The sequence below is a fragment of the Thalassophryne amazonica genome, chromosome 16 (genome assembly GCF_902500255.1).
Source record: "Thalassophryne amazonica chromosome 16, fThaAma1.1, whole genome shotgun sequence".
In the NCBI taxonomy this organism is placed as follows: Eukaryota; Metazoa; Chordata; class Actinopteri; order Batrachoidiformes; family Batrachoididae; genus Thalassophryne; species Thalassophryne amazonica.
In genome coordinates this window covers 72,476,818-72,765,175 of record NC_047118.1, presented here as the reverse complement: position 1 = coordinate 72,765,175, position 288,358 = coordinate 72,476,818, and the positions used below count along the sequence as shown (strand labels likewise).

The 288,358-nt window shown below is 41.8% G+C and overlaps 2 protein-coding genes across 2 annotated transcripts in view; one reads left to right on the top strand and one right to left on the bottom strand.

Annotated features, from left to right (window-relative positions):
- Positions 1–153,631: 153,631 nt before the first annotated feature.
- Positions 153,632–257,056, bottom strand: LOC117528756. Its single transcript, XM_034191387.1, is given in 19 exon segments — positions 153,632–155,385; positions 155,387–155,538; positions 155,541–155,822; positions 163,728–163,774; positions 177,471–177,644; positions 177,763–177,936; positions 181,199–181,351; positions 194,777–194,971; positions 202,475–202,648; positions 212,495–212,924; positions 213,158–214,344; positions 220,743–220,825; positions 222,398–222,541; positions 230,989–231,146; positions 231,929–232,065; positions 239,573–239,746; positions 249,611–251,465; positions 252,712–252,999; positions 256,998–257,056. Coding segments are annotated over 19 exon segments (5,943 nt in total). The 5' UTR covers positions 257,029–257,056; the 3' UTR covers positions 153,632–155,280.
- Positions 257,057–283,784: 26,728 nt separating this feature from the next.
- The window catches only part of LOC117528755 (chromobox protein homolog 1-like), a 25,447-nt gene continuing 20,873 nt past the window's right edge, over positions 283,785–288,358 (top strand). The window contains exon 1 of the mRNA XM_034191385.1: positions 283,785–283,836. Coding sequence (XP_034047276.1) covers positions 283,785–283,836 — 52 coding nt within the window. The remainder of the gene's footprint in view (positions 283,837–288,358) is intronic.

The window sequence follows — 288,358 nt, the reverse complement described above, 5'->3', positions numbered from 1 at the left end:
TTCTAAAACCTGACTGAAACTCTTCAAATAGACCATTCCTCTGCAGATGATCAGTTAGCTGTTTTACAACTACCCTTTCAAGAATTTTTGAGAGAAAAGGAAGGTTGGAGATTGGCCTATAATTAGCTAAGATAGCTGGGTCAAGTGATGGCTTTTTAAGTAATGGTTTAATTACTGCCACCTTAAAAGCCTGTGGTACATAGCCAACTAACAAAGATAGATTGATCATATTTAAGATCGAAGCATTAAATAATGGTAGGGCTTCCTTGAGCAGCCTGGTAGGAATGGGGTCTAATAAACATGTTGATGGTTTGGATGAAGTAACTAATGAAAATAACTCAGACAGAACAATCGGAGAGAAAGAGTCTAACCAAATACTGGCATCACTGAAAGCAGCCAAAGATAACGATACGTCTTTGGGATGGTTATGAGTAATTTTTTCTCTAATAGTTAAAATTTTGTTAGCAAAGAAAGTCATGAAGTCATTACTAGTTAAAGTTAATGGAATACTCAGCTCAATAGAGCTCTGACTCTTTGTCAGCCTGGCTACAGTGCTGAAAAGAAACCTGGGGTTGTTCTTATTTTCTTCAATTAGTGATGAGTAGAAAGATGTCCTAGCTTTACGGAGGGCTTTTTTATAGAGCAACAGACTCTTTTTCCAGGCTAAGTGAAGATCTTCTAAATTAGTGAGACGCCATTTCCTCTCCAACTTACGGGTTATCTGCTTTAAGCTGCGAGTTTGTGAGTTATACCACGGAGTCAGGCACTTCTGATTTAAAGCTCTCTTTTTCAGAGGAGCTACAGCATCCAAAGTTGTCTTCAATGAGGATGTAAAACTATTGACGAGATACTCTATCTCCCTTACAGAGTTTAGGTAGCTACTCTGCACTGTGTTGGTATATGGCATTAGAGAACATAAAGAAGGAATCATATCCTTAAACCTAGTTACAGCGCTTTCTGAAAGACTTCTAGTGTAATGAAACTTATTCCCCACTGCTGGGTAGTCCATCAGAGTAAATGTAAATGTTATTAAGAAATGATCAGACAGAAGGGAGTTTTCAGGGAATACTGTTAAGTCTTCTATTTCCATACCATAAGTCAGAACAAGATCTAAGATATGATTAAAGTGGTGGGTGGACTCATTTACTTTTTGAGCAAAGCCAATAGAGTCTAATAAAAGATTAAATGCAGTGTTGAGGCTGTCATTCTCAGCATCTGTGTGGATGTTAAAATCGCCCACTATAATTATCTTATCTGAGCTAAGCACTAAGTCAGACAAAAGGTCTGAAAATTCACAGAGAAACTCACAGTAACGACCAGGTGGACGATAGATAATAACAAATAAAACTGGTTTTTGGGACTTCCAATTTGGATGGACAAGACTAAGAGACAAGCTTTCAAATGAATTAAAGCTCTATCTGGGTTTTTGATTAATTAATAAGCTGGAATGGAAGATTGCTGCTAATCCTCCTCCTCGGCCCGTGCTACGAGCATTCTGACAGTTAGTGTGACTCGGGGGTGTTGACTCATTTAAACTAACATATTCATCCTGCTGTAACCAGGTTTCTGTTAGGCAGAATAAATCAATATGTTGATCAATTATTATATCATTTACCAACAGGGACTTAGAAGAGAGAGACCTAATGTTTAATAGACCACATTTAACTGTTTTAGTCTGTGGTGCAGTTGAAGGTGCTATATTATTTTTTCTTTTTGAATTTTTATGCTTAAATAGATTTTTGCTGGTTGTTGGTGGTCTGGGAGCAGGCACCGTCTCTACGGGGATGGGGTAATGAGGGGATGGCAGGGGGAGAGAAGCTGCAGAGAGGTGTGTAAGACTACAACTCTGCTTCCTGGTCCCAACCCTGGATAGTCACGGTTTGGAGGATTTAAGAAAATTGGCCAGATTTCTAGAAATGAGAGCTGCTCCATCCAAAGTGGGATGGATGCCGTCTCTCCTAACAAGACCAGGTTTTCCCCAGAAGCTTTGCCAATTATCTATGAAGCCCACCTCATTTTTTGGACACCACTCAGACAGCCAGCAATTCAAGGAGAACAGGCAGCTAAACATGTCACTCCCGGTCCGATTGGGGAGGGGCCCAGAGAAAACTACAGAGTCTGACATTGTTTTTGCAAAGTTACACACCGATTTAATGTTAATTTTAGTGACCTCCGATTGGCGTAACCGGGTGTCATTACTGCCGACGTGAATTACAATCTTACCAAATTTACGCTTAGCCTTAGCCAGCAGTTTCAAATTTCCTTCAATGTCGCCTGCTCTGGCCCCCGGAAGACAATTGACTATGGTTGCTGGTGTCGCTAACTTCACATTTCTCAAAATAGAGTCGCCAATAACCAGAGTTTGATCCTCGGCGGGTGTGTCGTCGAGTGGGGAAAAACGGTTAGAAATGTGAACGGGTTGGCGGTGTACACGGGGCTTCTGTTTAGAACTACGCTTCCTCCTCACAGTCACCCAGTCAGCCTGCTTGGGATCTGCCAGGGGGGAACTAACGGCGGCTAAGCTACCTTGGTCCGCACCGACTACAGGGGCCTGGCTAGCTGTAGAATTTTCCACGGTGCGGAGCCGAGTCTCCAATTCGCCCAGCCTGGCCTCCAAAGCTACGAATAAGCTACACTTATTACAAGTACCATTACTGCTAAAGGAGGCCGAGGAATAACTAAACATTTCACACCCAGAGCAGAAAAGTGTGGGAGAGACAGGAGAAGCTGCCATGCTAAATCGGCTAAGAGCTAGTAGCTACGCTAACCTAGCGGATTCCTAAAAACACGCAAAGTGAATAATTTAGAGGTGATTCAGCAGAAGGAGTACTTTAGTTAAGGCACGTAAAGATTACACTGGGAAACAAATCGTAATCTAGATAACTAGATCAATCTAACTGCGCAGATTAAACAGCTAACAGATACAAAAAAACACCGCTGTGCTCCGGAACAGGAAGTGATACAATACTGCAGTGAGAGCCAACCACCAGTAGAGGCCAGATGTCTCCACTCCTCAAGAGCCTCTTTCACCGCAAGGAGCTCTCGATTGCCGACGTCATAGTTCCGTTCGGCTGGGGTCAACCTGCGGGAAAAATAGGCACACGGGTGAAGGACCTTATCGGTCTTCCCGCTCTGGGACAGCATGGCTCCTATCCCTGAGTCCGAGGCGTCCACTTCAACCACTAACTGGCGACTAGGATCGGGCTGCACCAAAACAGGTGCAGACGAGAAGCGCCGTTTCAACTCCTTGAACGCGGCTTCGCAACGACCCGACCAGGTGAAGGGGACTTTTGGTGAGGTCAGGGCTGTCAGGGGGCTAACTACCTGGCTATAGCCCTTAATGAACCTCCTGTAGAAATTAGCAAAGCCTAGGAACTGTTGCAACTTCCTATGGCTTGTGGGTTGGGGCCAGTCTCTCACCGCCGCAACCTTGGCCGGATCAGGAGCGACGGAGTTGGAGGAGATAATGAACCCCAAGAAGGACAAAGACGTGTGGTGGAACTCACACTTCTCGCCCTTCACAAACAGCCGGTTCTCCAACAACCGCTGCAGGACCTGACGTACATGCTGGACATGGGTCTCAGGGTCCGGAGAAAAGATGAGTATATCGTCTAGATATACGAAGACGAACCGGTGCAGGAAATCCCGCAAGACATCATTAACCAACGCTTGGAATGTTGCGGGAGCGTTTGTGAGACCGAACGGCATGACCAGGTACTCAAAGTGACCTAAGGGGGTGTTAAATGCCGTCTTCCACTCGTCTCCCTTCCGGATCCGAACCAGGTGGTACGCATTTCTAAGATCGAGCTTGGTGAAAACTTGGGCTCCATGCAGGGGTGTGAACACTGAATGCAACAGGGGTAACGGGTATCGGTTACGAACCGTGATCTCGTTCAGCCCCCTATAATCAATGCATGGACGAAGTCTGCCGTCTTTTTTACCCACAAAAAAGAAACCTGCGCCCATCGGGGAGGTGGAATTCCGGATCAACCCGGCAGCTAACGAGTCCCGGATGTAGGTCTCCATTGATTCGCGCTCAGGCCGTGAGAGGTTGTACAGCCTACTGGACGGGAACTCACTGCCCGGAACCAAATCAATGGCACAATCATACGGATGGTGGGGGGGAAGAGTGAGAGCCAGATCCTTGCTGAACACGTCAACAAGGTCGTGGTACTCCACCGGCACCGTCCCCAGATTGGGCGGGACTCTGACCTCCTCCTTAGCTCGGGAGCCGGGAGGAACCAAGGAACCTAGACACACCCGATGGCAGGTCTCCCTCCACTGAACCACTACCCCAGACGGCCAATCAATCCGGGGATTGTGCTTCAACATCCAGGGAAATCCTAAAACCACACGGGACGTGGCCTGAGTCACAAAAAACTCGATCACCTCCCGGTGATTTCCTGACACCACCAGAGTTACAGGTGGTGTCTTATGCGTGATCGGAGGGAGTAGGGAGCCATCTAGTGCCCGAACCTGTACAGGCGAGGTAAGCGCCACCAGGGGGAGCCCTATCTCCCTGGCCCATCTGCTGTCCAACAGATTCCCCTCAGAGCCCGTGTCCACCAGTGCTGGGGCCTTCAGGGTTGAGTCCTCATAAAGGATCGTAACTGGGAGTCGTGTGGCAATGTGGGTGTGTCCCACGTGAATGTCTCGGCCCACCCCTAGCCCAGTCTCTAGGGGCGGGCGTTGGAGTTTAACCGCTCGGGGCAGTCTCTCATATGGTGCTCTATTGAACCACAAACAAAACAAGCTCCGTGGGCCCGTCTCCTCTGTGCATCTGGTGCCCTAAATGTTGCCCTACTCGTGTCCATAGCTTCGTCAGCAGGGGGAGCTGTGGCCCCACGGAGCGCAGGGGCCGTGGAGCGTGGGGAAGGCGGAGCGCGGTCGGAACCGGAAGGGAGAGGGACGGCGCGTGCCCGGCCACGCCCTTCATCTCGTTCCCGCCGACGTTCTTCTAACCGGTTGTCTAACCGTATGACAAGATCGATGAGCCCATCTAAATCCCGCGGTTCGTCCTTAGCCACCAGGTGCTCCTTAAGAACCAAAGACAGTCCGTTTACAAAGGCGGCGCGGAGTGCAGTGCTATTCCAGCCGGACCTCGCAGCCACGATGCGGAAGTCGACTGCATAGGCAGCTGCGCTCCGACGCCCCTGTCTCATTGACAGTAGCACGGTTGAAGCGGTTTCGCCTCTATTAGGGTGATCGAACACGGTTCTGAGCTCCCTTACAAACCCATCATATGTCAGAAGGAGCCGTGAATTCTGCTCCCAAAGCGCTGTAGCCCAAGCGCGTGCCTCACCGCGAAGCAGGTTTATTACATAAGCTACTTTGCTAGCATCAGTCGCGTACATGACAGGACGCTGTGCGAAGACGAGCGAGCACTGCATAAGAAAATCTGCGCACGTCTCCACACAGCCTCCGTACGGCTCTGGGGGGCTTATGTAAGCTTCAGGGGAAGGTGGGTGGGGTCGTTGAACGACCAGTGGAACATCGCTGTTACACACAGGGTCGACGGGAGGGAGAGCCGCAGCGGCGCCCGGGGGGCGCGCTTCCACTTGTGCGGCGAGAGCCTCCACCCTGCGGTTCAGGAGGAAGTTCTGCTCGGTCATTAAATCCATCCGAGTCGTGAAAGCGGTGAGGATCCGCTGCAACTCACCGATCACCACTCCCGAGGACGCCTGCGCGTCCTGGTCTTCCATTGGCCGTTCAACAGCCGGTTGACGCCCCTCGGGATCCATGACGCTGGCCGAGATATCCTGTTGTGAAAGTGTAGGAACACGGACCCACAACAGGGGGCGCAAATGAACGGACAATGGAGGAGTCAAATAACACTGTTTTTACTGTTGTGAAACAGGCACAACAAACACAACCGATTACAATATTGAGACTGAGTTCAATTACAACGGTGTCGTGTGGGCAGGCTCGACGATAGGAGACGTCTGTCCAAGTCGAACCGGAACCAACCCGATTTCCTCTGCCACAGAACCCCGGGAATACTGGAGCCGCCAAGTCCCGAATTCCCAGGTGGCCACTGCCTCCGCTTGTCGGATCCGGTACTGCTGGCAAGGAACAGAAACAGTCAGGTGTGGATGCGGCTGCACCCAGCAACACGGAGGGTGGAGAGTCCACCTCCACCTCTCATCAACAACAATCAAGAAGTGTAGGAAGGTGAGTACTTATCCAAATGTTGTCCGGTAGTCAGCTGTCCTACAAATAATCAACAAGAATTACAACTATAGTCACACGTATGTTTGGGCGGAGATTGTTACCTCTTTGATAAGGCGATATCTCGGCAAATGAGGTGGAGATGCCGTCCTGCTGATATACCTCCCTGTTGATTGGAATCAGCTGTCTCCAGTGATGGGTGACAGCTGTCATCCTGGCTGCTCCTGTAAGGCGGCAGCGCCCTCCAGTGCCTGGAGCCCGCACTCCAGGCAGGGCGCCCTCTAATGGTGGTGGGCCAGCAGTACCTCCTCTTCAGCGGCCCACACAACACCTGCTCTGTGCAAGACAAGCATGCTAACCACTTGTACCACCAAGTCTCTACTAAATGCATGTGTTTATTTAACAGGGACAACATACAAAATGCAGCTATCAGCAAATAAAACTGTCAGTGCTAAACCTGTTCTCCATTAGGTGGTGCTATTCTTCATCATGCTTTCTAAATAGTGGCTTGGATTCAGTTTCATCCAGCTTACTGGATGGAGTTGTCTGACAAAGAAACAAATCATTTTTTTCATGCAAGCACACCAACACAAGGACAATAATAAAAGACAAATATTTTATGTAAGTGGCATGAATTTGGTCAACTGATCCCAGTGCAGTGCTTAAACACTATCTGATGGATGCTATAGAAACTCTTATATAATGCCTAAATAGATCCTTGTCATTTGATTGGTGGTTTGTAGGTCATGTGATATTAATTATTTGTTTCATTTGCTACTGTGTTCCATTTACAGTGCAAATTTGGTTCCATGCATTTTGTACCATTGCACGCCACGGACACCGCTCGCTCACACGAGCGCCAATGGTGCTTATCTTAAAAACAAACATCGCTGGGTTTGTTTTGGTGCCAGACAATGATTTGAATGAGCTTTTTGACAGTGCACAGAAAAAAAACAAAAAACAAAACAAATCCAGTACACCATAAGCCGTCTGCAGTATTCACTGGGACATCTCATCTCTACCTGAAGTAGAAGTGCTGTCAGATGAAGAGCTCGACAAATTTCTGTCTGAGGAAAGTGTGTAGATGTGCAACTCACCCACAAAGATGCCAGTGCACGGCATCAGGTATGGACTACACCGTTAGGCTTGCTTTTGAACTATCTGACTGTTGTTGCAAGTTTACTGAGAACAATTTTGGATTGGATTGGATTGCTATTTAAAGTTCGTGTTGGACTATTTGGAGCCTCTTGACCTCAAAGGACCAGTGATGCACACCAAAATGTAAGTCCCTTTTCTCTTATTTAGAAATTAAAATATCAAATGACAAGGAACTATTATAGGTGTTATATAAAATAAATAATGAATTTTTTTTTTCATTCGTTCAGTGGAAAGACTTTTTCCTGAAATATTCTTACCATTGAACTCATAAACATTCATTATTTGTATATAAGAGCAGATTAGGTTTTTAGAAACTGGGAGGGGGGATGCCTATGGCACATCAAAGCACAACCTAGAGCCGCCTGTGGCATCCGCCTGCTTTGAGCCCGACAGATTTATAGACTGTTGGAAGTTGTTGGAGTTTTGTGTTCTGTGAGTTGTTAACTGATGGATGTGTGTAGACATGCAACTCAGCCACAATAAACAGAAGAAAACTTTTTGGCAGCTGTTATCGTTTGTTTCTCTGTGAGAAAAGCCTTTGCTGTAAAAACACAAAAAAGAATTTTCACACTTAATGTCTTTGTTCATATATCAGTTTGAGCAGTCGTCATATGGGGCAGGTTTAATAATCTGGCAGTTAACGAGGAAGATGATTTGTGAGAGAAAGTTGGTCTATAACGACACCTTAAAGTCTGATCTCAAGCCAGTGACGTTTTTTCACTCTTTAGTTAGACTTTTAGTGCAGAAGCTTGTGCACGCCAATGCTTCATTGCACGCTCGTTGTTCTGATGGAGCCCGTGTGCTCGGCTTCATTACCGTCTTATTAATATTTCACAAACACTTGCACACATTCATCACTGGATGGAATCTCGTTAGTGTGGAACCTCCTCCTTTCTCCCGCTCTGCTAATTAGGACTATGGATGTGGAGTGTGGAGGTGACCCACAATCCACCACTGCTGCTGCCGCTGCTGTCTGTCCTTCTTGTTTCTTTATTATTATTTTTTTTTAATCAAAAGTTTGGGCGAGTCATACCGTAATGAAATCAGGAGGTTATTTAGTTTTCATTATTAGCACACAGATTTTAAACATTTTGACTGCTAACTCCGCTGATATGCATTAACTTACAAATTTTACCATTAATGTGTCACATTATTGCTGTCTCGCGCTCTGAATGCCGCATTGGTTCGAGAACATGTTCATCCCATTCTCACTTTCGCAGACACGTATCCCTGAAGCCCGTGGACTGAATGCTTGCCTTTACCTTGGAAAATATTAAAACAGCTATTCCCAAACTTAATAACACCATGACTCATTTTGAAATCATAAAATCTTCCGACCCATCCAGAAGTTTAATCACAGTTTAGATGAAGTATTTCCATTTGAGTATTATGTTTAACTACATCAGATAAATGACAATAACATGTAACTTAAAGAAGAACTATGCAACTCTGGTAAATTTTTTGCACAACAGAAATTTATCTCAATATAATTACAGGTGTAGCAGCAAAAATACCAGGTCTGCATCCGTTTTGTACGCTTCATCTTCTCATGATTCCAAGAAATCCCAATTGAGGTTGATTCATGCACTGAAAAGAGAACAGTTGGACCCGCTTAAATGAACTGTTTCAATTGGTAACACCTAAAAGAATTAAGTTGTGTGAACTTAAGTTTGTAAGTTAGAGGTGATCTAACTTACTAATTTAAGTTCAAAGAACTTAATTAATTCAGGTGTTACTAATTGAAATAACTTTTAAAGGACATGTCTCACGTTTTTTAACATCCCATTTAGTAAGACAACATAAAAATAACTGATTGTAAGTGTCTCTGCACACACGTGGTAATAATTAGTGATCTCTGATGTTTTTTATTCCTCTCACTCTGAGCGTTAGCAGGTGCATTTCCAGAAAATGTCACACTCCGCAATCCTCTGCATTTTTCAGTGTGTGACGTCCTTATTAGCAAAACAGAAACATCCCAGTGACTGACAGACAGAGGGAAAAGAACCTGCTCCGTCTGAAAATTAAGCTTCTGAGCTGCTGTTTGAAAGTGATGGCTTGGATTTACAGAGAGGATATGACCCGCTTAACCCTGACACACTGAACTTTTTCAGAGTGTCGGATTCTAGAGCCTAAAGTGTGGTGGCATGCTGTTTGTTACTGAAGCTGTGTACATGGACGTGTGGACATCTGACACTGTTTTTAACAGACTGCCTGGACACTGAGATGGATTTGTTACATTGGAAAAAGTCAGAATACATTATTTCCAGGAGTTCATGGGCATTATTTTACATGCCACGATCACAATAGAGGCAGAGCTGCACCCGACAATTTTGCTTTTTTCATCACATGAAGTTTACATTTGGAAATTAATCCATGACTACGCAGTGAGTGCATGTTCAGGATTTTACCCCTTTTGTGGGATGTGGCTAAATGTATTTTATTTTATTTTTTACTTTGAGTGTAAATTTGGAGCTATGTATGTGTGCTGCGAAGCTCGCTGCTCTCTCTGTGTGTGTGTGTGTGTGTGTGTGTGTGTGTGTGTGTGTGTGTGTGTGTGTGTGTGTGTGTGTGTGTGTGTGTGTGTGTGTGTGTGTGTGTGTGTGTGTGTGTGTGTGTGTGTGTGTGTGCTGTGCAGCTGACAAGATGCTCATTCTCCCCCGGCAGCAGATGTATTTTTTTTTAGATTTTATTGATAACAACACTCATAATTAATTGTGCACAAAGCTGAACCTGGAGCAGAGATTTATGACTACATCAAAATTAACAGATATCACTTTAAATGAGTCATCATAACACGACATCACACTTACGTCAACTTTGGAATTATTCTTAATTGGAATCTTAATGTTATCAGATACATTCCATTGAAGCGCACTCTGGGACACTTCTAGTTGCAACGTCACTTGTCAGAAACACACGAGTACTCATGAATACTTTGTTTTAGTACATCTCTGTAGCTGTTTGTTGTGAATGCCGTATACTTTGAAGCCGGTCACGGCAATGCATAAAGTAATCCCGATGGATCGTCGGATGGTCACTAACAGCCTTTCCTATCTTCCTCTGACAGCATTTTTTGTTTGTCTGTTTGTTTGTTTGTCAGTCACCTGCTCTGCCTTGATTATGAACATGTAAGAAATAAAGCCTTTGTTGATTTGTTCTTCTGCTCACCGGTGCCTCAAAAGTGGTGTGAGTATGTGTTGTTGAAGTGCCGTAAAGCAATTTCTGTTACTTGTAAGACCCGAAGCTCTCATTCAAATGGCACCAGTTCGGCGTCCGTAAAGTTGGAAGTCTGTTTTTCTGCTACCAGATGCTTGGTGGGGGGGAGCACCCATTCTCCCCAAAACAAGTAATTTAATGATTCTGAATACTCCTAAACTGTAAAATTAAGTTTAAAATGTTCCATAGTTCCTTTTTAAATCTCATGTCTATGCTTTATTGCTTCTGACAAAATGAAAAAAATCAAAGACATTATTTCTTAATTTTACTGATCTCTTAGAGTGCACCTGCAGTACCTTCATGGCACACCAGAGGGCCGCAGCTACCATTTTAGGAATCACTGCCTTAAAGAATCTGGCATGTGTCCATGATGAGTGTTGTAATCTGCTTTCAGAAGTAGAGAAATTACATCATATGCATCATATTTTACCCCTTTAGCGCCCGCACTCAAACGACACTGTGGTGCCTAATTGGTAACACCTACAACCCCAGTTCCAATGAAGTTGAGACGTTGTGTAAAATGTAAATAAAACCAGAATACAATGATTTGCAAATCCTCTTCAATTGAATACATCACAAAGACAAGATATTTAATGTTCAAACTGATAAACTTTATTGTTTCTGTGCAAATATTTGCTCATTTTGAAATGGATGCCTGCAACACGTTTCAAAAAAGTTGGGACGGGGCAACAAAAGACTGGGAAAGTTGTTGAATGCTCAAAGAACACCTGTTTGGAAACAGGTGAGTGTCATGATTGGGTATAAAAGGAACATCCCCAAAAGGCTCAGCCATTCACAAGTAAAGATGGGGTGAGGATCACCACTTTGTGAACAACTGTGTGAAAAATAGTCCAACAGTTTGAGAACAATGTTTCTCAACATTCAGTTGCAAGGAATTTAGGGATTCCATCATCTACAGTCCATAATATAATCAGAAGATTCAGAGAATCTGGAGAACTTTCTACACGTAAGCGGCAAGGCCGAAAACCAAAATAGAATGCCCGAGACCTTCGCTCCCTCATGCAGCAATGTATTAAAAACCAACATCATTGTGTAAAGCATCTTACTGCTCAGGCTCAGGAACACTTCAGAAAACCATTGTCAGTTAACACAGTTTGTTGCTACATCTACAAATGCAAGTTAAAACTCTACCATGCAAAGTGAAAGCTATACATCAACAACATCCAGAAATGCCGCTGCCTTCCCTGGGTCTGAGCTCATTTGAAATGGACAGACGCAAAGTGGAAAAATGTGCTGTGGTCTGATGAGTCCACATTTCAAATTGTTTTTGGAAATCATGGACGTTGTGTCCTTTAGACAAAAGAGGAAAAAAACATCCAGAGTATTACCAGTGCAAAGTTCAAAAGCCAGCATCTGTGATGGTATGGGGGTGTGTTAGTGTCCATGGCTTGGGTCAACTTACACATTTGTGATGGCATCATCAGTGCTGAAAGGTACATCCAGGTTTTGGAGCAACACATGCTGCCATCCAAGCAACGTCTTTTTCAGGGACGTCCCTGCTTATTTCAGCAAGACAATGCCAAGCCACATTCTCCACGTGTTACAACAGCGTGGCTTCGTAGTAAAAGAGTGCGGGTAGTAGACTGGCCTGCCTGCAGTCCAGACCTGTCGCCCATTGAAAATGTGTGGCGAATTATGAAGCGCAAAATATGACAACAGAGACCCCGGACTGTTGAAAAACTGAAGTCGTAGATCAAGCAAGAATGGGAAAGAATTCCAAAGCTTCAACAATTACTGTCTTCAGTTCCCAAACGCTTATTGAGTGTTGTTAGAAGGAAAGGTGATGTAACACAGTGGGAAACATACCACTGTCCCAGTTTTTTTGAAACGTGATGCAGGCATCCATTTCAAAATGAGCAAATATCTGCACAAAAACAATAAAGATTACCAGTTTGAACATTAAATATCTTGTCTTTTTGGTGTATTCAATTGAATATAGGTTGAAGAGGATTTGCAAATCATTGTATTCTGTTTTTATTTACATTTTTTCAAGGGAGGATCCCACACTTTGCTCCCTGAGCTGAAAACAGAAAGCAGAAGTGAGATTTCTGCTTTCTTGCTTAGTCTCATGAGATTTGCACACCACTGACCATGCAGTAGCATTTTGTAGCAAAGGTTTGTTGGTGTATTTTATTGTAATAAAACTTAACATTTTTGCACCAAGTAGAGGAGATCAAGTATCTCAGGTTCTTGTTCACCAGTGGGTGTAATTTGGAGTGTGAGATCATAGACAAACTTGGGGCTGAGTCTGATGTTCGGCAGATACTGTACCACAGCATCGTGGTTAAGAGAGAAGTGAGAAGGCGGCGCTCTCGATTTACACTTTTATTATCCAAAGTCCAAGAACGAGGTCATATATAAGATCAATCAATCAATCAATCAATTTTTTTTTTTATATAGCGCCAAATCACAACAAACAGCTGCCCCAAGGCGCTCTATATTGCAAGGCAAGGCCATACAACAATTATGTAAAACCCCAACGGTCAAAACGACCCCCTGTGAACAAGCACTTGGCTACAGTGGGTATCTTGGCTTACACTCGGGAACAGGGTGAGAAGCTAGAATCTGGGAGGGACTTGGAGCAGAGCTGCTGCTTGTTTGTATTGAAAGGAACCAGCTGAGATGGTTCAGGCATCTGGTGAAGGTGATGCCTCCTGGTCATCCTCCCTTGGGAGGTCTTCTAGGAATGTTCAACTGGTATGAGGGCCCGGGGAAGACCCAGAACATGCTGGAGGGATTATTTCTATCAGCTGGCTTGAGTTAGAGGACTTGGCCAAGGGAGATGTGGGATGAGCGGCATGGTCTACTGCCACCGAAACTTGATCTGGATAAGTAGTAGAAGATGAATAAATGAATGAATGAATGGAAAATCTTGATGTGTCTTACATCATTTTTCTGCATCAATGCTATATCAGTTCACAGGCATAAAACAAAACCTTTTCCACTGAGGAAGGTGAGGAGTTTTCTACTGGATTGTTTTAGTTGTTACCTCCGGCAGAACTTCTGAGATATTTTTAGACATAGTGAAGGTCCACGTCACCACAACATATGGACGATGCTTTTCCATGATTTCTGATTAGCCTCCACTTCGAGGCCAAATGTGACTGTTTGCTCATGTTTCAAATCCTTCCAGGCAGTGAAACGACCTTGTTCAGTCCTTCACCACCTACTGATGGCAGAAAAAAAAAATCTGAATGATGCATTTGGCGTCGCTCACATTGTGCATTTCACAGCGTCATTCATATCGATCACAGTATCGCTGAAAATAATCCATCACGCTGCTGCATGGTGCAGTGCAGAGGCAGGCGCTGGCAATGCTGATGAGATTTTTGAGGAGGAAAATCATCTTCTAAAGGATTTTCACAGACAGAAGAGAGCCAGAGTGAAGCTCCAGAGTTGAGGTCAAAGGTGAAGAGGTCAGATATTAAAAAAAAAACACTTGGAGAGGTGTATATATTTCCCAACCAGGCAGCTGCACTGCTGTGATCAACAGACATTATCGGAGTGATTCCATTTTATTTTATTTTATTTATGTAGCTGAAAGTCATAAAATGTCTCTGTAGGCTTTAGGATGTCCACGACAGCTTCTGTTCCCGGAACTCAACACATAACAAGACCTCCGTGGACACACAAGGAATATAATGTCAAGAATGGGAATAAAACATAAAAACGAGGGGAAAAAGAAGATGTGTGTCCATGTCTTGAAGATGGACACCAAGGTCTGAGTGACCTGGAGGACTTTTAGTTTACAAGATAGAGCGGAGGATAGAGTGAAGGAGGATAGAGGAATGGAGTTTGTTAGAAGACAAATAAGAGTAATAATTATTTGTGCAGAAGCATTAAAAACATTTTAACACAGCCAAAATCTAATTACTATGATATCTGAACCCAGCAGCCCGAATGATAAATGTCAAGTGTATGATCAGACAATAACGTGCGTCAGCTAATTCTAAGTTAATTCTGGATTTATAGAACAGAACCAGACTGTTTTCTTTCAGCAAGCAGGTTATTCTAGACAAAAGCAGCACAATTAGAATAAGCAGTCTGGCCTGCTGACTTATTTTTCACCTTATGATTACAGGAAGGAACATAAGGCTTCAGGAAAGGATGTTTGATCTTTTAAAACCTTAAAGTCTGAAATCACATGTACAGAAAGTCAATGAAGTGAGACAAGTGTTGGAATAACAAAACTGGATTGCTTATTCTCTAATAGCAGTGTGTGTCAGACTGAGGAATAAAACATGTTAATAATCAATTACGGATGAAAAAGAACACAAATCATCTTTTCTCTCAAGCTGGTTTAAATAAAAAAAAATAATAATAAAATAATAAATAATAATAATAATAATAATAATAATAATAATAATAATAATAATAATAATAAATAAATAAATAATAATAATAAAAATTATTAAAAAAAAAACACTACATAGAGCATAATAACACTTAGTGTTATTGTGTGTTAGGTTTGTGTTCCCTGGCATTAAAAATATTTGGACAGATATTCATTTTCTCCTGTTTTTTTGGTTGGGGAGGTTGCCATAGGTTTTACACCAGACAGAACTACAGATGTACATGATGAACCAGACACAAGTGGCCTCAAATGAGAAACGTTATCTTTGGAATACCAGCATTTCAACAAAATGTATGCACTGAGATTAAATGTCTGTTTCTTAAGATAAAATTTTATTGCCACTACAGTGCATCCGGAAAGTATTCAGAGGGCTTTATGTTTATCGCATTTTGTTATGTTACATCCTTAGTCCAAAATGGATGAAAATTTGTCCCCTCAAAATGCTATACACAATACCCCATAATAACAATGTGAAAAAGTTTTTTTTTTCTTTTTTGCAAATGTATAAAAAAAAAGTAAAAAATCACATATACATAAGTAGCCTTTTCCATGAAGCTCAAAAACTGAGCTCAGGTGCACCCTAATTCCAATGATCCTCCTTGAGATGTTTTTACAGCTTATTTGGAATCCACCTGGGGTAAATTCAGTTCATTGGACATGATTTGGAAAGGCACACACCTGTCTACATATAAGGTCCCACTGTTGACAGTGCAGGTCAGAGCACAAACCAAGCATGAAGTCAAAGGAATTGTCTGTAGACCTTGGAAACTAAATCATCTCAACGCACAAATCTGGGGAAGGGAACACAAACATTTCTGCTGCTTTGAAGGTCCCAATGAGCACAGTGGCCTCCATCATCTGTAAATGGAAAACATTTGGATCCACCAGGACTCTTCTTAGAGCTGGCTGCCTGTCTAAACTGAGTGATTGGGAAGAAGGGCCTTAGTCAGGGAGGTGACCAAGAACCTGATGGTCACTCTGTCAGAGCTCCAGCATTCCTCTGTGAAGAGAGGAGAACCTTCCAGAAGGACGCCAACTCTGCAGCAATCCACCAATCAGGCCTGTATGATACAGTGGCCAGATGGATGCCACTCCTTAGTAAAAGGCACACAGCAGCCCACCTGGAGTTTGCCAAAAGACACCTGAAGGACTCTCAGACCACGAGAAAGAAAATTCTCTGGTCTGATGAGACAAAGATCTTTGACATGAATGCCAGGAATCATGTTTGGAGGAAACCAGGCACCTTCCCAGCATGGTGGTGGCAGCATCATGTGGATGTTTTTCAGCAGCAGGAACTGGGAGACTAGTCAGGATTGAGGTAAAGATGAATGTAGCAATTGTACAGAGACATCCTGGATGAAAACCTGCTCCAGAGCACACTTGACCTCAAACTAGGGCAACGGTTCATCTTTTAGCAGGACAATGACCCTAAGCACACAACCAAAGATATCAAAGGAGTGGCATCAGGACAACTCTGTGAATGCCCTTGATTGGATTGGCCCAACCAGAGCTCAGACCTGAATCAGAATGAACATCTCTGAAGAGATCTGAAAATGGCTGTGCACTGACGCTGAGAAGTATTGAAAAGAGGAATGGTCAAAACATCCCAAAGATAGGTGCACCAAGCTTGTGGCATCAAATTCAAGAAGATTTGAGGCTGTAATTGCTCCCAAAGGTGTATCAACAAAGTACAGAGCAAAGGCTGTGAATACTTATGTACGCGTGGTTTCTTAGTTTTGTTTTGTTTTTTGTTTTGTTGTAGTTGTTGTTTAGTTTTTTGTTTTTTATATGAACAAAAAATACTTTTTACATATTGTCATTAAGGGGTATTGTGAGTATAATTTTGAGGGGAAAAAATGAATTTACTCCATTTTGGAAAAAGGCTGTAACATAACAAAATGATGTAAAAGTGAAGCGCTGTGAATACTTTCTGGATGCACCATACATACTCCTGAAGATGAATATGTTTCTGTAAGTAAAAAGTGAGTTCCTTCAGCTGCTCCCTTGTTTTCACTCAGGGTTGCCACAGCAGATCCAAGGTGGATTTGCATGTTAATTTTGGCACATATTTTATGCTGGATGCCCTTCCTGACACAACTCCACATTACATGGAGAAATGTGGCAGGGATGGGAATTGAACCTGGAACCTTCTACACTGAAACCAAGCACACTAACCACTTGGCTATGACTGTGAATATGTTTCAATAAGTATGTAATAATACTAATAATTATAATAATAATAATAGATTTTCAAAGTGATTACCTCTGCCAAGGAGGTTATGTTTTCGGTCGCGTTTGTTTGTTTGTCTGTCTGTCAGCAGGATAACTCAAAACGTTTTGAATGGATTTTGATGAAATTTTGTGGAGTGGTTGGAAATGACAAGAGGAACAAGTGATTAAATTTTAGTGGTGATCCGGATCACGATCCGGATCCCGATGCTAACGTGTTAGCATGTCTATGGCATTTTCAATGTTAAAAGTTAGCATTAAGCAGTTGCAGCTGTCATCACGTTTGGGTGCATTTGTTTTCAAATTGTAATATTTCTTAAATTTATTGTTTATATATTAATAATCCAATGATTATTATATACAATTTTAGAGAAAGAGACAAAAAGAAATAGATCACTGTGCCAAGGAGGGAATCTCTTTAGGGTCAGTGACCCTATGGCCTTGTTTAGAGAAGTGTTTCATAAATGTTAAAAAATTCATATATTTGCAGTTTAGTTGAATAATAAATTGAATTTTGTCTCATTTGTTTTTGTCTAAAAGCACATGCAATATCAATATCAGTGCTCAGATGACAGTAGCTTCTGGGAAAGGTACAAGTTGCAATAAACTGTGATGCCAAGCGCTAAAGATACATGCTATCCAGTCACAGCAGATGAAACTTTTTTTACTACTGAGCAAACATCATTGTTAGACTTTATTAGGTTCAATGATTCCACGGCGTGTAGATGTTATGGCGTCAGTGACCCCATGGTCTTGACGGAGGTTTGCACTCTCTGAGTGCTTCTAGTTTATTATTATTATTATTATTATTATTATTATTATTATTATTATTATTATTATTATTATTATTATTATTATTATTATTATTATTATTATTGTTGTTGTTGTTGTTGTTGTTGTTGTTTTATCTAGGCTCTTGTATTTATATTACATAACGTGGAATTGAAAATAAATGTACCAGCAACTTTAGGACAATTAAACAATGGATGAATCAACTTTGTAAGGTATGGGGAGTAAATGTAGGTTTACTTGGATTGGCAAACTTTTATTGGTGATTAAATATTGATTCAGTGATATTAACAACATTTTGAGGATTAAATGTAGAGTTAAGAGGTTTGCAACACGCTGTGAATTTCATATTTATTGCATTTGCATTATTAAATGTAAACACTTTTGTGTTTACAAAAAGTATGAGGTTAAATAAGGTTTGTTGTTAAATGTGTTTGTTGGGGTCAAATATATATTTAAAATAAATAGATTTACTGTGGTTGACTTTGCTTCGTTAATACATGCTGCAATTACTAACCTGTTAGGGAATAAATACCATGTATATTTTATTATACATAACAAAATAATCATGTATTCTTAAATATATTTCCTGGAAATTATAACATATTGAAAAGATACTGAGGTCAGTTGTCTTTTTTATGAGATAATTCAGCTAGGATATTTTGTTTCTTGTTTGTGAAATTTCACACGTGTGTAATTGCATGTATTGTGTATCTTTACAAACAAAACAAACTGACAGAATTAACAATTTCTAAAACACAACCAGGCAAATGTTCATCAAATAGCCCACATGGGATACTTTCTTCTTTCTCTAGAACTGTTTTCCCAGATTCAGGTGTAGTTTGGGTTCAAACTCATCAACTCTTCAGTTAATGGAAAACCCGCTGTTCCACCTGACCTTTAGTTGTCCCTGTGGGCTGCCTTATTACTGTGATCCAATTGAATTTGTTTGTGTGAGCATAAGAAAAGCAGTGGAACGCTGTGAAGCGAAGAAACCAGTGAATTTCACAGCATCAAGCATGAAATTCACCTTATTTATGTTTTAATTGTCCAGATTTCACTGGAGATTCCTTTATGGACTGTGAGGCTGTGTTATATTCCAATAAAACCTTTATTTATTTATTTATTTATGTTTACTTTCAAACGACAGCAGTGGCACGCTCAGCCTGAGCTTTCGTCTCTGTGTTACAGGTCATCACATTCTAAAAATGAAACTTTGACAGTCACTGAATGCACAACATCATAAGAAACAGCATGACCTCTGTCTGAACCTGGAAGTGAGGGCCAGACGAGGGTTAGAGGTCAAAAGGTCAGCAAGAAACAGGGAGAAAGGATGGAGAGAAGAGAAAGTGGGAACATAGATACCTTAACATGGATTTATAAACTAAAATGTAACCCGCTAAAAAATAAATTACAACATGGATTTATAAAATAAATAATGCGGAGATCTAAAATAGAACATCAGCTAAAAAAATATTTTTAAATGGCTTGTAAAATCAATTAGAACACACATTTATAAAATAAATGTGGATTTGTAAAATATAACAAAAGTTTAAAAAAATATTCTAAAGTGGATTTATGAATTAAATTCTAACATAGATTTATAAAACACATTTAAAAATTTAATTTAATTTAAAAATAAATTATAACAAGGGTTTATGAAATAAATTATCATGTAGATTATCCAAATAAAATATACCTTGAATTTAAAATATAAACTATATTACTAAATGATAAAAAAAATTAGAACATGAATTTATAACAGGAATTATAACACAGATTTATAAAATACATTACAAGATGGATTTATAATTTAAATTATAATACAGATTTATAAAGTAAATTATAAAATTGATTACAAATATAAATATAACATCAGTTGAAAAAGTAAAATTTTACATGAATTATAATTATGAATTTATAAATTAAATTCCAAAATGGATTTATAACTCCAGCTATAACATGGATTTATAAAATAACTAATATGGATTGGTAAAATAAATCGGAAATTAAAAATAAACTGGAACAATTTATAAAATAAATTTTAATACAACTTAATAAAATAAATTATAACACGGATTTGTAAAATAAATTATAAAATAAGTTAAACAAAAATAAATTATAACATAGGCTTATAAAATAAATTAGAACATGAACATCAAAAAAATTATAACATGGATTTATGCACCACTCTGCATTTAATCATTAGTGATCAATCTCTGCTCCCCTCCACAGCATGTCTTTTTCCTGGTTCTCTCCCTCAGCCCCAACCAGTCCCAGCAGAAGACTGCCCCTCCCTGAGCCTGGTTCTGCTGGAGGTTTCTTCCTGTTAAAAGGGAGTTTTTCCTTCCCACTGTAGCCAAGTGCTTGCTCACAGGGGGTCGTTTTGACCATTGGGGTTTTACATAATTATTGTATGGCCTTGCCTTACAATATAAAGCACCTTGGGGCAACTGTTTGTTGTGATTTGGCGCTATATAAAAAAATTGATTGATTGATTGATTGATTGATTGATTGATTGATTGATTGATTGATTGATTGATTGATTGATTTAGGATGTAGATTAACCAAATTAATAATACCTTGATTTAAAATATAAACTATAATACTAAATGATAAATAATTATAGCACACAATCATAACAGAAATTATAACACAGATTTATAAAATACATTGCAACATGGATTTGTAATCTAAATGATAACACAGATTTATAAAGTAAAGTATAACATTGATTACAAACACAAATGACACATAAATAAATTGCAACATTAATTTATAAAATACATTTTAATGTGAATTAATAAAAAATATATAACATGAATTTATGGAATAAATTCTAATACAGATTTCTAAAGTAAATAACACAGATTAATAACATTATTTGTAGCTTGGATTTATAAGTCCAACATAGGTTTACAATGCTATTCATAACATGTTGATTTATAAATAACACCATTAATCAAATAAATTGTTGCAGTGATTTATAAGATAAAATATACCAGAATTTAATTCTAACATAAATAAATAAGATGAATGACCACCTGATTTTTAAAATAAAATTATAACAAGGAGTTATAAAATCAGTTACAGCATGAAATCCTAAAATAAATAAAAATGTTGGTCTATAATATAAAAATATCAAGAATTCATTATGTAAATTATAAAATGAATTTACAAAATAAATTATAACATATACTCATAAAAAGTAATTTATAAAATGGATTTATAAAATTCATAAATTGGCATGTTTAATGTTTTATACATTTTTAAGAATTACTAAACCAAAAACATGTTGTAACTGAATATTTACATTTTCAATTGTTAAAAATTAAACAAAAACATGTTTTAAATGAATTAATATGCTTGTGATTAAATGCATGTTCAGAGTAAGTTATGTTGACTGAAACAAAATTAGCTAAAACAGCGATACATAAGGTACTGAATATTTCTTGTGACTAAATCATGCATACATTTTCATCGGCAAATAATGTCTTAAATGGAGGATTGTATTAAATCAGATTGTAAATTTCAGTTGTTTAATATACAAAGATATAAAACAGCTGATGCTTCTATTTTTAATTGTAACCACTTTTTTATTTACTTTTGTTTGTTTGTTTTTGTTTTACTATTTTAATTGCTAATCTGTTAAAAAAAAAAACCTTTACATTTATGTTTTGGTCAGCTGCTTTCATTCAAAGCATAGCTATTCATTATTTCTTTTTTAATTTCTGATGAGAGAAAAGTGTTGAGCGCGAGATGTTGAGATGAGACACTGATGTTTACTTCCCGTCTCCTCCAGCATCCGTCTCCATGACGACGGGTCAGTGACCTCTCTGTAACCTCTGTGATGTGGAAGACCAGGCTGTCTGTCAAGACCTTGGTGACCCGATAGAGGTGAAGTTGAACTTGCAACCGCAGTCAGGGGTCATTGTGAGGTTTGACGACATAAAGAGTACAAACAGAGGAATAAACAAGATTCCAGCAATCGGCACTTTGATTTTGAAGACAGAGTTTATTCTCATTTACATTTAAATCACATCTCCAACCTCTGTGTATCACTTAGAAGATGAATCCAGATTCAGGAAGCCTGTTAAAGCAAAGCTTTTTGACTTGTTTTTTGTTTTGTTTTGTTTTTTTACGTGACGACGGCTGAGGTTGATAAGTGCCACAACCAACCACACAATACAAACAATCTGGCTTCTCTTTAAGAAGCTGTTGTGAACTAAACACAAAAGTACAGGTGCACGTATGCTCCAAGTGACCCACCTCCTGCATGAAACAGTAAATTGGTTCTGCACATTGCGTGATGACAAAGTTAATCTGTCCATTGAATATTTTGTGAATGAAATCAGGGGACGGCCACATGGTCTCTGGACCTTCAGCTGGTAGAGGTTAACAGAAGAAGCGTATCCTCATTTGTACTTTTTTCTTGTTTATGGAACAAATTTAATGTATTGACCATCTTGTACATATAAATCATCAAAGAAATGTATCTCATACTAACTCTTACTCTGTGGTTTTTAACCATTTACAACTGTAGTGTGCTGGTAGTCTCAGCACACTGCAAGTTGTATTTGAGATGTTTTTAATCAATACTTATAAACAAAATGGTAAAGTATAGATATCAATAAAAAGCTTATATCTTTCACAACTGTAATGGTTTGGCAAACGACCCCAGTGCAGAGAACCACAACGGCAGGTAGGTTAAAAAGTGGTTTGCTGTCCACAGAAACACACAGCACTGGCAACAGGCTTGGTCAAAAACAGAGGCAGAGGTCAGGCACACGGGAGATCAGTTCAACAGGCAGAAGTCTACGTAGAAGCAGAAGGCATAGAGACATCTCATACCAAGATAACAAATCCAAGTTGACAGGGAAAAAATATCTAAAAACAGTTGTAAAGGTCTATAACAGACAGGCAAAAATAGTGACCAAACCACTGGAAATATAATATAAGCAAGCCCGATGAGCCTGTACAATCCATCAACAAGGGAACACTCGAATGTCAATGAAATAGCAATCAAACAAACAAAAGTGGATGTGCGCGGACACACGAAATGGGAGGCCACAAACAGGGAAACGGGCACGAAAGATATGTCAAAGTAAAGTGCCATTTACCATAGAGGAGAATTACCGAGATAATGCAGAGAACAATGCCAGAGACAGATTTATGTGGAGAGTATTACTGGAAACAGAATAACATGGAGATCATACCAAAACATCAAAATGTGAAGCATGACAACCACAAGCCTAAGCACAGTGATTCTAGTATCCTGAGAATGAAGATGTATCATCCTCATTTACAGGTGATATCACTTGGGGGTTGGGGTTGAAGTTTAAAAGTGGCGGTATCAGTTGTTGTTTAGACATGGCAAGAGGCATGGACCAATGATGGTTCCCTTCACAGCACTTGTTTATACAGTTCCAAATCACAACAAAGTCATCACAAGGGGCTACATGCGAGCAAAGTCGTGACCTTATCCACCCCATGAGCAAGCACACTGGGGACATTTGTAGGGAAAACTTCCCTCTTCACTTTTTTATTATTGGAGGAAACCTCAAGCAGACCAGACTCATGATGCTAACTCTTAAGTTGAGATACGCTCAAGGAATTATTTTCCACGAAATCTTGTCTTGCAGATCATTTTGGTGGAATGTCATGCATTAGCATGAGAGCGTGACACCATATTCAGTCTCAGTCTCTGCGTGAGACCCAACAGGACCATTTTAAAGTGTGAGTCTCACTCTGAATAAGACTTGAGAGCTCTGATAATGTGATGCTGAAGGGCTAATGTTAGCATGAGCTGATTGCCTCTATTGGCATGGTGCTAGCTTGGCATTAGGTGTAATGCCAAGTTAATGGCATCTCCCCTAACGTTAGCACAAGCTGAGTGATGTGTCCATTGTGAGCAACAGGATTTAATTATGTGTTTTTTAAAAATAGATACTTGTGGTGTCTGAAGACCTGAGTGATGGGAGTGCCTTAAAGAAGTGATTCACGACAGAGTTAATCATTCATGTCACATAGAAACTCAGTAGTGTCACATAACGCAATGCTAACAGGCTAACATTAGCAAGAGCTGAGTGTCTCCACTGTGAGTGACATGATTTAATAATGTGCTTGAAAACATAGTGTTACAATTTTGCTTTGAAAAATGTTGAGGCAACATAATCTTTGTGTTGGTTCAGTCTTTTTGGCTGGAAGTTCCTCAAACATCATAAAGAGGTCAAAAAGAAGTTCATAAAGGCAGGGCTGGTTCCAGAGTGAAAATTTGACAGATGCATTTTTGCCCAATGATAAAATAAAAATCATACGCATCTTGTTATTCAATAATCTTCATTCTTTTATTCGCATTTTATTTTATTTTTGTATCACATGGCTGTGGAACTTCCCTATAATTTCAAAATACGTTTTTCAAATTTTGCAGAATTTATTTGCTCCAGAAGAAAAGTAGATCTGCAAATTTACAGTGTAGTTTTTAGAATTTTATAGAATTTATTTTTAATATTTATTTACTCTAGAAGAAAAAAAAATAGATCTACAAATTTACAGTGTAGTTTTTGGAATTTTTTAGAATTTATTTCAAATAGTATTTATTCGCTCCAGAAGAAAAATGTAACTACCAATTTACAGTGTATTTAAAATAAGAAGAAAGTTCTGTGTGTCAACAATGATTTAATTTCTTTGATTATCGGAAAGTGTCCTATGCCACGTGACCGAATGGGTGCCTTCGTTTGGATACATGTATTTAGTAAATAAATAAAATATTTTCCGATCTGAAAGTTTGTGTGTGGCATGAATACACTTAAACTGGGCATACTTCTATGATGATTTATGGATAAATTAAATACTTTTACAATCAATGCATGTCCGATATGTCGGCATCAACAATCGACAGCAACTGAGTGAGTGGGTTTTTTTTCCAAGTTTCGGCCATCGATTGGCCAACGATTTTAGTCGGAAAACCACGGCAAATGTAATTTCAGTCATCATAGAATGCCTTTCAAACCACACTATTGTCTGAAAACTATTTATAAACCACTCACCGTTTCTTGCTGAAATAAGCACCCCATTTTCCTTGCACAACAACTTTTTTCCTGGATGCCATGATCATCGACTCCACTGGACTGACGCTATGTTTGTTTTGATCCACCTGCACGGTGCATTGTAGGATCAAATCAAAAGCTGTGTTCACTGTGGGGACACGTTCAGCACTATTCGGGATTTTTTGAGATTTTTTTTACCGATGACAGACAATGTGTAAAAAAAATCTGACCAATGCAACTGCATCGGTCCAAACCAGTCTGGATCCGGGCCTGAAAGGGTTTGGCAAAAGTTAACTTTTCCAAACCCTTCTGGCTGTAGTTGTTGATGCACACAAGAACTTGTGGTCACAACAAACTTATGCACAAAATGTTCACAGGGTGGTGCATTCATAATGTGACACAAAAACCTAATTAAATTTACATCACTTGCGCTTTCATTGAAACTAGAATTACACGGTTATGTCTGCTCTTCATCATGGATCTGTTTAGAAGCAGAAGATCAGAGTCCAGATCTTTCAGAACTGTTTCAAACCGTAAACAACTTTTTTAAACAGCTGGAACTTGTGTTACATTCTCTGTAAATTATTGCTTTGACAAGCATTGGCCACCAGATGGCAAATTCACTCACTAATGGTTGTCATGTTCTGACCTGAGGCGTGAAGGAACTTTGCTGGAAACAAAGTCAAAGTGTCGTCAGTCTCATAGCAACGTGATGTCACAGCGTTACAGTTCTTGTGTCTGAAAGTCACTGAAGACAGAGACACAGTCAAAGCAAATCTCTAACATCTGCTGCTCTGGCGCACACTGAGACAAACAGCTGGCAATGCCACCATGGTTACAGCACACTCGTGAACATTTTATAGACTAACATTAGCTTTCAGACATATGATTTTATGAGTTTGTTTTCACTTGATTGCATGATCTATTGTGCAGTGTTGGACAAAATGAGGGGACAGAATCCCGTCCAACCATTAAGACAGTCCCTGTGGGTGGATAGTCTACATTTTTGTTGATCAATGATGTTGCTTCTCACTGAACTCAACTGCGCCCCCTGTAGACAGAGCCAACAGGCATTTACTGCCCTTTCAGGCCTGACTCCGGAAACAGGACACAGTTTCTGTGTTCCAGGTGAGGTGATGAAATCAAACATTCCTAGGTTCAAAGGTGTTTTTCAGATCTTTCTTGGGCTAGACCCACATTTGACACCAGTGTTCCTTAGGGGACCAAACCAAGAGCGAAAGCCCCCAACAGCACAGCTATCAGCTTCACCGCAACAGAAAAACCATCCACCGCAATAAGGTATCGATTCTCATTGAGGGAAAAAGAAGAATGTGACGAGTTTTTTCCCTGAGTGAGGGGACAAATGGTGTCTGAGAACAGTGAGTGAATTTTGGTGTTCTTGCTCCAGATTGTTGAGGTGAAGTTCTCAACTTACTCATCAGTTAATATTACAGCCCAAACCTGTGGTTGTGAATTTTGGCTCAAGACTGACAGTATGTGATTGTGGATAAAGGGAAGACAAATAGGTTTTCTTCATTCTTCAGAGAAACAATGATAAGTGCTGACTTCCTGATGGAGCTCAGCATAGAAGTGCTGTTCCTTCATATTATAGATCATATTAGCAAACACCCAGGCAGACCACCAGTCTACTCCGACCTCCCCAAAGTACCAATTTATTTGCTGCACCAAGGTGAAACATGGGCACCTCCTTGGCCTTTTCTAGGGAAGTGTGCACCATAGTGTGGTAGCCAATGTTTCTTCACAATTTTCACATCCAAGTACTAGGTTGGTGAAGCTACTGCCAGTTTGCAGTTAGCAGTTTGCAATTCGAAGGGGGACCTTGGCTGCCATTTGACTTGAGTCACCTTCAACCATTGGCCTAATAATGGGGAGGTGAAGGTCTAGTGGTTAAGCGTTGGGCTTGAGACCAAAGGAGCCTCGATTCAAATCCCAGCCTGACTGTAAAATCATTAAGAGCCCTTGGGCAAGGTCCTTAATCCCCTAGTTGCTCCCGATGTGTAGTGAGCGCCTTGCATGGCAGCAGTCTGACATCGGGGTGTATGTGAGGCATTATTGTAAAGTGCTTTGAGCGTCTGATGCAGATGGAAAAGCGCTATATAAATGCAGTCCATTTACCATTTACCATTATAGATTCCTTTCTCAAGTGCAGGACCAACACACTGAAAAACTCCACTGTACAACTCCTCACTCAGGGGGAGGAAGAGTAACAGGAAGACAGAGGACGGGAATGAGAGGAACAATAGTAGCCAGTAAACCAGTATTGATCATTATTATCACTTACTGAGGCGTTGCTGCGCCAGGAGCATGGATTTACATTTACGCTACCTGGCTATACCTGCCAGCAGTAGCGGGCGGGTATCCCAATACCCGCCCGCTATGCATAAACTGATGACATCATAGCCCAAGAACTGTCCGCAGAGAAAAAGATGAAAAAGTGAGAAGTGTGTGTTGGTCCCAATATGGATATTCCAGATGATTTTATCATGGATAGTCTAACAATGAACAGCAGCCAAAGCAGCCAGCTTGATGAGGACACACTGGCAAATTTGGAGAGCAGTGCGGTATGAGCCAACACGACAAAAGTTAAAGTGAGCAAACTTTTCATGTACACGTTTGCTGGGTGTTGTGCTTTTTGAAATGACATTAAATATTGTTAATGTAATTCCATGTGTTGTGTATCTCAGTAAGTGATAATAATGCAGTTGTAGTGCGGTATGCATTTTCTGAGTCCCTCCGTCCATGCCCAGATATTTGCCCGAGTTAGACAAGGGTGAATATCTGTCATTTTGGGTGACTGAGCATGGACGTCGGGCCTCTAAAAATGCATACCGCCCTCCAAAAGCATGCTATTGTATTTGAATGTCTGGTATATATATATATATATATATATATATATATATATATATATATATATATATATATATATATATATATATATATATATATATATATATATATACTTTGATACTCTGTGTGCTTCTTACCCTGTGTGCTGCTATACAATGCTGCTGGAACCTCGATTTTCCTGAGGAAGTCTTCCCAAGGAATCAATAAAGTTCCATCTAATCTAATCGAACATAATCAGATGTCATCCAAGTATCGTATCAGGATGTCTCTTTGATATCTTAATCTAAAGCAGGGTCTCTGCATCCAAGGAGTAACAGAAAGCTCCTCAAGTCTTTTTGTACAATCGTGAATCAGAAAAAGTTGGGACGGTATGGAAAATGCAAATTAAAAAAATTAAAAAAATGCTGATCCTTACATTTACAGACAGTATGAACCCAAGATATTTAATGTTTTGTGTTGTCAACTTCATTTCATTTGTTTATACATTATACTGTGTATCCATCCCTGCATTTAAGGCCTACAACACTTTTAAAAAAATCAGACAGGGTCAATTTAGGGCTTATGATGGGGCTAAACATTTTTAAGATGATGTCATTTCAATCAAGTTCTATCAACAGGTGTTTGAAATCATGGTTTGGTACAATCTGAGACTGAGTCTCTGAGGACTAAAGATGAGCAAATGATCTCCAGTTTGTCAACAAATGCATCAGAAAATTATTGAAAAGTTTAAAAATTATGTTCTTCAAAGAAAGATTGAAAAAGATTTGCATATTTCTCCCTCTACAGTGCAAAATATCATTAAATGATTCAAGGAATCTACAGGAATTTCAATGCATAAAGGACAAGCATGTAAGCCTAAAATGAACACTTGTGATCTCCAGTTCCCCAGAAGGCATATACATCATATATTAATCATTCATCAATAGCTGATATAACCACATGGGCAAGTAATTACTTTGGTAAACCTTACAATACAGAGTTATAGTCACAAATGCCACTTTACTGTGAAAAAAATTAAGCCTTATGCTCACATTGTCCAAAAACAGTTTCGACTTCTCTGGGCTCTGAGGCATCTGGGTTGGACTTTCACACAGTGGAAACATGTATGGTGGTCATTCCACAAATGGACACCCTATGCTCTGGACGAAGGACAAAGGCATGGCTACAGAAGAAGAAAGTATGGATGATGTACTGGCCTGCCTGCATCCTGACCTGTTCCCAGTAGAGAATATGTGGAAAAGTTTGGATGAAAAATGCAATGACGACCTCATACTGTTACACACCTTAAGACATGTTTGTAGGAAAGAACATTTCATGGTTTGGTATCCTCAATGCGAAAAAGAAGGAATGGCCACATTACAAAGTGGTAAATGCCAACTTTTTTTGGAAAGTGTAAGAGGTCTTAAATGTGGGAATGCATGTATATTAACAAATGAAATGTAGTTAACCACACAAAACATGAAATATCCTGGAGACTGTAGTGGTTGAGAGTCAATGAGTGTCCTGGATGGGACATCAAAATATCCATTTTTAGCTAGATGGAAAGGCAATATACATAATGTGTCTTGTCCAAGGACAAAAGTGCTCGTAGGTAGTCTGAAGTGGTCATACCTGGAATGAAACCCCAGTCTATAGCTTGGTAGTCCACCACTTTTTTCCACAGAGCAACCTGCTTATGTAAATTATGTTAACAAAAACTATGAAAATGCCCAAACTAAAGCTCTAAATCCATAAAAACAAACAAAAACAAAACAAAAAAATCATGATTCTTCTTCTCCTTTGTCGTCATCTTCTTCTTCTGACTGCTCCCATTCAGGGATGCCATAGCAGATCATAAGTCTCTATCTCATGCTTTCTTGTGTCCTCTTCTGTCATACCAACACGCTGCATGCCCTTCCTTATCACATCCATGAACCCCGTGTGTTATGTGTCGGACGCAGCTCGGAGAACCGACCAGCGTTTGAAGGACCCAGTATGAAATAAGCAGAGCACGGTACAAAGGCTAACTGAATTTAATACATAACAGTGATAATATAATAACAAAAAGGTGCGGCCTGGCGTGGTGCGCTCCCAGCAGCGCTAACGGTCCGGAGCCAGAAGCTGTTTCGGACCCAAGGACCCCGCCGACACCCCCCAGGTGGCCGCAACAACCGAGTCTGTGAAAGAAGGAACCATTATGTGAGTCCACACTCTACACACAGAACACTTAAAGGTGTACAAACAGCAAACACTTCCTGGCTTGATTACTGATCAGCTTCCAAACCTGCAGGCATGGAACATCCAGTTCACAAAACTCCACCGCAGTGGAAGCTGATACATGACTAACATACAGCTCAATACAATAAGGTGTGAGGGACACCACATTTACTGACTGTATAACTGTTAGTCACAAAATCTAACGTACCTCAGGAAGTGTGCTGACGAGCGTGAGACCTCACCCCCTCCTCTTTCACAGACTGTGCATCAAACCTGGACGTTCTCAGCATCCGCTGCTGATGAGATGGCTCCCGAGACGACGATCTCACCCGTCTGGTCACAAGGTTGAGTCTCTGGCAAATACACACTGTGCACTCCAGTCTTAAATGCCAACATGTTCCAATCCATCCAGATGCACCACAGCTGTGAGTCCTGACGAGTCGCAGGTGATCAGGGTGAGGTCCTGACAGCCTCAGCAACACAGCCACTCAGTCCCAAATGCACGCCACCTGGGAGGAAAACCAAAAAACAGAAACAAACTGGCAGCCAGGCCCCCCCCCAGCCATATAACACCGTGTTTGGCATCCCTCTTGATGGATTGGTGGATGGATGAATCAGTTGCTGGACTTTGTAATCAAGAGATCTTTCTACATAGTTCATCAATATTTAAACTCAAACAAATTGTCAAAACAACCAATTAGAACTGTGTTGTTTATTGTTTTTTGTTTTGTTTTGTTTTTTGTCCTCTAAAACCTCAGAAACTTATCAAAAACCTCTTCAGGAACTGCATTAATCTATCAGTCCCAAGCAATCCATTGATAATAGTTGGTCCATCTGGAACCTGAGTGTTTGGTGCTTTGCTAATATGGTCAAAACTAAAAAAAAACCTCAAACCAAACTGCCACTGGTGTAGTAACTGTTGGCCAACCAACGGTCAGAGTTGAGGCATACCTGGATTGGTGCCCTATCCAGGTATGCCTCAAATCCTAAACTAAGAACCACATCTCCACAAGGACTCGTCAAGATCTCTTCATTACAGTTTGAAATATCTTGTATACAACCAGTCTAACAATCAGTGTGTTTGACTCTCAAAGTCCTATTGGACTCAAATTCAGTACCTCAGGTGTAGAAGAGAATCGTTCTAACAAAGAGGCTAAACCCCAAAAGTTCTATGGTCAATGCCTGTTTGTGTCTGAGAGTGAAATGTACCCACCGGCAACATTACCTCACCTCCATCCTACTCCTTCAGAAGAATGAAATCATTAAAGACTTATTTTAGAACTAGACAGCAACGACATGACCATGTGACAATGTGAGCATGTAACAACACGCGGTAAACACAAGGCTACAAGAATCTCCGAACTGTCACCACACACAAGCTTGTTTACCGTCTCACTCACAGCAGCTGCGTTATCGACTATTCACCCCCCATCCTTATTGGTTTCCATGGAAACCTTGTGACTTAATTGTTATACAGAGTGTCACGCTGTGTTTCACCTTGAGAGCGAGCACACACAAACTCAGACAGCTGTGAGGCGGCCATGCAGTACAGTAGTGGAGTTAAATGTGTGAATGGAGAGCCATAAATCCACCGCCGAGAGATTTACGGTGCCCAGGAAGTCCAGGTGGAGGATTTACAGAGTGCACTGAACCCGAGCGGTCTGATGGGAGCCCTCGCTTTTGTCTTGCTCTTGTTCTTTCTCTCTCTCTCTGTAAGAATCAGCTGTGCTTTCCACGAAACTCGAAAATATTGATCCATTCATCAGATTTGTTCATTTAAATGCATCAAACATCCAACGATTGTGCAGAGGGATTAATTTATAACACCACTGTCCAATAGTTCGTTTAATGCTGTTCACTTTGTTTAATATTTATTTGACCTCTGACCTGTAGATATGTACATAATGGCAAAGTTTGTATTTTTTTTTTTTTTTTTTGCTGTGTGATTAGACATTGAACCCTGGAAGGTTTTGGAAGGTTAGTCAATTATAAGACATTTATAAGACAATTATAAGACAATCAGGCCGTCCAAAAATTTGTGATGTCAAGGTTTCAACAATGAATTCAACAATACAGTCTATCAATATATAGAGAGCTATTTCTTGAATTTATTGTTGAAATCCTGGCATCACACAGTTCTGGATGGACTGTCTAATCACACACACACATGCACAACTACTTACTCACAGACTCTCTGAAGTACAGAAGTAGCTGAGAAGTGAACCATCATCTCCTCCGTGCAGGATTAGTTGTAAAATTAAACGCATTGGTAGAAGTTACTGGAAATGTCATCATCCCATTTCAAAATGTATCGCCATCTGGTGGCACACACACACTCATCTTCAACCACTTATCCAAGATCAGGTCACGGGGGGGCTGGAGCCTATATCCCAGCAGTCATAGGGCGCGACGCGAGGTACACCCTGGACAGGATGCCAGTCAGTCGCAGGGCAACATACAAATAAACAAACACATTCAAACCCGCATGCACAAGTTAAAGTTTCCAGTTCACCTAACCTGCTTGTCTTTGGATGTGGGAGGAAGCCAAAGCACCCGGAAAGAACCACACAAATATGGGGAGAACATGCAAACTCCACACAGAAAGGCCACAGGTGGGAATCGATCCCATCACCTTCTCACTGCGAGGCAACAGTGCTAACCACTAATCCACCATGCTGCCCAAAATAATAATCAATTAAATGCAAAATGAAAACCTTTCATTGAGATAAGCACATCTGTTGTCTCTCTGTATTTAAATGCTTGGGTATTTTTTGTAGTATTTTTACCGGAGGCCATCAGATATGGCCACTGGGTATTGTGAAGGCTTTTCGTCCATCGGTCCGTCGGTCCGTCCATCCATCCATCCGTCCATCCGTCCGTCTGTCTGTGTTCAGCATAAGTCCAGTCTTATTACTGCCAGGGTCTTCAGATTGACAGGGAACATCCTTGGGACACAGACCTTAGACAAGTTCAAAGTGGCTAAGCTTGACCTATTTTAAAAGGTATTTTAAGAGGTTAAAAAGTCACATTCTGTTTCAATCTGTTCAGTTTTGTTTTTGAGTGGCGGGCGTGACAGCCAATCAGAGTAGAGCTGCACCATGACATCAATGGCTGGTCTCTCCAAAATAGCTTTGTTTTATGTGTTTATATACGTTTCTCATATTTTATGCAAAAGCTAGCGAGAAATAAACACTTCTAAAACTGAAAGTGTTGTTTTTGGAGCCTAATAACACCTCTGAAGTTATTTACAAGACATTTTGCAGATGTTAGCATGGTGACATCACAGGCTGGTAGCTAGCTGCAAAACTGTTTTGTTTGCATGTAAATATATCCTCTTTGTCATATATTACATAAAAGCTACAGAGAAATAAACCGTTCCAAAACACCTCTGGAGTAATTTACAAGACATGCTAACTTCCGCTAACAAAAATCTAACTTCCTATGGAGTTAAATTTGTCTCATTAATACCTGCAAATGCACAGAGGGTGAGCTACAAATATTCCTTGATTTACACAACTTCCGTTCTTAAAACATAAATATTGTTTTTGACTGAGGGATTGATAGAGGGGCTTTATTGAACAAGTACAAATTTTATGTACAACAATGGGATCTTAATAATTAATTAAACAACTGTAAATTATAAAGAACACAATGCTCATACCGAGGGTATTTAGCATTGTATTATTCTTTATTTTACTTTGGTTTAATCCTGTGAGTGGGTCCAACGCTCTGCCAGAGGTATTGATGATACTTTTCCAGAATGCTCAATGGCAAAAATCATAGCTTCATCACTTTTTGACAACATCACTACTGGTAGAGCTTTAAGTTTTAAAGTCCTTCTCTTTGGGATTAGACTGTTTGAGGATTTGATTGACAGGTTGGTGGACCTATCAGCTTTTGTTTGGCCATAGCAAGAGCCAGTTGCCCATGTGTAAGGGCCCCTCACGCATAGTGTGAAGTTGGTCGAATTGTACACTAAGTTTGCATGAAGCAGGAATAGTTTGCAAAGCATGTAAATTCATAGTTGTCTCTAACGCCTCGTACACCTGTTGCTACAACTATTTGCACACGCCAGCAGCTGAAAGACAGAGTGTGCGCTGTGAGAGCTCATCGAACCCTCTCGCAGCAGGTGTCGGCCAAATTCCAGCTGACACACATGAACATTTATCACCACTCGTTTGGCACTTAGAAAATGTGTGGCCATTCGCACTGTTAACATGAAAACAGTCAGCAGACAATCACTGTCGAGCTGGCAGTAAAATATGTCTAACTGCCCCACGACTGTGGAGTTGCCAAGTGCACATGTGGTGTGCCAGAGTGTCGGCTCCCCCCACAACATGTGTGTATGTGTTTCGCGCACATCCCCCTCCCCCCAACACGTGTGCGTGTGGTTTGTCTCCGCAGGCGAGGCATCTCTCATCTGATCACAGAGTGACATCTTGGTCTGTGTGCTGACAGGACAGGGGGCGTGGCTGACTGCCAACAACTGTTGAGACATCTCCGGCCCTGGACATCACAGTTGCAGCACACGTCCCGTGTTTTGATGGGCTCGCGTGTGTGTGTGCTTGTGTGGAAATACATAATAACATATATTGCTTTTGCGACGGGCTGGAGAAACGCACCATCAGTTCATGTGAATACGCAGCAGGCAATCTGAATGTCACGTCTGACAGGATACACGTGTTGGCCGTGAGGGTGTCTCGGGCCAACAGTGTGACAAATACACCACTTTCAGTCACGTATCAGCAGAAATATGCCGTACCAAACGCCGTTTGGTCAATTATCACAGCGTTTTTTTCTTTTTCTCTTTTTTAAAAAAACATGTTTATCTGCTTGTTGATTTTAGCCATTTCACGCTCTTGTTACAAGACAGTGATTGCAGCGCAGTGATAAATTTTTGTCTCGTAATCAGAAAGTGCAGGTTTGAATCCTGTAAATTCAATTTTGTTTTGTTTTGTTTTGTTTTTTTAACCAGGGTTATTTAACTGCAGGGCTCTGTATTGCATCCCCTTTTATGTATTATTTATATCAAGCCAGTGATATTCACTAATTATACTGCTAGTTTTTATTTTATTTTCCTCCACATCAGCTGCACAATGTGGTGTACCTTGACCCATGGAACACAGTGCGAAGCTGCTGTGTTCCTGCTCGAAAGACACCGTCACGTGCATGAACCATTGCCCCGGTATCATGCACGCCTGCCCGTCAGCACGATGTTTCGTGGTTCGCTCATATGAACTGTTTCGCTGTGAGTCGCCCTGAGTTGTACATATTTGCACTATGTGTGAAGGGGCCCTTAAATGTGCACCAAATAAAGGGTGTGTCTGTGGGACAAAATTGCATAGAAGAATTTACAAATTTAGCAACATTACAAAAACAAGCTTGTTATGTTCCTGAAACCATTTTGATAAATGTACAAATTAAAATAAAATCTTCTCTTTGCCAACATATTTTAATGTTTTTAATCATCACAGCTAAACCTTGATGACAATTTATTTTCTAGATATTGTCAAAAGTTTTCTTTCAACATAATATACTCAGGATTATCACACTACCACATTTGGGTATGTCTTTTTTTCACAAAAACACCCAGTGGCCATAAAGAGTTAATTATTTTTCTTGTCTTTTTAATGTGAAACGTGAACTACATTTCACTGTGTGAAACGTGAACCACATTTCACTGTGTGAACAGCGGCTGATGAGATGATGAATGTAAATTAATAGTGACACAGTCGGAAATGAACATTTAGCAAACAACTCTGCAATTAGCAAACACTTCAGCTAATTTATCACAGTTTGAGTTCTAAAATTATTTCACGTTACAGTGCTGTTTGGAGAGGACATGTGACCTGCTGACACACACACACTTATGGTTTAGAACAAAACAGTAACAGTGTTTACATTTCAGCTGTTACATTTGCTGCAGCCTGAAGTTAATGTTAGCATAGCATGACTCAGCATTCACACAAACATTAACGACAAAGACTGGAAAAAAAACTAACATGGATTTCTGCATCATGTTGAAATCCACAAATTTTATTTCTGCTGCAGAAATTGTGACTATACTTTCCTGAGTAATTTCTAAGATGAATAACAATACTGACACATTATAATGTTGTCAAAGTCCAACTCTTGGACTACGACGACTCTTTATCATGATGAATAGTTACGATAGATAGATAGATAGATAGATAGATAGATAGATAGATAGATAGATAGATAGATAGATAGATAGATAGATAGATAGATAGATAGATAGATAGATAGATAGATAGATAGATAGATAGATAGATAGATAGATAGATAGATAGATAGATAGATAGATAGATAGATAGATAGATTCTATAAAATGTAATTTTATTTGGCTTCCACCTACAAAACAGGTGTTTCATTATTAACAGAGTTACTTAAAATGTTAAAAACAATCACCATGAAATTTGATGCAACAAGTAGTTTTTAATGAGGAAGACTACCACATCTCACAGCATGTCCCATTTCAGCATCACAAAATGTACATTAATCTATTGGTTCATGATATTGTCACAAAAAGTGACATATTTTCATAACGGGAGCACGAATTCATGCCGTGACGGGAGCACGAAATGACAGCAGGGAATTAGTTTATGGTTATGGTTAGGGTAAGGGTTAGGGGGGAGGGTTTGTAACAGAAAGATTAAAAAAAAAAAAAAGTCACAAAAATGTGACTCATTTCAATGGTTATGGTTAGGGTTACAGCTAAGGTTAAAAATAGTAACAGAAACCTGGCTGTGTCACAAAAATGTAACACATTTCGTGATGTATCATAAAAGAAAACTGTGAGACTGGGCTGTCTGCATCAGGATGTGGATCTTTGAACTCTATCTTTATAAGATGCTTAATGAATTTGCTGTATTAAAACAATTACATGCGCAAAATTTACCCAAATGAAGCATTTCAGGAATGTTCAGCCATGGCGGAGGTATGCACTCTCCTCGTGCTCTAGTAGTTTAATTATTGTTAATTTTCTTTCTTTTAAAACTATCCCATAGTAAACACCTGATAGCTGAAATCTTCTTGTACAGAATGTGGTTGAAAGACATAAGCGTGCCAAATAAAAAACAAATACATGATGCTACATGGCTTTTAACATCTTGAAAATATTTTCTAAGTTGTAATTTGAAATAATGAAGAAGCAGAACAGTAATTATTTGACAGTTTTTAGTAAATCAGCAGAGGCCTGTGGCTGCAGCCGTGAAGGTGATTACCGCTGATGTTACTGCTTCTTAAATGTGGCAGAAGCTGTGAGCGTTCAGTAACCTTTAACAGCTTCAGAAGAAATTCAAAACGGCAACCTAAAGTGCGAAAACAGGCAGAGAGTGGAGATTTTTAACAAGATGGAGACGAATAGAGACAGTGAAAGGAGATAATTGTGGCAGTTATTGCCTTTTAAAGGGGCATTACGCCAAGTGTTATCGCCCAACTGTACGCTCTCTATGGAGTAGACGACTCTTTAGCACTGCGTTTCTGTGTATGAATTAGGAATTAAGTTGTTGGATGCAAAAGATTTGATGTAAGAACAAAAGAAGGAACTTTTTTGTGCCTTTTTCCACTTGTGGTGCTTTTTGAGGTTTACTGATTAGGCCATTGACAAAAAAACAGATGGATTTTCATTTCATTTGCAATTCTGAAATGTAAGAATTGAATCTTTTCCCATTTTATGTGAGCTCAAGTATGTTTTAAAATTATTTGAAACAACTTAAAGGTTTGGCAGCATGGTGGCTTAGTGGTTAGCACTGTTGCCTCACAGAGAGAAGGTTGTGGGTTCAATTCCCATGGCCTTTCTGTGTGGAGTTTGCATGTTCTCCCCGTGTTTGCGTGGGTTTCCTTCGGGTGCTCTGGTTTCCTCCCACATCCAAAGACGTGCGGTTTAGGTGGACTGGAATCTTTAAATTGTCCGTAGGTGTGTGTGTGGGTGTGTCTGTGTTTGTTTGTCTGTTTGTGGCCCTGTGACAGACTGTTGTTCTGTCCTGGGTGTACCCCGCCTCACGCTCTATGACTGCTGGGGTAGGCTCCAGCCCCCCGCGACCCTTAATTGGACTAAATGGTAGACGATGAATGAACTTAAAGGTTTTTAAAACCACTTATAACTACATAATATTAATTATTTTAAAAGTGTTCTAAACTGATTTAAATTGTCTTTCATCTGGTTAATTTAGATGGTTTATATTTTTTAACAAAGATAGGCTGTGTAAAATGTTCTCATCATATTTCACTACATAATTTCAGAAAAATAAAGAAAAAATATAAGTAACAAGCCTGAAGTGACTGTTTCTACACAGACCTGCAACATCAGACCAACTGAAAAATCAGCACTCAGACTGGCAGCTGTCAAATATCAGATTTCAAAATTACAAATTTTCTACATTTTCTTCATGTCAGACTTTCTTTTATCCCTCTTTTTCCATTCACATCTTATTGGTCCCTCTGGCTTTTTAAATTCCTTTTTCTTTGTATTTCCAAATGTAATCCCATATCTTTCTTTCTTTGTATCTCTAACATTATCCCTCTGTCTCTTTTCTTTCTTCATTTCCAAATGTATTTCTCTTTTGCTGTTTTGCATTTCTCTCTTCCTTTACATGTCAAACATTATCTCTCTCTTTTCTCTTTCCTTGTGACTTCCTTTATTCTGCCTTTCTTTCTTAATTTGTTTCTCCCTCTCACTCTTAATTTCTGTTTTATTTCTCACTTACTGTATTTCCATATGTCTTGCTCTCTCTCAAGAGAGAGAGAGAGAGAGAGCAAGACATATGGAAATACAGTAAGTGAGAAAAAAAAAAAAAAAATATATATATATATATATATATATATATATATATATATATATATATATATATATATATATATATGGAGTTGATCGAGTGTATTTGTAGCCACGGCAACAACAACATTATTGTTAATGGTCGCTGCGGAGATGCTGGCCCCGTAATGGCCGACAGTACTCTGTCGCCGTGGGTTACCAGCTGGCTTGGATGAGAGCACTGTGCACTTCTTGCATTCAAACCCACTTTGCATTGATTTTGCAGTTTGGCTGAAAATGCAACAACTCTGCGTCTCCACCTAAATCAATGGCACACACTCAGACACCACATTTTGGACAAGCGGCCTGCCTGAGTGACGCCAGACGTCCATACGTGCTGGTGACGCCAGGCTGCTACCAGAGTATTGGGTCAGTATTGAACTTCAAGTCTAAGTAACCGTCTGTTGTCTCGCTCGTCAGCAGTTCTCTCTTTCCACAGACTAAGTAGTTCCATTTGTCTCAATGTCTCTTTGTTGTGCGAGCATTTAATGTGATTGTATCACTGTCAGATGTTTCATTAAGGAGAACTAAAGCAGGCCTCATTAGAGCGTGCCGTCTGTACATCCTGATAATTGGGCTTCCATTTCTGAAATATAAATAACATTGTAATTCCTTGGTTATGCGACAGACTGGCGTCCTGTCCAGGGTCTACCCCACCTCATGCCTATAACTGCTGGGATAGCCTCCAGCCCCGTGAACTGATCTTGGATAAGCGGTTGAAGATGCGTGTGCGAGAGTGTGTGTTCCTTGGTTTAAATGTGCAGCAGAGAGCAGACTCTCCTGTAGGGGGCACAAATGAGAAAGAACTGGTGAAACACCAGGGCACAGTTTCATGGTTTTGATAGTGGTTAGCACTGGTGCTTCACAGCAAGAAGGTCGTGGGATCGCTTCCTGCCCTTTCTGTGTAGAGTTTGCATGCACTCCCTGTGTCTGCATGGGTTTCCTCTGGGCACTCTGGTTTCCTCCCACAATCAAAACATGCACATTAAGAGTCTGCTCCTTTCTCTGCCCCTGACCAAGGCAGAGGCTCTACATCTGGAGGTGGTCCCTGGGCGGCGGACTGTGGCTGCCCACTGCTCCTAGTGGTTGGATTGTGTCTAACTGTAATTAGGATGGGTTAAATGCAGGACAATTTTGTCGTATGTATGTATATGTACAATGACAATAAAGACTCTTCTCTTCTTCTCTTCATAAAGCAGTCTATTTTAGTCTACTAAACTTACTTAGTCACTGTGGTTAGTCGCCCAACGTTAGCCATCGAATATCCGTTTGACAAAGACAGCTAAACTTGTAGATTAGCCGTCTAACGCCGATTTTCACGGGAATAAGTGGCCTCACGAGTGCCGTTGCCAAGAAACACCTCCAATGCGCAACAGTTTTGTATACTTCTGGTGTCGCAGACCAAACTGCCCCCCCCCCCTTAAAATTGGTCTGCCCTGCCTCCACTGTGCATGCGTCATTTCAGAGCTCAGTAGCTCTTCACCCAAAGCAATCAAATAGATTAATGGGCTTATTAACCATCAGATGACAAGGTAAAACCTCTTAAATCATTCTAAAGTCCGTTTTAAGCAGAAACTCGGCAAAACTCCGTGACGCACAGCTAGCAGCTCGTGTAGCCACGGCGCTCTGATCACTTCATCTGTCTTTTATGATGAAATAATGGAGAATTTATGTGGAAATGATTGTTGTGCAACAGCTTCAGATATCTTTCGCTGAGGTAGATAATAACTGGAGTGCAGTTTTAAGACAAAACAAGGTGATAATCCATGAACCATGGCTAATGCATACGCAGTGAAGGCAGGGGGACTGTTTTTTTAGGGAGGACCATTCAGTCCACGACACTGGGTTGGTCGTCTGCAACAACCATGGCAAAGTTCGGCACATGGCCAACTTTGAGATGTGAATGGTGTCGCCGATAACCTGCTGAAAGGTCCCACAGGCGTAAAACCTCACCACAATCAAAACCTGAAAAAGGGCTGGCAGGGCGTTGTTCCTCCTCGTTTGGTGGATGATGGTTGGAGATATCATGTCCACAATGAAGAGAATTGTAGGCGGATAGAAGCGGTATCACTGTTGAACCTCGGCGTCCATAAACATCTCCAATGGATTATTTTGGTCACGGAACACCCGCTCCCGCTGCAAGGCTCGCCTTCCTTCCTGCTCCATCAAGTGGTGGTACATGATAGTCGCCATTTTTGAGGTAAGACACTGACGTTTTGTCAACTAAAATAAGGTTAGCCTCCTCTGTATCAGGCTAAGAACTTTATTCGGCTAACGCAAAACTTTACCCAACTAAGTGGTTTGTGCAATTAGCTAACTAATGTCTATAGATTAGTCGATTAAGAGAGTTTAGTTGACTAAACAAGATTAGACCACTTTATGAAACCCTGCCAAGCCTCAACCACTGGCTTTCTAAAAACATAAAGCAGACTGGGAAAGAGAGAACTTACAGTTCCTTGAATGGCCACTTGAGGCTGGCTCCAAATGGGAGCAGATTGTCACAGAAGCCCATGTCAGAATGTCCAAATTTAGAGGAAAAATAAACATGTTTACAGTCTGGTACAAAAAAACATACATATTGGTCTCTTTAAAGAGTTTTCCATTCTATAACAACTCTACAGGGAGTGAATGTTTGTTCATAACCCATCACTTTAGCATATTTTAAGCAACAAAGTTCTGAATAATTACGAGTTACAGCTAATGTGGTGCTGTTGAGCAGAGCCAAAGCTCCACTACCCGAGCCCCATTAGCTTTGGCTGCAATCTGTGGACAACTGTATCTGTCCTTTCTGAATATTTTATTCCAGATATCTGTAATAACATGGCTTGTAGTGTGGTTAATTGTCCGAGTGGATCATTCAAAACATCTGTGCTCCAGTATATCCATCGAGCAAAATTTTGGTCTTTATATATATATATATATATATATATATATATATATATATATATATATATATATATATGTGCCATTCACACTTTTAGCAGCTTTCAGTAGCCTGATGATATTAGGCCCAGTTAATCCGTGATTACGGAAGAAATAAATGGACCATAATTTTTTGTGCCCACAGCCAAGTCACCCATCATGAAAACCACCACCAAACATTTTCTAAATGCTTACCTTGTTTTCCCTTGTGTACTGTTTGTTTTCCCTTGTTCAGTGTTGTACTGAAAAAATTTTTTCTTCTCCTTCTTAATGTTATTACTAACAATGGAGCAGGATCAGTCTCATCTAAATTCTGCATCTGTTAGTGAAGCAAAGGGTGACCACATTACCATCCTGTCTGTTATTTTGTTAGTTTACTCCTGAATAATAGTGTTTTGTGTGCTGTTAGTTCCAGCTGATTGACCTCTTTTTCTCTGATGGAGGTGTTGTCTGACTTTTTGAGGATGGCTGTGGTGGACAAGAGGAGAAAAGTAGCTGAAAAATGGAAATTGGGAGCCATGGCGGTCCTCAGCCTACCAATAATTTTTTTGTCCCAGAGTGACAGCGGGTGAGAAAAAATCCTGTGCTGGGTGTGAGTGATTTGTCCATTGTCCAATAAAATAAGATAATAAAAAAAACATATAAAACTCTGTCAATTTGTCCAGGATGCACAGAGTTTGATGCTCAAATTATAACTCAGCCTCAGGTCACATGATTGTGAAAAGTCTACGACCCTCCAAAGACTTTCACATGACCGGCGACCGAACTGGGAAGTGGGCTTTGTTTTGACTAACTGAAATGAAATTAAATGCCAAAAGAAATGAAATGCTGGAACACATTTAAATGTATATGGACACTGACAACCGCTTGAACACTCTGACTCAGATTAAACAATATGTCTTTCTTATTACCCGAGGCCATCAAATATGGCCATTGGGTATTGTGAAGGCTTTGTGTCTGTCCATCCGTCTGTCCATCCGTCTGTACGTCTCTGTGCTCAGCATAAGTCCAGTCCTATTACTCCCAGAGTCTTCAAATTCACATGGAACATTCTTGTGACACAGACCTTGGACGAGTTCAAAGATGGCTAACCTTGACCTATTTTAAGAGGTATTTTAAGAAGTTAAAAAGTCACATTCTGTTTCAATCTGTTCCATTTTTTTTCTTTTGAGTGGCAGAGGTGACAGCCAATCAGAGTAAAGCTGCACCATGACATCAGTGGCTGCTGTCTCCAAAACCACTTTGTTTTGTGTGTTCATATTTTTCCTATATTATGTTAAAGCTAATTGAAGCACCTCCAAATCCGAGGCCATGGTTCTCGGCCGGAAAAAGGTACTTTGCCCTCTTCAGGTCGGTGGAGTGTCCTTGCCTCAAGTGGAGGAGTTTAAGTATCTCGGGGTCTTGTTCACGAGTGAGGGACGGATGGAGCGTGAGATCGATAGATGGATCGGTGCAGCGTCTGCAGTGATGCGGTCGCTGTATCGGACTGTCATGGTGAAGAGACGCTGAGTAGGGGGCAAAGCTCTCGATTTACCAATCGATCTACGTTCCAATCCTCACGTATGGTCATGAGATTTGGCTCATGACCGAAAGAACGAGATCGCGAGTACAAGTGGCCGAGATGAGTTTCCTCCGCAGGGTGGCTGGGCGCTCCCTTAGAGATAGGGTGAGGAGCTCGGTCACTCAGGAGGAGCTCGGAGTCGAGCCGCTGCTCCTCCATGTCGAAAGGAGTCAGTTGAGGTGGCTCTGGCATCTTTTCCAGATGCCCCCTGGACGCCTCGCTGGAGAGGTGTTCCGGGCACATCCCATTGGGAGAAGGCCCTGGGGAAGACCCAGGACACGCTGGAGGGACTACATCTCTCGGCTGGCTTTGGAACGCCTTGGGGTTCCCACGGAGGAGCTGGGGGAGGTGTGTGTGGATCGGGAGGTCTGGGCGGCTTCGCTTGAGCTGCTGCCCCCGCGACCCGACTCTGGATAAAGCGCTGTTTATGGAGCCTAATAACATCTGGACTTATTTACAAGACATTTCGTGGATGTTAACATGCTGACTACACAGGCTGGTAGCTAGCTGCAAAACTCTGTTTCGTTTGTGTGTAAATATATCCTCTTTGTCATATATTATGTAAAAGCTAGTGAGAAATAAAATACTTCTAAAACTGAAAACGCTGTTTTGGAGCCTAATAACACCTCTGGACTTATTTACAAGACATTTCAAGGATGTTAGCATGGTGACGTCACGGGCTAGTAGCTAGCTGCAAAACTCTGTTTTGTTTGTGTGTAAATATAACCTCTTGTCATATATTATGTAAAAGCTAGCGAGAAATAGACACTTCTAAAACTAAAAATGCTGTTTGTGTAACCTGATAACACCTCTGCAGTCAACTTACGGATGTTAGCGTGCACGCTAACGTCTGCTAACTAAGCTAATTTCCTATGGAGTTAAATTTGTCTCATTAATACCTGCAAATGCACAGAGGGTGACCTACAAATATCAAAAGATCATGTACATGCACACGCAAGGCCTCCTGCAGATGCCATTAAAACATAAATATTGTTATTGTTATGAGATTGATTGATTGATTGATTGATTGATTGATTGATTGATTGATTGATTGATTGATTGATAGATTGATTGAGGGGCTTTATTGAACATGTATAAAGTCTACATAAGGCAACAGGATCTTAATAATTAATTAAACAGCTGCAAATTATAAAGAACACAAGGCTTATACAGCCAAGGGTATTTTATCATTGCATTATATTTTATTAATTATGTTGCAGCAGATTTTCATTCCTCAGTGTTTTGAGGGGTCAGCACACTAGCGCCCTCAAATGACCAGCCTCCCTTAAGTGCAGAAAAAGAGAGCGTGACAAAGCAAGTATGACAGTTGTATGAACAGGAAGAGGCTGATGTTGCTATCGTTTTCAAACAGTTCATGAATAAAGAAGTCAGAGATTAAAAGGTTATGACAGATGTCCACATTCCAAGAGGAGTGGCACTCATCTGAGCACATTCCTCCACTGAGGCCCACTGCAGTAGTGATAGTCTGAAGTGATGCTGAGGGTGTCAAGCATGAAGCAAAAAATGCTTTCAGCATCAACTTCTAACAAGATGCACCACCAGGGAGGCACCGTTCAACACCCCAATATCTCGAAAACACATAAACAGATTTCATTACTTTTGGTGGAGAGGTGGATCGTTAAGTGGCTGAAACATAACTCCAAACACGACCACTGCACAAATCAATGCATGAGAATATCAAACATCAGAAGAAATGTTTTGCACGTGTGTGAACTATACAGCCACATCTTTGGTATTGTTGCAGTGAAAGCTTTGCAGGTGGAATCACAGTGCTTCACTTATTTCACATTTTGTTATGTTACAGCCTTATTCCAAAATGGGTGGGCTGCCATGTGCCTTTTATTAAGGCATGGCTTCCATCTGGTCACTCTACCATACAGGCCTGATGGGTAGATTGCTGCAGAGATGATTGTCCTTCTGGAAGGTTCTCCTCTCTCCACAGAGGAATGCTGGAGCTCGGACAGAGTGACCATCGCGTTCATGGTCATCTCCCTGACTAAGGTCCTTCTCCATGATCGCTCAGTTTAGACCAGTGTCCAGTTCTAGGAAGAGTCCTAGAGGATCTGAACTTCATGGCAAAGGCTGTGAATATATGATTTCTGAATTGTTTTTATATAAATCTGTAAAAAAAATCTTTAAAAAAATAACTTTTTCTCATTGTCATTATTGCTTATTTTGTGTAGAATTATGAGGAAAACAATTTTATCCATTTTGGAATAAGGCTGTAACATAAAAATAAATGTGGAAAAAGTGCAGCGCTGTGAAGACTTTCTGGATGCACTGTATCTGTCAAGGAAATAATCAAATCTCACATGGAAATGTCAAGTACCTACCATAGCTGCTGAGATTGTTATGAGATGTGATAGTTATGAGGTGAGATGAGGAGACTGGAATGAGATGACACTAAGATGAAATGAGGAGATTGTTATGAGATGGGTGAGATTGTTATGTGATGAGATGAGCTTGTAATTCAATGACATGAGACTCAATGAGATGAGATGGGATGACATTGTTATTGGATGAGAAAAAAATGACATTATTATCAGGTGAGATTGTTATGAGATGAGGAGATTGGTATAAAATGCAAATATTATGAGATGAAGACATTGGTATGGGATGGGATAAGATTTTTATGTGATGAGATGACCTTGTTATTCGATAAGATGCAATGAGATGAGATGGGATGAGATTGTTAGGAGATTAAATTAGATTGTTATGAGTTTAGATTGCTAAGAGATGAGATGAGGAGACTGGTATGAGAAGAGACTATTATGAGATGAGGAGATTGTTATGAGATAGGATGAGATTGTTATGTGATGAGATGAGCTGGTTATTCAAAGAGATAAGATGCAATGAGATGAGATGGGGTGAGATGTGATGAGATGAGATTGTTATGAGATGAAATGAAGGGACTGGTATAAGCTGAGACTATTATGAGTTGAGGAGATTGTTATGAGATGGGATGACATTTCTGTGACGAGATGCAACCTGGTCTCACCACAAGTCGTGATTCAGCAGCACGAAATATACATTAATCTATTGGTTCGTGATATTGTGACAAAAATCGCCTCATTTTCGTCACAGCAGCACAAATTCATTCTAATACATTCCGTGATGGCTGCACGAAATTAAAAGTGAAGCGGGGGGAGGGGGGTGTTATGGTTAGGGTTGGGGGTAGGAGCAGGTTCAGTAATAGTGAGTTTAAAAAAAAGTCACCAAAATTTGACTCATTTCGTGACGGGAGGACGAAAAAAACATGAGACTGGGCTGAGATGAGCATGTTATTCGATGAGATAACATAATGAGATGAGATGGGATGAGATTGTTATGACAGCTTTTAATGCAGTGAGATTAGATTAGTTTTGATGAGATGACATGAGATGAGATTAAATGAGATGAGATGTATTAATCTTGCAAGAGGAGATTTCAATGCCACAGCATTTCATTAATCAAAAAACAAGATTTTGGTTTTCCAAAGAATGTAACCCATCATGGTGGGTAAAGGGACTTCAGTCCAACAAGGAAGGACTTCAGGTCCAGTTAGAATCCTGGTCCTCCATGCTATAACCGCTTCCCCACCACGCTCCCTGTAAGCTGTCACGTACTTATTTATCTTAGCATGTTTGCTATCGGTTTGCATTATGTGTTTGTGTTTCGTCCTAATGGAATCAGCTATATTCTGTATTGGTTTACATTATGTACGTGTGCAGTTTTATGCCTTTTCAAATATTTGGGGAGCCCTAAAGGCCCCCGGGGTCCAAGCTGCCAGGGACATTCAGAAATATGCTCGCTTAAAACACACTAAAATGTTGAAGAAGGCTTTTTTAATGGAGCGTGCGGCACTGAATATGAGAGGCAGAGAGAGAGAGAGGATCAATCTGGTGTTTTTACGATGGAAGACTATAAATGTGTCGGCTGTAAATTGTTTGGAGATGCTGCCGCTCTCAGAGGCCGCTACAAGAGAGATAAATCTGCACACGCATGCACACAAGCACAATCATGCACACTTATGCAAACAACGTTAAAGCTGAGCAAAAACTAATATGCACTATTTCATTCCTTTTTGCATATGATCGCAACGATAGAAACACCTTCACTGATTACAGCGCACTCTCCATGTTAGCGTTAGTGTGCTAGTTAGCCAAAGAGACAGCTAAGACATTACCCCATTGAAGTACAAAACTCTGTTATAAACAGCAGCAATTGTAGGTAATCATTTTCACTTCTACCAATAAGAGGATATTAAGAAAAGTCCATGTGTTGTTCCCAGATCTGTAGGTTAGCTCAGTCAGGTTCAGGTACCTTTGGATTCTCTTTTTGGGGAAGAAAAAACAAAAAACAAAAAAACAGTCATCCGCTGGACCCTATATCATCCATCTTTGCTCCGTAAAGAAGTATCATCCTGATCTGTCTGATTCTCAGGTTTGTACTTGAAGCACACATTTACATTTATGTATTTGGCACAAGCTTTTATCTAAAGCGCCTTACGTATAACTGATGGATAAAGATTGTTCACAAAGTGTTCTTACATATAGAAGAACAGAAAATCTTTTACATTTAAAACAGTTTCAGTGTAGACTTCAAACAGTTTTGTTTTTTCCATTAATTATTAACTGCAAAAGATTTGATTTTTTTAATTTTGTAATATTTTTATATGTTTCAGGAACCTTCATTAGGTTCAGACTGGGGACCACTTGAAGTCCATCCCCATCTCTGAACAGTAACCATCAATTTGCTGCAGCCAGGTTATAAATTGGCGTGTCCTCGGCCTCGTCCATCTGCTGGATTACAAAGATTTGCATTGTATTAACAGGCCAGATCTGGAGCGCTTAAATCAGTCACCTATTTGTCTCTGGTACCGAGTATCAAAAAAAAATCCAGTCATTGTCACTAGTTAGAGTGCTGGTAGCACAAAACCCCTGAAGGACAGAACCTTCATCATCCTGCAAAGATAACAGCATCCCCAAACACCTTTCTCCAGCAACCTCGTGATTCCAAAAGATCTTCCCAGGCGTTAATTTTAATCCTACAGTCACATTAGCTACAAATGAGGTTGACAAGTAGTTAGCGATTGCCACTTGATGGGCATTTGTGGTTACTTGGCACAATGCTTAATGCTTATAAAGGACGGGGAAACCCGACATTGTCACTCTGAGCTTTAACTCCATACTTGACTTCTTACTGGAACCGAAGTTTGCTTGATTTGTTTCATTGCAGTGCCTTCTACAGTGACGTTCCTGTATCACCAGTTAGCATGTTGACATTTCCATAAGATGTCACTTATGATCTGGTTACAAAAATCTTTTTTTTTTTTTAATTTTGAAGTGTTTATTTCTAATTTTACTTCATGCTTGATTGTTTAACGGAACCAAAGTTCGCTTGATTTCTTTCATTCCAGCACCTTCCACAATGATGTTCCTGTATCATGAGTTAGTTAGCATGCTGACATCTCTGTAAGATGTCACTTCAGAGGTATTATCACTCACTCATCTTCAACCACTTATCTGAGATAGAGTTGTGGGGGCAACAGCTGTAGCACGGGACCCCAGACTTCCTTCTCCCATGCCACATTGACAACCTTTGACTGGGGGATCTCGAGATGTTCCCAGGCCAGTGTGGATATATAATCTCCCCACCTAGTCCTGGGTCTTCCCCGGGTCTCCTCCCAGGTGGACGTGCCTGGAACACCTCTCTAGGAAGGCGTCCAGGAGGCATCCTTACCAGATGCCCGAACCACCTCAGCTGGCTCCTTTCAACGTGAAGGAGCAGTGGCTCTACTCTGAGCTTCCAACGAATGACCGAACTTCTCACCCTATCTCTAAGGGAGACACCAGCCACCCTCCTAAGGAAGCCAATTTTGGCCGCTTGTACCTGTGATCTAGTTCTTTCGGTCATGATCCAACCCTCATGACCATAGGTGAGAGTAGGAACGAAGATTGACCAGTAAATCAAGAGCTTCGCCTTTTGGCTCAACAACGTTTTTGTCACAACAGTACAGTAGAGCGATTGCAACACTGCCCCTGCTGTGCTGATTCGCTGGCCAATCTCACGCTCCATTGTCCCCTCGCTCATGAACAAGTCCCCGAGGTACTTGAACTCCTTCACTTGGGGCAAGACTGTATTCCCTACCCAGAGTAGGCAATCCATCGGTTTTCCTGCTGAGAACCATGGCCTCAGATTTTGAGGTGCTGATCCTCATCCCAGCTGCTTCACACTTGGCTGCGAACCGATCCAGTGAGTGTTGGAGGTCACAGCCTGATGAAGCCAACAGGACCAACATGCAGGAAATGTCAACATGCTAACTGGTGATACAGGAACGTCACTGTAGAAGGCACTGCAATGAAACAACAGGACCAAAAGCAGTGATGAGACCCTGAGCCCACCGAACTGAAAACCCTCCTCCCCCTGACTATGCCTTGATATCCTGTCCATGAATATAACAAACAGGATTGGTGACAAGGCGCAGCCCTGGCAGAGGCCACCCCCACCAGAAACGAGTCTGACTTACTGCTGAGCACCCGAACACAGCTCTCGCTTTGTGAGTACAGAGATTGGATGGCCCTGAGAAGGGACCCCCTCACTCCATACTCCCACTGCACCTCCCACAATATCTTCTGGGGTACCCAATCATACGTCTTCTCCAAGTCCACAAAACATATGTAGACTGGATGGGCCTACTCCCAGGCCCCCTCCAGGATCCTTGTGAGAGTGAAGAGCTGATCGGTTGTTCCACAACCAGGATGGACCCCACATTGTTCCTCTTGAATCAGAGGTTTGACTATTGGCCAAACCCTCCTTTCCAGCACCCTGGAGTAGACTTTACCATGGAGGCTGAGTAATGTGATGCCCCTGTATTCCCCCTTTTTAAATATGGGGACCACCACCCCAGTTTTCCACTCCTCAGGCACTGTCCCAGACCTCAACAAAATGTTGAAGAGACGTCTCATCCAAGACAATCCCTCCACACCCAGAGGTATTATCTGGTTACAAAAAGTATGTTTATTGATTCTGAAGTGTTTATTTCTTGTTAGCATTTACAAAATATGAGCAAAAATGGCAACTAGGTTTATACAGAAACTAGCACGTTGCCCGTGGACATCCACAGGTTCTAGTTTGGGTACTGTTTATGAACTAGGTAGCTAACATTTTTCAAGGGTTGTAATAAATTATACAAAGTTTCTATCATGTTTTTAACTAAAAGTGCAGGAAATTAAAATGAGAATGTTTTGTGAATCTTCTTCCTATTTGTCTTTCGGCTGTTCCTGTTAGGGGTCGCCACAGCAGATCAATCGTTTCCATCTCACCCTGTCCTCTGTATCTTCCTCTGTCACACCAACCACCTGCATGTCGTCTCTCAGCACATCCATGAACCTCCTCTTTGGTCTCCCTCTTCTCCTCCTGCCTGGTGGCTCCATCCTCAGCATCCTTCTCCCTATATACCCTGGGTCCCTCCTCTGCACATGTCCAAACCATCTCAATCTCGCCTCTCTGACTTTGTCTCCAAATCGTCCCACCTGAGCTGTCCCTCTGATATGTTCATTCCTAATCTTGTCCATTCTTGTCACTCCCAAAGAGAATCTCAACATCTTCAGCTCTGCCACCTCCAGCTCTGCCTCCTGTCTTTTTGTTAGTGCCACTGTCTCTAAACCATACAACATAGCTGGTCTCACTACTGTTTTGTAAACTTTCCCCTTCACTCTTGCTGATATTCTTCTGTCACAAATCACTCCTGCCACCTTTCTCCACCCACTCCACCCTAAAGTTTTGTGAATAATTGTATTTATTAATTGGCACCTTTAGTGATGTCATGTTTTACAACTGGCAAGGTTGGCTGGCTGATTAATGGAGATACCAACGTCCATTGTTCACTGTTGTTACAGATTATTCCTAATTTCTCCAAAAATATTAGTCCTATCAACTCTCCGTTTTTGGGGTATTCATCCTTGAGCCAAAATACATAAACATACCAAACCGCAAACATCAGCTGTCCCCAGTTTCTGCATGATTGAAGTTAAACACACACACACGTACACAGAGGCCACTTGGCTTTTAATATATAGAATACAGTTGTTTCAGAGCATATGCCGCCATCTTGGATTACTTTGTTTGAGTGAGCAGCCAAATGATGTCACACAGAATTTTTCACAAATCGTTCAGTATTTGCGTAAAACAGATTTCACATCTATTTTGGCCCTGCCTACATGGCGGCATATCAACTGTTGTCTCTTGTTGCAGCAAAATGCCCACTCTGACTGAAAATGAACAGCAGCTCATCACTTTGCTGCTGTCGCTCACTATCGCTCCATAAGGGAATGTAGGGTTAAGCTCGAAGGCTGAGGATCCAGAGACATGAACGTCAGTGCCGAGATAAGCAAACAAGTTCACCATTTTCACTACCAATACATTTCTGATGGCTGGATCTTAGTCTTCATCCAAGATAGACGTAAAGCCAGACACTCAGATTCCTCACTCAGCTCCTTGGGGGCTGCAATCAGGTTATCCAGTGATTCCATAAAAATCACACCATTGCACACAAAGTCAGTCAGTGAAGATTTCCTCACCAGCAAAGACACCTATAGGCTGTTAGACTTCACAACTTTATCCAGCAGCCAGTCCACACAAGTGTTGAACAGAGAACATGCTACATGCTAAATGCTACATGCTAATGGAAGCTTCCAGAAGAGACTCACTTATCTTTTTTGGGCTATGCTTTAAAACATCACAAGCTTATATATCCAATTAACATATAGAAGCTCTTATGGTGCAACACTAAGACATAAACACTGTAAAAAAAAAAAAAAGAGATTCAATTAGGTGTTTTAGATTTCTGTCGCCATCTTGTTTTTCTGAGCATGAACAGAAGTTGTTTTTGGCTGTTTCTTGGTTTTAGTCAAACACAGCGTAATTCTGACTTCTTTCGGCCAATTTCAACAACTGTGTTTCCAAAAACAGTTCTTGTGTCTCCCACCAGCAGTCTCACGGCAGTTTGTGGTGGCATTACGAAAAGTACATTAATCTATGGGTTTGTGATGGGGCACAAAAATGGGGCACTTTTTGTGAGGGGGGGATGATTTCATTTCTTGACTGGGGCATGAAATGTAGGGTGATGGGGAGTCTGGGGGGGTATGGTTAGGGTTGGGGAAGGGTAGACGCTAACACTATGGTTATGTTTAGAGTTAGGAGAAGGGGAAGATTGTAAATAGCAAAATAAGAAAAACGTTTCACAAAAATCGGGTGCTTTTAGTGACGGGGGCATGAAAAAGCATGAGACTGGGCTGCCAAGCCATAAATGTGGCCTGCAAAGTGCCAAGGATTATGGGATTGGTCGTGGCCAGATGTATATGAACATGTGACCATCACACATATATGAACTTGTTGCATATCCTTTTAATTCCTCCCACATACCTTCTGACAAACTCCAGAGTTTATATGTCTTCATGTCAGTCACAGCCATTAAAGGTTGAAGCTCGTTCGGAGTTGCCGTGGGTGTCTTGGTGGCTTCCATCACTGGTCTCCCATGTGAACGTGGACTCAGTTTCAGGGGTCAGTTTGCTAAACTGTCCCATTTTCTTGGTTTCTTGGAATTGATTGATTAAAGTAGCACTTGAAATCAACTATAGAAATTTTACCAGAGAGTAACACACACCTACAGGATACAGCAGGTAAATGTCCAGTTATTTTTGTGTTCCTGAAGAACGGGAAGATGGGAAAATTACATTAATTCCTTCAGCACTTGTCGATGTTCTTTTTTTTTTTTTCATTTGTTTTGAACGCGGTGTTTAACTAGCTCATATGCAGCGCTTCACTGTCCAAATAATTTTGGTTACCTAGTGTATCTACAGTATGACAGTGCCCCCCGGAGAACTTTAATTTTTTATATAGATGGATCTAAAAATCGATCGATTTTTAGATCGATTTACCAGTGGAGGTAAAAACGAGGGTAAGAGAGGAAGAAAGGAAGGAAATAAGGAAGGAGAAAGGGAAGGGATTAAGGAGGGGAGGAGGAATGTACTGAGAGGGAGGAGGGGGTAAGATGGATGACAGGAGTCAAGCGTGAGTAGGTAGAAGTGATGTGTGATGTCAGAGCGCCTCCAAGTGGCCACACAGAAAATAGAGACCAGAGCCAAAGACATTCTTCTGATTTTTTTTTTCTACGAGTTTAGTTAGTTTTTGACATTACGTAATGTGTTGTTTTAAAACCAATTTCAAGGTTTGCAATAGAAAAAATAAAGATGGAACAAAGAGAGAGCAAATTATTTAAAATACTGAATTAAACTGATATTAATAAAGATTTAAAAAATGGTAAAACTGCGCGATTTCAGTCAGGCATCAGACAAAATCATAACCAGTATGATTGTGAAAGTAAAAGAACAACAAAAATCTTCAAACACATACTAATATAAAATAATTATAATGCTAATGGATTAAAATCTGTACATCTAAATATTTTGTCCTGTGAAAACATTTATAAATTTATTACATTATTATAGTTGATAACTCCTTTTTTACTACATTTTATTTCAATGGTTATCATCTAAATTTGTTTTATTATTGTCATTATTATTGTTATTTAAATGTTTCTAATGTTGCATTTTTACTGTTATTTTCTATTGCCTTTAATATTGTTGCAGTTTAATTTTCATTTAAAAAATACTTTTGCTTCCTTTATTTTATTTTATTTTATTTTATTTTAGATCAACTATATAGGATTATTTATTATTTGTCAAACTATTACATTAAACTGTTTAGACACTACATGTTAATTTCAAAAAGATTTATTGAAATTAAGATTTTATTTTTTAAAATACACATTAAAATACATGAATTTTTAATGTTCTTTATTATTTATGAAGAAAATAATTGAAATTATTTCGAAATTATTTATGTCGAAATATATTCAAGCTGATGGAGCCACACTTTCAACTGATTTTTGTTATACTAATATTATAGTAGACATATTTTTTTTTTCTTATTTTGACGTTCTTAAATTATTTTTATTTATTTATTTTCACATGTAAAAATAACAGTAAAACCATTATAGCAAAATGTCTGGGTGAAAATAAACTTAACTACAATGAATGTGTCAACAAACATGAAAGTGAAATATTTTTCTATTTCATTTTCAATTTATTTGCATTTATATAGCGACAAATCACAAGAGTTGCCTCAAGGCGCTTCACACAAGTAAGGTCTAACCTTACTTGTGTGAATATGCAAAAGAAGCATGACAAATACATCCTAATAACAATAAATTCTAGCTGATGTTTCCAACCTATGATTGGACTGCATTTATATACCATTGCTCTTTACTTCATTTATGCTCTTTATTGGGAAGGGAAGTTTGGGGTCCCCTGCTGGAGCTGTTTCCCCGCATAAGCAGTTGAAGATGATTGAGTGAGTGAGTGCTCTTTATTTTTTGTCATATTTTATTTTTCTATTGCCAGTATTTTACTTAAAGTAGGAATAAGTGAAATTTTAGCATCAACATAATTTCATTACATCCATTAAGGGCATGATAAAATCACTGGCGTTTATTTATTTGTCTGTGAGTCTTTTAGCAGGATTATGCACGAATTTTGACCAAAGTTTCGCCACAGAGAGATATTAGGCCATGGAATATTCCATTAAACTTTGGAGGTGATCTAGATCTCGATCTGGATTCTGGATCAAGTGTTCACTTTATATAGGCTTTGAAGGATTACATAAAAAATTACATTTGTGGTTATTTATTTGTCTGTCTGTCTGTCTGTTAGCAGGATTACGTCAAAACTACTTTACGGATTCTCATCAGATTTGCACCACGGATACTTATTAGGCCATGGAAGACTCCACTGAATTTTGGAGGTGATCCAGATCCAGATTGGTGGACATCAGAAATCTCGGTTTGCTCTTGTTTGTTAATTGCTTTGGGTAAAATCATAAATAACTAGCATACAGTTGATCAAAATCTTTCCTAAGTTTAAGAAGTCATCATTTTACTGTCATGCTGAGCAACTATACTAAAAAAAATGACACATTGGATGAACTCAATTCAATTATGAACAGGAATGCCAGCTAATAAATATAAGTATCCCCAACTCAAATAAAGCAGATCCATGCAAGATTAATTTAATTAAATTTAGTTGGGACTACATATATTTATTAGATGGAAATCCAATCCAATGAGTCAGTTTTTTGTGTGAAGTGATGACTTAAGTGTCATCACAGAACCGACACCAGCTACAAAGAAATTTCGGCTCGTAAACTGAAATTTCTCCCACTGCTCAAACTTACGTCATATTGATCAACGTTAAAGCTCTTACTGAAAATTTGAGACAAAGGGATTTAATCTGGAACAAAAGTAGGATGAAGGAAATGTTCTGTGGAGGGTCGCAGGGCCTGAGGCGGTTCCCAGTTGATGTGAGGTGAGATAAACCCAGAAAGGTCACCAGTCCATCACACGGTGAGCTCGCATACACAAGATCCTTCAGGCGTGAAATTAATTCACATCCAACTCAAGAAAATACACAGACTGGAAAGATCAGACTCAAACCCACAACCTTCTGCCTGTCCTGTGACAGAGCAAGCCGCTGCACCCCCCCCCCCCCACACACACACACACACACACTTCACTTGTCTTTAATCCTCCCGATCTGTCACAGTGGAAGAAAAAAAATCCATTTATTAATGAACAAATTGTAAGTGTCATTAGGCTGACTGCTCAGGGAAATGGGCCTTTTGGAAATAAAAGAAAATCCTGCTTAATTAATGGTGACATCCATCATGCTTTGGCCCGATTGGCTAAGAGGCGCTCCATCTCCTGTCTGATTTATAGTCCGGACATGACAGAAAAGTAAAGTAATGGCATGAGAAGGAGTAAAGAGTCAGACACATATAGAAAACTTTCTTCCGTCATTATGGCCTCATCTCACTTATCAATATACCATTCATTCTTTCAGAGCTTTAAGAATTTTACTAGTTCAATCCCCGCAGATAAATCCACTCTAATCAGTCTGAAATGCCCAAAATAAAATATATATTTTGTAAAATTATTGTATTCGGCAGCACGGTGGATTAGTGATTAGCACTGTTGTCTCACAGCAAGAAGGTTATGGGTTTGATTCCCACCTGTGGCCTTTCTATGTGGAGTTTGCATGTTTTCCCTGTGTTTGCGTGGGTTTCCTCTAACAGTTTAAAAAATGCAGTTTACGTCAGTTGGAAACTTTAGAATTGTCCAGGTGTCCCTTGCAAAAGAGGTCTGGATCTCAATGGGACTAACCTGGTTAAATTAAAATTAAACTAATCCTATAAATAACCATAGCTAACTATTTTAGTAGGTTTTGGTAGACATAGCATCTATGAAATATGAGTTAATAAAATATATGAGCTAAATAAAATATATTTTATTATGATCACAGACACTAAATTTGGCAGTAATGTGTTGAATCGTTATATATATATATATATATATATATATATATATATATATATATATATATATATATATATATATATATATATATATATATATATATATATATATATATATATATATATACTCGTATATATACACACATGCTGTCAATGTATTGGAGAGTAGGTCCTAGTTATTAATTGGATGAGAGACCTCTTTGGAAGACAAGCGGCTGTGTGTGTGTGTGTGTGTGTGTGTGTGTGTGTGTGTGTGTGTGTGTGTGTGTGTGTGTGTGTGTGTGTGTGTTTCTTCTGGATTAAACTGGAGTTGTGTTAGGAAGGGCATCCAGTGTAAAACGTGTGCCGTATCCCACTGTGGACCTGTGGTGGATCCACTGTGGTAACCCTGAACAAATGGGAACAGACAAGAGAATATTCCTTCTCCCCATCATCCACCACACTACAGAACTGTTCTGGACTATTTTAATGGTAACCATCCAGGCAGACAATCAGTTCATCCCCACCTCTTCAATGCAATTATCTACCTGCTGCAGCCAGGTGAAATGTGGGTGTATCAATGTTTTTTCCAGCCACTGGGGTACCCAACCCTGAGGTACCTGTATGCTGGATAATGTCCAGAGAAACGTACCATGTGGCTAAAGTGTCATAGCTGATGTTCCCTCACAATAAAAGTGATAATCGGCATCTTATTCTCCCAAGTGGCTGCTTGTTTAACACAATGTCATTCAAGTGTTACCCAGTGACCCTCCACAGAGACAGAGTACAGGGCTTGTAGATCCTGGAAAAAGAAAACAGAAAATCCATGTTTTTAAAATTATCCATCGTCTGTAGGACTAAAGAAAGGGTTTTCAAGCTTAAACACCTATGAGTACTTAGGGAAAGTGTGAATGAGTCTGACTCCTGTAAAGAGCAACATTGTGCTCTGAATGAGCCTCTTGAAGCAGCAGGCAGAGAGAGGGAGAGAGAGAGAGAGAGAGAAAGAGAGAGAGACCCATGTGATATTCTCTGCACTCTATGACTGGTTGTGAGGCAAAGATTGCCTAGAACAGGGAATGAAACTAAATGTGACACTCTGTACTTTCAGGAAGTGGTTGAATGAAGTCTCTGTGACATTATATCACTGATTTATAATAGAAACAGGCTCATCGACCTCAGAGGGTTAAAATAAAATTGTGTTGTAAAAACAATGACCAGAGAGTCAGTATTTAGCTTCCCAGATTGCCTTTGATCGCAGGGAAATGGTGATAGATTCTTTCAGATTTTCCAGAAGCCCCCAATACAAGTCACAAACCCACACTCACCTGAAACTACCGAAACTACTGAAGTCACATACCAAGGGCTACTTTGTGCCAAAAGAGAGGGGTTCTTCTGTGATCAGCCAATTTCAAATGATCGCTCCCCTTAGTGTAGAAGCCAGATCTTCATCCTAGTCTTGTCAAGGAGAATGAGAACCTACATGATGGAGAATAGTTTTATAGACACCTCAATACGGAAAAGGGAATCCCTTGGTTCTTGAGTTGCCTGGAACATGCCACCATTCTTACCAGATACATAAAGCCAAGAGGGCCAAAGGCAACCTAACAGTTGTCTGGCTAAACGTAGCCAACACATATGAGACAATGCCCCATAACGTCATTAACAAGGCCTTGTAACACTACTACATCCTAAAACATCAGGCAGGTGATTAATGACTATCTTGGATCATCCAAGCTGTGATTCAGGACTGCCAAATTCACCACCATGTGGCAGGTCCTGGAGAAGGGGATCATAACAGGATGCACAGTCTCCCTCATCCTGTTCATCTTGTGAATGAACCTCCTCATTACAGTAGCTGCAGCAGAGGCCAGGGGACCAATGGCTGCAGCAGGAGGCAGACAGCCCCCACTAAGAGGATTCATGGATGACCTCACTATAATAACCACATCACATGTCCAAGCCAGGTGGGTCCTGAAGACTCTGGGAGATGTGACATCATGGCCAAGGATGGTCTTCAAGGCCAAGAAGTCACATAGCATGGTAATAAGGATGGGGAACATGACTGATGTGTTGAAGTTCCAAGTCCAAGGAGAAGGCATGCCAACTGTCAGAGAGAAGCTCATCAAATGCTTGTGAATGTGGCATAATATCATCCTCGGTGATAGGAACAACATCTCTATCACTGAGAAACAAGTAGATGAGTGGGTGTGGAAGATTGACAGGTCAGGCTTGCCTTACAAGTTAAAGTCCTGAATTTACCAACACGGGTTGCTATCAAGGTTGATGTGGCGGCTGACAGTTTGCAATATATCAATAACTGTGGGAGAGGGAGTGGAGAGGAGACAACAAACATCTGAGGCAGTGGCTCAGCATCCTTTGTAACTTCACAGTGATGGGCCTCTACATAAGATCAGGCCAGCTCGAGCTCCCACTCTCATTTGTGGAGGAGTTCAAGGTATCCAAGTGCAGGGTAGTGATGAAGCCCAGAGACTCTAGAGATGAACTCATCAGCAATGGTGGGGTAACAACAGGGACAGGCTGCAAGTGAGCAGCAGACACTGCAGTGAGGTACGCTGAAAGCTACCTGAAGTTGAGACATCATTGCAATCTCTGCATTGTGTGACAGGGGCTGGGAACTTCCCATTTCCACCAGTGGGACAAGTCAAGAATGGAGAAGAAAAGGGAAATGGTCCATGCAGAAGTGCAGCAGCAGGTGGAAGAAGCATGGAAGGTGAAGACTGTTGAAATAACAACTGGGGGAACTGGGACCAAATGGAGTCACTCATGGATGAGAGTTTCATGGGCTGAGCTCTGGAGGTTGGAACTGCTTTGCGTAATCGTGCTTCTGAGGTCAGTGTATGACACTCTCCCATCTCCTGTAAACCTGGAGTTGTGGGGCCTGAGGAAAGACCCACTGTGTTGGCTGTGTGAGAAGACAGGCACACTGGCTTACATTCTTGTTGGGTGCCACACAGCTCTCACCCAGCAGAAGTACAAGTGGTGGCATGACAAGGTGCTAATGGTGATTGCTGAGCTCTTGCAGCAGGCCAGGATAAGACCACTGCAACCACACAAGCCGTGAATACCACTGCTGCAGTTCATCTGGGCAGAGGAACAGTCAACTTCCATGAAGAGAACCAAAACCAACATCTTCCAGATGGAGCAAGTGTGGGAGATGAGGGTGGACTTGAGAAGGAAGTTGAATTTTGCCCCTATCATCCAGACAACACTGTGGCCTGACCTAGTTATCTGGTCAGAGCAGGCAAAGAAGGTCATCCTTGTGGAGCTGAGTGTCTCGTGGGAAGAAGGCTACAATGATGCCTGTGAGAGGCAGAGCCTAAAATACCTCATCCAGGAATGCAGAAAGAAAAGGTGGCAAACATGGCTTTTTCCCTGTAGAAGCAGGGTGTAGAGAGATTCCCAGTGCAGTCTGTGTGGACAGTGCTCACTACATTTGGAGTATCAGGGAACAAGCAGAACACAGCTGTGTGCAAGACTGAGAGGCAGCAGAAAGAGCCTTTTGTTAGCTCTGGTATTAGATTAGATTAGATTAGATTAGATTAGATTAGATTAGATTAGATTAGATTAGATTAGATTAGATAGAACTTGTCAGGGTCTGAGATTTTGCCATGTTGTCTGTGTTGTTTTTTTGGTCTGTTTTGTTATTTTCTTTCATTCTTTGGTTTTCTGTGTGTTTATTCTCTTGCTGGGTTTTTCTGCTTGGGTCTGTCTGTCTCTATCTCTCTTGTCTGTCGCTGGGTTCTTGATGGTGGGCGTTTCTCTCTCTTTGGCCACGCCCTTGTTCTGGTGCTTTCCACGCACACCTTTTCCTAGTTTGCAGCTCATCACCTGGTGTTATATAAGCTCACTGGTTACTGCTTGTCCTCACCAGATTGATGTGCCTTATCCCTTCTGTCCAGCTCTGTTCTTCATGTTCCATAGTCCTGCCTGCCTCGTTTAGTTTATGACGTCCTGCCTGTTTGAACGACCATGCTTTAGCCTGATGATTTTTGTACTGCTGTTTTTTGGACTACCTCTTTGTGTACCAACCTCTGCTGTCCACACCACTAAATCTTTTTACCAACCAGAGCTGTTTGCGTGAGCCTCACATTTGTGTCCAAACGATTTTGACCAACCCACCTGTCAGCACTTCACTGATCCCTTGGAAAGACTCCCTCAGAGAAATTGAGGTTCCAGCAGCATTGTAAAGTAAAAGTAAGAGAAAAAAACAGTTTGTAAAATGTGAATACAAATATTGATCAATACTGGTTTACTGGCTACTACTATACTCTCATTCCTGATCTCTGTTTTCCTGTTACTCCTTCTTCTCTGATGGCCTGAGGGACAAAGGAGGAGGGGGGATGGAGGCCTGGAGCTAATGGACAGTGAATTGGCCACCACTGCCAACCTGCCTACTGGAGGTTGCCGCTGTTGGTGGTCGAAACACCCGGTGAAGGTTGGGCACATCAGCTGCAGGCTGAAGGCCACAGTCGTGTCATGGAGGGAGTACATTTGTGGCACTCTCGGTTGTATACATCAAGTAATTATATGAACAAACCAATAAAGCAAAAGTATAACCAAAACTAGAAGGCATTCAGAAAGCACATACCTCTGCCAAGGCCAAATATAGAATAAAACATCTTCTGGATTCTGGATCCAAAATATGTTCTAGATCAAATAGGCTTCTGTGGCTGTGATTGGAGAAACTGTACATAGTGAAACTTTTGTCTTTTGCATTATCAGTTAGCTTCACTGTGGAACGGAGAAGAATTTCCTAAAACAGAAGACGTGAAACTTCATCTTCAGTTTGCCAGGCAGCGGATGGGAGACTTACGTAAGCCCAGATTTGATCTGGTTCCTTTTAACACAGTCCTTCTGTCCTTCTCTGAGAAATTTTTTTTATTTTATGTCAGAAATAAATTTAAACGTGCAAAATCCCAAAGTTTCCCCAACTTCTGCCTGCCAAAGTCAAACATGAATCTGAATAATTTTGCTGCCTTTAGCGTCAGGGACACTTTACAGTAACAACCGAGGACAACGTTCCTTTGAAATCTGAGGGTCTTTGATTGTCACCTGTTAAAGGTCAACCCAGGTCAGCTGTTAGGTCAGAGGTCACGTGTCAGCTATCCAGGTGTTCGGGCTGAAACATTACTCTTTCTCTTCATCTTTTACAATTAGTCAAGCTCTGAAATAATGATATTTAAAAAAACACAGCCTGGACTGTGAGAATCCTCACTTCATAGACAGTCTTTCTGCTACATTAATTACATTTAAAAGATTTTATTTGTTGATGTGTTTGGATTTGAACAAACTAACTTCACAAATTCTAAGAGGTTTCAATTAATTGGGTTCAAATGTTTACTTGTTAATTTGGGGAGCACCTTCGATTAGAATCCTGAAATTGTAAAGTTTTCTTGGTCACGGAGATACTGAAATTTTTCTCAGAGCATCAAACTAGTACCAACTGCAAATTCAAGAAAAAATATAAAGTGCAGTATTCCATTTAAAAAATGAAATAGACTTTAAAAATAATGAATGTTATAATAAAACTAGCGCATTACCCGTGGGGATCCACGAGTAGTGTTTATAAAATAGGTAACTGACATTTTCAAGGGTGGTAATAAATCACGCAAAGTTTCTATAATAATGCAGAATGGTGTGTGAGTTCAGAATGTTTTTGAACCTTAGACCTCAACATTTTTTAAAGGAAGAACTCAACTGTTTTATTTCTTGTTAATTACATATTTTTTTTTATGTTAATTTGCTATCTTAGTGTATTTATAAATTGTTTTGGTACTTGTTATCACACTATTATTATTATTATTAGTAGTAGTAGTAGTAGTAGTAGTAGTAGTAGTAGTATTTTATTTTATTTTATTTTTTTTATTACTTCTGTTTTGTCATTTGATTTTTAAATGGACCGCAATGGAAATGTGTCATCCATGTATTTTTAACGTATTTACAATTATATTATGTACAACACTGGAGTCATTTCCATGATTAAAAACCAGCTGTTTACTTTTTTCACACTGTGCTCAGACCCGGACCCGCAGCCTGATGTGCACCTGCTAAATCAGACAGTGCAAAACGCTGTGATTTGACACTTTTCTGCTTGCGTGCTTTCCTCTCATATTTTAATAGTTTTTCCGGTGCACATGCTAATTACATTTTGAGATCACATACATTTGACAGAAAAGTATGCAAATTTACAACACAGAGCCAGAAAAAGAGGAAATTGTACACACACACACACACACACACACACACACACACACACACACATATATATATATATATATATATATATATATATATATATATATATATATATACATATATATATATATATATATATATATATATATATATATATATATATATATATATATATATATATATATAAAATTATATAAGAATAATAAATACAAAAATAATAAATACAATAAATAAAAACACAAATAATAAATAATATAAGACAATATAATAATATAATCAATGATCAATTATTATGACAGTATAGAATGAGAAAAACCCTGATGAGCAACAGAAAATGAATGAATAAATGAATTTATGAACATGCTGTTTTTTTGTCTTGAATTCAAGAGGAACAATGTGGTTCTGCCCTGGCCATAGGACTGTGTTTCAGCTCTTCACTCTCACACAGATATTGGAGGGGGCTTAGGCGTATGTCCAACCAGTCTACATGAGTTTTGTGGACTTGTTGGAGGTTCTGTGGGAGTATGGAGTACTGGGACCACTGCAATGTGCAATCTGTCCTTCATAAAACCAAAGCAGGAGCCGTGTCCTCATTCTCTGTATTGCATCAGATCTATTCCCGGTGGGTGTTTGAGTCTACCAGGTCTGCTCCTTATCACCAGTGTTCATGAACAGGATATTAAGGTGCAGTCAGGGATTCGACGGTGTCCAGGTTGATGACCTCAGAATTACAGCTCTACTGTTGGAGATGACGTGGTTCTGTTGGATTCGTCAGACATTGACCTCCATGTGCATTGGGGAGGTTTGAGGCCCATTGTGAAGGTGCTGGCATGAAGCGCACTGCATACAAATCTGAGACCATGGTCCTCTGTTGGAAAAGCTTGAATTGACCTCTTTGGGTTGGGACAGAGTATTGCCCAAATTAAGGAGTTCAAGTATGTCTGGGTTTTGTTAACAAGTGGAAGCAAAAGATGGACAGACATACTGGTGCTTTGTATGAGGTCCAAAAGATGCTGTACTGGACCATCGTGACAAAGAAAGAACTGAGCCAGAAGGTTTTAGGTAAAGACCACAAGAATAAGGTCATATATAGAAGCAGCAAAAATGAGATTCCTTCTGTCGGCTGTCCAATCTCACATGTAAGGACCGGGTGAGAAGCTTCAATTTCCAGAAGGGACTCAAAGTAGATCTGCTGCTTTTTGTTCATATCAAAGGGATCCAGCTGAGGTGGTTCAGACATCTGGTAAGGATGTCACCTGGTTGTCTCCCTTTGGAGGGCATCCAGGCACATCCAAGAAGAAGGACACCCAAGACCCTTGAGGGATTAACTTTTCAAGATGGCTTGGGAATACCTTGGAATACCCCATGAAAAAATAGAGGACTTGGCAGAACCAGGGGAAGTGTGGGATGAGCTGCTTAGTCTGCTGCCAACTAACCTGCAGCCGGATAAGTGAATGAAAATGAATGAGCAAAAGAACATCTACAGTTGTGTGTAAACGTTTGGGCACCCCTGATAATTTTCATGATTTTCCTTTATAAATCATTGGTTGTCAGGCAGGTGCATAAATTTGGGCATGCTTGTCATTTTATTGATTTTAATACATTTAGCACTAATTATTGGAACACAAAATTGGTTTGGTAAGCTCATTGACCCTTGACCTCCTTACACAGGTGAATCCAATCATGAGAAAAGGCATTTAAGGTGGCCATTTACAAATTTGTCTCCTCTTTGCATCTCTTCTAATGAGTGGCAACATGGGAGCCTCTAAACAACTCTCAAATGACCTAAAAACAAAGATTGTTCAACATCATGGTTTAGTGGAAGGATACAAAAAGCTATCTCAGAGATTTCAGCTGTCAGTTTCCACTGTGAGGAACATAGTGAGGAAATGGAAGACCACAGGCACAGTAGTAGTTAAGGCCCAAAGTAGCAGGCCAAGAAAAATCTCAGATAAGCTGAAGCGAAGGATGATGAGAACAGTCATAGTCAACCCACAGACCTGCTCCAAAGACCTACAACATGATCTTGCTGCAGATAGTGTCTCTGTGCATCGTTCAACTATACAGCGCACTTTGGCCAAAGAGATGCTGGATGAGAGAGTAATGCAGAGGAAGCCTTTTCTGCGTACACGCCACAAACAGAGTCGCTTGAAGTATGGTAAAGCACATTTGGACAAGCCAGCTTCATTTTGGAATAAGGTGCTGTGGACTGATGAAACTAAAATTAAGTTATTTGGACATAAAAGGGCTATATGCATGGATGAAAAAGAACACCGCATTCCAAGAAAAACACTTGCTACCTACAGTAAAATTTGGAGGTGGTTCCATCATGCTGTGTGGCTGTGTGGCCAGTGCAGGTACTGAGAATCTTGTTAAAGTTAAGGGTCACATGAATTCCAGTCAATATCAGCAGATTCTTGAGAACAATGTTCAAGAATCAGTGACAAAGTTGAAGTTGGCTCGGGCTGGATCTTTCAACAAGACAACAACCCTAAACACTGCTCAAAATCTACTAAGGCATTCATGCAGAGGAACAAGTACAAATGGTAAATGGACTGTATTTATATAGCGCTTTTCCATCTGCATCAGACACTCAAAGCACTTTAAAATTAATGCCTCGCAGTCACCCCGATGTCAGGGTGCTGCCATACAAGGCTCTCACTACACACCGGGAGCAAAAGGGGATTAAAGACCTTGCCCAAGGGCCCCTAGTGATTTTCCAGTCAGGCTGGAATTTGAACTGAGGATCTTCTGGTCTCAAGCCCAATGCCTTAACCACTAGACCATCACCTCCCCTGATGAACGAATGAATGAATGAATGAATGAATGAATGTTGAAGTACAACGTTCTGGAATGGCCATCTCAGTCCCCAGACCTGAATATTACTGAAAATCTGTGGCGTGATTGTAAGCGGGCTGTCCATGCTCAGAAACCAACAAACCTGACTGAACTGCATGTTTTGTAAAGAAGAATGGTCCAAAATACCTTCAACCAGAATCCAGACTCTCATTGGAAGCTATAGGAAGTGTTTAGAGGCTGTTATTTCTGCAAAAGGAGGATCTACCTAATATTGATGCACTTTCTGTTGGGGTGCCCAAATTTATGCACCTGCCTAATTTTTTTAAAGAATTATTTCACACTTTCTGTAAATCCTATAAACTTCATTTCACTTCTCAAATATCACTGTGTTTGTCTGCTATATGATATATTTAACTGAAATTGCTGATACAAACAACCAATGATTTATAAAGAAAAATCATGAAAATTATCAGGGGTGCCCAAAATCAAGCATTTAGAGGCTGTTATTTCTGCAAAAGGAGGATCTACTGCTGTAAATATTGATGTATTTTTTCTGTTGGGGTGCCCAAATTTATGTATCTGCCCAGTTTTGTTTAAATAATTATTGCACACTTTCTGTAAATACTAGAAACTTCATTTCACTTCTCAAATATCACTGTGTTCATCTGCTATATGACACATTTAACTGAAATTTTTGATCCAGACAACCAATGATGTATAAATGAAAATCGTGAAAATTATCAGGGGTGCCCAAACTTTTACATGCAACTGTATTTGGTGGTGGTGGTGGTGGGGGGGGGTCAACTGAGAACTTTGGTTTTGGTTGTTTCGCCAAAGCTACAAACATCCAGCTACTGTGTCTTAGATTTTGAGTTATCCTTCAGGTTTAAAGGTTATATTTCACTGAAATGTCTCCAGAAGCAGTCTGAGTGGTGGTGGTGCTCCTAAGCGATCTTATTATTTATTCAAAGAGGCTGACGGAGCGACTTTGGTTGGCTTTCTTTCAGCTTTTAGCGGGAGCTGATCTAGGGTTTGTGTAACAAGAGGAGACAGAAACAGACACGTTTATGGAGAGGACACATTACACACAAATGCACTCTGCTGCCTGCGGGACAAATGCTGACATCTGTGTGTGTGTTTATGTCACCTCCCTGCAGCAGATAAGTAAGCGGTCCAAAACACAGCCTGCTGTTTGGACCCAACGCCCTGCTGGCAGGCCGTAAAACAACACCGTGCTCGTTCCGTTAGGCGCGTCTGCTTCCAAACATTTCAAATGATGCACTAAAAATCACATATTTCCAAACGCAACTGTGATGCACATATGATGCACGTTTCATCATGCAGGATTATTGCAGTAGATCTGCAACAATTTTCAGCTTTAGTTTAGTTTGGTCAAAATCAGCTGCAATTGTTTATTTTATTTTTTTAATTAAAAGTATTTATATTCAGGTGTTTTTACTAACATATAATGTGTTTTATTAATGGATGGATTTCTACATTCCACTGTATTTTAAGCATGTAGGACTTGTACAGCCACAATGTAAATGAGTGCATTAGTCCATCCCACCCAATTTGTGCATTGTCTTTTTTAAAGTAATTTTTATTCAGTTTTAAATTGTTTCTCAGAATTTTAGATCAGTAATTCCCAACCCCCCCCCCCCCCCCCCCCTTACCCTTGGAGGACCAAAATCTCGTGACCTCCATGATCTTTGGTGACCCCAAAAGGGGGTTCATAGACTCCAAGTTAGGAGCCAGGGCTTATATGATCAACCTGAACTGGACAAGACAATAATTATTGACACAAACTCTTCATCACATCCTTCACTGTTCCAGTAGTTACCTTGCATCTGGAAAGTATTCACAGCGCTTCACTTTTTTTCTTTTTTTTTGCAATTTTTTTATTAACCATAAAATACTAAGAATTCACATGTACATAAGTATTCACAGCCTTAGCTCAATACTTTGTTGATGCACCTTTGGCAGCAATTACAGCCTCAATTCTTGAAAATCATGCAACAAGCTTGGTGCACCTATCTTTGGGCAGTTTTGCTCAGTCCTCTTTGCAGCACTTCTCAAGCTCTGTCACAGCCATTTTCAGATCTCTCCAGAGATGTTTATTCAGATTCAGGTCTGGGCCTTGGCTGGGCCACTCAAGGACATTCAAAGAGTTGTCCTGAAGCCACTCCTTTGATAACGAAAAGATTAACCATCACCCTGGTCTGAGGTCAAGAGCGCTCTGGAGCAGGTTTTCATCCAGGATGTCTCTGTACATTGATCCATTCATCTTTCCCTCAATCCTGAATAGTCTCCCAGTTTCTGCTGCTGAAAAACGTCCCCACAGCATGATGCTGCCCCCACCATGCGTCACTATAAGGATGGTACCTGATTTAATGCAAAACATGACGCCTGGCATTTACACCAATAAGTTCAATCTTTGTCTCATCAAACCAAAGAATTTTGTTTCTCATGGTCTGAGAGTCCTTCAGGTGCCTTTTGGCAAACTCCAGGTGGGCTGCCATGTGCCTTTTACTCAGTGGTGGGCACAGTTCCACTAATACGCTAACCGCTAATTTGCAAAGCTAACATTTGTTAGCGGATTAGTTTTTCAGCTAACTTTGAAAACCATCAGCGGACCAGTTAGCTTCCACTAAATTTAGGTTCACTAACTTTGAGTCCGCTAATGTTTTTTTGCTGGCATAGTTAGTAAAGCTGAATGGTCAAAAATGTTTGTAAACCCTAAAATCATACATGTTAGTTCCTGTCTGTTACATGTTTTGCAACAGTCAGGCAGCTGTAAGGAGCTGAGCTCAACCCTACCCCAGCAGAAGGGGCCTGGTTGTCAAGCTGCTACAAAAAAGTCATTTGCATTCAACATACAGTGCTGCAAACGTGTGGCAGAACCAGTGGAGGGCACAGTTCCGATAATCCAATAACCGATAATTATCGAAGATAATGTTTTCATTATCGGATTATCTTTTCAGATAACTTTGAAAACCATTATCGGACTAATTATCTTCCGATAAATTTTTGTCCGATAATTTTTAAACCGTTAACGTGGTAAACAAAGCTGAACAACTACAAACACTTATAAAATTAAAAATCAGCTGAGCACCTACCTGTTAAATGTTTTGTAGCACAAGGGTAGTTTTATCTTCTGCAAACAGACGAGAGCTGCTTCTAGAAGAAACTGCTCTGTCCTCTGCTGGCAAAGAAGACTGGTCTCTTTTAACCAAACTAATTTCGGACAAGTTATTTAAATTAATGTCACGTCTGAAGTTTGATAAAGTGAAAATATCAGATATATGTTTTAGTTTTAAAGTAATGCGCTAATTTTTAAGGTTTCAGTGTGGACATGCTGTGTCCAGGTGCATTATGGGTATCTCAGTACATTCACGACATGAGAAATGCATTTGAAACACTCTGATCAGCCTCTATGGACAAAAGCATTAAACTCTAGTGCCTAAAACTCTCGTGAATATATTCCCTGGGTATATAGATGTTGTTATTGTGTTTGCATTTATTAAATTCATCGTATCTTAAATATAACAGACACAGATGACCTGGAATTTTTTTGGCAAGTTTTCAAGGTCTCTACTGCCATCTACTGGCCAGTAGTGTTCATGGCAGTATTCGCCCTGAAGCTGGGCTGATATTTTCAATCACTATACTCGGTTCCAGCTCAAACTGTACTACATAACCGCACAGTGTAAAAGTTCAGAGCGCCTGATTTATGTTCTCACACACGTACGTTCAAAATCCACATGTCGGACTTGTGTTCCCAGAAGCAAAACGTAAACAGAAGCTTTTTTTCAAGCTTAATTTACAAAAACTCTCGATGGGAGACATCAAAGTTAAAAAACAACAACAACAACAAAAAATTACAAGACAGGTCTGCGGTGTTTGCACAGGCACAGTTCAAGAGGTTGGATGCTTGTAGCACTTCAGCAGCGGGATACCCTCACAACGGCCGACCAAACTATCAAACAGGTTTGATTTTCATCTGACCATACGATTGGCGATCAGGAGGTGGTCGTGAGATGTTAAACGCAGCTCATTATTCCATGTATACTAAACGATACAGGACGTGCGATTAACCTGAAACTCGGTGCTATCCAAAAAATTCTCGCTCAAATGAAAAATCAGCTGAAAAGGGGCCAAAACTCACACTGGCACCAGTAGATCATCGCAGTGTTCTATTTATTTTGACACCGGTTATATCAGACGGTTATCTAATTACAACTTGGCTTTTTTTTTTTTTTTGACAATGCTTTTTTTTTTACAAATAAAAAATGGCATATTTTACAAAAGCACATTTATCTGTAAACACCAACACATGACACACCTCACATTAACGTGTTGGTTTACATAGAATGAATGAGTCAACCAATCAGTGTTAGCAGAGACACATTTTACCCAGAATGCCATCTGTCTGTGTTTGTTACAAAACTTCAGTATTAGTGCATTATTTAACATTAAAAGATATATGTTATATCTTAACTTTGCACAAATGACATAATTGACATTAACTCATTGAGTGCCAGCCATTTTCAAAGTTCAGAACATCCCAGTGCCAGGATTTTTTTCAGCATTTGAGTGTTTTTTCAAGACCCATAGAAAATTGAGTTCTATGTCCATGTCAACAACAAACATACCAAAAGAAACTTCAGACTTTCCTTTATCCTCAGAAAAAAAAAGTCTTTGGCGCTGAGCGTTACTATCAGAAAAGACGTGTTTAAGAGCCAATGGCATCGAGTGAGTTAATGGAGTTATTCTATCAGTATTCGTTTTATTTACACCAAACCATAAGTCAGCATTGCTTATTTTCCAAGACCTCTGCCTGACGATAGCATTGTGATTTAGTAGAGAGTTGAGCTCTATGGCTCCTCTCAGCTGCATTTGTGCTGGAAGCCATGTAGTAAACTGGCGCTTCCAGCAGGGGGCAGGATGCTCAAAGACAGAAGTGCTGACTCATTGTTTGGGTCTGTCATCACTTGTGATGCCTCCAGGAGCAATTGTGGTGTTAAAACTCAAATCAGCTTGTTAGTAGTTGCAAGTGTACTGGAGACAATACTGGAATTTATCGGTTATCTGTAACTTGCAGTACATTTTTGGGTGGTTTATCATTTTATCTTTATCAAAAATAACTTTTCAGTTATCTTATTATCTGTTATCAAAGTAATTTTTTTGGTTATCTGTGCCCACAACTGGGCAGGACACATCAAAAGCAAGGCAGTTTTCACTTATGATTTGATTTATAAACCAAACTAATTCCAGACAGTTTATCAACATTAACGTCAATGCTGTCATTTTTACAAGTGAAAATATTGCACATGTCTTTTAGTTGTATTGTAGGTGTCAGTGTTCTATGCATTTTGACCCAAAAATGCATAGAACACTGAGTCAAAATGCATAGTCCCCAGTGGGACTATGATATTATTTTTAATACATTTGCAGACATGTCAGCAACAAAAATACTTTTTCACATTGTCATTATGGGGTATTGTGTGGAGAATTTTGAGGAACAAAATGAATTCTATTCATTTTGCAATAAGGCTGTAACTTAACAAAATGTGGAAAAAGTGAAGTGCTGTGAATACTTTGTGGGTGCACTGCATACTTATGACTTTAATTCTGTAAAGTTTTTATTTTTGTTTTATTTAAATTTGTGAGTGTGTTTTTTGTTATTTTTTTCTTTGTTTGTTTTACCTTTTCCCTGTCAAAGGTTAGTATTATGAATTTAGACTGGTTTATTTATGTATTATTATTATTATTATTATTTATTTATTGGTATTGATGTGCATAATGAAGGTAGTAATATTAATGTGGCAGAACTGATGCAGTTAAAGGAGTCATGTCAAGAACCAATTTAACACGAGACATTTTGGACTTTGAAGGACATACATGCTCATGTTTACCAATTAATGGCTTCATATTTCTTCTTTTTCATTTCATTCCCCTTCTGTTTCTTATTTGCTCCTCTCACCTTTTGCCCTCGTATATGTCTTCTGTGGTCATCTCCTCTTTGTGTTGACGTTAGCTCAGAAGCTGTTAGCATCGCTCAGTCTGGAACAGATAGCATCTCTATTGAAACGCCATCCAATTCAAGCCTGTCACTCTTTCCTCTTTTATGCCCCCCGCTAATGGCATTTCCTGTTGTTGTCTTTGTGCTCCGTCTCCTGTACTGCCGTCGTGCCTCACTTCCACGTCCCCGTCGCTATAAAACTGTCGTGATGTTCAGACAGTGGCCTTTGGGATCTCCTTTAGTACGTCTGGTCAAATATTCGCTGTCACTTTGGTTTTAGGCCACACACGAAGCATTTCCCGTTGTTCTACAGCGTATTTCTTTGTTTTTACACACAATGACAAAGTCTCCAATTGGTTCTACAGAACATTAAAGATGCTTCAGAACTTCAAAGGTAAACACTGAACTATATAAGACCTGGACCTTAAACAATGACCCTGCATTTGCAAACTCAGTATGTACTAACATCAGTTAGGAACCTATAACCAAACGGTTACTGTCGTATGTACTAAAGCACATAGTTCTTTGACCCACTAACACATATGCACATACCCAAGTACTCAGAAAAGTTCTGCTTCCAACAAAACTATTTCAAAAATAAGCAAGATATTGAAGTGAAACTGGTAGAAGAATAATCATCATTGATGATCGCTATACAAAATGTTTTTTTTTTCCTGCAATTTTAAGCATGCACAGAATTACCTTTGATGGAACATATGCGCAACAGTAGTCAGTAAAACATGGCGACCTACATGACCTACATGCTGTGGAATTCCTCACGGTGGAGGGTTGCTCTCCCTTGGGTATTCATTGATTTCATTATTATTATTATTATTATTACTAGTGTTTTGGGTGGTCAAGTAAAGGGCTAAAATAGGCCCGGGCACCCCATAACAACCACGGTGGCACAGCATAATAATAATAATAATAATAACTATTATCATTATTATTATTAGTGTTTTGGGTGGACAAGTGGTTAGTGTGCTTGGTTTCAGTGCAGAAGGTTCCCAGTTCAAGCCCCACCCCTGCCACTTTTCTCCATGTAATGTGGAGCTGCATCAGAAAGGGCATCTGGTGTAAAACTTGAGCCATTTCAGCATACAGATCCACTTTGGATTTGCTGTGCCAACCTTGAGTGTAAACAAGGGAGCAGCCAAAGGGACTTATCATTAATGAATGCATGATTTCTTTTTGTACAAGTCACAGATCCTCCCAACTAGTAAAAAAAAATAAGGTAACTAACTCCAGCAGGTGATTTCACTGATTAACATCACTTTGAACTGATGTGATAAGTTCATTCATGAAATCACCTGTTGGAGTCAGCAGCTGCAAAGAAAACCTGCACCCTGGCCCTTCTTTGGACACCACTAACCTATAGTATAGAAAATAAAGTGCTAAACTATCCCGAAAAAAAAAAAACAACTTTGATCCATGATTGACCAACATAATTTGGAGAATGATAAAATGTGGAAGTCAAAATTGAAAAATATTATTTGTCTTTTATGCTATTTTATTTTTGAAAGCACTTTGTATATATGTGGTTGGAAAGTGTGAAACAAATATATGTTGTTACTGATATTATTATGATCACTGTTTTATTATTATTATTATTATTATTATTATTATTATTATTATTACTGTTATTATTAAGTTTCTCAGTTGGAAATCTGGCATCTAGTGGTAATTTCTTTGATTTTTCCTTGTGGAAGATTGGAAATTCCGAGTTTCCAGTTGCCACTGAATGCAGCGTTCGCTTGAGTCACTTTGTTTAGTGCAAATAAATAGACAATTCATTATTCAGCAATATCACCACCAAAATATGTTGTAAGTATAAAATGCATGAATTCAATAACAGCTACACTATGCAATTTGTTTGCCAAAAATGTGTTTTGCATAAAATTCGCACTCTACTTGTGGTGGTGGTGGTGGTGGTAGTGGGGGGGGCTTTTCTGAGACTCATGGAATTTCTTTTTTAATAGAGATTTGTCTCACATGATGCAGTTGTCAAAGGAGCAGTAGAACACTTAAGCTTTTGATGTAGGGTTGGAAAAAAAAATGTGTACTTCTCCTTTAAATTGATCTACATGAGGTTTCTGTCTCTTTGTGTGACCAACTTTAAATGTGGCGGTCATAGTGAAATCCATCAGGCTTTGTCCAAGCTGAAGTTCATGTTCAGTCTTTCTGTCTTTCTTCAGTTTATGTCTGTGAGGAGCAAAAACAAAACAGATGAAAAAAAAAGATGCCGGTGCTTTAACTCTGTCAGCGCAGACACACAAAGACGTACCTGTCCCTTCCCTTTCCTGTTTCACCAACACAGCACTCATTTGTCTGTCATCACGGTGTTCAGCAAACACGCACCCTCGTCCTTTGGCGGAACGTCCACTAAACAGGTGGTGATCCAATGTTTGTCTCACGCACACAAATAGTGATGACGTGACAAACACGCACACATTAATATCTCCTGTGTCCGTTCAAACCGTTTCAGCTGGACTGGCAAACCACCGATAACCATTAACCGCTTTTTGGCATCACTATATATCAACATGGACTATAATATTTTCTACATAGTGACGCAAGGAGCTCCATAGGTCAGCAGGAACCTGGCAAAACTGATGTTGAGGTATTCAGATCTAACCCTAAAACCTGCATGTCCATAATAACGACCAACAAGAGCAATCAGCGATTCCTGATGTCTGCCAATCCGGATCCAAATCACCTCCAAAATTCAGTGGAGTCTTCCATGCTCTAAGATGTATCTGTGGTGCAAATTTGGTGAGAATCTGTGAAGTAGTTTTGAAGAAATCCTTCAAAGCCTATATAAAGGGAAATCTTGAACCAGAATCTGGATCTGGATCCAGATCACCTCCAAAATTCAGTGGAGTCTTCCATACACTAATATGTATCTGTGGTGCAAATTTAGTGAGAATCCATGAAGTAGTTTTGAAGAAATCCTTCAAAGCCTATATAAAGGGAAATCTTGAACTCGAATCTGGATCTGGATCCAGATCACCTCCAAAATTCAGTGAGGTCTAGTCCATGGGCCAAGCATGTTTTCGGTACCACTTAAGGGGATGAAACGACACTTAGAATCCAGCCTCAGTGTACCATGGCCTACACAAAAATGTGTGATAGCCATCCCAGGGTGGTAGCTGTAGCCAGGTAGAGGTCAATGAAGAATTACACAGAGGTCAAACTTTAAAAATGCTCCAATCATGTTGAAAACTATATCACATTGCTTGTCTGATCATAGCAATTCCAAAAAGGTATAGTTTGGACTATCTATGACGGAATGTTCTGGAGTTATGGGGTAAAAACAGCAAAAATGGTGACAAAGGTCAAATTCAGTTTGTACAGGGGTCAAAATTTAAAGTTGCTCCAGTTTCAGTAAAAAATGATGCAAATTATTATTTGGGTTAATAGGGTTGTAATAAGGAATAGTTTGCACCATCTGCCATGCTTAGTTATCATGTTACAGGGTAACATATGTCACATGTCATAGAATCCAATGGATGTTGACCTTGTTTGACCTTTACTTTGGAGACCAAACATTCAACACAGTCAAAACTATTCCATTTATTAATCCTTTTATGTCACCCAATAATTTGCATCATTTTTTACTGAAATTGGTGCAACTTTAACTTTTGACCCCTGTACAAACATTTTTGCCATTTTTACCCTATAACTCCAGAGCATTCTGTCATAGATAGTCCAAACTATACCTTTTTGGAATCGTTATGATCAGATAAGTAATGTGATATAGTATTTAACATGATTGGAGCATTTTTAAAGTTTGACCTCTGTGAAATTATTCATTGACCCCTACCTGGCTACAGCTACCACCCTGGGATGGCTATCATACATTTTTATGTAGGCCATGATACACTGAGGCTGGATTCTAAGTGTTGTTTCTTCCCTTTAAGTGGTACTGATTAGGTCAAAATTGATGACTGGCTCATGGACAGTCTGTGTTGAAAATTTCGTCAAAATCCGTGCAGTAGTTTTGACATAATCCTGATAACAGACAGACAGACAGACAAATAAATAAACGCACATGATTTTATTACGCCTTTGGCAGACCTAATAAATGACATTTTTACTTCCGACTTTCCACAGTGAGCTTTTACTACACTTTATTAATTGTCCAAGTTTGGAAGCATGTGCTAGTGCCACATCAAACCTCCTTGGGTGCTGGAGCACCCAAGCAGACAACGGATCCATCCCCATCACATGGCCAAAATGTACTGACTGATATTCCCTCAGACCCGGAATTTGGATACCACAGGAAAACTATTCTCATTATCCTCACCACAGTGACTGGTTGTTGGATTCCTTCCATAATGTGCTTTGGTATGTTTTGTTGGTATATTCATGAGCAGTATCTCAAACCAGGGCCTCCTGGACTAGTTAGAGGACATGGCTGATGTTGGATCTGGAACATCTGGATTAGTTTATTTAAGGTAGCAATGTATTTCATCTGACAGTTTGGCTTGTCAAAAACAGTGAAAATTCCTTATTTTGATAACAAAAGTGGAGCAGGAGTAAATGACAAACTACCGAGTTTCCAGACTCCGGTACCTCTAGTGTTGTGTTGTGTATTTCAATTCATTTGATTTACATGGTGTCAAATCACAGCACAGGCTGCATTACACATGAACAAGGTTTAAACCTTAGCTTGTCCATGAGCAAGCTCATTGGTGACAATAGTAAGGAAAATTTGATTATAGGAAGAATCTTCAAGCAGACCAAACTCAGTGTGGTGAGCATCTGCTTTGGTCATACAAACAAATAAAACTAAAGTACAATAATATAAATAAATCATTACAACATTCATTCATTCAATCATTCTTTGCTACTTATCTGGATTGGGGTCGTGGTGACAGCAAATAAAGCAGCTCACCCCACACTTCCCTATCCTCAGCCAAGTCCTCTTATTGTTCCAGGGGGATCCTGAAACTTTCCCTCCAGTGTGTCCTGGGTCTTCCTTTTTCTGCCGGGTCCTTCTTAAACTATAATCATGTCATTGCTGATTGACACAAACAACAATGAAAAGTAGGTCACAAAGATGTGAAAATTATCAACCCACTATGAAAATATTGTCAAGTCACTCTGTAGAAGCCTTTCCAGAAGGAGGGAATCTTCCTTTTTTTGTAATCCTGCAGAAAACACTTGCAAGCAGAATAAATACATCGGAAAAGTAGTCACAGCTCTTCATTTTTTGCAGCATTTTGTTATGTTACAATCTTATTCCAAAATGCAGTAAATTCATTGCTTTCCCTCAATGTTCTACTCACAACACCCCATAATAACAACATTAAAAAAGTTTTTTTGTTTGTTTTTTGTTTGTTTTTTGTTTTCAAATTTATTAAAAAGAAAAAATAAACAATCACATATACATAAATATTCACACCCTTTGCTCAATACTTTCTTGATGCATCTTTGGCAGCAATTACAGCCTCAAGTCTTCTTGAATATGATGCCACAAGCTTGGTGCATCTATCTTTGGTCAGTTTTGTCCATTCCTCTTTGCAGCACCTCTCAAGCTCCATCAAGTTTGATAGGGAGCATCGATACCCAAACATTTTTAGATCTCTCCAGAGATGTTCAATCAGATTCACATCTGAGTTCTGGCTGGGTCACTCAAGGACATTCACAGAGTTGTCCTGAAGCCACTCCTTTGATATCTTGGCTGTGTGCTTAGGGTCATTGTCCTGCTAAAAGATGAACCATCACTCCAGTCTGAGGTCAAAAGCGCTCTGGAGCAGGTTTTCATCCAGGATGTCTCTGTACATTGCTGCATTCATCCTTCCCTCAATCCTGACTAGTCTCCCAGTTCCTGCTGCTGAAAAACATCCCCACAGTTTGATGCTGCCACCACCATGCTTCACAGTAGAGATGGTGCCTGGTTTCCTCCAAACATGACGCCTGGCATTCAGATCAAAGAGTTCAATCTTTGTCTCAGCAGACCAGAGAATTTTGTTTCTCATGGTCTGAGAGTCCTTCAGGTGCCTTTTGGCAAACTCCAGGTGAGCTGCCATTTGCCTTTTACTAAGGGCCCCATCACACTTAGCAAGAATGAGCATGAATCAAGCCGGCCCAGGCGGAATGTCAAAAAACAAACTACTCAAACTAGTTACTACTCAGACTGCGTTTTGACCTGCCCCAAATGATTCATGCACATGCCGTCCGCATTAAGTCGCTGAACATAGTACAAATGTAGGTGGAGCACATTAGGATTACCTAGACAACCGTCAGAATGCAGTAAGAACAATATAACAGACGCACTTACATTACCGTACGAGTGAGGTCCGATAGAGGGTGAACCTCACTTTGCCTGAGGGAGTCTACCCAAGGGATTAATAAAGTTCTATCTAATCCAATCTAATCTAGTTTTATATGTAGACAGGTCTGTGCCTTTCCAAATCATGTACAATCAACAAGGCCTAGTGGTCTAGTGGTTAAGTACTGGGCTTGAGACAAGAGAATCCTCGGTTCACATCCCAGCCTCACTGGAAAATCATTACAAGCCCTTGGGCAAGGTTTTTATTTCCCTAGTTGCTCCTGGTGTGTAGAGAGCGCCTTGTATGGCAGCACCCTGACATTGGTGTGTAAGTGTGTTTGTGTGAATGGATGAATGTGAGGCATAGTTGTGAAACGCTTTGAGTGTCTGATGCAGATGGAAAAGCGTTATATAAATGCAGTCCATTTACCATAACTGAATTTACCCCAGGTGGACTCCAACTGAGCTGTTAAACATCTCAAGAATGATCAGTGGAAACAGGATTCACCTGAGCTCCATGTTGAGCTTCATGGCTGCGAATACTAAGGTACATGTGATTTCTTAGCATTTTATTTTTAATAAATTTGCAAAATTCTTAAAAGCACTTTTTCACATTATTATTATGGGGTATTGTGTGTAGAATTTTGGGAGGAAAAATGTATTTAATCCATTTTGGAATAAGGCTGTACAAAACAAAAACAAAACAAAATGTGGAAAAAGTGCAGTGCTGTGAATACTTTCCGGATGCACTGTATATACTCTCAAAACTTATCAACACAGGTCTTTTATATGCCCAAGTCATGCACATATTTTCTGTTTTTCAGTCTGAATGTAGCAGACAGTAAATGTAGCCGAAAACAGATGCAGGATGTGATGTCATAACGCCAAATTCAGGATAAGAGTGAAGACGGACTGTCAGCCCCGGGGGCTGGAAGAAGATGACTGATTGTCCAATCACTGGAAGTGTTGCTGTCTATGCAACATTACTGCAACCAATTGAGCGTCACCTTCTATTAATACGGCCATCACTCTGGCCGCTAACAAATGACCCACACACATAACAACAGGAAGAGGTCGTCCAAGGACATTTACTTAGTAAAACACATGAAGTAGACATTGCATAGTGCAGAAACATTATTGGTTTTGTTGAAGCACAAACATGGGGAGCATGGTGGATAAGTGGTTAGCACTGTTGCTTCACCGCAAGAAGGTTCTGGGATTGCGTCCCGCCTGGTCCTTTCTGTATGGAATCTGCATGTTCTCCACTTCTTTGCCTGGCTTCCCTCCAGGTGCTCCAGCTTCCTCCCACCCCAAAGACATGTGGGTTGGTGAATTGGTAACTTTAAATTGACCATAGGCGTGAATGAGTTTGTCCTTCTGTAGTGTATGTGGCCCTGCGATAGACTGGGTGTCGTGTCCTGGTTGTACCCAACATCTTACCCTATGACTCCACCCGTGACCCTTAACTGGAGTAAGCGGGTATAGAAAATGAATAAATGAATCAAACACAAGTGTTTACCTCTGCAAACAAGTCAAAGGTTCAGGATATCTATGAGAAAATAACTTTGACTACACACAAAAACTGAGAAATGTAAGTGTGAATTAAGACTACATAAGTGTTAATAATAACATCATAAACATATTTATTGTTAGATTATAAGACATTTATAAGCAAAGAGGAGAAGCTGAGTGGCATTGCACAAACACCGGGTATAGCCAGAAATATAACTCAGAATATCCTGAAAAAAAAAACATACACTGTTGTGCTAACAGACATCCAACAAAATTAATAAATAATTCACATCCTAATCAGTAATTGCACAAACATTTACTTGTTTGTAGGCCATGGGCTAGGAACCGTCCACGTGCAACCCCACCACATCTTAACAAAGCAAGTTATGATAGAAGCCTTAGGGTCTGTATGATATGAAATGGAATTGTAACCATGAAAAAACTGGGACCAAATAATAATTATTTCGTAGTTAAGCATAAATCTGACAGTATCCATGCAACAGTTTGGCTCAATTGTTCAGCCAACAAATGCAAAAGGTACACCGCCTTCTTGTTTCTTTGGTATGTAGGATACATCTTTAATACCGATACCACAAGAAGGCTGATATTAGAGGATACTTAACCTCGTTTGCATGATCTGTACGGGAATATCAGACTTCACGCTCGGTCTGATATTCCCGTACAGATCAAGCAAGCGAGGTTAATAATTTGTTTACTATATGGCTGTTCGGAGCTGCGTTTTTTTTCTTGTTGGTCTTCATTTTGCATGTCCACTTAGAGCTCGTTTACTGTAAATTCCTCCAATTCAAACTTGTCAGTGTAATAAAATTCGCTCAGAGAATGGTCGTCTTCATTGCTCATAATTCTTTGTTCATTTTTTTGTTTTGTTTTATTTTACGCCATGAAAATTGTAAACAAAGCCGCAGATCTGATACGTGATATCAGACCAGAAATCAGAGCGCACGTATATAAGTAGTTTTATTATGATATACAACATATTGGTACACTAGGTACAACATAACTACATCTGCATCCCAGTTTTTCACAGTTATAATTCCATTTTGTATTCAACAGGCTGTAACACTTGCAAAAATACCTTAATCTGGTAAGATGTGTTGGTTGCATTCGGACCCTACCCACCCCATGGCCTATTATTGTGTGTTATTGGATATGAATAACTGCTTACTTAATTTTTTCAAATCTAATTCAGTTTATTTATTTTTGAGAAATTTAACAAAATGTGCAAAAATGGCCCCTCTCACCATGTTAAAAATAAAATAAAATTAAGTACAGCCGTAATCCAGAATCCACATCCAGATCAACACCTCTTGGTGAGTTTGATTATTCAGCTAAAGCCTTGGTCCGACCAAAAGCCATGAATAATGAGCCACACATGGGTGCGTCAGCGATTAGTTGAAGAATGATCCGCGTTTTAAGCTATCACGTATCCACTACTAAGGCGCCTCTATATGCCTCTCTGTACCTCGCATGTGCCAGGTATCAGCCTCTAGTGAGCCACGACCAACCTGTAATTTGAGCCCCGTCCAGCCTCGAATGGTTCGTGTCGCCACATATGATCCACGTCAAGCCACATATGATCCATGTAGCGCCATGTAATGTGACACTGGTGCACCTTTAGGCATGGTTTTGGTCCAAACCTCCACCCCTCCCACACGTGGTCTCTTTAAAGTGTAGGTTTTCAATTCACAGCATCCATTCAAAATGTTGTCACATTTTTTAAACACAGTCCAAAAAAAGACGCTCCTGCACAGTCCCGCTGGTATGTGCATCCGTGCGCTAGGCTGCAGTTCACCTGTGTTCCAGAGTCATTAAATGCACCAGACCAGCTAGACCTGAACCACGGGTTCCTGGACAGTCGTCTTTGTGCTTCTTCTCACTGACTTTATTTCTTCCACGGCTTACAGTCATTTTGACACCGTGATCCAACTTTTTAATTTGTGTTCGTCTGTTAATGTCTGCAAAATCGCTCTTTTGCACCCTGGTGTTCTGCGTATCATCTTGAGTGTGAGTCATTGCACCAGTGTGCACAGTGCGCGTTATCTGATCCATTATAACAAGATGTTAAATCTATCATAAACATACTTTTACGAGGTCTATTAGAAAAGTATCCGACCTTATTATTTTTTTCAAAAACCATATGAATTTGAATCATGTGTGATTGCGTCAGACAAGCTTGAACCCTCGTGTGCATGCATGAGTTTTTCCACGCCTGTCGGTTGCGTCATTCGCCTGTGAGCAGGCTTTGAGTGAGGAGTGGTCCACCCCCTCGGCGGATATTCATTGTCAGGAAATGGCGGAATGATTTGGTCTTTTATTCCATCAGAATTTTTTCAGAAACTGTTAGAGACTGGCAGCTGGAAAGCATTAGAAAAATTTATCTGGCTTTCGGTGAAAATGTTACGGGCTTGGTAGAGAATAAGGAGTGTTACTGTCGCTTTAAGGACGGCCCCCAGCGGCTGTCTCAATGTGCCGAAAAAGTGCTGATGTCCACGTCTTTTCACAATTCCTGTACTAGTCAGACGACATCCCGGATAAAACACAGTGTCCAGTTTGGAAATGAACGGCACATTCCACTGTTACAAGAGTTTTTGTCATGGAAAGAGGAGCGGAGGCTTCGCGCGTCGCGGCGGTGCCGCATGGCGCACAGCAACGCCGTGATGAAGCCTCACGGGACATGTTCTGGCATGTCCAGGCACATTCACAATTTCTCGGATAATCACTCGATGGAAAAACCACTGACAGCTGTCTGAACGCCATCTCAAAGCCGTCCTGTGAGATCAAAACGGAGGTGGTTTTGTCTCGCTCCAGTAGCGAATCCATCGTGACGCGCGAAGCCTCCGCTCGGCTTTCCATGACAAAATCTTTTGTTAAAAGTGAAATCTGCCGGAAAATGGTTGATGTCCAGCTCTTGTGATAACCAGAGAAATGGCACACGATGGTCACGGATCCAGACAGCCATCCGTTTAGAAATGAAATGGTCGTTCAGCCTGTCAATCACGGCTTCGGAGCGCGGCGCACCCCACAGCCGCTGGGGGCCGTCCTTAAAGCAAAAGTAACACTCCTTATTCTCTACCAAGCCTGTAACATTTTCACCGAAAGCCAAATAAATTTTTCTAATGGTTTCCAGCTGCCAGTCTCTAACGGTTTCTGAAAAAACGTCTGATGGAAAAAAAGCCCAAATCATTCCGCCATTTCCTGGCAATGAAAATCCGCCGAGGGGGCTGGACCACTCCTCACTCAAAGCCTGCTCACAAGCGAATGACGCAACCGACAGGCGTGGAAAAACTCACGCATGCGAACGAGGGTTCAAGCTTGTCTGACGCAATCACACATGATTCAAATCCATATGGTTTTTGAAAAAAAATAATAAGGTCGGATACTTTTCTAATAGACCTCGTACAGCTGCTTATAAAGAAGGAATGAACATGCAACTGTTTTACCAAGCTATTACAAAATAAACATTACAAATAATTACCTGTTAGGCTGTTCCAAATATGTTCTCCATCTCAGCGCATGATACAGAGAGAGGAAAAAATGTCCTCTGTGATTCCACAAGCGATTAGAGGTGTTTTCACCATCCAAACTCTGACAGAAAATAATTAATCCGCTACAAAATAATTAGTTTATATAGAGCATCTGGCGCACAAAGCAGGTGGAATTGTAGTGCGCAAGATTGTTGAGCCTGTCTAAAATAGCCTGTCCTGTCCTCGTAGCCGCCAAGTGCTCGGATAATGGGCTTCTAACAGCCTCGTCCTCACTACAGACATGCCTCCAACATCCTTATAGTAACTCCTACACAAACTGCCCCACTCTGTTTTACTCCGTTGCTACATTTTGAACTTACATTTTGAAATTAGCGCCATGCTCAGAGATGAGTCTCGTTAGATGAATATTCTGCCTCCAAGAGCCACTATTCTCCCACGATTATTGAATAACTGGGCTCATACCAAAACATATATACATGGCTCATTATTCATCGTTCATTATTCGGTGGAACCAAGGCTTAAGTAATGTTAAATCCAACAAAAATAATCCTGAAAACGTCACACTGCCGATAACTTGCTATTAACTAATTCCAACAGTTCTCTGTTTGCATGTCCGTTAATGATGACGAGGCCTTGATGGGGTGCTGTTCTGTGAAGCACATTGTAGATGTTCTTAGATATGCTACCAAGCCAGTGGAGGCGCTGTTTCACCAAAGAACAAGTGACACTGAAATCATTCAGAGACTTTACAGAATGACTCATTTTTGAAAAAAAAAATCCTAGTTTCACACTAGCCTTAAAAAATAAAACTTTACATGAAATCTGTTCTTTTTGTTTGTATTTGTTTGTTTGTTCGTTCGTTTTTGCAGTATCCTACTGATAGACAGACCAAAGCCACTGATCACATCATCTTGTTGTATGAAATAAATATCTGCTTTACAATGAAATCTATCTTATTCTCTACATGTAAACATGAAAAATAAAAATATTAAACTTCTTATAAAAAGCCTGAAATTATAAAAGTCTGAAAATTATTTTAAAAATGGACTTCATTGAAGCCTTCAGCACCTCTCTGTGTGTGGTGTCTTTGCAGCTATAAATAATGTTTTAGGCACTAAGAAATGAGCCCTGGGTTAGTCATTAGTGCGGTGGAAGTAGAACATTAGCCTGAGAATAAAAGAACGCTTGCAGCATTTTCCTGGTTTGCTAATATCGAAGGAGTACCTCAGGGCAACGGAGGCGTTTCAACAGTTTTACTGGTCTGGTGTGTGCGTGTGTGTGTGCATGAATATTCATTGTTTTCTGTCTTCAAAATGCTGCGTGTGGATCAACACACACACACACATGCACACTGTTTTGAATACATTTAAAAATGCATCCTGTGATGTTTGTTATTGCACTGAAAAAACTGATTGGATTGGATTTCCATCTAATAAATACAGTATATGTAGTCCCAACTGAATTAAATTTAATTATCTTGCATGGATGTGTTTTATTTGAGTTGGGGCTACATACATTTATTGGATGGAAATCCTGCACATAATTGAATTGAGTTCATCCGGTGAGTCATTATTTTGTGTGTCCAGATCTATTTGCAGATTGAAAGGTGTGTTTCTTTCACTGATTTTTTTTTTTTTTTTTTTAGTCATCCATCATCATCATCATGGCCATCCCTTTGTGGAGAGGAAGATCGCCTCTTGGTCAATTCTTGGACAGGATGGTGGACATGGTGATGACTGAACAGGCCCAGTCTTCTCACGCTCTGTTTCTAACAGATGCTGCAGATGGTTGCTGCAGGAAGCTTCTGCCGGTCAGGATTTTGCCCTCTATCCTTCCTCTTTCTCCTCTTCTCCTCTGTGTTGTTCATCCGCATTTTTTTCAAAGATTTCCACTCCCATGTGGATCATTGTTCGCCAGCTGTCTCGGTCCCTCTGTTGTTCTTCCCAGGTCTTCCAGTGGATGGAGTAGTTCTTGAGGTCGTGCTTCAGCAGGTCCTTGTAGCATTTTTTTTCTACCCTCCTCTGGAGTTTTTCTTTGCTCAGCTGAGAGTGAAAGATCTGGTTGGGAAGTAAACCATTATCCATCCTTACTGAAGCTGGTTCTTGATGATGACACACTCGATGCTCTGGAGCTTGGCTTCAGCCGGGATGCTAATGTTGGTATGGCAGCCTTCCCACCACAGGCAGCATTAGTCAAATCATCCGAGGGTCTTCAGGTGGTGACAGGTGGGTCAGGTCTCAGATCCGTAGAGCGGTGTTGGAATGATGACTCCTTTTGTAAACAAGAATTTCTGTGTCATGTCAAAGGTATGTTGTTGAAAACACTGTTGCAAAGCCGCCTGAAGGCATTTTCTGCACACTTGGGTCAATGTCAACCCAGTCTGACAAGTTTTTTTGTGAATCTTTCACAAAATAAGTCACATTTTCATGACAGGTTTTTTATCTTACAATTACTAACCCTCCCTCTCTCGAACCCTAACCATACACCCCCCCCCCCCCCCCCCAGAACCCCTACATCACTTTTCATTTTGTGCTCCCATCATGGAATGTATTTGAATTCATTCATGCTCCTGTTCCAAAAATATAGCACATTTCATGACAATATCATGAACCAATAGATTAATGTATATTTCGTGATGCTGAATCATGACATGCTGTGAGATATGGTAGGTCAATGTTGGATCTTGCCATCGATGCTTGGCTGCTCAGATATGGATAGTGGATCACATTCTCCAGGATCTGTCCACGCAGTCTCATGGCAGGAAGCTTTAGATTGACCATGTTGTTAGTCGTCTGTAAGACCCTTCGGCTGCTCCCTTGTTTGCACTCGGGGTCGCCACAGCAAATCCGAGGTGGATCTGCATGTTGAATTGGCATAGGTTTTACGCCGGATGTCCTTCCTGATGCAACTCCACATTACATGGAGAAATGTGGCAGGGGTGGGATTTGAACAAGGAACCTTCTGCACTGAAACCATTCTGCGCATTAACTTGGCCACCGTGGATCACATTCTCCAGGATCTGTCCACGCAGTCTCACGGCAGGAAGCTTTAGATTGACCATGTTGTTAGTCATCTACCACAGCTTAATAATAGACAACAAATCCCTTGTGATTTTAAGTATAACTGCTGGAGTTCAGTTAATTTGGTCATTAAGAAACATAAAGGCACAGTAAGCTAAAACTGGCAGGTTTCCCACAAAAACTGAGTGAGTCTGCATAAAGGAAACTAGTGAGAAAAATCACCACAATGCCCATGACACATCCAAAAAGTGGCTGTGACTGGAGAAACTATAGAAACTCTTACATCTGGACATGTTTGGCACCATAATGGGTCAACCTCAGCTGATTTCCCCAAACAGCTCTCAACTGGCTGCACTGGACACTAAAGGCACCTTTACACTTGCACGAATTTGATCCCCGCACTGGCACACAGTGTTGCATGTCAATGAGTAAACTTGTCATAAACTATTGTAAACTGTGCACAGTTGTGTACCAGCGCACAAGGAAAATTTTGAAATATTAAATTTTTTTGGCACACATAAATTTTGTGCCACTTGCGTGAACTACTCGTGAACATTACATAACCTAGTCCAAAACACTGCATGTCGCTGAATGTCAATGCGTGTTGTTGCACGCAGGGCAGCTGAATCTGAAATTAGATTATGCCAAGATGTTATAGCTAAAATAAACATAACTTTGCAGATACATTATGTAACTGATAAGAAGGAATGAAAATACAACTGTTTCACTGCAAAAACTGATATCTAAGAAAGTAAAAAAAGACTTGTTTAAAGAAAATTTGACTTAATTTTTGTTTAAATAGAAAAATAATCTTGTCTTAAGACATAGGCTAATATTAAAATAAGAATTCTGTCTAGTTTTAAGGCACATTTTGATTAGTAAAGTAAACTTTTCTTACCCATTGGCAGATTTTTTTTGCTTAATACAAGACAATTTTTCTAGATTTCAGATTATTTGGTTTATTTTGGGAGAGACAGTTTTTGCAGTGTTTACCAATCCATTACAATACAAGGTCGGTTAGAAAAGTATCCGACCTTTTTATTTTTTTCAAAAACCTGATGGATTTGAATCATGTGTGCTTACATGAGCCAACCTTGAACCTTCCTGCGCATGTGTGATTTTTTTCACGCCTGTCGGTTGCATCATTTGCTTGTAAGCAGCCTTTGTGTGAGGACATGTGCAGTGCGCTCGGCGGATTTTCATTTCAAGGAAAATGGCGGAATGACAGGAGCAGCACGACTGCATCAAATTTTGCCACGAACTGGGCAATAGCCAGGTGGAAACCATTCGGATTATTCTGACGGCTTTCGGTGATGATTCTCTGGGCATCACACAGATTAAGGAGCGGTACAACCGGTTTAAAGACGGCCACACAACAGTGGAGGGCGCACCGCGCTCCAATCGGCATCAACACGCTGAAACGACCGGATCATTTCCAAAATGAACGCTGTGGTGATGTGGGACCGTCGTGTGATTATCCGAGAATTTGCGGAAGAGGTGGACATTAGCACTTTTTTGGCACATTCCACTGTGACAGAAGATTTTGTCATGAAAAGAGCGGCAGTGAAATTCATTGGCACGAAGCTGATGGCGCAGCAACAGCGCCTCCGTGTTGAAGTCTCACAGGACATGTTGTAACATGCCCAGCTCATCAACCATTCGGAAGAATGGGCATGTTACAACATGGTGCAGCAACAGCGCCTCCGTGATGAAGCCTCACAGGACATGTTATAACATGCCCTGACATGTCCAGCTTGTCCACAATTTCTCGGATAGTCACACGACTGAAAAGCCACCGAAAGCCGTCTGAATCTTCCGAATGGTTGATGAGCTGGGCATGTTACAACATGTCCTGTGAGACTTCAACACGGAGGCGCTGTTGCTGCGCCATCAGCTTTGTGCCAATGAATTTCACTGCCGCTCTTTTCATGACAAAATCTTCTGTCACAGTGGAATGTGCCAAAAAAGTGTTAATGTCCACCTCTTCCGCAAATTCTCGGATAATCACACGACGGTCCCACATCACCACAGCGTTCATTTTGGAAATGATCCGGTCGTTTCAGCGTGTTGATGCCGATCGGAGCGCGGTGCACCCTCCACCGTTGTGCGGCCATCTTTAAACCGGTTGTACCGCTCCTTAATCTGTGTGATGCCCAGAGGATCATCACCGAAAGCCGTCTGAATAATCCAAATGGTTTCCACCTGGCTATTGCCCAGTTCATCGCAAAATTTGATGCAGTCGTGCTGCTCCAGTCATTCCGCCATTTTCCTTGAAATGAAAATCCGCCGAGCGCACTGCACATGTCCTCACACAAAGGCTGCTTACAAGCAAATGACGCAACCGACAGGCGTGAAAAAAATCACGCATGCGCACGAAGGTTCAAGGTTTGCTCATGCAAGCACACGTGATTCAAATCCATCAGGTTTTTGAAAAAAATAAAAAGGTCAGATACTTTTCTAACAGACCTCATATATATATATATTTTAATTATCTTTGAGACAAGATTCCAAATTCATTCTCCAGCACACGATGAGCACAAGACAACCTGCAGCTGTAGATGAAATCTCTGTGATTCTGGGAGCAATGAATGAATGGTATCATCAGCCAAGTTCTGAGAGCAAATGTGTCAAAGGCTATGAAATGATATGCCATAGGCTTTATTTTATATAGTGTGGCATCAAGCAGGACAAAGCAGGATGCACTGGCATGACAACTTGCACGGCAGTGTGTGAATCAAATTTGTGCTAGTGCCAAGGTGCCTTAAGTCCTTCTTCTGCCCAACCCACACTGAACTTGGGTCATCTTGGAAAAGCCTTTGGTTAAACTAACTGAGTCTGAATTATGAGACCAAACTCATACTCAAGTTGGGATTGCATGAGAAAACTCTTTAAGTGCTCAGCTTGAAAATGGGATGCAGCGTATTACTGAATCTACACCAAGATATCCAGGAGGTGAGCATGAGTCAAGGCGAGGCAGCCAGGAGTCCCAGCCTGGCCTCACATTTTTTTTCATAATCTTCCCCTTCTCCCAAATCTAACCATAACCGTAGCATAAGTGTGTACCCTCCACAAATGTTGACCCTCTGGGGTCCGAGGGCATTTTTTGGACAGTTCACTCGCCTGGCATAAATGATTTATTATTGCTGTCAACAGCTCTCCCTGCATCCCACAATCAAGTTTTATGTCTCTTTTTTCAGGACAACCTGCTCTTTCACAATATATATGCTTTTGTTGTGTTTTATAAGTGTAATAAAGGCTTACAATCACAAATAACAAAGAAAAAAATAAAGCAAAAAATTATTTTCCACACACATTCAAAACACACAGCAAACTATAATAAACAACTGCTCTGACACTTTATAAAGGTAAATTGAGGTCTTGTGGGAAAGACTGTACAACAAAAAGTTCAAACAATAAACACAAATGCACATTTTGAACAATATATACAAAATGGTCTATGCGTTTATGCTCCAGTCTGAGGAGCGGCCCCTCTCCCTCACCTCATTGATATGGTCAATCGAACTGCCATGAGATTGCGTTAGGAGTCCAGGTGGGCTCTGGAAAGATATGAACAATTTCCTGTATGAGCTTAAATGATTCTTCTAGACTTGTTCCAATCAATGCTGAGCAGCATGCAGAGCCCTGCCTCATTCCTGAGTCGTGCCGAGTCATCACTCAGGAAAACTTGGCACCAAACTCAGCTGCTCACCTGGTCCTGCTAGCCTCCCGTGAGGTCGGCGGGTTTACGGGTCACACAAAGAAGCTTGAGGTCCAGTTCTGTTTTGTTTTCCAGGTCCTTCTAAGACAAGTCTGAATTTGTGGTCTAATCAGTTTTTCCACATGCGGGCGACCTGCAAGGGATGAAATTCTCTCACATTCCTGACAATTTAAGCTTCATCTTAAAGTCATTTTCTTTCTTTAACATTTCACGTTTTGATTTTAATTCCAGCTGTAATTGTTTTAAATGACTTTTGTCTTGATGCAAAGCGTTTTGAGCTGCAGTCATTCCGCAAAAAGGACAATAAAAACAAAGTTTATTACAGACAAACACAATATTAGAAATACGACTCAAATGTTTGGGCGTCCAGGTGGTGACCACGAGGACGAAGCCGCCTGGAAACAATCCCTCGTCAGTGCTCTTTGGAGATAAAATAAATTTTGCGACCACAATTTAATTTGGTCACCATCTCATATCTGACTGATAAAGATACAGACAGAGAAAGACAGAGAGAAAGAGAGAGAAGCAGAAGAAGAGATGGCTGGAAGGCCAGAGGGAACAAAACACACCGTTTTCCAGCTGATTAATTTTTCCAATTTCTCTGAGACACGACCGTAACCTGCTTCAATTAAAACACCACTCTGGAGACGCACACTGTGCACGTGTGAGAATTAGTGCGTGTGTCACATGTGTGTATGCAGAGTTGATGGTTGTATTTTATTGAGTGGAAAATTGAATCAAATTGTTTCTCTCAAACAGTCTGTTCTCCTCCTCGCTCCCCTCAGCACCGCCTCCTTTGTTTCGTCTGTGGACCTAAAAGACCAGCACCGTTACCCCCGACGACAGCTTTTTACCACTGTTTGTGTACAGGATAAATCTCACAAAAATATATATATATATTTAAAGTCATATTTTGTTGGGAACTTTTGGTGGAGATAATTTGAAGACATTGAAGGATACATAAAAATTGTCAGCAATCAGGCACATAGAGAAAGTGCTACACAAGCTTTGAAACAACGATAAAGTATCATAACCTTTTCTATAAAATTACCCATTTCCAGACATATTAGCACTGGGCTTGAAATTTGACTTTGACCTCCAACCTTGATTACTGACAGATCCTAACCAAAATCAAATCATTTCATCCCCTCCATTAGGTCCATAGACCTGTCAAGTTTGATCAATGCCAGATTCTGCATGATTAGGACATTCAGTCTGTCCCTGTAGAACGTCACAATGTCAGTCACAGAGCATGGCTTGCTGGGGTAAGTTGTTGGGCTAACATTATACAGATCTGGGTTTGATTCTGAGTCACACTACCTGGCTGTGTCTTTGGACAATGCACATCATCTACAACGTACATTGTTCCAGCTGTAAATGGGCACCACCCTTGGCTGGGAAAGAAAATATGTAAAGCTGTTATTGTACTGTATTATTGAAGTATTGAAAGTCTAGAACACTGAGATATACTATCTTGATGTGGACAGGTGGTACAACCCCAACTCCAATGAAGTTGGGACGTTGTGTAACGTAAATAAAAACAGAATACAATGACTTGCAAATACTTTTCAACCTATATTCAATTGAATACACCACAAAGATGAGATATTTAATGTTCAAACTGATAAACTTTATTGTTTTAGTGCAAATATTTGCTCATTTTGAAATGGATGTCTGCAACACTTTTCAAAAAAGCTGGGACAGTGGTATGTTTACTACTGTGTTACATCACCTTTCCTTCTAACAACACTCAGTAAGCATTTGGGAACTGAGGACACTAATTATTGAAGCTTTGTAGGTGGAATTCTTTCCCATTCTTGATTGATGTACGACTTCAGTTGTTCAACAGTCCGGGGTCTCCGTTGTCGTATTTTGTGCTTCATAATGCGCCACACATTTTCAATGGGCAGCAGAGTACCTGCACTCCTTTACTATGAAGCCATGCTGTTGTAACATGTGCAGAATGTGGCTTGGCATTGTCTTGTTGAAATAAGCAGGGACGTCCCTGAAAAAGACGTTGCTTGGATGGCAGCATGTGTTGCTCCAAAACCTGGATGTACCTTTCAGCATTGATGGTGCCATCACAGATGTGTAAGTTGCCCATGTCATGGGCACTAACACACCCCATACCATCACAGATGCTGACTTTTGAACTTTGTGCTGGAAACAATATGGATGGTCTTTTTCCTCTTTGGTCCGGAGGACATGACGTCCATGATTTCCAAAACAATTTGAAATGTGGACTCATCAGACCACAGCACACTTTTCCACCTTGCATCTGTCCATTTCAAATGAGCTTGTGTCCAGAGAAAGCAGCAGCATTTTTGGATGTTGTTGATGTATGGCTTTCGCTTTGCATGGTAGAGTTTTAACTTGCACTTGTAGATGTAGTGACGAACTGTGTTAACTGACAATGGTTTTCTGAAGTGTTCCTGAGCCCATGCGGTAACATCCTTTACACAATGATGTTGGTTTTTAATGCAGTGCCACCTGAGGGATCAAAGGTCACGGGCTTTCAGTGTTGGTTTTTGGCATTGCCGCTACATGTAGAAAGTTCTCCAGATTCTCTGAATCTTCTGATTATATTATGGACTGTAGATGATGGAATCCCTAAATTCCTTGCAATTGGAAATTGAGAAACCTTGTTCTTACACTGTGGGACTGTTTTTTTCATGCAGTTGTTCACTAAGTGGTGATCCTCGCCCCATCTTTGCTTGTGAACGGCTGAGCCTTTTGGGGATGCTCCTTTTACACCCAATCATGACACTCACCTGTTTCCAATTAATTTGTTCACCTGTGAAATGTTCCAAACAGGTGATCTTTGAGCATTCGTCAAGTTTCCCAGTCTTTTGTTGCCTCGTCACAGCTTTTTTGAAACATGTTGCAGGCATCCATTTCAAAATGAGCAAATATTTGCACAAAAACAATAAAGTTTATCAGTTTGAACATTAAATATTTTGTCTTTGTGGTGTATTCAATTGAATATAAGTTGAAGAGGATTTGCAAATCATTGTATCCTGTTTTTATTTACATTTTACACAACATCCCAACTTCATTTGAATTGGGGTTGTAGGTGAATTCCATATGGAGGTCAGCTGCCTGATTATTTGTCTTTTTTCTCATCTCCATCACTCACTCGGACATTCCACGAGAATCTCCTGCAGTCTGGGACTTCACTGTTATTATTCATCTGTATTATTTTCCTAGCATGTCACTCCTGCTCACTTTTTCCCCTAAATACATTTTTTTCAGCACTACTTTACATTTTCTTTTTCTCGCTGTCATTTTATTTTTCCATGTTTTTTTCTGGTAGTGGCACAGTGGCTTAGTGGTTAGCACTGTTACCTCACTTCAAGAAGGTCCTGGGATCACTTCCCACCTGGTCCTTTCTGTGTGGTGTTTGCATGTTCTGCCTGTGTCTGGTACTGCAGTTTTCTCACACTATTTAAAAATAAAATGCTCATTTAGGCTCTGCTTCTTTTTCGGCCCCTGAACAGTAGTGTCTCCACATCTGGAGTTGGGCCCGGATGCTGAACTGTGGATGCCCAATGCTCCTAGTGGTTGGATTGGGTGTAAATTAATTCGGCTGGATTAAATGCAGATGATTTTTTTTTTCTAAGCAATGACAATAAAGACCCTTCTCTTTTTTCTTTCTGAAATCTTCTTGTAATTATTTGGGGAGAGATCACAAGCTTGATAGACAGCTTCAGCCAGACACTGCAACAAGTCTCTATCCTATCCTTTGCTAACTAGCATGTAGCTTGAAAAAAGGCCTATTGCACTTGATTGTGAACATATATTTTATTCTGCTCTAAAAAAAAAAAAAAAAAATCAAGATAATCCCGTTAGGATTTTATTAAATAATTTAATGCTGCTGTTTGACCGTTTGCTCAACACAGACAACACAGTAGCTACACCAAGACCCAAAGACAAAATTAGCCTTTAGCCTGTGTGATAGTATGTCATCATGCTTTAAATTTGGATGCTACATTATTGAGAAATTCTTTATGTAAAAATTTACTCTTATCAAGCATAATAGTACGTCCTCATGCTTTATATTTGAATGCTACATTACTGGGGTATTCTTTATGGAAAATTTAGACATTCGTGTGGATGATAGCGTGTCGTCATGCTTTATGTTTGGACGCTCGCTTCTTCACGTAAAAATTAGCCTTTAGCATGCATGATAGCATGTCTTCATACTTTACGTTTGGAAACTATGTGACATATCCTCATGTAAAAATTAGCTTTTAACATGCATTGTTGTGTGGGCCGCTGAAGAGGAGGTACTGCTGGCCCACCACCACCAGAGGGCGCCCTGCCTGGAGTGCGGGCTCCAGGCACCAGAGGGCGCTGCCGCCGACGAAGGCTGTCAGGATGACAGCTGTCACCCATTACTGGACACAGCTGACTGCACTCAGGACGGAGTATATCAGCAGGACAGCGTCTCCACCTCAGTGCCGAGATATCGCCTTGAGCCTAAGGTAATCTTCTCTGCTGCTTATTTAAGTAAAATATTATAAATACGTGTTAAACCTTTCAGGACAGCTGACTACCGAAAGCCGAGTGATCGGATAAGTACTCACCTTCCTGCTTATTGTGACAAGAGGTGGAGGCGGCTTGCCCCTCTCATCTACTGGGTGCGGTCGCATCCCAACCTGTGTGTTTGTGTTCTTTCCCGCCAGCAGTACCGGATCCGACGAGCGAAGGCAGTGGCCACCTGGGAATTCGGGACTTGGCGGTTCCAGTACTTCTGGGTTTCGGTGGCAGAGGAAATCTGGGTGGTTCCGGTTCGACTAGGACGGACGTCTCCTACCTTCGGGCCTGCCCACAGGACACCAGCAGATTTCGGCTTACACCTCCAAATTGTGCATTATTGTATCAGTTGTGCTGATTTCACAACAGTAAAACTTGTTATTCACCTTTCTCCATTGTCCGTTCATTGCGCCCCCTGTTGTGGGTCCGTGTACCTACACTTTCACAACATGCATGATAGCATGTTGTTATAACTATGTGACATATCCTCATGTAAAAATTAGCTTTTAACATGCATGATAGCATGTTGTTATGTTTTCCTTTGGAAGCTACGTTACTGTGACATATCCTCACGTAAAAAGTAGCCTTTAGCATGCATGATAGCATGTCTTCATACTTTACGTTTGGAAACTGTGACATATCCTCATGTAAAAATTAGCTTTTAACATGCATGATAGCATGTTGTTATGTTTTCCTTTGGAAGCTACGTTACTGTGACATATCCTCATGTAAAAATTTGCTTTTTAGCATGCATGACAACATACCTTCATGCTTTATGTTTGGAAGCTACGTTACTGTGACATTTTTCATGTAATTTTTTTTCTTTTAGCATGCATGATAGCATGTCTTCATGCTTTACGTTTGGAAACTATGTGACATATCCTCATGTAAAAATTAGTTTTTAACATGCATGATAGCATATTGTCATGCTTTACATTTGGAAGCAACATTACTGTGAGATTCTTCATGTAAAAATTAGCCTTTAGCATGCATGACAGTGTGTCATTATGCTTCACATTTAGATGCTATATTACTGTGAGATTTTTCATGTAAAAAATTAATCATTTTGATGCAGAGGAGCACAGAAGTTGGTGAAGAAAGCATGGTCCAGATATGAGCACCGAACATGGGAAAATATGTAAGTAGACTTTTGCACACGCGCACAGTAAGACAGCAAAGGGAAATGAGACCAACATTCCACATATGTTCTTGCAGCAGTTCTCAGGGCGTGCACACACATCCATGTTATTGTGCGCATTATTTGGCATGTGTGTTGGAGAGTATTCTTAACTGTGGTGGAACCATCTCTCTAGGAAGCAGCCACATCCTCAGACGCCTGCCGCTCCTCCTGGAAGCCAGTGTCAGAGGTCAAAGTGGAGGTGTCAGGAAAGTCATTTCCGTGACGATAAGTCATACTGTGAGAAACGTACAAACACACACACCAGAGATTTGACACAGCACAGGGAAAACGACATTATATGCCAGTGTGTTCCCTGTCTGTGATTACACTCAATCTGACATGTTTGGTTCTGGATTTCACTCTCTTTGTCTTCCAGTCATTCACTTTTTTGTAGGTGTCATCAAAGTGTCACATTGATGTTGCAACATTGATGTTGCGGTGATTTCTGCAATGTTGTTGGAAGTCATATCAATGTCAAGCACAATGTCAAGTACAATGTCAAACAGTGTTGGGTACAAAGTTATTGCAATGTCATAACAGTACTGGGTACAGTGTAATAACAAGGTCGTAACATCAGATGCAATATCAGGTACAATGACATTACACTGACAGAACAATGTCTGGCACAATGTCGTATCAGTGTTGGGTACAAGGCCATTATAATGTCAGTTACATTGTCGGCTACAATGTTATTACAATATCGGGTACAATGTCATTACAATGTGAAGCATTCATCATCAAGAACCAGAGGAGCCTGTTCAGCCAAAGACTGCTCCTCCCCAAGTGCAGGACCAACAGGCTGAAAAACTCCTTTGTCCCTCAGGCCATCAGACTGTACAACGCCTCACTCGAGGGGAAGAGGTGTAACAGGAAGACAGATGACAGGAAGGAGAGGAGCAGTTGTAGCCAGTAAGCCAGTAATTCTGTTATTTGAATTAACTTTTTGCAAATTGTTTCTTACTTCAACTTTTGCTGGAACCTCAACTACCCCGAGAGAGTCTTCCCAAAGGATTAATAAAGTTCTGTCTAATCTAATATAAGTGCAATATCATTGCAATGTTGGATACAAAGTCATTGCAATGTCATAACAACATGGGGTACAGTGCCATAACAAGGTCTTAACATCAGGTACAATATCAGGTACAATCACATTACAATGGTAGAACAATGTCTGGCACAATGTCATATCTATGTTGAGTACAATGTCAGTTACATTGTCGGGTACAATGTCAGTTACATTGTCGGGTACAATACCGGTTACATCATCGGGCACAATGTCATTACAATGTCAGGTACAATGTCATTAAAATGTCAGGTACAATGCCATTACAATGTTGAGTACAATGCCATTGCAATGTCATTACAATTTTGGGCATATTGTCATTACAGTGTCATTTAAATTTAATTTAACTTATTTCATTTATATAGCGCTAAATCACAACAAAGTTGCCTCAAGGCGCTTCACACAAGTAAGGTCTAACCTTACCAACTCCAAGAGCAACCACACAGGTGACAGCGGTAAGGAAAAACTCCCTCTGATGATTTGAGGAAGAAACCTCAAGCAGACCAGACTCAAAGGGGTGACCCTCTGCTTGGGCCATGCTAGCGACACAGTTGGCAAAACAATTTACAAATTGAATATACATGAAATTTTGCCGGTGCACAGGATGGTAGGGTTGCAAAAGTAGGCAACACACCCATCTCTGGATGGAGCCGCACCTCAAACAGAGAGAAAAAAGAATCAGGCATCGGAAAGACAACAAATACAGTATAATTTGTCAGCATTAAGCAACAAGAAAAACAAAAGAAGTACTAAGGTGATCGCCGGGCACTAGCCCTAAGCTTCACTAAAAGACCCAGACTTAAATAAAGTTTAGGCCGTGGCCCGCTCCGTTTCCTGATACAATAAATCTAAAAGGGTAAAAAGCATAGTAACATATTATGCCAGTATGCTAGCCATACAAAAGTGAAAATAAGTGCGTCTTAAGTCTGGACTTGAAAGTTTCTACAGAATCTGACTGTTTTATTGATGCAGGGAGATCATTCCACAAAACAGGTGCTCAATAAGAGAAAGCTCACCCTAGAGGAACAAAGTAGTCCTGCACCCTGAGAACGCAGAGCCCGGGCCGGTACGTAGGGTTTCAGCAGTTCAGCTAAGTAAGGAGGTGCCAGTCCGTGAACAATTTTATAGGTTAGTAGCAGAACCTTAAAATCTGATCTCACAGTGACAGGAAGCCAGTGAAGAGATGCCAAAATTGTGTAATGTGGTCAAACTTCCTGCTTCCTGTCAAAAGTCTGGCAGCAGCATTTTGAACCAACTAGAGACCCTTAATGCTGTGTCAGGTACAAAGTTGTTTCAATAGTTGTTTCTACATTGACGTAACAATGTCATAACATTGTCATTACAGTGTTGATACAATGTCCTTACAATGCCATTACAATGTAGTAGAATGACAGAACAATATTAGGTATGATGTCATTGTAATGTTGGGGAAAATGTCAGATCTGATAATGATACAACTTCAGTTATAATGTCATTGCAACATCGTAACAATGGTCAGGTACAGCATTGTTACAATAGGCCAATGTAGTCTCGTTTGAACCCCTGCATAGTATCGCTGGATTTGACCACTTCCGGGGACAGCCTACCATTGCGCAACATAACCACAGCATCACGTTACACAGAAAGATGGTGTACTGTTTTTGTTTGTTTGTTTGTTTTTACTGCAATTACTGAAACAGTTGTGAAAAGTGCAGGGGGTTTTTTTCAGTTCCCAGTGGAGAAGGGAAGACAAGGCAAATGGGAGAGAATGTATTGGTAAGTTTTAGCCTACACGCCTAGCCAGAGTAGCTGCATTCTCTCACCTGCACAACTGCCTTGACATGTTTGCACTCATAAACCAACCGCAACACGTCCACTTTCCACCGCATCATCATTTTTTCTTTATTTGCCATGTAATTTGCCTAAAAACTCAGAGAAAGTGCCATATTTCTGATGGGGACAAACAAGGGCTGTCCCCAGATGTAGGATTATTGTTGTGAAAGTGTAGGTACACAGACCCACAACAGGGGGCGCAAATGAATGGACAATGGAATAAGCCAAAATATAACAATTTAATGTTGTGAATGTGCACAACAGAGCAACAGACAACACAATTTAGATCAACAGTCAATAATTCACGGTGACGTGTGGGCAGGCTCGAGGATAGAAGACGCCCATCCAGAGAAGGGCCGGATCCCACATGTTTTCCACTGCCACCGGATCTGAAGCACCCCGGAGCCACCAAGCGCTGGGTCGCCAGGTGGCCACTGCCTCCGGCTGTCAGATCGGGTACTGCTGGCAGGAAGAACAGACAGGTGATGGTGGGTGCGTGAACACCCAGCAAACAGTCAGAAAGGGTGGGTAACACCTCCACCTCTTAAGCACAGTCACACAGGAACAATAACGTGCAGTGCCTGAAAGACTACTTATCCGAGGAGCGAAGAGCGTCGTCTCCTCCCAGCTTCCAGCTGCTGACGAGTCAACAGGTACGCCTGCAAATGTTCAGAACGATAGTATGGCACAAAACTATGGCTGAGTGTTTACCTGATTGGTAGACGATTTCTCGGCAGTGAGGTGAAGATGCTGCCCGGCTTTTATGGAGATGTGGTTGTGGTGATGATGAGTGACAGCTGGTGCTGGTGATGAATGCCAGCTGTCACTCCCGGTTGCTCTGGCGCCCTCTCGTGCCTGAAGCCTGCACTTCAGGCAGGGCGCCCTCTGGTGGTGGGCCAGCAGTACCTCCTCTTCAGCGGCCCACACAACAATTATTGCGTCATAGTTTAACCCTTTAGCATCCACCCTCAAAAGGAGGCTGTGCTGGCCAATTCCAGATGCAAACTCACAACAATTCCAGATGCAATGTCATAACAATGTAGAGTACAATATCATTACAATGTTGGGTACAGTGCTGTTACAATGTTGTAACAATGTTATAATATTATCGGATACAGTGTTGTTAGACTGTCATAGCAATGTCAGTACAATTTCGCAAAGAACCAAATCCGCAAAGAATCCAAGTCCTCTCTTGGTGGCCACGGAGCTCTGCGGCTACGGTCAACATCCGCATCAAACAGCGAGCGTAGTCTCTGGACCTGTTGCCATATTTGGTGCAGCTCCGCACAGCAGACAGGAGGGCGGTGTGAGTGGCCCGCTGCTGCATTTACCGAGCCCACAGACTCAGTAAGCGCATCGGAGGCAGTGAGAGCAATCACGGTGATGCCAACGGGTGCCGCGACCGGCCTGCCAGATAAGGACACAGAACACAATGCGCTGTTAAAAAGAAAAAAGCATGCAAAATTGCACTAAAAAAATCCGCGAAACTGCGAGGCCGTGAAAGGTGAATCACGTTATAGTGAGGGACTACTGTATACAAATAATGAATGTTTATGAGTTCAATGGTACTAATATTTCGCCTCGTTGAATGGTTGGTTCCAGCTTTCGCCGAATTAGATATTTGTTCCATTGATAGAATGTAAAAACATTCAATATTTGTTCTACATAATGGCAAAAATAGATTGTTGTCATTTGATATTATATTTATTTCTAAAGAACAGCAAAGGGACTTACATTTTGGTGTTCCACTGGTGCTTAACAGTCCAACATGAACTTTAAATAGGAGTCCAAAATTGTGGCGATGTAGTCCCTGATGCCATGCACTGACTTCATGCACTTCCAAAAAAAAAAAAAAGAATTGTGTACTCCCTCACACCAGCGAAAAAATCATGTCAGAAATTTGGCAGTCTTTTCATCCTAACTTCATCCTCTTAACAGCTCTTCCTGCCAGACGGCTTACAGTGGAGTGGATATGTTTGTGTGTGTTAGAAGAATTCGCACCTTCAATTAGCTTGTTCACATTGTTGTCTGTCCGCAAAACAAAATCTTCCGTGTTTTGCTAAACACCGTCTCATTATTGTGTGCGTGGGCGGGGTTTGCAGCATGCAATGGTACAAAACGTATGGAACCAAATTGCATGGTAAATGGAACGAATAATCCATGTCACGTGACATACACAGCACAAATCAAATGACAAGGATCCACTCAGCCATTACATAACATGTGATTACGTGTAAGTGGGTGTGGTTGAAGGAGTGGTCCAGTTCCTGAAGCATAAAACTTTGTTGCTGCAGTGAATAGACACTGCATTCCTTCACCTCCTTCCTTCACTTTCCTCCTTGCTCTTCATTGTGGCAATCGCCATTCCTTCATCCTGTCCTCCTCCACAGGGAGTCCTCCTCCTCCTCCTCCTCCTCCTCCTCCTCTCTTTCCCCTCATCTGACCCGAATCAAATGCACAATCATTGATGCAGAGAACTGATACACTGGTGATTTACTGAAGATGACACCAGCAGATCCAGCAGCTTAGCTCTTTCTGTTGACTCTTCATTGTTTTTGAAAATTTATATTTTGACAATTGATTATTTTTTTTAATCAAGCACGATTGATGAAAATATGTCAGTGTATAACATTTACAACCATCTCTGATGTTCTGTTTACAATTTGTAAATAGTTTCATTTATGAGGAGGCAATTCATTGAAATCACTCAACATCGTAGAAGTTCTTTTGGCTTCTGGGTTTGTCACTCAGGGTCGCCACAGCAGATCTGCAGGTTGAAGTTTTATGTCAGATCCCCGTCCTGACACCACTGTGTATTACATGGAGAATGGACACAAGCAATCTTGAACTGAGCACCATCTGTTTTGGAAGCAACTATACTGACCACCTGGCTACCACGTTGCTAAATTATGCAACATACACAACATAAAATATCAAAATGTATTTATTTATTGATTTTTAAAATAAAGGCTTATAATATGACTGTGTTAAAAAATGGATTTGTTTCTTTGTTGAATGCAGCGTACTTAAAGGTGGAATAACACACACACGTTTTGGAGTTGCTGCACATGTGTGAACATGTTTAATTATGTGCATGTCCATGTGTGTATTCATCCGTTCATCTGTATTGTATCGTTTATCCTGCGAGGGGTCGCAGAGGGGGAGACAGTGTGTGTGTGTGTGTGTGTGTGTGTGTGTGTGTGTGTGTGTGTGTGTGTGTGTGTGTGTGTGTGTGTGTGTGTGTGTGTGTGTGTGTGTGTGTGTGTGTGTGTGTGTGTGTGTGTGTGTGTGTGTGTTAATAGGCTCACTGTTTGAGGTGTCATGGTGCTGCCGATATTAACAGAATAATTGAGTTGCTCAACAGACCGAGAACCAATCAGCTCGCTGCATGTCACCCTGTAGAGAGAGCGAGCAAAAGAGAGACATCAGGGTTAAACAGGTCCACGTGCTCTTGGCAGAGGGGTTGGGGTTTTTTTTGTGTGTGTGTGTGTGTGTGGTTTTATGTTAAAACATGGAGCCAATCTGTCATCTGCAGCACTGCCTTTTTCTCAGATTGCAAAATAAACATGAACAGTCTGAGATTTCTGACGTCTGCTAATCCGGTGTCGTTGACCGAACAGTCCCCCCTAAAAAATCGATCCACCCTGCCTTCACTGCGCATGCGTCATTAACCGCTGTTCATCGATTATTACCATACCATACCAAACTAACTTTATTTAAGGGTTACCGCGAACTTTACACCGAGTGCCCTCTGGTGGCCATTTCTAGCCGATGAAAACATCGCAGAGCTCAATACAAATACGTGTAATTTGGTCACTTTTCAAACAGTTCAGACTCGTCAATAAAGTCATAAAGCACCTTAAAACAGCCAGTGCTGATACAAATGGACTACATTATATAGACGCTCAAAGCACTTTACAATTATGCCTCACATTCACCCCGATGTCAGGGTGCTGCCATACAAGGCGCTCACTACACACCGGGAGCAATAGGGGATTAAAGACCTTGCCCAAGGGCCCTTAGTGATTTTCCAGTCAGGTGGGGATTTGAACCCATGATCTTCTGGACTCAACACCTTAACCACTAGACCATTACCTCCCCGCATGTTCAAGGTGTTATACACTAAAGCATAAGACAAATTAAAATACAATAAAATAAAAGAACAACTAAAATGTAATTTAGAGCATTATCAAACTAAGCCTTGCTTGTGTCAAAAGTAAAGGAAAAAGATACTTTTTTAAAGAACTTCAAAAATGACCAATGAGGGTGCCCTCACCCCGTTTCTGCTTCAAACTGCACTCCAGTCATCATTTATCTCACCGAAAGATATCTGAAGCTTTTGTACAACAATCATTTCTACATAAATTCAGTATTATTTCATAATAAAAGATGGAGGAAGTGATCAGGACGCCGCAGCTACATGAGCTTCTAGCTGATACGTTCATGTCGGTCATTTCAAAGCGTCACGAGTATCGCCTCGTTTCTGCTTAAAATGGCCACGTTTCTGCTTAAAACTGACTTTAGAATTATTTAAGAGGTTTTAAGTTGTCACCTGATGGTTACTAATCCCATTAATCCATTAATCCTCTGTGTTGTGCAACACAGCGTAGTGCTCCTCTTACAGACAGAGTAGACTTTGATGAATCTGTGTGCGCAGCAGTCAGTGGGTGTGGGAGAGGAAAAAAAGCTAGAGTATCGATCTTTTTACACGAGGATAGTTCAATATCAATACCAGTGTTGGTAACGATATTATCGATATTAGGATCGATCCGCCCACCTCTATTGAACATGTACAAATTGTACATATGGCAGTAATTAATTAAACAACTGCAAATTATGAACACAATGCCCATATGGCTGTGGATATTTTAGCTTTGTGTTTTTTTTTTGTTTTTTTTTTTTTTGTTTTTTGTTTTTTGTTTGTTTGTTTTGCAACAGGAACTTGTCAGCCTATGACATCACACACTTGTAAAGCAAAGGTTCTGTTGCTGTTATGGTCAAGAAATGTCAAGCTGAAGTGAACACGCTTTACCTGCCCACGTTGCTCCCAAGAAGCCCCTTGATGGTCCTGCAAACACCTGCTCACAGGCTCGCTCACTGTGCTGTTAAGCACTTTCATGCCTGAGTGCTGGCAGAATACCTGCTGCCAACCAGGATGTGCCCATAATTAAAAGCTGCAGCACTCCACTAATCAGGTGTTCCTCTCGTAGCTACCAAAAATGCAAACTGAGGGTGACTTGGTTTTACTTGGTAAACTTCGGCATGTTGCTGTAACACTAATGGCAACTTTAGGATTAGGGTTAGGTTTTGTGGATACTTATTCAGGGAAATGATCATATCAATGCTCTGTCGGTTATTGGTTGTAATGGTGTTTGGAGCACAGATCAGCTCCGACATGTTTGTGTGATCACTTTAATCTGTGATCATTTTATTATTTACGATACAGAAATACTATGCATTATTTTCAATGGTTGCTATTTTTTACTGCAACAGCATGCATCAAAAAAATCTTCATTGCATCCACTTTTTACTCCTTTTTTACTAAATAAATAGAAGTCAAAATGGCTGCAAAAAACAAAGTGGCTCACTATGAGATGATGTGCACAATGTTTTGTGGCTCAAATCCTTCGTCATACTTCCTTTTTCTCTCAAAAGAAAAAATTACAGTCCTACCATCTGTGATGTGCATGTTGAACTGAATGAAGCCAGATGTGTGTGTGTGCGTGTGTACTTATCACCACACACACACACACACACACACACACACACACACACATATGCATCAAAAGATAGAACAAGATGTAAATGAGCATGAGGGAAGAAGGCTGAGAGGAAAGGAATGAAGGAAGGAGGGATGAGCTCAGCTGCATCCTCATCTCATTTTCAATCTCAACCTAATTGATTTGGCTGAATTAATCTCACAGCAAGTACACACACACACACACACACACACTTATTTTGTGACCGAAAGATAGAATGTACGCTCACAGCCACACACATTCTTCTTTATGCATCCTTCTGAGGACTCAGACATAATGTGCTTCCTATGAACCCTAAAGGCTGATTCACACACACCATTAAACCCGAGTGATGTCACGCTAACCTCAGAAATGAAAAGAACACCTGGAGGTGCAATACCAGTGTGAACTGCAGGAGCAGCAGAATGGCAGCAGCACAAACAACAACTAATTACAGAGAAGAAGAAGAAGAAGAAGAAGAAGAAGAAGAAGAAGAAGAAGAAGAAGAAGAAGAAGAAGAAGAAGAAGAAGAAGAAGAAGAAGAAGAAGAAGAAGAAGAAGAAGCAATACCGGGGTGACAGGTTTTGAAGAGACGCTCTTCAAGCTTATTCCCTATTTGAATTATGTCATTTTGCCACCTCACTCACAGTGGTGTCACCCCCTGCTTCACTCGGATGATGTCACTGCACCACCTCACTCACAGTGGTGTCACCCCCTGCTTCACTCAGGATGATGTCACTATGCCACCTCACTCACAGTGGTGTCACCCCCTGCTTCACTCGGATGATGTCACTGCGCCACCTCACTCACAGTGGTGTCACCCCCTGCTTCACTCGGATGATGTCACTGCGCCACCTCACTCACAGTGGTGTCACCCCCTGCTTCACTCAGGATGATGTCACTATGCCACCTCACTCACAGTGGTGTCACCCCCTGCTTCACTCGGATGATGTCACTGCGCCACCTCACTCACAGTGGTGTCACCCCCTGCTTCACTCGGATGATGTCACTGCGCCACCTCACTCACAGTGGTGTCACTCCCTGCTTCACTCAGGATGATGTCACTGCGCCACCTCACTCACAGTGGTGTCACCCCCTGCTTCACTCGGATGATGTCACTGCGCCACCTCACTCACAGTGGTGTCACCCCCTGCTTCACTCAGGATGATGTCACTATCTATGCCACCTCACTCACAGTGGTGTCACCCCCTGCTTCACTCAGGATGATGTCACTATGCCACCTCACTCACAGTGGTGTCACCCCCTGCTTCACTCAGATGATGTCACTGCGCCACCTCACTCACAGTGGTGTCACTCCCTGCTTCACTCAGGATGATGTCACTGCGCCACCTCACTCACAGTGGTGTCACCCCCTGCTTCACTCAGATGATGTCACTATGCCACCTCACTCACAGTGGTGTCACCCCCTGCTTCACTCAGATGATGTCACTATGCCACCTCACTCACAGTGGTGTCACCCCCTGCTTCACTCGGATGATGTCACTATGCCACCTCACTCACAGTGGTGTCACCCCCTGCTTCACTCGGATGATGTCACTATGCCACCTCACTCACAGTGGTGTCACCCCCTGCTTCACTCAGGATGATGTCACTGCGCCACCTCACTCACAGTGTAGATGGGACCTGGGTTGAGAGAATGAATAACTTCAAATACCTTGGACCTGCCATGGTTCTGAAACATTAACACCCTGGTGAAGAAAGCCCTTCAGCACCTTTACCATCTCAGATGACTGAGGAACATTAATCTCCCATTCACGGTGTTTAGAAACTTCTTCATCTTCACTACAGAGCTCATCCTGAGTAGGAGTATCACCACCTAGATGGGGAACAGCATCAAACTGGACCATCTGCATGACATTTACATCTAACGCTGGAGAAGAAGAAAAATCAGGACCTCAGTCATCTCAGTAGCAAGCTGTTTTCCCTGCTGCCATCAGTGTTTAGGGTCAAAACTGAGAGAATGAGGAGGAGCTTCTTCCCTCAGGCCATCAGACTGTTAAATGAGACGGAGACTTAAGAAACCCACTCCCAACTATGTTGTTATCCACTTTTGCATCATTTTCATACTAATATTTATGCTGTTTTGCTATTTAATTGGTTGGTTTATGTTGGTTGCACTTTGATATTTTGTGTAACTGGATAGGTAGATAAGCATTTCACTGTGCATGTGACAAATTTGAACAATAATTAGGGAACAACCCCCTTGTGTGTTATGTCGCAAATTGTGCTTTACCAGCGATGCGTTACCAGAGCCGGTAAAATGGATATTTGCGACCGTATAACCAGTATGAATGTCCGTGAATCATCAGACACAAGTGTGTTATTCCCATTCTAATACAATTCCATCATTTGCACGGTTTATTTTTCTGTAGGTAATTCGGTCAGTGAGGCTTATTGTACTTGGCAGCGTCGCCCCAACAGTGGTCAGGGTGCAAAGTAATCCATCAAATGTGAAAATCCATCAAATCCATCAAACATGAAACGGTAATTCTGTATCACAATCCACATCAATACTTTCATATGGTAGTTTACAGTCACTCATTTCCGCAGTGGCATTGGTACACGACTTTCTCTTGCTCTCAGCTAACAGCACCATTATCACATCTGCGTAGCAGCGCATGCAGCCGGTGTTCTGTCGAACTGTGCATCTCATCGCATAAATCGACAGTTTCGCGTCCTGACAACATTGCGTATGCGCAGTTGCGCGGAGGGCAGGGTTACATTTGACAGGAATGACATCTCATTGGAGCACTGCTCAGGGAGCGGAGTAATATATCCAAATATGAAACAGTCTAATATTTTGCCACCATTACCCTGATATTATACCGTCTGAAATCTCACAGGATTAACCAATCAGATTTACATAAAAAAATGTAACTGGATTAGAATGTCCTTTAAATCATTCATTAAGAAATGAGTAGAGTAGAGTAGAGTATGACACGTTAAATCTGTCTAAAGCACATCATCCTTAAAACTGAGTGTGTGCAAACCAAAGAGAAAAGTGAGGGAAGACCATGCTAATTTTGACAAGTATTTTATATTTAATTTTAGTTGCTTTTTGAAAATTGGGATATATTTAAAGGCACATTTTAATAATTTTGTTTTACTTAGTATTAGTCAAGATTTCATCAGTGGAACTCCATTTTAATTTTAGTCGATTTTTTTACTGTACAGATTTTACTGAAGGACTTTGGAACAGTAAAAATTCATTTTAGAAATTTGTAGTTTTAAAACTTATCTGTACATTTACAGAGATAAATACACACACGTCCCTCAGTAGCTAAAGGCTGCATGGTTCCCGGCATGTCGAATGATTTTAGCATATTTGGTGGACAAGAAAAGTATTTTACTACATTTTTAATTGAATTTAATCTTTATTTAACCAGGTTAGTCCCATTGAAATCAAGATCTCTTTTGCAAGGGAGACCTGGGCAATAATAAAGTTTCCAATCCACCTAACCTGCATGTTTTTAAATGTGGGAGGAAACCGGAGCACCTGGAGGGAACCCACTCAAACACGGGGAGAACATGCAAACTCCATACAGAATGGCAACAGGTGGGAATCGATCCCATGACCTTCTTGCGGTGAGGCAACAGTGCTAACCACTAAGACACCATGCTGCCTGTATACCGCATATACCACATTTTGCTATATATACCTCCCCTATTTAACAATCAAACTCACTCTAAGAAATAAAGCATTGAATTTAATTGATAAAGTTAAGGTAACTTTTTCCACATAACATTGTCAATTAAGTGCAAGACAATATTTTAGTTGAAATTAAGTAAATCAAATGAAACATTACTTAAATCTCTAAAATTAACAATTGCAAGTATATTGAAAATGATAGTATTAATTACATTTAAAACCCCTATGTTTCATTTCTTAGAGTGTAAATACTGAAGTTATTTAACCCCTTAACGCCTATTGTCGCATATATGCTATAATATTTGACTCAAATATGCAACATACCAAATTGACCAGTATGCCTGTTGTCGCAAATTTGCAACATATCATTATTATTATTATAACATTATAACATAAAGTCATTACCAAAATACCAAAATTACTATTTATTTTTTGTGCAAAAGTGAAATTAATAATCTCAACATTATTTACCATCTACTTAAAGGCAAAAACACACAAAACATTTTTTTATATACAGCTATATAAATTCAGGCGTTAAGGGGTTAAATCTTTAATCTCTAGTGAAACAGTCAGTTCTTTCTTGCCTGCTAACAGGGAGCATAATTTTGTCTCATTTTTATCTCATCAGTGAACAATATTTCAAAAATTTGTTGTAATTATTCTCATAAAACATTATGTTTTATCAACATTATCTGAAAGAGTTATAGAATTTGGTGGCTGTGATTGGAGAGACTGTACATATAACAGCTTCACCAGTCACAGCTTCATGATAGAGTGAAACACAGGTTTTGTTCAAAAAGTCAGGTCAGGGAGCATGAGCTGCCCTCATGATGCCACATCCACCCTTGTCCAGGGTCCCAGGTCCACTGGGGTCATCTGCACTGAGGCAGCTATGTGCTGAATCATATCCAGAAAAATGCACCACATGGCCACAATATCAAGACATTTCCTCACAATTTTGAGTGATACGACGGGTGATTGAAAAGTTGTGAGCCTGACCCAGAAAAAGTGGGGTGTGGTTCCTCCATCTTTTGTGTTCTGAGAAACCAACATGTCTCTTGAGAATGTGCACAATTTTGAACGCAGTTTCACATCAGTTTGTGGCGGCATTACAAAAAGTACACTAATCTATAGGTTTGTGACGGTGGCACGAAAGTGGGGCGCTTTTCATGACAGGGGCACAAATTCATTTCGTGATGGGTTCACAAAATGTGGGGTGATGGGGAGTCTGGAGGGGTGATGGTTAGGGGAGGGTAGACACTTATGCTGTGGTTATGGTTAGAGATAGCAGAAGGGGAGGATTATAAGTAGCAAAATGAAAAAAATGTGTCACGAAAATTGGGCAGTTTTCGTGGTGGGAGCACAAAAAAATGTGAGCTGGCTGGAAATTTTGACTCAGTGGGTGCAATGTTGCAGACACAATATTTCAGTGGGCAGGGGCAGGGCGTGCTGTGATACAGTATCTCACAAAGGAGGGAATGTCTCTGAAGGAGATCGCTGAGGACATGGTAAATACTGGTCAGCCAAATTCAAGATGGGCAGAATGAGTGTCAAAGATGGAACAAGCTCAGGAAGACCAAGACTTGCCAATTTGACTAATTTGATCTAGAAGAACCATGATATTGTTCTGGCTGGCAGAAGAGTGAGTGTCATACAACCAGTACTGCATGCATTTTCCATCAATGGGTTCTGATGGAAGAACTGGGAATGACAAAACTATCAGCACGATGAGTCCTTGTTGTGTTCCACCTCATGTCCCTGCCTGGTGTCCTGTTTGTTGAATGTTGTTGGTCACATTATACCTTAGTCGTGTTTTCAGTGCTCCTTTCATTTACACTTCACAGTCTTTGTGCTAGTTGTTTGTCATTAGACATTCACCCAGGTTTCACTGTGGGTTCTTATATACTTTAGCCAGGTTTAGGGTTCTCCTTTTGTTTTCTCTTCAGTTTTATGTTATACACTGTAAAAAATGAACCGCTGTCTCAACGAGAAAAAGTGATGTAACAATTTGCATATATTTTTTTGTAAGTTCTTTCAACATAACTAAAGTTATGTCAACCTAACTAGAGGTGTCTTGTGGCATTAACTCAGCTGAAAGCTGAAAAAACTAAGTTGAAATAACTTTTTAAAAAATCTATGCAAATTGTTACATCAATTTTTCTCCTTGAGACAGCAGTTCCTTTTTTAGACTGCAGTTACTGTTTGTCTTTAGACATTCACTCTGGTTTAGTTGGGTCCCAGTCGGCACTTTCTTTGTTGGTTTGTCTGTGTGTTTGTAGGCGTGTCCTTATCGCCCGTTCTCCCTCACAGCTGTTTCACAGTCCAATCACACCACCTGTCACTCGTCTCCTCATCTGTGTCTGTATGTAAGATGTTCATCGTTGTTTTTGGATTGCCAAGTTATTTCTTCACCACACACTGTATTCTTGTCGTCAGCCAATGTGTGGATTTCCCTGCTCTCGCTGTGTCCCCTCAAGTCCATCCTGCTGCAGACTTACCGCCTCCTGTCTCATGACTGTTTGGAGTTCATCCCTGGACTGCACTCCTTTATATGGCAAAATAAAGTATTTTTTCTTTCACATCGCTGTGTGGTTTCCTTGTCTGCATTTTTGGGCCCATTACTATGAAACATAACAGGTCCCAAAGCTTCTCACAGCCAATCAGAGATGCACAAGGTTTCCGATGTCCAGGGTGAAGCCTCAGCTTTTTGAGGCAGGTCTGGATGACTTCATACACTCAAAAAATAACTTGCTCAGTGAGCATAAAACAATTATGTAAAGTATTTCCACCCAAGTAAAATGCATTAACCTATTCAGAAACAGTTCTGCTGAGTGACCTAAGTGTAAATTTGTTGGGTCAACATGATGAATTTGTGTTACCGTTACCTAATCATAATGGATCAGGCCAAGTACATTTGAAAAGGTAAATGTGGCCCTAAATGTAAATTTGTTGGGCTAACATGATGAATTTGCGTTACTATTACCTAATTACCATGGTTCAGGCAAACTACATTTGAAAAGGTAAATATAGACCTAAATGTAAATTTGTTGGATTAAAATGATGAATTTGCATTACTGTTACTCAATTACCATGGTTTATTCCAACTAGATTTGTAAGGGTAAATGTAACAAAAATAAAAAGTAAGTTGCTTCAGCTTCTCCCTTGTTTGCGCTCGGGGTTGCCACACCAACTCTGGGATGGATCTGCATATTGAATTGCCACAGGTTTTACTCCAAAAGCACCTCCACATTACATGGAGAAATGTGGCAGGGGCGGGGTTTGAACCAGGAATCTTTCGTATTAAAACCAAGTGCACTAACCACTTGGTCACCACCCCTGCCCTGTAAGTAGTAACAACTACTTTTAAAATAGTACAGTTACATGCCAACTTAACTTTTTTGTGTTGGAGCAGCACAGTTTATGCAGATCCACCTTGGATTTGCTGTGGCGACCCCCGAGCACAAACAAGCGAGCAGCCAAAGGGACTTCCTGTTTTTTTGTTACATTCACCCTTACAAATCTAGTGGCCCTGACCCATGGTAATTAAGTAATAGTAATGCAAATTCATCATGTTGACCCAACAAATTTACATTTAGGCCACTCAACAAAATTGTTTCTGGCTATGTTAACGCATTTTACTTCGGTGGAAATACTTTACATAATTTTATGTTTACTGAGCAAGTTCAATTTTAAATCATGTTAAAACTACATGATTTGAATGTGTTCACCCATAAAACTTGATTGTATATCATAGAAGCTACATGTTAGACTTAGGTTCATGTGACATAAAAACCAACAAAACCCACATTGGTGTTTTTGAGTGTGCAACAATTTGCATCTGTGGATGAGACCTGGGTCCATCACTTTGAGGCGGAGTACAAACAACAGCAGAATCAATTGAAACTTGGGTTCTCATCCAACAAACAAAGCCAAAGCTGTCTCATCTGCTGGAAAGGTCATGGTCTCTGTCTTCTGGGATTAAGAGGGCATCATAATGGTGGACTATCTTCAGAAAGGACAGACCACCAATGTGGCCTATTATGCTTCCTTTTTGCTACAACAGCAGGAGAAAATAAAGCATAACTGACGTGGAATGCTGCAACAAGGTGTTCAGTTCCACCAGAATAATGCTCTGGTCGAATGGCTGCCATTCATGAATGTGGTGTCGAATTTGTTCCACACCCACCTTATTCCCCTGATTTAGCTCCTTCAGTCTTTCATCTGTTTCCAAACATGGAAAGGCATCTTGCTGGAACTCTAATTCTAATACAGATAATGATGTCATATCTGCAGTGGATAACTTCTTCAAGCTCCAGGATAAGACCTTCTTTGAAAATGGTATTAAGGCACTGCAGTGATGCAAGAAAAAATGTGTGAACTTACATGGGGATTATGTTGAAAAATAAAGCGTTAAATTATTTTCTTTGCTCCCAAAGTAACCACACCTAGCATTACCCATTAGGTGCAAAAAGCATCCAGTGATGTCTTCAATACTGTTATAGGCAGCTGACACTGGTTAACCCTGAAATCATTAGCATACTCCTGGTGTTCTTCTGTTTTTAAGGTGGGAGAGGAAGTAAATGATGTGTATTAATGAATCAAGTCTTACTAGCGTGCAAAGCATATTGGAATGGTATGTAAGTCCAGAATGTTTTTAGAGCCTTAGACCTTAACAGTTTTTAGAAGAAGAACACAACCCTTGTATTTCCTGTTAATTACCTAATTTTTAATGTTAATTTACTGTCTTAAATTGTTTAGGTTCTTGTTGTTATTATTATTATTATTAGTAGTAGTAGTAATATTATTATTATTTTATTTTATTCTTACTTCTATTTTGTCATTTGATTTTTAAATGGGCCACAATGGAAATAAGTGTTTTCACTTTCTTGTGTCATCCATGTATTTTTAATGCAGTTACAATCATATTGTGTACTTATATTGAACTTACTAAATACAATCATGCATGCGCATACACTTTTAATATAAGGATGATTTACCACCCCCTGCTGGAATGCCATGTACATCTAGAATGTAATTATCATGTTGTTCAGTGTTATTAGCTAATATCCGTAGTTTCTCCAAAAATATTAGTCCAATCACCTTTCTGGTCTGGCTACGTTCATCCTTGACCCAAAATACATAAGCATGCCAAATGGCAAATGTCAGCTTTCTACGGTTTGTCTGTGATCAAAGTTATACACATGCACACAGAGCGTTTTGTCTTTTTTGCAATCTGCTGAAAGCAGGTGCTTTTAATTTTACATACACACAAACAGAGATGGTGGCAGAAGACATCAAACACATTACATTTCCCACTCATGGTAACAGCAACATAACACAACTAAACTGACTAAACCAATTGAACTACAAAACACAATAAATCAGTAACACTAAGAACATTGTTAAACTAACATGAACCGTAATGACGTTTAAAACCCCAAAACACCGAACTCCCATGGAGCATTGCAGCACAACGTCCATTGTTCATTGGTTAGCTAATATTGCTGATTTCTCCAAAAATGTTAGTCGTGTCAACTTTTTTTTTTTTGCAGCATTCATCCTTGACCCAAAATACATAAGCATACCAAACAGCAAATGTCAGCTCTCTCCAGTTTCTCCGTGGTGGAAGCCATGCACACGCACGCACACAGAGGCCACTTGGCTATTATAATATAGATTATGTGAAGATACTGTCAAAGTGTTGAGCAGATTTCTCATCATTGTGATCTTTTTGTTTCTGTTTGTTTGTTTTTGCCTGTTTTTGTCTGAAGTGCATTTCAAGAAGAATTGATGCAAATAAAGTTCACATTGGATATGGCAGGATAAACTGAGGTCTGAAGCCGTCGCGCCCTGAAAACAACCCGAGCACAACTGTTGTGTTGATGTCAGATTCAGATGCATGTTTATAGTTGAGTCGGAGGCTTTGGACCTTTTCATGGGTCCAAACAGTCTGATGGATGCCATACGCAGCAACCTTTGCCCTCTGGTCCTTAAGCAGAGACTCTAACTGTCCTTTGAAGGCTGTTGGGAAACCAAAGCTTCACCAGTTGGCTGTTTTTTGGGGGAAAGTCATTTTAGGGCTATAAAGCTCAAAGCGGTCCTCACAGAGGTGCATATACAAGTACACACACACACACACACACATTTGTGCACACAGACACACAAAAACCCCGCTGTGAGCCCGGTGGCAGGCGGCACAGTCGGACATGAAATACCGTCCAACAGCATCATCCATCTGCTTTCCTTACGCTTCCCTCCCCCTTCCCCCTCCCCATCATCACTCCTTCATCACCTCCTCCCTCCTCATCCCTCCATCCCTCCTTCATCTCTCCTCCTCTTCCTCCTGTACATAACCCTCCACATCAACGTGGAGTAAATCAGCGTTTCTCTGCATCAAACGGCGAGCGTCTGTCTTTGTAATGTGACACAAACACATCCAGCAGACCGACACTCTTTCACCATGTTCACGGCGACAAAAACCCGCAGCCTTGAGAAAAACAAAAAAAAACACCTTCTCGTCAGTTCCATCACACATTTTACACACAAAAATATGTTTAAAGGGCAATTATTGTGAAAAAATATAAGTATTTCATGCTGTAGATGTAAATTTGAATAAATCCATGGATAAATATATAAATTTTAATTCAGATGTTTTGCTGTGACAGAAAAAATGTAAAGTATTTGAGAAAACATGAAATATTGTTGAGAGAATTACAAACTGAATTTATAATGTCATATACAAGAGAAGTGCAGCTCGATCTCCATTGCTGTATCTTGTTGTCAATAACAACTAGAGTGTTTCCTCGTGTGTAATACAAATACTTTATCAAGATGACATTGAAAACACAGACAACAAAGCATAAAAATCAGTGCAACAAAAGTCAACACAAGCACATATATACAATAATATAAAATAACATAAATATAGGTGGAAAACTAAAAGTCCTACCAGATATTTGTTCCATCCACCAGCCAAACCAGGTGAGTTAATCAGTGAAATCATCTGTTTTAGGAGCACAGGTAGAAGCAATGCATGGTAGGACTTTTACTCACTGAAGTGTCCAGCAGCTGAGGGACATGTTGAAACTACAGCTAACACCTGCTGATGAAGGAATGACCGCAGACCAGGAAGTAGAAATGTGTCATTTAGAAGAAGAGAACAAAAGAGACATGCAGCTGTTGTTAGTGATTAAAGAAGAAAATTTCCCTGAACACCAAGAATGGAATGGATGAATACATAATGAACAGAGTTGTTCAGAGTTATTCGGTTACTCTGGGTTATGTGTAATATTGTCAAACATCTTGTGCAAATGTCTTTAAAAAAAATTGTTCACTCTGTATTATCACTGTTTAGTACTTTGGCAAAATAATTTCCTTTGGGATGAATAAAGTTGACCTTATTCTTTTCTATCTCAGAATCTAAGATAACTTAGCACATTCTAACATGACATATTACAACATAATATAATATATTACAAAATAAAAAACATCATATACATAACATAAAGTAGCATATAATAAAATAATAACTATATATTATAACACAACATAACATTATATATATATATATATATATATATATATATATATATATATAAACACAATATAATATAAAAAGACACAATACAAAATCTAACAATCTAAAGTACATAATAACATAATATAAAATGTTATAACATAACATAAAAGCATAATATTATAACAAATTGTAACAACAGATAATATAACATAATAAATAAATAGCAATACACCCTTTTCGCGGACGGGTAATATTTTTCATACCACCTGAGTAATCAGCCAATCCGGACAGTGGAGCGGCACCACGACGATGAGGCACAGTCAGAGGAACTGTGAAATACTGGTGAGTCACTATTAATAATTTCTTACATGTCCAACCTCGTAGGTTGATCATTAAAATTAAATTCATTAGTTCTAAAAGCCATCATAATTATTTATAGGAAAATGTTCTAATTTTTTTTCTACTAAGGTTTGAACTTTGAGTGTTTACACAGGAGAGAAAAGTGAGAAAATGTTAATGCCTGTTTTAGAAAAGTGTATAAAGTGTGTAGTGAGGGGTTTTTACAGCCTTTAAACATCTATAATAATTGTAAAAAATAAGGCTGACTACTTCGCAGATTTCGCCTATCGCGGGTTATTTTTAGAACGTAACTCCCGCGATAAACGAGGGACCACTGTATATGATAAAATCGTTATCAAGTTGTTTTACCAATGAATATGGCTTTTCAGGGTGTATAAAGCCATATTCATTGGTGAACAACTTGATAACTGATAATACGAGGTCTATTAGAAAAGTATCCGACGTTATTATTTTTTTCAAAAACCATATGGATTTGAATCACGTGTGATTGCGTCAGACAAGCTTGAACACTCGTGCGCATGCGTGAGTTTTTCCACGCCTGTCGGTTGCGTCATTCGCCTGTGAGCAGGCTTTGAGTGAGGAATGGTCCAGCCCCCTCGGCGGATTTTCATTGTCAGGAAATGGCGGAATGATTTGTGTTTTTTTCCATCAGAATTTTTTCAGAAACTGTTAGAGACTGGCAGCTGGAAACCATTCGAAAAATTTATCTGGCTTTCAGTGAAAATTTTACGGGCTTCACAGAGAATAAGGACTGTTACTACAGCTTTAAGGACAGCTTTAAGGACATCTTTAAGGACGGCTTTAAGGACGCTCGGCGCGCCGCGCTCCGTGTCACCACCGAGAGCCACAAACCACCGGATCATTTCTAAACGGATGGCTCTGTGGAGCCGGGACCATTGTGTGCACTTTCTCTGGTTATCACAAGAGCTGGACATCAACCATTTTCCGGCAGATTTCACTTTTAACAAGAGATTTTGTCATGGAAAGCCGAGCGGAGGCTTTGCGCATCACGACCGATTTGCTGATGGAGCGAGACAAAGGAACACCTCCGTTTTGGTCTCACAGGACGGCTTTGAGATGGTGTTCAGACAGCTGTCGGTGTTTTTTCCATCGAGTGATTATCTGAGAAATTGTGGATGTGCCTGGACATGCCAGAACATGTCCCGTGAGGCTTCATCACGGCGTTGCTTTACGCCATGCGGCACCACCGCAACGCGCAGAATTCCTCCACACGTCTGTCTCAATGTGCTGAAAAGTGCTGATGTCCACGTCTTTTCACAATTCCTGTGCTAGTCAGATGACGTCCCGGATAAAACACGCGCCCAGTTTGGAAATGAACGGCACATTCCACTGTTACAGGAGTTTTTGTCATGGAAAGAGGAGCGGAGGCTTCGCGCATCATGGCGGTGCCACATGGCGCAAAGCAACGCCGTGATGAAGCCTCACGGGACATGTTCTGGCATGTCCAGGCACATCCACAATTTCTCGGATAATCACTCGATGGAAAAACCACCGACAGCTGTCTGAACGCCATCTCAAAGCCGTCCTGTGAGACCAAAACGGAGGTGTTCCTTTGTCTTGCGCCATCAGCAAATCTGTCGTGAGGCGTAAAGCCTGCGCTCGGCTTTCCATGACAAAATCTCTTGTTAAAAGTGAAATCTGCCGGAAAATGGTTGATGTCCAGCTCTTGTGATAACCAGAGAAAGTGCACACGACGGTCCCGGCTCCACAGAGCCATCCGTTTAGAAATGATCCGGTGGTTTGTGGCTCTCGATGGCGGCACGGAGCGCGGCGCGCCGAGCATCCTTAAAGCCATCCTTAAAGCTGTAGTAACACTCCTTATTCTCTGTGAAGCCCGTAAAATTTTCACCGAAAGCCAGATAAATTTTTCAAATGGTTTCCAGCTGCCAGTCTCTAACAGATTCTGAAAAAATTCTGATGGAAAAAAAAAGCCCAAATCATTCCGCCATTTCCTGACAATGAAAATCCGCCGAGGGGGATGGACCACTCCTCATTCAAAGCCTGCTCACAGGCGAATGACGCAACCGACAGGCGTGGAAAAACTCACGCATGCGCACGAGGGTTCAAGCTTGTCTGACGCAATCACACGTGACTCAAATCCATATGGTTTTTGAAAAAAATAATAAGGTCGGATACTTTTCTAATAGACCTCGTATATATTATAACATAATAAAATATATAATATTTTATAACATAATATAACATCACATAACAGAATATAAAATATTAGAACATGATCTAAAATAACACATTATAACATAATATAATATAATAAAATCACTGAATATCTCTTGGAATTGATTTAAATGCACCAGTAATCAATAGAGACAGCATGCTAATGCATGCTAATGTATGGTAATTTTGCTTAAAGCGAGTTCACTTCAAAAACAGAGTGATCGTAAATGAAGCAGACTGGTGAGAGAAGCTTCCAAGACCCATTGACAACTCTGAAGGTGTTACAAGCATCTGTAGCTGTGACTGCATGAAGGGCAACTTCTGTCTGTTGCTTCTCCAGCTACCATTGTAGAATGATTATATATTATACTTATATATGGTGCACTTATTGGATACACTTTAAAAACATTTGACTTTCACATGTACATAATCATTTCTACTGGATATTTGGAGTGACTGTGTGCTGACTCAGGGGGAGGAGGAGTAACAGGAAGACAGAGGCTGGGAATGAGAGGAGCAGTAGTAGCCAGTAAACCAGTATTGATCAGTATGTCTTGTATTTATATTGTGTATTTATATTTATATTTGCACTGTTTTTCTTTTTTTTTCACTTTTGATACTCTGTGTTTCTTATCATGTGTGCTGCTATACAATGCTGCTGGAATCTCAATTTCCCAGAGGGAGTCTTCCCAAGGGATCAATAAAGCTCTGACTAATCTAATCTAATCTATTCTAATCCAATATGCTTTTGTACTTCGATTAGAAGATTTAAAGTCTTGTCCACCAGGGGGCAGATTAGTGCTCTTGTTAACAGGAGTACTGCTTCTTTGGTAATCCAGTTGTTCATGACGTTTGTAAAGCAGCTTGATGACAAAACTGTTCCCTTTTTCTTTTGTTGTTCCATCAAATTATTGTTTTTTGCTCGTACTTTTTATTGCTGTTGCAGCTGTCCTGCCTCAGCGGAGATACTCCCCCTGTAGTTGAAGGAGATCATTGGTGTCGCGTTCATTTCAACAGCACAAAGAACGTTAACAATGAACACAGAATAAGTGCAATCGTTAATAACATAAGATGATCAGTGATAAATGTCCATTATTAGACAGTATTGATCTAATAAAGGTGTTTATGATATTTCATACGTGGATCTTTGTATTGTTGGATGGTGCGTTACAACTGTTTTACTTTATATTGGGTATAAATAGCATTCATTTAGTTTTTCTAAGTATAACTATCTCTCATTTTGGTATTATTATTATTATTATTATTATTATTATTATTATTATGTGATTCCTTATCATTAATAACAGGCAACAATTCTATAGTATATTTTTATTTTCTTTATGAATATTAGATTTTTTTTATGAATTGTATTTATTTAGGTATTTATTTATTTATTAGAATTAGCTTTAATTATGAATAATTTGCATTTCATGTCCACGCATTATGTAGACATCTGTTCACAGGATAAATAATATAATTTTAAAGTTTTGTCTTGTGACAGCAAATTTCTTGACAGTTATTTGAATTAATTTTGTTTTTCTTACTAATATAGCAACACTTTATATTTGGAGATTGTCCCTTTGAAGTCACACAAAACTTTTTTTTCCAAGAATACCCCAAATAATTGCTTCAATTTATATTTTATTTTGAAAAAGAGAAAAAGTCAAGAAATCTGTTTTTTTTTTTAACTAAAACATTCAATATTTTAAGATATCATTATAGTAAAACAAACTGATCAAATTCCAAACTGTCTTTATTTTTACTTTTTGCATAGTTTTATAACACTACAGCAAAACCATATATAATTTTTAAATAATAAATGTGTTCTGGATATGTGTTTTGTTGTTGGATTTCCATACTGTATATTGTATTGTATTATGTATATGTTTTGGCAACTTATTTAAAAAAAAAAAGTTTTACATCTAAAAGCAAGGTGGTAATAAGAAGCATTTATGTGCTGCTCACTGAGGCCATCTGGTGTCAGAAAATAACACAACATCACAGGGCTCTTTTCTCGATGTCTCTGCGGTCTAACTGGTGTGACCTTTGACCTCTGTCTTCCTCACTGATGTAGAAACTGAAAATGATACATATGCACACAGCGCGTCCATATTGTGTCAGTCTGTGTTCACTCACGCTCTCTTTTAGGGAGGGAAGTCCAGAGGGCAAAGGTTACAGACCACACCCCTCCTTATCGTACACACACAAAGAGGCTCTTCTCTGACCTTTAACCTGCTGACTCCTCATTTGTTTCACTTTCTCTGTCTGACCTCCACTCCTCCTTCTCTCCGCACGCTTTCCTCTTCTTTTTTTCTGCTCATTTATGCAAACGCTTTATTTAACATGAAGTTCTTGTCCCACAGATTGTTCAAAAATGACACATTAAGGTAAAACAGAACTTTTGACATCAGAGATACTAATAAAAGACACAAACCCAGAAAGTAGCAGAAGGACAGTGTCGCCTCTCGAACAGGATCCTTTTGTTTGATAGAAATAAATACGCAGTCTGAACAAACAAAGTGATATCTGACCCTTCCGTCTGGATTTAAACCTTTCAACGTCTTCCATCTTTGACTCCTGCTGTATTGTCCATTTCTTGGTCCAATGACCTTTTGACCTCTTGACCAGCTGCAAAGTTCACACGTCTGTGCGCACACTCGAAGCCAGAAGCCCGAAGCAAGGGTCAGCCTGCGGCCATGGTGACCGTGCCAGGGTCAATCAGAGGTCACCTCATTTCTACGGCAACAGAGAAAAGAGTCACTTGGTGGTCAAACGTCGGCTCGGGTCACTGAACGGTCAAATGCAAAGATTAGACTATGCCGAGAAAACAGTCAACACATGCCAAACTTTTACTTGACATCAATAAAAACTTATTTAAGCATAAATATTGAGCATGTAATTTGAAATAAAAAAATTTACTTTTAAAACATTTGGTCAAACGTTATGAAGCTAAATTCTATTTACCAATGATGCCAACTTTCTAAAAGAAACGTTAGTGCGCGGAAGGCATTAGATTTTATTTCTGAGGACTTTCTGCAGTTAGGAATTACTTCCTGCACAGCTGCAGGTGGGTAGATTTTAAACGCCGGGGGCGTCTGTGTGATTACTGATAACCAAATCTTACTGTGACTGAGTGCAAATAATAATAATAATAATGCTATGCAATCAAACTGTAACCTTTAACCTCTGAAGTAGGGAAATACAGATTACTGACCCAAATACATTTCCATTAAAACATTGTAATTAATTATTGTAAAAGTCGTCATTACCTTTCATATATGCACATATGCTGATGATGCACAGATTCAACTGTATTGATCTCATTCACATCCAAATGTCTGAAAACACTAAAAACAGATATACTGGTATTATTTTTTCCTCTTTTGCTCCTTAATTCTTTCTTTCTTTCCTTCCACCAATAATCTCATGTCTGAGAAAACACAGATCATCACAACTGTAATGGCTCAAATAGACCAGCAGAAGGCACTGTGTGCTCACAGCATTAGACAAGATGGTATCCTGGCCTTCAACGCTGACCTTTGACCCCAGCAAGGTGCAACTTGGGGTTGGCTCAAATGCAGAGGGTCACAGAGGGTTCAGTGAATGTTTGGAACAGATTTCTAAAGGATTAGATTAGTGTGTGTGTGTGTGTGTGTGTGTGTGTGTGTGTGTGTGTGTGTGTGTGTGTGTGTGTGTGTGTGTGTGTGTGTGTGTGTGTGTGTGTGTGTTCCTACTTATCCACTTGATTTGTTGTTATATTTAATGCTTGATTTTAAGCATTACTTTTTGTTTAATTTTTCTTGGTTTTTGTGCTTTGCATATTTATGTTAATTCCATCACATCTTATTTTATTAGTGATTTATAATAAGTTTATAAAGAATGTTTATTGCATAGATTTCTCCGCAGGGAACAGCTGACTGTTTCTGTGTGTTTTCAAGTTTCTTAATAAATATAAATCGGTGCAAACACGATCATCATTTCCTGTCTGCAGGGTCATGGCAGAGTCAGTCTGGGGTCAAACGCGGGTCGCTGTAGTATGAGGTCAAAGGTCACCTCACCCCCTGTTGTACAAAGCTGGTTAAATGGTCATTTATATTCATTTATGTTGGCTGTTTGTGAACACTTGCACACTGAAAAAGTGTCTGTGTGACAGATAAAAGGCCAAAAATCACCAAAAATAGACAAAACACTTTAATGCTGCATTAATTTAATTATTTGACATTAAAATCACACATTTTAAAATATACATGTACACTACATTTGAAATGACTTTTTAATACAACACTTAAAATGTAGATAAAATTCAAATAACATAAAGAAGTGTGTGACCCCTGTGTGCAGGGTCACACGTATCAGTCTTTTGTTTGAGTTTATTTTTCTTTTTTGCTTTGCATGTATTTTCATCTCAATCTCAAAATGAAATAAATTATATATACTCAACAAAAATACAAACGCAACACTTTTGGTTTTGCTCCCATTTGTATGAGATGAACTCAAAGATCTAAACCTTTTCCACATACACAATATCACCATTTCCCTCAAATATTGTTCACAAACCAGTCTAAATCTGTGATAGTGAGCACTTCTCCTTTGCTGAGATAATCCATCCCACCTCACAGGTGTGCCATACCAAGATGCTGATTAGACACCATGATTAGTGCACAGGTGTGCCTTAGACTGCCCACAATAAAAGGCCACTCTCACACAGCACAATGCCACAGATGTCGCAAGATTTGAGGGAGCGTGCAATTGGCATGCTGACAGCAGGAATGTCAACCAGAGCTGTTGCTCGTGTATTGAATGTTCATTTCTCTACCATAAGCCGTCTCCAAAGGCGTTTCAGAGAATTTGGCAGTACATCCAACCAGCCTCACAACCGCAGACCACGTGTAACCACACCAGCCCAGGACCTCCACATCCAGCATGTTCACCTCCAAGATCGTCTGAGACCAGCCACTCGGACAGCTGCTGAAACAATCGGTGTGCATAACCAAAGAATTTCTGCACAAACTGTCAGAAACCGTCTCAGGGAAGCTCATCTGCATGCTCGTCGTCCTCATCGGGGTCTCCACCTGACTCCAGTTCGTCGTCGTAACCAACTTGAGTGGGCAAATGCTCACATTCGCTGGCGTTTGGCATGTTGGAGAGGTGTTCTCTTCATGGATGATGCAAAGGAGATGTGTTGCACTGCATGAGGCAAATGGTGGTCACACCAGACACTGACTGGTATCCCCCCCCCCATGAAACAAAACTGCACCTTTCAGAGTGGCCTTTTATTGTGGGCAGTCTAAGGCACACCTGTGCACTAATCATGGTGTCTAATCAGCATCTTGGTATGGCACACCTGTGAGGTGGGATGGATTATCTCAGCAAAGGAGAAGTGCTCACTATCACAGATTTAGACTGGTTTGTGAACAATATTGAGGGAAATGGTGATATTGTGTATGTGGAAAAAGTTTTAGATCTTTGAGTTCATCTCATACAAAATGGGAGCAAAACCAAAAGTGTTGCGTTTATATTTTTGTTGAGTAACAACAACAAAAAATGAACAGCCAATTGATGAACTTGTCTTTTAATGGTGCATTCAGGTTCGCAATATTTCCTCATATAAATATCCTTACGAACCGCAATGCATTACAAGCGCATTGTGTCTGAGTCACATGATGCCCAAAAGTTTGAGCTGTCAAAATGAACTTTGATGTAATGAGCCTGTGAGGTCATTAATGAGCTCTGGACTCTGATAGGTCAGACTGGAGATGCGTTCAAAGGACTCACACGTTAACTTCATGCCTCTGTCATGGTTTCTATTTCACTGCAATTAAATCTATTTCTTAGTTTTGGAGTGGATTACCTGTGGTTTACCATGAAGCATGAGCTGACCAAAGGGTCAGTGGTTCCATTCCCAACTACGTTGGTGTGCTGTAAGCTGATCTCTCATGTGATCTCCGGATGAGGCCGGAGAATCCAGACAGAACAGGAGATTATCCATGTCTGACTTTCTCTCGCAGTGCAAATGCTCTTCATGGTTTAGCCGAGGATGCAGAAGGAAGGGCATGACGAAAAAATACACTGCACACGTCCTGCTGCCATTCCTTGACTTTGTCAGGTGATTTCAAGGTCAACCGTTGATGACAAAAAGTTCTAGAATCTCATCATGCCTCCACTTAGACATTCTCATTGGCATCTTTGTGGAAACATCACATCTAACTCTTCTTCACCTTTGGATATCAGTATTAATTATTAGTTTGTCCATCAGCAAAGCGGCGAAAACAAGGCATTGTTTTCAACGCCATGTGTGTGTGTCTGTGGATAAGATAACTCAAAACTGGCTCGACAGATTTCTTTCAAACTTAGCGGGAATATGACTTGGATAGAAATCTAGAAGTGGTAAGATTTTGGAGTAGTTTGGTTAAAATGTCAAAGCCAAGGAAAATATGGTCCAAATACACCAATTTTTTGTTGTTGTTTTGTTTGTTTGTTTGTTTGTTTGTTTTGTATATCACAACAACCAAGAACTCTAGATGGATGATCTAAAGCAGTATGTTGATCAGCATAATATTTGTGATTGATTGGTATGAATGAAGGTCGTGGGTTCAATTCTCATGGCCTTTCTGTGTGGAGTTTGCATGTTCTCCCTGTGTTTGTGTGGGTTTCCTCCGGGTGCTCCGGTTTCCTCCCACACCCAAAGACATGCAGGTTAGGTGGATTGAAATCTTTGAAATTGTCCGTAGGTTGTGTGTGGGTGTGTCTGTGTTTGTTTGTCTGTTTGTGGCCCTGCGACAGACTGGCGTCTTGTCCTGGGTGTACCCCGCCTTGCGCCCTATGACTGCTGGGATAGGCTCCAGCCCTCCGCGACCCTCAATTTGACTAAGCAGTAGAAGATGAATGAATGAATGAATGAACGGTATGAATGACTTGTGTGCAGGAAATGCATCAGTCCTCTCATGCCTGTCAATGTTACTATTATGATGATTATCATGTGTTACCTTGGGAAGAGATTAAAATAAATCCATCTGTCTGTCTATCTATGAAGTAGTGAATAGGTTTCGGTGTATTTATGAATTATTTTATCACCCAGGTGGAGAAAGAAGAACAGGGACGAGCATGCGGAGAAAACAAAGGTTCCCCCTCAGGGCACACAGTTGCAGTCGTTCTTCTTTCCTGCAAGCTAAGGTTGGATTTCTTCAAGTTTATTTGGACGTTTTGGAAATGAAAACAGGCAGCAAAGGTTTGAGGGCTGTGATCAGTCTGCAGCAACATCACATGTGAAACGCAGAGAGAGGAATGGAAAAGGTGGAGACGTAGAGGGTTCAAAAACAGGGCAATGACCACGCAGCCATCCTTTATCATGCACACAATGCTGCTGCCTTTGCACGCAGGAAATCAAAACCATGCAAACGTGAGGAAAAGAGCAACTTCTGCTTGTTATCGGGTAGAAGATCGGAGGACAGCGTAGCCGCGATAAAACGTGTGATGATGCTGCATTTTGGAGCCCAACCAGGCAAAAGCATCCACTTCATCTTCAAATGCTGAACACAGGATGTAATGAGGCCCTTTGTCCAGCTGGTAGTGATAAAACACCAAAAGCTACTTTGCAAGACGAAGAAGAAGTAGAAGTTGTATGTGTTCATAACACCATTCAGAGAATTCTAAATAAATATTCTATGCTTACCTGGAGGAGTTTAAGTATCTCGGGGTCTTGTTCACAAGTGAGGGACAGATGGAGCGTGAGATCGATAGACGGATCGGTGCAGCGTCTGCAGTGATGCGGTCGCTGTATCGGACCGTCGTGGTGAAGAGAGAGCTGAGTAGGGGGGCAAAGCTCTTGATTTACCGATCGATCTACGTTCCGATCCTCACTATGGTCATGAGATTGGCTCATGACCGAAAGAACGAGATCGCGAGTACAAGCGGCCAAGATGGGCACTCCCTTAGAGATAGGGTGAGGAGCTCAGTCACTCGGGAGGAGCTCGGAGTTGAGCCGCTGCTCCTCCACATTGAAAGGAGCCAGTTGAGGTGACTCGGGCATCTTTTCCAGATGCCCCCTGGACACCTCGCTGGAGAGGTGTTCCGGGCATGTCCCATCGGGAGGAGGCCCCGGGGAAGACCTAGGACACGCTGGAGGGACTATGACTCTTGGCTGGCTTGGGAACGCCTTGGGGTTCCCCCGGAGTTGCTGGGGGAGGTGTATGTGGATCGGGAGGTCTGGGCGGCTTTGCTTGAGCTGCTGCCCCCGCAACCCAACTCCGGATAAAGCGGTAGAAAATGGATGGATGGATGGATATTCTATGCTTATTCATGATTAAAAATAAACAAATAAAGGGTAGTACGGTGGCTTAGTGGTTAGCACTGTTGCTGCACCTCAAGAAGGTCATGGGTTTGATTCCCACCTGTGGCCTTTCTGTATGGAGTTTACATGTTCTCCCCATGTTTCCAGGTGCTCCGGTTTCCTCCCACATTTAAAGACATGCAGGTTAGGTGAATTGTAAACTTTAGAATTGTCCAGGTCTCCCTAGCAAAAGAAGTCTCGAGCTCAGCGGGAACAACCTGGTTAAATAAAGGTTAAATTACAAATATATAATAAAAAACTGTTCTATGAACTAGTTGGACTCACATGGCTCTCTGATGATCACAATGGAAAAGAAATGTGTGTCCAGTGTGTGTGTCTGTTGTGTCCAACTCCTGAGAGGTGAGTCTACTATTGCGTTACACTGCAAGTTGATTATTCCAAGACTGTATTTCTGACTTCCAGTCTAAAGGCATTCAAGTGTATCTGCTCAGGAAAACATTCATGCCTTCAACACACTCATGGCTCGGGACATTGAGCTCCTTTCTGCAATATTTTCATCTGGGCGTGAGATTGCAGCCCACCACAGACAGTACTGACAGCAGCATCGAGATCCACAACTCAAGTCAGTAACTGTCAGACAAATTCAGTGCATAAAACCCACCATCAGGGGTGGTTGAAGAACTTTGTGGTGGGCGTCTGATTCATCGTAACTTCAAAATCTGCTGACCGGAATCCATTTATTTGTGGAATGACAGTGTACTATTGCCACTAATATTAAAAAAATTATATTTTTTTATACAAGTAGTTATCAGCTGTTTCCATCATGAATACTAACATAAAATAGTGAAATGTGTCTGACAGATCGGGCAGGAATCTCCAAAAACAGATCATAGACATTTATCCTACTTCTATACGCAGATGATATAGTGTAAAAAAGATTTCATATTGTTGAAAACAATGAAATATGTTCAGTTCTTTTTTTTTCACATTATATCTTTTTTTGAGGGGGGGAATCCATCAGTGCTTGCTTTCATACACTACACATAAGTAAAGTGTGATGAAAATGTAATTCATCTTCCTATGTGCGCCACTGTATTGCTGTGACTGGAATGGCTGTTCCATTGCACTTTTCCAAGTCATAGCTCGTTTTTTCCCCAGGTTCTGAGTGCAGTGGAACACAGCATCCTACAAGTATCTGGGTGTCCAGATACTTGTGTACAAGAAAGGTCAGAGTTGACTGTACTTCCTCAGGGGGGCTCAGATCTTCAATGTCTGCAGAAATATGCTGCAGATGTTTTATCTGCAACCTGTTTTATCACAGATGGTCTCCAGCGTCATCTTCTGTGCTGTAGTGTGCTGTGGCAGCAGGCTGAAGGCAGCTGACATGAAGAAACTCGACAAGCTCATCAGGAGAGCTGGCTCTGTCCTGGGGGTGGAGCTGGAGTCTGTGGTGGAGGTGTCAGGGAGGAGGATGTTGAGGAAACTGCACAGCATCCTGGACAACACCTCCCATCCTTGTATGTCACACTGAAGTCCTGTCAGAGCATCTTCACCGAGGTGCACCACAGAACAACAGGGGGTCTTTTCTACCTGTGGCAATCAGACTGTATAACTCCTCCCCCTTCTGCAGGATGAATACATAATGAACAGTTATTCTGTGTTATTCAGTTACTCAGAGTTATCTGCAATATTTTTGAACATCTTGTGTAAATGTCTTCCAGTTATTTTGCATAAATGTGTTGTATTTATTACAAAAATAACATTGTTTACTCTTTCGTGACTCTGGCAAATAATTTCCTTCGGATAATAAAGTTCATCTCATCTTATCATACACAGCCTTGGATGTTGCAGTGTATGCTGGTTAATGTAGGCTCTTCAAGTTTGGTCACAGCGCCTCTGCTGATGCATAGACAGTCCAGTCATGTGCTAGCTTTAGTCCAAGGCCCAAAAATACACACATTTTGCACAATAATGTAGCTGTGAACCTGGACCATATAGCTATTTTGGAATGGGGCATGACTTCCAGAAATGTGTGAATCTGGATGTGGCTGTATGCTATTTTGGAAGTTAGATTGTAGTGTCCAAATTACAGACTTTATCTGTATTTCACAAAAACTTAACCTTAATCACAAACACTGACCTTTTGCTAACCCCAAACCACTTCAGAAAAAGTAACTTGCAAGGTTGACTGAGACAGTAACAGAAAAACAGAGCAGCCATCCAGAGGTGGCGGCTACGCCGGGAGCATAAAAACTTCCACAGTGTTCCACCTTCTGATGTTGTACAGAACACATAGTATTTAACCTTCAACCTTTCACTGTTTGCTGAGCTTCAAAGCACCAAACAAAAATCAAAGTGCTCACTGATTCCTGCAGCTTTTATGATGTCCATGTTTCTCAGCTTTTCCTCCATCACGTCCAATTGTGGCGATATCACTAAAACCGGTTTTATGTGGTTTCAGTCCAGCTGAAGTCAGAAAACCATCCATAGAAACTTTTAACAATCAGATGGACTCATTTACGTTATTTTTATTTTGTTTGCATGGATTTTTCTTCCCTCTATGTGTGTGTGTGTGTGTGTGCACACTCAAAAAAAATGGCTCTTTGGATGAACTCAATTTAATTATGTGCAGGATTTCCATCTAATAAATATATGTAGCCCCAACTCAAATAAAACACATCCATGCAAGATAATGTAATTTAACTAAGTTGGGACTACATATATTATTAGATAGAATCCAATCCAATGAGTTAGTTTTTGAGTGTATCACACAAACATATGACTTATTGGATGAACTCAATTCAATTATGGGTAGGACTTCCATCTAATAAATGCATGTAGTCCCAACTAAAGTAAATTAACTTGCATGGATGTGTTTTGAGTTGGGGCTACATATATTAATTAGATGGAAATCCTGCACATAATTGAATTGAGTTCATCCAATGGATCAGTTTTGTGTGTGTGTGTGTGTGTGTGTGTGTGTGTGTGTGTGTGTGTGTGTGTGTGTGTGTGTGTGTGTGTGTGTGTGTGTGTGTGTGTGTGTGTGTGTGTGTTTTAACAAGCAGAACTTTAAATGTGCACAATTTAAAACTCATCATAAGAACGCTGCTGTCACTATTTTTTTTTTAACATTGGTGTTAAGATCAAAAAACAAAACAACAATTCTGAGAATAATTCAAATTATTTATCAGGGAAAAAAACAAATGTTCTGTATTTTGTTTTATCTGTTTTATGTTCCAATATACTGAGCATTTTGTAATTATACTACTCGTTTTCTCTGTTTACAGCTTTAACACTATAATGATTTTTTTATTTATTAATTTTAAATTAAATATATTTTGGTTTTGCTCATCAGATAAAAACAGACATTTAAAGAAGTTAATTTTGACTTTTTTATGTCATGGCACAAAATTATCTGATTTATTTAAGAAGAAAAATAAGTAATTTTGTTCTCACAGCAGTATGAGAAATGCATGCTGCAGTATGTTCACCGCCAATAGAGGTGTTAGTTCTGTATATCGGTGTCAGTACTGCAGTTTATGCTATTATCTAGTACCCGGTAATATATCTCATCAGTGGCTCACACGCGCCATCTGGTGGTCATAAAAACAGCCGAGTGTATCGGCTTATTATGAAGACGTTCAAATAAAGTAAGGATAAAGTAAAAGAAGAAAATAAATTAAAAATAATAAAACTACATACACGAATCGATTACTGTAATAATTATTTAAAAACCTAAAGAAACCGCCACAATGATTAAAATTGGTTTTAAGAGTAAAAATTGTCATGAGTAAATTTCAGAATAAAGCTCTAAAAACATGCTAAAAAAAAAAAAAAAAAAATCATATGCCCAATGGCATAGAAACGAGACTGCCAAAAAAAAACCTAATTCATAATTATGAATATATAAGTAAATGTATATTACAAACTTTATGACTTCCAAAACAGTGACTATGAGAATAATGCTATTTAAATGTTGTACAAAACATTTTTATTGTGAATAATAATAATAATAAAGTTTGTAGCGTGCCCACACTTTGACTGGTAGCATATATATAAGCTGATGGCTATATGTACGATTGTTATATGAGCAATGTTCCAAAAATAAACTTTTTTAATATTTCATAAATTACATGTGTAGAGCACCACGATACTGCTACTACTGCTAGTATTATTATGATAATTACAGCTTTGATGTACTGCTGGTGTTATTTCTCCAACTACTGACACATGGTTTGTAGAAATATTTAGTATTATAGTAATATAGTATTTGAGAATTAATTTTGAGGTATTTAAATGGGACTTTATACCAAATAAATCCCCCCAAAAAAGGGGGGGGGGGTCATTTATGATTCATCTCAGTTTGTTTGTTTGTTTTTTACAACAATCAATTGCTTGTTTGTGAAATATCTGTCAAATCAGCATCTTAAATCCCAGTTATTTTACTTTAGGTGATAGTTGGTTTTAAATCATTGCATGTTTGAAGACAGATCGACTGAAAGATGCAATAATCAAAATACTGGTAAATTAATTTTCAGCACTATTTAATTTATAGTGTCATAATTTAAGAGATCAGTGTGTATTTATAGATTAATTATTTTAATTGAAGACAAAGGTTGCATAACTGAAGTGTTTTTACTTGCCAGGTGCTTTTATAATTTTAAAATTCATATTTTTGTTCGCATAATGTTAACTCCATCTCTATGTAGTACATTTACTTTTTTTTTTATTATTCTTTAAATTTCTTGTCACTTCGTGTTTGACCAGTTCTGTCACTAGATGGCAGTATTGTATAATATTCCATATCCAATCCATGCGCTAGCTCGAGCTTTGTGATTTTTATTCTTAAATCTGTTGATCCATGAGATAAATTTTTGACATCCTAGAAAATGTTTTGGATATATGGTTGTCATTTTGTTTTCCAAAGTTCACCATCATATTACCAACCAGCATCTTACAATCCAAAGATTATTCATATTTTATTGGCAGTCAGAAAGTCTGTTTTAATCCATTTTAAAATAGTTTGCTGTTGGATTGGAGCTCCTTAATAGTGACTGTTAAGATACCAGCTTGTGGTTGTTGGAGTATATCTTAAAACAGCTAATTACATTATTTTCCTGCTCTTCCAGAAATGTTGTTGTTTAATTCTGTGAAAGGAAAAAATATCAAGGTCAAACCAGACAGTACTTTACCTGAAATAGAGCAGGTAAAGTACTGAACACGTTACCAGGTGCTAGTGGCACGAAATTTTCACCAGATGTTGGTAACAACCCAAGTAATCCAAACATCAAACCACAGATGTCCATAAATAAAGTTGTAATAATGTGAAATGACACAGGGAAAAAGTATTTAACACCCGAAGAAAGGTAGGTGGAAAAAGGCATGGAATACCAAGACAGCAGCTGAAATCTATTACAATTTAGATTGCAATCCTGCCCCTTGTCAGTGCAAATTAATATCAGCTAGTTCAGTCCCAACTAATGGCCTATAAAAAGGTGTCTCATTACCAAGGTGTCACACAAGAAACATCACATGATGGGTAAAAGCAAAGAGCTCTCTCAAGATCTTAGCAACCTTATTGTTGCAAAAAAAAACATACTGATGGCACTGGTTATAGAAGGATTTCTAAACTTCTGAGTGTTCCAGTGAGCAGTGTTGAGGCCATAATCTGAAAATGGAAAAAAACATCATTTCATCATCAACCGGCCACGCCAGGTTGCTCCTGACAAGATTACTGACAGAGGAGTGAAAATAATTATTAGAAGAGTTGTCCAATAGCCAAGGACCACTTGTGGAGAGCTTCAGAAAGATCTGGAATTAGCAGGTACAATTATTTCAAAGAAAGCAGAAAGTAATCCACTCAACCACCATGGCCTGTATGTATGCTCACCATGCAAGACTCCATTTCTGAAGAAAAAGTATGATGGAGCTTATTTAAACTTTGCTGCACAACATTTAAACAAGCCCGTGAAATACTGGGAGAATATAGTCTGGTCAGATGAGACCAAAATTGAACACTTTGGATGCCATAATTTACACCATACACAAAACACCATACCAACAGTGAAGTTTGGAGGTGGGAACATCATGGTGTGGGGCTGTTTTCCAGCATATGGCAAAATTCATATACAGTGGCTTGCAAAAGTATTCAGCCCCTTGGTATTTCACACATTTTAATTTGTTCATGACATTTCAAATACAAAAAGTAAATCAGGCTTCTCAGTATAATATTTTGAAATTATCTTCCTCAGACTCAAACTGAAAGTAAATCTCTATAACTTGATATAAATGAATTGAGAGATGATGGGCTGCATAAGTAATCAGCCCCTTTGGTATAATACCTGTAAATAATCAGTTCAATTGCCAGGTTTTCCTCAGACAGTTAGGGGATGGATACATGAATATATCCAAGTCACAGAATATGTCTTGAACTTTAGTTACATCAGTTATATCATGCTCGGTGGGTGCCAGGCACCCGAAGCGGTTACGAATCGCAATGCAGACTCCTCCTGGACCAGGCTTGGGTGTAAAAGAAATCATGGTCTTTAATTTGGGCTCAGGTACGGTACACAGGTGATCAGTCAGCGCAGCAGAAGCACAAACAGGGTCAGGCAAAAACGCGGTCATGGTTACGCAGGGTTCAGAGGCATGAGCAGACAGACATCAGAGACGAGGCAAAAGGCGCAGTCAAAAATACAAAGCAGGATCTGGATACGCGGCAAACAAAAAACAGGACGGGATACAGAGCTGGTGAGGGTAGAAAGACAACAAATGAGTAGGGGGAAAGTGAACAGAAGCACTTTAAAATAAGAACAGGTGGGAATTGGGTAATTGGATAACAATAGAGGTGGGTGGATCGATCCTAATATCGATACCAACGCTGGTATCGATATTGAACGATCCTCGTGTAAAAGATCGATACTCAAGCTTTTTTCTCTCCTGCACACATTGACTGCTGCACACGCAGATTCATCAAAGTCTACTCTCTGTCTGTAAGAGCAGCGCTGCGCTGTGTCACACAACACGGAGCAGCGCACCCTTGTATTGTGGTTTGTCAGCCCTCTACCTCAGGAGATTTTGTTTTAAGTTGTGTTGAGTGATATTTTTTGAAACAAAACTGTTGATTGTGATAATAAAGTATTTTGTTGTCACGTACATTGTTTGGCGAAATTCTATCCTAGGTCTTTTGGATCCTTTGGATCTATGAAGATTAAATATGAAAAAGTATCGGTATCGGTATCAGTATCGATATCAGCGATACTGGTTCTGTATTTACACTCAACAAAATATAAACGCAACACTTTTGGTTTTGCTCCCATTTTGTATGAGATGAACTCAAAGATCTAAAACTTTTTCCACATATACAATATCACCATTTCCCTCAAATATTGTTCACAAATCAGTCTAAATCGGTGATAGTGAGCACTTCTCCTTTGCTGAGATAATCCATCCCACCTCACAGGTGTGCCATATCAAGATGCTGATTAGACACCATGATTAGTGCACAGGTGTGCCTTAGACTGCCCACAATAAAAGGCCACTCTGAAAGGTGTAGTTTTATCACACAGCACAATGCCACAGATGTCGCAAGATTTGAGGGAGCGTGCAATTGGCATGCGACAGCAGGAATGTCAACCAGAGCTGTTGCTCGTGTATTGAATGTTCATGTCTCTACCATAAGCCGTCTCCAAAGGCGTTTCAGAGAATTTGGCAGTACATCCAACCAGCCTCACAACCGCAGACCACGTGTAACCACACCAGCCCAGGACCTCCACATCCAGCATGTTCACCTCCAAGATCGTCTGAGACCAGCCACTCGGACAGCTGCTGAAACATCGGTGTGCATAACCAAAGAATTTCTCTGCACAAACTGTCAGAAACCGTCTCAGGGAAGCTCATCTGCATGCTCGTCATCCTCATCGGGGTCTCGACCTGACTCCAGTTCGTCGTCGTAACCGACTTGAGTGGGCAAATGCTCACATTCGCTGGCGTTTGGCATGTTGGAGAGGTGTTCTCTTATGGATGAATCCCGGTTCACACTGTCCAGGGCAGATGGCAGACAGAGTGTGTGGCGTCGTGTGGGTGAGCGGTTTTTCTGATGTCAATGTTGTGGATCGAGTGGCCCATGGTGGCGGTGGGGTTATGGTATGAGCAGGCATCTGTTATGGACGAAGAACACAGGTGCATTTTATTGATGGCATTTTGAATGCACAGAGATACCGTGACAAGATCCTGAGGCCCATTGTTGTGCCATACATCCAAGAACATCACCTCATGTTGCAGCAGGATAATGCACGGCCCCATGTTGCAAGGATCTGTACACAATTCTTGGAAGCTGAAAATGTCCCAGTTCTTGCATGGCCGGCATACTCACCAGACATGTCACCCATTGAGCATGTTTGGGATGCTCTGGACCGGCGTATACGACAGCGTGTACCAGTTCCTGCCAATATCCAGCAACTTCGCACAGCCATTGAAGAGGAGTGGACCAACATTCCACAGGCCACAAATGACAACCTGATCAACTCTATGTGAAGGAGATGTGTTGCACTGCATGAGGCAAATGGTGGTCACACCAGAAACTGACTGGTATCCCCCCCAATAAAACAAAACTGCACCTTTCAGAGTGGCCTTTTATTGTGGACAGTCTAAGGCACACCTGTGCACTAATCATGGTGTCTAATCAGCATCTTGGTATGGCACACCTGTGAGGTGGGATGGATTATCTCAGCAAAGGAGAAGTGCTCACTATCACAGATTTAGACTGGTTTGTGAACAATATTTGAGGGAAATGGTGATATTGTGTATGTGGAAAAAGTTTAAGATCTTTGAGTTCATCTCATACAAAATGGGAGCAAAACCAAAAGTGTTGCGTTGATATTTTTGTTGAGTGTACTTGGTATTGGATCAATACCAAAATTCCCGGTATGGCCCACCTCTAGGTAACAAGATGCACGTGTTGGGGGAAGGATCAGGAAGTGGGGTGTGGTCAGGTGAATCCAAGAGGGGAAAAGAGATGCAAGAAAAGGCAGGGACAAGTGGACAAGTAAATGACAGAAAAAACGGGGTGTGGCCAACAGAGATGAGGAAGTGCAGGGTAAGAGCACAATGATCAGAGGGAGACTGTGATAACAACGAAGCTGGGCGTGAATACATGAGAACTGAGATGAGTGCAGACGAAGACAGGATGAGACAGACAGGTGTAAGTGAGCAATGAAAAGAATTACTGACATGACAACTACTAATGACTATACAAAGGAAACATTAACAGGTAATAAAAACTTCAACAGGACTGAAAAGCAAACCAGAAGATACTAAACACAGAAGACAAACTGTTATGTGCCGACGCGGGTTGAGGAGCGGACCTGCGTCTGACTGAACCCAGCGCTAAATAACCAGAAAGCGGTTCCAAAAACAAAACATTTATTTCCCTTTCTGTGCAATAATTGTGTACAACATAATATATGGTTTGTCTGGCGGAGTGAAGGACGGCGCGCTCTCCAGCGCCCAAAGGGATCGAAGCCCAGCGCTTCTGGACTCAAATTCACCGCCAAACACCCCCCAGGTGGACACGACAAACTAACTCTGTGAAGGATAGAAGAGGTGAGGCAAGTCAACAGCTACAACCAATATCCTTCAAAGGCACACACTATCAGCAACACATTCAGGTCTGAATTTAAGCTTTATGTAAATGAGCAGCTTCTCACAACAGGTGGAGGATCATCAGTCCGTACGCCACGGCCGTGAGAAGCGAGCTGCACAATTCTCATCAATGTTCAAATATACTGCGTAACAAAATACAAAACCACTATTAACACCCATTCAGACAATCATCACCTCAGCTGAAAGTCTTTAAGTCTGCACGTGAGCATCATCCACAGGTGCTGCGAGTCATTAGGCCTGCACATGAACATCCTCCACAAGTGCAGCCAATAATGTTGATGAGAGTGAAGGATTCTTCTGCCAGCACCTTCTCCACAGACAAAAACCAGTTTGCATACCACCTGGAGAGCAAAGAAAAGAAAACAACACAAAAACATCCAGCCAAACCCCCCAACACACAACACAAACTGCATAAAAACTGATCCGAGAATAATAAAAAATAAAACACTAAGACAAAACTAAACAGGAACAGACTGAGAAATAAACTATAAGTAAAAGAGACTAAATGATAACAAAGGCTGGCATTAAAGCACGACAGATAACAGAAATGTGAACAGCAAAAATAAGCAGATGATAACTAAATGATAAATTAATGAACAATAAATGAAAACACAACTGACTGAGGAAAACTAGAACAGAACTGAACGAAAGGCCAAAGTAAAAAGTAACAACATAACAGAGAATAAATCAGGATGAAAATACAAACAGTATTTCTTCATAACTAAATCTTGGGGTAATTTTTGATCCTACGTTGCTCTTTGTTAGCCACATTAGAGACATTACGAGGACTGCTTTTTTTCCATCTGTGAAATACAGTGAATATTCTCCCCATATGGCTGATGCTGAGCCCATGATTCATGCTTTTGTTTCTTCTAGAGTGGACTGTTGTAATGTCCTATTTTCAGGGTTGCAGAGGAGGGTTTTATTAAAAAGAAGACCTGAAAGTTTAATTTGCCAGAAGGTACATCTGAGATGCAACCCTAGATTTAATGTTTTGGTGAAAAAAAAATCCTTCTCTGCTCTACTTCAACGTGAAGCTGTATAACGTGATACAAAATGCAAAACATTCACTGTGCACAATTTCTCCAATCACAGCCACAGAAGCCTGTAACTTCTTCTGGGTTGTCTGAGTGTCTTGGTGGCTTTCCTCACTCTTCTCCTTCTTGCACAGTCACTTAGTTTTTGAGAACTGTCTACTCCATACAGATTTACCATAGAGTGCCATACTGTTTGTATTTCTTCATAACTGATGTAAATAAAGTCCAAGACATATTCTGTGACTTGGAAATGTTCATGTATCCATCCCCTGACTTGTCTGAAGAAAACTGGCAATTAAACTGATTGCTTACAGGTAATATACCAAAAGGGCTGATTACTTATGTAACCCATCATCTCGGCTTTTATATTTTTAATTAATTTATATCAAGTTGTAGAGATTTACTTTCAGTTTGAGTCAAAGGAAGATAATTTTAGAAATTTACTTTTGTATTTGAAATGCCGTAAACAAATTAAAATGCAAGAAATACAACCCCAATTCCAATGAAGTTGGGACGTTGTGTAAAATGTAAATAAAAACAGAATACAATGATTTGCAAATCCTCTTCAACCTATATTCAATTGAATACACAACAAAGACAAGATATTTAATGTTCAAACTGATAAACTTTATTGTTTTTGTGCAAGTTACAAGTTCAAAAGCCAGCATCTGTGATGGTATGGTGGTGTGTTAGTGCCCATGGCATGGGCAACTTACACATCTGTGATGGCACCATCAATGCTGAAAGGTACATCCAGGTTTAGGAGCAACACATGCTGCCATCCAAGCAACGTCTTTTCAGGGACGTCCCTGCTTATTTCAGCAAGACAATGCCAAGCCACATTCTGCACATGTTACAACAGTGTGGCTTCGTAGTACTAGACTGGCCTGCCTGCACTCCAGACCTGTCGCCCATTGAAAATGTGTGGCGCATTATGAAGCGCAAAGTACGACAATGGAGACCCCAGACTGTTGAACAACTGAAGTCGTACATCAAGCAAATGTTTGTACAAAAACAATAAAGTTTACCAGTTTGAACATTAAATATCTTGTCTTTGTGGTGTATTCAATTGAATATAAGTTGAAGAGGATTTGCAAATCATTGTATTCTGTTTTTATTTACAATTTACACAACGTCCCAACTTCATTGGAAATGGGGATGTACGTATGGGTCATTTCACAGTAATTGACAATGTGTCCTGCCTGATTGAACCCACTAAAGATGAGGGCCAATTTTATCTTCTAGTCAATCAGAATGGCATTCTGAAGAATTAACCCAATAAACACCCCTATCCACGATTAACAATTTTAATAAGATGAAGTTAAAAGAAATTTGAATGAAAAATTCTGTGTCCCTCAGCCTTGGTCAAAAATTCAGTAGAGTTCTGATCCCTGGCAAGGTCACGGTTTGGTTTTCGGTCAAGAAAGTTTGGGAAAGTTTGTTTCTTGGTAGGTTCCATCAAGTTTCGTTGAAATCCGAGTCGGTTTGAATCACACCCTAATGTAAACCTGCCTGAACTTTAAAAAATTGGTTCTTAAATAAGACACACCCAGCCAAATTTGGCAAGCAATTGTAGCCAAACAGGAAAAACCATCAAAGATCAATTTGTTACACTACAGAGAATGATGGGCCACTCATCCCCCATGCAACATATTTATTTTGGCAGGAACTGCAAAACAGAAAATTCTCAGGTTGACAGGAGCACTGGGTGTGTGATCTGTACATTGTTTCATCATGTTCTGACTGGATTTCTTCAGGACATGATACTATAGGATGGCTAGAATATAACTGACATTACTGTATCAATATTTATACAGGTTTATCCACATACACCGTCCTGATTAATTGACAAAAATCACAGTCTGTATCTTTCTCTATGAACACCAGTGGTGGGCACAGTTCCGCTAATCTGCTAACTGCTAATTATCGAAGCTAATGTTTTCATTATCGGATTAGCTTTTCAATTAAGTTTGAAAACCATCAATGGGACCAATTATCTTCCGATAAGCTTTAGTCCGATAATTTTTAGATCACTAACATGTTTTTGCAGGTTAAGTGAATAAACCCGAATCAGTTAAAAACATTTAAGTCTGATATCAAAGATTTCAGTGCTTACCTGTTCTATGTTTTGTAGTAGATAAACAGCTCTATTCTTTTAAAAAGAGAACAGCTGGTTTCAGAAGAAGTCACTCTATCCTTTGCAGTCAGAGAAGAGCTGGTCACAAAATAATTGCTCTTGACACCATATTAATTCACCAGCAATATCACCCAAGTCATCCAGAGGCATACAGTTTTAACTTATGGTGAAGATTTTAACCAAGCTCATTTCTGACATGTTATTTAAATTAACGTCACTTCTGAAGTTTTATAAGGTGAAAACATCAGCTATATGTTTTAGTTTTAAAGTATTGCACTAGTTTTGAAGGTTTTAGTGTGGACCTGCTGTGTCCAGGTGCATTATGGGTAATCTCAGTACAGTCACGACAGGAGAAATGCATTTGAGACCCTCTGATCAGGCTCCACACGGACAACAGCATTAAATTCTTTGTATATTGTGCCCAAAACCCTTGTGAATATATTCTCTGGGTTTATAGATGTTATTATGTTTGTTTTATGTAAAAATGGCAGAGGAAGCTCAGATTGCTTCTCCATTATTTTCAGTTGGAATCACTGTGAGTTGCATTCGATTCCTGTTTCCTATAACATCCTGCTTATTGCCCTACACTGTTTGTCATCTTTGTTCCAGAGTTATATACAGTGAGGAAAATAAGTATTTGAACACCCTGCAATTTTGCAAGTTCTCCCACTTAGAAATCATGGAAGGGTAGTAGAGAAGCTTGAATCTTCGACTGGACTGGGTTGCTTGACATGAGGACGTTTCGCTTCAAATCACAGAAGCTTCCTCAGCTAAAATTCTTGCTCTGGTAGTCTGACTTCTGTCTTGACTCTTGTAGAGAAGAATAAACCAGAAGCCAACCAAAGCTGGAGTTTTTAACCTAACCAGACCCCTCCTACCGAGAGGCCGACTGCTATAGGCTAGTGACTAAACAATAGCTCTAATTAGCACCTATTGTGCACTCTCCTAATGATGGGATGGAAGCCTCCCCTGATGGCTCCCTTGACAACTCTCCTGATGATGTGAATGACTCATTACCATGAACAAAAAACTGAAACTGCTTTGACCTGAGTACCCCATTGTAAACAGGGGACAAAGCGTGTCTCAGACCCCCTCCCCGGTTAAGGCTGGGTTTCAACTGTTTTACAAAGAATGCTTCCTTGACATCTCTCTCAAACCATTTCTTCTCTCTGGCTAAGATTTTAACTTCCTTGTCCTCAAACGTGTGGTTAGTGTCTTTCAGGTGGAGATGAACCGCAGACTGAGGTCCACTGGCGACCTCTCTGCAGTGCTGGTATAGCCTCTTGTTTAAAGGTTGCTTAGTCTCACCTATGTAGTGTTCATTACAGTTTTCCTGACATCTGATATAATACACTACATTGCTCTGTTTGTAACTAGGGATCCTGTCCTTAGGGTGAACTAATTTCTGTCTCAAGGTGTTAACCGGTTTAAAGTAAACTGGGATTTTGTGCTGTCTGAAGATCCTCTGTAGTTTTTCCCCTACTCCTGCTAAATAAGGGAGAGACACTCCTCTTCTTCTTGTCTCCGGCTCCTGTCTATCTGGTCTCTTTGTTTTCTGGGACTTCTGCACTTTGTCCAGGGACCATCGTGGATACCCACATACTGTGAGGGCTTTCCATACAAGTTGTTGTTCTTTAGCTCTTCCCTCTGCAGTTGTGGGCACCTGTAGGGCTCTGTGTTGAAGAGTCCTGATCACCCCGAGCTTGTGTTCAAGGGGGTGGTTTGAGCCAAAGAGCAGATATTGGTCAGTGTGAGTGGGTTTTCTGTAAACCTCTATCTGGAGCTGCCTGTTCTCTCCAATCGTAACATCACAGTCCAAGAAGGCTAAATGGTTGTTTCTGGCATCCTCACGTGTGAAATTGATATTGGAATCCACCGAATTGATGTGTTCTGTAAAGTCCTCAACCTCCTGTTGCTTGATTTTAACCCATGTGTCATCGACATATCTGAACCAGTGACTGGGAGAGATGCCCGTGAATGACGTCAAGGCTGTCTTCTCCACTCGCTCTATGTACAGACTGGCCACAATGGGGGATACCGGAGACCCCATCGCACAACCAAAAGGCTGGAGAAGACAGCCTTGACGTCGCAGTTACAAACAGAGCAATGTAGTGTATTATATCAGATGTCAGGAAAACTGTAATGAACACTACATAGGTGAGACTAAGCAACCTTTAAACAAGAGGCTATACCAGCACCGCAGAGAGGTCGCCAGTGGACCTCAGTCTGCGGTTCATCTCCACCTGAAAGACACTAACCACACGTTTGAGGACAAGGAAGTTAAAATCTTAGCCAGAGAGAAGAAATGGTTTGAGAGAGGTGTCAAGGAAGCATTCTTTGTAAAACAGTTGAAACCCAGCCTTAACCGGGGAGGGGTCTGAGACACGCTTTGTCCCCTGTTTACAATGGGGTACTCAGGTCAAAGCAGTTTCAGTCTTTTGTTCATGGTAATGAGTCATTCACATCATCAGGAGAGTCGTCAAGGGAGCCATCAGGGGAGGCTTCCATCCCATCATTAGGAGAGTGCACAATAGGTGCTAATTAGAGCTTTTGTTTAGTCACTAGCCTATAGCAGTCGGCCTCTCTGTAGGAGGGGTCTGGTTAGGTTAAAAAAACTCCAGCTTTTGTTGGCTTCTGGTTTATTCTTCTCTACATGAGTCAAGACAGAAGTCAGACTACCAGAGCAAGAATTTTAGCTGAGGAAGCTTCTGTGATTTGAAGCGAAACGTCCTCACGTCAAGCAACCCAGTCCAGTCGAAGATTCAAGCTTCTCTACTATGGAAACCACCTGGACAACTGAGAGCCTACACAGAAACATCATGGAGGGGTCTGAAATTTTCATCTTAGGTGCATGTCCACTGTGAGAGACATAATCTAAAAAAACATCTGGAAATCATAATGTATGATTTTTATATATATATATATATATATATATATATATATATATATATATATATATATATATAATTTATTTGTATGTTACTGCTGCAAATAAGCATTTCAACACCTGCCAATCAACAAAAATTCTGGCCCTCAAAGACCTGTTAGTCTGCCTCTAAAAAGTCCACCCCCACTCCACTTATTATTCCAAATTAGATGCACCTATTTGAGGTCGTTAGCTGCAGAAAGACACTTGTCCACCCCACACAATCACTAAGACTCCAACTACTAACATGGCTTAGACCAAAGAGCTGTCCAAAGACACCAGAGACAAAATGGTAGACCTCCACAAGGCTGGAAAGGGCTACGGGGCAATTGGCAAGCAGCTTGGTGAAAAAAGATCAACTGTTGGAGCAATTATTAGAAAATGGAAGAAGCTAAACATGACTGTCAGTCTCCCTCGGACTGGGGCTCCATGCAAGATCCCACCTCATGGCGTATCAATGATCCTAAGAAAAGTGAGGAATCAGCCCAGAACTGCACAGGGGGAGCTGGTCAATGACCTGAAGAGAGCTGGCACCACTGTTTCCAAGGTTACTGTGGGTAATACACTAAGACGTCATGGGTTAAAATCATGCATGGCACGGAAGGTTCCCCTGCTTAAATCAGCACACATCCAGGCCCGTCTTAAGTTTGCCCATGACCATTTGGATGATCCAGAGGAGTCATGGGAGAAAGTTATGTGGTCACATGAGACCAAAATAGAACTTTTTGGTCTTAATTCCACTCGCTGTGTTTGGAGGAAGAAGAATGCTGAGTACCATCCCAAAAACACCGTCCCTACTGTGAAGCATGGGGGTGGAAGGATCATGCTTTGGGGGTGTTTTTCTGCACATGGGACAAGACAGAATCAGAATCAGAATGCCTTTTATTGTCATTATACATTGGTACAACAAGATTAGGGCCATCCAGTTGCAGTGCAATAAAATAGAATAAAAATAAAAATAGTGCAAAAAAGAGATAAAAAAAATAGTGCAAGAGTATGTATCAAAAACAAGATATAAAGAAAAATTCAACAATGTAAGGAAAAATATATATACAACTGACACTAGTGCAAGGTGCGGCTAGGATATAAATATATTGCACAGAAATGTATATTGTCCATGGGTGATTGGCTTATTGCACATGGTTAGGATTGCACGAGGAGGATCAGTGCATGCTAGAGTTCAGTGTGGTTATGGTTTTGGGGAAGAAACTGATTTCAGTCTGTTTTTGTCCTTGTGAGCCTGTAGCGCCTCCCTGAGGGCATCAGGTCAAACAGGGCAGAGCCAGGGTGAAAGCAATCTTTGGAGATCGCGTTGGCTCTGCTGAGGCAGCGGGAGGTGTAAATGTCCAACAGGGAGGGGAGAGGGCAGCTGATGATCTTCTGTGCTGCCTTAACAACCCTCTGCATTCTCTCCCTGTCAGCAGCAGTGGAGCTGCCAAACCATACTGTCATGCAGTATGTCAGCAGGCTCTCAATGAATGAGTGGTAGAAGGCCAGCAGCAGGTCGGTGTTGAGGCTGTCCTTCCTGAGGACTCTCAGGAAATGTAGCCGCTGCTGAGCCTTCTTGAGGATAGAGGAGATGTTGTTGGACCAGGAGATGCAGTCTGTAATGAGAACGCCGAGATACCTGAAGGTGTGGACCCTTTCCACACGCTTGCCATTGATGAGAAGGGGGGCAGGGTTGGTGCAGTGTTTCCTGAAGTCAATGATGATCTCTCTGGTCTTCCTAGTGTTCAGAGCGAGGTTGTTCTCTGAGCACCAGGCTGCCAGCTGCCGGATCTCCTCTCTGTAGGCAGCCTCATCACCTCCGGAGATGAGACCGACCACTGTGGTATCGTCTGTAAACTTGACGATAGGGTTGTTCTTGTGGGCCGGTCTGCAGTCGTAGGTGTAGAGGCAATATAGGAGGGGGCTCAGCACGCAGCCCTGTGGAGAGCTGATGCTCAGCGTGCGGGTGGAGGAGAGGTGGGGGCCGAGTCTCACAGTCTGGGGATGGTTGGAAAGAAAGTCTTTAATCCAGGCACATGTGAGAGGGTGGAAGCCGAGAGTGTCCAGTTTTGTGGTGAGTCTGTCCGGGATTATTGTGTTGAAGGCAGAACTATAATCCACAAAGAGCATTCAGGCGTAGCTCTGCGGCTGCTCCAGGTGGTTTAGAGCAAAGTGGAGAGCTACGGCGATGGCGTCCTCTGTGGATCTGTTTGCCCTGTATGCAAACTGGTGAGGGTCGAGTGCTGGGGGGAGGTGGTCCTTGATGTGCTGAAGAACCAGTCTCTCAAAGCACTTCATGATTACCGGAGTGAGGGCCACCGAGCGGTAATCATTCAGGCTGGTGGTGGGAGACTTCTTCGGCACCGGGATTATGGTGGAGGTTTTCAGGCAGGACGGGATGACTGCTTGGTCCAGGGAGAGGTTGAAGATCCTGGTGAAGGTGGGGACGAGCTCTTAGGACCTTGCCAGGTACTTCGTCTGGGCCAGCAGCTTTCCTGGGGTTCACTGCGAGGAGCACTCGCCTGACATCATGCTCTTTTACAGTGAGTGGAGTGGTGCGGGGATCAGGTGGGGGGCGGGGGGAGGGCAAGAGCAAGTGAGTGCAGCTGGAAGATCCAAACTGAGCAAAGAAGCCATTTAGCTCCTCTGCCAGTGGTGCACTCAGGTCCGCTGTTGGAGCATCACAACCCCGGAAGTTTGTGATGTCATGTATTCCCTGCCACACCCTCCGTGCGCTGTTGCTAGACAGATGGGACTCTATCTGCATCCTGTGGTCTGCCTTTGCTCTTTTTACTCCTCTCTTCAGGTCAGCTCTGGAAGCACTATACAGAGCTCTGTCACCTGACTCTGTCACCTGACGACTGCACTGTATTAAGGAGAGGATGACCGGGCCATGCATTGCGAGATTTTGGGGAACAACATCCTTCCCTCAGTTAGAGCATTGAAGATGGGTCGTGGACGGGTCTTCCAACATGACAATGACCCAAAGCCAGTGATGCCAGTAACACATTACTCTAATCTGACCACTTTTTTTAGTAACGAGTAATCTAACGCATTAATCTTTCCAAATCAGTAATCAGATTAAAGTTACTTCTCCAAGTCATTGTGCGTTACTATTATTTTTGAATTGTGAGTTGATAGCAGCATTAAACTTGGTACATGGGCAGGGGGTCGGGGCTCGACTGAACTGCCCACTTTAAGCGAGCTGTGAGCTTTTCATCCGCGTTTTTCTGCAGCACCTACGACTCGTCCTCACCTCTTAAAGCACACCTGCACTGAGCTTTACAAAGACATTTTTTTATGCTTTTTTTCTTCCTTTATTTAGAATTCTGGGCTGAGCCGCTCCATATCTGCTCGCTAAAAACAGCTGATCCTCCGCGACGAGTCAACAACTAACACTACGAGGTCCTGTCAATAAAGTATAGGTCCTTTTATTTTTTTCAAAAACTATATGGATTTCATTCATATGTTTTTACGTCAGACATGCTTGAACCCTCGTGCGCATGCGTGAGTTTTTCCACGCCTGTCGGTGACGTCATTCGCCTGTGAGCACTCCTTGTGGGAGGAGTCGTCCAGCCCCTCATCAGAATTCCTTTGTCTGAGAAGTTGCTGAGAGACTGGCGCGTTGTTTGATCAAAATTTTTTCTAAACCTGTGAGACACATCGAAGTGGACACGGTTCGAAAAATTAAGCGGGCTTTCTGTGAAAATTTTAACAGCTGATGAGAGATTTTGAGGTGATACTGTCGCTTTAAGGACTTCCCACGGTGCGAGACGTCACGCAGCGCTCTCAGGCGCCGTCATCAACCTGTTTCAAGCTGAAAACCTCCACATTTCAGGCTCTATTGATCCAGGACGTCGTGAGAGAACAGAGAAGTTTCAGAAGAAGTCGTTTCAGCATTTTATCCGGATATTCCACAGTTAAAGGAGATTTTTTTATTGAAAGACGTGTGGACGGGTCCGCGCATCGGGATGCAGCCGGCGCGGTGCGGCGGCACAGGAAAAACACCTCCGTGTTGATAACCATTTGTAAAATCCAGGCGGCTTTTGATGGCTTTCAGTGGAGTGAGTATATGAGAAATTGTTTAACAGCTGGACATGTTCCAACTTGTCCTTAAGGCTTCCAACAAAGGTGTTTTTCCTGTGGCAGAGCGTCGCGGCGGCTGCGAGCCGACGCTGCAATCCGCCCGTACGTCTTTCATTAAACAAATCTCCTTTAACAGTGGAATATCCGGATAAAATGCTGAAACCGACTTCTTCTGAAACTTCTCTGTTCTCTCACGACGTCCTGGATCAATAGAGCCTGAAATGTGGAGGTTTTCAGCTTGAGCAGGCTGACGACGGCGCCTGAGAGCGCTGCGCGACGTCTCTCACCGTGGGAAGTCCTTAAAGCGACAGTATCACCTCAAAATCTCTCATCAGCCGTTAAAATTTTCACCGAAAACCAGCTTAATTTTCGAAACCGTGTCCACTTCGATGTGTCTCACAGGGTTAAAAAAATTTTGATCAAACAAAGCGCCAGTCTCTCAGCAACTTCTCAGACAAAGGAATTCCGACGAGGGGCCGGACGACTCCTCCCACAAGGTGTGCTCACAGGCGAATGATGTCACCGACAGGCGTGGAAAAACTCACGCATGCGCACGAGGGTTCAAGCATGTCTGACGTAAAAACATATGAATGAAATCCTATAGTTTTTGAAAAAAAATAAAAGGACCTATACTTTATTGACAGACCTCGTATTTTCCACTTAAATGCACCTAAACTCTCTTTCTGAGGACCACATGATGTGAAAACGCAATAAAACTTTCTTACCTGTAAATCTGGTCATGTTTTCTGCATAAATAAATGTTATCCATTCTTTGTGCTCAAACGCCAAAGCAGGGGCGAATCCAGATGGAATGGGGGTGTGGGGCAAGGATGTGCCCCCCCCCCCCCACAACACCCCTAGATTAAAGGTCCAGTTTTGAAGCCCTTTTTTTTTTTTTTTTTTTTTTTTTACAACAACTACTAATACTACTTATAATAATAATAATTTTGAAAAGGAAAATGTTTAGAGAGAATTTAAATGTTAGAAAAATGTTAGAGTTTAATAGTTACATTTATAAACAATGTAGGTTAGAAATTGCAAGATTTACTGTTACAGTGCTGTCAACAGTTAAATAAATATGAGGTCAAGAAAGAGGTCTTTATTTTACTTTTTATAAAACAAGTATTTATTTTCATTGAAGTCAAGAAAGGGTGACTATAAAGAGACTTTTAGCAAAAACAAGTATCATTGTCATGTTGAGTTGGCAGAGGGTTGTTGTCGACAGCTGGGGAAAGTAACTAAAAAAGTAACTAGTAATCTAACTTAGTTACTTTTACAATTGAGTTAAGTTATTTTTTCAAGGAGTAATCAGTAATTGGATTACTTTTTCAAACTAACTGTGGCAACACTGCCCGAAGCACACAGCCAGGATAACCAAGGAGTGCCTCTGTAAGAAGCATATCAAGGTTCTGGAGTGGCCTAGCCAGTCTCCAGACCTAAACCCAATAGAAAATCTTTGGAGGGAGCTCAAACTCTGTGTTTCTCAGTGACAGCCCAGTATCCTGGCTGATCTAGAGAAGATCTGTGTGGAGGAATGGCCAAAATCCCTGCTGCAGTGTGAGCAAACCTGGTGAGAAACTACAGGAAACGTTTGACCTCTGTAATTGCAAACAAAGGCTACTGTACCAAATATTAACATTGATTTTCACAGGTGTTGAAATACTTATTTGCAGCAGTAACATACAAATAAATTATTAAAAAATCATACATTGTGATTTACGGATTTTTTATTTTTTTTTTTGGTGGGGGGGGGGGGGGATTATGTCTCTCACAGTGGACATGCATCTAAAATTAAAATTTCAGACCCCTCCATGATTTCTAAGTGGGAGAACTTGCAAAATCGTAGGGTGTTCAAATACCTATTTTCCTCACTGTATATAATATGTCTGAAATTCGGTTTGCATTTATTAAATTCCACACAGATTAAATGTAGCACACAGATTATTTGGAATAATGTGTTTTGGCACGTTTTCATGGTCTCTACTGCCATCTACTGGCCAGTAGTGTTCATGGCAGTTTTCGCCCTAAGTATTGACATATCCCATAATCCTTTGCGTGCCTGAGAGTTGTTGCAGCCTCTTGCAGCAGCTAAAGAAATAAAAATGTACATTTTGGTTGTATAATGTTCATTTACAGTTCTCGTCATGGATTCTGTTGTTTAAACCACAGCAACTCTCTGGCATGCAAAAAAAAACAAACTGGTATGCAAAGGATTATGGGTAAGGGTCTGGGCGCCAGTACATGGCAGTGTTCTATGCATTTTGACCTCGGTTATATCAGACAGTGATCACTTTGCAAATGTTTTTTTTTTTTCACATATGAATAAAATGGCATATTTTACAAAAGACCAACACACCAACACACACGTCATGTCAAATTAACATGTTGGTTTTTACATAGAATGAATGAGTCAACCAGTCAGTGTTAGCAGAGGCTCATTTACCCATAATCCGTTGGCATCTATCTGTGTTTGTTGCAAAACTTCAGAATTAGTGCATTATTTAAAATTAAAAGATATGTGTTATATTTTAACTTTGTACAAATGACAGAATTGACATTCATGGAGTTATTCTATCTGGATTAATTTTTTAAAATCAAAACCATAACTCAAAACTGCTTTATTTTCCAAGACCTTTGCCTCATGGTGCGTGCGTGCCGCTCTCGTTGGAGCGACAACACACAGAATGTGTCTCTTCCCAGATAGATCTCTTTCAGTGCAGCTTCTTGTTCTGACTTTAACACAGTTAGCACCTAAGTCTTTCATCGCCAACTGTAAATGGTCATCAAAACATTCCAAATGTATCTTTCTGAACTCTTCCGCATCAAACTCCATCATGTCAATGTGCTTGAGCAATAACAGGTGAAATTGCTCATAAACTTTAAGTTTCTTAAATATTCATTACGGCCACTCTTAAAACTTCAGTAATCTTTACAATTTTATTACTGGCAAATTTTAGAATTAATGTAGATGATATATACTCCTTATCAGTTATCTGGGAAGTAGTTTTTGCACAGGAATTCATCAAGCACATCGGCCGCGGGCGCGTAGTAACACAGAAAACTCAGAAACTGGAGAGTTGTTGTGGTCATAACGAGAGCGTCCACTTTTAGCTTGTCATAAGCTAAGCTAGTGGCACCCGTGAGAGTGTGTGCTACTGATGCATAAGGTACCAAGTGCCCCCTGCTGGGCGAAACCTACATTATACTATATTATTGGGAAATAGACGTTAACAGTAGTTCTATCAATGGAAAATGACCTTTAGTACTAAAATGAAATGGGGAGCAATTATTTTCCTGCATTCATGTTTATTATTGTGCCACACATTCAACAACCTTGGATTGGTGGGGGGATTTCAAATGACTGATAATCATTCAAGGCATGAAGGGACATGGCTGTGTGGTTAAATGCAGAAGCATTCAAGGAATCCAGAGAAAAAAAAAAGATGTTTGATTTTCGGCATCTGAGTTCAGGAGTTAATGCCAAATGTCATCTGTTGTGGTTATAGTTGCCCTGCGTGATCCTGTCCTCCAGCTGATTCCTTTGGATGCACGCACTCAGTTTTTGGATGTGTACGGGAGCACTGTGTTGCACAGACTTGCATGCAGTAATGCTGTGCTGTGCAGACCTGCTTAAAACTGCGTATTTTATGTGTCCAGCACTTTACGGCGAAGAAAATTAAACATGTTTTAATTTCTTCTGTCCTACGCGTGTAACCCTCAACATACTGCTGTGTACGGAGCAAAAGCTCGACATAGAGCTGCTAAAAGTGGGCATAGAGCTGCTCAACTCTGCGTACACGATACGCCACAATACACAGCTCTACAAATACGCCAGTGTGAAAGGGGCTTTAGTGATTTTCCAGTCAGGCTGGGATTTCAACCGACGATCCTCTGGTTTCAAGCCCAACGCTTTAACCACTAGACCATCACCTCTGCTAAAAAAGAAAGTCCATTATCTCCTGAAAATAATGAATTCTGACTTTTTCCGGTCTAAGAAATACTATACATCTGCATGTTGAGGCAGCCTGCAAATCAGTGCCATGGAGATGTTCCAAGTGTGCATTCACAGCGGCAGTAAAATAGTGTCCTGTGACACAGACAGCAGAGTCAACACACATTACGATCCAAAATCCGAAGGACGCTCAAAAAATCAAGAGTTTCAGGGTGAAGTGTACATTTATCCTCTCTGTACATTCTACATAAGGGTGATTCTTTAACTACGGGCACTATTGGCCTTGTAAATGTAATTTCCACCACACCATTGCCTTACAATATAAAGCGCCTGGGGCAACTGTTTGTTGTGATTTGGCGCTATATACATGTGCTCTGATGTCACTGTTATCTCCATAGAAACTACCAAACAATCTTTCATACAAACTGTTTAAAGGGACATTACAGTGTTGTGGTGGAAATTACGGCAATAGTGTGGGACAACTACATTTTGTTTAAAAAAAATCACAACAGTTGTATGACATTGAATACCCCAATTATGTTTTGATTATTTTACTGATATTTTATTCAGAGATATTTTAAAACATTAGAAAAACGTTTTTTTAACCATTCATTTTATCATTGAAGATCAAAAGTCTGGGTGTGGGACAAGTACAAACGGCAATATTTGCAAATAATGATGCTGAAAAAAGGTGAAAAAGTCATCATAGACTACTAGAACAAATTTCTTAACACACGTTCATTGTAAAGATAACTATAAAAGTGTGTAATTTCCCCTTTTTTCTGTTTTTCATACAATATGATCAAAGGACATAATAAGTGCCCGTAGTCTAAGAATCACCCGTAAATTTGAGCCAACACTTTAGAATGAAAGCTCAGAAGATTTGTTATTGGACATAGCAAAGTTTGTTTCACTCTGTCTGTCGGCATCAGGATGTTTCTCCTTTCCCTAACATGTATATGCTGAGAAATGGCAAGAAATGCTGAGTGAGACATTTTCTGGAAATGCACCTGCTAACTTGCAGATCGAGAGGGATAAATAGTAATAAAATACATCAGCAACCACTAATTATTACTACATGTTCACAGATAGACTTACAATCATGAATACTTTGACGTTGTGTTGCTAACTGGGATGTTAAAAAACATCTGACATGTCCTTTAAGTGACGGTGTGTATCTCAAAATAGCTGTTAATCAAAATGTGATTCAGCCATTCAACTGATCCTCCAACCATCATGCGGAAGCTCAGTGTCCAGGCCAGCTGAGGTCAGCCCACAGGTCCATTCACCCCCAGAGATGCTGAGCATACTGGGGCGGGACAAAATCATGGCATTTATCCAAAGACCGTCAAGTTTTGAGGCAATGAAGAACATTGTTCCATGCAGTCTCACTGAAGCGAATGGACGCTCAGCTTCTACGGGCAAATGTACAACCCCTGGCAAAAATTATGGAATCACCGGCCTCGGATGATGTTCATTCAGTTGTTTAATTTTGTAGAAAAAAGCAGATCACAGACATGACACAAAACTAAAGTCATTTCAAATGGCAACTTTCTGGCTTTAAGAAACACTATAAGAAATCAAGAAAAAAAGATTGTGGCAGTCAGTAACGGTTACTTTTTTAGACCAAGCAGAGGAAAAAAAATATGGAATCACTCAATTCTGAGGAAAAAATTATGGAATCACCCTGTAAATTTTCATCCCAAAACTAACACCTGCATCATATCAGATCTGCTCGTTAGTCTGCATCTAAAAAGGAGTGATCACACCTTGGAGAGCTGTTGCACCAAGTGGACTGACATGAATCATGGCTCCAACACGAGAGATGTCAATTGAAACAAAGGAGAGGATTATCAAACTCTTAAAAGAGGGTAAATCATCACGCAATGTTGCAAAAGATGTTGGTTGTTCACAGTCAGCTGTGTCTAAACTCTGGACCAAATACAAACAACATGGGAAGGTTGTTAAAGGCAAACATACTGGTAGACCAAGGAAGACATCAAAGCGTCAAGACAGAAAACTTAAAGCAATATGTCTCAAAAATCGAAAAATGTACAACAAAACAAATGAGGAACGAATGGGAGGAAACTGGAGGTCAACGTCTGTGACCGAACTGTAAGAAACCGCCTAAAGGAAATGGGATTTACATACAGAAAAGCTAAACAAAAGCCATCATTAACACCTAAACAGAAAAAAAACAAGGTTACAATGGGCTAAGGAAAAGCAATCGTGGACTGTGGATGACTGGATGAAAGTCATATTCAGTGATGAATCTTGAATCTGCATTGGGCAAGGTGATGATGCTGGAACTTTTGTTTGGTGCTTTTCCAATGAGATTTATAAAGATGACTGCCTGAAGAGAACATGTAAATTTCCACAGTCATGATGATATGGGGCTGCATGTCAGGTAAAGGCACTGGGGAGATGGCTGTCATTACATCATCAATAAATGCACAAGTTTACGTTGATATTTTGGACAATTGAAAGGATGTTTGGGGATGATTAAAAATTTTTTCAAGATGATAATGCATCTTGCCATAGAGCAAAAACTGTGAAAACATTCCTTGCAAAAAGACACATAGGGTCAATGTCATGGCATAGGGTCAATGTCAACGAGCAGATCTGATTTGATGCAGGTGTTAGTTTGGGGGATGAAAATTTACAGGGTGATTCCATAATTTATTCCTCAGAATTGAGTGATTCCATATTTTTTTTCCTCTGCTTGGTCTAAAAAAGTAACCGTTACTGACTGTCACAATCGTTTTTTCTTGATTTCTTATAGTGTTTCTTAAAGCCAGAAAGTTGCCATTTGAAATGACTTTAGTTTGTGTCATGTCTGTGATCTGCTTTTTTTCTACAAAATTAAACAACTGAATGAATCATCCGAGGCCAGTGATTCCATAATTTTTGCCAGGGGTTGTACTAACCATAGACTGTATAAGAAAACAATTTGTTTGAAATCCATGGCATTGATGCTATGGAAATGTATGAGAAGTTAACAAAATTGAGTTAGTGGATTTGTGATAAGTAGCTGATTCTGAACATACTCATCTTTGAGATGAACGTATTCTAACGCATTTGTAGTCAATGAAATGTTAACAGAACTGTACATATTTGACCATTTCATTTTTGACATTTTAGGGGAAGCTGAGCTTCCCTTGCAGTCTTGGAGAAATTGCCTCTGATATGATGCAATGGAACAATAGCGAGCGTCCAACAGATGCAGTTGGCATTTTCACACCCAGCTCATGTTTTTCTTCTATATTAAAATGTACATGCATGAATCCTGTGCTTGTGTGTGTTTGTCTAAAGAAAATGAGAAGCTATCAAGCACAGTTGCTATTTTGTTCATTTCATCTTTCACAAGAAAGCATTTGCACTTTAGACCACCAAAAAGCAGATCTAAAGTCTAAAACGGGGACTTTATCATAGTTAAGAGTGCCCACACTCAGATGTACCTTACATAAGCAGGTTTCTAAAGTACATACACTCTGAGCAGAGTACAACAGCAAATGGGGACATTAAACTGGTTTGAACACAAAAACAATAATTGCACCACATTTGAACACTGCTTTTATTTCTCTTCACATCTGATTCTATGGCGAGACAAATGGGAAGAATCAGTTTTAACAAGGAGACCGATGTAAAAACATATTTAAAAAAGACATCTTCTGATAATACATCATTAGGTGCATAATAACCCCTGCTTTGATACAAAAGCATTAGAAACACTAATCGCACACTCCAACCTTATAACAGACAAAGAAACATCACTCCAGCCACATAACAATCCAGAGACAAAAAGCATGATAGACAGATAAGCAGCATGACAGACAGATAAGCAGCGCTAAATCTCCTTAAAACATACTGCTGGTCCATCTGAACATCCAGCTGAAACAGCAGTACCTTATGAACATGCCTCATGCGTAATGTCTGCAGATTCTTCACACAGCAGAGAAACAGGTGTTAAAGGTCATAATATTCACATAGGTGTTTATCTAACATGCATCATTATGTCTCCATTTAGCTGACCATGTGGTTAATCTGTTTTCTCACCATAAAACCTTGCCTAGTATCTTTTCCATACCACCAGCACTAAGGTTTGTAGATTGCAATGCATGCTTGAACACACCCCAAGTGGATTTACACCATGCAATTTAGAGTGTGCTCTGTTAGTCCCTGAGCCAAAACAGGTTTTCGGTACATAACAACACATACAATCCAACCACAGTGGACCAAAAATATATGGCCATCCCAGGGTGATACCTGTAGCCAGTGTCAGATCCCGTTATTTTTTAGATACACGGCACACGCTTGATGCCACCCAACACCAGCTTGCCCAGCCGCCACAGTGACAACATTCTCCGTCAGCCTAGGCAGAGAGTTTATAAATGGTGACAAAGGTCAGTTTGAGTTTGTTCAGGGGTCAAAAGTTAAAATTGCTCCAATTTTGGTAACTGTTGTCAATTATTGGTTGAGCTAATATGGGTTTTAAAAGGAATAGTTTGTACTATCTGTCATGCTGAGTATCCCAGCGGTCATAGGGCGTGAGGCGGAGTACACCCGCGACAGCACGCCAGTCTGTTGCAGGGCCTCATATGGACAAACACATTCACACCCGCACACACACCTATGGACAATTTAAAGTTTCCAATCCACCTAACCTGCATGTCTTTGGATGTAGGAGGAAGCCGAAGCACCCAGATGGAACCCACGTAAACACTGGGTGAACATGCAACTCCACACAGAAAAGCACAGGTGGTAATCAATCCCATGACCTTCTTGCTGTGAGGCAACCCATGCTAACAACTAAGTCACCGTTGCTGCCACCAAGCATTCAACAGAATCAGCATTTATTCCATTATTAACCCTAATTAACTCAGCAATAATTGCATAGTTTTACTGAAATTAGAGCAACTTTAACCCGTGCAAACTGAAATGGACTTTTGTCACCATGTTTTGCTGTTTTTACTCCATAAGTGCATAACATTCAGTTAAAGCCCAACTATACCTCGTGTAATCTTTATGATCAGCGGAAACTGTGTAGTATCCATTTGAATGTGACTGGAGTATTTTTAAATGTTGATCCCTGTTTACTGACCCTGGGGTTTCCACAACAATGGTCACCATGAATCTTAGAGCTAAAATCCTGTAAGCTGAAGATAAATTCCACCAGGGGGTGCTTATACGTACGTACCTGTACCCCAGCTTGAGATGATGAAGTGATTCACTGAAAATTTCCATGTCATGAACACAATCAGAATTTTTTTTCCCTTGACACTAACATGTGCAGAGGAAAGCAGTGGAATCATTTCCGAGAAGCCTCAGTCCAGGGTAGAGAGGTTCAGTGAATGAGGTCTGAAAGGTGTGGAGATGGATCAGCGAGGTCCTCGTGGACTCTGTAGAAGCTCAGGACACCAGCAGCCCAGTCCAGATACACTGCTACTCTGTGGGCATTCTGGGAACTTTGGAAAGGTGGTTCAGTGGAACTATGCCCTTTCTGTTGTGCCATGCTGATGACCTGCGACAGTAAAAGCACCAGGACTTTTCGTTCCAGCCCAGGAGAGAATCATCCTCCTGTCCTTCTCTGCTGATTCCTCTGTACGTCACACCCACAAACACGAGTCCTTTCCACTCCACCTCCCAGTAACAGCGCCCGGTCAGAGCCTCCGTGCACAGAACCTGGCTGCTGTGCTCAAACCTCTCCGGGTGATCGGGTGTATGGCTGGTCCCTGTCTCACCATCGTCCGCGTTTGTTGCCTTGGGACAGGAGCAGCTTCTTGTCTGCTGTGTTTGTGTTCCCAGTACAAGTTCACAGAAGTCTGCCAACAAGGTTAAAAGGACTTTTAAAAATGAGTCATAAGCTGTGCAACTTTACAGCATCTAAATACTTTATATGCCAACCATTCTGTCATGGCTCAAGTTGAAATGGTACTAAAATGGAAATACACTTATTCAAAGCTGACATTAGTGAGCCGCTAACCTTCCTGTCAACGTACATGAATGACTGACTGAACAATGGATTTCTCACATAAAAATGGTTGTGAGATCTGGACTTCCTATGTACAAGCAGCCGAAGGCTAAATATACCTCTTAGTGACATTATTCTAAGAAAAATCTTAAGAATTCCTTGAATTCTTAGACTTTTATCAGAATTTTCACTTGGTAAGATGAACAGCTGTCCCCGCGAAGCACCAGAGGGCTCCTAGGTGCCAAACTGGTAAGAGGAATGAGGAGGACTTTAAGAAGCCTTAAGCCCCGTTTACACATAGACGGTAAGAGCTTCCGGAAGCTTTTGGCTGTCTAAGGATCAAACGCCGTTGTCCACGCCGGCACTAGGGGGCGTGGCTTAGTTCCGGCTTTACCGGGAATTGTCGAAAAATTATTCAACATGTCGAGCGCTCACGGAGAATTCGCGCGACGACGGAGACAATGCGAACAACGGCATTTGATACTTTTTAATCGCCGTTCATCCTGCCCCTTCCTGTAGTGCCGCAGTTTACACCGCCGTAATTGGCAGCCGGTGTTGTATCCCTAACCACGGCGTGTAAAACGGCGATAGAGCCCACATCGGTGTCCTCAAAGGCGTTTTAACCGGCGACAGAGGCAGACAAACGGCGGCGCTAGCGGACAGTAGCCGTTCTAACGCAACCTCCTGGTTAACGGTGTTCCAAACGGCCGTATAGGCGGCGGTCAATATAAAAACGCTAGCACGCTGCATGCACTCGCTCACTCGCGGCCAGCTCCAGATATTTTTGCAGAGAAGCTCCAGTATGCCTCCTAAAAGAAAATTGGCAGTGGCAAGGACTTACCAAGAGGTCTGGTTCAGAAGCAGAGGAGAGCCCTGTAGTGGAGACAAGCAACACGTTGAGGAGGGGAAAAGGAAAGGAGAAGAAAAGGCTGAGAGATGAGCTGAGAGTGATCTCCCTCCCCCTGCAGTGACAGCTGCTTCAGCCTATTATACTCTGGGGGCGGTGCCTATATGCAAAAGTTCCTGGAGTAACGCAGGATTTGTCTGGATAAATCCAGCGCTACACAAGGCATTATCAGCGGCAGCAGAACACCGCCTTTCTCACGCGCGTCTTAACCTTTGATTGTAAAGGATAGAACTGGGTATTAACCCCTGTTGCCTGACGTGTGCCGGATGCTACGGCGTCAAAACGTCGCTTTATTCGGCGGATTTAGCGGCATTTTATCCGCGTATTTGCGGCTAGTACGGCGCTGAAAACGCCGGCGAAATGCTCCGCCCCTTTCCACCGCGAAAACAGCCGGAACTACCGCGAACTTCAGTCTACGTACTACCCGCCGACAAAACCGTCTATGTGTAACCTGGGCTTAAGAGTGTCTTTAGCAGACCAGCTGGTGGAAAAGACAGAGAGGAAGCAGAGATATTCTCCGTACATAGAATGAGAGTGAGTCAGCTACCAGCTTGATCTATGTCATTATTTTATGTTAATTTACTGTCTTAATGTATTTAGAAATTGCTTAGATTGTTGTTATCATATTCACACATTAATATTGATATTATTTTAGTTTATTATTACTTCTATTTTGTCATTTGATTTTTAAATGGACAACAATGGAAGTAATTGTTTTCACTTTCTTGTGTCATGCATGTAATTTTAACATATTAACATATAACGTATATATTAGGTACTTACACTAATAAACTCACGCACCCACGCACACTTTTAATATGTAAATAATCAGCATGTGAATGAGATATGTTCATACATCTTCAAGCTGTGTAACAATTCATTTAGTGGTGAACTGCATGGAATAATAGAAGACAGGAGAGAGCTTTTGTCATTTTGGCAATCTGCTGCTAGGAGGCGCTCTTATTTTTCAGATAAAACAACACAGGGACAGCAACAAACATGATACACTTTTCACTTATGGCGACAACCAGTGGTGGGCACAGTTCCGATAATCCTATAACAGATAATTATCGATGATAATGTTTTCATTATCGGATTATCTTTTTAGACAACTTTAAAAATGATTATCAGACTAATTATCTTCCAATAATTTTTCATCCGATAATTTTTAGACCGTTAACGTAGTAAACAGCTACAAACATTTTTAAAAGTTAAAGTCAGTTGAGCACCTATCTGTTAAAAGTTTCATAGCAGATGTGTAGTTCTACCCTCTGCAAAACAGAAGAGAGCTGCTTCTAGGAGAAACTGCTCTATCCTCTGCAGGCAAAGGAGAACTGGTCACAAAAAAATTTCCTTTAACACCATACTGATACACTGGCAATATCACCCAAGTCATCCAGAGGCATACATTTTTAACTTATAGTTCAAATTTTAACCAAACTAATTTTGGACAAGTTATTTAAAATTACTGTCACGTATGAAGTTTTATAAAGTGAAAATATCAGATATATGTTTTAGTTTTAAAGTAATACGCTAATTTTTTAGGTTTTAGTGAGCACATGCTGTGCCCAGCAGTGCATTATGGGTAGGATAGGGTGATCTCAGTATGTTCACGACAGGACAAATGCATTTCAGACACTCTGATCAGGCTCCATTGACAACAGCGTTAAACTCCAAGTGCCTAAAAACTCTCGTGAATATATTCTCTGGGTTTATAGACGTTATTGTGTTTGCGTTTGTTAAATTCCACGCATCTTAAATGTAGCAGACACGGATTATCTGGAATTTTGTTTTGGCAAGTTTTCACAGTCTCTACTGCCATCTACTGGCCATTAGTATTCATGGCAGTATTCGTCCTGAAGCTGGGCAGACACTGTATGATATTTTTAATCACTGTACTCGGTTTCAGTTCAAACTGTACCACAGAACCGCACAGTGTAAAAGTTCAGAGCGCACGATATATGCTCTCACACACATTGTACATTCAAAAACCACACGTCAGACTTGTGTTTCCAGAAGCAAAACATAAGCTTTTTTTTCAAACTTAATTTACAAAAACTCTCAATGGGAGACATCAAAGTTTAAAAACAAAACAAAACAACAACAAAAAGAAACATTGCAATGACAGGTCTGTGGTGTTTGCACAGGTACAGTGTGAGCTGTCAGATGCTTGTAGCTCTTCAGCAGCGGGATACCCTCACGACGGCCGAACAGAATAATATCAAACAGGTTTGATTTCATTCGACCATACGATTGGCGATCAGGAGGTGGTCGTGAGATGTTAAACGCAGCTCTTTACTCCATGTATACTACACGACGCAGGACGCGCGATTAACGTGAAACTCGGTGCGATCCAAAAAATTCTCGTACGAATGAAAAATCATCTGGAAAAGGCCAAAACTTGCATAGTGTAAAGCCAGCTTAAGTACTGAATGTCTGACACCAGTAGATCATGACAGTGTTCTATTTATTTATTTTTGACACAGGTTATATCAGACTGTTATCTAATTACAACTTTTGAAAATGCCTTTTTTTACAAATAAAAAATGGAATATTTACAAAAGCACATTTATCTGTAAACACCAACACACAACATACGTCACATTAACGTGTTGGTTTACATAATGAATGAGTCAAACCAAACAGTGTTAGCTGAGGCACATTTTACCAAGAATCCTTTGTGATCTGTCTGTGTTTGTTACAAAACTTCAGAATTAGTGCATTATTCAACAATAAAAGATATATGTTATATTTAACTTTGTACAAATGACAGAATTGACAGTTATTCTATCAGTATTCATTTTATTTATACACCAAACCATAACTCAGCATTGCTTTATCTTCCAAGACCATCTTCGCCTCACGGCATCATTGTGACTGAGCAGAGAGGTGAGCTTCATAGTGCTCCTCAGTTTGTGTCTGTGCTGGAAGCCATGTAGTAAACAGGAGCTTCCAGCAGGGGGCAGGACACTCAAAGACAGAAGTGCTGACTCATTGTTTGGGTCTGTTGTCCCTTTTAAGTAGAGATGGGTGATACCAGGAATTTTGGTATTAATCCGATACCAAGTAAAAACAGGCCCAGTATCGCCGATATCAATACCGATACCTTTTCATATTTAAGCTTCATAGAGCCAAAGGATCCAAAAGACCTAGGGTAGAATTTCGGCAAACATTGTACATGACAACAAAATACCCCTTACCAAAAAAAATAGTATTGATAAGTATATAAAAAGTAAACTGGAAGTATACTTGAAACATACTTGCACGTACTACTTTTTGGTAAGGGACTTTATCACAATCAACATTTTTGTTATGTGGGCCGCTGAAGAGGAGGTACTGCTGGCCCACCACCACCAGAGGGCGCCCTGCTTGGAGTGCGGGCTCCAAGCACGAGAGGGCGCCAGACCCAGAAGAAGTGACAGCTGTCATTCATCCTCTGCACCAGCTGTCACTCGTTCATCATCATCATCATCACCATAAAGGCCGGACTGCAACTCCACCTCCTCGCCGAGAAATCGACTACCGAAGAGGTCATTTTCTCTGCTGACTCATACGTTGAGTAATAATCTGAACTTCTGTTGCAGCCGTTTTCCTGGTGCATTCCTTATCTGTGGGATTGGCGTTTGGTGTGACAGCGACGGCTTCGCCTCACACCCCAAACCAGATAAGTGGAATAAACAGGAGCTGCACAAGTGTGTGATTGGAGGTGGAGGTGCTCCCTCCTAACTGTGTGCAGACTGTGGATTACTGAGTGTGCGGACTCACACTCATTCATCTTGTCTTTGCTTTCTGCCAGCAGTACCAGGGTCGACAGCCGAAGACAGAGGCCACCTGGGGACTCGGGACTTGGTGGCTCCGGTGTTCTTCAGACCGTTGGTGGTGGAAGCCGTGTGGGACGCGGCTTCTCTCTCGTCGGGGGTCTTCTATCTTCGAGCCTGCCCACACGTCACCTGGTGTTAATTGACTTTGCAAATTTTGTGTATTTAGTTGTGTATTGTCACAACATTAAATTGTTACTTTTTGGCTTATTCATTGTCCGTTCATTTGCGCCCCCTGTTGTGGGTCCGTGCTACGACACCTTCCCAACAATTTTTGTTTAAAAAATATCACTCAACACAACTTAAAACAAAATAGGTAGAGGGCTGACAAACCACAATACCAGGGTTGCGCTGCTCTGTATTGTGTGACACATTGCAGCGCTGCTCTTACAGACAGAGAGTAGACTTTGATGAATCTGCATGAGCAGCAGTCAGTGCGTGCGGGAGAGAAAAAAAAGCTTGAGTATCGATATTTTTACACGAGGATCGTTCAGTCGTTCAGCGTTGGTATCGATATTATCAATATTAGAATCGATCCGCCCACCTCTACCTTTAATGCTTCCAAAAGCGATCGTGGTGTGTAGTAGCCGCAAGTGTACCAGAGACAATACTGGAATTTATCGGTTATCTGTACTTCTGATACATTTTTTGGGTGATTTATCGGTTTATCTTTATCAAAGATAACTTTTAAGTTATCTGATTATCTGTTATCGAAGTTAATTTTTTGGTTATCTGTGCCCACCACTGGTGACAACATGGTGACACTTAACTCACGAAACCAATTGAACTACAAAACACAATAAATCAATAACACTAACAACACTGTAAAACTAACATGGACCACAATAACAACATTTAAAATCCCAAAACCCATAACTCCCATAATGCATTGGAGCACAAGTATTTTCAGGTTTAGCAACCGGACTGATCACTCCAATTTAATTTTGCTAAGTATCATCATGACATTAAATTATTTTCATGATTACGCATTTCTTAATGCACTTATATGATTGGTTGATTTTAATGTACATTAATATGTACGAGCCCAGAGCGCATTTAATTTTTTTTTTATCTCCTCTTCCCTTTCTGTGACAACCAATCATAGCTCTTACAGGACCACGTCATACCTAGCAACGGGGTCAACCCCGCCTCCTCACTAAGATAGGAGGTTCTGTCAACTCCTTGCCTAGAGTTGCTCTCAGACACCTCTTGGGTCTCTCTTAGCCTGGGAGTCCTTGCCAGGATATTTTAGGCTAAGTTACGAGCTCTTTGAGAGGACTTTGAGATGCACCGAGGATACGGGCCCTATACAAGCAGAGACCTAATACGATGACTGGATGTCTTTGGATTGGAGACTTCTTGGATACCGCTAGAATGACCCATTAAAATCAGTCATCATTTCTCAGAGCAATTATTGTGAAAAATACTGAGAAACATCTTCCAAATTCTTCTAAATGATATATACTAGTGCAGTGCCTGTAGAAAGTTTGTATTCCGTTAGAAAATTGGGAGCTTAATTAGATTTCTCATGGATGGTCGTATGAGGCTGTGTTTAAAGGTGTGATGAAGAAAGAGGTGTACTTATGTTATATTATTATTTGAATATAGTATTTCATATTGTTTTATTATTAATCATACGAAAATTAAAGGATTCCTATTAAACAGGTTATTGTAAGAGAGTGAGACACATAGTACAAATAAGTACAAATCAGGGCGAATCACGGCAGAACAGCTCATATGAGCAAACCACGAAAACACGAACCGAGGGGCAGGTGTGAACGATCCCGCTGCAATGGTTTTGTGCATGTGATGGTGTTGTGCACGAATCCGTCACAGTGGGAACACGATGTGAGCAGCTGGAGCATGTGTAACCACATCGCGCAGCTGCTGTGATAAAAAAATAGACGCTACCCACGGGATTCAAACCTTCAATTTACAAAAGCTCTGATTGCCAGCCAGAAACTTTACTATTGCGCTACCATTGCTGGCCTGTAAAAGGTGTGGAAAAATGCCTGAAATCCACAAGGAGATGGACGTATTTAAAAAAAAAAATAAAACCACACACCATTAAAAAATACAGCATTTTATTGAATCCCTCTTATCAAGCGGACAGTACAATTATGAACAGTCTGTTCCTCTGTAGATGACCCATGGTCACAGATGTACAGTCATGAAATGACATGAATGAGGAGGAGTGCGCTGTTATCATGTCCACATATGCTGAACCCGGCGTGTTCAGCTGGTCCCGCACGTGTGTCCGGCCCCACATGCATGTCTTGTGGACGGTGCACCACAGGACAGACACCGCGTCATGTGGAACAGAGCTCACGTAGGTGACATGACATTCAGATCGCCCGCTGCGTGTTATGATCTAACGGTCCATATCACCTGGGGCAGCCTGTCAATGTGTGAGCTGTGCGCCCTCTCCAGCCCATCACAAAAGTGATATAACTTTTTTGTATTTCCACATTAGTACAGCAAGCACACACATGCACGTGTCCGTCAAAACATGGTACGTGTTCTGCAGCTGTGACGTCCAAGACCAGAGATGTCAACAGCTGCAGCCAGGCTGTAATAAACGTTTTTTTCTTTTAATTGTTCACATGTCCTCTTTGAGCGGTATAGTTTTACTGCATTGTGTACATGGTATAAAAAGTTCGACAACAATCCTGCATGATTTATAGCTCGGCAGCAATGGAGTACAGCAGGAATCATAAATTGGCGTCGGGTAGCGTTATATTGTGTGGGTGTGGCATCCAGTCAAGTTAAGTACCATTACGTTGCCTCAGCTTGCGAGAAAACTACTTCCTTTCAGCATCCTGTGCTCGAGGCCGAAAAAATTAAACATGTTTATTTTTTGCGTCCGTTTTGTGTCGCCCTTGCATCCATTGTGTGTATTGTGGCACTGGGTTGCATCAACTTGCCATCGTCATGATGTCGCATGAAGCAACTTGAAGCAGGCCCGGTGTGAAAGGGGATATAGAGAACTGTAGAATGACAGGATGTGACATCACTGATTTGAGCTACTTACATTTTCTTTGTCCAGGTCTGATCCTGCACTTTCCTCCGTGATCCACACTGAAACAGAAAAGAGGGAAGAATGTATGAATAAAGATGGTGCAGCAGCACGGAGACATTCATTCATTCTGTGTCGAGTTTTCTGTGTCTGTGACTTCCCCCAACAGTCCAAAGTCATGCAGATTAGACTGGTATCTCCGCTGATGTAGGTGTGACCACGAGAATGAGTAGCTGAATTAGAATTTGTGAGCTCTTATGAGGTAACTTCTTTTAAATGGTAATATTTGAATTTCTGGGCCAAGCTCCCATGAATAAGACAGAGCTCAAGAAAAGCAAGAAAACCTCAAAACTGTGATGTTCACTAAAAGCACAAAGGAACATTACGTTTTTGGTCAGTGTGGACTGCCACTTTTATTCCCTCCATAAAGGAGGTTATTTTTTTGTGGTTAGTGTTAGTTTAGGATATCTGAAAATGACACAAATGGATTTTAATTGAATTTGGTGGAAGTATCCCTTGAATCAAAGAACCTGATAAATTTTAAGACCAAAAATCTTTCAGTTTATGGAACAAAGATGAAAACTGACAGATGTACTCCACACTGCATAAACAAGTATATCCTCTCTATAAGAGTCTATATACTAATGGTCTTTTTACGCAGCTACTATTTCGGAACTCTGGTGGCGTTGCAATGCAATTCACCACCAGAACACGAGAGCCGACTATCCCATGAAAGTCGTTGATTGGAAAAGTGGAAACTGGAAAAGTGAGATTCTGGGAATGATGTAGTTATAGTGGACCAATCACAGCCCCCTGCAGTCTCCGTTAATGGACTGCATTTATATAGCACTATATAAATGCAGTGCATATATATATATATATATATATATATATATATATATATATATAAAACTGACTAAATGCTGTTGTTATTTGGGATATTTTATATTCCTTCATTACTTCCATTAAAATTTTTTTTACTAGAATATATATTTTAAGTATTTTATTTGGATGAATTTCAACTAGATTAGAGTGGATTTATCTGTGGGGATTGTGCTACTTTGTATTTATTACATTCATTTTTGTTCATTTCACTGATTCGTTTGATCTTTTGGTGTAACTGGGAGAGCAGAGGTATCTGTGACATGATAGTGGTGCAGAAGTCAGTGGAGGGTTGTTTTGTCTAACGTTGTGACCGAGAGCATGTGTGACGAATATCTGAGTGATTAAAACAAAATGACTATGAAGAGAACACAGTTTTCTTGTGTTGTTTGTGAGTCCCATGTTTCATTTACAAAGCTTCAAGGCTGTGACGACTATCTGGGAAAAAAAAATCCTGTTCGTTTGAATTTGGACCCGTATCCTTGGACATTGTGTTTTTGAATGTTTTGGCTTGACTGAATTTTCTTGTATTTTGAAATTAGAGTGCATGCCAGAGCACAATCAGGGCACGGTGGTGACATCACTGCTGTAAAACTCAGCATACGGTTCAGTGTTTGCTACAATCATCTTATTAATAATAAGTCTCCCGAACACTCACATCCACATAAGCCTATAATTCTTAGGGCCCCTTCACACATAATGCAAATTTGGTCAAATTGCACATTAAGTCCGCATGAAGCAGGAATCGTATGCAAACCGTGTAAGTTTGTAGCTGCTTCCAACACGTCGTACACCTGTTGCTACATCTATCTGCGTACACCAGCAGCTGAAAGACAGAGTGTGCGCTGTGTGAGCCCATTGAACCCTCTCGCAGCAGGTGTCGGCCAAATTCCGGTGACACACACGAGCATCTAACATCACTCGCATGGCACTTAGAAAATGTGTGGCCATTTGTGCTTTTGGCACGACAACAGTCAGACATTCACTGTTGTACTCACAGTGAAATTTGTCTAAGTGCCCCACGAGTGTGGCTTTGGTCTGTGCGCTGAACTGACAGGAGGTGTGGCTATGACAGAAGCGGCAGTGGGGATCTGTCATTCTGGACATCCCAGTTGGACAGTACTGTGTTTGGACGGACATGGACTAACAACTGACCACTGTGATGTGCATGTGTCTGCTGTCATCAAGTGAACATAAATAAAAACATATATCACTGTGGCAATGGGCTGCAGCGAGCAAGCACACGCACACAGCGCGCACATGGACAGGCTGCCCCCAGGTTGAAACGGACCGCCAGATTTTAACACGCAGCAGGTGATCTGTTCCACATGACGAGGTGTCCTGCAGCGCACCGTCCACAAGACACAGGTGTCAGCAGGACACGCGCGCGGGCCAGCAGGACATGCACCAGCAGATGTGGACATGAATGAGATGAGCGAACTGCGCTTCTCATTCATATCATTTCATGACTGTGCATCAGTGACCATGGGCCATCTACAGAGGAACAGATGAACCATATTTGTATCGCCTGCTTGATAAGAGGGATTCAGTACAATGCGATGTTTTTATATGGAGCGTCATTTTTATTTTTTTTAAATACGTCCATGTGCTTCCTGATATGAGGCAGTTTCCAGCACCTGTCACAGGATAGTGATGGTAGCTCACTGGTAAAGTTTCCAACTGGCCATCAGAGCTTTTGGAAGATGTGGGTTCGAATCCCATGGGTGACGTATTTTTTATTTTTTACTTTTCCTTATTTTCTGCTGGCAAAAGCTGCTGGGAAAGCTACTGTGTTCCCACATGCACTGAACCGTCGCCACATGTATTTTTCTTATTTTTTATTTATTGCTTTCTTTACAGCAGCTGCACAATGTGTAACCACATGTGTAGCACTGTGTTTCACGTGCATAAACCATCACACCAGCATCGTGCATGCCTGCCCATCAGCTCAATGTTTCGTGGTGCGCATAATTCAAACTGTTTTGCACTGTTTCGCTGTATTCGACCAAACTTCGCACTTATGTGTGAAGGGGCCCTTAGAGTTATCTGGGTGTCTTGGAAGCTTTCATCACTAATCCCCTGGCAGCATGGTCACTATGTTTTTGAGAACTTCCTCCTTGGCACAGATTTATCATACAATACAACACTGTTGTTGTCATACAATACCACAGTAACACATGAGAAGAAACTGAACTAGTGCTTCAGGACTACTTTGGGTGTACAAATTGGGATGTGTTTAGAAGTGCAGCTTTGAGAGCAGACGGTACTGTAGACTTGGACAGATATGCCTCTGCGGTTATCAGCTACACTAGCACATGTATAGAGACTGTTATTCCCACAAAATACTGCAGAAAATACCCCAACCAAAAACCATGGGTAAACTGTGACATAAGTTGCCCAGCTACATGCACGCTCAACTGCATTAGTCTTAGGCACTGCTGAGCCATCAGAGAGGCCAAGAGACAATATAGACTGAACTCGGAGGCTTATTACTCTACCTTGGACCCTCGAAACATGTGGAAAGGAGTCCAACACATCATAGACTTCCGGCAGAGGAGCAGCGCAGTCACATCCAGCCAAGCCACACTGCCAGATGAGCTGAACGGGTTCTACCCTCGCTTTGAGTCCCAAGATACTGATCAGCAGGAACAGATGTTAGGCAAGAAGAGCAAACAGGACTCATTACTCATCGGCAGACGTGTGCGAAACAAATCCACGGAAAGCAGCTGGCGCAGATAATATCCCGGGCCACGCACTCAGGATTTGCTCATCAGAGCTAGCTGATGTGACATATTCAGTCTGTCCCATGCACAAGCCTCTGTACTCACCTGTTTTAAAGGAGATGTTTTACTGAAATCATAACAATTAAGATTTAAGGTGTTAGTGACCATTCGATGATCCACCCGGATTACTTTGTGCACTTCCGTGACCTGTTATAAAGTACACGGCATTTGCAGCAAACAGCTACAGAGTACTTATGAGTACTCGAGTGTTTCCAACAAGTGACGTAGCTATTAGAAGTGTCCCAGCCAGTGTTGCCACAGTTACTTTGAAAAAGTAATCCAATTACTGATTACTGATTACTCCTTGAAAATGTAACTTAGTTACTTTACTGATTACTCAATTGTAAAAGTAACTAAGTTAGATTACTAGTTACTTTTTAGTTACTTTCCCCAGCTGCCAGCTGTTTTGCCAAAACTCACTTTATAGTCACCCTTTCTTGACTTCAATGAAAATAAATACTTGTTTTATAAAAAGTAAAATAAAGACCTCTTTCTTGACCTCATATGTAACTGTTGACAGCACTCTAACAGTAAAACTTGCAATTTCTAACCTACATTGTTTATAAATGTACAGTAGTGTTCAGAATAATAGTAGTGCTATGTAACTAAAAAGATTAATCCAGGTTTTGAGTATATTTCTTATTGTTACATGGGAAACAAGGTACCAGTAGATTCTCACAAATCCAACAAGACCAAGCATTCATGATATGCACACTCTTAAGGCTATGAAATTGGGCTATTAGTAAAAAAAAAAAAAAAAAGGAGAAAAGGGGGTGTTCACAATAATAGTAGTGTGGCATTCAGTCAGTGAGTTTGCCAATTTTGTGGAACAAACAGGTGTGAATCAGGTGTCTCCTATTAAAGGATGAAGCCAGCACCTGTTGAACATGCTTTTCGAAAGCCTGAGGAAAAAGGGATGTTCAAGACATTGTTCAGAAGAACAGCGTAGTTTGATTAAAAAGTTGATTGGAGAGGGGAAAACCTATACACAGGTGCAAACAATTATAGGCTGTTCATCTACAATGATCTCCAATGCTTTAAAATGGACAAAAAAACAGACATGCGTGGAAGAAAATGGAAAACAACCATCAAAATGGATAGAAAAATAACCAGAATGGCAAAGGCTCACCCATTGATCAGCTCCAGGATGATCAAAGACAGTCTGGAGTTACCTGTAAGTGCTGTGACAGTTAGAAGACGCCTGTGTGAAGCTAATTTATTTGCAAGAATCCCCCGCAAAGTCCCTCTGTTAAATAAAAGACGTGTGCAGAAGAGGTTACAATTTGCCAAAGAACACATCAACTGGCCTAAAGAGAAATGGAGGAATATTTTGTGCACTGATGAGAGTAAAATTGTTCTTTTTGAGTCCAAGGGCCGCAGACAGTTTGTGAGACGACCCCCAAACTCTGAATTCAATCCACAGTTCACAGTGAAGACAGTGAAGCATGGTGGTGCAAGCATCATGATATGGGCATGTTTCTCCTACTATGGCGTTGGGCCTATATATCACATACCAGGTATCATGGATAAAATGGACAAAATACTTGAAGAGGTCATGTTGCCTTATGCTGAAGAGGACATGCCCTTGAAATGGGTGTTTCAACAAGACAGTGACCCCAAACACACTAGTAAAGAACCTGTCACAGTGGCGTATTCGTAGAGCTGCTCATTGCGGCGTTGTGTTTCATTTAAATACGCCCGATATACACGCATACTCAGCCTTTAACAGTGTTCATTCATACTTGCAGCTGCGTGTGTTTGCATTTTAATGTGTGCACACAGTCGCATGTACCATGCCACACCAGTTTCAGTGCTATTTTCTGCCTCTGTGGAAGTGCGCTCTGTTCTCTACTGCATGGTGCGGTGCGGCTCAAAGACAGAGTCATTTGACATTATTAGTATTATTATTATTATTTATTTTTTATGCAGTGAGTGCACGTTTATTTTAGAGTCACAGCTCTTTTCAGCTTTGATCAGACTGATCGATCAGGGCATTTGATGAGCGCACCGACATGCAGTGAGTGCGCCTTTATTTTCAAGAGTCACAGCAGTTTTCAGCTTTGATCAGACTGATCGATCAGGACGTTTGAGTGCACCGAAATGCAGCGAGTGCGCGTTTATTTTAAAGAGTCACATCTCTGATTAGACACACAGAGTGAGAGTGAGAGCGCGCGCGCAAGAGAGAGCGGTTTTATTTTGAGGAGTCTGAGACTCCTTAAAATAAAACTGCTCTCTCTCTGTGTGTGTGAGTGTGTGTGTGACAGAGCGAGAGAGAGAGAGAGCGCTTTTATGAAACGATGCAACACAGTGAAACGGTCCTCATATAATTAATCCAGTATGATAAAGTGAAGCAATGATCTTGCAGTATTTATAGCTCCAGAAGAACAACAGGGAGATGTGAAATGGCGCACGGTACCGTGTTGAAGCGTGGGCAGGCTCACAATAGCAGACAGCAGCACAGTGCTGCATGTACTCGCGTAAAGGCTCCATGCTGTGCTGTACACCGAAGAAAATTAAACAGGCTTAATTTGTTCCATCCTACGCACGTAGCCCTCAACATACTGCTACGTACTGAGAAAAAACTCCTCGTGAAGTGGGCGGAGGGCTGCTCATTACAGCGTATCGTCTACGCTGTAATGAGCAGCTCTACGAATATGCCACTGTGACAGGCCCTTAAATGAGCAAAATCTTGGTTCCAAACCAACAAAATTAATGCCTCGCAGATGTGAAGAAATCATGAAAAACTGTGGTTATACAACTAAATACTAGTTTAGTGATTCACAGGATTGCTAAAAAAGCAGTTTGAACATAATAGTTTTGAGTTTGTACCATCAACAGCAGATGCTACCATTATTGTGAACACCCCCTTTTCTACTTTTTTTACTAATAGCCCAATTTCATAGCCTTAAGAGTGTGCATATCATGAATGCTTCGTCTTGTTGGATTTGTGAGAATCTACTGAATCTACTGGTACCTTGTTTCCCATGTAACAATAAGAAATAAACCTGGATTAATCTTTTTAGTCACATAGCACTACTATTATTCTGAACACTACTGTAACTATTAAATTCTTTCTAACATTTTTCTAACATTTAATTTCTCTTGTTGAAATTATTATTATAAGTCATATTAGTAGTTGTAGTATAAAAAGGCTTCAAAACTGGACCTTTAATCTGGGGGTGTTGTGGGGGGGCACATCCTTGCCCCATGCCCCCATTCCATCTGGATTTGTCCCTGCTTTGACATTTGAGCACAAAGAATGGATAACATTTATTTATGCAGAAAACTTGACCAGATTTTGTTAAAGATTTTGTATATATGTTATCACTGTTAAACATTTGTACATTTGTCTTCTTTCTCATGAGAACGGTGTTGTGCTGTTTTGCACCTAACCCTGAGAACGTGTTATTCAACCTTGCATGCTGGGATCATTCTGAATGTTATTGTGCTGTTTTGCACCTGTCTTAACGCAATCCTGAGAATTCAATTTTGTTTTAGCACTCTGGGGTCAATCTGAGCTGGGAATGAAGGGCTGGCAGCCTCTAACGACTGGGAGTAAGAGAACGTTTTGACTGTTGTGATGTGGTGCTTAGTGTGAAGGAGTGTGAAGGACAGGACACTTCAGGCAGATGCAGAACAGCTGATAACTGCAACAGACGAACGAGATGTGCTGACCTGTGTAAAAGAAAGTGTTCTTCCTTACAGCTGCACTTATTGACGTATGCGTTTATGTTACGGGAAGAAACTTGTCTTGCGTCATCACCCCCACCCTTAGGACAAGTTTTTGTTTATGTGATGAGGGCGTCTCTTAATAAAAAGAGCGGAAAAGCAGGCCAGACTTTAGTGTAGCCTTGGTGTACAGCCTGACTGCACTCCGCGCGTAAAATTTGACTTTCTGTCTCACTGGTGTTTCTTGACTCTGTTTGTCTTGTTAAAGGTTTTAAAAATGTTTGGAGGAGAAAATACCCAACAGATTTATAGGTAAGAAAGTTTTATTGTGTTTTCACATCATGTGGTCCTCAGAAAGAGAGTTTAGGTGCATTTGAGTGGAAAATAGTTGTTGACACGTCACGGAGGATCAGCTGTTTTTCGCGAGCAGATACGGAGCGGCTCAGCTCAGAATTCTAAATAAAGGAGAAAAAAGCATGTAAAGCTCAGTGCAGGTGTGCTGTTGTCACTGTGCTTTAAGAGGTGAGGACGAGTCGTAGCTGCTGCAGAAAACCGTGGATGAAAAGCTCACAGCTCGCTTAAAGTGGGCAGTGCAGTCGATCCCCGACCTCCTGCCCACGGACCAAGTTTAATGCTGCTATCGACCCACAATGCATAGATTACTCGTTACTAAAAAAGTGGTTAATAGAGTAATGCATTACTAAGTAACATGTTACTGGCATCACTGGTCCCAGCGTGCACTTCAATGAAGTGTAGCTGCTAATGTTAAGAACTGAGGTACAGATTAATTCCAAAGTTTACATAAGTGTGATGTCGTGTTATGATGACTCATTTTTAAGTGCCAACTCTTAATTTTGATGCAGTCATGGTAAAAGCTGCGGCCATGGGAAGATTAAGTGCACCTGCACGGCCATGAGTCATAAACACAGCCTGTTGAAATCAAAACAAAATATGTGTTGTATATAACTGTGAAAATCTTATATATATATATATATATATATATATATATATATATATATATATATATATATATATATATATATTCAGCAGAGTCTCACATTTTTTAACTCACTATTACTAACCCTAATCCTACCCCAACCATAACCATAACCTAATTCTACTCCTTCCCCCCACCCTAACCATAACCCCCCCCCCCCCCCCCCCCCCCGTTTCATTTTTAATTTCGTGCTACCATCATGGGATGAATTAGAATGAATTTGTGCTGCCGTGACGAAAATGAAGCGCTTTTTGTCACAATATCACAAACCAATAGATGAATGTATATTTCGTGCTGCTGAATCACGACTTGCTGTGAGACCAGCTTGATATATTCATATCTGTGTCATCATGTTGCCTGTGAAAATGTCACGGAGACATTCCACATCCATTAAGAGGCTGATGTGGGTTAAAACAGTGCAGCAGCCTTTGAACCCATATGTCAGCTGTTTATTATTATTATTAAGAAATTCTTCAACATTAATTCTCTTTAAAAAGTTCCCTATAGAGATTTACAGTTTTATGACATTTGAGAGAGTTTATAAGCTTAATACTGCTTATATATTGTTCAAAGTCAGCCAGAAATCCATATAAATTGGGGGTCCTTTTCAATACTCTGCATTTATGAATATGGATGATCAGATCTGTTAGTGCAGCAGATAACTGAAACAATCGTGCAAATGTTGATACAAGCACCAAAGTCGGCACAAATACTCCTTAAACATTACTCTTTTGAAAGAACTGACTAGCCACTTGACTGTGTGCATGCATAATGTCCAATCCCAGCTTTGGATTAGATAGAGAGTCGATTATCTCCTGAAAATAGTGTCTACTGAGTTTTTACGATATGAGACATACATCTGCGTGTCCAGGCAGTCTGTGGTGGACACAGTCCATGTGCATGTACATGACAGTAGTAAACCACCACCCTGCAACACAAAGGGCAGCGTCATGACACTTTAGGTTCCAAAATCTGACAGACTCTGAAAAAGTTTCAGGGTGAAGTATGTCGTCTCCTCTGTAAATCTGAGCCATCACTTTCAAATAATAGCTCTGAAGTTTCATTATCAGACATAACCGCATTTGTTTCGTTCTGTCTGTCAGCCATCAGATGTTTCTGCTCATTCTAATAAGTACGTCACATGGCCAGAATTGCAGAGTGAGACATTTTCCGGAAATGCACCTTGTTAACTCACTCAGGGAGTGGAATATAAAACATCAGAGGCCACTAATTATGAGAGCATGTGCGCAGAGAGACTTACAATCATGAATACTTTGATGTGTTGTAACTGGGACATTAAAAAACATAGATAGATAGCTAGATAGATAAATTTTATTGATCTCAAAAACATGCAACATGTCCTTTAAGTCTACCATCACAGTGCCCATCCTCAAGTGAAGCACTGTCACCTACTTAAATGACTATCATCCCATAGCACTCACTCCAATTATAAGTAAGTGCTTTGAAAGGATAGTCATGACCCACATTAACAAGACCTTCCCAGACACCGTAGACCCCCTACAGTTTACATAACGCCAGAACCGATCCACTGATGATGCACTTAACACTGCTATCCACACAGCCCTCAAGCACTTAGAGGGCAACAACACATAGGTTAGAATGCTGTTCATCAACTACAGCTCAGCATTCAACACAGTCATCACCTGCAAACTGCTCCTTACACTTGGACCGACACCATCCCTCTGTAACATTTAGCATAAGAACTGTGAGTATGGGGACTCCCCAGGGCTGTGTGCTGAGCACCCTGCTCTACATACTCTTCACATTAGGACTGTGTAGCCTCCTAAAACAACACCAGCATCATTACATTTTCGGACCAGTGGTGGGGACGAGACAGCATACACAAGAGAGGCAGCAGATCTGGTAGCCTGGTGTTGTGACAATAATCTTTACCTCAATGCAGAAAAGACCAAGGAGGGGTGGGGAGCTATGCACACCATTTTACATTGATGAGACAGAGATGGAGAGGGTAAAAACCTTTAAATTCCTCGGCACTCATGTCACTGATGATCTCATGTGGTTTTACAACACCCGACAGATCATCAAGAAGTCCCAACAGAGACTGTACTTTCTGAGAAGACTGAGAAAATTTGGGATGTCAGCCAAAATTCTCAGCAATTTCTACAGGTGCACGATTGAGAGTGTTCTCACCACTGCCGTCACAGTCTGGTACAGTAATTACACCGTCCAAGACAGGAAAGACCTCACAGTTAGCAATGGGTCTTGATAAGATTTTATATCAATACCATTATTGATTCCGCTTATCGATACGATTCCTTATTGATTCCCTTGTCAATAACGCTTGTGAATTTTCTGTGTACTAAAAGTAGGCTTTACAGGTTTTCTATGTCAACAACATTTTATTGAGCCTTAAAGTAAATAAATGTGAAATTGGTCACTGGATCCTTAAACTCTGGACACAAATAAACTCTACATGGTGGATCTTTGATCTCTGAACAGAAATAGAAATAAACAAAATCTGTAGTTTTTGTCAAGGATGTAATTGTCAGGATGATGCATATGATTGACAGGATGTAATTCATAAAGAATGCAGCACGTCTCATTTTGGGAGGAAAAAAAACATTTTAGACAATTGTAGTTTATTGTCTGTATTACAACGTTTGGAAAGATGTATCATTTTATTTAAAGCGGCAATTCGTTTTGAAGTTATTAATTCTGACCGGACTCTGTCTCAGCAGAGAGCCGTGCAGCATTTGGAGCTGTGCGAACGGAACAGAGGACGATTCTCATTTCTTGACAGCAACAAGACAAGATCCCAGTTAGTGACTTTAATCCACACAAAAGTGACTCACAGTTGACATATTTTAATGGCTTGGAGAGGGGTTAAGAAGCGGACTTGCCACTTCTGAAGATTTATTACTATTATTGCCGTTGTTGCTATTATTATTAATATCTAAATAAAAGTAAATAAAAAAATTACAATTTTTAATACATTTGACTCTTTTATGACAACAAACACTGAGCCATTAATTATTATACAGAAAGCAAATGCACACAAACATGCCGAGATGCGAACAGCTAATGCTTACTTTAACACTGAAAACACCATAGACATGCTAACACTTAGCATCTGTCCCGTTTTTAAGTTAAAAAATACATCTATCAACTGTTTCAGAAGGCCATAACAGGTCAGTTTAACATAAAATGGTATATATTACTCACAGACATATGCTCTTTAGGGTTTTAGTGAGGAAAAAGTAAGATAAAGTGAAATAAAACAAAGAACCAACAAGCCAGTGGATCGAAGCATTGCTTCATTGGTTCATGTTTCAAAGTGGAGTCGCGCTGCAGAAGCGGTTGATTACAGAGCCGCTGCAGGGTCTGTAATCAATGTAGAGAAATGATCATTTTCCCAACAAACACCCTCAAAAGCAGCGGCCGGTCTGAAGGATCGAGAAGGGAATTGTTAAGCAAAAAGACTATTGATATCGGTGGATCGAATCATTTCTTAACGATATCTGAAAAGAACTGGTTCTCGATACCCAACCCTACTCAGTACATCTCTGGGGCAGCTTTTGCCTCACTGCAGGACATTTACAAAACAGGAGTCCTACGTAGGACACACAACCTCATCAGGGACAGTACACACCCCCAACCCCAACATACAACTCTTCACACTTACCATCAGGCAGACACTACAGAAGTCTGAAGTCCAGAACTACTAGGCTGGTGAACAGCTTCTACCCACAGGCCATTAGGCTTCTCAATAACTCTCTTACACACTGACCCCTCCACCACCTGGGTGACTGATATTTCACTGTCATTCTTCTGCTCATCACTATCACTATTATCCTCTAAGTATTTATTATAATAGTGCTGTTCATTATTTATGCAGCCATGCACCTTGCAACGATCCTGCACAGCAGGAATGCTGCTTAAAACTACACAATATTGCACAAAATTGTCAATACTGCATAAACTGCACATCCTCTAAACTGTGCATCCTTTAAATAGTGTATATCATACATTTTTTGTATTTTATAACGTGTTTTCTTTTTTATCAGCTGATGTGAACTTTCTACATGCAAATTTTCTAGGGAGAATGAGTAAAAAATTCATTGTGTGGTATAACTGCCTGTTTTTACTGTGCGCATGACAATTTCAATTCAATTTCAATTTATTTTCATTTATATGGCACCAAATCACAATGACATTGCCTCAAGGTGCTTCACACAAGTAAGGTCTAACCTTACCAACCCAAAAAAAAAACCTTTTAACTTAACTGTTGTGTGAATATGTTTGTATTTCTGAATGATTGATGAAGTGAAGTGCAAATGAAGTGCAAGATAGTTCACGTATCCATCCCCAGACTTGTCTCAAGAGAACTGTCTGTAAAAGTGATGATTTAATCCTGATATTTAGAATAGTTGCCCCGTCCCAACTTTTTTAATGTGTTGCATGCCTTAAATGCAGGCATGGACGCATATTAACAAATTAAATTTGACTCTACAACAGATGGACCCAGGGTGATTCCGTAACGTGGTAAATGTAATGATGTGCTGCACCAGCGCATGCTTCCCAGGCCTCTGGTCTACTAAAGTGTGATATGTATACCTTATCACATGTGTGTTTATGTATCACGCCCTGTCTCATGGATCAGTGTATCTGTTACGAGGGCTGATACAGATACAAGGGGTATGATGCAGGGTGTGATCCATAAACACACAAGTAATAAGATATTTATCACATATTACAACAAAAATAAAGAAAAATAACCATACACATGATTCGTGTAGAACAAATAATGCAGGTAAATCATGCAAATATGTAAATTATGGAATGTTCTTATGCCTCTCTATGAAGTCATGAGTGTCCTCTTCACTGATGTCTCACAACTTCAGTATGAGACTCAAGTTGTAGAATTCTCCCTGCTAGGGAGGCTAAAACTCTCTCACCTTGATCAGACATCTTTGTTGAATGAAATGATCTGGATCCTGTATCAGGATCCTGCACTTGTCACCAGGGTCACACAAAATGGGAGTGTGTCATTGGTGGGGCTGAGAAATGGGGGCTCTTGATTGGATGAAAAGTGGGGTGATACAAAGCCTGGTATTTTCAATGTCTTTTGTTGTTGTTGTTGTTTCGCTCTGATTTAAGATGTGTATTGCCCTAATTTTATTGCCACAGTTTCCGGGGCAGTAATACTGATAGGAAAAGTGAACGATTTATGAGCCCTATTTTTTCTTGTATCTCATGTGGGCAGAATTTTGTTGTAATATGTGATAAAGATTGGAATGTGGTTTCAGGATTGATATAAATGAAAGAGACCCGTGTTGCCTTGACTGATATGTGCTTTTTGAGTGTTCTTGTACTTGTATATAGTTACAGTGTCTATATTGTTGTTCAAGAGCCAAGCTGTTCAAGTCTTTTTAGTAGTGTACAGACCTGAGAGACTCCAGGCCCCAGTTTGGATCGTTAAGTCCAGCAGCGAGCAGCTCCGCTCCAGAGTCTCCTGGATGGTTGTAGCTAAGGTCCAGTTCTCTCAAATGAGTTGGACTTTCCCTCAGAGCCATCGCCAAAGAATCACAACCATCTCCTGTGACCTGGCAGCCGGACAACCTGTAGAAAGGAAATAGATTTTCGTTGCACTCAATTCCTACCTGTCAAACATCCTTCTCATCTCCACCCAGTATGATTCTTAAACTTCACTGACTGCAACAAAAAAGTTTTTTTTGACCTCAGACTTTCGAGCCTACAGCAAGGACTCTCCAGCCCATCGGATAGCCACTGAACTCCTGAATCTTGCAGGTCGTTGTCACTCAAGTCGAGGTGTCGCAAACGGGATGATTGAGAGCTGAGAACTGTTGACAGAGTGTTACAACTCCTCTGTGACAGCTGACACGAGCTGAGCCTGAAGAATAATGATGATCCAAACAAAAAAAAAAAATTTTTTCTTTCAGTCTGATCATCAAAACATGCAACATGCACAAATTATGACAGATTTAACAGAAACAGTTTGGAGACAAAGTCAGAGAGGCACGTTTGAGATGGTTTGGACAAGTGCAGAGGAGGGACCCAGGATATACAGGGAGAAGGATGTTGAGGATGAAGCCACCAGGCAGGAGGAGAAGATGGAGGTTTATGGATGTGGTGAGGGAGGACATGCAGGTGGTTGGTGTGACTGAGGAAGATACACAGGACAGGATGAGATGGTAACGATTGATCTGCTGTGGCGACCCCTAACGGGAGCAGCCGAAAGAAGAAGAAGATTTTCTGATGTGTCTGCTTTTGGAGCATCCTTCCTGCTCTTCTACTTTTAGGGTTACATAGAAAAATATATCTGGCTTTTGGATCATATAGTGTCACAAGACACACATCACTGGTGTATCTTGGGGGCTATACAACTCACTCACTCGCTATCCCCCCCACCCCCACCCCCAGAGCTGCTGACTAATTGTATGAGGTTTTGCATAAATAAAGGCTGAATAATGAATGCTGCTGCATGCAAAATTACAAGATTTCCAATGTTTAAAATAAAAATGGTGTGTTAAAAATAATGGGTAGAGTCAGTATTTGGCGTTCCCGACTGCCTTACAACGCATGAAAAAGGCTAAGCTGTTTGTTACATTTTCGGACCAGGAGCTAAATCCATCCCTGTGTGTTGTGACATTATCGTGATGTCACTCAGCATATGGTATTTTACTCATATCCACAGAAAATTATACTTCTTATTGTATGTGTTTCCAAGTTATTGCAGGAAATGTAAAAAAAAAAAATACTGTATTTTTTTTTTTTTTAATCATCTAATGTCACATAGTGGAATAGGTAGCTGAGTGGATGAGGAGTTTACCTGCAAATATGTAGACCTGGGTTAGAATCACACTCATGCAATCTGTGACCTTCCATAAGACAATTAATCATCATTAAAGTCTCAGTCCACCCAGCTGTAAATGGTACCAGGCTTGGCTGAGGAAGTAACCTGCGTTGGACCAGGTTCCAGCCCAGGAGGTGTTCGACTATCCAGAGATAAGCACCTGCACCAGCCAGCCTCAAGGCCTATATAGGAATGTCACACAACATGGTTTGGTGACATCATCGTGATGCCACATATACAGCACAATGTATTGTTTTCTGATTCATGTGTACTTGAAATCAATCTTCCGTCTCTCTTAGTTTTGAAGATATTACAAAGAATGTGATTTTCCAGCTATTCAATTACCTTGATTGACCTTTGACCTTCATATTAATGTTCTGCCAACATGTTAAGACTATGAGCATAACATGTTGGCAGAACATGAGAGACTATGAGAGGTAGTGTTACTGTACTGTTTTGTACAGTAACACTACCTCTAACCTTAGTGACATGAAATTTGGGGTTCCACAGGGGTCTGTCTTAGGCCCCCTTCTTTTCTCTCTTTTTATAGCACCCCTTGGGCACATATTGCAGCATTTGGGATTACCTTTCACTGCTATGTTGATGAAACTCAGTTATACTTTTCGATAACTACTGGTAATCTCTTTCATATAAAATCCTTACAAGATTGCCTTGCATCAGTGAGAAGTTGGATGTCTAGAAACCTCCTGCTTTTAAACTCTGATAAGACTGAAATGATGGTTCTTGGTCCAGTGAGACATCGGCATCAATTTGACCAGTTAACGCTTAGCCTAGGCCCGTGTGTCATACATCACACTGACAAAGTGAGGAACCTTGAGGTAATTTTTGATCCTACATTGTCCTTTGACCTCCACATTAGAAATATTACAAGGACTGCTTTCTTCCACCTGCAAAATATAGCTAAGATTCATCCCATCCTGTCTATGGCTGAAGCTGAGACCATGATCCATGCGTTTATCTCTTCTAGATTGAACTACTACAATGTTCTATTTTCTGGTTTACCACAGTCTAGCATTGGGGCTCTCCAATGCCAGAATGCTGCAGCCAGACTTTTGACACGAAGCAGCAAGTTCGACCACATTACACCCATTTTAGCATCCCTTCACTGGCTTCCTGTCCCGGTGAGATCAGATTTTAAGGTTCTGCTACTAGACAATAAAATTGTTCACGGACTGGCACCTCCCTACCTAGCTGACCTAATTAAACCTTAAGTACCGGCCTGGGCTTTGCGTTCTCAGGGTGCAGGACTACTTTGTGTCCCTAGGGTGAATAAGAAGTCTGCAAGTCATAGAGTTTTCTCTTATCGTGCTCCTGTTCTGTGGAATGATCTCCCTGCATCAATTAAACAGTCAGATTCTGTAGAGACTTTCAAGTCCAGACTTAAGACGCACTTATTTTCCCTTTTGTATGGCTAGCATACTGGTATAGTTTTGTTTTAACTTTTTACTCTTTTAATTAATTTTATTAGGAAACGGAGCATGCTGCAGCCTCAACTTTACCTAAATTCTGGGTCTTTTAGTGAAGCTTAGGGCTATTGGCCGGCAATCACCTTAGTATGTCTTCTGTTTTCTTGTTGTTTAATGTTGGTAAGTTATACAGTATTTCTTGTCTTTCTGATGCCTGATTCTGTTTTTTCTCTCTGTTTAAGGTGCAGCTCCATCCAGAGATAGGAGTTGTATTTGTGCTGGTGACCCTCCTGTCCTGTGCACCAACAGCATTTCCTGTATATTCGTTTTGTGAATTGTTTCTGTGAATTGTTCTGTAATTTATGTCTGTAGCATGGCCCAAGCAGAGGGTCACCCCTTTGAGTCTGGTCTGCTTGAGGTTTCTTCCTCAGAGGGAGTTTTTCCTTACCACTGTTACTCTGGGGGTTGGTAAGGTTAGACCTTACTTGTGTGAAGTGCCTTGAGGCAACTCATATATGGCAGCACGGTGGCTTAGTGGTTAGCACTGTTGCCTCACAGCCCTCATGGGTTTGAATCCCACCTGTGGCCTTTCTTCCCACATTTAAAAGATATACTGGTTAGGTGAATTGGAAACTTAATAATTGTCCAGGTCTCCCTTGCAAAAGAGGTCTCGATCTCAGTGGGAATAGCCTGGTTAAATAATAGTCAAATTAAACCTGCAATATGAATTAAATCGGCCACCGGTGCCTGATACACTGAATACATGTCCAGACACACAACAACACAAAGAGAGTCCAACAGTCTCACAAATCCCTCTGGGGACTCAACAAATGAAGAAATAGAAAATGTCACATGAAATAAAGTGAACTGACCAAAGTTTTTCCAGACCACAGTGTGGACTTTCCAGTCCAGCAGACAGCAGCTTCAGTCCTTTGTCCCACAGATTGTTTCGACTCAGGTCCAGTTCTTTAAGGCTTGAGGTCTGGTCCACATTGTGACAGCAGGAATAGTTCATCCCAGAGTACCTTTATTTAATAAAATATAATAACATTAACACTCACGTATCAACACTAAAGTAACCTCTGTGCTGCTCTGTTTGTTTACTGCTGGGAATTAGCACTTTATGTGCTGTTAGTGCCGGCTGATTGATTCTGCTCTCTTTCTCACTGACTGAGGTGCTGCTGCTAACAAGTGAGGTCCATGTTTGACGCGACCTGCTGGACCCCTGGCTGAAGACCAGATGTAGATTTACCCATGGCTCTTGCACAAATGGGCACTGACGGGTACTTCTACAACAAATTTTTTGCACAGTAAAATTTACTCTGCTGGGATCATATTTGATCCCAGTCCAAAAAGAGTGAATATACTCTACCACTTGCATTGACCAGACGGTGTCGCCGACCAAACTGTCCGCCCTAAAACTCGGTCAGCCCTATCTTCACCGAGAGCACCGCAGCCACACGGGGCTGCTAGCTGTTGTGTTCACTGCGCATCAGTCATTTCAAAGCGTCACCAATTAAAGCCTCATATCTACTTAAAACGGCCTTGTTTCTGCTTAAAATTGACTTTAGAATGATTCAAGAGGTTTTACCTTGCCACCTGTTGGTTAATAATCCCATTAATCCATTTGATCACTTTGGGTGGAGAGACTCTGTCAGACAGGCCGCTGGGCTCCAGAATGACACATGCACAGTGGAGGCTGTATACAACATCTGTTTAGGGGGGACCGTTCACTCTGCGACAACTGTTGAACTGATTTCACGCCATGATAGATTGTAATTTACTTTATTTAGGCTGGGATCAAATGTTATCTAAGCAGAATAAATTTTACTCAGCAACATTTACTGTGTACAATTCCACTTTGTACTTGATTTTGAACTTCTTTTTGTTTTGCATGTGATGTTTCTTTGTTTATAGTCTGTTTGCTCAATCTCTGTTACTGATAGAATGGCCTAAGTGGTGGGTCACCCCTCTGAGTCTGGTCTGCTTAAGTTTTCTTCTTCAAAAAATGCCAGAGGGAATTTTTCCTTACCACTGTCAACCTATGTGCTTGTCCAGGGTGGTTGGTGAGGTTAGACCTTACCCTTATGAAGCCCCTCCATCAGGTTCCTGAGAGTGCAGTTCTCTGACAGCATCTCCTGGACTGCCAACACCACAGTGGTGGTGAAGAAAGCCCAGCAGCAACTCCACTTCCTGTGGGTGCTCAGGAGAAACAATCTGGAGGAGAAGCTGTTGGTGTTGTTCTACAGAGCCACCATCGAGAGCATCCTGACATACTGCATCACAGTGTGGTGTGGGGGGTGCTCAGCAGCAGACAGGAGAGCGCTGCAAAATGGCCCAGGGGATCACTGGTTGCTCTCTGCCCACCCTGGAAGACATTGCCAGCTCTCGCTACCTCAGCAGAGCTGCCAACATCTGCAAAGACATATCCCACCCCAGCAACCACCTGTTTGACCTACTACCCGGCAATCAGAATCAGCTATGCAGCTGAGAGGTTTGGCCACACTGAGACGAGGAACTCCAAGACCGACTACACAATGAACGGTAGAACCACCCAAATATGCAGACTATGTCAAGAACTCAGAACCCCGAGACAACAGCACAAGATATGTAGCGAAGGGGAAAAACAGCCACTTGCTGAGCTTCACAACATCTTGAGGAAGAAGCTCATGTCACTGCACCGGGCAGAGTGGCATCAAAGGTGGGGGAAGGAAATAGCAAGGAAGCGCATTGCGTTCATCTCCAACCCTTTTGCTTTCCCTAAGAAGCTGCTAGGGGACAAGCACAGCGGCTATCTCATCCAGGGTTTTCATGTGCAGTGGTCCCTTGTTTATCGTGGGAGTTACGTTCTAAAAATAATCCGCGATAGGCAAAATCCGCGAAGTAGTCAGCGTTTGTTTTAAGGCTGTAAAAACCCCTCACTACACACTTTATACACTTTTCTCAAACAGGCATTAACATTTTCTCACTTTTCTCCTGTGTAAACACTCTTTTTTCTTCTGGGCGAGAAGATTATAAACAGACACATGCAGAACACAATGCGTGTGCTCTCCCTTCGTTCACTGTCTCCGGGGGTACGGATGCGGGACCCGCAAAGAATCCAAGTCATGGCCACGGAGCTCTGCAACTGCGGTTACCTAGACCATGCAGCGGGTGCTGCGAATTTTCCGCAAGAAGTCTGTCCTTGCAGGCTGCCAGAGCGCTCTACATCAAAACAGTCAGCGTAGTTTCTGGACCTGTTGCCAGAGTCGTCCGCAGCTCCGCACAGCAGAGATGGGGGCGGTGTGAGTGGCCCGCTGCGGCGTTTACCGAGCCCGCAGACTCAGTAAGCGCATCGAAGGCAGTGAGAGCAATCGCAGTGATGCCGACCGGTGCCGCGACCGGCCCGCCTGATAAGGACGCAAAACACAATGCGCTGTTAAAAAAAACAGAAGCATGCAAAATTGCACTAAAAAAAATCCGTGAAACTGCGAGGCCGCGAAAGGTGAACTACGTTATAGCGAGGGACCACTGTATCCCATAGTCCCTTTCACGCCAGAGAGTAGCTGCAGTCAAAACAACATAGAGAATCCACATGATGACAATTGTAAATGAATATTATACTACAAAAATGTATTTTTATGCTTTTCATCATGTTAATAAGAGATTGCATGCATGATACCCTGAAAACTTGCTAAAACAATTATAACGAATAATCCGTGTCTGCTACGTTTAATCTGCGTGGAAACCGAATTTCAGACATATCATATATATTAGTCTGGAACAAAGAGGACAGTGTTGTAAAGAACAATAATCAAGACGTTAAAGAGCAAACTTCACTTTCCCCCAGAACGACATGAAGTGAGCGTAGCTCACAGCAGCTCCCATTGTAAATAACGGAGAGACAGCCTGTGATTCTCGCATGTTTACATAAAATAAACGCAATAACAACATCTAAAAACCCAGAGAATATATTCATGACAGTTTTAGGCACAATATAAAAATAGATTATGCTGTGATATTAATGGTGTTGTCCGTGTGCAGCGGTTAAAGTCAAGCCCGAGCAGAGTGTTTCAATGCAGTTCTCAATGTTACTGAGATCGCGCAGTCGGGCAACCTCTCCGAAGTTTTGCAGAATTTGAAATCTGAAAAGGGTGGATGTGCTCACCTTAGGACGTAAATGCCTTCCTGCATAATACCCTGAGTGACAGAGGAAGACCAGAAGCTTGGTCCACAGAGGGCTCTTATAAGCCCACAGCCTCCAGCAGTGGACTTTGTTATGAAAGAGCCCAGTTTGTCTGAGGTCCAGGAGGTTGTGAAGCGAGCCAGAACATCTTCAGCCCCAGGCCCTAGGGGTGTTCCATACATTGTGTAAAAGCACTGCACACAACTCCTTTCGCACCTTTGGACGATCTTGAGGTTGATGTGGTGCAGGGGAAAAGTAGCAGGTCAATGGAGATGCACAAAGGGTGTGTGGATGCCCAAGGAAGAGGACTCCAAGAGCATCAGCCAGTTTAGAACCATCTTGCTGCTGTCAAAGGCAAGATCTTCTTCAGCATCCAGTCACAAAGACTAACAGAGTTCCTTCTGAAGAACAGCTACATTAACACTTCTGTTCAAAATGGAGGGATCTGGCTGTTTGGAACATACTGGTGTGGTGACACAACTCATCAGGGAGGCTCGCAAAGGGAAAGATCTAACTGTACTCTGGCTGGACCTCACTAATGCATATGGCTCCATACGTCACAAACGTATTGACCTCGCCCTCCATCAGCATTATATTTCCAGCAAAATCACAGACCTTATCCTTGATTGGAGCTATTGTTGGCACCAAGACCAGGCAATGAGGGCAGTTGCTGACAGCAATAGTTACAGCCATTAACACCATGAAGGGCCACCCCAAGCTGAAGACTATCAGGTTCCATACAGTCGGAGAGAAGCCCAGCACTCAACCACGGGCAAAGTCTGGCCTGTTCACCTCCACCACTGACTGGCAACTAGAAGTGGATTTGGGCAAAGAGCTGAAGTTCCCAGCTTGAATAACAGCTACATGGCTCTGACCAGATATGATCACTGTGTCAGAATCCACCAAACAGCTGATCATTCTGTAGCTCACACTGCCCTGGAAAGAGTGCATGGAAGAGGCCAATGAAAGGAAGCATACCAAATACAACCCCAATTCCAATGAAGTTAGGATGTTGTGTGAAATGTAAATAAAAACAGAATACAATAATTTGCAAATCCTCTTCAACCTATATTCAATTGAATATACCACAAAGACAAGATATTTAATGTTAAAACTGATAAACTTTATTGTTTTGTGCAAATATTTGCTGATTTTGAAATGGATGCCTGCAACACATTTCAAAAAAGCTGGGACAGTGGTATGTTTACCACTGTGTTACATCACCTTTCCTTCAAACAACATCCAATAAGCATTTGAGATCTGAGGACACTAATTGTGAGTGTCATGATTGGGTATAAAAGGAGCATCCCCCAAAAATCTCAGCCGTTCACAAGCAAAGATGGAGTGAGGATCACCACCTTGTGAACAACTACATGAAAAACAAGTCCAACAGTTTAACCCTCTGAGGTCCGGGGGCATTTTTGGACAGTTCACTCGCCTGGCATAAATGTTTTATTATTGCTGTTAAAAGCTCACCCTGCATCCCACAATCAAGTTTTTTTTTTGTCTCTTTTCTTCAGGACAGCCTGTACTTTCAGAATATATATGCTTTTGTGGTGTTTTATAATGTAATAAAGGTTTACAATCAGAAATAAGAAAGTTAAAAATAAAGCGGGACATAATTTTCACACACATTTATTCAAAACACACAGCAAACTATAATAAACAACTACTTTGACACTTTATAAAGGTTGTTTGGGGTCTTTTTTTAAAAGAATGTACAAAAATAAAGGTTCTAAAATAAACACAAATGCACATTTTGAACAATATATACAAAATGGTCTATGCGTTTTGTTGGTCTTTATGCCACATCTCAAAGCAATTTCTGTCTGCTATTACACAAAAGCTCCATTTACACAGTGCCGGTAAGAGCTCCCGGAAGCGTCCCGGAAGAGTTTTTGGCTCCTCCGGCCGTGTTAGGGATCACACGCTGTTGTTAACGCCGGCGCTAGGGGGCGTGGCTTAGTTCCGGCTTTACCGGGAATTGTCGAAAAAATTATTCAACATGTTGAATAATTCCGGGAGCACTCCCGGAGAAGACCGGAGAATTCACGTGACGACAGAGACAATGCGAACAACGGCGTTTGATACTTTTTAATCGCCGTTTCATCCTTTCTCTTCCTGTAGTGCCGCAGTTTACACCACCGTTATTCGGTGGACCGGCATTGTATCCATAATCAACGGCGTATAGAACGGCGACAGAGGCAGTCAAAACGGCGGTGCTAGCGGACAGTACGCCGTTCTATACGCCACCTCCCGGTTAAAACAGCGTTCCAGTATAAAAAGTATAAAAGTATAAAAAGAAGAAACAGAAGAAGAAGAAGAAACAGAAGAAGAAACAGAAGAAGAAGAAGAAGAAACAGAAGAAGAAGAAGAAGAAACAGAAGAAGAAGACACAGAAGAAGAAGAAACAGATAATAATAATAATAAAAAATATGATCCTGGAGTAACGCAGGATTTACCCTGTTTGCCTGGGTAAAAACCTGGGTATTAACCAGCGGTAAAAAGTATAAAATGAAGAAACGGAAGAAGAAGAAGAAACAGAAGAAGAAGAAGAAAGAGAAGAAGAAGAAGAAGAAACAGATAATAATAATAAAAAAAATATGATCCTGGAGTAACGCAGGATTTACCATGTTTGCCTGGGTAAAAACCTGGGTATTAACCAGTGGTATACAGGGCTTTATCGGCGTCAGCAGAACACCGTTCTCACCCGGATCTTAACCTACGATTGTACGGAATAGAACTGGGTATTAACCCCCGTTGCCTGATGTGTGCCAGATGCTACGCCGTCAAAACATCGCTTTATTTGGCGGATTTAGCGATGTTTTATCCGCCTATTTGCAGATAGTACAGCGGTCAAAACGCCGGCAAAGTGCTCCACCCCTTTCCACCGCGAAAACAGCCGGAACTACCGTGAACTTCGGTCTACGTACTACCCGCCAACTAAACCGTCTATGTGTAAACGGGGCTAAAGGCTTACAATACAAGCTTTTTTATTTCCATGGAGATACCTCCCTGTTGGAATGTGTTCCTACTCTGTAAACAACATATCTTCACAGTTTGAGGCTCTGTTAACACCCCTCCCTCCTCATTCATTCATCCATTACTTAAAATAAAAAATATAAATATAAAAATGGAGACAAACATAATTTTTCTAATTACAGGCCAGTATCATTGCTTCCACAGTTTTCTAAAATTATGGAAAAAGTTTTTGTAACAAGATTGGATAAATTTATTGAGAAACATCATATTTTAAATAATGCTCAGTATGGATTCAGAACAAAACATTCGACAGCTATGGCAATTATGGAACTAATAGAGAAAATATCAACAACAATAGATAATAAGGATTATTTTGTAAGTATTTTTATTGACCTGAAAAAGGCTTTTGATGTTATAGACCACTCAAGATTGCTCCACAAGTTACAACAATATGGAATAAGAGGTGTTGCACATCAGTGGGTAAAAAGCTACTTAGAAAATAGAGAACAGTTTGTTCAGATAAATAATACCAAATCAGAATTGTGTAACATTATTTATGGAGTACCACAAGGATCGGTACTTGGACCCAAACTGTTTATTTTGTATATCAATGATTTTGTGAATGTATCCAATGTGCTTGGCAGCATTTTATTTGCTGATGATACAACGCTGTTTTACTCTGGATCAGATATACAGGAAGTAGCACAAGTGATAAATACAGAGTTGGAAAAAGTTAAACATTGGTTTGATATAAACAGATTGTCACTAAATATTAATAAGACAAATTTCATATTGTTTAATGATAGAGCGAAAGAAAATAATGTGTCATTACAAATAGATGGAATGGATATACAAAGGGTAAAAGAAATGAAATTTTTAGGAGTCATGATTGATGAAGATCTTACATGGAAGTCACACATAAATTACATAAAAGGAAAAATAGCGAAAGCCATTGCTGTTTTGCATAAAGTAAAATATTCATTAAATAGTTATGGTTTATTAACATTGTACAATTCATTGATTGTCCCATATTTAACTTACTGTGTAGAAATCTGGGGATCAACATATACAACCTATATACAACCTTTATTTATTTTGCAGAAAAGAGCTTTAAAAGTGATTAGTAACAGTGGTTTTAGAGATCCATCTAATCCATTGTTTATTAAGTATAGGGTACTTAAATTTCATGATTTAGTTGATTTGAAAATATTACAAACGATGTACCAAGTTAATAAAAATACTTTACCAACAAACATTCAAAATATGTTTGAAAAAAGAGTAAGTAGTTATAAATTGAAAGGAATAGAAGTCTTTAAAAACCAAGATTTAGAACCAAAGTAAAGGAAAGGAGTATTGCAGTAAATGGTGTCAAATTATGGAACAATCTTAATAAAGAAATTAAAGAATTAAGGTCACTTAAATTATTTAAAAAACATATTAAATTAGATGTATTAAGTAAGTATGAAACTATGAAGTAAGTCAGTGGGCTGCAAGAAAGTCAAAAAAAAAAAGTAAACTGTTAATAATGTTTGGAGTGTCTTAAGTTTAAATATAACCTGTCAGTGATGTAATCTATTAATTAATGGTCATAATTATGAAATGGGTCAGTGGTATGTGACAAGTTAAAGAAATGCAATCTGTTAAATAATGTTGACTATGATGCTGTATATTGAAAGATTGTATTGTTAAAAGGGGCAGAAATCATAAGACTTGTTCTTCTTTCTGCTCCTTTTCATTCTGGTATTGTGGTGCTTTTGTTTTTTGCTTTTCTGTTTTTCTTTTAAATGAATGAAATAAATATTAAAAAGAAAGAAAGAAAGAAAAAGCCATCACTTGACCCAGCTATCTTAGCTAATTATAGGCCAATCTCCAACCTTCCTTTTCTCTCAAAAATTCTTGAAAGGGTAGTTGTAAAACAGCTAACTGATCATCTGCAGAGGAATGGTCTATTTGAAGAGTTTCAGTCAGGTTTTAGAATTCATCATAGTACAGAAACAGCATTAGTGAAGGTTACAAATGATCTTCTTATGGCCTCAGACAGTGGACTCATCTCTGTGCTTGTTCTGTTAGACCTCAGTGCTGCTTTTGATACTGTTGACCATAAAATTTTATTACAGAGATTAGAGCATGCCATAGGTATTAAAGGCACTGCGCTGCGGTGGTTTGAATCATATTTATCTAATAGATTACAATTTGTTCATGTAAATGGGGAATCTTCTTCACAGACTAAGGTTAATTATGGAGTTCCACAAGGTTCTGTGCTAGGACCAATTTTATTCACTTTATACAGGTTTCCCTTAGGCAGTATTATTAGACGGCATTGCTTAAATTTTCATTGTTACGCAGATGATACCCAGCTTTATCTATCCATGAAGCCAGAGGACACACACCAATTAGCTAAACTGCAGGATTGTCTTACAGACATAAAGACATGGATGACCTCTAATTTCCTGCTTTTAAACTCAGATAAAACTTAAGTTATTGTACTTGGCCCCACAAATCTTAGAAACATGGTGTCTAACCAGATCCTTACTCTGGATGGCATTACCCTGACCTCTAGTAATACTGTGAGAAATCTTGGAGTCATTTTTGATCAGGATATGTCATTCAATGCACATATTAAACAAATATGTAGGACTGCTTTTTTGCATTTGCGCAATATCTCTAAAATTAGAAAGGTCTTGTCTCAGAGTGATGCTGAAAAACTAATTCATGCGTTTTATTTCCTCTAGGCTGGACTATTGTAATTCATTATTATCAGGTTGTCCTAAACGTTCCCTGAAAAGCCTTCAGTTAATTCAAAATGCTGCAGCTAGAGTACTGACAGGGACTAGAAGGAGAGAGCGTATCTCACCCATATTGGCCTCTCTTCATTGGCTTCCTGTTAATTCGAGAATAGAATTTTAAATTCTTCTTCTTACTTATAAGGTTTTGAATAATCAGGTCCCATCTTATCTTAGGGACCTCATAGTACCATATCACCCCAATAGAGCGCTTCGCTCTCAGACTGCAGGCTTACTTGTAGTTCCTAGGGTTTGTAGGAGTAGAATGGGAGGCAGAGCCTTCAGCTTTCAGGCTCCTCTCCTCTGGAACCAGCTCCCAATTTGGATCAGGGAGACAGACACCCTCTCTACTTTTAAGATTAGGCTTAAAACTTTCCTTTTTGTTAAAGCTTATAGTTAGGGCTGGATCAGGTGACCCTGAACCATCCCTTAGTTATGCTGCTATAGACTTAGACTGCTGGGGGGTTCACATGATGCACTGAGTGTTTCTTTCTCTTTTTGCTCTGTATGCACCACTCTGCATTTAATCATTAGTGATTGATCTCTGCTCCCCTCCACAGCATGTCTTTTTCCTGGTTCTCTCCCTCAGCCCCAACCAGTCCCAGCAGAAGACTGCCCCTCCCTGAGCATGACTGCTGGAGGTTTCTTCCTGTTAAAAGGGAGTTTTTCTTTCCCACTGTTGCCAAGTGCTTGCTCACAGGGGGTCGTTTTGACCATTGGGGTTTTTCCGTAATTATTGTATGGCCTTGCCTTACAATATAAAGCGCCTTGGGGCAACTGTTTGTTGTGATTTGGCGCTATATAAATAAAATTGATTTGATTTGATTTGATTCAATTCACATGCATACACGACACTTTACGAGTGACAGCGAGAGAGGCTTATTCAACAATGCTGTGCAGAGAACCTTGGCCAAGTAGTGAGTCATCTGTTTCAGTGACACTCTTTGGGCAACCACGTGAGGTTGTATGAGGCCCTCTTAACGCTGATCACCTCCATTCATATGCGCAACGCTGCGCTTTTACACATTGAGCCAGCAGCCACAGAGCTCTTCAAACAGCATTCACATGGCACAGAGTAACACATCACTGCTCCTAACAATCTTTGGCCCTACCATGTGAGACTGCTCTGCCCTATGATTGGATATTGGAAAACCATGTGACGGTGAATCAATTCCGATTGGACACTCACATTGTGCACGTCTCTGTGTAGGCTCTCAGTTGTCCAGGTGGTTTCCATAGTAGAGAAGCTTGAATCTTTGACTGGACTGGGTTGCTTGACACGAGGACATTTCACTTCAAATCGCAGAAGGCAGACTGCTGTGGGCTAGTGACTAAACAATAGCTCTAATTAGCACCTATTGTGCTCTAGTTAGCACCCTCCTAATGACAGGGCAGCTGTCCCTCCTAATGATGGAATAGACGCCTCTCCTGATGGCTCCCTTGAAGACTCTCCTGTTGATGTGAATGACTCATTACCATGAACTAAAGGCTGAAACTGCTTTGACCTGAGTACCCCATTGTAAACAGGGGACAAAGCGTGTCTCAGACCCCCTCCCCAGTTAAGGCTGGGTTTCAACTGTTTCACATAGAATGCCTCCTTGACCCCTCTCTCAAACATTTCTTCTCTCTGGCTAAGATTTTAACTTCCTTGTCCTCAAACGTGTGGTTAGTGTCTTTAAGGTGGCAATGAACTGCAGACTGAGGTCCACTGGTGCCCTCTCTGCGGTACTGGTATAGCCTTTTGTGTAAAGGTTGCTTAGTCTCACCTATGTAGTGTTCGTTACAGTTTTCCTGACATCTGATAGAGTACATTACATCGCTGTGTTTGTAACTAGGGATCCTGTCCTCAGGGTGAACTAATTTCTGTCTCAAGGTGTTAACTAGTTTAAAGTAAACTGGGATTTTGTGCTGTCTGAAGATCCTCTGTAGTTAACACCTTGAGACAGAAATTGAACAGAAATAGGGTGTGAAATAGGGTGTGATGAGGGTGAACAGAAATAGTTCACCCTCATCATTAGGAGGGACAGCTCCCCTGTCATTAGGAGGGTGCTAACTAGAGAACAATAGGTGCTAATTAGAGCTATTGTTTAGTCACTAGCCCACAGCAGTCTGCGTCTCCTTAGGAGGGGTCTGGTTAGGTTTAAAACTCCAGCTTTTGTTTCTGTTTCTGTTTTTTCTTCTCTACAAGAGTCAAGACAGAAGTCAGACTACCAGAGCAAGAATTTTAGCTGAGGAAGCTTCTGCGATTTGAAGTGAAACGTCCTCGCGTCAAGCAACCCAGTCCAGTCGAAGATTCAAGCTTCTCTACTATTGTGCAAGTCATTACACAGCTTCTATGAGGAGTACAAAGATGGTGGATGGCCGGCTGAAAGTCCGCAAAGTTAACTTTTCAGCAAAAAAAAAAAGTAAGTTTCTATCTCATATCATTAAAAAAGCTATTGTCCTCAGCCGTTGTATATAGAGGGTTAAGAACAATGTTTCTCAACGTTCAACTGCAAGGAATTTAGGGATTCCATCATCTACAGTCTATAATATATTCAGAAGATTCAGAGAATCTGGAGAACTTTCTACACGTAAGCGGCAAGGCCAAGAACCAACACTGAATGCCCATGACCTTCGATCCCTCAAGCAGCACTGCATTAAAAACCGACATCATTGTGTGGATCTTACTGTGTGGGCTCAGGAACACTTCAGAAAACCATTGTCAGTTACAGTTCATCGCTACATCTACAAGTACAAGTTAAAACTCTACCATGCAAATCGAAAGCCATGCATCAACAACATCCAGAAACGCCGCCACCTTCTCTGGGCCCGAGCTCATTTGAAATGGACAGATGTAAAGTGGAAAAGTGTGCTGTGGTCTGATGAGTCCACATTTCAAAATGTTTTTGGAAATCATGGACATCGGACAAAAGATGGAAAAGGCCACCTAGATTGTTGCCAGAACAAAGTTCAAAAGCCAGCATCTGTGATGGTATGGGGTGTGTTAGTGCCCATGGCATGGGCAACTTACACATCTGTGATGGCACCATTAGTGCTGAAAGGTACGTCCAGGTTTTGCAGCAACACATGCTGCCATCCAAGTAATGTCTTTTTCAGGGACGTCCCTGCTTATTTCAGCAAGACAATGCCAAGCCACATTTTGCACGTGTTACAACAGCGTGGCTTCATAGTAAAAGAGTGCGGGTACTAGACTGGCCTGCCTGCAGTCCAGACCTGTCGCCCATTGAAAATGTGTGGCACATTATGAAGCGCAAAATACAACAATGGAGATCCCGGACTGTTGAACAACTGAAGTCGTATATCATGCAAGAATGGGAAAGAATTCCACCTACAAAGCTTCAACAATTAGTGTCCTCAGTTCCCAAAAGCTTATTGAGTGTTGTTACAAGGAAAGGTGATGCAACACAGTGGTAAACATACCACTGTCCCAGCTTTTTTGAAATATGTTGCAGGCAATCATTTCAAAATGAGCAAATATTTGCACAAAAACAATAAAGTGTATCAGTTTGAACATTAAATATCTTGTCTTTGTGATGTATTCAGTGGAATATAGGTTGAAGAGGATTTGCAAATCGTATTCTGTTTTTATTTACATTTCACACAACATCCCAACTTCATTGGAATTGGGGCTGTACCAGGAGCTGGTGGACGAAAGCAGGAGGCAAGGTTGGAAGATGCACTGCGAACCTCTGGAGGTGGGCTGCCGAGGATTTGCAGCGCATTCTCTCTGCAAAGTTCTCATGCTGCTGGGCCTCTCTGGGGAGACAAAGAGGAAGGCCACCAGATCTGTAACTGATGCCGCAGAGACAGCCACAAGGTGGCTATGGATCAAGAGGGCAGATCTGTGGGCAAATGCTGCTGGGACACAGGTTGGAGTCTGATCAACCCCGTTCGAGTCGCCTGGGCAAAGGTGTCTGATGTTGTAAGACCCGAAACACCCAGTGACCCCAAGTTACATCACTGATGATGTGTCCCAGCGCATCCTCAAGATGTATCTTTGACCTGGCTATGTTTTATATATATATATATATATATACATATATAAACACACAAATTTACGGTATCGCCCGAATATGAAAGCTGTTGATGGCTCATAGTCAGAGACCCGTTCGCTTCACCTTCATGAAGAACTTGCTAACAGATCGTCCGATCCTTAGCTGGTAAACTTTCAATTTGTGTATTTTTTCCGATGCTGTTTAGATATTTATGGAGTTCATGTCCGACTTGGTTTTTCTAATCATATTTTTCGCTTTCTGGTTTGTAACAAATGTGATATGCGTTCCGGTAATCGGTCTAATATGGGAAAATATCAGACCGGAAATCAGCCACTCAGAGCGTAGCGTTGCAGCCATATACTAATAAACTGAATTATTACTGACTTTTATTTAAAAGTAGAACTTACACATTTGGTGCAGAAATCGTCGCAAATAAGCAGGAAACTGCAGCAGATTTTCAGAAATTGCCTGACTGAAAAAAATGATTGCAGGAAGAACTGAACAATAACGATTACCACAAACCTGCTGAGCGTATTTGAATTTGAATTAGTTCCCTGGAGAGGTCCATCCGGCAATACCTTTGAGATATGCATCTTCTTCCTTCCTGAAATGCGTGGCTGGATGCTCAAATCTGACTTACTTGGGTGGGACGAGTTGTAACTGAGAACTGAAGCCAGAAACTTACAGCTGTCTTCTGTAAGCACACATCCTGACAACCTGCATGATCAAGATCAACATCAAAAAGATTCCTTCAGATTTGTTTATCACTGTATGACTGAAAAATAAACTATTTTATTCATTGCTGCAACAAACAGTTGAATAGATCATACCTGAAGGTTTTTTTTAAACTGTAATAATCTCCAGGCTCAATTATCTGAGTATGCAAAATTTCTCAACATTTTTGCACCTTTTTCTTCACCCCCCGTCTGCATATATAGTAATGGTAAATTCCACACTGGCATAACCATTTATGTACATTAGTACACATATATGCATGTGTGACCCCCATCTGCCCTTCCCAATCAGCGTACAACATCCTACTCAAAGCAAACCAACAACTTCTACTAGGAAGGGCTGACCCCCAAAACAACACGAAGACAAATAAGAATGAAAGACAAGTGGTGAAGGCAGTAACTGAAGAGAGATACCGAGGCGCATCTATACTCTAATCTAGGACACCAGAGTCTTGATCCCCTTGAGAGCACCCAAAACCGAGTTGTGGTGATGGTCACAAACACACAACCATCCACGCACAGAGACCCAGATCACAGCTAAATAACTACTGTCGGTGGTGTGTTGGGCCAAGACAAAAGTACAGAACCCTACCATATGATGTGAACCACTTCGGCACGGCAGAGCCATACAACCGACTGCAAGCAATGACAGAAATGGGCCCAGGACACAGGGCCACAGGAGAAATCAGGAGAAAAAGGGCAATGGAAGGGCACAGGGGCCAGGAAGGGCAGCCACCGTGGCACCACGACGAACCACCAGGGGAACAGCCCAGCAGCGCCAGGATGCACAGGAAGCAACCCCATACCCAAGGGAAGCACACAGGGCACTGGCATGGGCCCACCAACAGGGGGGGGGCCCCGGAACCACACCACCCTAACCATGGCCCCCAAAGGGAGGAGCGAACGGCGGTGGGGACAGGGGAGCAAAGGAACCACTGCCACTGAACCCAAAGTGCGGGCAGAGACCACCAAGCCATACGAGGGCGGGGCCCGGCCCCAAGACAAGAGGCGAGATCCAACCCCCGGGCCAGGAAGCACCTGAGGACCCTCAACACCCAAGATTGCCTCAGCACAGACAGTTGGACCCCCCCAAGCTCCCCCCAGCCCCCAGTCCACCCCTCCACCCGGGACACCAAGCCAAACACCAAGCCCATGATCGGGAGACCGCCCAAGTGGGACAATACCCCACCCCACGGAAACCACCGCCCCCAACCCCCAGCAGCTGTCCACCCCCCAGCAGCCATCCATCCACCAGTGCCAACACCCGCACCCCACCACAACCACCCACTCCCCAAATGGACCGCAGGCCCCCAGGCCCCACAAGCCCCAGAGTAGGGCCCCGAGACCATGGCAGAACCTGCAAGGCAAGCCCCCCCACCCCCAGAGCCCCAGACATCCACAGCCACCGGGGCCAACTGCACATGCCACACTCACACTACTTACCAACCCCACCATAGTTGTTTTAGTTAATCTCCCATGCTGTGTGTGACCCCCTAAGTGAGCAAAGATAAAGTGTTGCATTAAAAGCAAGGCAGGAGACGGAAGGTGGCAGACTGCCGTGGGAGGCCGTGGCACACCACTGCACTACAGCCTGTCCTGCAAACCCACCACCACCTAGTGGCCCCGACTCTAAATTAGTGAATGTGTTTACTAAATGTGTACAAATAAAGTGTGTGCATTAAAATGGCAAGGCAGGAGTGGCAGATGGAGATCGCTGTGGGAGGCTGCAGTGCACAGCTGCACCACAGACTGCCCTGCAAACCCATCCCCAAGACCTAACCACAAATCTAAAAGAACCCTATAATGTGCTGCTTAAAACCCAATATGATGTGTGTGCATTTACTAAGCTGGTGAAGTGCATTAAAAGGGTGCGACATGTGAGGCCCAACTCCAAGTAGCCGGTGAAAAGGAGAGACACGGTGCAGGGAGCGGCCACACACACTGGCCCCACCGGGCCCCATGGCCCACCCCCAGACCAAAATGAAGCACCAGAGAAACCACGAGACAGGGGGGAGGCGGGCGGTCTCGGAGGGCACCAAAAGCCCAGGGAAAGAACAGACCAATGGGGGGGCAGGGGGCTAGGCATCTGGAGATGGATGAACCACTCCGCCCGGCGGCAACCAACCAGGGAAGGCGCGAGATGAGCCCCAAGAGCGGCACTGGCAGCCAAGGAGCCAGAGAGAGACAGGCGGGCCCCACAAACCCAGAGGGAGAGGCAGGGGCATGGAGGGCCCCATATGATCTGAGCCCTGGGGAGAGGCACCATCCCCCACCCAGGCACCGGACCCCAGTCCACCAACGGCAGAGCGGACAAACCCAACCTGACCCAACATGGCACCGGGGCCCCCAGCAGAAGGCTTGCCCGCCGCCCAGCCCCTCCCCCCCCTCCAGGCAAAGAGGCGCACCCACACCCCCCGCAAGGAAGGAGCCAGAAGGGAGCGCGGGCCAGCACCCGGCCCAGCCCCCACGGAAGCCCGCAGAGCCACCAGACAGCAGCGGAAAGCAGACCCCCCCAGACCCCCGAAGCCCCAACCCCAAATCCCCAAGCAACCCAGGGACACCACACCCGGACACCAAACCAACCCCACACACACACGGGCCGCACAGCCCCACCATATCCGAGGGGCCACCCACTCTACAAGACACAAGCTCTCTCCTCCACCAATTCAATCATTTTCAAGAGAGAGAGAGAGAGAAAACAACCATGCAGTATCAATCTCTGACAGCAAGAGTACCCCAAAGAGCAGCAACCTGGATCTGAAGTACAAGAAAGAAAAGTCAGTAGGTCAACAATAATAGGAGCAAGTCATACTCTAATATTATTACAGTACTTTAACAGGTGCAAGAGTGGCATTCGCTAAGGGCCCTGTCCCACTGGGGAGACGATTAATTGCGCATGAATTGAGTACACAAATTGCGGGCGTTCGTTGCCGTCCGCAACAAAAATGGCCAAAAATGACAAATGTCCCGGTATGAATTACAGATATATTAATAATATATAGCGAATATATGATAAACAATCACGGTTATATAACACATGTAGTGAGGAAACAGATCCGACACATTGAGATTATCACGGCAGTATTACGGTGTATTATGAATGCATCGAGCACGTTGCGCGTGCACGGCATCTGCATTGCAGTCATAAAAGAAGCGCACTCACTCCTTTTGCATCACTATTCACTCCAACAATACAGCCTCTGGAGCAAGTGCTGGACTTGGACAAGTTGATCACAGAGTTATTGTTCATTTTGTCATGCAAGGGTTAACTGTTCATGAGTTTGGGGAGCAGGAGGGGGGAAGCCGCTCAGGGTGTGAGACGGTGTTTTTTGGGGGGGGTTTTTGAGAGTGTCACAGAAAACAGACTTCAGCGTGAGTTTACAACAACTCTTCCTTTTGTTGGTGTTAAATAAAAGTTCTGGATTGCAGCAGCTACGTCTTTGTGGATCTACACAGTCTGACCGGCACTGACTGGCAGGTATGTCGCTTTCTGCCACATATAGTACTTTGGGTTTATTTGACGTGTTTGTTATGCATTCACAGATTGTCTGCAAATCAGCTGCAAAGCAGATGTAATAAAAATGCTTTATTCATTGCCAATCTGTATGCATTCGTTACAACTTATTTTAGTTTGTGATGTGGACATGATGGGCACGATATATATCTGTTACATACTGTCCCAGTCAGCTGCCAAGCCACAAATCCCCGTCAGTTGTGGATATCAGCGGTTAACGGCAGATATACAGCGCATAGAGTGAGTATGTATTGTGTATGAATTGAGTATGTATGGAGTATGTAAGGCGGATGTTATCCGCATCAAGATTTTTGAGCTACTCAAAAATCCTGGCTGCGGACATGTGTGCCTCTGCGGATGATCACGGGCGTGTTCGGATGACGGCCGACTCATACAGGCATGTTACACGGATATTGCGGATGTTTGGCGAATATGGGCCAATTTTGTGCGCAATCCATACGCAAATCCTCCTAAACACCAGTGGGACAGGGCCCTTACAGGCAAAGAAAAAATTCCCTTTTTTCTTCTTTGAATTGGAATTTGAATTCCAATTCAAATTTAATGAGTTGTATTATAAGGAGGACAGATGGAGGACAATTTTTCAGTGATTTTTGACCAAAAACACTGGACAAGTGAGCAGAGCCAAAGGGCATGAAAATAGGTATCAGTGGTGTTTAGCTCACACTGTTAGCAAACATCAGAGTCTAAGAAGCCCATTTTATACATCTTATACTGTGTAATGTGTGTTCTATAAAGAATATTGTACTGGATGAGTTGTAAGTTGGTATTTTTGTCATTGAAAATGTGTTTTTACAAATCTATGTTCAGTGGTCAGGGTCAGAGGTGAGAGGAAGTCCACCCCCATTTTAAGCTGGTTAAATGTAAAGCAGTGTCCACGCATGATATTAACTTATATACCTTAGACAAGGTTTTCTTTATTGAGAGGAGGTTCTTGATGTCTGTCACTAATGTGGGTGATTCTGGTGGGCACTGATGTGTCTGAAATTTTGACATCACTGCATACTTTACTTGATGGTAATGAAAAAAATTTCCTCCTATAATTCCAAAACTCTGCATCAGGTTATTAAATGGCATGAACATGTTATTTTGAAAGAGGTGATGAAGGTGTATGATTCCTTTCTGTTCCCATGTGACGACATGAAGAGTTGTTTTATTGATCTTGAAGTCTGGGTTGTGCCAAATAGGAGCATCCATACAGACTTCCATTAATGAGTTTGTAATTTCTAAAGTCTTCCGCCAGCCTGTCATAGTGGAAGAAATCAACGGATTTTTAAAACATTTATGGTGTTTAATGGAAGTAGTAATAAAGGGTAAATCTGAGAGTTTGATGTTGTTACATTCTAACTTTTCTAATTCTATCCAGGAGCTGTGGACTGGATTGGAATGAGCCCATCTGATCAAGTATTTTATCTGGTTAGCCAGATAGTAATGTAGAAAATTTGGTGCTTCCAGAGCCCCTTGAGATTTATTTTTCTGAAGAGTAGCTAGACTAATTTTAGCTTTTTTATTTTTCCAGTAAAATTTTGAAATGTCCGACTCTAAAGACTGAAACTATTTAACTATGGGTTTGAATGGAATCATTGAAAAGAGGTAATTAATTTGTGATAATATTTTCATTTTGATAGTTGCTATTCATCCTAATAAGAAGATGGGGAGGTTGTTGCATTGTTTCAAATCGTTACAGACTTTGTCAATGAGTGGGACGAAGTTCAAGTGGGCCAGCTCTCCTAATGTAGAAGAGTTGTTTATGCCTAGGTACTTACTATTGCCAGTGGGAAAGGTATAGTGTGGATCTTGGGGTGAAGGATTCCATTAAATCTTGGTTAAAGGAAGTATCATTGATTTTGACCAATTAACAGAGTAATGTGATACTTGTGAGAAGGTAGTGATCAGTTTAAATCCTTCTTGTAGTGATTTTGAGGGTTCTTGGTGAAATAGTACGATATCATCAGCATATAAATTGATTTTGTGGCCAGATATTAAAGAGTTGATACCCTTGATGTTAGTGCATCTTTTTCATTTTTCACATCATGTCGGTTGCAGTAGAAAATGAAACTAAAGCACCATACCTAACCTCTGCCAACACTACTTTCCAAGTCCACTAAATTTTACCTTGGAAAAAATTTTTCAAGATCAAAGTGCTGTTAGAAGTGGCTTTTCATAAACTAAATTAGATGTGATTAAACGTCAGTGGTGGATTTAGTTCACGCACTTGAATCTAAAGCCCCCATCACACATAGCAAGAATGTGCAGGAACCAGCCCAACACGGCAAATATTGTCACAATTGGACGCAGTCGAGAGGAAAAGAGGCGCGGCCAGCAGTGTCAGAATGCATCCAGATGACCTCGTCTCGTCCACACCTGCACGATAGCATCCAAAGCGCATGTAGACAACAGGTAGATGACATAGACTTCTATCAGACAGCCATAAAAGGTGCTGAAGACTGCCCGATGTCCAAACGTCCGGTCCAGGCACTGGACCCCAGTCCATCAACGGCACAGCGGACAGACCCAAAATGAAAAGGAACGACGGCCGACCAATTTTAACCCCAGGCTGAGGTCCCAGCTCCACGTCCACGTCCGCACTGTAAAACACTCCTGGACTGTTGTTGTAGGTGAGATTCATGTTTATTCGTGCTGTAACGGCCTGCCACAACAGTTCCATGTCATATCTCCTACAGAGGTACAAGGTGATCATATATTACAGAAGTGGGATCCGTTCAGCTCTGAGCCTGACACGTGCAATGACACGTTACTGCGCACCACGGACAGGCTCAGGTGCCCGTGGTATATAGAGATATGATGGAGACAATAGATTACATTATTTAAGTCGCCCATGGGAAGGAATGGACAAATAACTGTACTGTAAGGTCTGTTGTGGATATAACAGCCTGTTCAGATTTGCAGCGTTGCGCACAGTAGGGCACGGTGCTTTTGGTTTGATAGCATGCTGTTCACATTTACTGTACATGATGAAGCGTGTCACATTCACATCAACAGTTCCTTTGCGCCCCTGGGGGAGGGACGGGGGACATTGGAGGTGGACATTATTATACGTGGCACGTGCAGGTCATACCAGCAGGCTTTGTCATGCCAGATCCATCTCGAGGTTCCCTCATACACGCTCAAATCCTTTTGGATCCTGTTTTGTTGCTATTAGAATATGAACATTCTGGTCAGGTGGTGCTCAGATTGCACATGAACCGCAGTTGGATAGATGTCCCATCACAATGGCGCCCGGAGGGTTTTGAACCTGTGCATCGCACTCGGGCACTCAGAACGTTTTCGAACTGCAACTGGACACTTTTCGGATGTGGGCTGAATCGTCATTCTGATGCCATTCGGACTCATTCTGCCTATGTGTGATGGGGGTATAAGTTTTTTGTGTTGTTGAGATATAACGTAAAATGCACACCAAATGGGCTTTTCAGTATTACGTAGATTCAAATATTCACAAAATACACAGTCTGGATCAGATCTGGATCAAGCTTTGTCAGGTGATAATGAGTGCCATTCTACACCCCACTTTCAAATCTGAAAGTGATTGGGGCACGTTTGATTAAGATATAATGTAAAATATATATTAATGGAATTTTCAGTGTTACATTTAAATGACAACAAAACCTGTATTTTAGATCAGATCTGGATTAAACTTTGTCAGTCGATAAAGGATATCGTCCTACATAACAGTCTTAAATATGAAATAAATTTGATCTTTTTTGAAAGGGTTATGAATTTTTGAAAATTCATCCAGTGTTAAAGATAAGGATTTTCCAATTTTTCAAGGTTTTTCCTGACATTGACCTTTAACCTATGACCTTATAAATTGAATCAGTTCTTGCCCGTCAGGATATGAATCTTCAGGAAAACTTTCATAACGATATATGAAAAATTGTGGGCTCCAGGCTGTTCACAAACAAACAAACAGGGGAGAACACATAAAGTAGTGACCTGAGAATTTCCAGTCTGCATTGTGAACTCTCCAGTCCAGCACAAAGCAGCTCTACACCTGAATCCTGTAGGTTGTTCTTACTCAGGTCCAGTTCTGTCAGGCGGCAGGACTCCAAACTGACGATGGAGGCTAGAGCTCCGCAGCAGTGCTGTGAGAGCTCACAGCAACTCAGGCTGAACAAAAAACACATAGAAAATATTTACTGTACATTTTCTAGTTCTATGATGAAGTTTCTCTGTACTGTCAATACTGTTTCATCATCAAGACAGCAGGGCATAACAGTGTGTAAAATATCAAATAAATGAATCTAGGTCTGGGCAGCTTTGCTGGAGCTGCTGCCCCGCGACCTGACTCTGGATAAAGCGGAAGAAAATGGATGGATGGATGGATGAATCTAGAACAGTAGTTCACAAAGTGTTAGCCGCAGCCTGCTGGTGGGCTGCATATGTACTGCAGGTGGGGCCAACAGAGGCAAAAAAAAAAAAAGATTTTTAAAAAGTGTTTGTAATAAAAAAAAAAGTTTGTAATAAAATTTATAAATTTTATTTTTAAATGTAATCACAAGTAACACAAAGCCTTGTGAGTTAAAATGTGTTATTCTTATTTATTTTCATTCATTCATCCCCATTGTCAAGTGTGTCGATAGCATGGCCCAAGCAGAGGGTCACCCCTTTCAGTCTGGTCTGCTTGAGGTTTCTTCTAGGCATGGGACTGATCCAATCCGTAGTCGGTATCGGGTTCCGATTCCGATGTAATTCACGTATTGGAAAATATCGATCTAACCCGCAACATTTTCCAGTACAGGAGAAGACCCACTGTGAATCCTCTCAACTACTGTTGTTTGCTCTCTGCTTGTTTGCTGCCGAGCGGGAGGAGGGGAGGGGGGAGGTTTTTTGAAGCTGGGCTGTTTGAGAGCGCTCTCTTCCATAACGTTTTAGCTGCAGTTAGTGGCAAATTTCTGCCCGGCTCTTGGATTCAAACTGTCTGTTCGTCGAGCACAGATTTTCAAAAAAATTAACTGAATTGTTACTGAAAATGTGTGCTAAAAGTTAGGCCGAGGCTGTCAAACGCTATGAAAAGCCAGCTCAGCATGCAGCCAAGAAGGAGCTGAACAGAGATTCTGTCCTCTGAAAGGGAAAAAGTCTCCATTAAAATCCTGCGCGTGAGAGTCGCTGATGATACATTATTTTACAGTTGAAAGGCTTCGTGTTTTCACAAAGTTTGAAGTTTGCGCAGCATGAAAACAGCGAGAGAGAAAGAAAAAAGAGACAGAGGGAGAGAGAACGCAAACGAGAGAAAGAGAGAGACAGACAGAGAGAGCGGGAGACAGACAGGCAGAGAGAGGGAGAGAGACAGGCAGAGAGGGAGAGAGACAGAGACTTGTGTGAAGTGCCTTGAGGCAGCTTTGTTGTGATTTGGCACTATATAAATGAAATTAACTGAATTGAATTAAATTGAATTGAAATTCATTTTCTGCCACTTATCTGAGTGATTCGCCATGGCTGCAGACCAAGCAGCGCATCCCACACTTTCCTACCGGCAGCCAAGTCCTCTAACTGTTCTTGGGGATCCTGAGGCGTTCCCAAGCCAGCTAGGAAATACAATCTCTCCAGCCTATCTTGGGTCTTCCTAGGGCCTCCTCCCTGTTGGATGTGGCTGGAAGACCTCCCAATGGAAGGGCATCCTCACCAGATGCTCAGACTACCCCAGTGGACTCCTTTTGAGGTGAGTCCCTACCAGATATTCAAGCTTCTCACCATGTCCCTGAGTGTAAGCCCAGATTCCCATTAGGAATCACTTTTCTGCCTCTTGTATCCAACCTTGACCTTGTCCCTTCAGGCATGCTCATGACCATAGTAAGGATAGGGGCATAAATCAACTGGTAATTTGAGAGTCTTGCCGTGTGGCTCAGCTCCTTCTTCACCACAGTGGTGCAGTACAGCATTCGTAGGATCTCAGCTGCAACCCCAATCCATCTATTGATCTCATGCTCCATCTCTCCCCCACTCATGAACAAGACCCAAACATACTTACAGGGAAGTTAAAGTCATGGCCTTGAATTCAAAGCCTTGTCAGGCCAGATAATCACTAAGTCCTAGTTGGGCAAGGTCCTTCATCTCAGAAGCTTAAATATGAGGAAGAGACTCAGAGTACAGCCGCTGCTCCTTTGCATCAAAAGGAGCCAAATGTGGTTGTTCAGGTATCTGGTGTGGATGCTAGGCAAGTCCAACTGAATGGAGGTCCTGGGGAAGACCCAGGACATGATTGAGGGTTTATATCTAACAGCTGGCTTGGGAATGATTCAGAATCTCCCAGGAAGGACTGTCGTCAGGATGCCTGTTGCACCAATGACTGTGTGCCTTTTATCTCAATAACGGACTCTGTTTTTGTTGCTGTCCTGTTTTCTTTTTTTCTGTTTCTGCTTTCTGTTTCTCCTGCTTGTAAAAAAAAAAAAAAAAAAAAAAGGTAAAATTTCATAGAAACCTTGTAGCTGTTAAAATGGCCTAAACAGTGGGTCACCCTCCTGTGTCTGGTCTGCTTGAGGTTTCTTCCTCATCATCAGAGGGAGTTTTTCCTTCCCACTGTTGCCTGTGTGCTTGCTCAGGGTGGTTGGTAAGGTTAGTGTTGGGAAGGTGTCCGTAGCACGGACCCACAACAGGGGGCGCAAAGGAACGGACAATGAATAAGCCAATAAGTAACAATTTAATGTTGTGACAACACACAACTAAATTCACACAAGATATAAATAGACAATTAACACCAGGTGACGTGTGGGCAGGCTCGAAGATAGAAGACCCCCGACGAGAGATGAGCCGCGTCCCACACGGCTTCCACCACCAACGGCCTGAAGAACACCGGAGCCGCCAAGTCCTGAGTCCCCAGGTGGCCTCTGTCTTCGGCTGTCAACCCTGGTACTGCTGGCAGAAACAAAGACAGGATGGATGAGTGTGAAGTCGCACACTCAGTAATCCCACAGTCTGTACACAGTCAGGAGGGAGAACCTCCACCTCCAAGTAGGAACACACTAGCAGCTCCTGTTGCCACTTATCTGGATGGAGTGAGATGCGAAGACGTCACTTCTCTCACTACACGCCAACCCAGCAGAGTGCACCACAGGAAAAACGGCTGCAAAACAGATCAGACGTAAGTCACAGTAGGGATACAGCAGAGAATATTACCTCTTCGGTAGTTGATTTCTCGGCGGGGAGGTGGAGTTGCAGTCCGGCTTATGTAGTGGTGTGAATGAGTGACAGTTGGTGTGATGAGTGACAGCTGTCACTTCTTCTGGGTCTGGCGCCCTCTCGTGCTGGAGCCGTACCTCCTCTTCAGCGGCCACATAACAGGACCCCCCCCCTCAACGGGCGCTTCCCGGCGCCCGACCAGGCTTGTCCGGTGTGTTCTGTAGAAATTGGCCAGGAGGGGCCGGGTCCAGGATGAAGCTGCGTTTCACCCAGGAGCGTTCTTCAGGTCCATACCCCTCCCAGTCACCAGATATTGGAACCCCCGGCCTTACGACGGACGTCCAGGAGCCTGCGGACTGTCCAAGCAGGCTCCCCGTCATAGGCCAGGCAGGAGGCGGCGTAGGTCCAGGAGCACAGAGGGGTGAGGTGTGGTGGGCTTGAAGCTTGACACATGGAACACAGGGGTGGATCCGCAGTGAAGCTGGGAGTTGGAGCTTCACTGCGGCCGGGTTGATGATTTTGAGGATTTTGAAGGGTCCCATGATCTGTCCTTCAACTTCGGGGAGTCCACACAGAGAGGGATGTCCTTTGTCAAAAGCCACCTCCTGCCCGGGCTGTATGTGGGGGCCGGGGAACGCCGGCGGTCCGCATGGGTCTGGCCCTCGTCCGGGCCTTTAACCAGGGCAGAGTGGCGGGTCCGCCACACCCGGCGGCACCTCCTGATGTGGGCCTGGACCGAGGGCACACACGACCTCTCCCTCCACCAGCGGGAACAATGGGGGCTGGTACCCCCAAACATGCCTCAAAAGGGGAGAGGGCCGGTAGCAGACGAGACTTGGCTGTTATGGGCATACTCGATCCAGGCCAGATGGTGACTCCAGAGCCGCCGGGTGCGCGGAGGTGACGCAGCGAAGGGCCTGCTCCAACTCCTGGTTAGCCCGCTCTGCCTGGCCGTTTGTCTGGGGGTGGTACCCGGACTAGAGACTCACGGTGGCCCCCAGCTCCTTACAGAAACTCCTCAAACCTGCGAAGAGAACTGGGGACCACGATCTGATACGATGTCCAAAGGTATCCCATGCAGCCGCATGACGTGGTGGACCAGGAGGTCTGCCGTCCCTGGGCCGTCGGGAGCTTCGGGGGGGCCACGAAGTGGGCCGCCTTGGAGAACCAGTCCACTATCGTGAGAATGATGGTGTTGCCCTGGGACGGCGGGAGGGCCCGTGATGAAGTCCAGACCGATGTGAGACCAGGGGCGGTGAGGCACCGGCAGGGTTGGAGGAGTCCCGAGGTCCTTCGATGGTCTCCTTGCCCCTGGCGCAGATGGTACAAGGCCTGGACGTAGTCCCCGAAACGTCGGTGTTCCAGGGACGGCCACCAGAAGCGCTGCTGGACCACTGCCATGGTCCTACGCACTCCGGGATGACAGGAGAGCTTGGATCCGTGACAGAGGTCCAATACGGCAGCTCTGGCCTCTGGTGGGACGTACATTCTGTTCTTGGGGCCGGTCCCCGGGTCCGGGCTCCTTGCCAGGGCCTCCCGGACGGTCTTCTCCACGTCCCAGGTGAGGGAGGCCACGACAGTGGACTCGGGGATGATGGTCTCGGTGGGGTTCGACAGCCCTGCCTTGGCTTCTTCTTCGTGCACCCGGGACAACATCCGATTTTTGGTTTTTGGTCCCGGGGCGGTATGTGATCCGGAAGTCAAAGCTCCCGAAGAACAGAGACCAGCGGGCTTGCCTGGGGTTCAGCCGCTTGGCGGTCCGGATGTACTCCAGGTTCCGATGGTCCGTGAAAACCGTGAAAAGCAATGACGCCCCCTCCAGCAGGTGTCTCCACTCTTCAAGAGCCTCCTTCACCGCGAGGAGCTCCCGATTGCCGACGTCATAGTTCCGTTCAGCTGGGGTCAACCTGCGGGAAAAATAGGCACAAGGATGGAGAACCTTATCAGCCTCCACGCTCTGGGACAGCACGGCTCTTATCCCTGAGTCAGAGGCGTCCACTTCCACTATGTACTGGCGATCAGGATCAGGCTGCACCAGAACTGGTGCAGTCGAGAACCGGCGTTTCAACTCCTTGAACGTGGCTTCGCACCGATCCGACCAGGTGAAGGGGACCTTGGTGGAGGTCAGGGCAGTCAGGGGGCTAACTACCTGACTGTAGCCTTTAATGAACCTCCTGTAGAAATTTGCAAAGCCGAGGAACTGCTGCAGTTTCCTTCGGCTTGTTGGTTGGGGCCAATCTCTCACCGCCGCAACCATGGCCAGATCAGGGGCGACGGAGTTGGAGGAGATGATGAACCCCAAGAAGGACAAAGAAGTGCGGTGGAACTCGCACTTCTCGCCCTTCACAAACAGCCGGTTCTACAACAACCGCTGTAGGACCTGACGTACATGCTTAACATGGGTCTCAGGATCTGGGGAGAAGATGAGAATATTGTCAAGATATACGAAGACGAACCGATGCAGGAAGTCCCGCAAGACATCATTTACCAATGCTTGGAATGTCGCATTAGTGAGGCCGAACGGCATGACCAGGTACTCAAAGTGACCTAACGGGTGTTAAATGCCGTCTTCCATTCGTCTCCCTTCCGGATCCGAACCAGGTGGTACGCGTTTCTAAGATCTAATTTCGTGAAAATTTGGGCTCCATGCAGGGGCGTGAACACAGAATCCAACAGAGGTAACGGATATCGGTTGCGAACCGTGATCTCGTTCAGCCCTCTGTAATCAATGCATGGATGGAGTCCGCCGTCCTTTTTGCCCACAAAAAAGAAACCAGCACCCATCGGGGAGGTGGAGTTCCGGATCAGCCTGGCAGCTAAAGAGTCCCGGATGTAGGTCTCCATTGATTCACGTTCCGGACGTGAGAGGTTGTACAACCTACTGGACGGGTACTCAGCGCCCGGGACCAAATCGATGGCACAATCGTACGGTCGGTGCGGGGGAAGAGTGAGCACCAGATCTTTGCTGAAGACGTCAGCGAGATCGTGGTACTCCTTTGGCACCGCCGATAGATTGGGGGGGACTTTAACCTCCTCATTAGCCGTCATGCCGGGAGGAACCGAGGATCCTAAACACTCCCGGTGGCAGGTTTCGCTCCACTGCGTCACAACCCCGGACGGCCAATCTATCCGGGGATTGTGCTTCACCATCCATGGAAATCCCAAATCACTCGGGAGGTAGAAGGTGTTACATGGAACACGATCTCCTCCCTGTGATTTCCAGACACAACCAAGGTCACAGGCTGTGTCTGATGTGTGATTAACGGAAGCAGGGTGCCATCTAGTGCTCACACCTGCAATGGTGACGGGAGAGCCACCAGGGGCAGCCCTACTTCCTTTGCCCATCTGCTATCCAGCAGATTCCCTTCCGACCCCGTGTCTACCAGTGCTGGGGTGTGAAGGGTTAGATCCCCACAAAGGATCATTACTGGGATTCGTGCAGATTTGCGGGGTTTCCCCGCATGTGTGTTATGGCCCACCCTTAGCCCAGTTTCTAAGGACGGGCGTTGTAGTTTGACCGTTTGGGGCAGTCCTTCTGCATATGCTCAGAAGAGCCGCAGACAAAACACTCCCCGCGGGCCAGCCTCCTTTGTCTGACGTTTGTCTTTACTTTGGCCCTGCTCGTGTCCATAGCCTCCTCAGCAGGGGGAGCTGTAGCCACACGGAGCCCTCTGGCAGTGAAGCGTGGGGACGACGTCACCCTTTCGGAACCGGAAGGGGGAGGGATGGCTCGTGCCCGGACACGCCCCCCGGCCTGCTCCCGACGATGCTCATTCAAACGGTTGTCTAAGCGTATAACCAAATCGACAAGCCCGTCAAAATCCCGCGGTTCCTCCTTAGCCAGCAGGTGCTCCTTCAGGACCGGAGACAGTCCATTTACGAAGGCGGCGCGGAGCGCAACGTTATTCCAGCCGGACCTCGCTGCCGCGATGCGGAAGTCGACTGCATACTCGGCTGCGCTGCGACGCCCCTGTCTCATTGACAGCAGCACGCTCGAAGCGGTCTCGCCTCTGTTGGGATGGTCAAAAACTTGTTTGAACTCCCGTACAAACCCAGCATAAGACGTTAGGAGCCGTGAATTCTGCTCCCAAAGCGCCGTAGCCCAGGCGCGTGCCTCTCCTCGAAGCAGATTAATAACATAAGCCACCCGGCTGACGTCTGACTCGTACATGACAGGACGCTGTGAAAAGACGAGCGAACGCTGCATGAGGAAGTCTGCGCACGTCTCGACACAGCCTCCGTACGGTTCCGGAGGGCTTATGTATGCTTCAGGGGACGGTGGGGGGGGTCGTTGAATGACCAGTGGAACGTCTGTTACGGGCCTAGGACCAGCAAGAGGAGTGGCTGCAGCAGCTCCCTGATCGCGCGCTTCCACCCTGGCGGTGAGAGCCTCCACCCTCCGGTTAAGGAGAACATTCTGCTCGGTCACCAAATCCAGCCGAGCCGTGAAGCCGGTTAAAATCTGCTGCAGCTCACTCAACACGCCTCCCGCTGACGCCTGTGCTCCTGGCTCTTCCATTGGCCGTTCAAGCTCGGGTTGACGCCCCTCGGAATCCATGATGAATGGCCGAGAAATCCTGTTGGGAAGGTGTCGTAGCACGGACCCACAACAGGGGGCGCAAAGGAACAGACAATGAATAAGCCAATAAGTAACAATTTAATGTTGTGACAACAACAACAAATTCACACAAGATATAAATAGACAATTAACACCAGGTGACGTGTGGGCAGGCTCGAAGATAGAAGACCCCTGACGAGCGATGAGCCGCGTCCCACACGGCTTCCACCACCAACGGCTTGAAGAACACCGGAGCCGCCAAGTCCTGAGTCCCCAGGTGGCCTCTGTCTTCGGCTGTCGACCCTGGTACTGCTGGCAGAAAACAAAGACAGGATGGATGAGTGTGAAGTCGCACACTCAGTAATCCCACAGTCTGTACACAGTCAGGAGGGAGAACCTCCACCTCCAAGTAGGAACACACTAGCAGCTCCTGTTACCACTTATCTGGATGGAGTGAGATGCGAAGACGTCGCTTCTCTCACTACACGCCAACCCCAGAGTGCACCACAGGAAAAACGGCTGCAAAACAGATCAGACGTAAGTCACAGTAGGGATACAGCAGAGAATATTACCTGTTCGGTAGTTGATTTCTCGGCGGGGAGGTGGAGTTGCAGTCCGGCTTATGTAGTGGTGTGAATGAGTGACAGTTGGTGTGATGAGTGACAGCTGTCACTTCTTCTGGGTCTGGCGCCCTCTCGTGCTTGGAGCCCGCACTCCAAGCAGGGCGCCCTCTGGTGGTGGTGGGCCAGCAGTACCTCCTCTTCAGTGGCCCACATAACAGTTAGACCTTTCTCGCGTGAAGCACCTTGAGGCAGCATTGTTGTGATTGGGTGCTGTACATTAAAATAAATAAATTGAATTGAAGAGTTAGAGGACTTGGTCGAGGATAGGAAAGTGTGGGATGAGATGCTTGGCCGCCATTCTCACACCTACGGTGAATTCTGAGTCACCAGTTCACCTAACCCGCATGTTTTGGAAGTGAGAGGAGGCCAGAGCATCCAGAGGAAACCCACGCAAACACGGGAAAAGTATGCAAACTCCATACATAGGCAGGATGCGTTAGGAATGTCATTTTTCTGTTATTTGTGGGACATTCCTGACATTCTTAACATAACACATCTGAATAGGTTTCTTAACAGTGCATGTCGGTGCATGATATTCGTGGAGCATGTTTTTGGCTGTCAAAAATCTTCCATGAATGTCACGCACCACTCTCATTTCGCCTCATGTCGTGGAGTTCGCAACTGAGCATGTTGATACGCGTTGATTCATGGTGATCCTTAATACAGTGTGACAGCATTCATAGTGGTTCCTGTGATGGTTCTTGGAGCCCAGACTGTCACGCGTTGTTATGAATTGACACGGAAACTGTCAAGTTTTGACATGAATTGTAATGCGGTGTCACATTTCACTGCACACCGCTATGAATCACTGTTTTCTGTCACGTGTGCACAATTAAAACCCTGCTGCACTGCATTCAGTTTCATTGATGCAGTATGCCGAAGAGGAACAGTGACGCCAAGTTGGCCAAGTATCGTTCCACACTTCCTGCTGATGCTCTTCAGGATGCTCCTGCAGGTGGTCCACCTGCTGTTGTGCCTGATGACTGGGAGAACGAGTTTGAGCTTCCTCAGTCTGGCTCTCTCAGTCTCCTCCTTCTCCTATCTGCCCAACGCTATGGCATAGAGCCCAACTAAGCATGCAATCACAAAGTTCTGCTGTGGATTCATCTGGATGTTGAAGAGCAATGTGGAGTGATGTGAATGGTTAAGCAGCTGAGGGTAGGATGAATATGGGGGGCGTGGGGAGAGAGTTCACAAAATTCACAACATTCCTGACAGAACATAACAATGTGCTGTTGCGCGCAATAACACAAAACAGCGAGAGACAATATTCTTGACCGTGTGTAATGGTTCATAATAATTCACCAGTGACATGTCCCATTAATCATAATGCGTGGTAACAGGTCGCGACAGTTCCTGAGGACATCTGACGCCTCTGCACTGAATCATCATATTTGTGAACGGCGGACAAGAATGCATACTTCATGGCAATGGCGACTTGTCATCATTATGTGTAAACGCAGCATAAAGGACTAAGACAGATTTGAACCATGGAACTTCACTATGAGTCAACAGTTCTAACCACTAAGCCACAGTACTGCACAAGAGAGTATAGCGTACTTGAAAGGAATTTGAGTTGCGTTGGTGGCTTTCGAAAGTCAAGAATAAATTCTTGTGGTTTTGTACATTTCAAATCAGTGACGAATAGCAACTTACAGTGCAGTTGTTGAGGCTTTGACCAAAGGCAGCATCCTCAGGAGAACCTCCTCTGAGTTTGAGTATTCCTTTAAGTCAAACACATCCAGTTCTTTATCAGAAGACAGTAACACATAGACCAAAGCTGACCATTGAGCAGGACAGAGATGAATTCTGGGGAGGTTTCCTGATCTCAGGTAGTGCTGGATCTCCTTTTCCAAGGAACAGTCCTTCATTTCGCTCAGACAGTGAAACAGATTCATGCATCTCTGGTGAGGGATCTCTCGGATCTTCTTTTTGATGTACTGGACTATTGTTGCATTGGTCTCTGAGCTGTCTGCTGTCATTTTCAAAAGGTCTTGTAGGAGATCTTGATTGGACTTCAATGAAAGGCCCAGGAGGAAGCGGAGGAATAAGTCCAGGTGTCCATTTGAAGACTGTAACGCCATGTCTACAGCATTAATGCACAGCTTTGTTGTTGATGCTTTTGTGAAAACTGTCAGCAGACTTTGAAGCATGGACCGAGTTTCAGACAAAATATCCTTTTTGTCATTAATGAGTGACATTATAACATGAAGAGCAGCCAAAAACTCATGAATACTCAAATGGACAAAGCAGAACGTCTTGTCCTCATTCAGCAGCCCATCCTCCTCTTTAAAGATCTGTGTAAAGACTCCAGAGTACATAGATGCTCTTGACAATGAATGCCACTCTTCTTCAAGTCTTTCTCGTAAAAGATGAGATTGCCTTTCTCCAGATGATTAAAAGCAAGCTTTGCAAGTGACTTGATCATTGTGTTGGTCATGCTGGTGCCATACTTTAGTTTTGTCTGTTTCATCTGAAACAGGAGGAATTTTATGTACATCTCAGTTAAGGTTTTAGGGATTTCTTTCATCTCATCTTGGTCTAATGTTTGCTTGAGAACCGTGGAAGTAATCCAGCAGAAAACTGGGATGTGGCACATGATGTTGAGGATTCGGGATGTCTTGATGTGGGAAATGATTGGGACCAACTGCTCATCGGTGAACCGTTTCCTGAAGTATTCCTCCTTCTGGGAGTCAGTAAACCCTTTCACCTCAGTCAGAATGTCCACCAAGTCTAGAGGGATCTGAATGGCTGCGGCTGGTCGCGTGGTTATCCAGAGACGAACAGAAGGCAACAGTTTCCCTTTGATGAGGCTTGCCAGTAGCTCACTCACCAAGAACGGTTCATCAACAGAAAATTCTTCTACGTGGCTTAAGTCAAGTTGAAGGCGGCTTTCGTCGAGTCCATCAAGCACGAAGAGAAGCTTAAATTCACTCTTGTCGTAGTTGGTGTTTCCTGATGCTTGTAGTTTTTTGAAGATGTGATTCAGAACCTCCTCCTTGATGTCTCTGGTTTCTCTAATACATTCATGAACAAGTTTTGCCAAAGTAAGCTTATTCCCCTTCAGTAAATTCAGCTGTCGAAAGGTAAAAGGGAACATGAGGTGTACATCGTGGTTGGCTTTTCCATCAGCCCAGTCCAGAATAAACTTATACACAAGGAATGTTTTCCCGATTCCTGCGATCCCAGTTGTCAGCACTGTTCTGACAGGTGTGTGGTCTCCAGAAGGATGTTTGAAAATATCATTATGATGAATGGATTTCTCAGATCCTCCTCCTTTTCTGCACATCTCAATCTGCCTGACCTCATGCTGACTGTTGGCATCAACCTTCCCGTCGTTTCCATCCACGATGTAGAGTTCTGTGTAGATGTCATCCACACGTTTCTTATCCTTGCACTTTAACCACCCTTCTGTAATGCACATGAACTTATTCTGGAGGTTTGACTGCAGATATGTTGATAGGATGTGATTGATTGCTGAGGTTCTGCTCGTTGCATTGGCACATCTGTATGGTACAAGCCACAAAAAGAGTGTGAAAGAAAGGTAAAGAGTAAAGGTAAATACAGAATTTAATTTAGATTTTTGACAAAGATACGTATTTGCCATGTTAATTAGTGCATGGGTCAAGCAGGTTTTCGGTACGACACTTACAATCCAGCCTCAGTGTACCATGGCCTAAACAAAAATATGATAGCCATCCAAGGGTGGTAGCTACAGCCATGTAGGGGTCAATGAAGAATTACACAGAGGTCAATCTTTTAAAATGCTCCAGTCTTACAAAGACATACACATTATTTGTCTGATCATAGCAATTCCAAGAAGGTATAGTTTGGACCATCTGTGACTGAATCCTATGGAGTTACAGTTTAAAAACAGTAAAAAATAGTGTCAAAAGTCAGTTTCAGTTTGTAAAGGTAAAGGTAGGTAAAAGGTAAAGCTGCTCTAATTTTGGTAAAAAAGTGATGCAAAGTATTGGTTAAGTTAATAGGATTTTATAAAGGAATAGTTTGCACAATCTGTCATGCTTAGTTATCATGTTACAGGGTAACGTGTCACATGTCATAAGAATCCAATGGATGGCAACCTTACTTGGAGGTTAAACATTCAACACAGTCAAAACTATTCCATTTATTAATCCTTTTATTTCAACCAATAATTTGCATCATATTTACTGAAATTGGAGCAACTTTTACTTTTGACCTCTGTACAAACTGAAACTGACCTTTGACACAATTTTTGCTGTTTTTACCTCATAACTCCAGAACATTTAGTCATAGATAGTCCAAAGTATACCTTTTTGGAATTGTTATGATCACACAAATAATGTGGATATCAACATGACTGGAGCATTTTTAAATTTTGACCTCTGTGTAACCTTTCATTGACCCACTACCTGACTATAGCTACCACCCTGGGATGGCTATCATACATTTTTGGGTAGTGGATGTGGTGAGGGAGGACATGCAGGTGGTTGGTGTGACTGAGGAAGATACACAGGACAGGATGAGATGGTAACGATTGATCTGCTGTGGCGACCCCTAACGGGAGCAGCCGAAAGAAGAAGAAGATTTTCTGATGTGTCTGCTTTTGGAGCATCCTTCCTGCTCTTCTACTTTTAGGGTTACATAGAAAAATATATCTGGCTTTTGGATCATATAGTGTCACAAGACACACATCACTGGTGTATCTTGGGGGCTATACAACTCACTCACTCGCTATCCCCCCACCCCCACCCAGAGCTGCTGACTAATTGTATGAGGTTTTGCATAAATAAAGGCTGAATAATGAATGCTGCTGCATGCAAAATTACAAGATTTCCAATGTTTAAAATAAAAATGGGTGTTAAAATAATGGGTAGAGTCAGTATTTGGCGTTCCCGACTGCCTTACAACGCATGAAAAAGGCTAAGCTGTTTGTTACATTTTCGGACCAGGAGCTAAATCCATCCCTGTGTGTTGTGACATTATCGTGATGTCACTCAGCATATGGTATTTTACTCATATCCACAGAAAATTATACTTCTTATTGTATGTGTTTCCAAGTTATTGCAGGAAATGTAAAAAAAAAAATACTGTATTTTTTTTTTTTTAATCATCTAATGTCACATAGTGGAATAGGTAGCTGAGTGGATGAGGAGTTTACCTGCAAATATGTAGACCTGGGTTAGAATCACACTCATGCAATCTGTGACCTTCCATAAGACAATTAATCATCATTAAAGTCTCAGTCCACCAGCTGTAAATGGTACCAGGCTTGGCTGAGGAAGTAACCTGCGTTGGACCAGGTTCCAGCCCAGGAGGTGTTCGACTATCCAGAGATAAGCACCTGCACCAGCCAGCCTCAAGGCCTATATAGGAATGTCACACAACATGGTTTGGTGACATCATCGTGATGCCACATATACAGCACAATGTATTGTTTTCTGATTCATGTGTACTTGAAATCAATCTTCCGTCTCTCTTAGTTTTGAAGATATTACAAAGAATGTGATTTTCCAGCTATTCAATTACCTTGATTGACCTTTGACCTTCATATTAATGTTCTGCCAACATGTTAAGACTATGAGCATAACATGTTGGCAGAACATGAGAGACTATGAGAGTAGTGTTACTGTACTGTTTTGTACAGTAACACTACCTCTAACCTTAGTGACATGAAATTTGGGGTTCCACAGGGGTCTGTCTTAGGCCCCCTTCTTTTCTTCTTTTTATAGCACCCCTTGGGCACATATTGCAGCATTTGGGATTACCTTTCACTGCTATGTTGATGAAACTCAGTTATACTTTTCGATAACTACTGGTAATCTCTTTCATATAAAATCCTTACAAGATTGCCTTGCATCAGTGAGAAGTTGGATGTCTAGAAACCTCCTGCTTTTAAACTCTGATAAGACTGAAATGATGGTTCTTGGTCCAGTGAGACATCGGCATCAATTTGACCAGTTAACGCTTAGCCTAGGCCCGTGTGTCATACATCACACTGACAAAGTGAGGAACCTTGAGGTAATTTTTGATCCTACATTGTCCTTTGACCTCCACATTAGAAATATTACAAGGACTGCTTTCTTCCACCCGCAAAATATAGCTAAGATTCATCCCATCCTGTCTATGGCTGAAGCTGAGACCATGATCCATGCGTTATCTCTTCTAGATTGAACTACTACAATGTTCTATTTTCTGGTTTACCACAGTCTAGCATTGGGGCTCTCCAATGCCAGAATGCTGCAGCCAGACTTTTGACACGAAGCAGCAAGTTCGACCACATTACACCCATTTTAGCATCCCTTCACTGGCTTCCTGTCCCGGTGAGATCAGATTTTAAGGTTCTGCTACTAGACAATAAAATTGTTCACGGACTGGCACCTCCCTACCTAGCTGACCTAATTAAACCTTAAGTACCGGCCTGGGCTTTGCGTTCTCAGGGTGCAGGACTACTTTGTGTCCCTAGGGTGAATAAGAAGTCTGCAAGTCATAGAGTTTTCTCTTATCGTGCTCCTGTTCTGTGGAATGATCTCCCTGCATCAATTAAACAGTCAGATTCTGTAGAGACTTTCAAGTCCAGACTTAAGACGCACTTATTTTCCCTTTTGTATGGCTAGCATACTGGTATAGTTTTGTTTTAACTTTTACTCTTTTAATTAATTTTATTAGGAAACGGAGCATGCTGCAGCCTCAACTTACCTAAATTCTGGGTCTTTTAGTGAAGCTTAGGGCTATTGGCCGGCAATCACCTTAGTATGTCTTCTGTTTTCTTGTTGTTTAATGTTGGTAAGTTATACAGTATTTCTTGTCTTTCTGATGCCTGATTCTGTTTTTTCTCTCTGTTTAAGGTGCAGCTCCATCCAGAGATAGGAGTTGTATTTGTGCTGGTGACCCTCCTGTCCTGTGCACCAACAGCATTTCCTGTATATTCGTTTTTTGAATTGTTTCTGTGAATTGTTCTGTAATTTATGTCTGTAGCATGGCCCAAGCAGAGGGTCACACCCTTTGAGTCTGGTCTGCTTGGGTTTCTTCCTCAGAGGGAGTTTTTCCGTACCACTGTTACTCTGGGGTTGGTAAGGTGAGACCTTACTTGTGTGAATTGCCTTGAGGCAACTCAGATATGGCAGCACGGTGGCTTAGTGGTTAGCACTGTTGCCTCACAGCCCTCATGGGTTTGAATCCACCTGTGGCCTTCTTCCCACATTTAAAAGATATACTGGTTAGGGTGAATTGGAAACTTAATAATTGTCCAGGTCCTCCCTTGCAAAAAGAGGTCTCGATCTCAGTGGGAATAGGCCTGGTTAAATAATAGTCAAATTAAACCTGCAATATGAATTAAATCGGCCACCGGTGGCCTGATACACTGAATACATGTCCAGACACACAACAACACAAAGAGAGTCCAACAGTCCTCACAAATCCCTCTGGGGACTCAACAAATGAAGAAATAGAAAATGTCACATGAAATAATGAACTGACCAAAGTTTTTCCAGACCACAGTGTGACTTTCCAGTCCAGCAGACAGCAGCTTCAGTCCTTTGTTCCCACAGATTGTTTCGACTCAGGTCCAGTTCTTTAAGGCTTGAGGTCTGGTCCACATTGTGACAGCAGAATAGTTCATCCCAGAGTACCTTGATTTATAAAATATAATAACATTAACACTCACGTATCAACACTAAAGTAACCTCTGTGCTGCTCTGTTTGTTTACTGCTGGGAATTAGCACTTTATGTGCTGTTAGTGCCGGCTGATTGATTCTGCTCTCTTTCTCACTGACTGAGGTGCTGCTGCTAACAAGTGAGGGTCCATGTTTGACGCGACCTGCTGACCCCTGGCTGAAGACCAGATGTATATTTACCCATGGCTCTTGCACAAATGGCACGGACGGGTACGTCTACAACAAATTTTTTGCACAGTAAAATTACTTCTGCTGGATCATATTTGATCCCAGTCCAAAAAGAGTGAATATACTCTACCACTTGCATTGACCAGACGGTGTCGCCGACCAAACTGTCCGCCCTAAACTCGGTCAGCCCTATCTTCACCGAGAGCAACCGCAGCCACAGCACGGGGCTGCTAGCTGTTGTGTTCACTGCGCATCAGTCATTTCAAAGCGTCACCAATTAAAGCCTCATATCTACGTAAAACGGCCTTGTTTCTGCTTAAAATTGACTTTAGAATGATTCAAGAGGTTTTACCTTGCCACCTGTTGGTTATAATCCCATTAATCCATTGATCACTTTGGGTGGAGAGACTCTGTCAGACAGGCCGCTGGGCTCCAGAATGACACATGCACAGTGGAAGGCTGTATACAACATCTGTTTAGGGGGGACCGTTCACGTCTGCGACAACTGTTGAACTGATTTCACGCCATGATAGATTGTAATTACTTTATTTAGGCTGGGATCAAATGTTATCTAAGCAGAATAAATTTTACTCAGCAACATTTACTGTGTACATTCCACTTTGTACTTGATTTTGAACTTCTTTTTGTTTTGCATGTGATGTTTCTTTGTTTATAGTCGGTTTGCTCAATCTCTGTTACTGATAGAATGGCCTAAGTGGTGGGTCACCCCTCTGAGTCTGGTCTGCTTAAGTTTTCTTCTTCAAAAAATGCCAGAGGGAATTTTTCCCTTACCACTGTCAACCTATGTGCTTGTCCAGGGTGGTTGGTGAGGTTAGACCTTACCCTTATGAAGCCCCTCCATCAGTTTCCTGAGAGTGCAGTTCTCTGACAGCATCTCCTGGACTGCCAACACCACAGTGGTGGTGAAGAAAGCCCAGCAGCAACTCCACTTCCTGTGGGTGCTCAGGAGAAACAATCTGGAGGAGAAGCTGTTGGTGTTGTTCTACAGAGCCACCATCGAGAGCATCCTGACATACTGCATCACAGTGTGGTGTGGGGGGTGGCTCAGCAGCAGACAGGAGAGCGCTGCAAAATGGCCCAGGTGATCCTGGTTGCTCTCTGCCCACCCTGGAAGACATTGCCAGCTCTCGCTAGCCCCTCAGCAGAGCTGCCAACATCTGCAAAGACATATCCCACCCCAGCAACCACCTGTTGACCTACTACCCGGCATCAGAATCAGCTATGCAGCTGAGAGGTTTTGGCCACACTGAGACGAGGAACTCCAAGACCGACTACAATGAACGTAGAACCACCCAAATATGCAGACTATGTCAAGAACTCAGAACCCCGAGACAAAGTCACAAGATATGTAGCGAAGGGGAAAAACAGCCACTGTGCTGAGCTTCACAACATCTTGAGGAAGAAGCTCATGTCACTGCACCGGGCCAGAGTGGCATCAAGGTGGGGAAGGGAATAGGCAGGAAGCGCATTGCGTTCATGCTCCAACCCTTTTGCTTTCCCTAAGAAGCTGCTAGGGGACAAGCACAGCGGCTATCCTCATCCAGGGGTTTCATGTGCAGTGGTCCCTTGTTTATCGTGGGGAGGTTACGTTCTAAAAAATAATCCGCGATAGCAAAATCCGCGAAGTATCAGCGTTTGTTTTAAGGCTGTAAAACCCCTCACTACACACATTTATACACTTTTCTCAAAACAGGCATTAACATTTTCTCACTTTTCTCCTGTGTAAACACTCTTTTTTCTTCTGGGCGAGAAGATTATAAACAGACACATGCAGACACAATGCGTGTGCTCTCCCTTCGTTCCACTGTCTCCGGGGTACGGATGGCGGGGACCCGCAAAGAATCCAAGTCAGGGCCACGGAGCGCTCTGCACTGCGGTTACCTAGACCATGCAGCGGGTGCTGCGAATTTTTCCGCAAGAAGTCTGTCCTTGCAGGCGGCCAGAGCGCTCTACATCAAAACAGCCAGCGTAGTTTCTGGACCTGTTGCCAGAGTCGTCCGCAGCTCCGCACAGCAGAGAGTGGGGGCGGTGTGGAGTGGCCCGCTGCGGCGTTTACCGAGCCCGCAGACTCATTAAGCGCATCGAGGGCAGTGAGAGCAATCGCAGTGATGCCGACCGGTGCCGGGCGACCGGCCCGCCCTGATAAGGACGCAAAACACAATGCGCTGTTAAAAAAAACAGAAGCATGCAAAATTGCACTAAAAAAATCCTGTGAAACCTGCTAGGCGGCCGCGAAAGGTGAACTACGTTATAGCGAGGGACCACTGTATCCCATAGGTCCCTTTCACGCCAGAGGAGTAGCTGCGTCAAAACACAGTAGAGAATCCACATGATGACAATTGTAAATGAATATTATACTACAAAAATGTATTTTTATGCTTTTCATCATGTTAATAACGAGATTGCATGCATGATACCCTGAAAACTTGCTAAACAATTATAACGAATAATCCGTGTCTGCTACGTTAATCTGCGTGGAAACCGAATTTCAGACATAGCATATATATTAGTCTGGAACAAAAGAGGACATGTTGTAAAGAACAATATCAAGACGTTAAAGACAAACGTCACTTTCCCCCAGAACGACATGAAGTGAGCGTAGCTCACAGCAGCTCCCATTGTAAATAACGGAGAGACAGCCTGTGATTCTCGCATGTTTACATAAATAAACGCAATAACAACATCTAAAAACCCAGAGAAATATTCATGAAGTTTAGGCACAATATTAAAAATAGATGATGCTGTGATATTAATGGTGTTGTCCGTGGTGCAGCGGTTAAAGTCAAGCCCGGAGCAGAGTGTTTCAATGCAGTTCTCAATGTACTGAGATCGCGCAGTCGGGCAACCTCTCCGAAGTTTTGCAGAATTTGAAAATCTGAAAAGGGTGGATGTGCTCACCTTAGGACGTAAATGCCTTCCTGCATAATACCCTGAGTGACAGAGAAGACCAGAAGCTTGGTCCACAGAGGGCTCTTATAAGCCCACAGCCTCCAGCAGTGGACTTTGTTATGAAAGAGCCCAGTTTGTCTGAGGTCCAGGAGGTTGTGAAGCGAGCCAGAACATCTTCAGCCCCAGGCCCTAGGGGGTGTTCCATACATTGTGTAAAAGCACTGCACACAACTCCTTTCGCACCTTTGGACGATCTGTGAGGGTTGATGTGGTGCAGGGAAAAGTTAGCAGGTCAATGGAGATGCACAAAGGGTGTGTGGATGCCCAAGGAAGAGGACTCCAAGAGCATCAGCCAGTTAGAACCATCTTGCTGCTGTCAAAGGCAAGATCTTCTTCAGCATCCAGTCACAAAGACTAACAGAGTTCCTTCTGAAGAACAGCTACATTAACACTTCTGTTCAAAATGGAGGGATCTGCTGTTTGGAACATACTGGTGTGGTGACACAACTCATCAGGGGAGGCTCGCAAAGGGAAAGATCTAACTTGTACTCTGCTTGGACCTCACTAATGCATATGGCTCCATACGTCACAAACGTATTGACCTCGCCCTCCATCAGCATTATATTTCCAGCAAAATCACAGACCTTATCCTTGATTGGAGCTATTGTTGGCACCAAGACCAGGCAATGAGGGCAGTTGCTGACAGCAATAGTTACAGCCATTAACACCATGAAGGGCCACCCCAAGCTGAAGACTATCAGGTTTCCATACAGTCGGAGAGAAGCCCAGCACTCAACCACGGGCAAAGTCTGGCCTGTTCACCTCCACCACTGACTGGCAACTAGAAGTGGATTTGGGCAAAGAGCTGAAGTTCCCAGCTTGAATAACAGCTACATGGCTCTGACCAGATATGATCACTGTGTCAGAATCCACCAAACAGCTGATCATTCTGTAGCTCACACTGCCCTGGAAAGAGTGCATGGAAGAGGCCAATGAAAGGAAGCATACCAAATACAACCCCAATTCCAATGAAGTTAGGATGTTGTGTGAAATGTAAATAAAAACAGAATACAATAATTTGCAAATCCTCTTCAACCTATATTCAATTGAATATACCACAAAGACAAGATATTTAATGTTAAAACTGATAAACTTTATTGTTTTGTGCAAATATTTGCTGATTTTGAAATGGATGCCTGCAACACATTTCAAAAAGCTGGGACAGTGGTATGTTTACCACTGTGTTACATCGCCTTTCCTTAAAACAACATCCAATAAGCATTTGAGATCTGAGGACACTAATTGTGAGTGTCATGATTGGGTATAAAAGGAGCATCCCCCAAAATCTCAGCCGTTCACAAGCAAAGATGGAGTGAGGATCACCACCTTGTGAACAACTACATGAAAAACAAGTCCAACAGTTTATAACCCTCTGAGGTTCCGGGGGGCATTTTTGGACAGTTCACTCGCCTGGCATAAATGTTTTATATTGCTGTTAAAAGGCTCACCCTGCATCCCACAATCAAGTTTTTTTTTTGTCCTCTTTTCTTCAGGACAAGCCTGTACTTTCAGAATATATATGCTTTTGTGGTGTTTTATAATGTAATAAAGGTTTACAATCAGAAATAAGAAAGTTAAAATAAAGCGGGACATAATTTTCACACACATTTATTCAAAACCACAGCAAACTATAATAAACAACTACTTTGACACTTTATAAAGGTTGTTTGGGGTCTTTTTTTAAAGAATGTACAAAAATAAAGGTTCTAAAATAACACAAATGCACATTTTGAACAATATATACAAAATGGTCTATGCGTTTTGTTGGTCTTTATGCCACATCTCAAAGCAATTTCTGTCTGCTATTACACAAAAGCTCCATTTACACAGTGCCGGTAAGAGCTCCCGGAAGCGTCCCGGAAGAGTTTTTGGCTCCTCCGGCCGTGTTAGGGATCACACGCTGTTGTTAACGCCGGCGCTAGGGGGCGTGGCTTAGTTCCGGCTTTACCGGGAATTGTCGAAAAAATTATTCAACATGTTGAATAATTCCGGGAGCACTCCCGGAGAAGACCGGAGAATTCACGTGACGACAGAGACAATGCGAACAACGGCGTTTGATACTTTTTAATCGCCGTTTCATCCTTTCTCTTCCTGTAGTGCCGCAGTTTACACCACCGTTATTCGGTGGACCGGCATTGTATCCATAATCAACGGCGTATAGAACGGCGACAGAGGCAGTCAAAACGGCGGTGCTAGCGGACAGTACGCCGTTCTATACGCCACCTCCCGGTTAAAACAGCGTTCCAGTATAAAAAGTATAAAAGTATAAAAAGAAGAAACAGAAGAAGAAGAAGAAAACAGAAGAAGAAACAGAAGAAGAAGAAGAAGAAACAGAAGAAGAAGAAGAAGAAACAGAAGAAGAAGACACAGAAGAAGAAGAAACAGATAATAATAATAATAAAAAATATGATCCTGGAGTAACGCAGGATTTACCCTGTTTGCCTGGGTAAAAACCTGGGTATTAACCAGCGGTAAGAAAGTATAAAATGAAGAAACGGAAGAAGAAGAAGAAACAGAAGAAGAAGAAGAAAGAGAAGAAGAAGAAGAAGAAACAGATAATAATAATAAAAAAAATATGATCCTGGAGTAACGCAGGATTTACCATGTTTGCCTGGGTAAAAACCTGGGTATTAACCAGTGGTATACAGGGCTTTATCGGCGTCAGCAGAACACCGTTCTCACCCGGATCTTAACCTACGATTGTACGGAATAGAACTGGGTATTAACCCCCGTTGCCTGATGTGTGCCAGATGCTACGCCGTCAAAACATCGCTTTATTTGGCGGATTTAGCGATGTTTTATCCGCCTATTTGCAGATAGTACAGCGGTCAAAACGCCGGCAAAGTGCTCCACCCCTTTCCACCGCGGAAACAGCCGGAACTACCGTGAACTTCGGTCTACGTACTACCCGCCAACTAAACCGTCTATGTGTAAACGGGGCTAAAGGCTTACAATACAAGCTTTTTTATTTCCATGGAGATACCTCCCTGTTGGAATGTGTTCCTACTCTGTAAACAACATATCTTCACAGTTTGAGGCTCTGTTAACACCCCTCCCTCCTCATTCATTCATCCATTACTTAAAATAAAAAATATAAATATAAAAATGGAGACAAACATAATTTTTCTAATTACAGGCCAGTATCATTGCTTCCACAGTTTTCTAAAATTATGGAAAAAGTTTTTGTAACAAGATTGGATAAATTTATTGAGAAACATCATATTTTAAATAATGCTCAGTATGGATTCAGAACAAAACATTCGACAGCTATGGCAATTATGGAACTAATAGAGAAAATATCAACAACAATAGATAATAAGGATTATTTTGTAAGTATTTTTATTGACCTGAAAAAGGCTTTTGATGTTATAGACCACTCAAGATTGCTCCACAAGTTACAACAATATGGAATAAGAGGTGTTGCACATCAGTGGGTAAAAAGCTACTTAGAAAATAGAGAACAGTTTGTTCAGATAAATAATACCAAATCAGAATTGTGTAACATTATTTATGGAGTACCACAAGGATCGGTACTTGGACCCAAACTGTTTATTTTGTATATCAATGATTTTGTGAATGTATCCAATGTGCTTGGCAGCATTTTATTTGCTGATGATACAACGCTGTTTTACTCTGGATCAGATATACAGGAAGTAGCACAAGTGATAAATACAGAGTTAAACATTGGTTTGATATAAACAGATTGTCACTAAATATTAATAAGACAAATTTCATATTGTTTAATGATAGAGCGAAAGAAAATAATGTGTCATTACAAATAGATGGAATGGATATACAAAGGGTAAAAGAAATGAAATTTTAGGAGTCATGATTGATGAAGATCTTACATGGAAGTCACACATAATTACATAAAAGGAAAAATAGCGAAAGCCATTGCTGTTTTGCATAAAGTAAAATATTCATTAAATAGTTATGGTTTATTAACATTGTACAATTTCATTGATTGTCCCATATTTAACTTACTGTGTAGAAATCTGGGGATCAACATATACAACCTATATACAACCTTTATTTATTTTGCAGAAAAGAGCTTTAAAAGTGATTAGTAACAGTGGTTTTAGAGATCCATCTAATCCATTGTTTATTAAGTATAGGGTACTTAAATTTCATGATTTAGTTGATTTGAAAATATTACAAACGATGTACCAAGTTAATAAAAATACTTTACCAACAAACATTCAAAATATGTTTGAAAAAAGAGTAAGTAGTTATAAATTGAAAGGAATAGAAGTCTTTAAAAAACCAAGATTTAGAACCAAAGTAAAGGAAAGGAGTATTGCAGTAAATGGTGTCAAATTATGGAACAATCTTAATAAAGAAATTAAAGAATTAAGGTCACTTAAATTATTTAAAAACATATTAAATTAGATGTATTAAGTAAGTATGAAACTATGAAGTAAGTCAGTGGGCTGCAAGAAAGTCAAAAAAAAAAAGTAAACTGTTAATAATGTTTGGAGTGTCTTAAGTTTAAATATAACCTGTCAGTGATGTAATCTATTAATTAATGGTCATAATTATGAAATGGGTCAGTGGTATGTGACAAGTTAAAGAAATGCAATCTGTTAAATAATGTTGACTATGATGCTGTATATTGAAAGATTGTATTGTTAAAAGGGGCAGAAATCATAAGACTTGTTCTTCTTTCTGCTCCTTTTCATTCTGGTATTGTGGTGCTTTTGTTTTTTGCTTTTCTGTTTTTCTTTTAAATGAATGAAATAAATATTAAAAAGAAAGAAAGAAAGAAAAAGCCATCACTTGACCCAGCTATCTTAGCTAATTATAGGCCAATCTCCAACCTTCCTTTTCTCTCAAAAATTCTTGAAAGGGTAGTTGTAAAACAGCTAACTGATCATCTGCAGAGGAATGGTCTATTTGAAGAGTTTCAGTCAGGTTTTAGAATTCATCATAGTACAGAAACAGCATTAGTGAAGGTTACAAATGATCTTCTTATGGCCTCAGACAGTGGACTCATCTCTGTGCTTGTTCTGTTAGACCTCAGTGCTGCTTTTGATACTGTTGACCATAAAATTTTATTACAGAGATTAGAGCATGCCATAGGTATTAAAGGCACTGCGCTGCGGTGGTTTGAATCATATTTATCTAATAGATTACAATTTGTTCATGTAAATGGGGAATCTTCTTCACAGACTAAGGTTAATTATGGAGTTCCACAAGGTTCTGTGCTAGGACCAATTTTATTCACTTTATACAGGTTTCCCTTAGGCAGTATTATTAGATGGCTTTGCTTAAATTTTCATTGTTACGCAGATGATACCCAGCTTTATCTATCCATGAAGCCAGAGGACACACACCAATTAGCTAAACTGCAGGATTGTCTTACAGACATAAAGACATGGATGACCTCTAATTTCCTGCTTTTAAACTCAGATAAAACTTAAGTTATTGTACTTGGCCCCACAAATCTTAGAAACATGGTGTCTAACCAGATCCTTACTCTGGATGGCATTACCCTGACCTCTAGTAATACTGTGAGAAATCTTGGAGTCATTTTTGATCAGGATATGTCATTCAATGCACATATTAAACAAATATGTAGGACTGCTTTTTTGCATTTGCGCAATATCTCTAAAATTAGAAAGGTCTTGTCTCAGAGTGATGCTGAAAAACTAATTCATGCGTTTTATTTCCTCTAGGCTGGACTATTGTAATTCATTATTATCAGGTTGTCCTAAACGTTCCCTGAAAAGCCTTCAGTTAATTCAAATGCTGCAGCTAGAGTACTGACAGGGACTAGAAGGAGAGAGCGTATCTCACCCATATTGGCCTCTCTTCATTGGCTTCCTGTTAATTCGAGAATAGAATTTTAAATTCTTCTTCTACTTATAAGGTTTTGAATAATCAGGTCCCATCTTATCTTAGGGACCTCATAGTACCATATCACCCCAATAGAGCGCTTCGCTCTCAGACTGCAGGCTTACTTGTAGTTCCTAGGGTTTGTAGGAGTAGAATGGGAGGCAGAGCCTTCAGCTTTCAGGCTCCTCTCCTCTGGAACAGCTCCCAATTTGGATCAGGGAGACAGACACCCTCTCTACTTTTAAGATTAGGCTTAAAACTTTCCTTTTGTTAAAGCTTATAGTTAGGCTGGATCAGGTGACCTGAACCATCCCTTAGTTATGCTGCTATAGACTTAGATGCTGGGGGGTTCACATGATGCACTGAGGTTTCTTTCTCTTTTTGCTCTGTATGCACCACTCTGCATTTAATCATTAGTGATTGATCTCTGCTCCCCTCCACAGCATGTCTTTTTCCTGGTTCTCTCCCTCAGCCCCAACCAGTCCCAGCAGAAGACTGCCCCTCCTGAGCATGACTGCTGGAGGTTTCTTCCTGTAAAAGGGAGTTTTTATTTCCCACTGTTGCCAAGTGCTTGCTCACAGGGGTCGTTTTGACCATTGGGGTTTTTCCGTAATTATTGTATGGGCCTTGCCTTACAATATAAGCGCCTTGGGGCAACTGTTTGTTGTGATTTGGCGCTATATAAATAAAATTGATTTGATTGATTTGATTCAATTCCATGCATACACGACACTTTACGAGTGACAGCGAGAGAGGCTTATTCAACAATGCTGTGCAGAGAACCTTGGCCAAGTAGTGAGTCATCTGTTTCAGTGACACTCTTGGGCAACCACGTGAGGTTGTATGAGGCCCTTCTTAACGCTGATCACCTCCATTCATATGCGCAACGCTGCGCTTTTACACATTGAGCCAGCAGCCACAGAGCTCTTCAAACAGCATTCACATGGCACAGAGTAACACATCACATGCTCCTAACAATCTTTGGCCCTACCATGTGAGACTGCTCTGCCCTATGATTGGATATTGGAAAACCATGTGACGGTGAATCAATTCCGATTGGACACTCACATTGTGCCACGTCTCTGTGTAGGCTCTCAGTTGTCCAGGTGGTTTCCATAGTAGAGAAGCTTGAATCTTTGACTGGACTGGGTTGCTTGACACGAGGACATTTCACTTCAAATCGCAGAAGGCAGTGACTGCTGTGGGCTAGTGACTAAACAATAGCTCTAATTAGGCACCTATGTGCTCTAGTTAGCACCCTCCTAATGACAGGGCAGCTGTCCCCTCCTAATGATGGAATAGACGCCTCTCCTGATGGCTCCCTTGAAGACTCTCCTGTTGATGTGAATGACTCATTACCATGAACTAAAGGCTGAAACTGCTTTGACCTGAGTACCCCATTGTAAACAGGGGACAAAGCGTGTCTCAGACCCCCTCCCCAGTTAAGGCTGGGTTTCAACTGTTTCACATAGAATGCCTCCTTGACCCCTCTCTCAAACATTTCTTCTCTCTGGCTAAGATTTTAACTTCCTTGTCCTCAAACGTGTGGTTAGTGTCTTTAAGGTGGCAATGAACTGCAGACTGAGGTCCACTGGTGCCCTCTCTGCGGTACTGGTATAGCCTTTTGTGTAAAGGTTGCTTAGTCTCACCTATGTAGTGTTCGTTACAGTTTTCCTGACATCTGATAGAGTACATTACATCGCTGTGTTTGTAACTAGGGATCCTGTCCTCAGGGTGAACTAATTTCTGTCTCAAGGTGTTAACTAGTTTAAAGTAAACTGGGATTTTGTGCTGTCTGAAGATCCTCTGTAGTTAACACCTTGAGACAGAAATTGAACAGAAATAGGGTGTGAAATAGGGTGTGATGAGGGTGAACAGAAATAGTTCACCCTCATCATTAGGAGGGACAGCTCCCCCTGTCATTAGGAGGGTGCTAACTAGAGAACAATAGGTGCTAATTAGAGCTATTGTTTAGTCACTAGCCCACAGCAGTCTGCGTCTCCTTAGGAGGGGTCTGGTTAGGTTTAAAACTCCAGCTTTTGTTTCTGTTTCTGTTTTTTTCTTCTCTACAAGAGTCAAGACAGAAGTCAGACTACCAGAGCAAGAATTTTAGCTGAGGAAGCTTCTGCGATTTGAAGTGAAACGTCCTCGCGTCAAGCAACCCAGTCCAGTCGAAGATTCAAGCTTCTCTACTATTGTGCAAGTCATTACACAGCTTCTATGAGGAGTACAAAGATGGTGGATGGCCGGCTGAAAGTCCGCAAAGTTAACTTTTCAGCAAAAAAAAAAGTAAGTTTCTATCTCATATCATTAAAAAGCTATTGTCCTCAGCCGTTGTATATAGAGGGTTAAGAACAATGTTCTCAACGTTCAACTGCAAGGAATTTAGGGATTCCATCATCTACAGTCTATAATATATTCAGAAGATTCAGCGAATCTGGAGAACTTTCTACACGTAAGCGGCAAGGCCAAGAACCAACACTGAATGCCCATGACCTTCGATCCCTCAAGCAGCACTGCATTAAAACCGACATCATTGTGTGGATCTTACTGTGTGGGCTCAGGAACACTTCAGAAAACCATTGTCAGTTACAGTTCATCGCTACATCTACAAGTACAAGTTAAAACTCTACCATGCAAATCGAAAGCCATGCATCAACAACATCCAGAAACGCCGCCACCTCTCTGGGCCCGAGCTCATTTGAAATGGACAGATGTAAAGTGGAAAAGTGTGCTGTGGTCTGATGAGTCCACATTTCAAAATGTTTTTGGAAATCATGGACATCGGACAAAAGATGGAAAAGGCCACCTAGATTGTTGCCAGAACAAAGTTCAAAAGCCAGCATCTGTGATGGTATGGGGTGTGTTAGTGCCCATGGCATGGGCAACTTACACATCTGTGATGGCACCATTAGTGCTGAAAGGTACGTCCAGGTTTTGCAGCAACACATGCTGCCATCCAAGTAATGTCTTTTTCAGGGACGTCCCTGCTTATTTCAGCAAGACAATGCCAAGCCACATTTTGCACGTGTTACAACAGCGTGGCTTCATAGTAAAGAGTGCGGGTACTAGACTGGCCTGCCTGCAGTCCAGACCTGTCGCCCATTGAAAATGTGTGGCACATTATGAAGCGCAAAATACAACAATGGAGATCCCGGACTGTTGAACAACTGAAGTCGTATATCATGCAAGAATGGGAAAGAATTCCACCTACAAAGCTTCAACAATTAGTGTCCTCAGTTCCCAAAAGCTTATTGAGTGTTGTTACAAGGAAAGGTGATGCAACACAGTGGTAAACATACCACTGTCCCAGCTTTTTTGAAATATGTTGCAGGCAATCATTTCAAAATGAGCAAATATTTGCACAAAAACAATAAAGTGTATCAGTTTGAACATTAAATATCTTGTCTTTGTGATGTATTCAGTGGAATATAGGTTGAAGAGGATTTGCAAATCGTATTCTGTTTTTATTTACATTTTCACACAACATCCCAACTTCATTGGAATTGGGGCTGTACCAGGAGCTGGTGGACGAAAGCAGGAGGCAAGGTTGGAAGATGCACTGCGAACCTCTGGAGGTGGGCTGCCGAGGATTTGCAGCGCATTCTCTCTGCAAAGTTCTCATGCTGCTGGGGCCTCTCTGGGGAGACAAAGAGGAAGGCCACCAGATCTGTAACTGATGCCGCAGAGACAGCCACAAGGTGGCTATGGATCAAGAGGGCAGATCTGTGGGCAAATGCTGCTGGGACACAGGTGGAGTCTGATCAACCCCGTTTCGAGTCGCCTGGGCAAAGGTGTCTGATGTTGTAAGACCCGAACACCCAGTGACCCCAAGTTACATCACTGATGATGTGTCCCAGTGCATCCTCAAGATGTATCTTTGACCTGGCTATGTTTTATATATATATATATATATATACATATATAAAACACAAATTTACGGTATCGCCTCCGAATATGAAGCTGTTGATGGCTCATAGTCAGAGACCCGTTCGCTTCACCTTCATGAAGAACTTGCTAACAGATCGTCCGATCCCTTAGCTGGTAAACTTTCAATTTGTGTATTTTTTCCGATGCTGTTTAGATATTTATGGAGTTCATGTCCGACTTGGTTTTTCTAATCATATTTTTCGCTTTCTGGTTTGTAACAAATGTGATATGCGTTCCGGTAATCGGTCTAATATGGGAAAATATCAGACCGGAAATCAGCCACTCAGAGCGTAGCGTTGCAGCCATATACTAATAAACTGAATTATACTGACTTTTATTTAAAAGTAGAACTTACACATTTGGTGCAGAAATCGTCGCAAATAAGCAGGAAACTGCAGCAGATTTTCAGAAATTGCCCTGACTGAAAAAAATGATATGCAGGAAGAACTGAACAATAACGATTACCATCAAACCTGCTGAGCGTATTTGAATTTGAATTAGTTCCCTGAGAGGTCCATCCGGCAATACTTTGAGATATGCATCTTCTTCCTTCCTGAAATGCGGGCTGGATGCTCAAATCTGACTTACTTGGGTGGGACGAGTTGTAACTGAGAACTGAAGCCAGAAACTTACAGCTGTCTTCTGTAAGCACACATCCTGACAACCTGCATGATCAGATCAACATCAAAAAGATTCCTTCAGATTTGTTTATCACTGTATGACTGAAAAATAAACTATTTTATCATTGCTGCAACAAACAGTTGAATAGATCATACCTGAAGGTTTTTTTTTTAAACTGTAATAATCTCCAGGCTCAATTATCTGAGTATGCAAAATTTCTCAACATTTTTTGCACCTTTTTTCTTCACCCCCCGTCTGCATATATAGTAATGGTAAATTCCACACTGGCATAACCATTTATGTACATTAGTACACATATATGCATGTGTGACCCCCATCTGCCCTTCCCAATCAGCGTACAACATCCTACTCAAAGCAAACCAACAACTCTCTACTAGGAAGGGCTGACCCCCAAAACAACACGAAGACAAATAAGAATGAAGACAAGTGGTGAAGGCAGTAACTGAAGAGAGATACCGAGGCGCATCTATACTCTAATCTAGGACACCAGAGTCTTGATCCCCTTGAGAGCACCCAAAACAGAGTTGTGGTGATGGTCACAAAACACAACCATCCACGCACAGAGACCCAGATCACAGCTAAATAACTACTGTCGGTGGTGTGTTGGGCCAAGACAAAAGTACAGAACCCTACCATATGATGGAACCACTTCGGCACGGCAGAGCCATACAACCGACTGCAAGCAATGACAGAAATGGGCCCAGGACACAGGGCCACAGGAGAAATCAGGAGAAAAAGGGCAATGGAAGGGCACAGGGGCCAGGAAGGGCAGCCACCGTGGCACCACGACGAACCACCAGGGGAACAGCCCAGCAGCGCCAGGATGCACAGGAAGCAACCCCATACCCAAGGGAAGCACACAGGGCACTGGCATGGGCCCACCAACAGGGGGGGCCCCGGAACCACACCACCCTAACCATGGCCCCCAAAGGGAGGAGGCGAACGGCGGTGGGGACAGGGGAGCAAAGGAACCACTGCCACTGAACCCAAAGTGCGGGCAGAGACCACCAAGCCATACGAGGGGCGGGGCCCGGCCCCAAGACAAGAGGCGAGATCCAACCCCCGGGCCAGGAAGCACCTGAGGACCCTCAACACCCAAGATTGCCTCAGCACAGACAGTTGGACCCCCCCAAGCTCCCCCCAGCCCCCAGTCCACCCCTCCACCCGGGACACCAAGCCAAACACCAAGCCCATGATCGGGAGAACCGCCCAAGTGGGACAATACCCCACCCACGGAAACCACCGCCCCCAACCCCAGCAGCTGTCCACCCCCCAGCAGCCATCCATCCACCAGTGCCAACACCCGCACCCCACCACAACCACCCACTCCCCAAATGGACCGCAGGCCCCCAGGCCCCACAAGCCCCAGAGTAGGGCCCCGAGACCATGGCAGAACCTGCAAGGCAAGCCCCCCCACCCCCAGAGCCCCAGACATCCACAGCCACCGGGGGCCAACTGCACATGCCACACTCACACTACTTACCAACCCCACCATAGTTGTTTTAGTTAATCTCCCATGCTGTGTGTGACCCCCTAAGTGAGCAAAGATAAAGTGTTGCATTAAAAGCAAGGCAGGAGACGGAAGGTGGCAGACTGCCGTGGGAGGCCGTGGCACACCACTGCACTACAGCCTGTCCTGCAAACCCACCACCACCTAGTGGCCCCGACTCTAATTAGTGAATGTGTTTACTAAATGTGTACAAATAAAGTGTGTGCATTAAAATGGCAAGGCAGGAGTGGCAGATGGAGATCGCTGTGGGAGGCTGCAGTGCACAGCTGCACCACAGACTGCCCTGCAAACCCATCCCCAAGACCTAACCACAAATCTAAAAGAACCCTATAATGTGCTGCTTAAAACCCAATATGATGTGTGTGCATTTACTAAGCTGGTGAAGTGCATTAAAGGGTGCGACATGTGAGGCCCAACTCCAAGTAGCCGGTGAAAAGGAGAGACACGGTGCAGGGAGCGGCCACACACACTGGCCCCACCGGGCCCCATGGCCCACCCCCAGACCAAAATGAAGCACCAGAGAAACCACGAGACAGGGGGGAGGCGGGCGGTCTCGGAGGGCACCAAAAGCCCAGGGAAAGAACAGACCAATGGGGGGGCAGGGGGCTAGGCATCTGGAGATGGATGAACCACTCCGCCCGGCGGCAACCAACCAGGGAAGGCGCGAGATGAGCCCCAAGAGCGGCACTGGCAGCCAAGGAGCCAGAGAGAGACAGGCGGGCCCCACAAACCCAGAGGGAGAGGCAGGGGCATGGAGGGCCCCATATGATCTGAGCCCTGGGGAGAGGCACCATCCCCCACCCAGGCACCGGACCCCAGTCCACCAACGGCAGAGCGGACAAACCCAACCTGACCCAACATGGCACCGGGGCCCCCAGCAGAAGGCTTGCCCGCCGCCCAGCCCCCCCCCCCCCTCCAGGCAAAGAGGCGCACCCACACCCCCCGCAAGGAAGGAGCCAGAAGGGAGCGCGGGCCAGCACCCGGCCCAGCCCCCACGGAAGCCCGCAGAGCCACCAGACAGCAGCGGAAAGCAGACCCCCCCAGACCCCCGAAGCCCCAACCCCAAATCCCCAAGCAACCCAGGGACACCACACCCGGACACCAAACCAACCCCACACACACACGGGCCGCACAGCCCCACCATATCCGAGGGGCCACCCACTCTACAAGACACAAGCTCTCTCCTCCACCAATTCAATCATTTTCAAGAGAGAGAGAGAGAGAGAAAACAACCATGCAGTATCAATCTCTGACAGCAAGAGTACCCCAAAGAGCAGCAACCTGGATCTGAAGTACAAGAAAGAAAAGTCAGTAGGTCAACAATAATAGGAGCAAGTCATACTCTAATATTATTACAGTACTTTAACAGGTGCAAGAGTGGCATTCGCTAAGGGCCCTGTCCCACTGGGGAGACGATTAATTGCGCATGAATTGAGTACACAAATTGCGGGCGTTCGTTGCCGTCCGCAACAAAAATGGCCAAAAATGACAAATGTCCCGGTATGAATTACAGATATATTAATAATATATAGCGAATATATGATAAACAATCACGGTTATATAACACATGTAGTGAGGAAACAGATCCGACACATTGAGATTATCACGGCAGTATTACGGGTGTATTATGAATGCATCGAGCACGTTGCGCGTGCACGGCATCTGCATTGCAGTCATAAAAGAAGCGCACTCACTCCTTTTGCATCACTATTCACTCCAACAATACAGCCTCTGGAGCAAGTGCTGGACTTGGACAAGTTGATCACAGAGTTATTGTTCATTTTGTCATGCAAGGGTTAACTGTTCATGAGTTTGGGGAGCAGGAGGGGGGAAGCCGCTCAGGGTGTGAGACGGTGTTTTTTGGGGGGGTTTTTGAGAGTGTCACAGAAAACAGACTTCAGCGTGAGTTTACAACAACTCTTCCTTTTGTTGGTGTTAAATAAAAGTTCTGGATTGCAGCAGCTACGTCTTTGTGGATCTACACAGTCTGACCGGCACTGACTGGCAGGTATGTCGCTTTCTGCCACATATAGTACTTTGGGTTTATTTGACGTGTTTGTTATGCATTCACAGATTGTCTGCAAATCAGCTGCAAAGCAGATGTAATAAAAATGCTTTATTCATTGCCAATCTGTATGCATTCGTTACAACTTATTTTAGTTTGTGATGTGGACATGATGGGCACGATATATATCTGTTACATACTGTCCCAGTCAGCTGCCAAGCCACAAATCCCCGTCAGTTGTGGATATCAGCGGTTAACGGCAGATATACAGCGCATAGAGTGAGTATGTATTGTGTATGAATTGAGTATGTATGGAGTATGTAAGGCGGATGTTATCCGCATCAAGATTTTTGAGCTACTCAAAAATCCTGGCTGCGGACATGTGTGCCTCTGCGGATGATCACGGGCGTGTTCGGATGACGGCCGACTCATACAGGCATGTTACACGGATATTGCGGATGTTTGGCGAATATGGGCCAATTTTGTGCGCAATCCATACGCAAATCCTCCTAAACACCAGTGGGACAGGGCCCTTACAGGCAAAGAAAAAATTCCCTTTTTTTCTTCTTTGAATTGGAATTTGAATTCCAATTCAAATTTAATGAGTTGTATTATAAGGAGGACAGATGGAGGACAATTTTTCAGTGATTTTTGACCAAAAACACTGGACAAGTGAGCAGAGCCAAAGGGCATGAAAATAGGTATCAGTGGTGTTTAGCTCACACTGTTAGCAAACATCAGAGTCTAAGAAGCCCATTTTATACATCTTATACTGTGTAATGTGTGTTCTATAAAGAATATTGTACTGGATGAGTTGTAAGTTGGTATTTTTTGTCATTGAAAATGTGTTTTTACAAATCTATGTTCAGTGGTCAGGGTCAGAGGTGAGAGGAAGTCCACCCCCATTTTAAGCTGGTTAAATGTAAAGCAGTGTCCACGCATGATATTAACTTATATACCTTAGACAAGGTTTTCTTTATTGAGAGGAGGTTCTTGATGTCTGTCACTAATGTGGGTGATTCTGGTGGGCACTGATGTGTCTGAAATTTTGACATCACTGCATACTTTACTTGATGGTAATGAAAAAAATTTCCTCCTATAATTCCAAAACTCTGCATCAGGTTATTAAATGGCATGAACATGTTATTTTGAAAGAGGTGATGAAGGTGTATGATTCCTTTCTGTTCCCATGTGACGACATGAAGAGTTGTTTTATTGATCTTGAAGTCTGGGTTGTGCCAAATAGGAGCATCCATACAGACTTCCATTAATGAGTTTGTAATTTCTAAAGTCTTCCGCCAGCCTGTCATAGTGGAAGAAATCAACGGATTTTTAAAACATTTATGGTGTTTAATGGAAGTAGTAATAAAGGGTAAATCTGAGAGTTTGATGTTGTTACATTCTAACTTTTCTAATTCTATCCAGGAGCTGTGGACTGGATTGGAATGAGCCCATCTGATCAAGTATTTTATCTGGTTAGCCAGATAGTAATGTAGAAAATTTGGTGCTTCCAGAGCCCCTTGAGATTTATTTTTCTGAAGAGTAGCTAGACTAATTTTAGCTTTTTTATTTTTCCAGTAAAATTTTGAAATGTCCGACTCTAAAGACTGAAACTATTTAACTATGGGTTTGAATGGAATCATTGAAAAGAGGTAATTAATTTGTGATAATATTTTCATTTTGATAGTTGCTATTCATCCTAATAAGAAGATGGGGAGGTTGTTGCATTGTTTCAAATCGTTACAGACTTTGTCAATGAGTGGGACGAAGTTCAAGTGGGCCAGCTCTCCTAATGTAGAAGAGTTGTTTATGCCTAGGTACTTACTATTGCCAGTGGGAAAGGTATAGTGTGGATCTTGGGGTGAAGGATTCCATTAAATCTTGGTTAAAGGAAGTATCATTGATTTTGACCAATTAACAGAGTAATGTGATACTTGTGAGAAGGTAGTGATCAGTTTAAATCCTTCTTGTAGTGATTTTGAGGGTTCTTGGTGAAATAGTACGATATCATCAGCATATAAATTGATTTTGTGGCCAGATATTAAAGAGTTGATACCCTTGATGTTAGTGCATCTTTTTCATTTTTCACATCATGTCGGTTGCAGTAGAAAATGAAACTAAAGCACCATACCTAACCTCTGCCAACACTACTTTCCAAGTCCACTAAATTTTACCTTGGAAAAAATTTTTCAAGATCAAAGTGCTGTTAGAAGTGGCTTTTCATAAACTAAATTAGATGTGATTAAACGTCAGTGGTGGATTTAGTTCACGCACTTGAATCTAAAGCCCCCATCACACATAGCAAGAATGTGCAGGAACCAGCCCAACACGGCAAATATTGTCACAATTGGACGCAGTCGAGAGGAAAAGAGGCGCGGCCAGCAGTGTCAGAATGCATCCAGATGACCTCGTCTCGTCCACACCTGCACGATAGCATCCAAAGCGCATGTAGACAACAGGTAGATGACATAGACTTCTATCAGACAGCCATAAAAGGTGCTGAAGACTGCCCGATGTCCAAACGTCCGGTCCAGGCACTGGACCCCAGTCCATCAACGGCACAGCGGACAGACCCAAAATGAAAAGGAACGACGGCCGACCAATTTTAACCCCAGGCTGAGGTCCCAGCTCCACGTCCACGTCCGCACTGTAAAACACTCCTGGACTGTTGTTGTAGGTGAGATTCATGTTTATTCGTGCTGTAACGGCCTGCCACAACAGTTCCATGTCATATCTCCTACAGAGGTACAAGGTGATCATATATTACAGAAGTGGGATCCGTTCAGCTCTGAGCCTGACACGTGCAATGACACGTTACTGCGCACCACGGACAGGCTCAGGTGCCCGTGGTATATAGAGATATGATGGAGACAATAGATTACATTATTTAAGTCGCCCATGGGAAGGAATGGACAAATAACTGTACTGTAAGGTCTGTTGTGGATATAACAGCCTGTTCAGATTTGCAGCGTTGCGCACAGTAGGGCACGGTGCTTTTGGTTTGATAGCATGCTGTTCACATTTACTGTACATGATGAAGCGTGTCACATTCACATCAACAGTTCCTTTGCGCCCCTGGGGGAGGGACGGGGGACATTGGAGGTGGACATTATTATACGTGGCACGTGCAGGTCATACCAGCAGGCTTTGTCATGCCAGATCCATCTCGAGGTTCCCTCATACACGCTCAAATCCTTTTGGATCCTGTTTTGTTGCTATTAGAATATGAACATTCTGGTCAGGTGGTGCTCAGATTGCACATGAACCGCAGTTGGATAGATGTCCCATCACAATGGCGCCCGGAGGGTTTTGAACCTGTGCATCGCACTCGGGCACTCAGAACGTTTTCGAACTGCAACTGGACACTTTTCGGATGTGGGCTGAATCGTCATTCTGATGCCATTCGGACTCATTCTGCCTATGTGTGATGGGGGTATAAGTTTTTTGTGTTGTTGAGATATAACGTAAAATGCACACCAAATGGGCTTTTCAGTATTACGTAGATTCAAATATTCACAAAATACACAGTCTGGATCAGATCTGGATCAAGCTTTGTCAGGTGATAATGAGTGCCATTCTACACCCCACTTTCAAATCTGAAAGTGATTGGGGCACGTTTGATTAAGATATAATGTAAAATATATATTAAATGGAATTTTCAGTGTTACATTTAAATGACAACAAAACCTGTATTTTAGATCAGATCTGGATTAAACTTTGTCAGTCGATAAAGGATATCGTCCTACATAACAGTCTTAAATATGAAATAAATTTGATCTTTTTTGAAAGGGTTATGAATTTTTGAAAATTCATCCAGTGTTAAAGATAAGGATTTTTCCAATTTTTCAAGGTTTTTCCTGACATTGACCTTTAACCTATGACCTTATAAATTGAATCAGTTCTTGCCCGTCAGGATATGAATCTTCAGGAAAACTTTCATAACGATATATGAAAAATTGTGGGCTCCAGGCTGTTCACAAACAAACAAACAGGGGAGAACACATAAAGTAGTGACCTGAGAATTTCCAGTCTGCATTGTGAACTCTCCAGTCCAGCACAAAGCAGCTCTACACCTGAATCCTGTAGGTTGTTCTTACTCAGGTCCAGTTCTGTCAGGCGGCAGGACTCCAAACTGACGATGGAGGCTAGAGCTCCGCAGCAGTGCTGTGAGAGCTCACAGCAACTCAGGCTGAACAAAAAACACATAGAAAATATTTACTGTACATTTTCTAGTTCTATGATGAAGTTTCTCTGTACTGTCAATACTGTTTCATCATCAAGACAGCAGGGCATAACAGTGTGTAAAATATCAAATAAATGAATCTAGGTCTGGGCAGCTTTGCTGGAGCTGCTGCCCCGCGACCTGACTCTGGATAAAGCGGAAGAAAATGGATGGATGGATGGATGAATCTAGAACAGTAGTTCACAAAGTGTTAGCCGCAGCCTGCTGGTGGGCTGCATATGTACTGCAGGTGGGCCAACAGAGGCAAAAAAAAAAAGATTTTTAAAAAGTGTTTGTAATAAAAAAAAAGTTTGTAATAAAATTTATAAATTTTATTTTTAAATGTAATCACAAGTAACACAAAGCCTTGTGAGTTAAAATGTGTTATTCTTTATTTATTTTTCATTCATTCATCCCCATTGTCAAGTGTGTCGATAGCATGGCCCAAGCAGAGGGTCACCCCTTTCAGTCTGGTCTGCTTGAGGTTTCTTCTAGGCATGGGACTGATCCAATCCGTAGTCGGTATCGGGTTCCGATTCCGATGTAATTCACGTATTGGAAAATATCGATCTAACCCGCAACATTTTCCAGTACAGGAGAAGACCCACTGTGAATCCTCTCAACTACTGTTGTTTGCTCTCTGCTTGTTTGCTGCCGAGCGGGAGGAGGGGAGGGGGGAGGTTTTTTGAAGCTGGGCTGTTTGAGAGCGCTCTCTTCCATAACGTTTTAGCTGCAGTTAGTGGCAAATTTCTGCCCGGCTCTTGGATTCAAACTGTCTGTTCGTCGAGCACAGATTTTCAAAAAAATTAACTGAATTGTTACTGAAAATGTGTGCTAAAAGTTAGGCCGAGGCTGTCAAACGCTATGAAAAGCCAGCTCAGCATGCAGCCAAGAAGGAGCTGAACAGAGATTCTGTCCTCTGAAAGGGAAAAAGTCTCCATTAAAATCCTGCGCGTGAGAGTCGCTGATGATACATTTATTTTACAGTTGAAAGGCTTCGTGTTTTCACAAAGTTTGAAGTTTGCGCAGCATGAAAACAGCGAGAGAGAAAGAAAAAAGAGACAGAGGGAGAGAGAACGCAAACGAGAGAAAGAGAGAGACAGACAGAGAGAGCGGGAGACAGACAGGCAGAGAGAGGGAGAGAGACAGGCAGAGAGGGAGAGAGACAGAGACTTGTGTGAAGTGCCTTGAGGCAGCTTTGTTGTGATTTGGCACTATATAAATGAAATTAACTGAATTGAATTAAATTGAATTGAAATTCATTTTCTGCCACTTATCTGAGTGATTCGCCATGGCTGCAGACCAAGCAGCGCATCCCACACTTTCCTACCGGCAGCCAAGTCCTCTAACTGTTCTTGGGGATCCTGAGGCGTTCCCAAGCCAGCTAGGAAATACAATCTCTCCAGCCTATCTTGGGTCTTCCTAGGGCCTCCTCCCTGTTGGATGTGGCTGGAAGACCTCCCAATGGAAGGGCATCCTCACCAGATGCTCAGACTACCCCAGTGGACTCCTTTTGAGGTGAGTCCCTACCAGATATTCAAGCTTCTCACCATGTCCCTGAGTGTAAGCCCAGATTCCCATTAGGAATCACTTTTCTGCCTCTTGTATCCAACCTTGACCTTGTCCCTTCAGGCATGCTCATGACCATAGGTAAGGATAGGGGCATAAATCAACTGGTAATTTGAGAGTCTTGCCTTGTGGCTCAGCTCCTTCTTCACCACAGTGGTGCAGTACAGCATTCGTAGGATCTCAGCTGCAACCCCAATCCATCTATTGATCTCATGCTCCATCTCTCCCCCACTCATGAACAAGACCCAAACATACTTACAGGGAAGTTAAAGTCATGGCCTTGAATTCAAAGCCTTGTCAGGCCAGATAATCACTAAGTCTAGTTGGGCAAGGTCCTTCATCTCAGAAGCTTAAATATGAGGAAGAGACTCAGAGTACAGCCGCTGCTCCTTTGCATCAAAAGGAGCCAAATGTGGTTGTTCAGGTATCTGGTGTGGATGCTAGGCAAGTCCAACTGAATGGAGGTCCTGGGGAAGACCCAGGACATGATTGAGGGTTTATATCTAACAGCTGGCTTGGGAATGATTCAGAATCTCCCAGGAAGGACTGTCGTCAGGATGCCTGTTGCACCAATGACTGTGTGCCTTTTATCTCAATAACGGACTCTGTTTTTGTTGCTGTCCTGTTTTCTTTTTTTTCTGTTTCTGCTTTCTGTTTCTCCTGCTTGTAAAAAAAAAAAAAAAAAAAAGGTAAAATTTCATAGAAACCTTGTAGCTGTTAAAATGGCCTAAACAGTGGGTCACCCTCCTGTGTCTGGTCTGCTTGAGGTTTCTTCCTCATCATCAGAGGGAGTTTTTCCTTCCCACTGTTGCCTGTGTGCTTGCTCAGGGTGGTTGGTAAGGTTAGTGTTGGGAAGGTGTCGTAGCACGGACCCACAACAGGGGGCGCAAAGGAACGGACAATGAATAAGCCAATAAGTAACAATTTAATGTTGTGACAACACACAACTAAATTCACACAAGATATAAATAGACAATTAACACCAGGTGACGTGTGGGCAGGCTCGAAGATAGAAGACCCCCGACGAGAGATGAGCCGCGTCCCACACGGCTTCCACCACCAACGGCCTGAAGAACACCGGAGCCGCCAAGTCCTGAGTCCCCAGGTGGCCTCTGTCTTCGGCTGTCAACCCTGGTACTGCTGGCAGAAAACAAAGACAGGATGGATGAGTGTGAAGTCGCACACTCAGTAATCCCACAGTCTGTACACAGTCAGGAGGGAGAACCTCCACCTCCAAGTAGGAACACACTAGCAGCTCCTGTTGCCACTTATCTGGATGGAGTGAGATGCGAAGACGTCACTTCTCTCACTACACGCCAACCCAGCAGAGTGCACCACAGGAAAAACGGCTGCAAAACAGATCAGACGTAAGTCACAGTAGGGATACAGCAGAGAATATTACCTCTTCGGTAGTTGATTTCTCGGCGGGGAGGTGGAGTTGCAGTCCGGCTTATGTAGTGGTGTGAATGAGTGACAGTTGGTGTGATGAGTGACAGCTGTCACTTCTTCTGGGTCTGGCGCCCTCTCGTGCTTGGAGCCGTACCTCCTCTTCAGCGGCCCACATAACAGGACCCCCCCCTCAACGGGCGCTTCCCGGCGCCCGACCAGGCTTGTCCGGGTGTGTTCTGTAGAAATTGGCCAGGAGGGCCGGGTCCAGGATGAAGCTGCTTTTCACCCAGGAGCGTTCTTCAGGTCCATACCCCTCCCAGTCCACCAGATATTGGAACCCCCGGCCCTTACGACGGACGTCCAGGAGCCTGCGGACTGTCCAAGCAGGCTCCCCGTCAATGAGCCAGGCAGGAGGCGGCGTAGGTCCAGGAGCACAGAGGGGTGAGGTGTGGTGTGGCTTGAAGCTTGACACATGGAACACAGGGTGGATCCGCAGTGAAGCTGGGAGTTGGAGCTTCACTGCGGCCGGGTTGATGATTTTGAGGATTTTGAAGGGTCCCATGAATCTGTCCTTCAACTTCGGGGAGTCCACACAGAGAGGGATGTCCTTTGTCAAAAGCCACACCTCCTGCCCGGGCTGGTATGTGGGGGCCGGGGAACGCCGGCGGTCCGCATGGGTCTTGGCCCTCGTCCGGGCCTTTAACAGGGCAGAGTGGGCGGTCCGCCACACCCGGCGGCACCTCCTGAGGTGGGCCTGGACCGAGGGCACACCGACCTCTCCCTCCACCAGCGGGAACAATGGGGGCTGGTACCCCAAACATGCCTCAAAAGGGGAGAGGCCGGTAGCAGACGAGACTTGGCTGTTATGGGCATACTCGATCCAGGCCAGATGGTGACTCCAGGCCGCCGGGTGCGCGGAGGTGACGCAGCGAAGGGCCTGCTCCAACTCCTGGTTAGCCCGCTCTGCCTGGCCGTTTGTCTGGGGGTGGTACCCGGACGAGAGACTCACGGTGGCCCCCAGCTCCTTACAGAAACTCCTCCAAACCTGCGAAGAGAACTGGGGACCACGATCTGATACGATGTCCAAAGGTATCCCATGCAGCCGCATGACGTGGTGGACCAGGAGGTCTGCCGTCTCCTGGGCCGTCGGGAGCTTCGGGGGGGCCACGAAGTGGGCCGCCTTGGAGAACCAGTCCACTATCGTGAGAATGATGGTGTTGCCCTGGGACGGCGGGAGGCCCGTGATGAAGTCCAGACCGATGTGAGACCAGGGGCGGTGAGGCACCGGCAGGGGTTGGAGGAGTCCCGAGGTCCTTCGATGGTCTGCCTTGCCCCTGGCGCAGATGGTACAGGCCTGGACGTAGTCCCGAACGTCGGTTTCCAGGGACGGCCACCAGAAGCGCTGCTGGACCACTGCCATGGTCCTACGCACTCCGGGATGACAGGAGAGCTTGGATCCGTGACAGAGGTCCAATACGGCAGCTCTGGCCTCTGGTGGGACGTACATTCTGTTCTTGGGGCCGGTCCCCGGGTCCGGGCTCCTTGCCAGGGCCTCCCGGACGGTCTTCTCCACGTCCCAGGTGAGGGAGGCCACGACAGTGGACTCGGGGATGATGGTCTCGGTGGGGTTCGACAGCCCTGCCTTGGCTTCTTCTTCGTGCACCCGGGACAACACATCCGATTTTTGGTTTTTGGTCCCGGGGCGGTATGTGATCCGGAAGTCAAAGCTCCCGAAGAACAGAGACCAGCGGGCTTGCCTGGGGTTCAGCCGCTTGGCGGTCCGGATGTACTCCAGGTTCCGATGGTCCGTGAAAACCGTGAAAAGCAATGACGCCCCCTCCAGCAGGTGTCTCCACTCTTCAAGAGCCTCCTTCACCGCGAGGAGCTCCCGATTGCCGACGTCATAGTTCCGTTCAGCTGGGGTCAACCTGCGGGAAAAATAGGCACAAGGATGGAGAACCTTATCAGCCTCCACGCTCTGGGACAGCACGGCTCTTATCCCTGAGTCAGAGGCGTCCACTTCCACTATGTACTGGCGATCAGGATCAGGCTGCACCAGAACTGGTGCAGTCGAGAACCGGCGTTTCAACTCCTTGAACGTGGCTTCGCACCGATCCGACCAGGTGAAGGGGACCTTGGTGGAGGTCAGGGCAGTCAGGGGGCTAACTACCTGACTGTAGCCTTTAATGAACCTCCTGTAGAAATTTGCAAAGCCGAGGAACTGCTGCAGTTTCCTTCGGCTTGTTGGTTGGGGCCAATCTCTCACCGCCGCAACCATGGCCAGATCAGGGGCGACGGAGTTGGAGGAGATGATGAACCCCAAGAAGGACAAAGAAGTGCGGTGGAACTCGCACTTCTCGCCCTTCACAAACAGCCGGTTCTACAACAACCGCTGTAGGACCTGACGTACATGCTGGACATGGGTCTCAGGGTCTGGGGAAAAGATGAGTATATCGTCCAGATATACGAAGACGAACCGATGCAGGAAGTCCCGCAAGACGTCATTTACCAAAGCTTGGAATGTCGCGGGGGCGTTAGTGAGGCCGAACGGCATGACCAGGTACTCAAAGTGACCTAACGGGGTGTTAAATGCCGTCTTCCATTCGTCTCCCTTCCGGATCCGAACCAGGTGGTACGCGTTTCTAAGATCTAATTTCGTGAAAATTTGGGCTCCATGCAGGGGCGTGAACACAGAATCCAACAGAGGTAACGGATATCGGTTGCGAACCGTGATCTCGTTCAGCCCTCTGTAATCAATGCATGGATGGAGTCCGCCGTCCTTTTTGCCCACAAAAAAGAAACCAGCACCCATCGGGGAGGTGGAGTTCCGGATCAGCCTGGCAGCTAAAGAGTCCCGGATGTAGGTCTCCATTGATTCACGTTCCGGACGTGAGAGGTTGTACAACCTACTGGACGGGTACTCAGCGCCCGGGACCAAATCGATGGCACAATCGTACGGTCGGTGCGGGGGAAGAGTGAGCGCCAGATCTTTGCTGAAGACGTCAGCGAGATCGTGGTACTCCTTTGGCACCGCCGATAGATTGGGGGGGACTTTAACCTCCTCATTAGCCGTCATGCCGGGAGGAACCGAGGATCCTAAACACTCCCGGTGGCAGGTTTCGCTCCACTGCGTCACAACCCCGGACGGCCAATCTATCCGGGGATTGTGCTTCACCATCCATGGAAATCCCAAAATCACTCGGGAGGTAGAAGGTGTTACATGGAACACGATCTCCTCCCTGTGATTTCCAGACACAACCAAGGTCACAGGCTGTGTCTGATGTGTGATTAACGGAAGCAGGGTGCCATCTAGTGCTCACACCTGCAATGGTGACGGGAGAGCCACCAGGGGCAGCCCTACTTCCTTTGCCCATCTGCTATCCAGCAGATTCCCTTCCGACCCCGTGTCTACCAGTGCTGGGGTGTGAAGGGTTAGATCCCCACAAAGGATCATTACTGGGATTCGTGCAGATTTGCGGGGTTTCCCCGCATGTGTGTTATGGCCCACCCTTAGCCCAGTTTCTAAGGACGGGCGTTGTAGTTTGACCGTTTGGGGCAGTCCTTCTGCATATGCTCAGAAGAGCCGCAGACAAAACACTCCCCGCGGGCCAGCCTCCTTTGTCTGACGTTTGTCTTTACTTTGGCCCTGCTCGTGTCCATAGCCTCCTCAGCAGGGGGAGCTGTAGCCACACGGAGCCCTCTGGCAGTGAAGCGTGGGGACGACGTCACCCTTTCGGAACCGGAAGGGGGAGGGATGGCTCGTGCCCGGACACGCCCCCCGGCCTGCTCCCGACGATGCTCATTCAAACGGTTGTCTAAGCGTATAACCAAATCGACAAGCCCGTCAAAATCCCGCGGTTCCTCCTTAGCCAGCAGGTGCTCCTTCAGGACCGGAGACAGTCCATTTACGAAGGCGGCGCGGAGCGCAACGTTATTCCAGCCGGACCTCGCTGCCGCGATGCGGAAGTCGACTGCATACTCGGCTGCGCTGCGACGCCCCTGTCTCATTGACAGCAGCACGCTCGAAGCGGTCTCGCCTCTGTTGGGATGGTCAAAAACTTGTTTGAACTCCCGTACAAACCCAGCATAAGACGTTAGGAGCCGTGAATTCTGCTCCCAAAGCGCCGTAGCCCAGGCGCGTGCCTCTCCTCGAAGCAGATTAATAACATAAGCCACCCGGCTGACGTCTGACTCGTACATGACAGGACGCTGTGAAAAGACGAGCGAACGCTGCATGAGGAAGTCTGCGCACGTCTCGACACAGCCTCCGTACGGTTCCGGAGGGCTTATGTATGCTTCAGGGGACGGTGGGGGGGGTCGTTGAATGACCAGTGGAACGTCTGTTACGGGCCTAGGACCAGCAAGAGGAGTGGCTGCAGCAGCTCCCTGATCGCGCGCTTCCACCCTGGCGGTGAGAGCCTCCACCCTCCGGTTAAGGAGAACATTCTGCTCGGTCACCAAATCCAGCCGAGCCGTGAAGCCGGTTAAAATCTGCTGCAGCTCACTCAACACGCCTCCCGCTGACGCCTGTGCTCCTGGCTCTTCCATTGGCCGTTCAAGCTCGGGTTGACGCCCCTCGGAATCCATGATGAATGGCCGAGAAATCCTGTTGGGAAGGTGTCGTAGCACGGACCCACAACAGGGGGCGCAAAGGAACAGACAATGAATAAGCCAATAAGTAACAATTTAATGTTGTGACAACACACAACTAAATTCACACAAGATATAAATAGACAATTAACACCAGGTGACGTGTGGGCAGGCTCGAAGATAGAAGACCCCTGACGAGCGATGAGCCGCGTCCCACACGGCTTCCACCACCAACGGCTTGAAGAACACCGGAGCCGCCAAGTCCTGAGTCCCCAGGTGGCCTCTGTCTTCGGCTGTCGACCCTGGTACTGCTGGCAGAAAACAAAGACAGGATGGATGAGTGTGAAGTCGCACACTCAGTAATCCCACAGTCTGTACACAGTCAGGAGGGAGAACCTCCACCTCCAAGTAGGAACACACTAGCAGCTCCTGTTACCACTTATCTGGATGGAGTGAGATGCGAAGACGTCGCTTCTCTCACTACACGCCAACCCAGCAGAGTGCACCACAGGAAAAACGGCTGCAAAACAGATCAGACGTAAGTCACAGTAGGGATACAGCAGAGAATATTACCTGTTCGGTAGTTGATTTCTCGGCGGGGAGGTGGAGTTGCAGTCCGGCTTATGTAGTGGTGTGAATGAGTGACAGTTGGTGTGATGAGTGACAGCTGTCACTTCTTCTGGGTCTGGCGCCCTCTCGTGCTTGGAGCCCGCACTCCAAGCAGGGCGCCCTCTGGTGGTGGTGGGCCAGCAGTACCTCCTCTTCAGTGGCCCACATAACAGTTAGACCTTTCTCGCGTGAAGCACCTTGAGGCAGCATTGTTGTGATTGGGTGCTGTACATTAAAATAAAATAAATTGAATTGAAGAGTTAGAGGACTTGGTCGAGGATAGGAAAGTGTGGGATGAGATGCTTGGCCGCCATTCTCACACCTACGGTGAATTCTGAGTCACCAGTTCACCTAACCCGCATGTTTTTGGAAGTGAGAGGAGGCCAGAGCATCCAGAGGAAACCCACGCAAACACGGGAAAAGTATGCAAACTCCATACATAGGCAGGATGCGTTAGGAATGTCATTTTTCTGTTATTTGTGGGACATTCCTGACATTCTTAACATAACACATCTGAATAGGTTTCTTAACAGTGCATGTCGGTGCATGATATTCGTGGAGCATGTTTTTGGCTGTCAAAAATCTTCCATGAATGTCACGCACCACTCTCATTTCGCCTCATGTCGTGGAGTTCGCAACTGAGCATGTTGATACGCGTTGATTCATGGTGATCCTTAATACAGTGTGACAGCATTCATAGTGGTTCCTGTGATGGTTCTTGGAGCCCAGACTGTCACGCGTTGTTATGAATTGACACGGAAACTGTCAAGTTTTGACATGAATTGTAATGCGGTGTCACATTTCACTGCACACCGCTATGAATCACTGTTTTCTGTCACGTGTGCACAATTAAAACCCTGCTGCACTGCATTCAGTTTCATTGATGCAGTATGCCGAAGAGGAACAGTGACGCCAAGTTGGCCAAGTATCGTTCCACACTTCCTGCTGATGCTCTTCAGGATGCTCCTGCAGGTGGTCCACCTGCTGTTGTGCCTGATGACTGGGAGAACGAGTTTGAGCTTCCTCCAGTCTGGCTCTCTCAGTCTCCTCCTTCTCCTATCTGCCCAACGCTATGGCATAGAGCCCAACTAAGCATGCAATCACAAAGTTCTGCTGTGGATTCATCTGGATGTTGAAGAGCAATGTGGAGTGATGTGAATGGTTAAGCAGCTGAGGGTAGGATGAATATAGGGGGCGTGGGGAGAGAGTTCACAAAATTCACAACATTCCTGACAGAACATAACAATGTGCTGTTGCGCGCAATAACACAAAACAGCGAGAGACAATATTCTTGACCGTGTGTAATGGTTCATAATAATTCACCAGTGACATGTCCCATTAATCATAATGCGTGGTAACAGGTCGCGACAGTTCCTGAGGACATCTGACGCCTCTGCACTGAATCATCATATTTGTGAACGGCGGACAAGAATGCATACTTCATGGCAATGGCGACTTGTCATCATTATGTGTAAACGCAGCATAAAGGACTAAGACAGATTTGAACCATGGAACTTCACTATGAGTCAACAGTTCTAACCACTAAGCCACAGTACTGCACAAGAGAGTATAGCGTACTTGAAAGGAATTTGAGTTGCGTTGGTGGCTTTCGAAAGTCAAGAATAAATTCTTGTGGTTTTGTACATTTCAAATCAGTGACGAATAGCAACTTACAGTGCAGTTGTTGAGGCTTTGACCAAAGGCAGCATCCTCAGGAGAACCTCCTCTGAGTTTGAGTATTCCTTTAAGTCAAACACATCCAGTTCTTTATCAGAAGACAGTAACACATAGACCAAAGCTGACCATTGAGCAGGACAGAGATGAATTCTGGGGAGGTTTCCTGATCTCAGGTAGTGCTGGATCTCCTTTTCCAAGGAACAGTCCTTCATTTCGCTCAGACAGTGAAACAGATTCATGCATCTCTCTGGTGAGGGATTCTCTCGGATCTTCTTTTTGATGTACTGGACTATTGTTGCATTGGTCTCTGAGCTGTCTGCTGTCATTTTCAAAAGGTCTTGTAGGAGATCTTGATTGGACTTCAATGAAAGGCCCAGGAGGAAGCGGAGGAATAAGTCCAGGTGTCCATTTGAAGACTGTAACGCCATGTCTACAGCATTAATGCACAGCTTTGTTGTTGATGCTTTTGTGAAAACTGTCAGCAGACTTTGAAGCATGGACCGAGTTTCAGACAAAATATCCTTTTTGTCATTAATGAGTGACATTATAACATGAAGAGCAGCCAAAAACTCATGAATACTCAAATGGACAAAGCAGAACGTCTTGTCCTCATTCAGCAGCCCATCCTCCTCTTTAAAGATCTGTGTAAAGACTCCAGAGTACATAGATGCTTCTTGACAATGAATGCCACTCTTCTTCAAGTCTTTCTCGTAAAAGATGAGATTGCCTTTCTCCAGATGATTAAAAGCAAGCTTTGCAAGTGACTTGATCATTGTGTTGGTCATGCTGGTGCCATACTTTAGTTTTGTCTGTTTCATCTGAAACAGGAGGAATTTTATGTACATCTCAGTTAAGGTTTTAGGGATTTCTTTCATCTCATCTTGGTCTAATGTTTGCTTGAGAACCGTGGAAGTAATCCAGCAGAAAACTGGGATGTGGCACATGATGTTGAGGATTCGGGATGTCTTGATGTGGGAAATGATTGGGACCAACTGCTCATCGGTGAACCGTTTCCTGAAGTATTCCTCCTTCTGGGAGTCAGTAAACCCTTTCACCTCAGTCAGAATGTCCACCAAGTCTAGAGGGATCTGAATGGCTGCGGCTGGTCGCGTGGTTATCCAGAGACGAACAGAAGGCAACAGTTTCCCTTTGATGAGGCTTGCCAGTAGCTCACTCACCAAGAACGGTTCATCAACAGAAAATTCTTCTACGTGGCTTAAGTCAAGTTGAAGGCGGCTTTCGTCGAGTCCATCAAGCACGAAGAGAAGCTTAAATTCACTCTTGTCGTAGTTGGTGTTTCCTGATGCTTGTAGTTTTTTGAAGATGTGATTCAGAACCTCCTCCTTGATGTCTCTGGTTTCTCTAATACATTCATGAACAAGTTTTGCCAAAGTAAGCTTATTCCCCTTCAGTAAATTCAGCTGTCGAAAGGTAAAAGGGAACATGAGGTGTACATCGTGGTTGGCTTTTCCATCAGCCCAGTCCAGAATAAACTTATACACAAGGAATGTTTTCCCGATTCCTGCGATCCCAGTTGTCAGCACTGTTCTGACAGGTGTGTGGTCTCCAGAAGGATGTTTGAAAATATCATTATGATGAATGGATTTCTCAGATCCTCCTCCTTTTCTGCACATCTCAATCTGCCTGACCTCATGCTGACTGTTGGCATCAACCTTCCCGTCGTTTCCATCCACGATGTAGAGTTCTGTGTAGATGTCATCCACACGTTTCTTATCCTTGCACTTTAACCACCCTTCTGTAATGCACATGAACTTATTCTGGAGGTTTGACTGCAGAATATGTTGATAGGATGTGATTGATTGCTGAGGTTCTGCTCGTTGCATTGGCACATCTGTATGGTACAAGCCACAAAAAGAGTGTGAAAGAAAGGTAAAGAGTAAAGGTAAATACAGAATTTAATTTAGATTTTTGACAAAGATACGTATTTGCCATGTTAATTAGTGCATGGGTCAAGCAGGTTTTCGGTACGACACTTACAATCCAGCCTCAGTGTACCATGGCCTAAACAAAAATATATGATAGCCATCCAAGGGTGGTAGCTACAGCCATGTAGGGGTCAATGAAGAATTACACAGAGGTCAATCTTTTAAAATGCTCCAGTCTTACAAAGACATATAACACATTATTTGTCTGATCATAGCAATTCCAAGAAGGTATAGTTTGGACCATCTGTGACTGAATCCTATGGAGTTACAGTTTAAAAACAGTAAAAAATAGTGTCAAAAGTCAGTTTCAGTTTGTAAAGGTAAAGGTAGGTAAAAGGTAAAGCTGCTCTAATTTTGGTAAAAAGTGATGCAAAGTATTGGTTAAGTTAATAGGATTTTATAAAGGAATAGTTTGCACAATCTGTCATGCTTAGTTATCATGTTACAGGGTAACGTGTCACATGTCATAAGAATCCAATGGATGGCAACCTTACTTGGAGGTTAAACATTCAACACAGTCAAAACTATTCCATTTATTAATCCTTTTATTTCAACCAATAATTTGCATCATATTTACTGAAATTGGAGCAACTTTTACTTTTGACCTCTGTACAAACTGAAACTGACCTTTGACACAATTTTTGCTGTTTTTACCTCATAACTCCAGAACATTTAGTCATAGATAGTCCAAAGTATACCTTTTTGGAATTGTTATGATCACACAAATAATGTGGTATATCAACATGACTGGAGCATTTTTAAATTTTGACCTCTGTGTAACCTTTCATTGACCCACTACCTGACTATAGCTACCACCCTGGGATGGCTATCATACATTTTTGGGTAGGTCATGGTACATTGGCTAGATTCTAAGTGTTGTTTAGTCCCCTTAAGTGGTATCAATTAGGTCAAAATTGATGACTAGCTCATAGACTAAATCACACAGTCCTGGCTCCCAGAGTCTGTTTCACTGGTTTGCCATTTATTAGTCAGCTGAAGTGAGGTTGAGCAGTGACATAATGACTTCAACCTGTCTACTGCAATTATACAACTATACCAATCATGGGGAATTGATTTGGTTTAGTGTAAACTGAATGCTTAGTCTTCAACTCTCAGGTGCTGTCCAGTCTTATAAACTTATGCAGAACTTACTGATTGATTCAGAGCTGCTTCCTGAAAGAGACTCCACCAAATCCAGTCTGTTGATCTTCGTCAGAATCTCCACAGTGACCTGCAGACCTCTATGAAAGTCATACGTCTGTACTATCTGGTCCACTGTTTCCTGCCTGTTGGCATTGTCCAGCCGGCTCTTTGGAATAGCTGGGAACCCTTCCACAATGCCGCCATCCTTCAGGTACCATTGGAACTCCTTGAACTCCTCATTCCCCAAGTCCTGTAAAGTTCTCAAGAGGAGCTTTGCGTGTGTAGCCATCACTGATCCTTAATCAAAAGAGGACATTAATTTTGCTTTTGCTTTGATTCCATCTGACTGCAGCTTTACTGGTGTTTAAAGTTTTATAGTGTTCATAGACCGACGACAAAACTACATAATATAAAGACAAATATAGGAAGATGAGCCATTGACAGGAATTATAATCCAAACCTAAATTATTATTGTTCTCAAACAACAATCTTTCCAAGTGAATTTACATCTCTATCATTAATATCTTACAACCTTCAATTCAACTCAGTTATTGATTAATGGCAGAACTGTATATACAGAAATAGATGTAAATATTATTTGTAACACAATGTTTTTCTTGGACTCAGATGAAATCCCAGTAATCAATGGCCTTAAGATCAATAGTAACTCAAAGTTCTATTTTGGTGGGGGGAAGTTGGTCCTGCTTCCTTTGATACCGCTGATCATAGAATTTTGATCTATCAAATCTTGTTCTGGTTTTCTACATATGTCAGCTATAGAACCGCTTAGGTCTCAATTAGCTGTATCAAAATGGAAAAAGCCAATGCTCAGGAGTTCCACAAGGCTCAGTTCTTGAACCTCTGTCCTATACCTTCCACATGCTGCCACTTAGCAGAATTATATAAAAATACAATGTGTGAAATCAGTTTTATGCTGATGAGATGCAGCTTCCATGTCTCTCTATGGTGATGATCTGAATCCCGTAAGCAATTGTGTTGATTACATAAATTACGGATATATCAGCAAATGTTTTACAACTGAATAAGACTGAGATGATGTCATTGGTCTTGGAGGGAAAAAAATTACTTGAGCCAAGAGTCATTATCTTTGAAAAACTGTGATCAAACGAGAAATGTCCTTAAGAGTTATATCAGTGGCATACCTATGACAATTGTCCATGTTTCTCTGTTTTTATGGAGTAATGAAATGTGTTACATCAACAATTGCAACAATTGCAGTAGGACGCAAGGGTAGGCTTTGAACCTATGTAACTAAATCCAGGCCAAAAGTATTGTAATCTGAAAATAAAAAAAGATTAAAAAAATAAATTTTGAAACTGAAAATTCAATGTTTGTTCTTGAATTTTATAATCATTTAAAAAGTATTATCAAAATAAAAATAAGATATATATTTTTCAGTTTAAATACATTTTTGATTCAGCTCTGTAATTATTTTGATCAAATAATTTATTTTCATTCATATTTATTTTTTTCATCTCCAGATTTTTTTTTTCACTTTCAGATCTTATTTTTTCAGTTTCAAACTTTTGGCCCCATTCTGGCGTGGGAAGGCGTGGTTTCGATTAAGAGGGGTGTGGAATTGTGAGTGACAGGAGAGCAATCAGTCCTCACATGATGTTAAGTTATGTGTGTTAAGTCATTATCTATCAAAGTACCCACATTTCCTGAAAGCAACATCATGTGAGGACTGATTGCTCTCCTGTCACTCACAATTCCACGCCCCTCTCAATCGAAGCCACGCCCTCCCACGCCAGAACGGGCCAAAATTTTGAAACTGAAAAAATAAGATCTGAAAGTGAAAAAAAGATCTGAAGGTGAAAAAAAGAAATATGAATGAAAATAAATTATTTGATCAAAATAATTACAGAGCTGAATCAAAAATATATTTAAACTGAAAATATATATCTTACACTTATTTTTATTTTAATAATACTTTTTAAATGATTATAAAATTCAAGAACAAACATTGAATTTTCAGTTTCAATGTTAATTTTTTCAATTTTTTTTTTTAGTTTCAGATTACAAAACGTTTGGCCTGGATTTAACTCCAGATGAACCCAGGACCTTTCCAAGAGCAAAAAAGCATTGCTTAAAGTTTTGGCTATTATAGCTCAAGAGACAAAAGTGAGATTCTCATTTCAACCTCATTTTAGTTTAGATTTTGTCTCTGACAATTTTACAACTTGATGAGAACTTTTTTTTTTTTTTTAACAGGAGGTTAAATTAAGATATTGTGTATTTTTTCCATGCTGGAGACAAAACTGAGAGACAGGAGAAATGAGCTGTCCCATTATGGTTTCACACTGAACACAAAGTTGTCTAACAAAGTATTTCCTAGCATTAATTTTGTTTACACACACACACACACACACACACACACACACACATTATATATATATATATATATATATATATATATATATATATACACACACACACACACACACACACACACACACACAGGTACTACAGCTCAATAAATTAGAGTATCAATGAAAAGTTATTTCAGTAATTAAACTCAAAAAGTGAAACACATATATAGATTCATCACACACAGAGTGATATATTTCAAGTATTTACTTCTTTTAGTTGTGATGATGGCTTGCAGCTAATGAAAACCCAAAATTCAGCATCTCAGCAAATCACAACATTGTAAAAAAAATCAGTATTGTAGACTCATGCTGTCACACTTTAATCATCTAAATAATTGAAAGCACCTGCAAAGGTTGCCTCTCAGTTCAGCAGGCTACACAATCATGGGGAAGACTGCCTACTTGACAGCTGCCCAGAAGACAGACACACCCTCCACAAGGGGGGTAAGCCACAAAATTTCACTGCTGAAAAGACTGGCTGTTAAGAGTGCTCTACCCAAGCATATTCATGGAAAGTTGAGCAGAAAGAAAAAGTGTGGTAGGAAAAAGCTGCACAAGCCACAGTGTTGAGAGGACTGTGAAGCAAAGCCCATTCAAGAATTAAGGAATATTCACATGGAGTGAATAATGTTTTAAAAAGGGATAGTTTGCACCATGTGTCATACTTAGTTATCATGTTACAGGGGCATATGTCATAGAATCCAATGGTCTTCAATATTGTTTGACCTTTACTTTGGACGGTAAACATTCAACATGGCCAAACTATTGCAGATATAAATCCTGTTAGCTCAACCAATAATTTGTATCACTTTTTACCAAAATTGGAGCAACTTTAACTTTGCCCCCTGTACAAACTAAAATTGACCTTTGCCACCATTTAGCTGTTTTTACCCCATAACTTCATAACATTCAGTCAAAGTTAGACGAGACTATACCTTTCTGGAATCTTTATGATCAGATGAACAATGTGGTATACATTTCAATGTGATTGGAGCATTTGTAAATTTTGATCCCTGTGTAATTTTTCATTAACTCCTACTTGTGCACCTATTGAAAAATCAAGTGGATACTCTGGTTTTTCAAGTAATGTCTAAGGAGTATTTGTGCAGAATTTGGTGCTTGTATCACCATTTCAAAGATTCCCCTGTAAATATTCTGTTATCTTCTGAAATGACAAAGTTGCAAAACTGGCAACATGATCCTGACTATGTCCACAAATCTTTAAACTATGTAGTTGGCAGCGTGGCTTAGAAACAAGTGTGTCACAACTGACAATTTATTTAACTTATGTTTAAAGGTGTCTGGAATATTTTAATCCTACTACCCTGCTCTGTTTTTGTTTGTTCCTTTACAAAGAGATTTTGGACTGTGAATAGTGAACAATTTACCAACAGCCTGTTGCACCGACTTCATTTTGCCACCGGATTGCGCTTATTTTTGCTTGTTAGGTGAGAATAATAAGATGGAAACATTTTTGAGATCTCCTTTGTAATTTGCTTTTCCTCTGTGTCTTACTGCGAGACAAGAGCACTCACAAGTTCCAAATACAAGCATTTTTAAGTTTTACTTAAAGTTGATTCAAAGTGTATAGATTTGTTCAACTAATACATGTTTGGAAGCAGTTCCTTTGGACATTTTGCTATAGATCAAATCCTGTATAAGCTATCTCTGAATACATTTACACAAGTCAAAAAACATTTATTTTAGTACAAAATATTCATCATCTATTTTTTGTACTTTTAACCTTACAAACTGTATTCCAAAACTATAGTAAACATCTGGGATTAAAAAAAAAAAGAAATAAAACTTTAAAAATTTCAATGTAACACATATTCATAGCTAGCCAAGAAAAATAACAGATAATTTAAAGTAGAATTTTATGTTATAAATCAAATCACTGACCTGGTTGTCCGCTGTTAAATTGCTTTTGCATTGTTGCATCATGAAATATCCAAACAACTAACTGTTTAAAGTGGAACATAAAAAAAGAGGAACTAAAACTTGCTGTTGTGTCTTAATCATTTCAACAGCCTGTCTTTTTCTATGCACTGTAAAAATTATCAGACTGATTCAACTTAAAAACTTAGGATCAATTGTTGCCTTAAAAACATAAGTAAATTCAACTTCAACAAAAGCATTTATTCAACTCAGGAACCTAAGTTATATAAGTTGTCAACTGTACATCTGGAAAGTATTCACAGCGCTTCACTTTTTTCACATTTTGTTATGTTACAGCCTTATTCCAAAATGGAGTAAATTTATTTTTCCCTCAAAATTCTACTCACAACATCCCATAATGACAATATGGTGAAACTTTTTTGAATTTTTTGCAAATTTATTAAAAATAAAAGACTAAGAAACCACATGTACATAAGTATTCACACCTCTTTCTCAACGCTTTGTTGATGCACCTTTGGCAGCAAGTCTTCTTGAATATGGTGCCACAAGTTTGGTGCACCTACCTTTGGGCAGTTTTGTCCATTCATCTTTGCAGCACCTCTCAAGCTCCATCAGGATGGATGGTGAGGACATTCACAGAGTTGTCCTGAAGCCACTCGGGTTTCGGGTCACTGTCCTGCTGAAAGATGAACTGTCGCCCCGGTCTCCCAATTCCTGCTGTTGAAAACATCCCCACAGCATGATGCTGCCACCACCATGCTTCACTGTAGGAATTGTGCCTGGTTTATTCCAAACATGACGTCTGGCATTCACGCCAAAGAGTTCAATCTTTGTCTCATCAGAACAAAGAATTTTGTTTCAGGTGCCTTTTGGCAAACTCCAGGCGGGCTGCCATGTGCCTTTTACTAAGGAGTGGCATCTGTCTGGCTACTCTACCATACAGGCCTGATTGGGGGATTGCTACAGAGATGGTTGTCCTTCTAGAAAGTTCTTCTCTTTCCACAGAGAAATGCTGGAGCTCCAACAGAGTGACCATCGGTTTCTTGGTCACCTCCTTGACTAAGGTCCTTCTCCCCTGACTGCTCAGTTTAGGCAGGTGGCCAGCACTAGGAAGAGTCTTTGTGGATCCAAACATCTTCCATTTATGGATGAAGGAGCCCACTGTGCTCATTGAGACCTTCAAAGTAGCAGAAATGTTTCTCCACCCTTCTCCAGATTTGTGCCTCCAGACAGTCCTGTCTTAGAGGCCTATAGACAATTCCTTTGACTTCATGCTTGGTTTGTGCTCTGACATGCACTGTCAACTGTGGGACCTTATATGTAGACAGGTGTGTGTCTTTCCAAATCATGTCCAATCAACTGAATTTACCCCAGGTGAACTCCAATTAAGCTGTAGAAACATCTCAAGGATGATCAGTGGAAACAGGATGCACTTGAACTCAATTTTGAGCTTCATGGCAAAGGCTGTGAAGACTAAAGGACTACTACCCAAGTGCAAGGTCTGTACGGGAAAATATCAGACTGAGGTTTAAGTACGGATGGAGCATTATGGAGCTCCATGCAAAGAACACTGAGGTCTGATAATCCCATACAGACCGAGCAAGCGAGGCTAATAATTAGTTTATTATATGGCTATTATATATATAAACGTGCAAACCTTCAGTATCACCTGAATATGAAAGCTGCTGATGGTTTTGGGCTCGTAGTCAGAGACCTGTTCACTGCACTTCCATGAAGAACTTGCTAACAGATGGTCCGATCAAGCTTTCAATCTGTGTGTTTTTTCTGATGCTGTTTAGATATTTATGGAGTATGTTCATGGCCAACTTGGTTTTTCTAATCGTGTTTTTACCTTTCTGGTTTGTAACAAATGGGATACACATTTTGGACTGATTGTCATAGTAACCGGTCAGATACACTCAAAAAACTGACTCACTGGATTGGATTTCCATCTAATAAATATATGTAATCCCATCAATTATCTTGCATGGATGTGCTTTTTTTTTAGTTGGGGCTACATATATTTATTAGATGAAAATCCTGCACGTAATTGAATTGAGTTCATGCAATGAGTCATTTTTTTTTGAGTGTATGGAAAAATGTCAGAACAGAAATCAACCAATCAGAGCATGTGTAGCGTTGCAGCATATAATAATTATATATATGTGATTTCTTAGCTTTATTTATTTGTCAAAAATATATATATATTTTATCCATTTTGGAAAAGTGAAGCGCTGCGAATACTTTCTGGATGCACAGTAACATCAACTAATCAGTGAGATTTGCTCTAACTGTTATATATGGGCTGCACCAAGGGCTCAGCACTGCGGTATTGAAAAAGCAGATGCACGTGAAAGGATTTCTTATGCAAGCCACATCTGACTCTGTTGCACTATGTACTCTGCAAGACAGTGCTATACTTAAGACCAGGTTTTTTGGTGGTCTAAGGTGCAATAGACAATAATAGTAATAATGGCAATAGACAATATCAGCGTACCAGCACTGCGCCAATCACATCTCAATTTTAGAGCAACACTGCCACAAGTCCAAGTGGGATTGTGATGAAGAAGATGGGGACACTGGACATAAAAACGACAACTATGCTGGGTGGAAACTAGCAGTGACACTTGTGCTGGGCTTTGCAGTAGGTGTGCAATAGGACTTTTTTATCTTCACCTGAAGTTAAAATGTTTTGTGAATGTGTGATGACCTTACTTGTGTGAAGTGCCTTGATGTAGCTTTGTTGTAATTTGGCGCTATATAAAATGTAATAATAAACTGAAATTAAAATGTGGGTAGTGTTGGGAAACTTCAACCTTCTCAAAGCATGCAATCTATAACAGTTACAGGAAGAGGTGACAAGTCATTATAGGCTGCTGGGCACTGACCCTTTGAGAAATACAAACACGGAACCTGTGCAGGACGTGCCCTCCAGGAGGAGGACTGATAGCACCTGCTCCAAGAGATTTTGCAGAAACCTGAAAAAGGAGGCACATGTGGACATGCACAAGGTTCAACGTTCATTCTGCATTTGATGGAAACTGAAAAGTTGGGCTTTTTGAATTAAGAATAATACATACAATAAGGCTGTAATAGCCTCACCACTAACTCATTTTGTAAATCATTTTTCCTGTAACTATACTTACAGTGGGGTAAAAAAGTATTTAGTCAGTCCCTGATTGTGCTAGTTCTTCTACTTAGAAAGATGAAAGAGGTCTGTAATTTTCAACATAGGTACTCTTCAACTGTGAGACAAAATGAGAAACAAAAATCCAGGAAATCACATTGTAGGATTTTTAAAGAATTTATTTGTAAATTATGGTGGAAAATAAGTATTTGGTCAATAACAAAAGTTCAGCTCATTACTTTGTAACATAATCTTTGTTGGCAATGACAGAGGTCAAACATTTCCTGTAAGTCTTCACCAGGTTTGCACACACTGTAGCTGGTATTTTGGCCCATTCCTCCATGCAGATCACCTCTAGAGCAGTGATGTTTTGGGGCTGTCATTGGGCAACATGGACTTTCAACTCCCTCAACAAATTTTCTGACGTCTGGAGACTGGCTTGGCCACTCCAGTACCTTGAAATGCTTTTTACGGAGCCACTCCTTTGTTGCCGAGTGGTGTGTTTGGGATCATCGTCATGCTGGAAGACCCAGCCAAGTTCAATGCTCTCACTGATAGAAGGAGGTTTTGTCTTAAACTCTCACGATACATGGCCAGGTTCATTCTTCTCTTAATACAGATCAGTCATCTTGTTCCCTTTGCAGAAAAACAGCTCCAAAGCATGATGTTTCCACCCCCATGCTTCACAGTAGATATGGTGTTCTTGGAATGCAACTCAGCATTCTTCTTCCTCCAAACATGACAAGTTGAGTTTTTACCAAAAAATTCTATTTTGGTTTCATCTGACCACATGATATTCTCCCAGTCCTCTTCTGGATCATCCATATGCTCTCTGGCAAACTTCAGACGGGCCTGGACATGTACTGGCTTAAGCAGGGGGACACGCCTGGCACTGCAGGATTTGAGTCCCTCTGTGCGTAGTGTGTATAGACTTTGTTACTTTGGTCCCAGGTCTCTGCAGGTCATTCATCAGGTCCCTCCATGTAGTTCTGGGATTTTGTTCACCGTTCTCATGCTCATTTTGACCCCACGGGATGAGATCTTGCGTGGAGCCCCAGATCGAGGGAGATTATCAACGGTCTTGTATGTCTTCCATTTTCTTACAGTTGCTCCCACAGTTGATTTATTCGCACCAACCTGCTTGACTATTGTAGATTCACTCTTCCCAGCCTGGTGCAGGTCTACAATTTTCTTCCTGGTGTCCTTCAACAGCTCTTTGGTCTTGGCCATGGTTGAGTTTGGAGTCTGACTGTTTGAGGCTGTGGACAGGTGTCTTTTATACAGATAACGAGTTCAAACAGGTGCCATTAATACAGGTAACAGGTGGAGGACAGAAGAGCTTCTTAAAGAATAAGTTACAGGTCTGTGAGAGCCACAAATCTTGCTTGTTTGTGGGTGACCAAATACTTATTTTCCACCATAATTTACAAATAAATTCTTTAAAAATCCTACAATGTGATTTCCTAGATTTTTTTTTTCTCATTTTGTTTCCCACAGTTGAAGTGCACCTATGTTGAAAATTACAGAGCTCTCTCATCTTTCTAAGTAGGAGAACTTGCACAATCACGGACTGACTAAATACATTTTTACCCCACTGTAGTACTGACAACAGATACAGCAAACTTGTGTGTGTGGCTGTCTCACCTGCTCACCAGATACAGTGCCCTCCAAAAGTATTGGAACACTTGGTATTTCACAAATTTGTTTCTGCCACTTCAAATACAAAAAATACAAAAAACTAAAATGATCTTCCTTAAACTCAAACTGAAAGCAAATCTCTACACCTTGATAGAAATTAATTAAAAATATAAAAGCCAAAATGAGAGTTTGCATAAGTAATGGATAATACCCGCAAATAATCGGTTTTATTGCCAGTTTTCTAAGACATGTCAGGGATGGATACATGAACATTTCCAAGTCACTGAATATGACTTGGACTTTATTTACATTGGTTATGAAGAAATACAAACAGTATGGGACTCTATGGTAAATCTGTATGGAGTAGATAGTTCTCAAAAACTGAATGACTGTGCAAGAAAAAGAAGAAGTTATAAGTCTGTGGATGTGATTGGAGAAATTGTGCATTGTGCGTTTTGCATTTTGTATTCCCAGTACAATTATACAGCTTCATGATGAAGTGGTTTCTTTCACCAAAACATCAAATCTAGGCTTGCATCTCAGATGTACCTAAACGGCAGCTAAGCTTTCAGGTCCCCTGTGTGGATTAGAGAAGATACAAAATTAATTCAAATGTGTGCCCCCAGTTCTTTTTTTTTTTTTACAGTCATTCATGCTGTATACTGTTCAGTCATTCCACCCTGAAAAAGAACAGTTCAAAGACATCATTAAAAGCACCAAATTACCATGGCATTCATGCCCATGATGAGTGCATGTAAACGTCTGACCACAACTGTACACACCACAGTGTGTGCTGTTACTTAACATAATATCTTAAATTCCAACAATAAGCAAGACAGACAAATAAAGGTATGTTGAACAACATATTGGATGTTAACTGTTTGGGATTTTTGTGCATTGTAGTAGTGTGCTTTAATTACTAGTGTTTTTATTTTGATATTGGAGTTTATTTTGTTTAGTGTGTTGATTCCTGGTGAACTCCTATATCAATAGTTAATATTATTATATTATTGTGGCTATTTTTCAAGATGACTACCAATGCAAACTGTCAACTTATGAGGTTCCCCCATTTAACAATGTAAATGTCCTTGTTAAAGTCTTTAGAATGATCAAATTAATATTAAATTTAAATTGAAGATGAGACGCTATCATAATTGGATGTCTAAAAGTACCTTTGCCGTGGGAAAAACTGTTGAAAAATTTTTTATTTCATTAGATCGCTCCTCTGTCAAACTCAGACCTTTAGAAAGCAATTGCTACTCGTTGTAAATGCAACATGTAAATAAAAACATCTTACAAAATCAAGGTAACAGATCAACAAATATCATCTGCACTTGATTTCTTAACAGAACTTTGACATCACATTTGAAGAACAAATGAAGAATGAAGAAGAAGAACTGCTTTGTAATTTCCATACAATTATCACATTCAAAAAGACTGCAAATAAACTAAAACATCATAAATGTCAAAACTGAAACAGTTATAACAGCATATTGTCAAATAATGACTTTTCTAAACTAAACTAAAATCTACATAAAGAAGCATTTAGGTAAAACGTAATTGCCAAGTAAACATCACAGAACTTGTCATTACACTTCAGAATTGCAGATAAAAATAAAGAATCCTGTGGGATTAAGTGTGGAATGAATAAGAAAACTAAATCATGAAAGTAAGAAAAGGTCAAAAATGAGATCTAGAAATGATATTGAAGCCACATTTGAAATGTAAATTATCCTTACATCTAATGTGCAGGTACAATGCCTCTTCAAGTAAATTAACATTGCATTCTCAGCCTTATATCTATCCTTTCTTAACAACAGTTTTCAATCTTTATTTCAATTTATTGTCATTTATATAGCGCCAAATCACAACAGAGTTGCCTCAAGGCACTTCACACAAGTAAGGTCTAACCTTACTAACCCCCAGAGCAACAGTAGTAAGGAAAAACTCCCTTTGAGGAAGAACCCTCAAGCAGACCAGACTCAAACTCAAAACGAATATACAGGAAAAGTTGTTGGTGCACAGGACAGGAGGGTCTCCAGCACAATTTCCACACCCATCTCTGGATGGAGCTGCACTTTAAACAGAGAGAAAAAAAAAACAGAATCAAGCATCAGAAAGACAAGAAATACAGAATAATTTGTCAGCATTAAAACAACAAGAAAAACAGTAAATACTAAGGTGATCGCCGGCCACAAGCCCTGAACTTCACTAAAAGACAGAGAATTTAGGTAAAGTTGAGGCCGCGGCCCACTCCATTTCCTAATAAAGTTAATTAAAAGAGGGAAAAGCTTAGAACTATACTATGCCAGTATGCTAGCCATACGAAAGGGAAAACAAGTGCATCTTAAGTCTGGACTTGAAAGCCTCCACAGAATCTGACTTTTTTATTGACGCAGGGAGGTCATTCCACAGAACAGGGGCACGATAAGAGAAAGCTCTGTGACCCGCAGACTTCTTATTCACCTTAGGGACACAAAGTAGTCCTGCACCCTGAGAACGCAAAGCCCAGGCCGGTACATAAGGTTTAATTAGGTCAGCTAGGTAGGAGATGCCAGTCCGTGAACAATTTTATAGACTAGTAGCAGAACCTTAAAATCTGATCTCACTGGGACAGGAAGCCAGTGAAGAGACGCCAAAATGGGTGTAATGTGGTCGACTTTCTGCTTCGTGTCAAAAGTCTGGCTGCAGCATTTTGAACCAATTAGAGACCCCTAACGCTAGACTGTGGTAAGCCACAAAAAAAAACATTGCGGTAGTCCAGTCTAGAAGAGAAAAACACATGAATCAGGGTCTCAGCATCATCCATAGACAGGATGGGACGAATCTTCGCTATATTTCGCAGGTGGAACAAAGCAGTCCTTGTAATATTTCTAATGTGGAGGACAAAGGACAACGTAGGATCAAAAATTAGCCCAAGGTTCCTCACTTTATCCATGTGAAGTATGACACATGAGCCGAGGCTGAGCGTTAACTGGTCAAATTGATGCTGATGTCTCACTGGACCAAGAACCATTATTTCAGTCTTATCAGAGTTTAAAAGTAGGACGTTTCTAGACATCCAGCTTCTCAAAATCAAATCAAATCAATTTTATTTATATAGCGCCAAATCACAACAAACAGTTGCCCCAAGGCGCTTTATATTGTAAGGCAAAGCCATACAATAATTACGGAAAAACCCCAATGGTCAAAACGACCCCCTGTGAGCAAGCACTTGGCGACTCCCTTTTAACAGCAAGAAACCTCCAGCAGAACCAGGCTCAGGGAGGGGCAGTCTTCTGCTGGGACTGGTTGGGGCTGAGGGAGAGAACCAGGAAAAAGACATGCTGTGGGGGGGAGCAGAGATCAATCACTAATGATTAAATGCAGAGTGGTGCATACAGAGCAAAAAGAGAAAGAAACACTCAGTGCATCATGGGAACCCCCCAGCAGTCTAAGTCTATAGCAGCATAACTAAGGGATGGTTCAGGGTCACCTGATCCAGCCCTAACTATAAGCTTTAACAAAAAAGAAAGTTTTAAGCCTAATCTTAAAAGTAGAGAGGGTGTCTGTCTCCCTGATCCGAATTGGGAGCTGGTTCCAGAGGAGAGGAGCCTGAAAGCTGAAGGCTCTGCCTCCCATTCTACTCTTACAAACCCTAGGAACTACAAGTAAGCCTGCAGTCTGAGAGCGAAGCGCTCTATTGGGGTGATATGGTACTATGAGGTCCCTAAGATAAGATGGGACCTGATTATTCAAAACCTTCTAAGTAAGAAGAAGAATTTTAAATTCTATTCTAGAATTAACAGGAAGCCAATGAAGAGAGGCCAATATGGGTGAGATATGCTCTCTCCTTCTAGTCCCTGTCAGTACTCTAGCTGCAGCATTTTGAATTAACTGAAGGCTTTTCAGGGAACTTTTAGGACAACCTGATAATAATGAATTACAATAGTCCAGCCTAGAGGAAATAAATGCATGAATTAGTTTTTCAGCATCACTCTGAGACAAGACCTTTCTAATTTTAGAGATATTGCGCAAATGCAAAAAAGCAGTCCTACATATTTGTTTAATATGTGCATTGAATGACATATCCTGATCAAAAATGACTCCAAGATTTCTCACAGTATTACTAGAGGTCAGGGTAATGCCATCCAGAGTAAGGATCTGGTTAGACACCATGTTTCTAAGATTTGTGGGGCCAAGTACAATAACTTCAGTTTTATCTGAGTTTAAAAGCAGGAAATTAGAGGTCATCCATGTCTTTATGTCTGTAATACAATCCTGCTGTTTAGCTAATTGGTGTGTGTCCTCTGGCTTCATGGATAGATAAAGCTGGGTATCATCTGCGTAACAATGAAAATTGAAGCAATGCTGTCTAATAATAGTGCCTAAGGGAAGCATGTATAAAGTGAATAAAATTGGTCCTAGCACAGAACCTTGTGGAACTCCATAATTAACCTTAGTCTGTGAAGAAGATTCCCCATTTACATGAACAAATTGTAATCTATTAGATAAATATGATTCAAACCACCGCAGCGCAGTGCCTTTAATACCTATGGCATGCTCTAATCTCTGTAATAAAATTTTATGGTCAACAGTATCAAAAGCAGCACTGAGGTCTAACAGAACAAGCACAGAGATGAGTCCACTGTCTGAGGCCATAAGAAGATCATTTGTAACCTTCACTAATGCTGTTTCTGTACTATGATGAATTCTGAAACCTGACTGAAACTCTTCAAATAGACCATTCCTCTGCAGATGATCAGTTAGCTGTTTTACAACTACCCTTTCAAGAATTTTTGAGAGAAAAGAAAGGTTGGAGTTGGTTGTCACTGATGCAAGGCAATCTTCTAAGGATTTTATGTGGATGAGATGACCAGCAGTTATCGGCATGTACAACCCCTGGCAAAAAATTATGGAATCACCGGCCTCGGAGGATGTTCATTCAGTTGTTTAATTTTGTAGGAAAAAAGCAGATCACAGACATGACACAAAACTAAAGTCATTTCAAATGGCAACTTTCTGGCTTTAAGAAACACTATAAGAAATCAGGAAAAATAATTGTGGCAATCTACTGGTACCTTGTTTCTCATGTAACAATAAGAAATATACTCAAAACCTGGATTAATCTTTTTAGTCACACAGCACTACTATTATTCTGAACACTACTGTAAACAAAGCCGTTTTGGAGCACCAGCTAGAGACAAGCTAGTGACGTCACAGTGCCGCTCTACTCTGATTGGCTATCACCCCCGCCCATCCGGCGGGGGGAGAAGATCTGCATGATTCATAGCATAAAAAAATACAGAATGTGACCTTTTAACCTCTTAAAATAGGTTAAGGTTAACCATCTTTGAACTTGTCCAAGGTCTGTGTCCCAAGAATGTTCCCTGTGAATTTGAAGACCCTGGCAATAATAGGACTGGACTTATGCTGAGCACAGATAAACACAAAGACTTTGCAATACCTGATGCCCATATTTTGATGGCCTCGGGTAAAAATGGTTTGATTTTCTCATCATATTTAGAATAGGCTAATTAAAAAAAATGAATCACTGGCAAACAGAAAAATTAAAATGACCCAATTTTTCTTATTCCAGACACGTATTGTAATGTGAGGTCAGAAAATCTCAAACTGTCGGACTGCGACCACCAACACTGGCAGGTGGCTCAAAGTAAAATCAGGTCGCATTAAAGCCCCTTTCACACCGGGCCTGCTTCAAGTTACTTCATGCGGCATCATGCGCGTGCAGCAGGGGTACAGAGAGGTGAGAACACAGAGGAGGATCCGCAGGCAGTTTGGCTGCAGCCAGACTGTGCACTCTGATTTCTCCTGAGTATCATCAGCATAGCAGTGAAATGTAATCCCAAAGTGCCGCAATATGTGCCCAAGGGGTGCTATATAAAGGGAGAAAAGCAGGGGGCCTAAAACGGACCCCTGTGGAACCCCAAATTTCATGTCACTAAGGTTAGAGGTAGTGTTACTGTACAGAACACAGTGAGAACGACTGGTCAAGTGTGATGTCAACCATGCAAGGACACTCCCAGTAATCCCAAAATGATTTTCCAGCCTATCAAGTAGAATATGATGATCCACGGTATCAAATGCAGCACTGAGATCTAACAGCACAAGAACCATAGTGGTGTCTGAATCCATTGCAAGCAGAAGATCATTCTCCACTTTAGTGAGAGCCGTCTCTGTGGAATGATATTTTCTAAAAGCAGACTACAGTGGCTCAAAGAGATTATTCTCAGTAAGATAGTCCACGAGCTGCTGTGAAATCACTTTTTCCAGAATTTTAGAGCAAAATGATAGATTTGATATAGGCCGATAGTTTTTCAGTACACTAGAGTCAAGATTAGGTTTCTTAAGTAATGGTTTAATCACTGCAGATTTGAAATCTTTAGGAACAGATCCAGAAGTTAAAGAAAGATTAATAATTTCCAGCACAGTCGGCCCAAGAGTGGACCACAGGTCCTTAAGCAGTTTTGTTGGTATAGGATCAAATAAACAGGTTGTGCTTTTTGTTGACGTTATGAGTTTCAACAGCATGCCTCAAGAGATACTCTCGAATTCTGTAAATCTAGGTAATACCTTGAGTTATGCTTGTTTTTGTTGATCAAATCAGATTAATCAGTCCACTTTGTAGCTAGTAATGCATGCTTATAGTCTAAGATAGCATCACGCCACGCAAGGTGGAATACTTCTAATTTTGAACTACGCCATTTCCGTTCTAGACCTCTAGCCTTATGCTTGAGGTCACGCAGGTAATCAATGACCCAAGGTGACTGTGTTTAGTGTAGTAGTGTTTAGTGTAGTGTAGTTTTGAGCACTGAGTTTAAACTATCCACAAGTCTGTCTACTGATTGGGTATTTGACAAATGTGAAGCTAAGACATCAGGCAGTCTAGCTTTGAGTTCAGTCTTAGTTGAAGAGTTGATGCATCGCCGTAGTGATAAATAAGGTTGTTGTTCCACAAAACACGGCAGCGAAACTGTAAACTTAATAAGTGAGTGATCAGAGACCACTGATGTCAATATTCGTGACAGCAATACCACGTGCGAGAACCAAATCCAGGGTATTTCCACTAATGTGTGTTGAGTCCTGAATGCATTGCTGAAATCTTAATGCATCCACAATTTCCATAAATGATTTACAGAAAGGATCAGAAGGCTTCTAACGCTCACATGCACAACCGCAAAATGCAGCACACGAGACGAAATGAGTCAAATTTTCGTGACAGGGTTTTTTTTAACTCACTATTCCTAACCCTACTCCTACCCCAACAATAACCTTAACCATAACCTAATCTTACTCTTTCCCCCCACCCTAACCATAACCTAATCTTACTCTTTCCCCCCACCCTAACCATAACCACCCGACCCCCCTGCTTCACTTTTAATTTCGTGCAGCCATCACGGAATGAATTGGAATGAATTTGCTGTGATGAAAATGAGCCACTTTTCGTCACAATGGGCCTCATGTATCAATGTGGCACACTTGTGGCGTAAATTTACGGTGTAAATTTGAAGTACACCAAAGTTGCCGTGACATGTATCAAGCAGTGCGCACCTGCCCATTTCCAGTGTACGCCTGACGTGACCTTGATAAATGCGGCGGGTGAAAACAATCGTAATTATAATAAACACGCCCATAAATATTCAGACACACCCTCATTTTACGACATGGAAGCCAGGAAGATGGCTAAGAAAAAGAACTCCTTCAATCACGACGCGTGCCAATAGAGCGTCAAAAGCGGCCGTCGTATCAATTGTTTTGTAGTATAATCAAAAAAGTGTTAAAGTGGTCCCTCGTTTATCACGGGAGTTAAGTACTCAGCGTTATTTTTACAATTATTATAGACGTTTTAAAGCTGTAAACACTCTCAACGTTCAAACCTTAGTAGAAAAATAAGACCAACCTGTTTTCAGGCCCAAACATTTGTTTGAGAAATAAAAATAGAACGTTTTCCTATAAATAATTATGATGGCTTTTAGAACTAACGAATTTAATTCTAACAATCAACGTACGAGGTTGGACACATAAGAAATTATTAATAGTGACTGACCAGTATGTCACAGTTCTTCTGATCGCGCCTTTTTCCAGTGAGTCAAACCTTGCTGCAGGTGTCTTTGTCTGAGTGAAGGACAAAGTTGTGGGTAGTTGTTGGTGCTCTTTTTCTTCTGGGCGAGAAGATTCTTATAAACAGACAAGCAGAACACAATGCACTGTAAAAAAAAAAAAAAAAAAAGCATGCAATATTGGACTACAAATAGTCCAAATATTGGACTACTCGCGAAACTGCGAGGCCGCGAAAGTTGAACTGCGTTATAGCGAGGGACCACTGTATTCTCTTTTCACGTCAATAATTCTTGACATGTGGATATTTACTAGCTCAATTAATAAGACACGCCTAAGTTTTCAGATTTCTTTATTTTTAAAATGTATTTTTTTATTTATTTTATTGTAACAAACGAATGAAGAAGACAAAACCTGATTGCAGCACGGGCGAAGGTAATGACAACACTACAGTTGTAATTATCAATTCCATTGTCTAAAACGATCACACCACATAAAGTTAAGCTCGGCGCTGCTCTGGCTCCAGGCTGTGGAGAAAAAGGCGAGCAGCGCTTTCTTTGCGGTCAGCGCTGTGGCCACGGATCGTGCTCGAGACCAACAATTTGTATTAATTATTATGTAGTATAATCAGGAAAGTGTTATTTATGTAACATATGCATTGATTTGTATGATGGCACTGTTTATCATGTTGATCATTTACATTTTTATGTGGATTCCGGTTCATTTTGGTGTATAATTTACACCACCTCTTGACCTGGTGTATATTTTCAGCACAGCGTACGCCAACGACCACATTGATAAATGCCAAGTAGCGCAGTCATTTTGGCGTACACCCCATATACGCTTAAATATCGCCGTACGCAACGTTGATACATGAGGCCCAATATCACAAACCAATAGTTTAATGTATATTTCGTGCTGCTGAATCACGGCTTCCCATGAGACCAGGTTGTTTACACCACCTATTACAACCCTTTTTGCATGAGCACTTTGGAAGCATCTTGAAGCTATTGGTCAGAGTGTTGTCCATAACATTTGCCAAATGTCTCCACTTTTAGACTGCCGCCTGTCTCCATATGATCCCTGCCTAAAATGGTACCTGCGTATTTGTTCCTTCAATGCCGCATTGGTTGGTGGAATGGTATCATATGGTCTTTTTTCAGGCACATAGCTCCAGCCTTGCTTCACTGACACTCATAGCAGTCCTCGGCCTGTCATACATGAGGACAACAAACCTCTCCAATTTTGCCACATCATCTTCTGAGACTTCATCTGAACATTCAGTAAGTTTGACAAATGTTTCAGAAATTTACTGATGTACATCCAATTTGTGTCATGCAGACTCCCTTCCCTTTCCAATAAACCTGATACATCACATTTTGTGAACGCATGGAAGTGGAGGATGTACCGCTTACTTTCTCAGGTCAAAAACTCATTTCTCACATAGAGCTTGGACGGCCATTTTGAAAACAAAGTGGCTAAGGATACGTACATCCGTATCTTCTGTGGGACTGCTAAAGGTATGGACCGAGGAGAATAAGCGAAGTGCGCAACGCATCTGCGCATGCATGGGTCAAACGGGGCAAAAATTCCAACTACCAAACTCACACCACTCCCATTGAATTTCGTATACAGTTGCATTAGCGGACTGTGAAAGCTGGCTTTCAGGGATTGTTTCAAAGGCTTTAAGCTTTAAGTGACACATACAATAATGACAGGTGCGCACGGGTATGGACATATTTGCGCATTCTGATTGGTCGGTAAGACATCCTCCATATCTTTACGGTCTCTTTAGAATGGTCTCTGTAGATATGGGTCCATACCCGTAGCCATGGCCTTTTGAAAAATGGACCATATGATTGATTTTCAAGTAGCCATTCATCACAAATGTTAAATATGCTCTTGTGAACACTCATGAAAGTTTTGGTGCCTTTATCCACATTTGCATAATTCTGCCATGAAATCTACTTTATCCGCTCTTGGTTTTTAGTCCATCACAAATAGCTGCCAGGTGGCAGAAGAAGGAACTACCAAAATTCCCAGATGTGTGGACATCGCTACATGATAAAATGAAAATGAACCTGAAACAGAACCTTGAAATGCCTCATGTTTCATTACAGAGAATTTGAAAGTTGTGTTCTTGTACAAGACACACATGGGCTCAGTTGGATAAACGTTCATATTTTGAAAATTCGACACGAAGAACTTCACCTCCCACATTACCTTGCGTGGTGGGTTTTGGTGACGTCAGTTCCGGTGGCGCTGTTGGCGGGCAGAACAGGGGCCGGAGGAGCTATTGTGCGGTCGAGCAGCACGTTGAGTCACTAAAGCGTTGCTCCGCTCGTCTCCTCTTCGGCTGCTCGGTGTGAGGGTTCCGGCCTTTCGTCGTCATCTTGTAAAACGCTTAAGTGAGCCTGTTGGCCCGGGCCTTTGAAAAGCCCTTGCGACGCTCTGCATCTTTTTCTTTGAGGTAAGAACTGGTCTTAGCTAGTTGGCGATAGCAGCGCCAGCCATGTTGCTCAGTAACTGCAGCGAACAGGCCGCTTCTCTGCTCGACTCCTAGCTTTAGTGGTGAACTGGCCTGAACATGTCGGCTTTGTTTGTTCGATTTAATTGCGAAGTTTGTTTAAAAATCATATTTTTGTTCACGCGTGGAACATATTTGTCCACGTGCGATTCACGTGCACGCTAATAATGTTTTTTTTTTCTTTTTTTTATGGAAGAGGAGGGGGGATTTGTCCTCTTTTTTTTCTCTCAATCCCTCTCTCCTCCCCCATGCTGCTCACATACCATTTACCCGGGCCATACTAAAATATGAAATGGGGATTGATAATCACGAAATGGGGGCTAAAATGTAACGAAATGGAACAGAATGAACCAGACTGACTCCAAATTAGTACTTTTAATTGTTTGGCTTTTTTTTTTTTTTTTTGATGTGCTCAGTACATGTAGTAGGGGCAGGTGCGCCATCTGGCGTTCAAGAGATGAAACTTCAATGGGTCAGTCTGCTCCATTTCGTTATCAGTCCCCATTTCGCTAAAAAAATAAAATAAAGTACTTAATTGAATCATATTTGGAATCAGTCTGCTCCATTTCGCTGCATTTTACCCCGTTTCATTATCAGTCCCATTTCGCTTAAAAAAAAAAAAAAAAAAAAAGTACTTCATTGAATCATATTTAATAATTTGGAGTGAGTCTGCTCTACTTTGTTACATTTTACCCCATTTCCTGATTATCAGGCTCCATTTCGTATTTTAGTATAGGTATGGTCGAACATCCGGGTCCCTGATGCACACGCACATAGTAACCAGCGAACCGCTGAAAACAAACCGCTGTCACGCTCATTTCCTATTTGACGTCCATCACGCTGAAGGGTTCTGCCGTGGCTTTTTCTACTTAATATACACCAGTTTTCACACAGAATGCCACGATCGTGTGTTGCGGTTGACTGTACCAACCATAAGTTAACAGATCAAAAAGTGTGTTTTTTTTACCTCCGCCAAGGACGTTATGTTTTTGGTCGTTTGTTTGTTTGTCTGTCTGTCTGTCTGTCAACAGGATAACTCAAAAGGTTTTGAACGGATTTGGATGAAATTTTTTGTAGTGGTTGGAAATGACAAGAGGAACAAGTGAATAAATTTTAGTGGTGATCCGGATCCTGATGCTAACGCATTAGCATGTCTATGGCATTTTCAATGTTAAAAGTTAGCATTAAGCAGTTGCAGCTGTCATCACGTTGGGGTGCATTTGTTTTCAAATTGTAATATTTCTTAAATTTATTTTTGTTTATATATTAATAATCTTATGATTATTATATACAATTTTAGAGAAAGAGACAAAGAAATAGATCACTGTGCCAAGGAGGGAATCTCTAGTGTCAGTGACCCTATGACCTTGTTTAGAGAAGTGTTTCATAAATGTTAAAAAATTCATATATTTGCAGTTAGGGCTGAAACATTCGAGTAATTCGATTACAAAAAATGTTCGAGGCAAATTCTGTGCCTCGAAGCTTCGTTTAACGTTGTAGTACATATGCCAGGCCTGTGTGTGGCGCTGCAACGGCCGCAGGGAAAAAAAAAGACTGGAGCATAACAGCTAATCAAATAGCAACGATAGCTACCGCTTTCCAACGTGACACAGAGTAAAATAAAGCCTTTTAAGAGAAAAATAGTCCATGCTGATCATCTGAAATAGACTTACTGTGCATTTAAAGCGGAGCAGTGTGTTTGTGTATTTTTAAAAAACACACGGACCCGGTGGCCAGCTGCTGTCTCTCTGTGTGAGGGGCTCTCAGACCAGGCGAGTCACAGCTCTGTCCCCGGCTACATTGACAAACAGCAGAAGTCCACTCTTTCTTCTGTGTTTCCCTCAGACTCACACTGAGTGTTTAACTTTTTAATTTTTGCTTTTTGGGCAACACACAACACTTCACAAACACGGTAACTTAAATAAAATAATAATAATAAAAAACTGACTGAGGCTTGCATGTTCAACCTCCAGCTGAAATACATCTGCTGAATTGCAGCGAAAGAGGGATAAAAAAAATCAGGGACCAGTCCATCAACCTTTATTAAAAAAAAAAAAAAAAACTTAAAAATGGTTACATTTTACAAGTTGGAGAAAACAAAACAGAAAGCCACATCCCATCGCCATTTCAGCAAAATGTCAACACTTTGGCGCAGTGGCATTGTGCCATTGCTTAGGGAGAGCCCTGGACTATTGATGTTTAAAAACGCAGAAGTAATTTTTATCCGATTACTCGATTAATCACCAGAATAATTGATAGAATACTCGATTAGTAAAATAATCGATAACTACAGCCCTATTTGCAGTTTAGTTTAATAATAAATTAAATTTTCTCATTTGTTTTTGTCTATAAGCACATGCAATATCAATATCAGTGCTCAGATGACAGTAGCTTCTGGGAAAGGTGCAAGTTGCAATAAACTGTGATACCAAGCGCTAAGGATACATGCTATTCAGTCACAGCAGATGAAACTTTTTTACTACTGAGCAAACATCATTGTTAGACTTTGTTAGGTTCAATGATTCCACGGCGTGTAGTTATGGCGTCAGTGACCCCATGGCCTTGGCGGAGGTTTGCACTCTCTGAGTGCTTCTAGTTATTTATTTATTTTCCCCCGAGCGCCCAAAGCACCACATTCTGCTTCTCCTCATTCTGCTCGGCTTGCAGGAACACATTCTGTCTTCAGCTGTGAGTCCGCTCTCAGGTGTTCCAGCTCTTCCTTTTAGGACTCCTGTTCCATGTTAACATAATCATGTGACGTTGGATAAGGCGAGTCCTCATGGTCACTTTGGACAGCTGGAGGCAGGAACTCTCTGGGTGAGGTTACTGCTGTAGCAGGTTCACCAAGAGAGGCAGCTGCAGGAGGTGAGCCGAAATGAAGCTTTGACTTTGCCCTCATTGGCCTGGGGCGTGGTTGGTTGAGACGCTTCACATTTCTGCTTTGGCTGCAGCCGTGGCATTCCACGGCCTTTGAAGCACTATTACCGCAGCACACGATCGTGGCATTTGTTGTGAAAACTGGTGTGTATTAAGTAGAAAAAAATGTGGCAGAACAATGCGAGCGCGATGGACGTCAAGTAGGAAATGAGTGCGACAGGTTTGTTTTCAGCGGCTCGCTGGTCACTATGCATGCTGCTATGGGCGCGCACATCAGGGACCCGGATGTCCAACCGTACCTACGCCATTTGGCATGACCAAATTGGCAGGCCTTTGTGAATAATCAGCAGTAAAGACGACTATATCAACAATGGTTGTGAGTGCGCGTACAGTTTGTTTTCAGCAGCAACCCAAAATGGCAGCTGTAACTACGAGGGAGTGACGTGGGCCTGACCGTACCTATAGCTGCATTTACCCTGCTTTCCGCAGACTTCTGGTCAAGTGGACCATCTTCAATCTTTTTTGCACATAATATTGCAACGCAAAACTCATTTATTTTTGTGTGTGTATAAAATTGTGCACTCTCCCCACCCCCACTCATTTCGTTTTGTGGGGGTCAGTTTGACCATCCGCTGGGGATGTTCTAAAATATCCTAATTTGACGTTGGACTATATTAATTATGTAATATGGATGTTCTGCACAGATTGTAAGCTGAGACAAACTGGGAGTTTTCACAGCAGCAAAACTCCAATATGGTTCAGGTGCAATAGACTCTTATTACATTGTTTGACACATGCAGAGTACTCCACAAGTCGCTCATGTAGAATGCCATGGGGAGCAGAGACGTGTAATGTGGGCATGCATCCTCCATATAACTACACAGACATGACTAAATCTATGGGTAGCACTGTGACAAATGCCTGTAACTGGCCCAAAGAAGGGTGGACAATGTGTCCCACATCAGAGTTCTAGCTAGGACCATTTTAGTGTGGGGTAAATTATGTGATTGTGAAGTGTAGTGTTTTATACCTCTTAAAAGTTATTGGCAGGCCCTATTTTAACTAATAAATCAAAAACATGTTTATTTAGGGTCTGCTGCCCCTGACCAAGGCAGCGTCTCTACATCTGTAGTTGGTCCCCGGACGCAGGACTGTGGCTGCCCATTAGGGCCACCGCTGCCAAGTATTCTATGGATTATTTTTCGTTTAATTGAGTAATCGGATAAAAAGTACTTTTCTGTTTTTAAAACAATATCAGCAGCGGCAGGGCTCTCCCTAAGCAATGGCACAGTGTCGCTGTGTCATTGTGCGTTTTTTTTAAGTTTAGGGTGTTCCCTCTCTCTCTTTTCCCAGGTAATTATGTTTTTCATATCGTTAAAGTTTTGGAGCTTCGCCAAACCATAAGCCCAGGCGGTCTGTGAAATCTTCAGTCTGCTGACATTCTTTTTTTTGTTTTTGTTCTCTCTGTTATTCTCGAGGTTGGTCATCTGGACATTTAACCTCTAGGGGCGGGTTTTGTCAGTGAAAACTTTGCTGAGCTCTACAGATACATGCAATTTGGTCACTTTTCAAAAAGGTTAGACTCCTCAATAAAGTCAATTTAATGTACAAAGGTTCATTTCAGGTCATCTTAGTGTATAAATCTCACCGTTCCAGGCAACGATGGCCATCAGCTGACTGATAGGAGCAAGTTGAAGATGAAAGCAAACTGGCTGATTTCAGTAGACAAGCAATACAGCCCGTGCGTGTTTTCACCGAGTGGCCAGTCGCTGAAGTATGAATTCTCACCTTAGGATTGGCCACTTCACCGGAGTGACATGACGTCGACCTCGAGAATTGCACATTTTATTTTGCTTGCACATTTCATTTGCACTTATTACTGTGATTTATTCAGTGTTTTTAGTGTATATTTATACATGCCATGGGGGGGGGGGGGGCGCACTGAGTCCATCCGTGTAAGTTAAACCTTTCCATATGCATGGGAACCAGAATAGCATTGTCGAAACTGCAAATTAAAATGTGCAATGTCATTGGTTACTCTTTCTGCAACAACAAACTTTCAGCCAATCAGAAACTCTGTAATATCAAAAGTTACTGAAAGTACCCGGACATGGACATTTTGATTTTCTGTAACTTTTACTCTGAACTGCCAAAATTACAGAGAGACGAAGACCGTGTTAAAGACATCAATAGTGGTGTTAAAAAAAAAAAAAAAACGGGTTTCGGTGGACATGGTTGGAGCGGGAGGTAGACGGGACAAAGGCAAGACTCTCTGAATTTGTCTGCGGTTGAGCTCCCAAGTAAAGCCCTCTGCACGCTATAGGCGCTTTTCTACTACAAAGCTCCAGCACTGCTTGGCTCTACTCGGTTTGGTTCCAAGCGTGTCCTTTTCTACTGCAAATAGTACCTCTTCAACATGGGCGGGGTCACCAGAGCAAACTGCGGTGACGTCATTTTATACGCGACATAAACAATGGTGGACTCTGTGTTTACTGCGTGCGAAGTCAAACATATTAGTAGTCTTCAAAACAGAGCGGTTAGATGCTTCTGTGTGCTTTGGTGTTGTAACAATAGGCTGTGAGCTGCGTCAGTCACAGTCAGTCAGAGCTGCGTGTCGTCAGAGCGAGCTGCAAAAAGTTTGTACCTGAGTTTTCAGAGGTGGTGTTTGTAGTTGCCATCTGCCACGCCGGTGTTTGCCAACCCGGACAGTGGGAATACCACCTCAACCGGCAACTTAGCCCCGCGACTGGACAGCAACAACGTCCGAGGCCCGCCCAACGTGGTGAATTCACTGAGGCCGCGCGCTGCGTCATTAGAGCCACGCGTCACGAGTGCCGCTTCCCTGAGGCCTCGTGCAGCCACCGCGGATCCATCAGCGCGGAAACACCGAGGCCGCGCGGCACCAGCGCAGTGCAGATCCATCCCGGTGACAAACAACGCAGGCTGTTAACATCGGCGATCGACAAGCTGCTCATAAGCCGACCATGGGGCCTAAGAAGGTTCTGACAGCGGAGGAAGGTGACGATATTAAAAAATCTCTGGACTTTCTATCAGAGGAGATTTCTGTTGTGAAGCAGCAACAGAAATCAATCATGGATCTGGTGGAGGAGGTGAAGGCATTACGGCTCAAGAACGCCGAGAAAGACCGGCATCTGGTGCAGCTGGAAAATAGAGTGGCTGAATTGGAGCAGTACACCAGAATTAACGACGTCATCATCACAGGTCTTCATATCAAACCACGGTCCTACGCACGGGCGGTAACAGATGAGAGCGGAGGGGAGCCCAGTGAACAGGAGGTCAGCTCTGTGGAAAAACAGGTTGCTGATTTCCTCCTATCTAAAGGTATAGAAATGGATTTAAATAACATTGAAGCGTGCCACCCTTTGCCCCGGAGAAATGACGGTGATAAACGAACCGTCATCATGAGATTCATCAACAGAAAACACAAAACAGCACTGTTAAAACAAGGAAGAAAACTGAAAGGGACAAACGTATTCATCAATGAACATCTCACCAAACGGAATGCCGACATCGCCAGGAAAGCACGCTTCTTGAAGAAACAGGGAAAAATCCAGCACACATGGACTTCAAACTGTAAAATATTCATCAAACTGAACGGATCACCAGAACAAGCAAAAGTCATGGCAATAAGGAACATCGAGGAGCTGGACAAATATGAACAATAGTGTTTCTTAAAGCGAGGATCTGGACAAATATGACCAATAAGGTATGAGGACACAAACACATCACAACACCATGACACAGACCAGAGGAACCTATTCATCTACATCTGGAGACAAGAAGGATATAACTCAAAGGATTGCTGATCATGGAAAAGTAGAACTGAGAACATTTAAATACACAGACCACAATGTACTGGACTTGGAGCACGATATAGACCCGGACAATAATTTCTTCTCAAATATCAGTGACAGTTGTTGCTATTATACAGATGAGCAGTTTAATCGGATCATTAAAACGGATAACAAATTATCAATAATCCATTTCAACAGCAGAAGTCTATATGCAAACTTTAACAACATTAAAGAATATTTAAGTCAGTTTAAAAAAATATTTAACATAATTGCTATATCAGAAACATGGATCAATGAAGATAAAGGAATGGATTTTGAACTGGATGGATATGAATTTAATTGTGTAAACAAAAAATAAGAGTGGAGGAGGAGTGGCTGTGTATGTGGATAAGAACATGGATCATAAAATAGTAGACAATATGACAACTGTGATTGATAACTTATTAGAATGTATAACTATTGAAATATGTGAAGAAAAAAGCAAAAATGTATGTCAGCTGTATATATAGAGCACCAGGATCTAGTATTGAAACATTCACTGACTGTATGGGAAAAATGTTCTCAAAAACTAATCAAAAAACTGTGTTCATTTGTGGTGACTTAAATATTGATCTGCTCAATCCAAATAAGCATAAAATAACAGATGAATTTATCAGTATAATGTACAGTATGAGTTTATATCCAAAAATCACCAGGCCAAGCAGAATTACATCCCATAGTGCCACCTTAATTGATAATATATTCAGCAATGATATTGAGAATAACACTGAGTGGATTATTAATCAATGACATTAGTGATCATCTACCAGTTTTCATCGTTTATAATAGAAACCATCGGCGGAATCAGCCAGAGGAGAAAATAAAATACAGGCGAGTGCGGACAGAGGAAAACATGAACACACTAAAGAAGGATTTACAGGAGCAAAACTGGGAAAAGGTATACAGTGAAAGTGATGTTGATAGTGCATATGAAACTTTTTTACACATATTTACATCATTATATGATAAAAATTGTCCAATTAAACAAGACTACAGAAAACAAAAAATCCAAGCTCGACCATGGATGACGAAAGGGTTACGAAATGCATGTAATAAGAAAAATACACTGTATAGAGAATTCATAAAACTAAAGACTAAAGAGGCAGAAAATAGATTAACTAATATTATACGGGTATGTAGGAAGGAATATTATAGTAACATATTATATAATAACAAAAACAATATTAAAGGAATATGGGATATATTAAATAGCATTATCAAAAATGGTAATAAAAAACAGAGTTACCCTCAGTATTTCATTGATAATAATGTCAAGAAGGAAAATAAGGATGAGGTAAACGGTTTTAATAATTTTTTTGTAAATATTGGACCAAGCTTGGCAGAAAAAATTCCCGATTCCCAACCTGAGGATTGGGATAATAATCTCATAGAAAGAAATCCCTGTTCAATGTTCCTCACAGCAGTGGATGGAAATGAAATTATAGACATTGTGAATAATTGTAAATATAAAACATCTACCGATTTAAATGAAATTGATATGGTGGTGGTAAAACAGGTCATTGAATGGATTGTAGAACCATTAACATACATCTGTAACTTATCATTTCAAACCGGTAAATTTCCCAATCAAATGAAAATAGCTAAGGTTGTGCCGCTGTATAAGACTGGGGATAGACACCACTTCACAAATTATACACGTTTCTTTGCTTCCACAATTTTCCAAATTATTAGAAAAGTTATTCAATAATAGATTAGACAAATTCATAAATAAACATAAATTACTTACTGATAGTCAATATGGATTCAGAGCACATAGTTCAACATCACTTGCATTAATAGAATCAGTTGAGGAGATTACAAACGCCATAGACCACAAATTACATTCAGTTGGAATATTTATAGACCTTAAAAAGGCTTTTGATACAATTAATCATGACATATTAATCAATAAACTTGAACAGTATGGGATTAGGGGGTTGGTGTTGCACTGGGTGAGAAGCTACCTAAGTAACAGAAAACAGTTTGTGAAGTTGGGGGAATATACATCATCATGCTTGGACAATGCTTGTGGCGTCCCACAGGGGTCAGTATTGGGTCCAAAACTGTTTCTAATTTATATAATGATATTGTCAATGTTTCCAAAATATTAAAATTAGTATTATTTGCAGATGACACAAGCATTTTTTGTTCAGGGGGGGATTTGCAGGAGTTACTGAGGAGGATCAGTATAGAAATGGGAAAATTGAAAATATGGTTTGACAGAAACAAATTATCATTAAACTTAAGTAAAACAAAATACATGTTATTTGGCTATTGTAATACAGACATACAGGTTCAGTTACAAGTCGAGGGGGTAGATATTGAAAGGGTACATGAAAATAAGTTTCTGGGGGTGATAATAGATGATAAGATAAACTGGAAGACTCATATAAAACATATACAAAGTAAACTGTCAAGAAGCATTTCAGTTCTAAACAAAGCGAAACATATTCTGGACCACAACTCACTCCGCATTCTTTACTGCTCACTGGTTTTACCATATTTACAGTACTGTGCAGAGGTATGGGGTAATACTTATAAAGGTACAACACAATCACTATCAGTAATGCAGAAAAGAGCTATAAGAATTATTCATAATACTGGCTATAGAGATCATACAAATCCACTATTTTTACAATCCAAATTCTTAAAATTCACAGACTTGGTTCATTTTCAAACAGTACAAATTGTGTATAAAGCAATAAACAATTTACTTCCAGCAAATATTAAAAATGTTTTTTAACAGATCAGGGGATTACAGTCTGAGGGGGAAATTTAATTTAAAGCATCAGTGGGCACGAACAACATTAAAAGGTTTCTGTATTTCTGTCTGGGGTGAGGATGTGGAACAGATTGGGAGTGGGGCTCAAGCAATGTCCAAGCATGAACCAGTTCAAACAGCGGTACAAAAATGTTTTTTTCTGGGTATAGGGAGGAGGAAGGGTAATGAGGGTTAGGGTGTTTTTGTTTTTTGCTTCGGCTTGTAAATATATAGTATTTTGTATGTAAGTAGGTATGTGTAGGTGTATATTTGTTTGTGTATATATGTGTATGTGTATATATATGTATATATATATATTGATATCGGTTTAGGTGTGTAGGAATCTATGTGTATATGTGGCAAAGGGTATTACTGGTTGTGGGGAAGAAGGGGTAGGGATAAATAAGCTGATGCTTCACCCTACCCCTTTTCGGACATGTTGGGTACACAGTAGGAACTTTTTTGTTGTTGTCTTTACTGATCTATCTTGTAATTGTTGTTGTATCAAATGTTCGAAATAAACAGTTTTCATTCATTCATTCATTCATTTACTGCTGTGTGAGTTTTTAAGAGAAAGTTGCTGACGACGAGACGAAACACACTTGAAGTACAGAAGACTTTGGGAACTCATACAACAATATGAAGATGAAGACTTCATATTGTTGTATGATACTGCTGATGATGCTTTTGATACTGTTGACCATAAAATTTTATTACAGAGATTAGAGCATGCCATAGGTATTAAAGGTACTGCTTCGGTGGTTTGAATCATATTTGTCTAATAGATTACAATTTGTTCATGTAAATGGGGAACCTTCTTCACAGACTAAAGTTAATTATGGAGTTCCACAAGGTTCTGTGCTAGGACCAATTTTATTCACTTTATACATGCTTCCCTTAGGCAGTATTATTAGACGGTATTGCTTAAATTTTCATTGTTACGCAGATGATACCCAGCTTTATCTATCCATGAAGCCAGAGGACACACACCAATTAGCTAAACTGCAGGATTGTCTTACAGACATAGGTCTTGTCTCAGAGTGATGCTGAAAAACTAATTCATGCATTTATTTCCTCTAGGCTGGACTATTGTAATTCATTATCAGGTTGTCCTAAAAGTTCCCTAAAAAGCCTTCAGTTAATTCAAAATGCTGCAGCTAGACTACTAGCGGGGACTAGAAGGAGAGAGCATATCTCACCCATATTGGCCTCTCTTCATTGGCTTCCTGTTAATTCTAGAATAGAATTTAAAATTCTTCTTCTTACTTAGAAGGTTTTGAATAATCAGGTCCCATCTTATCTTAGGGACCTCGTAGTACCATATCACCCCATTAGAGCGCTTCGCTCTCAGACTGCAGGCTTACTTGTAGTTTCTAGGGTTTGTAAGAGTAGAATTGGAGGCAGAGCCTTCAGCTTTCAGGCTCCTCTCCTGTGGAACCAGCTCCCAATTCAGATCAGGGAGACAGACACCCTCTCTACTTTTAAGATTAGGCTTAAAACTTTCCTTTTTGCTAAAGCTTATAGTTAGGGCTGGATCAGGTGACCCTGAACCATCCCTTAGTTATGCTGCTATAGACTTAGACTGCTGGGGGGTTCCCATGATGCACTGTTTCTTTCTCTTTTTGCTCTGTATGCACCACTCTGCATTTAATCATTAGTGATCGATCTCTGCTCCCCTCCACAGCATGTCTTTTTCCTGGTTCTCTCCCTCAGCCCCAACCAGTCCCAGCAGAAGACTGCCCCTCCCTGAGCCTGGTTCTGCTGGAGGTTTCTTCCTGTTAAAAGGGAGTTTTTCCTTCCCACTGTAGCCAAGTGCTTGCTCACAGGGGGTCGTTTTGACCGTTGGGGTTTTACATAATTATTGTATGGCCTTGCCTTACAATATAAAGCGCCTTGGGGCAACTGTTTGTTGTGATTTGGCGCTATATAAAAAAAAATTGATTGATTGATGAAGACGAGAAGTTACAAGCTGAAAAGAGACGAAGAGGCAAAGCATGACGGTAAGCTAGTCGTTAGCTTCCTAAGTAGCTCGTAAATAAGTAATATGCAGGCTGTCACTATTAACTATTAAAATTGTGGCTGTCAAAATAGTGTTAATTTAGATTAATTAATTACAGCACCTATCACGCCTTCAGTCACACTTTGCTCCGTTTTGTTATGACGTCAGTGACTTGGTCTGTAAATAGACGCATTTCTGAGATCAGTAAATGTGTTAATGTCAATACTTTTTTTTACCAAAGTTACTTGCTTTGATAACTTAATGTTAAATCTCAAATGTGGGAGTTTGTGCGTTTACTGACGTTCATGCACAAAATGTTGATTCGGTTTTAATGACCGTTAATTAACGTCGTCACTGAACTCGAACAGGCTTAAAACACATTAAATACGTTTGTTTTTCATCCAGATTTTAATGTTCAATGGACAGATTTAAAATATCAAATCTAATAAGATAATTATTAAAGGAGTCACATTGTGCAGAAAGAATCAGCCTCCAAACTCCCACAATTCTGTTTTATAGACATTCTTTCTAATATAGCCTTTTATTGTCATTGTACACATACATACAATGAAATTTGTCGGCATTTAACCCATCCAAATTACACTTAGACAGTTCTCCCAATTTAAGATCAATTTACAGCTTGTTTAATACCTCCTTGATATGTAACAATAATAACCCTGTTCCTTTTTTACCTGATTATTAAATGCCCCAAGCACACACAGATCTGAGTTTTTTATATACCTACAATTAAATGATTCATTTAGATTAACTAATCACAAACCCTGTAATCAATTACATTACTTTTTTTAATAACCTGACAGCACTAATTAAAATATATATGTTGTGTGTATGTTTGTGTGTTTTCAGATGGTTTTCTCAGTCACCGCTGCAAAGTTTCATGCCACGGGATGGGACACCTTTGTCATCATCATGTTATACACCGGTTATGTTTCACTATGAATTTTGAATAAATTTTTGTACTTTTTGCTAAAATGTCTCCACTTTTGTGTAACATCAGTTTGATTTGTAAAAGTTACCAAGGTTTACAGATTTAAAGGCTAACAGTTTGAAAAGCTGTTTAAGCATAATCCAGTAGTAAAATAAGTTTTACATTTAATGGGGTCATAAATGTAAATTGAAGTAAACAGGCAGTAAAACTGGCTGTTCAAAATTCCTTGATGTAATGATGCTATCACTGAAGTGACTAAACCTTTTTGTTTGTTAAATACCATTTGGTAAAATCTCAGTTTAGACATGCTTATTCCAGCATCTTTGTAAAGATTCAGCCAGGTGTAGTGTGCAGTGTCTTCTGGAGCTGCAAAAACCCAAATTAAAAATTCTTAGAAATGAACCTTCATTGCACCAAAACATCAATGACAAAATGTTTTTTACTGTTGATTCTGCCTGAAATGACAAATTATTATAGTCACATGAGTGAAATTGTTTACTGCAACAAAAAAGAGCAAATACACAAAAAAGCAACACAAACTATACAGAAGTTTCATGTGTCTGTAGTATGGGGTGGGGGCGCAGGTTACATGCCCCGGTCACACATGGCGTGCACAAGGTCGGCCAGCATGCCAAGATATGCCCGATTAAATGCAGCTTCCTCAAGGATCAGTCAGATGTGTCAATCACACTGGGCCTAGTTTAGCTTCAGCCTCAACATCACTCAAGATGGACAGATTCGCTTGCTGGAATAGGCTCCATTTTCTCTTGCCTGGACAATAATGAAGGTAGAAATGGGAAAGCAAGTTTAAAAAAAAAAAAAACAAAAAAAAAACTTCAGTCTCTGTATGATCATTCCCCAGAGTTTCAGTTATCTTGGTCACTTTGCATAAAAATTATGTTCTTTCAAAATGATCCTCCAACAAATCAGATCATTTGGAGCATCATTTTGAAAGAACACGACTTTTATGCAAAGCGACCAAGATAACTGAAACTTTGGGATTTATTACAATATTTGTTTTGTGTGTTCTTCGGAGAGCAAACATCAGTTGAGAGGATTCACGGCTCTTCTCCAGTATCGGAAAATGTCGCGGGTTGGATCTGTATTTTCCAATACGCGAATTACATCAGTATCGGAACCCGATACCGATCCGGGATCCGATCGGTCCCATCCCTAGTGGTGGTCAGAGGGGGCCCCAGGGCAGCTGTGTGTGAATGAGTAATGCAACTTGGAAAGCTCTTTGGGTGTCTTTAAAAGCCTTATTTAAATCAAAGTCATTATTATTACTAAACCTACCCTTTGTGATATTGTAGTCATTAATTTTATTGAACGTTATGTATGCTGCTGTGATTTCTTTTTTTTCTTCTGTGTTGTTTATTATTTCTTTAGTAACTATTTGTAACTCTACCCATGGTGTAAATATATATTTCTGGCTTTATTTTGACACAAAACGCGCTTTTTCTCAAGACGTGACCCTGTGGGGGGGAAAAAAAAAAATAAACGAGCCCTTCTTCTTCTATGGTGTATAATGGCAGCTGGCATCCTTATTGTTCCATTGCTGCCACCTTCTGCATGAGCCCGTTATAGCCAGGGTTTGCCTTTTAGAATAAATAGTTGTATGCCTTAAGGGCACCAAAATCTGAAAAGTTCGGTACCAAACCTACCGCTACGCAGCATAGCGGCAAAGTAACTAGGGGGGTCTGAGGGCATGCCCCCCACAAAATTTTGATATAAAAGGATGCAAATTGTGCATTCTGGTGATATCTGGGGCAGATTTGGGGTGAAATTATGGAAGAACAAAAAACGAAAGGGATCCGCACAGCCAGTTAGCTCCCAAACAAGCCTTTAATAACACACCAGAGGTGACGTTTCGGGCCTCGCCCTTCATCAGACAGGATGAAATTATGGAAGGGAATTTTTGTGTTTTTGGAGTAATATTTTCTAACCTTGTCAGAAGCTGAGATGACCCCATGCCAATATGCACAGGCAGATTGGCATGGGGTCATCTCAGCTGCCGATGTTTTATTAAACATCCAGCCCTCCACAGCATGTCTTTTTCCTGGTTCGCTCCCTCAGCCCCAACCAGTCCCAGCAGAAGACTGCCCCTCCCTGATGCTGGTTCTGCTGGAGGTTTCTTCCTGTTAAAAGGGAGTTTTTCCTTCCCACTGTCGCCAAGTGCTTGCTCACAGGGGGTCGTTTTGACCGTTGGGGTTTTTCCATAATTATTGTATGGCTTTGCCTTACAATATAAAGTGCCTTGGGGCAACTGTTTGTTGTGATTTGGCGCTATATAAATAAAATTGATTTGATTTGTATTTAAGTACTTGAGACATCTTTTTCATGTTAAAGTGCTCCTACCAACATGTAGTTTTAAATTTTTTTTTTTTTTTTTTTTTTTTAATCATTATCTATATTATAATAGCTAAGTGGCCTGTGTGTGCGTGTATATGGCTTTGAGTCTGCAACAGCAGGGGAGACCTGACATCTGCTATTCGGTGTGTTTATCCATTTTGGGTCAAGGATGAACGTTGCGAAAGTTGATAGGACAAAAGGGTTATGTTGCTGTACTATGAGTGACTTAATGGCCCAGTCACACTGCATCGACGATTCCTGAATGAAAGGGGAAAGGTAAAAAAAAAAAAAAAAAATCAATTTGTCGACAAATGAGCTTTTGACTTGTCCCATCACCGAATAGCCTGCGAGTCAAGAGTGCAAAAATGACAAAAGAGGACCAAAAAAAAAAACCTGAAGCGAAGATTGTTCTCCACGCTTTAAACGAAACGCACCTGGAGCCACTGCTGGAGCAGTGTGTCTGCATCTCTGCGTTTCAGGACTCCACACAGGGACAGAGCTCAGCTGCAAACAGAAGCGCTTGATCCAACCCACTGTGGAGATCTGTGTGCACGTCGGTGGATCCACCTGCTCTAGTTCCTCGTCCAGAACAAAAGAGGATCATCTCCTTCGTCAGAATCCTCACTGACGACACACTGCGCTCAGTCTTGCTTCAATTATTAAAAAAAAAAAAAATTGGGGTGCTTGTTCAACATTGTGATGCCTCATTTTTACAAAAAAAACCCACCCACCTCACATGCTAAATACGTCACCAAAATTATACACACTGTAAGCATGCCAAATATTTCTCAAATACGAAACTCTAATCACTGTCTGTATACCCGAACTGCGCACATACTTGTACACGTTTGGTAGAACATATTGATATCTACAACATTCTACTGAAAAATGTGATGATGCTAAAGGGTTAAATGGAAAAACCTTCTGAATAGGTTTCACTTTCCTTACCAGGACGCTGTCCACCGCTCCACTCGCTCTCTCTCCGTCTTGCTCTTAATCACTCCAGACACTGAAAGGGGCAGCAGGTTTATCAACAGTTTAAAAATCCTGACGAAGTGCCAGCTACAGGAACGAAGCTGCGGAAAGGTTAAACAATGTCAACGAAAGTCCAGATTTGTTTCATTTGGGCTTTGTTGCCTTTCGTTAACTGCCGTGTGACTGGTCCTTAAGCCTCATGTTGGTACCATAACTGAAATATGTAGTGCTTTTAATGCATTCTGCC